The sequence below is a fragment of the Dermacentor andersoni genome, chromosome 8 (assembly GCF_023375885.2).
Source record: "Dermacentor andersoni chromosome 8, qqDerAnde1_hic_scaffold, whole genome shotgun sequence".
Classification (NCBI taxonomy): domain Eukaryota; kingdom Metazoa; phylum Arthropoda; class Arachnida; order Ixodida; family Ixodidae; genus Dermacentor; species Dermacentor andersoni.
Genome location: NC_092821.1, coordinates 140,096,004 through 140,334,503, shown reverse-complemented (window position 1 = coordinate 140,334,503; position 238,500 = coordinate 140,096,004). Strand labels below are relative to the sequence as shown.

At 46.3% G+C, this 238,500-nt stretch overlaps 6 protein-coding genes and 3 long non-coding RNA genes across 18 annotated transcripts; 4 read left to right on the top strand and 5 right to left on the bottom strand.

Annotated features, from left to right (window-relative positions):
- Window positions 1-9,890: 9,890 nt before the first annotated feature.
- Window positions 9,891-53,907, bottom strand: LOC140213021 (uncharacterized). Its single transcript, XM_072284173.1, has 3 exons — window positions 53,762-53,907; window positions 10,718-10,851; window positions 9,891-10,099 (listed from the first exon to the last, which is right to left on the bottom strand). The coding sequence occupies exons 1-3, from the start codon at window positions 53,834-53,836 to the stop codon at window positions 9,934-9,936; spliced, it is 375 nt and encodes a 124-aa protein (XP_072140274.1). The 5' UTR covers window positions 53,837-53,907; the 3' UTR covers window positions 9,891-9,933.
- LOC126525836 (uncharacterized) lies at window positions 36,970-39,798 on the top strand. The gene is made up of 3 exons (XR_011889959.1): window positions 36,970-37,070; window positions 38,772-38,941; window positions 39,563-39,798. It is a non-coding gene; the product is annotated as an uncharacterized lncRNA (long non-coding RNA).
- LOC126525824 (uncharacterized) lies at window positions 50,930-59,420 on the top strand. Its single transcript, XM_050173782.3, has 4 exons — window positions 50,930-51,213; window positions 53,962-54,345; window positions 57,693-57,928; window positions 58,883-59,420. The coding sequence occupies exons 1-4, from the start codon at window positions 51,016-51,018 to the stop codon at window positions 59,235-59,237; spliced, it is 1,173 nt and encodes a 390-aa protein (XP_050029739.2). The 5' UTR covers window positions 50,930-51,015; the 3' UTR covers window positions 59,238-59,420.
- A 2,650-nt stretch (window positions 59,421-62,070) lies between these two features.
- Window positions 62,071-63,384, top strand: LOC126525829 (GPN-loop GTPase 3). The gene has a single exon (XM_050173786.3). The coding sequence runs from the start codon at window positions 62,262-62,264 to the stop codon at window positions 63,096-63,098; it is 837 nt and encodes a 278-aa protein (XP_050029743.2). The 5' UTR covers window positions 62,071-62,261; the 3' UTR covers window positions 63,099-63,384.
- Window positions 63,385-63,491: 107 nt separating this feature from the next.
- LOC129380157 (uncharacterized) lies at window positions 63,492-98,582 on the bottom strand. 4 transcript variants are annotated; one of them, XR_011896149.1, is made up of 15 exons: window positions 98,477-98,582; window positions 96,051-96,149; window positions 94,812-94,912; window positions 92,767-92,876; window positions 90,527-90,637; window positions 89,263-89,368; window positions 88,024-88,123; window positions 85,415-85,523; window positions 83,761-83,886; window positions 80,977-81,089; window positions 80,456-80,561; window positions 76,384-76,578; window positions 74,831-74,989; window positions 71,043-71,175; window positions 63,492-69,395 (listed from the first exon to the last, which is right to left on the bottom strand). XR_011896149.1 is itself a non-coding variant. In XM_072289976.1 (13 exons), exons 5-12 carry the CDS (start codon window positions 90,575-90,577, stop codon window positions 76,404-76,406), a joined length of 882 nt encoding a protein of 293 aa, XP_072146077.1. In that variant the 5' UTR covers window positions 90,578-90,637; window positions 92,767-92,876; window positions 94,812-94,912; window positions 96,051-96,149; window positions 98,477-98,582; the 3' UTR covers window positions 74,491-74,989; window positions 76,384-76,403. The 4 variants fall into 4 exon arrangements, 1 of the variants encoding a protein (XP_072146077.1); XR_011896147.1 differs by having other exon boundaries at window positions 80,977-81,085; XR_011896148.1 differs by lacking the exon at window positions 80,977-81,089.
- A 3,643-nt stretch (window positions 98,583-102,225) lies between these two features.
- On the bottom strand, window positions 102,226-148,072 carry LOC126525818 (uncharacterized). Of its 7 annotated transcripts, none has more exons than XM_072284166.1 (23): window positions 147,587-148,072; window positions 144,453-144,544; window positions 142,774-142,894; window positions 139,975-140,034; window positions 138,770-138,864; window positions 135,866-135,970; window positions 134,477-134,642; window positions 130,797-130,908; window positions 129,761-129,831; window positions 128,544-128,649; window positions 127,798-127,872; window positions 126,234-126,307; window positions 124,873-124,996; window positions 122,604-122,760; window positions 121,442-121,509; window positions 119,531-119,650; window positions 116,571-116,681; window positions 113,687-113,789; window positions 111,565-111,639; window positions 109,508-109,568; window positions 106,911-107,030; window positions 104,619-104,727; window positions 102,226-102,329 (listed from the first exon to the last, which is right to left on the bottom strand). In XM_072284166.1, the coding sequence occupies exons 8-13, from the start codon at window positions 130,864-130,866 to the stop codon at window positions 124,877-124,879; spliced, it is 516 nt and encodes a 171-aa protein (XP_072140267.1). In that variant the 5' UTR covers window positions 130,867-130,908; window positions 134,477-134,642; window positions 135,866-135,970; window positions 138,770-138,864; window positions 139,975-140,034; window positions 142,774-142,894; window positions 144,453-144,544; window positions 147,587-148,072; the 3' UTR covers window positions 102,226-102,329; window positions 104,619-104,727; window positions 106,911-107,030; window positions 109,508-109,568; window positions 111,565-111,639; window positions 113,687-113,789; window positions 116,571-116,681; window positions 119,531-119,650; window positions 121,442-121,509; window positions 122,604-122,760; window positions 124,873-124,876. The 7 variants fall into 7 exon arrangements, with proteins under 7 accessions (XP_072140267.1, XP_072140271.1, XP_072140268.1 ...); XM_072284170.1 differs by having other exon boundaries at window positions 106,911-106,971; XM_072284167.1 differs by having other exon boundaries at window positions 116,571-116,678.
- Window positions 148,073-151,637: 3,565 nt separating this feature from the next.
- Window positions 151,638-226,298, top strand: LOC126526051 (uncharacterized). Its single transcript, XM_072284132.1, has 12 exons — window positions 151,638-151,733; window positions 157,798-157,986; window positions 159,594-159,723; window positions 168,205-168,507; window positions 176,687-176,781; window positions 183,914-184,108; window positions 204,069-204,198; window positions 213,034-213,314; window positions 216,431-216,673; window positions 220,369-220,554; window positions 223,528-223,657; window positions 225,696-226,298. Exons 1-12 carry the CDS (start codon window positions 151,653-151,655, stop codon window positions 225,989-225,991), a joined length of 2,259 nt encoding a protein of 752 aa, XP_072140233.1. The 5' UTR covers window positions 151,638-151,652; the 3' UTR covers window positions 225,992-226,298.
- LOC140219888 (uncharacterized) lies at window positions 190,043-191,763 on the bottom strand. The gene is made up of 3 exons (XR_011896146.1): window positions 191,591-191,763; window positions 190,611-190,782; window positions 190,043-190,116 (listed from the first exon to the last, which is right to left on the bottom strand). It is a non-coding gene; the product is annotated as an uncharacterized lncRNA (long non-coding RNA).
- LOC140219887 (uncharacterized) lies at window positions 192,431-196,088 on the bottom strand. The gene is made up of 4 exons (XR_011896145.1): window positions 195,659-196,088; window positions 194,989-195,062; window positions 193,131-193,218; window positions 192,431-192,548 (listed from the first exon to the last, which is right to left on the bottom strand). It is a non-coding gene; the product is annotated as an uncharacterized lncRNA (long non-coding RNA).
- Window positions 226,299-238,500: the final 12,202 nt, after the last annotated feature.

Genomic DNA, 238,500 nt, shown 5'->3' with positions numbered 1-238,500 from the left:
TTGTCGAATAACGAGGGCCATCCCTCAACTGGAGATGTGGGAGGTCATATGGTCATGGCTTCTCATTGCTTCGCGCGGTTTTGCGGATAATTTTCGATCATCGCAGCTGTCCAACCCCACGCCCTGTGATGGATGGCGCCTTCTGGGTAAGCACACGCAGGTCTTGAAGGCTATGCTTTTGCTAGTTGCATGCGGCGGAAGGGATTCCTGGAGCTAGAAGCACGTGATATAGACGTCGTGTTTTGGACACCACCTGTGTTTTCTGCTTTCTAGAGTTACTAGAATATGATTTTCGCTCGCAAATGCGACAAATATTTCCTTCAAATCGGTCCAGCGCTTGTATCGTGAGAGAGTTCCTGCGTTTTACTTGTATTTGAATAGTGTCGTTGGAGTTGGCCCCGACCCCCGAGCTACGATGATGAACGCCATAATCAGCGTAAACCAACCAGCTGAGCGTAGAACCGCTGTCCTGGGCTAAATTTAAAATGTTTAATGCGTGGGCAGTCCTTTTTTTTTTCTTTTGCAAACAAATGCCTTGCACTCTAAAAAAAAAAAGTTGTAGTAGTTACTGTACCTAATGTCGCACCATTTGCAGTATACCTTGGTATAAACTGCAGTTGGTAACGATAGAGTTAGTAACATTAATGACTAAACTAGGTAGTCAATGTTACCAATGGGTCTCGGCTATACAATTTCCAAGCGCAGTTGGCACCACCGGTTTCAATGTTTCTATTCCATAACACATACGTGTATATAGCACCCGCTCTGGAATACGCCACAGCTTGTTCGATATATGCAGAAGGAGCGAGAACATCTGTATCGGGTGGCGTTAACTGCGTTTGGAATTGGTAGCACAGACCCATTATTAACAGTGACTACGTTGCTTAGTTAGCAACGTTACTAACTATATTGTTACCAATTGCAGTTATGTTAAGGTAGTAAATGGTTACACAGTAGAAATACGCCTCGTGCACCGCCTATAGAGGCGCCACTGATAGCCACCTAGCGGGCGCTTCCAACAGTACGCGCGGGAGCAGTAGCAGACGACAACTCTTTGCAGCAAGGATGGCTGAAGTTCGCGGCTGCGATTTCTCCTTTGTTCGGGTGCCAGGCTGCTGCTTCTGCGGTGACAGTTGTAGGGAAGACGCTGACCTCTTTGGGAGCGGGTATGAACACGGTGTTACCGGTGTTTGGCACAACATGGTCCACATACGTGTCAGGTGCGTCCCGCAGCCAAACGCCATGAACCCCATTTACATGAAGTGGAGCTCACGTTAACGAGCCGATAAATTTTGTTGGGTAATACGATCTCTCGATCGTTTTTTTTTAATTCTACCCTTGCCGTAATGCTGCTTCTGTACCTCAATAATTAGCACCCGTCGTTAGTGCAGACTTCTATCAAACAAATCCGCACGGTGCGTTGTCTGCATATGCCGTTGTGATTTTGCTGCCCATGAATACATGTGACATCACCGAATAAGTGCAGTCGAAGTCGCCTCAAGAAGAGTAATTGTGAATTTATTGATGGAAACGCGTACACTAGTCAACGAAGTCACTAAACGCACGGGTTAATAAAAGCGCGTGTTAGTGCTGTACCGCCGATGCAATTCTGTTGCATACGCCGATGAACTGCCGTTCCCGCTGCAGTGTTTGCAATTTTAAAGTCTCCAGAGGAGCTGCTTCGAAACGTACAATGCTAAAGTCTGACTAACTTTCCAGTACTTTTTTTTATATTACTAGAGAGAGGTGCTACATGATAAATTTAAAGGCAGAGCAGCACCAGTCAAAGTAGATGAGCGCTGGCGGCAAGGCCGGGTCTAGTCCTCTGCAGCGTAAGCATAATAAGAAAGAATTTAGTTGAGTACAAAATTCACATGTTGTGAAACAAATCGCTCGGCGTGTTAAGTCTGCTCAAGCAGCATCGAGGTGTGATGACTTGCCAAACGTGACGCGAACCTTTCAGCGAAAAATGGAGCAAAATTACCATATGCAGCAACTATTAGCAATTCTCGCCCTGAACTACCTATCTTATAAACACATAAAAAAAAACACACAATGTCTGAGATGCCTTCGGGCGAATAGAATAAAGCTGTTAAAGAAGCACTTCCTTGGTATCATTCCGATAAGACACAGCGTGATTTATACTCTTTACAAACGAGGCAGGGTGAAAACCTCACAGCTCAAAAGAATCAACAAGAGTTATGCATGGAGCAACTAGCAACAGTTAAACATGTGCGAAGCCACGCATAAGATAGATGTAAAGACATGAAGTGCGCGACAGCTGGTGCGAGGATTTACCGCGCCACATGAAACCAACAATTTCAGTTCATGCAAACTTCAGTAGCTTTAACATACAACGCAATGCGCTCGTGCAGTCGTGCTGCCTAGCTAGCGCAACGCGGTAAAGAAGCGGAAGACAATATAAGCGGCAAACGGCATTCGGAATTTGAGCGAAATGCCGTCTGCACTGCAGACGAACTTCGTCGCTTACGCGTCTAACTATGATCGAGTGAAAAAAAAAAAACACCGACGAGACAAAGGAAAGGATGAGAACAAAAAATTTCTCGCCGAAGCGACGATCCATTCTTGCTACTGTTGCTCCCGCTGATGAGGCTTTGCGGGAAACGACTAGAACCGTATCGCCGGCACGTTTTCGCCGGTATTTGAGCACCCCAGCGTGTAACAATTCTTCGACATTCCTTGAAGCTTCAGCCACCCAACACATGCGAATGGTTTTGCCTATTTTGCTCTGAAAACGCGAATAAGACGGAGAAGCACCGTCAACGACACAACAAACTACGGCGCGCGCCTGGCTCCTCTCCCGTGTGTTCTGCGCAAGGCCGCCACCAGTGGCGCGTCCATCGGCGCGCACTACGCGTATACCGACTACGACGACGTTCTTTTTTTTTTTTTTTTTTTTACAAGAGTGATTACTTCATTTAGGAACTACCCGCGTCCCGGACCTCCGCGTTCCAAGTCTTCGTGCATAAACCTGACCTTGGCCGTATTACCGGTCTCGTGACCTGCGGACTCTCGCCGCGCGCCATTTTCCGTAGCATCTTCGACGCAGCTGTTGATCGGACAGCTTCAGTTGATAGTCGGCGTTCGTGTTGTCCACTTCTCTACTATTGTGCCCTGTCTGCACGCCTCACTTCTTTTTTGCATAATGAATCCCTACCAACTAGCTCAGCTTTCTGTCGTTCTAACGTTGATCGGACGCAAGTGCCGAAAAAAATAAATAAGAAGAAACTACAACGCACGGCATAGAATGACTGAAAGCTGAGCTAGTTGGTAAGGATTCATTATGCAAAAAAGAGGTGAAGTGTGCAGACAGGACACAAAAGTAGAGAAGTTAGTTAGACAAAATAAAACGGAACGTTAGGGCAGGTAAACCTGCATTACATTATACTTCGTGTAAATAACCAATTTTTTCTAAAAAGTCGAAGAGGTTAGGAAATAGCACTAGGGGTTCATCTGCTAGTAATAGGGCAGGGTGTAATGGAATGTGCAAATTATAGATGCTGTGTAACAACCTCCGTCTCAGTGTATCGATGTGTGGACATGTTATTAAGATGTGCATGACTGTAAGAGCTTCATTGCATTTTTCGCAAGTTGGCGGGTTTTCTTTTCGGAGAAGGAAATTGTGCGTCAGATGTGTGTGTCCAATTCGAAGTCGACACAAGATCACCTCGTAGAATCGTTGCTGGTGACTGCATGATTTCCACTCGCCAATTATAGGTTTAATTAGATGAAGCTTGTTGCTTAAACAATTGTCCCAATCGCGTTGCCATTTTGACGTCAAGGCCTTCCGAATCGCATTGACACTGTCTTTATATGGAAGTGCTGTATTTTGAATGTTTTTGTATGCTGCCATTGATGCGCATCTATCCGCTGCTTCGTTACCCAATATTCCAACATGGCTTGGTACCCAGCAAAAGTTAATTGATCTGCCATACTTGTTTGGCGATAATGCGTTCAAAATATCGCCTAACAAGGGTTCCCTTTGGGATTTCATGTGTAGAGCCTTCAGTATGCTTAATGAATCTGTGTATATGACAGTGTTTTCAAGTTTGTCAGCAATGATCTTTTTCTATGTAGTTTATATACTTGTCTTGAAGAGCGCGGAATTCTTGTATAATGTGTTGATGTGGTGTGTTTCTTTTCTTTAAATGTGTTAGTGTCCAATCACATAACGCTATGAAATCACACCACGGGGGTAAACTTTATGGCTTTCTGGCAACCTGGAGGACTTGCCGAAGGATGTCATAATCCCGATAGTAGCCCTCGTATCGCAAGATAAGCGGCCTAATCATGTTTGGTTTATTTGTATATGTAAGCGTGAGCTGCACTGTGTGACGATGTTGTAGCATATGTGTTGTGGTGAGGATCGGATTCTGAGTCTGTAGGAAAAAGTTAGTAGCGCTCTGCGATGTGTAAAGGAGGCTCATTACATTCAAAATGTAAGCTCTGTATAGGTGATGTTCTGTAAGCACCGCATGCTAGTCGTGGTCCTAGGTTATGGACTGGATCAAGTCGTCGGACGTAAGATAGTCCGGCTGAACCATATGTAATGCTACCGTAGTCTAATATGCTACGCACCAAAGTGCGGTAGATGCGTAGCAGGCATTTACGGTCAGAACACCACCGTTTCCGAGAGAGGATTTTTAAGATGTTAAGTGCATTGTTCGCTTTGATTTTAATACTATTTATGTGCGTGGGAAAGTTCAATTTTTTATCAAACAGAACACCCAGAAACTTGTGTTCTTGTTTTACGGGTAGTGTGGCATCCTGTAATTTAAGGATGGGATCTGGTTGTAGGCCTCTTTTTTGTGTAAAGACAACACTAATAGTTTTTTCACTTGAGAAGCGAAAGCCGTTTTCAGATGCCAACTGCGTTAGTTTGTTTAATGTAATTTGAATTTGTCGTTCGCAGGTTGCCATGTTCGATGCACGACACGCAATTTGTAGATCATCCACATATAAGGAATGCATTACAGAGGATGGAATTACATTATTGAGCGAGTTCATTTTCACGACAAACAATGTTGTGCTTAATATGCATCCCTGAGGTACACCGTTTTCTTGAATAAATAGGCGGGACAGCAGCGTTCCTAAACGCACTTGAAATGTTCGATCGGACATGAAATCAGAAAGACAGAGTAGAGAAGTGGACAACACGAACGCCGACTATAATGCACGGCAAGCTGCAGACTTGCTTTTACACTTTGTTGGAGTTAGAATGGGTGGGGCGGGAGGGGACCTGGAAGAGCAGGTTTCCCAGTGGCATGTCGTTGAAGTGCAAAACACGTTCACGGTCAATGCCGGTATTTTGCCTGATAAGACACGCAACGCTAGTGTATATAAGAAGGTCGGTGCAAAGCTGGGCCGCGGACACTCCTATTACCGGCACTGTATCAAGGAATCCGCGGACTTCGAGCGCTGGTGAGTTCTTGGATGCTTGAGGTGACTGATACGACACGCAGTCAGGGGATCTGAAAATGTATTTTTTTGAGCGTGGAGGCAGGAGCCAGGACCCATTTCGCCTACACTAACTTTTTTTGTTGTCTCTATGAAACCAAGACTTAATTTCCTGTAATAACAAAGGGAGAGTCGGTTTTCAGGGCTGAGGGGGGCATGCAGCGCTCCCTTGCAATGGAACCTGTGGTGGGGGGGTCCTCCACCCCGGTTCTGGTACCTCGTAACAATCCATATAATGGAGACAGAGTACCGTGAACTACGGAATATGTCGGCAGTGTACGTATATCAGAGCATACACTCGTGGTGACCATAGCCAAGGCCGTAACCTAGTGAAGGATTAGGGGGTCCTGACGCACCCCAAACTATCTCTGCGGCGACATGACGCTCAGCACAAAACTTAAATATATACGTATGTCACTATATGCCATTGCCATGTACATATAATAACACGCGTATACAGGTTCTCCCAATAATCATGCACCAATATTTAAACATACGCTAATGCCGTGTAGCTGGACGGAACCAAGGCAATGTTGCTTGGCGTCGCTTTGAAATACTCAAATTATTTTTTGCATTCCATCAAATGACATTCGTGTTAATTAATTAAAGAACTTCCACAATATTGTAATTAGATGTAAAGTGTCAATGAGAAAATCGTAAAGCAACATGAAAAATACACCTTTCGGTTGCTCAAGGCGTGCTACATGAAAGTGTTTTTCCGAGCGTGAAAGAAGCCCGCGAATACCGGCAAAGCGCCTCGAGCGGCCAGTCACGTGGCCATTTTAAGTCTTAAAATATGTGAGCATGTGTGAGTGTGTACTCGCTACATACTGCGCCCTGCCCTATGAGGCCACCCTCCCCAGCCCCTCCGCGGAAGGGAGACCTTAAGCACCGAATATGCTGGCGATATTAGGCTGACTGACCACCTGACATGCTACTCAAGTGATGATTGTGATTATCACCTGCAGCACCTAGCGGGAGACACGGATCACTTTCGTGTTGTCCTTTCAGTTCAAAACCTTCTTCATTGCAGGTGAAGATGGCATCTGCGGGCGTATTGTTCCTGGTGGCAGCTGCGCTCTGTGCCGCAGCAGTTGCCGCAGCCGAAGAGCCCAAGCGACCCCAAGACCCGGGCCTATACCCGCACCCACATCCTTGCTTGTACAGGTACATAACGCTTTGGCTGTAGTTGCCATACTGGGACTTTTCACGGCGCCGGAAACACCATAGTCCGTCCAAACTGCCTATGGCGTATCACATCGAAGCCTGCGACCAGATTTTGCTCGCTGTGTGCAAACAGTTTCGCCTGACAGTAAACTGCAGCTCACTAAGGTGTGAAGTGAAAAATAAAAAAATAAAAAATAAAAGAACTCGCGCAGGTATCACATCTCGCAATTCACGGTGCAGCAACTATACGTGTTGCAGATGCTTGAAACATTTTCGCACCCGAGTTAATTTACACCCGCTATTCAGTGAAGCTTACAGTTCTTGCAAATAGTTCTGCGGCTAACGCGAAGTGTACTCAGTGCAGGTGGCAACACGAACCACTTGGTGTCAACTGCATGTACGGTCGCCAAAGTGAACTCTTTGACAGTGTGAAATCCGTGATGCGTGCCGACGATTCTACGCATCGCATATGTGACAGATATAAAGTGTCGCGAGGGTGGTTCGGTCGACAAATCGTGCACCTTCCGATACAGAGTCTGTGGTTAAGACTCCACTGCTGTGCTCTGTGGCCACCGGGGCTACTTAGGCCTAACAGCTACTGCCGCACGGTGTCGCAGGTGTACGCTGCGCAGCTGCGACCAGTTCCAGTGCCACTACAATTGCGTCCGCGGCGCCTCCTGCCCGCTGCTGGGCGACTCGGGCACTGGCAAGGGTGGTGCCGAGGTCACCGTCTCCAAGCCGCTCAGCGAGAAAGTGGATGCCTTCGACTACGTGCCAGAGTGAACCTCTCAATAAAAGAGCGCTAACACCCGCAAAAAAAGAAGCTGTTCGTTGGAAATCTCAGTTGTAAAAATTTCGGAAGGGATGGGGGCGAGGGCAATCACGTGCCCTGTATGCCCTCCCCCCCACCTTTAGTTAGACCCCTGTTGCCATATGACGATCTCTCCTAGTGTTTTTTTCTCCCTCTAATGGCGGCAACTGTCATGCCCCTCGTGGGAGTCACCTAGAGGCGTGACAGCTGAGTTCTTCGTGATTTCATTTCAATATACCGGTTTTCGAGGTCAACTTGGAATTCATTACTGCGCCGAAATGTGCAGCGTCGCCCTTTTTAGAAGTTTGCAAGCGGTAAAAATGAACTCTTCGGACGACGGGTTTCAATAACTCGTGCTTATGATCGATTGTTTCACTCTCGCGGTTGAAAAGTTCATTACCTTAATTGTTATGATTATTTATCTAATTGCCACCTCGAATCATTTTCAACATTGTCACGGGCAGTGGCGTAGCTAGGTCGTCTGGCACCCGGGGCCCATAGGTCTTCAATCACCTCCACCCCCCCCAGGCTGTAGTCGAGGAAGGCGAGGATATCGACAATTTCCGGGTTTCAGCACCAGTACAGCCGCCTTGGATACCGCGCACGTCCCCCGGGTCCCCCTCTGCTTCGCTTTCTTTCCCAGAGATCGCGAATGCGGCAGGTAGTGGCGCCTCGCTGGCGTAGTATGAGGGATCACGCGGCGTGCTCCTCATAGGTTTTGCTGTCAGCGCTCACTGAAAACACCACGCGGGAGCTCTCCCGGACATTTCTGTAAGTACTTTCGAAACGAGGGAAGGTTTTTACTGTCTAAATTATAATCTTGGGCAAACTGAAACCACAGAATCGTTTACAGACGCCATCTCTTTACCGAATACGTACAGTGAACGCCACTGTGCTCAGTCGCCGCGATGGAGTCTCTCGAACCGGCTTCTTGCGTGAAAGGTAGGCAAACGCTGAGAGCAAACTATGTGAAATATGTTCTTCTAGTGTTTGTATAACTAAATGGAGCGTAATAGAATAAAGCCTTAATGCAGCGATCGCACAGCTTCGCAGCGACCGACTGCGCGTCTGCATGCTTGTCCGCGCACTGTTTCGCTTTCGCCGCGTGCGCGTTTTCGCACCGTGCCATGAGCTTTAGGCCGCCGAATATGAGCATGGGCGCTATCAGAGCTGTTCAAAAATAATTTCATTGTAGAGACTTCGACGCCTACGATGTGCCGTCGCGACGATTCAATCTTTTTTTTTTCGAAATTCTTGGACGTTTCAATATTATTTCTCGAGTTGCGTCGCACTACATGTTTATCGGTTTTCTCAGCGTGCGATTTCCCGCTGCTTCTTTTCTTGTAATCCAGTGCATTATTTCCCTAACACAAACATGACCATATGCCATGCTTTTTTTTAATGTGCTTCTTACCGCTCCCTTCCCACTCCACTGAACTTGCCAGTATCTATAGCATCGACAAGTTCATAGACCAAACCGTCACGACATTAGTCGGGCAGCGGTCTCGGGCGAGCGTCTTAGTGCGCGTTTTTCGAACATCGCAGACCCGGCGCCGTAGCACCCGGCGCCGTAGCAGAAATCTTCCTCGCGTCTGTGCTTGCTGCATACCCTAGTTGTAGCCGATGACTGTTTGCCGGTTTTATGTTTCGCGAGCCAAGCTTCACGCAGCTTCTTGTCCTGCGGCTACGTATGAATAAGGCTGACACCGGGCTCCGTTGCGTACGTCCAGCACTGCGGCACCGAGCAGTAGCCTACCATGTTGCGCGCCTTCAAAGGCAGCCACTACGTATTGTAGTGCTTTCAGTCGTTGTAAAGGAGACACTCGAACCGGGAAAATCTCGCCACTAAATGAGGACCGCAGCGTACGAGGAAACTTGAACTCTCGTTTCCAGCTCGCCTACACCTAGCTACGCCACTGCCCGTGACAATGTTGAAAATGATTCGAGGTGGCAATTAGATAAATAATCATAACAATTAAGGTAATGAACTTTTCAACCGCAAGAGTGAAACAATCGATCATAAGCAAGAGTTATTGAAACCCGTCGTCCGAAGAGTTCATTTTTACCGCTTGCAAACTTCTAAAAAGCGCGACGCTGCACATTTCGGCGCAGTAATGAATTCCAACTAACTTGACCTCGAAAACCGGTATATTTAAATCACGAAGAGCTCAGCTGTCACGCCTCTAGGTGACTCCCACGAGGGACATGACAGTTGCCGCCATTAGAGGGAGAAAAAAACACTAGGAGAGATCGTCATGTGGCAACAGGGGTCTAACTAAAGGTGGGTGGAGCAACGTTACTAGATTATGAAAAGTATCTAGTAGCGATGGGGGGGAGCAACGTTACTAGATTATTGGGAGGGCATACAGGGCACGTGATTGCCCTGCCCCCATCCCTTTCGAAATTTTTACAACTGAGATTTCAAACGAACAGCTTCTTTTTTTTTTGCGGGTGTTAGCGCTCTTTTATTGAGAGGTTCACTCTGGCACGTAGTCGAAGGCATCCACTTTCTCGCTGAGCGGCTTGGAGACGGTGACCTCGGCACCACCCTTGCCAGTGCCCGAGTCACCCAGCAGCGGGCAGGAGGCGCCGCGGACGCAATTGTAGTGGCACTGGAACTGGTCGCAGCCGCGCAGCGTACACCTGCGACACCGTGCGGCAGTAGCTGTTAGGCCTAAGTAGCCCCGGTGGCCACAGAGCACAGCCGTGGAGTCTTAACCGTGCACAGACTCTGTATCGGAAGGTGCACGATTTGTCGACCAAACCACCCTCGCGACACTTTATATCTGTCACATATGCCATGCGTAGAATCGTCGGCACGCATCACAGACTTCACACTGCCAAAGAGTTCACTTTGGCGACCGTACATGCAGTTGACACCAAGTGGTTCGTGTTGCCACCTGCACTGAGTACACTTCGCGTTAGCCGCAGAACTATTTGCAAGAACTGTAAGGTTCACTGAATAGCGGGTATAAATTAACTCGGGTGCAAAAAGGTTTCAAGCATTTGCAACACGTATAGTTGCTGCACCGTAAATTGCCAGATGTGATACCTGCGCGAGTTCTTTTATTCATTATTTTTTTTTTCACTTCACACTTTAGTGAGCTGCAGTTTACTGTCAGGCGAAACTGTTTGCACACAGCGAGCAAAATCTGGTCGCAGGCTTGGATGTGATACGCCATAGGCAGTTTGGACGGACTGTGGTGTTTCCGGCTCCGTGAAAAGTCCCAGTATGGCAACTACAGCCAAAGCGTTATGTACCTGTACAAGCAAGGATGTGGGTGCGGGTATAGGCCCGGGTCTTGGGGTCGCTTGGGCTCTTCGGCTGCGGCAACTGCTGCGGCACAGAGCGCAGCTGCCACCAGGAACAATACGCCCGCAGATGCCATCTTCACCTGCAATGAAGAAGGTTTTGAACTGAAAGGACAACACGAAAGTGATCCGTGTCTCCCGCTAGGTGCTGCAGGTGATAATCACAATCATCACTTGAGTAGCATGTCAGGTGGTCAGTCAGGCTAATATCGCCAGCATATTCGGTGCTTAAGGTCTCCCTTCCGCGGAGGGGCTGGGCAGGGTGGCCTCATAGGGCAGGGCGCAGTATGTAGCGAGTACACACTCACACATGCTCACATATTTTAAGACTTAAAATGGCCACGTGACTGGCCGCTCGAGGCGCTTTGCCGGTATTCGCGGGCTTCTTTCACGCTCGGAAAAAACACTTTCATGTAGCACGCCTTGAGCAACCGAAAGGTGTATTTTTCATGTTGCTTTACGATTTTCTCATTGACACTTTACATCTAATTACAATATTGTGGAAGTTCTTTAATTAATTAACACGAATGTCATTTGATGGAATGCAAAAAATAATTTGAGTATTTCAAAGCGACACCAAGCAACATTACCCTGGTTCCGTCCAGCTACGCGGCATTAGCGTATGTTTAAATATTGGTGCATGATAGTTGGGAGAACCTGTATACGCGTGTTATTATATGTACATGGCAATGGCATATAGTGACATACGTATATATTTAAGTTTTGTGCTGAGCGTCATGTCGCCGCAGAGATAGTTTGGGGTGTGTCAGGACCCCCTAATCCTTCACTAGGTTACGGCCTTGGCTATGGTCACCACGAGTGTACGCTCTGATATACGTACACTGCCGACATATTCCGTAGTTCACGGTACTCTGTCTCCATTATATGGATTGTTACGAGGTACCAGAACCGGGGTGGAGGACCCCCCCACCACAGGTTCCATTGCAAGGGAGCGCTGCATGCCTCCCTCAGCCCTGAAAACCGACTCTCCCTTTGTTATTACAGGAAATTAAGTCTTGGTTTCATAGAGACAACAAAAAAAGTTAGTGTAGGCGAAATGGGTCCTGGCTCCTGCCTCCACGCTCAAAAAATACATTTTCAGATCCCCTGACTGCGTGTCGTATCAGTCACCTCAAGCATCCAAGAACTCACCAGCGCTCGAAGTCCGCGGATTCCTTGATACAGTGCCGGTAATAGGAGTGTCCGCGGCCCAGCTGTGCACCGACCTTCTTATATACACTAGCGTTGCGTGTCTTATCAGGCAGAATACCGGCATTGACCGTGAACGTGTTTTGCACATTAACGACATGCCACTGGGAAACCTGCTCTTCCAGGTCCCCTCCCGCCCCACCCATTCTAACTCCAACAAAGTGTAAAAGCAAGTCTGCAGCTTGCCGTGCATTATAGTCGGCGTTTGTGTTGTCCACTTCTCTACTCTGTCTTTCTGATTTCATGTCCGATCGAACATTCCAAGTGCGTTTAGGAACGGTGCTGTCCCGCGTATTTATTTAAGAACACGGTGTACCTCAGGGATGCATATTAAGCACAACATTGTTTGTCGTGAAAATGAACTCGCTCAATAATGTAATTCCACCCTCTGTAATGCATTCCTTATATGTGGATGATCTACAAATTGCGTGTCGTGCATCGAACATGGCAACCTGCGAACGACAAATTCAAATTACATTAAACAAACTAACGCAGTGGGCATCTGAAAACGGCTTTCGCTTCTCAAGTGAAAAAAACTATTAGTGTTGTCTTTACACAAAAAAGAGGCCTACAACCAGATCCCATCCTTAAATTACAGGATGCCACACTACCCGTAAAACAAGAACACAAGTTTCTGGGTGTTCTGTTTGATAAAAAATTGAACTTTCCCACGCACATAAATAGTATTAAAATCAAAGCGAACAATGCACTTAACATCTTAAAAATCCTCTCTCGGAAACGGTGGGGTTCTGACCATAAATGCCTGCTACGCATCTACCGCACTTTGGTGCGTAGCATATTAGACTACGGTAGCATTACATATGGTTCAGCCAGACTATCTTACGTCCGACGACTTGATCCAGTCCATAACCTAGGACTACGACTGGCATGCGGTGCTTACAGAACATCACCTATACAGAGCTTACATATTGAATGTAATGAGCCTCCTTTACAGCATCGCAGAGCGCTACTAACTTTTTCCTACAGACTCAGAATCCGATCCTCACCACAACACATATGCTACAACATCGTCACACAGTGCAGCTCACGCTTACATATACAAATAAACCAAACATGATTAGGCCGCTTATCTTGCGATACGAGGGCTACTATCGGGATTATGACATCCCTCGGCAAGTCCTCCAGGTTGCCAGAAAGCCATAAAGTTTACCCCCGTGGTGTGATTTCATAGCGTTATGTGATTGGACACTAACACATTTAAAGAAAAGAAACACACCACATCAACACATTATACAAGAATTCCGCGCTCTTCAAGACAAGTATATAAACTACATAGAATTTTATACTGATGGCTCTAAAACGGAAAAACACGTGGGTGTGGGGGCCGTAACAGAAAATTGGGAAACAAGTGTTCGACTACCTCAGCATGCCTCTGTCTACACAGCCGAAGTGTACGCAATATGGACGGTAGTTCAAAAAATCATTGCTGACAAACTTGAAAACACTGTCATATACACAGATTCATTAAGCATACTGAAGGCTCTACACATGAAATCCCAAAGGGAACCCTTGTTAGGCGATATTTTGAACGCATTATCGCCAAACAAGTATGGCAGATCAATTAACTTTTGCTGGGTACCAAGCCATGTTGGAATATTGGGTAACGAAGCAGCGGATAGATGCGCATCAATGGCAGCATACAAAAACATTCAAAATACAGCACTTCCATATAAAGACAGTGTCAATGCGATTCGGAAGGCCTTGACGTCAAAATGGCAACGCGATTGGGACAATTGTTTAAGCAACAAGCTTCATCTAATTAAACCTATAATTGGCGAGTGGAAATCATGCAGTCACCAGCAACGATTCTACGAGGTGATCTTGTGTCGACTTCGAATTGGACACACACATCTGACGCACAATTTCCTTCTCCGAAAAGAAAACCCGCCAACTTGCGAAAAATGCAATGAAGCTCTTACAGTCATGCACATCTTAATAACATGTCCACACATCGATACACTGAGACGGAGGTTGTTACACAGCATCTATAATTTGCACATTCCATTACACCCTGCCCTATTACTAGCAGATGAACCCCTAGTGCTATTTCCTAACCTCTTCGACTTTTTAGAAAAAATTTGTTATTTACACGAAATATAATGTAATGCAGGTTTACCTGCCCTAACGTTCCGTTTTATTTTGTCTAACTAACTTCTCTACTTTTGTGTCCTGTCTGCACACTTCACCTCTTTTTTGCATAATGAATCCTTACCAACTAGCTCAGCTTTCAGTCATTCTATGCCGTGCGTTGTAGTTTCTTCTTATTTATTTTTTTCGGCACTTGCGTCCGATCAACGTTAGAACGACAGAAAGCTGAGCTAGTTGGTAGGGATTCATTATGCAAAAAAGAAGTGAGGCGTGCAGACAGGGCACAATAGTAGAGAAGTGGACAACACGAACGCCGACTATCAACTGAAGCTGTCCGATCAACAGCTGCGTCGAAGATGCTACGGAAAATGGCGCGCGGCGAGAGTCCGCAGGTCACGAGACCGGTAATACGGCCAAGGTCAGGTTTATGCACGAAGACTTGGAACGCGGAGGTCCGGGACGCGGGTAGTTCCTAAATGAAGTAATCACTCTTGTAAAAAAAAAAAAAAAAAAAGAACGTCGTCGTAGTCGGTATACGCGTAGTGCGCGCCGATGGACGCGCCACTGGTGGCGGCCTTGCGCAGAACACACGGGAGAGGAGCCAGGCGCGCGCCGTAGTTTGTTGTGTCGTTGACGGTGCTTCTCCGTCTTGTTCGCGTTTTCAGAGCAAAATAGGCAACACCATTCGCATGTGTTGGGTGGCTGAAGCTTCAAGGAATGTCGAAGAATTGTTGCACGGTGGGGTGCTCAAATACCGGCGAAAACGTGCCGGCGATACGGTTCTAGTCGTTTCCCGCAAAGCCTCATCAGCGGGAGCAACAGTAGCAAGAATGGATCGTCGCTTCGGCGAGAAATTTTTTGTTCTCATCCTTTCCTTTGTCTCGTCGGTGTTTTTTTTTTTTTCGCTCGATCATAGTTAGACGCGTAAGCGACGAAGTTCGTCTGCAGTGCAGACGGCATTTCGCTCAAATTCCGAATGCCGTTTGCCGCTTATATTGTCTTCCGCTTCTTTTCCGCGTTGCGCTAGCTAGGCAGCACGACTGCACGAGCGCATTGCGTTGTATGTTAAAGCTACTGAAGTTTGCATGAACTGAAATTGTTGGTTTCATGTGGCGCGGTAAATCCTCGCACCAGCTGTCGCGCACTTCATGTCTTTACATCTATCTTATGCGTGGCTTCGCACATGTTTAACTGTTGCTAGTTGCTCCATGCATAACTCTTGTTGATTCTTTTGAGCTGTGAGGTTTTCACCCTGCCTCGTTTGTAAAGAGTATAAATCACGCTGTGTCTTATCGGAATGATACCAAGGAAGTGCTTCTTTAACAGCTTTATTCTATTCGCCCGAGGGCATCTTAGACATTCTGTGTTTTTTTTATGTGTTTATAAGATAGGTAGTTCAGGGCGAGAATTGCTAATAGTTGCTGCATATGGTAATTTTGCTCCATTTTTCGCTGAAAAGTTCGCGTCACGTTTGGCAAGTCATCACACCTCGATGCTGCTTGAGCAGACTTAACACGCCGAGCGATTTGTTTCACAACATGTGAATTTTGTACTCAACTAAATTCTTTCTTATTATGCTTACGCTGCAGAGGACTAGACCCGGCCTTGCCGCCAGCGCTCATCTACTTTGACTGGCGCTGCTCTGCCTTTAAATATGTCATGTAGCACCTCTCTGTAGTAATATAAAAAAAAAAGTACTGAAAAGTTAGTCAGACTTTAGCTTTGTACGTTTCCAAGCAGCTCCTCTGGAGACTTTAAAATTGCAAACACTGCAGCTGGAACGGCAGTTCATCGGCGTATGCAACAGAATTGCATCGGCGGTACAGCACTAACACGCGCCTTTATTAACCCGTGCGTTTAGTGACTTCGTTGACTAGTTTACGCGTTTCCATCAATAAATTCACAATTACTCTTCTTGAGGCGACTTCGACTGCACTTATTCGGCGATGTCACATGTATTCATGGGCAGCAAAATCACAACGGCATATGCAGACAACGCACCGTGCGGATTTGTTTGATAGAAGTCTGCACTAACGACGGGTGCTAATTATTGAGGTACAGAAGCAGCATTACGACAAGGGTAGAATTAAAAAAAAACGATCGAGAGATCGTATTACCCAACAAAATTTATCGGCTCGTTAACGTGAGCTCCACTTCATGTAAATGGGGTTCATGGCGTTTGGCTGCGGGACGCACCTGACACGTATGTGGACCATGTTGTGCCAAACACCGGTAACACCGTGTTCATACCCGCTCCCAAAGAGGTCAGCGTCTTCCCTACAACTGTCACCGCAGAAGCAGCAGCCTGGCACCCGAACAAAGGAGAAATCGCAGCCGCGAACTTCAGCCATCCTTGCTGCAAAGAGTTGTCGTCTGCTACTGCTCCGGCGCGTACTGTTGGAAGCGCCCGCTAGGTGGCTATCAGTGGCGCCTCTATAGGCGGTGCACGAGGCGTATTCCTACTGTGTAACCATTTACTACCTTAACATAACTGGAATTGGTAACGATATAGTTAGTAACGTTGCTAACTAAGCAACATAGTCACTGTTAATAATGGGTCTGTGCTACCAATTCCAAACGCAGTTAACGCCACCCGATACAGATGTTCTCGCTCCTTCTGCATATATCGAACAAGCTGTGGCGTATTCCAGAGCGGGTGCTATATACACGTATGTGTTATGGAATAGAAACATTGAAACCGGTGGTGCCAACTGTGCTTGAAGATGGTATAGCCGAGACCCATTGCGTCACTGGTCCACTATATTATATTTCTTTCGCTACTGTCATACTGGGCGCCGCCCGCCGTGCCAAATTACTGTAGGTTGTAGCACCCAAAACGATTTTGTTTAAGAAGATTTTGTTGAGTTAATAATATTACTTTGAGTCCTCAATTCTTGGAATTGAAGTGCTTCCTCTATAAGTACTAATTAAGGAATTATTAAGGATATGGTTATTACTTATCTGCCATATTTTTCACGCTACCGAGTTCCTAACAATCACAAAGACACGTAACTTCATAGAATATCGGGAAGTATACTTACAAAATTCACGTTTCCTTATTTTTGGTAAAATTCTGTGCAGCTGACACAGACACTGTACTTGTGACATGAAGTCACACAACAACAACAGTTTTCTGAAACAGCGTGAAACATACCGCCAGGTTTCGCAGCGGCTTCTCGGAGCGAGCGGGAGAGGGGAAGTAAAAGCGAGCTGAACATCGCAGCGCCCGCGACTACTGTATTTACTCGATTCTAAGCACCCCCTTTTTTTCACGATTGCGATGCCCAAAGTGAGGGGGTGGTGGTGCTTAGATTCGAAAAAATTAGAATGACCCCCCCCCCCCCCCCCCCTTCCTCTTTACGCTGTGACATCAGACGAGACAAGTGCGAAAAATAGCATAAACAACGGCGCGAATCCGGCTGTACGGCGTACTCGCGCCGCGGACGCCATTCCACCTCGGGACTCCGACAGCTCCGGTTCGATGACAGAGTGAGCAAGCACGCTTGGCGGCCTTGGGGTGCTTAGATTCGCATGCAAACATTTTTCGCAATTTTTTCCCGAAAATAAAGGGGGGTGCTTAGAATCGGGGCGTGCTTAGAATCGCGAAAATACGGTATATACAGCCTGTCGAGTCATACGCCGCCAAACTCTTTAGCCGCACCGAGTCTGAAGACGATCCAGAGAATCCCATTCGCGACTTCTGACGGCCGCACTTATGCAACGAACGCTTCGCCGTAAACGCGAGCGCCGGCCGCTCTGGTTGAAAGCCCTTTCTGCCGTCTTTGTTCGTCTTCGCTGCGCGTTCTGAAGGGAAGAGGGACCCGAGAGCCTCAACGCCTTACTACGCCTCACTGCATGTTTAGCGACTCCTGCTCCCAGCATCCACCCACGGCACGAGCGCACCCCACATGAAACGTTCCGCTAAGGCGACTCGATTAGCGACCATTTCGCGAATTAAACTTTTTAGCCCGCACATTCGCGCAATTATTTCGTGGGGTGTTGACAGAGCTGCAGCCGACAATTCTGCGGCGCAACGCATCGCGTGCGTGAGCTCGGGCTACTGGACACCGGAGCATTCTTTGCCATTTGCGCCCAGTCAAGCCGGCGTACCCCGCACCTCCACCAAAATGTCACGGGTATAAAAATATTTACAAGATGTATTTACACGGCGTATATAACGGCAGCCGAGAATCCCGAGAGGCTGTTGCCACTTCGCCGTCTTCACCATCGACGACCTTGCCCTCTTTTCCCACCGTAACAATATATATATATATATATATATATATATATATATATATATATATACGGCTCTCATAGATTACGAAAATGCACTTGATTTTGTGGTCACAGAGTAGTCATGAAGGCAGCTGCGCAAGGAGTACAGAAAGCATATACGTGAACATATTGGCAAATATCTATAAATACCCTGGAGCTAGCCTAATTCGAGCATAAGAAAACCGGAAAAAGTACCGATCAAGAAAAAGAATCGCCAAATGTTATTCACTGCGTGCTTAGAAGAAGCAGTCGAGCTATTAAATGACTGCGAAGGACTAGGAGTGAGGATGAACGGCAAATATTTCAGCAGTCTATGGTTTGCAGATGACATTGTCCCGTTCAGCAATGCTGGGGTAACATTGCAACGGATGATTGAGTACTTTAGCCGAGAAAGTGTAAGATATGGGGTTAATAATATGCAGAAGACAAAAGCATAATACAGCCTGGCAACAGAACAAGAATTCATGATTAGCAGCCAGCCTCTAGAATCTGTAAGAGTACGCTTATCTGGGTCATGTTATTATATATATATTCACCGGGGACCTTGATCATGAGATTAGAAATGGGGGTTGGTGCGCATACGACAAGCATTACCAAATCGGTAATGCATTACCGGAGTTACCGGCCCAGCTTACCACTATCCTTGAAAAGTGCACACTTTTGCGTTCTACCGGTGCTAGCAAGGAAGGCGGAAACTTGACGGTTAACAAAGCTGAGCGATGTAACGAAAAGCGTTAGAAACACAGCGGTGTGAATTCGTTCATCGACACCGCTGGATTGTAGAATCAATGTTACAGAATCGGCTACCCAGGCACTGTGGATCCATATCGCGGGGGTAGGCGGTATTCTAATTATCATTAAAGGGGGGGGGGGAGGTAATGCAGCTGAGCAGGCCATGTAATGCGTAGGGCAGTTAACCGAATAGGTGCCAAGGGTATAAGAGCAGTCGATCGGGCTCCACAAGATTAGGTGGTGTGATGAACTTAGGAAATTGGCCAGCACAGTTTGCAGTCAGCTATAGCGTAAGATAGGGGCAACATATTGGAGGTCGCTGGGAAATGCCTTCCTCTTGCAATGGTTATAGAGTTATAACTTGCAGTGGACATAAGAATAGCCTGCTGCTGTTAATAATGATGACCCTTACAATGCCTGAGGTGTTCCAGTCGCTAGGAAATGCGTGGGAGCCAGGATCCCCCGTATTCCGTTTCGGTGGTGCCACGTTCCCAGACAATTGTCGCACCAGCCTGCGCAACTATTCCTGTGCGCAGTCACCGCTCCACATTTTCCCCAGTTTTCCCCACTGGGAAGATTTTAACTCGAATTGCGGCGAAATAAAGTTGACGTGACCTTAACCATGTCGCTTAAACTGTGACCAACCGCTTGAAAACTAGCGTCCTCCAAGTGACCCGTTGCCTTGAACCATAAGCCTGAGCAGGAAAAGGGAAGTGCCACCTGGGCCCTGTTAGGAACGGCCTGCAGGGGTGCCGTGCCGACGTGCAAAGTTTTCCCAGCCAGCTGCAGCAGCGGGGTTGGCGTTTTCTAGGAACCGACCGTCAGTCTCCAACCGAACGGCGCCACTAGATCTACTGTGGAGACTTGCTTCGAAAGGACGACAAGGCGTCATTCCGCCGCCTCTTGGCGTCACCATGTCTGCTGCGGCGGCTGACTGTGTGAGGAAGACAATACTCCGAGTGAGCAACTCTTCGTCGCCGGAATACCGGGACGAGGTCGGCGAACCTGGCTTTGTTAGTGAACTCGCAATCACCGACCTGGTCTGTCGGGAGCGGGGGAGTTCCTGAGGGAATGTATTTGGCAGCACCGTCCCACGCGCCTTTCAAGACGCAAGGCAATGGAGAACCACGGCAGCACTATGCGGGGGTCAGCTCGGGGATTAAGAGGCGCCACCCTAGGGCAAGACCCAATTCTGCGAAGACCGTCTCGCCTTGGTAGGGGCATTGAAACCTGTGCGGAAGTGTGTGTAAGCCCTCCACCTCAAAGGCGGCTTGGCCACAATGACTCTGGTCGAATGTTTTCCCTCACCTAGGGACCTAGGGAGGACAGAGTGTATTTAAGGAACTGTTGCGCGACTCCTCAGTGTGCTTTCTCTCGCAGTCATGCTAGACTGATGAACTGCAACTTCCTTATGTAGATACTGTACCTCTAATCTAAGTCATGCCCGACTCCAAACTTTACAGCCCGCTCTGGCGTCGCTATCCTGTCGGCTCCGACGCCTTGCCAACAACGGAAGCTGCACAGCTGTAAACCTCTATATCATTCTCCCTTTTGACTTCCGCAGTGCATGTTATTTTTTACAACAAAAGCCTTACACGGAGGGTTCCTGTCAAGGGGAGCGGAGCGAACCGGCACTACCGGCAGGCAGCTTTAGCGGCCGCAGACCAATAAATAATGACACGTTCTTTTTGTTTACTGTATTAATGACACGTTGGCTTACTGCGAAATATCCATTTGGAGGTCATACCGAAGTTCACTTTCATGGCTGGGCGTAAGAGCGTGCCCATGTGGCACGTACAGCGAAGATCGCCTCCCGCCTGAACCGGCCGAAATGCTGGCTAGGCCCGTTGGTGGCTACGCGGCACCTTGCCTAGCCAAGGCAAGACCGACCAAAGCTGTCAAAATTTGCACGGGTGGCCGCGCCGTACTTTCCGCTGGCCTATGCGGTCGCCGTCCCACTCCTGTAATACGACAACAGACCGCCATCAGTGGTCGGAGGTGTTCAGATGAAGTCACCGAAACGCAAGAGCAGTAGCGTGAGAAACGCCGCCAGCACCGATGGCCAGCGAACTGCCGGAGGAGCGCGCATCGGCAGCGCTGCATCAAAGGGGGGGGGGGGGGCTGCAGCCCAGGGCCTCACCTCGGACAGTAGGAGAAGGGGGCTCATTTATTCTAACCTGCTTAGTATATGGAACCATGGGCAACGGAACTTCGAGCGACACGTATGAAGCGAGTAAACCAGAACGAGCAGACGCCCCCCCCCCCCCCCCGCCTAATGTAACAGCATGCGTTTAGCCTGATCATTTAGGGAGAGCTTGTCGTGCTGCAAAAACAGTAATCCCCCGCCAACACTGCGGGGCCCTCTTTCTTACGAAGCGAGGTGCGTTTGCTTGGAAATGTTTTCGTGGTTTCCTGTCCCTCCGTCTGTCCAGTGCTGTCTGGAGAGGAGGAGCAAAAGGGAGACACCTAAACATGTAATGTGGGATGATGACCTAAATCTCCCTTGCCCCTCGTCACCACCACGCCACCCTCCACCTTTCAAATAGTTCCGTCGCTGTCCTTCTCATAGAAAGGATGTGCTGCAGTACCCAACAGTGCCTCCCATTCGACTTTTCTTTACCGTGATGGTAATTTGGGCGGGGGAGGATGAGTCCGATAGCAGATGATGATGAGCCTGATGTCAGAGCCTAGACAGGAAAGGAAAGAAGACGTCACACGGTGCTTTGGTCCGCGTGCCGTGGGGCATGGAATGTTCACTGTTCGGGCTAGGGTTGTGGAAGAGTGAAGGGGGAAGTGGCAGAACTTTCGAAGATAATCAACAATCATAAGGCAGCTGACATAAGGAACTATAATATGGATAGAATTGAACATCCTCTGAGGAACGGAGGAAGCCTAAAAGCAGTGAAGAAGAAACTAGGAATTGGCAAGAATCAGATGTATGCGTTAAGAGACAAAGCCGGCAATATCATTACTAATATGGATGAGATAGTTCAAGTGGCTGAGAAGTTCTATAGAGATTTATACAGTACCAGTGGCACCCACGACGATAATGGAAGAGAGAATAGTCTAGAGGAATTCGACATCCCCAAAGTAACGCCGGAAGAAGTAACGGAAGCTTTGGAAACTATGTAAAGGGGGAAGGCAGCTGGGGAGGATCTGGTAACAGCAGATTTGTTGAAGGATGGTGGGCAGATTGTTCTAGAGAAACTGGCCACCCTGTATACGCAATGCCTCATGACTTCGAGCGTACCGGAATCTTGGAAAAACGCTAACATAATCCCAATCCATAAGAAAGGGGACGCCAAAGACTTGAAAAATTATAGACCGATCAGTTTACTGTCCGTTGCCAACAAAGTATTTACTAAGGTAATTGCAAATAGAATCAGGAACACCTTAGACTTCCGTCAACCAAAGGACCAGGCAGGATTCCGTAAAGGCTACTCAACAATAGACCATATTCACACTATCAATCAGGTGATAGAACAATGTGCGGAATATAACCAACCGTTATATATATAGCTTTCATTGATTACGAGAAAGCGTTTGATTCAGTCGAAACCTCAGCAGTCATGGATACATTGCGGAATCAGGGTGTAGACGAGCCGTATGTAAGAATACTGAAAGGTATCTATAGGGGCTCCATAGCCACCGTAGTCCTCCATAAAGAAATCAACAAAATCCCAATAAAGAAAGGCGTCAGGCAGGGAGATACGATCTCTCCAATGCTATTCACAGCGTGTTTACAGGAGGTATTCAGAGACCTGGATTGGGAAGAATTGGGGATAAGAGTTAATGGAGAATACCTTATTAACTTGAGATTCGCTGATGATATTGCCTTGCTTAGTAAGTCAGGGGACCAATTGCAAGGCATGCTCACTGACCTGGAGAGGAAAAGCAGAAGGGTGGGTCTAAAAATTAATCTGCAGAAAACTAAAGTAATGTTTAACAGTCTAGGAAGAGAACAGCAGTTTACGATAGGTAGCGAGGCACTGGAAGTGGTAAGGGAATACATCTACTTAGGGCAGGTAGTGACCGCGGATCCGGATCATGAGACTGAAATAATCAGAAGAATAAGAATGGGCTGGGGGGCACTTGGCAGGCATTCTCAGATCATGAACAGCATGTTGCCATTATCCCTCAAGAGAAAAGTGTATAACAGCTGTGTCTTACCAGTACTCACGTACGGGGCAGAAACCTGGAAGCTTACGAAAAGGGTTCTAATTAAATTGAGGGCGACGCAACGAGCTATGGAAAGAAGAATGGTGGGTGTAACGTTAAGGGATAAGAAAAGAGCAGATTGGGTGAGGGAACAAACGCGAGTTAATGACATCTTAGTTGAAATCAAGAAAAAGAAATGGGCATGGGCAGGACATGTAATGAGAAGGGAAGATAACCGATGGTCATTAAGGGTTACGAACTGGATTCCAAGGGAAGGGAAGCGTAGCAGGGGGCGGCAGAAAGTTAGGTGGGCGGATGAGATCAAGAAGTTTGCAGGGACAACATGGCCACAATTTGTACATGACCGGGGTAGTTGGAGCAGTATGGGAGAGGCCTTTACCCTGCAGTGGGCTTAGCCAGGCTGATGATGATGAAGGGGGAAGTTGGAGAGCTGGACACAAAGGCCTGTCTGCAGGGCCCATTCCTCCCTAGTGGCTGCGCACTCTCGCGCGCGCTGGACGGAAAAAGTAGGTCAGACTTGCCGTCGAACTTTCCAGAAAGTAGAAAAAGATGACTCAGAGGCGACGGAGGGCGCGTAACTTCGCCCGCGCTAGTAGTCGCCCTCTCCCCTTCGTTCTCGCGCTCGGCATCGACGGGGCGAAAGAAAAAATCGAGAACCTGCCAGAACAGAAGGTTGCTCCTAGCCAATAGGAAGATGAGACCGGAACGGGAGAAGGAGTGAGTTTGTACGGAGGAGGGAATTTGTACAAGGAACTCTATGCGTATGTGAACGCCTGCTTTGGCGCTAGTAACAGACAGACGCGGCGCTCTTCTATAAAAGGAAGTTGATCGCGGCCTGCGATTCAGCCCCGAGCCGCCGGTTGAGCTTGCATAAGCCCGCCCACTGAGGAGCTCCTGGGGGACGCACTACTCTCGGCCAGCCACGAACCATCCAGGCAGCGTGCGCCAGTCATCGGGACAGCCACCGTTAGACACCTGCTGTTGCGTCGGACTGACGAAGCGCCCGGTGAACAATTAGCATCCATTCATGCGAAAATGCTCGGTCAGAACCATCAAAGTGATGCGTCTAAACGAAAGCCGAAGTTAGAAAGAGAAGAGCGTGAAAAGAAGCTACCAAAGATGACAGAGTACCTACTGAATGTAGCTTCCGCGGAGCAGTATGATGGCTCTACACAGAGCCCGTGTCAAACTCCCTATAGTACCGACTGTGCTTCTGTGGAGCACTTGCCAACTCCATCACCACGGTTTCCCGGCAAGAAGCAAGGTTTGACTCATCTTCGTTGTCTGGATCCTGTGAAAACGGTGCCAACCTCGGTCGTTCATATTTCTGAGCAACCGACGCTAACCGAACCCTGTCCTGTTCCTGAGTCAGCAACGTCTATGCTACTCTGCCGGGCCCCTGCCACAGAGCTCCAGGTGTCCGGTCCGCCACGCCCGATTTCTGCTACTGCTGATCAACACGTGCCAAACCTTCCCGATGAGCCTCCTTCTACTGACGAGCGCCAGGAAACAACACTCCAAGAACCGACTCACTTGTTTCCTATTAGTTTGGCTTCAAATAATGATGTTCCCACCCACAAAGTGTGCCTCGAGAGGACGAATGAGACGGCTTCTCGTTTCGGCAACAGAGAAGTACAGACACCCCCGCAGCAAGAGGTACGTTGCGAGATTCTCCGAAGTGACCCTGCTAAGTGGCCGCGAACGTTATTATTGACAGCTTTTGGAGTGTATGTCTCGAGAAAGGGCCATTGTATATTCCAGATCGGGCAGAAAATTTTCCGTCTTCCGAAAGGCAATACAAAACTCAGAAACGCTGTATGTCACCTCATCTTTTCGTGCGAAAGGCTGTAAATGGGGAGGCGTACGAGCGACACTGGTTAATGTATTCAGAGTCCAAAGGTTCCGTTTACTGTTTCATGTGCAAACTATTTTCGATTTCAAGCAACCCCAGTGCTTTCACCACGCAAGGCTTTTCTGATTGGAAAAGAGCAGAAGAAAAGGTTTGCACACATGAAAATAGCGTCGAGCACCGGAACTACGTGGCAGCATGGCTCGCCCGCTCTAACTCGAGCAGCACAATTGACAAGGAGCTGGTTAAGCATCTTGTCACTGAGACCGCTTACTGGACAGAGGTGTTGAAGCGCGTAGTCGTTGTAGTTAAGCGTCTAGCTGAGCGCAACCTAGCGTTTAGGGGCAGTGAGGAGATTTTTGGTTCACCCAGAAATGGCAATTAAATGGGAGTGCTTGAGGCCATTGCCAAGTTTGATGTCTATCTAAAGGAACACCTCCAACGCTAAGGGAACAAAGGAAAAGGTCACCCATCGTATCTGTCAAAAACCATTTGTGATGAAATTATCGAGCATATGGCAAAGGCTATCAAGGAACGTCTCGTTGACGAAGTGAAATGCGCAAAATACTTCTCTTTAATTGTTGATTCGACTCCAGACCTCAGTCCCGTTGATCAGCTGCCAGTTTTTTTACGATACTATTTAAATGGGAAAGTGTACGAACGCTTTCTTGGATTTGTTCCAATTGAATCGCATACCGGCTTGTATCTTTTCGATACCGTGATGTCCCTTTTCACGACCAATGGCATCTCAATTGATGATTGTAGGGGCCAAGCTTACGATAATGCGAGTAATATGTCAGGAAAATACAAAGGACTGCAAGCTCCAATCAAACACCTGAACGAATTCGCAGTCTTCGCCACTTAGTTGGCACGTGTAGCGTTGACAGTTGCCTTGAGGCAGTCAAATTTTTCACTGTAATTCAGATGTAATGTAATAATGTAAGGCCATTCTGAAAAATTTCAATGCAGTCTTGTGTTGCCTTGAAGCTATATCAAAGAACGAGGAAGAAAACGGTGACACTAGGAACGAAGCGCACTCTCTCTCCAAGAAAATGACAAAACTAGAGACTGCATTCATGGCGATTTTCTGGAGTGAAATCTTGGAGCGCTTTGACAAAACGAGCGTAGCACTTCAGAAACCAGGCCTAGACATTTCAACTGCTGTAGACCTGCTGAGCTCTCTAAAAGGCTTTGTTAATTCTTTGCGACCTCTCTTTGATACATTCGCAGAGAGAGCACGCACGCTAAGTACCAATCAATGTTATCAGGATGAGGGCAAACGCATCGTTTTGAGTAAGCACCCGGACGGAAAAAGCGATAATACGCTACAAGGTAGAAAAAAGTTTATCGTAGAGACCTACAATGTTGTACTTGACAGTCTAGGCTCTGCTTTGCGAGTGCGAAAGGCTGCCTACACTGAACTCTGCGAAAAGTTCGGATTATTAAAATTGCTGACAGAAGTTGGGAGCGAGGCCTCTCTGGCACTGCAGGCTGAGATGTTGGTGAAAACCTACAAAAATAATTTGGAGCCAGCATTTTCCGCTGAAATCATTCAATTTGCGAACTTTCTGCACAACTCTGAGTGCCAGGACACGAGTCCCCTGAGAATAACGAAGTTGCTGCATGAAAGGAAGCTTATTGATGTGTTTCCGAACCTTTCTATTGCTTTGCGAATGTACTTCAGCACACCCGTGGCAAACTGTGAGACCGAACGATCGTTTTCCAAGTTGTCGCTGATAAAAAATCGTCTTCGTTCGAGCCTCCTTGACGACAAGGTTAACTCGCTTGCTATCATGTCCATTGAAAGTGACCTACTCCGCGATCTATCCTTCGAACAGACTATATCGGATTTCGCCAAAGCGAAGGCGCGAACGATGCAATTTTAAAAGAGGACTATATAGTACTGTTTGTGCTATACATGAATAGTTCCAGTAAGTTCGTTGTGTCGCCTCCCAGCCTCCACATTGCCAATGAAACGCTGAGCAGTGTAATTCAAGATATGCAAATCTTCGTTGTTCGTCTCTTGTTTGTTATTCGTGTGATATTTAGCGTGCTTACAAAGAACTGTATTTTTGCTGTTTTTGATAGTGCCACGTTTATTTGGTGTCGTCCTTGCTTGTCTTACCTTTAACAAAAATATTTTCAAATAATGTTTTGTATTTACAGTTGGTAATTTTCATGTGTATTCTACTGTGTTTTTATGGTGTTTGTATTGCCTTAAGTATTGTATATATCTATTGCATATTTATAGAGTAACGTGTATAACGATTATTGCAGTCTGATGCTTGAGTTTTAATAAAGAATGTTTTGGATACAACCATGCATCTCCTCACGGGATTAAACTTAGTGATGCAAACAAAGACTTGCTTCAGAAGGATCGACATCTGAGCTGTGTTGCCTTTTCTACGTTCTTGTTCGTCTTGAGTGCACTAAACTTTTCCTTAAAGCCTAGCTTTTGCTGAAAAAAGAATGCAGATTAATCACAAAGTGAACATATGTGTTGGTATTTACAACAGCACGCGTTTCAAGCAAGTATTGTTGTTTTCCTTATAATAATAACAAGAATAATAATCCCGTTGAAGGCACTTTCGTTCCCTTTAATTTGGTGGAATTAAAACGAAACATGGCATATTTCCAGTAGCGTAGCAGGCGACAGGGGGTGGGGGGTCAGTATAGGGAAAGGGGGCCTGCATGCGCATTAGCCCAGGGCCCCCATTTTTCTTAATCCGGCCCTGCGCGTCGGAGCGCGACGCTCACGACTCCGATGGCGCGCACTGCGTCGCCGGTCAGCCCCCCCCCCCCCCCCCCCCCCATAATGCGTTTACCTGACTGTCTTCTGGCGAGGTAGTGAGCTGACAAATGCTAGCACCGTTGGCTGACGTCCTTAAAGGGAAGCTGAAAGCTTTTCCCGAAAAAATGAGTGGAGAGCAGTACGTCGTGGTTTTCAACCCACTGAATTCGAATATCGCATCGAAATTGAGCGAAAGAAAGCGCAAACAGATTTTATTTCGACGAAAAGTGCAGAAGCAGCAGACTCGGGGCAGCTCGCGCGCGTCGTTTCCGCCTGTGATTGGTCGTGCGCCTCGTGACGTCAACAATGGTGTTCGTCCGGACCGACTGCTGCCGCTTCACATGAAGCATGGTGCAAGGTAGTTTGGTGCTATTTTGCTGAGACGGTCATGAAAAATTTCGAGAGCTTGCGTTTCTCTGAGGAGTTCGGCGTTAAGTCCAAACCCCACGAGAGTGATATTGCGCGCGACGGCGACGGGCGACTGCTTCGAGCGACAAAACAGGCCGTCGCTTGAACAGATCGCTCGGTGTTGTCGCTCGATCGTTCGTTTCTAGAAATCTAGAACTCGTCGCTCGTCGCCCGGAAGTGCTATGAGCGACTAGACAATAGTGCGAAGCCGGAACTGAATGTACATAACTCAAATACTACTGTTTGTCGCACGGAACGAGCAAAGTACTTAATTTTACACGTTCAATAATGAGAACCTAGTGCAAGACCTACAGAAATATTTTATGCTCCTTTTTACAGTAAAATACATCAACTTAAATTGATAAAGCATGCGTCACGCTAGTTTCGGCGCGTATATTGCTGCCCTCATACCGGGAAATCCTCGCTCAAAGCCGTCGCTCACATGGAGTTCGGCTTGTAGGCGACGAGTCAGCGCGACAGCCATCGCCTCGCTTGTCGCTGTCGCGTGCAAGATCACTTGTATGGAGTTTATACTTCACTCCCTACATGTACGAGCCGATTGCGAAGAGCCGGCCTCTCCAAGAAGCAAAACATGCTGGTCCGAGCAGTGCTTTCCACGCGAACGAAGGCGAAGTGTTAGCATCTCCTTGTGTAGGAAATGTTCTTTGGCGAGTGTGTTTTTTGCTAAGCTGCATTCAGCGATCCAGTGAGTACGTTTCCGGGCAAACAACTGTAGTGTTATGTTCCTGCATGCCTCCTCGTAGAACGTAAGCGGTGATGCGATCTTCGGCATTTGTGCGCTACCCCAAAGCTGTCGGCAATCTACACAGACGGTTTAAGCGAGGGAAAAATTTACCGGCTGTTGTAGCACGTGTAGTATAAAACCTTCGATCATCAGCGCGCCATCCGCACGCTACTCGTAACCGGCGAATTCCGTCGGCTACGTGAGATTGTCGATTTCTCTATGTGTGCGAGAGAAGGGGGAGCGCAATGTCCTGGCGTGAGCAGGCTTTCCAACACATGCAAACTTTACACTTGCACTGCGTTATGGTAGCTGCAAGCAGGCTGTTTCACAACACACGCGCGAATAGAAAATTCGCTGCACTTGGCGATGAAACCTGCGTCAAGGGTGGGAGATTAACTCGCACCTTCCGCTCAGCGTGCCAACACGAAGGAGAACCCAAGCACGCATTATTGATAAACTCTGGTTGTAAACGTCGTCATGGAAGTGGTTAGAGCACAGCACTGTTGTTCTTGAGCGCTTGAAGTTCTTTCGCTTCACAGCAGCCTCCCACTTAGCTGAAAGCTTCTTGTCTTGCGGGAACTAATGGAACATCGGAACATCGTCGCGGCCACTGGTGTTCGTGAAACCGTAGGCTGCACAGGACGCCGGCATGATCGGCCTGCAAGTTCAACTGATGCTGCGCACGTCAACTACCACTCCTATATACACACAAACAAAGGTCGAGCGAAGCAGATTAGGACGGCACGCACGCAGAAATAAGCACGGTCAGGCACGATCAGGGAGAGTGCGAAGGAACGGAACACCAGTGCTGAAGTCACTACGCCGCGGTTTCCGGTCTCCGCTCGCATCGTCAGCGTCAGCAGCAGCGCGCGGCGCTCGACGGGGGGCGGAGCTACAGCGCAATTTTAACCGACCATTACGTCGCTCCTAAGCGAAAAATCCCCCCCCCCAAAAAAAAAAAAAAAAAAAAATTTACCGGCATGGTCTATAAGGTTCCCGCATTCGTATATGAGCGTCTTATTGAATTCGACAGACTCTTCAGCTTCCCTTTAAGCGGGTACAATGCTTCGGGTGGTCCCTGTGGTATTTTTGAAGGTGGGAGCCAGACTCCAGCCGTTCCGATGTAAAAAGCCGTTTATTGAACACATATACAACCATATATGGATGGATGGATGGATGGACGGATGGATGGACGGATGGATGGACGGATGGATGGATGGATGGATGGATGGATGGATGGATGGATGGATGGATGGATGGATGGATGGATGTTATGCGCGTCCCCTTTGGAACAGGGCGGTGGGTTGCGCCACCAAGCTCTTGCTATTACACTGCCTAATCTCCTACCTAGGTTAAACAATAAAAAATAGAAGAAAAAAAACACTATGAACTACCCCACCCAAATTTTCTGATCCCCTATTTCGAACTGTGCTTTTGTACGTCTCCGTTCTTTTGTCGTTTCCCTACTTCTCTTCCACCAATCCTCTAATCGCCTCTTACTAATTCCTATTGCGGAAATGTTTGCTTTTCCACTGCTCTCGCTGAACCCAAGTGCTTCAAGGAGGCCAGTGACGCCTAAATCGACCGCTGGGTAGACGTCTTAACATTCCAATAAAACATGCTCCATAGTCTCCCTAGCTTTACCACAGCAAGCACATGCTTCTTCTTCCGTCTTATATCTCGCTTTATAGGTGCGTGTTCTAGGGCATCCCGATCTCGCTTCGAAAAGTAATGAGCTTCCCTTTGAGTTAACACAGATTGTTTCTCTCTTGATTTCGTTTTTTCCTCTTAAGTAGTTACTCACGGCAGGTTTCTTTTCCATGGCCGCCACCCAAGAGATTATTTCAGCCTCTCTGACTTTCCGCTTGACCTTATTTGTTGCTGTGTTGCCCACCCTACAGGCCGCATACTTGCTGGTAAGCTTCCTAGTTCTTTTCCTCCACTCTGAATCAATGTTTTTCCTGTACAGATACCTGAACACTCTCCCAGCCCATTTACTTCTATATTCCTCAGCCGTTCTTCATGCTCAATTTTACTGTGAGCTTCCCTCACTTCAAAATTAGTCCAGCACATATCACCCTGCACATCTTCATTCGTTGTCTTCCCGTGAGCGCCTAATGCGAGGCGACCCACTGACCTTTGGCTCCCGTCGAGTCCTGATTGTACCCCTGATTTAAAGCAAACAACCGCATTTCCAAAAGTCCTGGAACCATTACACCTTTCCACATACCTCGGAGGACCTCGTATTTATTGTATCCCCATAGCGCTCTGTGCTTCATTACGGTTGAATTTCTCTTCCCCTTCACTGTTATATTTTTTCCCCGTGTTTCCAAATATCTATTACCTTCGTTTATCTATATACCAAGGTATGTATATTCTGTTACCCGAGGTATTTCCTGGCCCTGTATCTCGACTGTCTGTTCACTGTTTTCATTGAATACGATAACACCTGATTTTCTAACACTAAATTTCAAACCTAAATTGTTGCCTTCCTGTCCACAGATTCCTAGCCAGACGTTGCAAATCACATTGCTTGTTAGCTAGCAACACAATGTCGTCCCCGTAAAATAAACCTGGGAGCTGCTGCTCTACTACTGTTCCCGCCTGTTTGTGTGAGAGATTAAACCCGATATTACTTCCTTCTTGCGCCTAAAAAGTGATATGCGCCTTTAAAAAGTGCAGCATATCTAATGCACTTGACGGTACCGAAGATAGTGCACTGTTTGAAGGTGACAGTGACAAGGAACACAGCGATGCGTCTAGCAGCGACGCCAACATTGAATGAGCTCTGCACGTTCAGATTCAATAAATGCTGTTTACATTTTGTGAACGCTGTCGTCGCTTTTTTTGTTAGGCCTACATTGGAGGTTACATATATATATATTTGTTTGGCTTCGGACTTTAGGGGGTAGGCTTAGAATCGAGGTCAGCCTAAATTCGAGTAAATATGGTACATCATAAACAGCAGTGGGTATAAAGGGCACGCCTGCCTCAGTCCCTTGTTGATATCAACTTTCTCCTCGCTCCTCATCCATTCCCATTCAACGCAATCGGTATTTTCTAGGTAAATCTCTCTCAAAAGCTGTAGACAATCGTTACCTAAGCCTTCCCCTTCCAGAATATCCCACAAAATGTTGCGGTCTACGTTGTAGGCTCCTGTAATGTCTAAAAAGGCCGCATACAACGGTCTGCTTTCTGCTTTTGATATTTCAATACACTGAGTAAGAACAAACAAGTTATCATTCATACGCCTACCTATTCTTCAGCCATTCTCAAGTTCTCCCAAAATTCCGTTATTCTCTACTCATGCTTGCAGCTTTAATTTGATTGCCTGCATTCCTAGCCTGTATATTACCGATGTAATGGTCAACGGTCTATACGAGTGAATTCTGTTTCTCGCCCATACCTTTATAAATTAAATTCATTCAACTTTGTCACCAACTGTCTGCTATTCGTCTATCTTTTAAAGTTTTTTCCACTGCTTTCACCAGAGCTTCCTTACTTTTTGGTCCTAGTTCATTAATCAGCCTAACGGGAACCTCGTCTAGCCCAGTGGCTGTGCGCTTAGGTCTCTTTCATGCTCATTTTTTCTTCAAGTACAACCTCGTCATTGCCTTGGAAAGATTCGGCTGTTAGTTTTCGGATGTAATTTATTGGCGCTTCTCCTTCCAGTCTGTTTTCATCTTCGTCTAGGACAAGTTGTTGGATACTTGTTGACTTCCTGCCTAATAATTTTATGTGGTTCCAAAATATTCTAGGTGCGGCCTTCTTTTTCTCATGTATTTCTGCCAACCAACGTTCACTTTCACCTTTTAATTTTGCTTGCACCTGTATTTGAACCATACACTTTTTCTCCCGGTATATTTCTTATTTACTAGTTACTTCATCCGGCGGCAACTGCGCCTTCTTTGCCTGCCTGTGCTCTCGGGATGCTGTCTGTCGTTCGGCGATCGCTTCTCGTATCTCCCTGTTCCACCAGCTTTTCGGTTTCTTTTTTCCTTTCCACCGAACATGTTGTTTCCCTTTCCGTATTTATGTCATTATTACGCTTAGAAGCTCACCATATTCCCACTCTTTACTTGGCCATTCGCCATGTTCTTGCTCGACTCTAGTGACAATATTTGCTATCTTTTCAGCGTTCAAATTAGGACTGGCCATTTTGCGCTCCTTGCTCTCTTTCAAAACTACATATCGCATTTTCAAAATGATGCGTTTATGGTCACTCCCTACGCTGCTAAACCCTTCCTCATCGATGACCATTTCTCTCAAATTATCATGAATTCCTTCTGTCATCACACAGTAATCAATGGTTGATTGCCGCTTTCCCACTTCCCACATGATCTGCCCTTCACACTTAGGGCCTGTATTCACGATAACGAGGTTATGTTGCTCACAAAGGTCTAGCATTGACTTCCCGTTATCGTCGGTATATCCATCTAAATCCTGTATGGGGGCATTCATGTCACCTAATAGGACAATTTCAGCACCATTCCCGACACCCTTAATATCAGCGCTTATGCATTCCACTAACTCTTCATTCTTCTCTGTGCAATTATTTCCGGTTTACGAATACCTAACGCCCAGCCAAGTTCTTTTCCCACTAATTGTACCTGATAACAAAAGATGCTATTGACATTGTGAATTTACTCTTTTCCATTTGTCTCGCTGATGGATGAGCATTCCGACTCCCCCTCCCTTTCTTTCCGACTTAGTTCTGTTGCACCCTTCCCGGACATAATTCTCAATAACTGGCGGCTCTTCTGGGTCTCTAAGGTGCGTTTCTGTAACCGCATACATCCCTATTTGTTCGCTATTTAACTGCTCCTCAATCGCTGCCCACTTTTCCTTCCTTCTGCCGCCCTGCATGTTTATCTAGCATATTGCATGGCGAGCTCTCTTTCTTGCTTTCTTCCTTTTTCTGTTATCGACGGTGATGCTCTTCTGAGGTTCCCCTATGGGACCTTAGGATAGGATAGGAATAAACTTTATTTGTGTAACGGTTGTTAATGTTGGTGCCCGGGGCTAGGCTGCCAGGGGTCCATCGCGCGAGGGACCTTCTTCATTACTACCTACTCTGGCCTCCTGAGCGCCCGCGGACCCCCTAAAGAAGCAACAGCGCGACCACCAAGTCGCCAGCCCACTTCTCGTGCCAGCCTGTAACTGAAGTGGATCCCGTCTCGTTTAAAACCACCACAACTTCTCACTTCACTGTTTGCTTCTACAACCTCGAAGCCATTCTCTCCGCTCATTTTCCATATTGCCTCATTAGCAGCCACTACGGCTCTTTGTACGTGACTGACACGTACAGGCATCTCTGGCACCGTGCACACCGCGATCTGCACCTGAGGGGATAGCTCGCGCAAGTCGTTCACCCCCTTCGCCAAGCGATGGGCTAGTCCTGTCCCTTTCCTGTTTAGGACGTCATTTAGCCCACCTGTTACTATGACAAGGATGCGCACGTTGGCATTTCCCGCGAGCTTTTCTTTTGCTCGCTCCATGAAAGAACCCAGTGTCAGCCCTGGAAATGTCCCTACCGCCACTCTTTTGTCGCCTTCCACCCTCTCCACAATTACTTTTGAGCACCAAGCCAGGTTTGAGTCGCCGGCGATAATCACCCTTCCACTCTCTCCTACCTCGCCCTGCTTCCCTTTGTCCTTTTCCGCGTGATTCGGACTCGACAAGGGGCATTGTCCTCTGGGCTCCTGCTTTTTCCGCGTGGTGGCCTCAAAGTAGGTGCCGCTCTTTCCAGCTAACTCTTCATCACGCTGCACGCATTCCGCGTACTTTCCTGACACTCCCTCTCCTGTCGTGTCGGGGGTCTGCGTTCCATTGTCACGCACATTCTCGTTCACAATGGCGGCCCTGTTCAGCCTTTCCTCCGGTGCTTCAAGTCTTTTTTCAACTGCCTTTCGTGCATCATGCTCCCTGTTTAGCTCATTTTTGAACTCTTGCACCTGTTTGAAAAGCTCTTCCTGGAAAGCCTCCATTTTCTGCAGCCTAGTATCGACATCACATTGTGTGCCGGTTGTTTCGACGGTCTCTCCATTCTCATCCGTCTCCTGATCTGCCTTGAGGGACCCCCGCGCACTGCCTGCTTTCCCTGCTTTCTCGCCATGTATTGCACGGCTTTTTGCAAATAATATAATACTATAACAATGCTACTACTGATGCAAATACTATAATACTATATCAATACAGAGCACGTGCCTTTCAGAAAAAAACGATACACACAGCATCCAAATCCTCAAAATGCCGCAAAGCAACTCTCACCACTGTTTCAAAAGCAATCAATGCCGCGGATACCGAAGGTATGACACACCCTCGCACGCGCTCAACCACGTGGCCACGTTCTGACTTTTCTACCACGACACACACAGCAAAACCCCTAATAGCTAGTAGTTTTGCCACTTCCAAGCTACCATTTAAAGACTACGAACAGTCAACGTCCCACCCGGCTGCACGTGTACAAGCACGTGGCGCGAAAGGACGCTTTAACCATCCTGCAAAACCAAATGTACACGAAACACACCCGCTCGCCCGAAATACGAGACAAAGAAAAAGAAAACTACCCAATTACTCTTTAAAGGCAAAAAAATCAGCAAATCAAAAACATAAGCAAGCTCAAAGCATGCACAAGAACTTCAGATTTCGTCGCCGCCACGGAGCCCCGAAAAGCACGTCCATTCGCCACAAAATCCAAACCGGAACTCGCCCCGTGATGGATGACGCTCTCTGGGTAAGCAAACGTGGGTCTTGAAGGCTATGCTTTTGCTAGTAGCATGCGGCGGAAGAGGTTCCTGGAGCCAGAAGCACGTCATATAGACGTCGGGTTTTGGACACCACCTGTGTTTTCTGCTGTCTAGAGTTACTAGAATATGCTTTTCGCTTGCAAATGCGACAAATATTTCCTTCAAATCGGACCAGCGGTTGTATCGTGAGAGACTTTCTGCGTTTTACTTGTATTTGAATAGTGTAATTGGAGCTGGCCCCGAGCTACGATGATAAACGCCATAATCGGCGTAAACCAACCAGCTGAGCGCAGAACCTAAATTTAATATTTTTAATGCGTGGGCAGTCCTTCTTTTTTCTTTTGCAAACAAATTCCTTGCACTCTTAAAAAAAAAAAGTTGTAGTAGTTACTTTACCTAATGTCGCACCATTTGCAGTATACCTTGGTATAAACTGCAGTTGGTAACGATAGAGTTAGTAATATTACTGACTAAACTAGGTAGTCAATGTTACCAATGGGTCTCGGCTATACCATTTTCAAACGCAGTTGGCACCACCGGCTTCAAGGTTTCTGTTCCATAACACATATGTGCACATCGCAGTCGCTCTGGAATACGTCACAGCTTGTTCGATATATGCAGCAGAAGCGAGAACATTTGTATCGGGTGGTGTTAACTGCGTTTGGAATTGGTAGCACTGACCTATTATTAACAGTGACTACGTTATTGCTTAGTTAGCAAGGTTACTAGATCGTTACTGACTGCAGCTACGTTAAGGTAGTAAATGGTTTCACAGTAGGTATACTGATTACTACTACCTTTTTTTTTTTTTTGACAAGAGTATTGTTGCTTCATTTAGCAACTACCCGCGTCCCGAACCTCCACGTTCCAAGTCTTTGTGCATAAATCTGACCTTGGCCGTATCACCGGTCTCGTCGCCTGCGGACTCTTGCCACGCGCCATTCTCCGCGGCATCTTCGACGCAGCCGTTGACCGGACGCAAGTGCCGTAAAAAAAAAAAAAAAATAGAACTACAACGCACGGCAAGCTGCAGACTTGCTTTTACATTTTGTTCGAGTTAGTGGGAGGAACCCGGAAGAGCAGGTTTCCCGGCGGCATCTCGTTAAAGTACAAAAAAAAACGTTCGCGGTCGATGCAGGTCTGCTGCCTGATAAGACACGCAACGCTCATGTATATAAGAAGGTCGATGCACAGCTGGGCATCGGGCACTCCTATTACCGGCACTGTCTCAAGGAATCCACGGACTTCGAGCGCTGGTGAGTTCTTGGATGCTTGAGGTGACTGATACGACACGCAGTCAGGGGCTGCGAAAATGTATTTTTTGAGCGTGGAGGCAGGAGCCAGGACCCATTTCGCCTACACGAACTTTTTTTGTTGTCTCTATGAAACCAAGACTTAATTTCCTGTAATAACAAAGGAAGAGTCGGTTTTCAGGGCTGAGGGGGCAGTGCCCCCTTGCAATGGAACCTGTGCCCCCCTCTCCACCCCGGTTCCGGAGCCATGTAACAATCCATATAATCGAGACTGAATACCGTGCACTACGGAATATTTCGGCAGTGCACGTATATCACAGCATACACTCGTGGTTACCATAGCCAAGGTCGTAACGGAGGGGAGGATTAGGGGGTCCTGACAGCGGCGATATAATGCTCAGCACAAGGCTTAGATATATACGTATGTCATTATATATGTGTGCGGCATCGCCATATACATATAACTACATGCGAGGCTGTCCCAACTAACATGCACCAATATTTAAATATACGGAAATGTCACGTAGCTGGACCGAACCAAGGTAATTTGCTTGGTGGGGCTCTGAAATACTCAGATTATTTTTTTGCATTCCGTCGAATTACATAATCAGGATTAATTAATTTTACGATAGTTTACGATAGGTAGCGAGGCACTGGTAGTGGTAAGGGACTTAGGACAGGTAGTGACCACGGATCGGGATCATGCGACTGAAATAATCAGAAGAATAAGAATGGGCTGGGGTGTGTTTGGCAGGCATTCTCAGATCATGAACAGCAGGTTGCCATTATCCCTCAAGAGAAAAGTGTATAACAGCTGTGTCACACCAGTACTCACGTACGGGGCAGAAACCTGGAGGCTTACGAAGAGGGTTCTACTCAAATTGAGGACGACGCAACGAGCTATGGAAAGAAGAATGATGGGTGTAACGTGAAGGGATAAGAAAACAGCAGATTGGGTGAGGGAACAAACGCGAGTTAATGACATCTTAGTTGAAATCAAGAAAAAGAAATGGGCATGGGCAGGACATGTAATGAGGAGGGCAGATAACCGATGATCATTAAGGGTTACGAACTGGATTCCAAGGGAAGGGAAGCGTAGCAGGGGGCGGCAGAAAGTTAGGTGGGCTGATGAGATTAAGATGTTTGGAGGGACAACATGGCCACAATTAGTACATGACCGGGGTAGTTGGAGAAGTATGGGAGAGGCCCTTTGCCCTACAGTGGGAGTAACCAGGCTGATGATGATGATGATGATGAATTAATAAACTTCCACAATATTATAATTAGATGAAAAGTGTCAATGAGAAAATCGCACAGCAACACGAAAAACTCCCGATACACCTTTCTGTTGGTCCAGACGTGCTATATAAAAGTACCTTTCCGAGCGTGAAAGAAGCCCGCGAGTACACGCAAAGTGCCTCAAGCGGCCAGTCGCGCGGCAATTTTAAATCTTAAGATATACAAGCATGTGTGAGTGCGTGCGGCTATATACTGCTCGCTTCCCTATGAGGCCAGTCCTCCCCCGGCCTGCATCGAAGGGAGACTTTGAGCCCCAAATATGCTGGAGATATTAGCCTGACTGACCACGTGACGTGCTACTCAAGGTGCTCAGTGATGATTGTGATTATCACCTGCAGCGCTCAGCGCGGGAGACACAGAGCGCTTTCGTGCTGTCGTTTCAGTTCGATACCTTCTTCGCTGCAGGTGAAGATGGCATCTGCGGGCGTATTGTTCCTGGTGGCAGCCGTGCTCTGTGCCGTAGCCGTTGCGGAAGAGCCCGAACCTCGCGGTCAATACCGGCCGCAACACGGACTCGGTTGGCAACGACCCCAATACCCGGTCCAATACCCGTATCCGCATCCTTGCATGTACAGGTACATAACGCTTTGGCTGTAGTTACTATACTAGGACTTTTCACGGCGCCGGAGAAACTACAGCCCGTCCGAACTGCCTATGGCGTATGATATCAAAGCCTGCGACCAGATTTTGCTCGCTGTGTGCTAAAGCTTTCGCCCGACAGCGAACTGCGGCTCACTAAGGTGCGAAGTGAAAAAATAAAAAAAATAAAGAAAAGAACTCGCGCAAGTATCACATTTGGCAACTTGCGGTGCGGCCAGCCACTACGTAGCACACGCTTGAAACTTTTTTGCACCCGAGTTAACTTACACCCGCTATTCAGCGAACTTTACAGTTCTTGCAAATAATTCTGCGGCTAACGCGAAGTGCATTCAGTGCAGTTGGCAACACGAACCACTTGGTGTCAACTGTATGTACGGTCGCCAAAGTGAACTCTTTGACAGTGTGAAATCCGTGATGCGTGCCGACGATTCTGCGCATGGCATATTTGACAGATATAAAGTGTCGCGAGCGTAGTTCGGTCGACAAATCGTGCACCTGCCGACACAGAGTCTGTGGTTCTGTTAAGAGTCCCCGACTGTGCTCTGTGGCTACGGGTGCTACTTAGGCTTAACGGCTACTGCCGCATGGTGTCGCAGGTGTTCTCTGCGCGGCTGCGACCAGTTCCAGTGCCACTACAAGTGCGTCCGTGGCGTCTCCTGTCCGGCGCTGGGTGACCTGGACGCTCGAAAGGGTGGTGCCGAGATCACCGTCTCCAAGCCGCTCAGCGAGAAAGTGGATGCCTTCGACTACGTGCCAAAGTGAACCTCTCAATAAAAGAGCGCTAACACCCGCAAAAAGAAAAAAAGAAAAGAAAAAGGCTGTTCGTTTGAAATCACTGTTGCAAAAAATTTCGAAACGGATAGAGGGAGGGTGATCGCGTGCCCAGTGTGCCCCCCCCCCCACCTTAGTTACACCCCTTTTCGCAACATGACGCTCTCTCCTGTAGTGTTTTTTCTCCCTCTAATGGCGGCAACGGTTATGTCCCTCGCGGAGTCTCCTACAGCTGAGCTCTTCGCGATTTCAATGTACCGGCTTTCGAGGTCAAGTTAGTTGGAATTCATTACTGCGCCGAAATCAGCAGCGTCACGCTTTTTAGAGACTTGCAAGCGGTAAAAATTAGCTCTTCGGACGACGGGTTTCAATGACTCTTGCTTATGATCAATTGTTTCACTCTTGCGGCTGAAAAGTTCATTACCTTAATTATTACGATTCATTATCTAATTGCCAACTCGAATCATTTTTAATATGTATACCGCTGTCGTTAAAGCACTCCAGTCAAGTATTTTTTTCAAACGCTGGATACACTACACAAGATGCCAAGTGAAGTGTTACAAACACAACTGGTTTTCTTCTGATTATTTTTGTCTCCACACACAAAACGTTTACTTTTTAAGCTCCAACGTTCAGATTGTTGACAATCTTGTTTTTTATACACCTAATTAACCACCCGATTCATGGCCAATCCCCCACTGTGGGTATGTGCAACAACAACAACAACAACAACAACAACAACTATGGGTGTTATTCCGGCATGTATTCCGGACAGTGCCAAGTTCTGCCATATTGTCAACTTTGATAGGCTGACAGAGCGGTTGCGCCTTCTCCAATGAGCTCATAACACCTACAACGCGAAGTTTAACAACGATTGCGAATTTCAAAGACCCCTGCATCCTCTTATGTACGTTCTGCAACGAAATTGACTTAGCTTATATCCCGTTAGGATAAGTACATGGGTTAGTTGACAACGATATATTTTGAGTATACATGTACCGTAGTTCTCGATCGATTAATTGGTCTCGTTTTACCGAGTCGTCGCTTCTCCTCTCTGCACCAGCTTGACCTGCACTTGAACTTTCCTGTCCCCTTATCTTTCGGAGCATTCACGTTGAAAACTTCGTTCGGGACCGAACTCACAGAAGTTGCTGGAAGTCGCACGTTCAATACTGGCCGCGGTGACCCCGTTCTGACGGGTGACCGAATGCAAAGACACTCGTGTATACCGTACATTGGGTGCAAGGAGGTTTTACAAAAATTTCTGTAGTGGCAACTCCCGCAGATTCTTACCGGTAGAGGTGAAGCCAGCGCTTACTTCATCGCTAAAGGCGTGCTGAACTAGGCGGAGAATAGTGACGATTATCTGTGATAATAAATTCTGGAGTGAATTAAAAAATAAAAGCTTGTTGTTTCGGCCTATAGAATATTGCCATTGGCTTAGTCGTCATATCGCGATCTCCCATAACAAGTTGTCAAGACGTTCAATTTTGATCCTAAAACGAGTGACACAGACATGACACATCGAAATCATCTGCATGGCAAAATTGGCCGTTTCAAAATCGCTGAAAGCGAAAAGAAAACGCTTCTTCTACTCCGCCACATCCTAACGTTAATCAATTCCCTTAGTAAGATGGCGGCGGCCGGCTTCAATTTCAGGGCACCATCTCCACTCCAGAATTATTTTCTAAACCTCCTTGATCGGGTGCGCATTAAATAGCCCAGGTGGTCAAAATTAATGCGGAGTCCCCAACTATACGGGGTGCCTCGAATTCAGGTCGTGGTTTTTGACGTGTAAAACCACAGAATAAATTTTTTAAAATATATATTGTTAAAGGCATAGTTATATTATTATATTATATTACAAATATATAATAATATATTATTATAATAATAATATATTATATTATTCGTTCCTGTTTCTGTATCGTCGTGTTAGTTTTCATTTTTCATTTTAATTCAAACGTGCGCGTCGATCTGACTGCGGAAACACCTTATTTTCGCTTTGCACGGTTTGATTTATTGGGCATTCAAAGTACATTGCAATAATGCGTTTTGCCTGCGCCGCTCGATTCTTGGCCAGTGCCCCCTAAGTGGGCGCGCGCCACAGTCCTTGGGGCCATCAGCATCAGCAACAAGAGCGCGGGGCACGGGCCACGCACGTTGGAATAACGTATATCGCCGAAACGACACGCCATAATCGTTTTCTAGCCCTATAGCGCAACAGAGGACAGGATCGCCTCCTGTCACCAACGTCCCGACCATGGATCCACAAGGTCTAGGAGACCCGCCTACCAGACGACGTCCGCCGGACGCTGACGGCCGTGGTCAAACAGGAGGAGAGGCTCCAGCCGCTAGCTCAGCAACGGTGTCTCGCGCAAAGTCGTCCCCAGTGCAGCTACAGAAGAAATCCGCTGGCAAAGGCCAGAAGACAGCGTCACCGAGACCAGCTTCATCAACGCCCGCCGACTGCACACCGCTCCGTACCACCGCATCTCCAAACGCTTCGTCAGTGTCTCCGGTACATCGTCAACTGAAACGACAGCGTGAGCGGGCAAGCCAAGTCGTCGAGAAGGCCAGCCCATCGGAACACAAATCGCCGGAGTGCTTCGCCTTGGATCCTAGTTTTTGCTGGGTCCGGCTAGAAGACTCGAAGGACTCGTCGTGCGTCGATGCTCTGATGGTCTCTGGAAGCGGCGACGAGGCCACGTCGAAGACGCTACTCCTGGACGACTCGTTCAGTGCAAGCGCGGAACCAGCCGAGCCGCCCGGAAAGCGACCGCGGGCAGAACCGGCGCTGAAGGGATCGTCTGCCTTGCCATCGACGACCAGAGAAGGCAAGCCGGGAGAACCACGAGCCACGTCCAGCAGTGACGGCGGCGACCAGCTCGGCGCGTCGTGTACGCTGAAGTCGGACGACGAGCGCCCCAAGACGTATCTGCTCCACAACGTCTCATCCAGAGTAGGCACGCTCCTCGGCAAGATCTTCGGAAGGTCGCAGTCCGGGCGGGTAGCGCAGCCGGAAGCAGTCGGCCCCGAAGTCGGCACCAGGAAGGGAGGGGCGTCCCGGAAGCGAAAGCCGCACAGCTACGCATCGAGGCAGACGGGAGATACCGAAGTCGTCACTAAAGTTCGACCACGAACTAAAGAAAGCCTACTTCAACCAGTCGCGCACAGTTACACCAAAACTATGAGCACTCGGGACGTTGCCGCGGAATCCGTCGGTGCGTGCGTGGAGCGGCTAAGCAAGTCTCAAGAAGGTGTTACAGAAGGCGTGGCTGCGGACGAAGAGAAAAGGGACCGCGAAGCTATGCTCGAGATACCCGCGACTGAATCCTCGTTGACCGGTGTGCCGTTTCCAGACGGTCACGGAGACGTTCAAGTGAAACGCCGTCGACGCACTCGACTGCCCACAGGCCGCGTTCGCGGCAGCGCAGCTGCGAGTACGCACCGTTACACGGTCGCAGTAATGACCGCCGCTGGCGAGAGTCCCAAGAGGGGCGGACACGGCGAGAAGAAATCCAAGGCAAAAAAGCACCGAAAGGACCGTCAGCCCGACGACGGCGACGCAAAGGCGCGCAAGTCCAGGTCCTCCAGCAGCGGCAGGAGCAAGAAACACGGTCGTAAGCAAGGTCGACGGCGAGACAAGGAATCCAGTGCACGTTCGTCCAGGGAAAGGAGAAAACGTAAGCACGACGACAAAACGGAGGATGCTGCCGATATTCTCGAGATGCCGACGCAAACTGGGAAGGGCTCGACGTACGACGTCAGCGACAAACTGGCATCGCGTGAGTTCAGCTTCGAGATCGCCATGCAGCCGTTCACGCGCGGTGCGCTGCCTCGCCCCGAGCTGACGCGACCCAGCAAGCAGCGGTTGGGCTCGATGCGTGAGTCGCCAGTGAGTCCAATGTCTCCTCAAAGTGTGGAACCCGGCTCTCCCGTGTCGCCTGAGAGGAAGGCGTCTCCCCCCCACGAGGACGACCTAAGACCTCTCATCAAGCACGAGGCGAGAGAGGACCACAAGGCTCGTTCCAGAAGGGGCCATGGCAAGAAGCCCTCCGCGAAAGACGACTTGTCGCCGCCGGTAGAGACCTCCGCTCCTCCGAGTCCGGCGGATAAGACGAAGAAGCCGCGCAAGACCAGGTCGGACCGGAAGTCGAGGTCGGAGCGGAGGCACCGGTCAAAGTCGAAACACGGCTCGAAGCGCGCGCATAGCGGGAAAGGCAAGCGATCTCGCGGCGGAGAACCGCACGAGAAGGAGGAATCGTCACCGCCGAAAGAGGCCACCGCTTCAAGTCCAGCGCCGGAGTCAAATTCGCGCGAGGAGACGTCACACCGGAAGTCAAGGTCGAAGCGGAGTCACAAGTCCAAGTCCAAGTCGAAGCACGGCTCGAAGCATGGACGCCGTCGGAAAGGAAGATCTCACAGCAGCCGGGAATCGGGTGAGAGAAGCTCCAGGGAACATAGAAAAAGACACGGGACTCACGGGCGCAAGAAGAAATACTCCCCAAAGGGTGCTCCGGGGCGCAGTGGTACCGGACCTTATGTGTTCGAGTGGGGCACCGCCGACATCCCAGGCGTTGCGGGCGTGGAGCTGAAGTGGAGCACGACGCATATCCACCTGGACTCGGGCGGTCTGCCTTCGCCGGGCGGAGACTACGAAGCGGATAAACACGCGGCCGACTGGCTACCGTTTACTCCCGCGCGTAAGCCATCGCAAGCCACCGGGACAGACAAGAAGCGCTCGGAGGTTGTCTCGTCGACTACACCCAGCCCAACTGTAACGTCCTCTGACCTTTCGAGCCCCGGCAAGCACAGGGACCGCCGAGAAGGGAGTCGCCGATCACCGAGGCGCAAACGCGGTAAACGCGGGCCTTCCTCCTCGGGAAGGCGACGAGGCAAGAGCAAAGACGGCCACCGCAGGAGGGGAAAAAGCGGGGATCGAAGGAGCCGCCGGAAGCATCGGCCACACCACGGGAAACGCGAAGGTCGTAAGCACCGAAGCAAACGAGAACGCGGAAAAGGTCCTGGAAGCCCTCAGAGCCCGGAAAGCCCTCTTGGAGCGACCAGTCCCGCGAGCCCGTCGGGTGCGGCGAGTCCTCCGAGCGTATCGAGCCCTCCGATGGAAACGCTATCGCGTTCCCCGGAGTCCACGCCGGACGCGAAGGGGGAGAAGCGTTCGCCACGCGCACAGTCTCGACCCAGGAGGAAGGGAAAGGAGAGAAAGAAAGGTTCGTCGAAGCGTAGCCGTAGTTCCCGGAGATCGAACAAAAAGAGCAGTTCCAAGAGTCGAAAGTCCAGGAGCCTCAAATCCGAGAGGGATTCCCGAAGCCCCGAACTGGGCTCCGAGGCTTCGAGTGAATCGCGGAAGTCCCGAAAAAGGAAGAAATCGAGAGGCAGTGCAAAAAGCAAGCGATCCCGCGGCGGCCAGTCCATAACCAGGTCGGAAAAGGCGCGCGAGAGCCCCGACCAGAAATCGTCTGACAGCACGCTAAGTCCCGAGGAACGATCGGGGTCGAGAGCGAGCAAGAGGTCCAGAAGCAAGCGCAGCAAGAGCAGAAAGGGGCGCGGGAAAAAGCGAAGGAAAGGCAAGTCTAGAAGCGTGAACAGCAGGAAGTCCAGAAGGTCGGCAAAGAGCCCCGACATTAGCGGAAGCTCCGACGTAAAGGATGCCGCGGAAATTCAGAAAGGGAGTCGGGAGATCGTAAGCCCCGAGCAGCGATCAGAGACGAGGGCATCGAAGAGGTCCAAAAGCAGCAGGCGCAGCGGGGGACGCTCTAGAAGCAAGCACAAGAGTAAGTCCAGGAGCCGAGGCGGGAAGAAATCCGGAAGCCGAAGCAGCAGAAAATCCAAAAGCAGTGAGCGTTCGAGGCGCAAACACGGCAGGCATTCTAGAAGCAGCAGGCGCCCGAAGAGACGCAGGGGCAAACGAAGCGACAAGAGATCCGGAAGTAGGAAAAAAAGCAGATCGTCCAAGATTAGTTCGAGGTCTCGAAGTTCCCACGGAAAGAAGCGACGGAGCCGACGCGAGAAGAGCGGCAGAAGGCACAGGATATCAAGAAAGAGGTCTCGTTCCACTAGGGCCTCTAGAGATAGAAGGCTGCACGACGCCAAGAAATCGACCGAACAAGTAGGCTACGCCGGCACGTCGATCGTCTGCTGGCTTCTGATTGCAGCCGTCATTGCCACCCTAGTGCTGCTCACCTGCGTGCTCGCCATATACTACATCGTCGTCTGCAGGGGGAAACCTGGGGCCTCGACTATTATCAGCGAGTCCACCACATCTAAGGTTAAGCGCCGAACGACGCGGTCTCCCCGCCCTTCGACCGAGTCGCTGGAACCCTACTACTGCACTACAGACTACTGCAGGCGAGAGGCCGAATACATAAAAGCTCTTCGCAGCACCACCTCGAGTCCATGCGACGACTTTTACGACCACGTCTGCGCCGCTTGGGTGTCCCAACACCCGGCGCTCTCGACGTCCACGGGATCTCTGATCTCCCAGGACACCCTGCTTCAAGTCGCGCTGACGCGTCGTGTGCTGGACCAGCTAAAGAGCGCCAAGAGTCCAGCGGACGTCGGGGTGGCGGCTGGCCTCCACAGCGACTGCGTGGACCGGATCGTGAGCATTCCCCCGGCTGCGGAAAGCCTGAGGAGTCTGTTCGCCAAGTGGTCGATCGCGTCCTGGCCCCACGGCGATTCGGTGCAGGGCGGCGAGGTGGCGGTGTGGCGCTTCGCAGCCGAGCTCGCGCGCGACCTCGACCTGGCGACGATCGCGCAAGTCGGCGTCAGCGTCAATCCGGACAACCTGGACGAGACCGTGGTGGAGCTCGACGTGCCTCGGTTCCTCCTGGCCGACGCAGACCGAGCGGCGGGCAACCCGGCCGTGCTCTTCAAGCAAGCCGTCGAGGAGGTCGTGCGCGAGCTGAAAGCGCCGGTCCCCGGTGACTTCGGCGATCGACTGTTCGCGGTGCGATCCGGTTTCGCCGCTCTCAAGCGCTCGAGCTACGACGACGAAGACGCCCGCGTCGTCCGATTCCGCAACCTGAGCGAGGGGCTGCGCGAGTTCGTGACCGTCCTGCTCGCCAACGTGCCAGTCAGAGGCGAGACGAACGTAGTCCTCCGGTCGGCGCCGTACTTCCTCCGGGACGTTGGCTCCGTCCTGCGATCCGCTCCGCCCGCGAACACGGTCAACTATTTCGGTTTCCTCGTGATCGTTCACGCCGCGCCGTTCCTGTCTCACGACATGCGAAGCTTGCGGAACCTCTTCACGGACAGCGTCCTGGGCCGCACAGTCGGCAACGCCATAACGGACACGCCTCTCCTTTGCGCCTGGCTCGTCGATCAGGCGTTGCCGGACTGCGTCGCCAAGGCCGCCAGCTTGTGGCTCCACTCGGCAGGCCGCGACGTCGTCACGCGAGAGTGGCTGTCCCAGCTGGAAACGGTGTTCCTGCGGCACGTGACCGACCTGCCCTGGATCAGCGAGCTTTCGGCGCTCCTGGTGCGCTACAGGCTCAAGAGGCAGGCCACAACGCAGGTCGGTCCGGCTCCCTCGAAGCGGCTGGACTGCGCTCGCGGCATAAGTCTCGTCGGACCCAATCCGCTCCTGGTTTTCTGGAATGTCTCCAAGCAGAGGCAGGACAAGGTGCTCCGCGGCCTACTGATGCGCGGCGACCGACTCAGGGCCCGCGCCTGGGCCGGCCGCTCCGAGCTGTCCGCCGAGGCCTCGTTCCGGCGCGACCTGCAGCTGGTGCACGTTCCGGCGGCGCTGTTCAACGACTCGGTGCCGACCACAAGTTCGGTCTTCGTCTTGCACCTGGCCCGCGTCGCGGTGCGCTTCTACCGGGCCCTGGCGCAGTTCCTGCACGAGAACCCGTACGAGCGAGACGCCCCGCTCAGCATCGCCAACGACTACGACTACGACTACGACTACCGGCTGACCGAGGCGCTCGAGTGCTTGAAGAAGCACGGCTACGCCGGCGATCCGCGGGGCGCTCGGGGCTCGGCGCGCGCCCTCCTGGATCGGACGACCGCGCTCATCCTGGCGGTCACCGCCTTCGACCAGCTGCTGCCCATCCGCCGGATCTGGAGGATGGACCTGCGGTTCAAGGACCTCCCGGACGTGACGGCGCAGCAACTGTTCTTCATCTACTTCGCCCTGGACAACTGCGAGTCCGCGGACCCGGCGTACCACAGCGGCGGGCTGTCGGCGAAGCAGAGGGTGAACGTGCCCCTGAGGCACCTCGGCCGGTTCGCCGCGGCGTTCAAGTGCCGGCGCGGCGCTCCTATGGCGGCGGCGGATTGCATGCTCGATCACGGACGCCGGCGGCGCGTCGCCGCACAAGCGGCGTGGAACAGTCGCGACGGCGTCGCCATGGAAACGCCCGCGCCGCCGTAGTCCGCGGACGGAGAATCCGTCGCCCGACCTTATAACTTGCGCGCGATCATCCGCGCGCAAGTGGTCATCCGGGTCTCGCGCGTTCAATCGCGACACTTTTTTTTTTTTTTTTTTTGGTAGCGCGGGCAGTGCATGCAGGAGACCCCAGGGCAGAGAACGCTCCGACAGCATGCCTATACTTTGTATTCGGTAGCCCGGTGTGGATGCGCTGCAAGGGCGCATGCATGCGTCCACGATGCGGCTTTTTATGGTCGCGTTTGTAAAAGTCTCCTTTCGCATTCGCTCGTTAGCGTTTAGTGCGATTCACTGAATTACGAATCGCTGGGATAAGTATATAAAACAGCACGATTCCTCGGTTCGTTTTGTTGCAGCAAGTTTTTTTTGCGATATTTGAACGCACCGAGCAGTAAATTAGCGAAGATTTTCTATATTCAATATAGGAGACGCGTCAACCTATATTTGTGATGTAATGGAATATTGTTGCTGTCGTCTGCAGCAGCTTTTTAGAAATTATTGCAGCGTCATACTTATTGTGATAAACATGTCTTCGGCTTCAATATATCGGGGATAAATGACACGTCCGAGATATGGATATGTAAGCAGTAAACAAGATGTCTCGCCTGGAAGAACAGCGATACAGTAGCTCTGTAGACTATTAGCTTTGTTCTAACCGAAATCTTTCTCGAATTTCATTTTTCGTATAGGCCAATTATCCTAGAATTTACTACGCGACGTTGACTCGTCAGCATGTATGTTTGATGTAGGGAACCACTGCTAGCTGTCGCCATAGAAGGTCCTTGACAGTGTTCATCGTGTTTTAACAATGACGATAAATGTGCATCATCGATATCAATATGAAAAACGAAAATATTACCGTATATCTCCTCGTAATACAGCATTAATAGCTCGGAAGGTAACACTTTCATTGCTATCATTGAGTCATGTCCAGTAAATTAAAATTTAATGAAAAATTTAATGAAAAATGTCAAGGTAGCAGCAAAGTTAGAGAAGATAACTGTACAACACGCAATACGCGATATACGCAACAGGAGAAATAGAAAAAAAATACTACAGAATTATGAAGACAATGAATATGGAACATTGTCTTATTCTCCATCGTTCCTTTTCATTTCGCCTTCCAGAATTCACGCCTATAATTCTTGCAGAACTTTTAGCTGCCATTACCACCTGTGAATTAAATTGATCTGAGCAGGCTCCAAATTGGTCGTCCTTGATTCTATGTCATTATTGGCTTCTTGTGACTCGCAAGTATTGAAAGCTTTGATCATTAATGCCTCCCCTATGTATGTATGTATGTATGTATGTATGTATGTATGTATGTATGTATGTATGTATGTATGTATGTATGTATGTATGTATGTATGTATGTATGTATGTATGTATGTATGTATGTATGTGTGTATCTGTGTATGTATGTATGTATGTATGTATGTATGTATGTATGTATGTATGTATGTATGTATGTATGTATGTATGTATGTACACTTCTTTATGCAAAAGTGTTTATGCAAGTGTTATTGGCACCGCTATATTTGTTGTGTGCATGTTTGTTTTAGTGTTCATTGTACTAAAAATGTCTCTTCCAAATATGTAATGCCCGATGGGCCTTTAGGGTAAATAAAATGAAAAATGAAAATTTGAGTGCCTGAACTTCCGGTTTTTTATGGCAAGGCTGTTAAGGGCTACTTTCTTCACTATCGTGTCCGCGTGTAGAAAAATATTCGGAAGATAGCGCAATGCCTGGCCTAACCTCGACGGAGGTGACGCAGACGTTAAGCGATCCCCACACGTGGGCCGATCCTGAAGATAGCGCAATACCGGACCGACCGGTGGCGGAGGTACGCCATTAAGGGGCCCACATACACAGCTTCATTGGTCATCCTCCTTCACAGGGTCGACTGAATTTTTTTTCATTTTCTTTCTTTAGCGATATGGCAGGTTTATTGGCGGTGGCATCGCTAGAAGGTGGTCGAGTCATTCAAGTTATCTCTTCAGTAAGCTTTCATCGTATGAGCCAGATTTCATACACAAAAAGTGACACGGCGTGGAATTCCAGCTCCGTCTGTGACCACGAACCTGAATTTCCAGCACCTACTGCGTTATCTCCAGTATTGAGCATGACGACGGGAAGTATGCGGGGTGACACCTTTTCTTAGTTTTATGGATTTAAAAAAAAATCACCTGTTGCTTGATAATATAATTCCTGTCCTTGAGCTCGCTTATTTGAAGAGGCGGACCTTACCAGCAAGAAAAATCGGAACACATATTGAACTATGATCAACAAAGTATCACTAATTAACGTATTAATTACTTTACGTCACATATTGCAATTTGCGAATTGGAGCCGGTGAGTTGGCTAGGCGTATCCTCTTGATACGCCTTGCAAGCCCACCGTCTGCAATTCGTAAATTGCCATACGTCCCGTAAAGTATAGCTAAGAAATTAACTAGTGACTTTTTAATAATGAGTTCAATATTTGTTTCGATTTCCCGTGCAAGTAATGTCCGCCTCCCTGAATAATCCAGATCAAGGACTAGAATTATGTTATCAAGCAACATGTGATTTAAAAAGAAAAATCCCGGAAAGCTAAATTAAGAATGATCACCCCTTATATGTCTTATATCGTTGTACTAACTCAATGGGTCTTCTGCCCGCTTCTTTGCCGATCCCCCACCGTGGGCACGTGCCACCACTTGGGATCATCATCATCATCATCATCATCATCATCATCATCATGACCGTGAGTTTACGGCACGGACCGCTCCTGGTGCACGAGCCAATTGCGCGTGAGAAGAGGAGGAAGAACCCCTAGGTTTCACGGGCGGCGGCTGGATCGAGACGCTCCCGACACGTTCATCCATGGCAGCTCAGCAGAACACCTCCTGGGGATTCCTGCTACGGGTAGCCGAGACTACTCCCGCCGCCGAAGGACGCGCCACGACGGGTGTCGCCCCCTGGGTAGACGACACCGGTTACTTCCACTGGACGCCGGGACATGAGGCTCACGGTCTGGCCTGCGGTCCCTCGGAGTCGTCAGCCGCCGAAGTGTCCTCCGAGGTAAATGGTTTCCTTACGTATACTTACGCCGAAAGCAGTGTTTAGGTCGAATCACTAAGGTATCTCGGTGAAGTGCGATCGCGAACTACAGTGTTTGTATAGTAAGTATCGGGAAAAAGTTTCGGAAAAATAGATTAACTAGAGATATTGCTACAATGCCTCAAGAGTCTTCAAAGTATGTCCCTTGAGCGTCGACCCACTTTTGCCAACGGCTTTTCCACGACTCGAAGGCTTAAGGCCGCACGTACAAGCTTCTTTGACGGCACTTAGGGTCCCATGGTGGTGTGTGCTTCGAGGGACGATTTCACGTTTGTGAATGGGATAAACGGCATCGTCGCGATGCCGTTTATCGTCAGGTAGTCGCTGACCTCGCTTCAGATGTGGCTGGCTGCATTGTCCTGATGCAATTTCCGATTTCCGGCGATGGCGGGCCTCACCCGGTCGACCCTTCTCTTCAGTATTCTTAGCACTTCTAGGTAAAAAGCACCATTGACTGTCTGCCCCTCAAGCACAAATTCGTAGTGGACCAACCCCTTGGCGTCGAAGAAAACAATGAGCATGGCTTTCACTGTGGATTAGCTCATTCGAGCCTCTTTTGGACGAGGTGATGCCGGAATGTGCCATTCGGAACTTTGCCGCTTTGTTTCCGGGCCGTATTGAAATATCCAAGCTTCTTCTCCCGTGATTACGCTGTCCAAAAAGCCGGGGTCATCAACGCGTTGCACAAGGTGTTTGCAAGCAGTCACTCGCCTCTGCTTTTGCTCGTCCGTCAAAACCTTCGAGACAAGTTTAGCGCAGGTCTTTCGCATCGCGAAATTTTCAGTGATAACGCTGTGCACTGTCGTCTTATCAACCATCTGCGACCGTTCGAACACTTGAACGACGATCTGAATTCGGTACTTCACGCGCGCGTTGTCGTCTGTTCTTGACGTCGACGGCCGTCCAGCGCGGGGCTCGTCCTCCACACTCTCTCGGTCATCTTTGAAGAGCTCGTGCCACCCAAAAACTGCAGCTTGCAACACGCTTTCATCCTTGAACACTTGGCGAATCCTTTCCGACGTCTCCGTACCTTATTTCCCCAGTCCAACACAAAATTTGATGGCGTACCGCTGTTCGGTCGTTCACTGCATTTCGCGCTTGCACCCAGTCACTCGACACGGGTGCGCTAAAAACACGATCTATAGCCTGAACGAACGCGCTAAAAACACGATCTATAACCTGAACGAACGCTCTGAACGTGTGTGCTCCCTCCCCCTTCACCTTACTAGGGCGGAGGAAGTTGTGCTTAGGAGGCTTCGGGCCGGGGTGGCCCTTACAACGGCTGTTATCTCAAAGTGGAACTGGTCGCATTTACCACTGGGTGCTACGTGTCCATACTGCTCCGTTCCTGTGATGGAAGCAGATGCATACCACCTAATATGGACATGTACTGGTGTAAAATCGGAACGCTCGCGTCTCCTACTGCAAGCCGGCCTCCGCTACAGTGTGACAACCAGCTATGACCGCTGGATACATGACAACAGATTCCACAAAACACTGCTTCAATTCATACACAACACAGGCCTCACAGCACACATGTAATACACATATACGTACCAAGAATTATGCCTTAAGGGCAAGTCTTTATCGAAAACAAAAACTATACAATCCCGTATTGGAAGGATTGTATAGGGTGCCCCAGCTAACGTTAGCCAAGCTGGTCAAATAAAAAGAAAATTCAGTGCCCTTCCACTCTGTGAAGAAGGAAGACCAGCGCCCTGCGCGGCCTATCATTGGTATTCGAACCCTTCAGGTGCAATTTTCTCGTAAACTAAGTCATTTCTTGGCACAAAACAAGCGTCGCGAGGATTCTGAAAGGGTATTTAAATCGTTCACGTCGGCTTAGTACCTGCCTTCAATGTCCTTTTAAGATGTTTTTGGTGTTCGGTTGTCAGAACTCTGGCGACCGAACAATGTAGGGCTTATAACTGTATCTTGCACTGCGTTCTTGAATTTTTCTCTTTGTGTTCAACAGCTTGGATAACGTTAGCTGAAACACGGTATATATACTGCCCAAACAAACGTCCCTCTCTTCCCTATAAAGAGAGGGCCGCATACTGCATACCTTACTGCATACTCTCACGTTTGCCCCGTGGCTCTCTCGTGACACACTACGCCCTTCTCAACACGAAAACAAATTGGAGAGGTCCTTAGGTCACTGTCCGCGAAGCCTTCATGATCTGGCACCTCCAAATTATGAGGCAACTCCTCCCCTCCAACTGCGGTTACTCAGAGAGCGCCCCCTAATTAAGCTTTTTTACTCCTCCGACTAAACTAACGTCAGCAAGAACAACGAGCTCCCTTAGCATTCGTCGCTAATTGTCCCGTAAACAAGGACACGCAAGGCTAAATTGACACGTGACTTTCGCTCACGGAGGAACCCACGTGCCATGGACGTTGCAGCGCGTTCCAGAGAGGCAGCGCTGCCGATCGCGCACGCGTTGTCTTTTCGGAAAAGCTTCGCTGAGCGCGGCTAGCGCAGCGGTGGTGTATAGAAATCAAAACTTACCTTGACACGATCACCGGTATATGGGTCGAGTTTTGCTAGCTTCAGTCTTTTTCCTTGAGTTTCTCCTTTCTCCATGCTTCCGGCGCACTTTTCCGTCGTCCGTCTGAGATTCCTGGAACCACAGCTCAGTTTTGTTCGTGCCACCACCGCCCCCCCCCCCCCTCCACACGCGTGACTGTTCATTTCCTTGCACTGCCAAGGACCGAACGAGCGGGCGTTCCCGATCCTGGGCCTGCACCGCCGTGGTCCTTGTCGGCGCCGTCCTGCTGGCCTCCACCGTATGCATGGCGGCCAATTCCAACTGGATGCTGCTGGCCTCGGCCGTACACGACGCAGGAACCGGAAGCGGCCTCGTCTTCGCCGCGACGACCACCACCACCGGCCGGGCAGCGGGCAGTCGTCGCGCAGGTGGCCTCATGTTCCACCGCCACGTCAAAGTCGACGGCCACGCCCGGATGGTCACCGACCGCGGACGGGCACAGCCGCGGTCAGCCGGCGACGTCTCTTCGCGATCGCCCGGCGGTTCCGTCGCGGCCGCAGGCAACGGCGCTGCGCAAGGTTCGGCAGCGTCTGGAAGCACACCGGTAAGCACGACAGCACGCACTATCGCAAACTTTTAAAGAATGCGAGAGCAAGGCGAAGCGCGAGATCCCAGGTTTGGATGGCGGCGCCGATATCGGCGCTGTGTTGCCGACCGAAAGGGAGAGGGTTCGGCGGTTCGGCTGATCTCGTTTCGAACATCGTCTCTTCATGCTTGCCCACGCACCACCCCCCCCCCCCCCCTCTCCCCAGTCTACACTCATAAGCAAAATTACAGCCTTTTGCGACACAGCGATAATCGTCACCTGTCTTGTTCGCATGTCCTTTCTTTGACGCGGCGAGCCCGGTATGTACTTCCCAGTAAGGAACGGCATGCGGGTTATCAGCGTGAACATTGCCGACAGGAAAGTAGTGGGCACGGCGTTTTCGAGAAAGGAAACGCAAGCAAGGCAGATGACGATTATCGTTGTGTGGCAGATACACACCCCAAAGGGTGTATCTTTGTCTCTTGGTCTCACAAACACGATACACTCTAAGAATAAAGTTTACACCCTTCGGAGTGTATATTTGCCACACAACGATAATTGTCATCTGTCTTGCCCGCATTCCCTTTCTTGAAAACGCTGCGATCGTTACTTTCCTGACGGGAATGCTATGTTATGCTGATAACGCGCATGCCGTTCGTTACTGGAAAGTACCGGGCTCGCCGCGTTAAAGACAGGCCGGACAGGCCGCCATTGGGATATGAACCTGGCAACGTTTAACGCTAGAACGTTATCTAGGGATACGAGTCTAGCAGTGCTATTGGAGGAATTAGAGGGCAGTAAGTGGGATATAATAGGGCTCAGTGAAGTTAGGAGGCCAAAAGAAGCATATACAGTGCTAAAAAGCGGGCACGTCATGTGCTACCGGGGCTTAGCGGAGAGACGAGAACTAGGAGTCGGATTCCTGATTAATAAGAACATAGCTGGTAACATACAGGAATTCTATAGCATTAACGAGAGAGTGGCAGGTCTTGTTGTGAAACTTAATAAGAGGTACAAAATGAAGGTTGTACAGGTCTACGCCCCTACATCCAGTCATGATAACCAGGAAGTCGAAAGCTTCTATGAAGACGTGGAATCGGCGATGGGTAAAGTCAAAACAAAATACAGTACACTGATGGGTTACTTCAATGCCAAGGTAGGCAAGAAGCAGGTTGGAGACGATTATCGCTGTGTGGCTAATATACACTACAAAGGGTGCAACTGTTTTTAGAGTGTAAGGACAAGCGGTGGTTAGTGTGAGTTATACCAGGTGTTTCAGCGAACACTTTTTAAAAAATTTTAATTTCGTGCGGCAGATAGAGCACAATTCTAGTCTTAAGCTGGGGGGGGGGGAAGGGGGAGGTCTACTCGGAATAGGCGGACATTATAGTTGCACAAAGAAACTGAAACGCATAATCCGCTCGGTGAACAAAAAATTCACTAATTATGCCTTTAACTAATTACCATGTTGTGCGGATGGTAATTTACCAATTCTAGCGTGCGAGTCTGCAAGGTACATCCGTTTAAAGAAGCATTGCGTGGGTGACACAATTTACCAGATTATGCACCGTCGAACTTGCGGTAAGAAATGCACACTTCGTTCCACTTACTTTCTTAACAAAACGTCGTTTCGTGCATTGAAGCAAAAAGTCATTGGAACGCCAGTGCATTTCTCCGCAAAGTTCGGGAACTAATATCTCGAAACTGGTGTCATCCTGAGCATTCGTTCCAACTGGAACCGCCTTGCGACCTCCCCGGCTGGAATTTGTGAATTGCAATATGTGCCTCAAGGTAACTTAATTATGGGTTTGTTTGTTAATTAGTAGATTATGCATTTATTTATTTATTTTCTTGCGAGTAATGTCCGTCTCTTCGAGTAGACCAGTTCGTGGACTTGAATTGTGCTATCTGCGACAGGCAGTTATTAATTTTTTTTTTTTCAGAGTGTTCGCTGAAACACCCGGTATATGTGTCAATCAGCACTTCAATCGGTGAACTATTGCACATAAGAGACAGCGAGTTCGCAATGGCGTTCATAGGCGTATATTGCGATTACCCGCGGAAAAAGGGAAAGGACATATGTAGGCATTGAGTGGTAATGCCAAAAAAAAAAAAGAAATTCAATTATGGGGTTACACATGCCGAAACCGCGATCTGATTGAGGCACGCCGTATAGTGGGAGAACTCCGGATCCGTTTTGACCACCTGGGTTTCGTTAGCGTGCTCCTAAATCGTAGCACACGGGTGTTTCTCGAATTGATCGCTGATTCGCTGACGCGAGCCCTATAGCCTTCGTTGCACTCAACGGAGTTGCTCATACGGAGTGCATGTAGAGTATACCAAGCTTTACACCCCCCCCCCCCCCCCTCCATTTTCTTTCTAAAGCACACTTCCCTTCTTCACAGCTCCTATTGCGAGCAGTCCCCCCCTCCCCTATTGGCCATCCTGAACACACATTTTCGAGGTTTGAACCCATATTTTTCGAGTGGAAATACTTCCACGCGCTTCTCGCGCGTAAGCAGATCACACTTGGCAACTTCGGAGGTTGGGAAACATTTGCGAGATATTTCAATTCGATACTTGCATTATAGAGGCTAGAAGGTTATCCTTTCTAGCCTGTATACTTGCATAGAGTTGTCCCAAAATGCCGGACCTGGCGTCACGGACTTTTATCGTGACGTCGTAGACAAGGGCAGAATTTGCTGACGTCACTTGGCAATAGTGCTATAGCACCCGCCGCAGTGGCTAAGCGGCTATGGCGTCGCGCTGCTAAGCACAAGGTCGCGGGGTTGGGTCCCGGCCGCGGCGGCCGCATTTCTATTGGGACGAAATGCAAAAACGCCCGTGCCCGGTGCAATGCATGGGGGCACATTGAAAGATCTCCTGGTGGTCAAAATTAATCCGGAGTCTCCCACTACGGCGTGCCTCATAATCAAGTTGTGGTTTCGGCAAATAAAAGCCAAGGATTCAACAATACCATCGGTACACGATGGTGTCATCAATTAAAGAAGTAAACGAGATCCAGTGCTGGGCGAATTTCTTTTCGACTGCGCGCTCGCGTGTGGAAGCTGCAGCAATGAAATGGAACGCAGCGTTCCGTGACGTAACGACGCATATATAGACGCCTCTCAGTTACCGAAACTGATTCGTAGGAACAAGTGTCATAGTAAATTATTTAGGGTGGTCTGGTACTCGCCGATATTTCCTCTAAGGGATGATTTGGGGAATTCAAAAAAAGAAAGAAGAAAAGAAACGTCGACAATGCGTATGTCAGTACTCCTCTAACGTCAGTGTTTCCGTCTGACGTTCTCCTAATCACAATACGCGACCTTAGCACTCACGCGGCCTCGATATTGGGCTTATAGACGGGACAGGCCAATGCGTGCGGCGCCGTCTACTACACCTACTGTCCGGCTCTGCGGGACGAGTACCGGGCCTCGCCTGCGGCGTGCGTATCCAGCGGCGCCGATCACGTGGCCGTCTGCAACCGCGGCTCGAACCGGTTTGCCAGCCTCGAGGAGTGCTACCGGGCCTGCGGGCTCCTGCAAGGGCCCAACAGGGACGCCTGCTACGAGCAGCCACTCTTCACAGCCTGCGAGAGGTACGCAAGGGAGTTAGACGATCAACCACGACGCAACTACACTCTTAAGCAAAATTACACCCTTTTGCCACAACGATAATCGTCATCTGTCTTGTCCGCATTTCCTTTCTTTAACGCGGCGAGCTTTCTAGAGGGTGTTGGGCGAGCCCGGTACTTCCCAGCAACGAACAGCATGCGCGTTATCAGCATGACATAGCATTCCCAACAGGAAAGTAGCAGGCGCGGCGTTTTCAAGAAAGGAAACGCAAGCAAGGCAGATGACGATTGTTGTGCACTCTATATTGTGGCAGAGATACACCCCAAAGGGTGTAACGTTGCCTAAGGGTGTACACTCAAGGAAAAGTTTGCTCTGTTTGAGGTGTATATTTGCCACACAACAGCAATTGTCCTCGATAGCGTTTTCCTTCACTTGGTATACCAAGAGAAAATAAACGCAATAGAGGACGACAAAAGACTATAGGTGGAGCGATGAAATTAGGAAATTCGCGGGTGCTAGTCGGAATCGGTTGGCCGCAGGACAGGGGTAATTGGAGATCGCAGGGAGAGGCCTTCGTCCCACACTCTAAGAACAGTTTACATCCTTTGGCGTGTCCCTTCTGCCACACAACAATAATCGTCATCTGCCTTGATGCGTTTCCTTTCTTTAACGCTGCGAGCCCGGAACTTTCCAGTAACGAACGGCACGCGCGTTATCAGCATAGAACCGTTTACACCCTTTGGAGTGCCCCTTCTGATAACGCGCGTGCCGTTCTTTACTGGAAAGTTCCGGGCTCGCAGCGTTAAAGAGAAGAAACGCATCAAGGCAGATGACGATTATCGTTGTGTGGCAGAAGGGGCGCGCCAAAGGGTGTAAACTGTTCTTAGAGTGTACAGTGAACATGAAACAGACTGATGATGATGATGATGATGATGATGATGATGATGATGATGATGATATATATATTGCGCGTTCAGGCAAGACGTGACCGGCAGCTGGTGGTACTTCGACGGACACCGCTGCGCCGAGTGGGGCTTCCCGCAGGGGGAGTGTCCGGTCAACGGGACCGGCAAGTTGCACGCCTCGCTGAAGGAGTGCCGCCGCCAGTGCGAGGGCCGGCGCGGCCGTCGCGACCCGCAGTGCCGCCCCCCGGCGTCGGCCACGTGCGAGGAGGAGCAGCTGCGGTTCCCGTATTTCGCGCGGATCCTGCCCAGCGGCCGAGGCCTGTGCGTGAGGGCGTCGCTGAACGCGCTGCTCACGCACAGGTGCCTCGCCGGCGCCAACCGCTTCGACAGCATGGCGGCCTGCAGGGACGCCTGTTTGCGCCGGTGATCGGGCCGCGGTCGGGCGGCGCCCAATCTCGGAAGGCCGCAGCCGGATCTCGGAGGCCGTGGTCCGGCATCCAGAGCAAGTTTCGTTCGCAAGTGCCAGGTGGCGCTGGCTATGTTTGTCGCCTTCGGCGACGCTCTTTTTCGGATGTTCTTAGAGGTGTTCATTAAAAGTATTTCACAATGTCGTGGGCCGCATGCCGTGTATCCCAGCTATAACGTTAGCAAAGCTGTTGAACAACAACAACAAAAAAAAAAAAGATTTAAACACGCTGCGTGTCTATGACGACCGAACAGCGGATCTTGCACCATGTTATTTTGATCTTTCTTTTTTAATTGAAGAGTATGTGCATATATAAATCGTATATATGTATGTTGTCCCAGCTAACGTTAGCCAAGCTGTTCAATGATAAAAGGATTAAAACATGGTGCATATGTTTTAATCCTTCGTGGACGCAGCTGCATACCGAGACGGCAAGGCTTTTGCGGTTTCCGTCATTGACACGCTGGGCAAAGTCATCAACTGTGCTTCCGTCCGGACGACGAACCCAGAGGTGGCCGAGCAAGTGGCCATTGCACTCGCCATGCAAGACGGTCGGAGAGACAGGGTGTATAGCGATTCGAAAGCCGCCATCAGGGCATTCCAGAAAGGCCGGGTAGCCCGGCAGGTAGTTCACATTCTGAAAGGCGCCAAACAGGGCAACACCTCCATGCACTCGATCCTTTGGTTCCCTGCACATGTCGGGGCGATTGAGGGGGTTCCTCTGAACCTCAACGAGTCTGCCCACGAGGCTGCGCGTGGCTTTACCGACCGCGCTGCCCTCGGATCGGGCGACTCTCTCCCCGGACACAGAGACGCTCCTCTCACACACAACGAAATCACGAAATTCTTTTACTTAGAGAGAAGGGTTTTCCCCCCGCCTCACTCCAAGCTAAGCAGGCCGCAGGCGGTCACACTAAGACTTCTACAAACGAACTCGTACCCAAATCCGGCGTCCCTTAATAGCATATATCCAGAGATTTATCCAAATTGTTCTTGCGTGGCCTGTGGTGAGGTAGCTACGTTGCCTCATATGCTCTGGGAGTGCGGGTCGCTGGGCCCGACGTTCACCAAGGAAGAGTGGGACGCGCTCCTGCGAAGTCCTGTCTTTGAGGATCAAATCCTGGCCGTCCAGCGCGCCCGCGATCGGGCCGGCAGACTAGATCTGTCAGTCCCGTCGTGGGATTAGCCGGGTGCGCGTTTTATCGCGCTTTGCTGGACCAAATAAAAGTTTATTCACTCACTCACTCACTCATGGTGCATATATATATATATATATATATAAGGACTTCAGTGGTGCCTACAAGGTAAACAGAAGTGTGTGTGTTTGTTTGTTTGTGCGTGTGCGTGTGTGTGTTATTCAGACTTCTGACGACCGAATAGCGGAGGTACTAAATTCGTATCTTGCACCATGTTTTTAATCCTTTTTATCCTTGAACAGCTTGGCTAACGTTAGCACGGCTGAAACATTAAAAATGCAATTTTCGTAAGTGTGCTGCTTCGTTTCTTCAACTACCTATGCACCGGACCTACAAAACTTTTCCTTGAATCACACACACACACACACACACACACACACACACACACACACACACACACACACACACACACATATATATATATATATATATATATATGTGTATATATATATATATATGTGTGTGTGTGTGTGTGTGTGTGTGTGTGTGTGTGTGTGTGTGTGTGTGATTCAAGGAAAAGTTTTGTAGGTCCGGTGCATAGGTAGTTGAAGAAACGAAGCAGCACACTTACGAAAATTGCATTTTTAATGTTTCAGCCGTGCTAACGTTAGCCATATATATATATATATATATATATATATATATATATATATATATATATATATATATATATATATATGTGTGTGTGTGTGTGTACGTGTGTGTTACCTGGGGTGCTCCTGTCTAAATACATGTAAATGGAGAATTAGTTTTTCTCGGCAACCACTGCACCAACCTTGACGAGGTTAGCTGCATATAAAAGAAAAAATTTAAATCTAGTGACTGCTGGTTACGAATTTTCGATTTAGACAATGTTTTATTACAAATTGGCAAAAAAATTATCAGGAAGCGGAACTATCAAGTGTACAACTCTGTAACTCGGCAAGGAAAAAAAAGATGTCACAATTCTTTGAATCGCATCTGACAGTACTATGAGTACATCTAAAGCGGACAAAATTCCCATGTTACACATGAATCTAAAAAAAATTAATATGAAAATAGAGCTCTTGCAGTACTCTTGCACACAACGTAACAAACTCACGTAAGACATAAATTTACATATCAAATTTGTCCGCTTTGAATGATCTAACAGATGCCGTTTACAGAGCCGCAATATCTGTTCTCGATGCAGAGCTATTAATTTATAAACTTCGCGCGTCAATTTTTTTTCTCGAATTTGCGAATTCCTTAAAGTTCTTATAACAAAAATCGAAATTCAGCTTCCAGCATTCACTAGCATTTATATTTCTATCTCAAATGCAACAAATTTCATTAAAATCAGTTTAGGGGTTATCTCAGGAAAGCGTTTTTGCGTTTTACATGTATTTGAATAGGCCGCATCAGGGTTGGGCCCGAGCTAAAGCTTCTTCTTAAAACCTCTTTTCGAGTACAAGACTGCGCTTTATTATGTTAATAATTTTATTGTTATATACTTTACGACTGCTGCTTCATTTTTACTACAGAAGTTAGATGCTGGTTCCTCTTATAGGCGAAGCCAACGGCACCGTGGTCAACGATGAACACTTCCGACAATCTTGGCAGTCTTCTGCAAAGCTGTCCGGCAACGTTGTCCGGCAAGATGGCGGCGCCCTGCGTTGCTGCCATGGAAGAAGGTCGCTGCGCATTTTAAGCGTCATAAGCGCAAACTTAGTGGCGGGCGACGGCGTCGCGCAGCGTTACCTCGTCCATGTCTTTGTTCGCAATTCTAGGTTTAAGCGAAGCGAAATAAGTCGCGGGTAATTTCAACAAGATGCGGTACGCGCAGCTCGTCATGGGTCCTGCTGGAAGCGGCAAGAGCACCTACTGCAGCACCATCGCCAAGCATTGCGAGGCCGTCGGCCGCACCGTGCACGTTGTCAACCTGGACCCGGCGGCCGAGTACTTCGACTACGACGTTTCGTTCGACATCCGGACTCTGATACACGTCGACGACGTCATGGAAGACGAGGATCTCAGGTTCGGTCCCAACGGGGCGCTCGTGTTTTGTTTCGAGTACCTGACCGAAAACGTGGAGTGGCTTCAGGAACAGCTCGGCGAAGACAGCGACGACTACTTCCTCTTCGACTGCCCCGGCCAGATCGAGCTCTACACTCACCTGGACGTCATGAAGCGACTCATCCGAACGCTCGAGACCTGGGAGTTCCGGGTGTGCGGCGTGTTTCTGATCGACTCGCAGTTCTTGGTCGACACGTCCAAGTTCTTCTCGGGCGTCCTGTCGGCGCTCGCCGCCATGGTCAACTTCGAGATACCGCACGTGAACGTCATAACCAAGATGGACCTACTGAACAAGGCGGGACGCAGGAAAATCGGCCGCTTCCTCGAACCCGACGCCAGCTTGCTGCTGGAGGACGATAGGCTGGACGAGAGGAACGCGCGGCTCTCGGAGGCCATTGCCAAGGTCGTCGAAGAGTACAGCCTCGTCAAGTTCATGCCGCTGAACATCAAGGTGGAGGAGAGCATCGGCGATCTGCTGCTCGTCATAGACAACGCCATCCAGTACGGTGAAGACCTGGACGTTAAGACGCACGACTTCGATCAGGCGGATCGAGACGGTGACGGTGACATGCCCTACGGTCTGGTCGATTGACGAGGCTCTATGCATAAGAAGACTGGCGCGCTCACCCTGTAACGTACTATGGGTCGCTGGTGAATGCAATTCTTCAGTGTGATTCCTTCTTGAAATCATGGCACAATCATAAATATCGTACTTTTAATAAGGTGTTCAGGTGCGCTCATGTGCAACCTGCCAGCGCTACATCATGACGCTGAAACACCATCTTTTACAGCGTGCGAGGTATGCACTTCAGCTGCCACTCAAACACACTTCATGAAGCAGCACATTCATTGTATGGGGAATGAAATTATGGCCTAATCTTTTGGTTCTTCTTTCATACGTAGAAGCGATACTATGACTCGCTCACCAACTGCAGTGTTTTCATTGGCGAAGAAACAGTGCACACGTGGAATAATGGCTAAAAGATGCATGATGATTTGCACGTGTTTGCACTATTGCTGTCTTTTAGTCATCGTGCTTTATATTGCTTCATTAGGCATATTATTTCAAGGGGGCTTGCTTGGCAATGACCAACATATTTATGTGATGCTGTTAAGTGTAAGCACTGCATATAATTAGAATTTTCATTTTGTTTCAATGTGCTGAAATTCGAATTGTCATTACTTAGCCTTTATGAAACTACCTGCTACTTGCTTGCGAGCAGTAAACAGCGCTAAACAACAGGACAAGGAGAGGGACACAGACTACAGCACTGACTAACAACCAAGTGCCTTTATTCTTTCAATCAGCATATATATACTCCGCCGCTATCTCAAAGCACAGAATCAACAGAATTCAGCATGCGCAGGGGCAAAAATTGCAATTAATGCGATAGGAAGGCAATCTCCTTCGGAAGGAGAGAAATAGAGGGAAGGCTTACACATGCTTCGCCGCTATTATGAATGTGGAAAGCTTTGGAAACAAAACGTGCACGGTCGCCATGGTATTTTGACAGATAGGTCACGTCTTTAAAAGACGGCTTGCAGCCGCATTCGTTGCAATGCAGTGTAATTGACTCTAGCTCGTTTTTGAACCTTGTTTGAGTATTCGCGCATGCGGTCATTGATGCACGGCCCCGTTTGGCCGATATAAAAACGCTTGCATGAAAGAGGAATCTTGTAAACCACACAGTCACAACAGTCAGCAACAAACCTGTCTTTGGTGCTTTTTACAACATTTTTGTTGCTCTCGGTCACCTGATTGACTTGATGGCACAAGCTACCTTATTTCTATCAGCGAACAGCAACCTAACGCCAGCCCTGCTGACAACCTTTTTGAGATCATGCGCAACATTTCAGCTATGCTAGTTAAAAGCGGTAACGTGAAATAGCGGCAAAGCATGTGTAAGCCTTCCCTCTACTTCTCTCCTTCCGAAGGAGATTGCCTTCCTATCGCATTAATTGCAATTTTCGCCCCTTTGCATGCTGAATTCTGTCAATACTGTGCTTTGAGACAGTGGTGGAGTATATATATATGCCGACTGAAATAATAAAGGCACTTGATTGTTAGTCGGTGCTGTAGTCTGTGTCCCTCTCCTTCAGAGCTGTTTACTGCTCGTAATCGTGAACCAACCACCCCAATTGCGTACTCTTCTGCTACTTGCTTATCTACATATCTTGCAGCAATTTGTTGCATAACACTCACAGTCTGTTTGCCAAGTATTCATCATATCCATTAGCATTTTAAGCCATGATTACACTTTGTCTTAACATGCCACGGTGCTCCATGGCATAGTCATACGGTTGTTGCTGTTATTGATGTCATTAACCACCTGAAAACCTTGATAAGAGTACAGCACACGGATTCACCCTTCACAAACAGACATAAGCCTAAGTGTTCAATTATGTACACTCGTGAGCTAAAGTATACGGACCAGGGATTGCGCAATAAAACTAATTTTCTCCGCTGTCTGTGAATGCAACTTGAAATTAAAGATTGCAGTCCAAACTTGGCATTACAAATTTTCTAGTGCACTTGTCAGTTTACATTTATGCGTGTTAATTACAAGGGAATTCAGTTTTTTTGGTAACCCTGTGGTCCGTATACTTTTGCTCACGGGTGTACAACTGCAAAGGAAGACTCCATTGTTCAGGGTATTGGGTACTGAATTTATTCCTAGCATCAAACCACATTCACCGTACACAGCCTCGCACAACTGCAGCGACATAGATTTGAGCAATACAACTATAGAGGTATCATGCGGATGACAACTAGGGAGTGCCTTGAGGACTATGTAACAAGAGCTCGACAGGCCGCATGTTTGAGACTCTGGTTTGGGGACATGCATTTATTAAATCACACTCCTGGCTTGTTTGTACCAATACTTCACACAGGGTTGTTGTCATCTGACAGAGACTCTTGTCTGATACCAAGTTCAGGAGATGTACTGTCGGACAATCACTTTCGGCAATACTCTCGCCTTCGCGTGATGTAGTGCTCAACCAGATAATCAGTGTACGCTGCATGGCCGAGTCAATAGTATTGCCAGAAATCATAATTCCAGACTACATCCCCAGGTAGTGTCATTTATCTATTTCATCCAGAATATTAACTATGCGTGGCTTGCAAGAACGCAAGACCAAGAAAAATTTTTTTTTAAACATTCTACTGTAGTGCTATTTTTTCTTACAATGTTGACACGTTTGCAGTTCAATGCGGTTCTATCCTTTCAGTGAATGACACCATCGGAGTTTCTTTCACTGATAAAGCTTGGCTTCTTTGATTCAGCATAACTGCAGGTGATGTGCAGATTTGGTGAGACAGACCTGATGCGTAGTAAGGACTTCAGTAATACATGCCCAGCTCTTTCAAATACACTTATGGCGGTATCCAGCCACAGTATACAGAGAAAATTTGCAGATCGAAAAGTTGTGTTTAGAACATTTTTAGATGTTTTCCAAGTTAACTCTTCCGAGTATTCTCACATTCGTACTCCTAAAAATCATGTATTATGCGACGCCTGCAGTTGAAAGGAGGTTCTACATGTGCTGCCATGGTCCTTAGTGGCAATGGCAAACTTGGCCAGAGCTAGGTTTATTATGTGTACGCAAACATCCAAGTAAGTAAAGTAGGCGGAAGGATGACCACCACCCCAGCATTGAACACCATTGAACACGTCATGACAAGATCACTTCAGTGTTCACTGGCAGAGATGGCTTCCTTTCATTTCCTATATTAAGAACAAGAAGCTTATCATAGAGTTAACCCTCATTCATAACTGTACATTTAAATTTAAAGATGGATCTAATTCCTTGTATGCTTCCCTTGGCATCTTTGCCTGTTGGCTTAGAAGGCTACTGACACGACATAGCCAAGTCATCTCTCTTTTCCTTCTTTCTTTTTTTAAATGAAAGTCTGGTACCTCTAAACCGCAGAAAATATACTGTCAAGCCTCACAGTGCCCTGAATAATATAACAGCTTTTCTGTAGCAAGTTTTGGTTTCGTTTCCTTTCTACTGTGTTATGACGTCATGATGACGCATATGGTCACATAAGAGGACATTGCGACCAATAGGTAGTGTCCAAAACCCGATGTCTATGTCGTGTTTCCAGCTCCTAGAATTGGTGCCGCCGCATTCAACCAGCGAAAGTATAGCTTTTTAAGATCTGCATATTAAATCCAGAGGGCACCACCCTGTAGGGCGTGGATTTAGACACCAGGTGGTGTTACTAGATGCCTGCCATTGGAGCGGAGGTTCCCGTAATTCATGGTAGTCGCAAACATGGCGCTCGCAGCAGATAGTACTTCCAGCTATGGCCGAAGTGATTACTACAAGGCCAGTGCGAAACATTGCCATATGTGCTCATGCCACAGGTTGTGTTTGAAAATCGCTCCTTTATCCCAGTTCTTAGGATCCTTGCATGACTTGCGTTTAGTAATTCTTGAAGTGAACAAGCGAAGAAATGGCATATTTCAGTAGTCAAAGAGAAGTTCTGGCCTCCTTGATGCTGTCCAGACCATTAAATTGCAGTTAGTAATTGTCATGCTGGACACAAATACAAAGCAACAGTGTTTCAGTGTGCCAACAGCATGCAAAAGGACTGGAACTTGTAGAGCATCAGTCTGTTTCCGGTTTTTCAGCTAGGTTTATGTTGCTCAAGAAAGCTTGTGTCATGGCGTTATTGTGGAGTCATGTTTGCATTGTTTTGTGAATGTGCGTGTGCTAGTTAACGCCTTATTAAGTACACTATGGTCAATGTATAGATAGCGTCCACAAAGCAGACGTGGCAATACTTCGGTCCATGGTGACGTGGAGGCCTCCAACACACTCGGATGCAAGAGCGAGCAGTGTCATTTTCTCGTCTGGATGAGGTGACAAGTGGAAATGTAGAATACAAAGTGAGCATGTGTGCTACCAGTACCACTTGGGCAGGGCTACGACCTCAAGTCAGTTGATCGCTTTAGTTTCGGAGTCAATACTGTGGCATTGAATTTATTATATATAAAAAACATTACAGGGTCTCTTAAGATCTCTCGTAAGAGGTGAACGGCGAAAGCCTAATCTTCTTCCTCTTATCATTCACCTCTTCTCTTTCTCTTTTCTTTTAGCCATTACTGCTCACTACTGAGCGCGTTTAGTCATTTGTAATCAACTGTGGTCATTACAAGCTGTCGTTACACATGTTGGTCATATCAGTCATTAGTAGTCATTACAAGTCATTTCAGTCATTACTGGTCATTACTAAGCATTTTTAGTCGTTACAATTCATTGTTAGACATATTGGTCATTTGTAGTCATTACAAATCATTTCAGTCATTATTAGTAATTACTGGTTATTACTAAGCATATTTAGTCATTTGTAATCAATTGCGGTCATTACAAGCTGTCGTTAGACATATTGGTCATTTCATAATGATTAGTAGTCATTAGTAGTCATTTTAGTCATTACTAGATATTTCTAATCAATTATGGTTATTACAAGCTGTCAGACATATTGGTCATTTTGGAGTCATTAATGGTCATTAGTAACCTCTACCAATCTATATTATAACGCTATCATTCACTAACTGTTACTAGCAATCATTTTTCATACTTTAATCTGTCTTCATATGGCATGACGACGCTTCGGCGGGCACTCCAGCAGTCAGGTCTGCTGACACGAACTTCACCATGAGCCTGGAAAGGCTTTTGCCGTAATAAAACACAAAAAGTTCTAGAAATTTGACCAACGATGTAATACTATATTACAACTCTAAAATAACATGCAGATTCGTTCGCCTATATTGACTGGTCCTTTGACTGCCTCACCACCCGCGACACTATTACAAAGGTTTCCATCTACTCTACCAGGACCTCGAAAGAGCACTTTGAGCCAGCTTACTACAGCTTGCAAGATATCACTGTGACCGTCTGTGAAACTGAAGTGTGGCTAGGCCCTACGACGACTGCATAATCAAAGCACAGCTTCACAGTTCTGGTTATGCTGATGCGTAGTCCACACGTGTTATCTATTCCAGAAGTATAGAAGAAAAACAGAGTTCTAATGTCAGGTTTCAAACAGCTAGTGTCATCTTATATTGTAAATTCCACCAGCACTTTAGGTGCACATTACCGAACCATAGGTGATCAGAATTATTAATGCGGTGGGCTTCTGGAACCCGTGGTGCACTGATGACTACGGTACTGTAGCACCTTGATGCATTGCTGGATATTCCCACAAGAAATTCCAAGGTGCGTGCAGTGTTCAAAGGCATCTTGGAACCATGCTAGCTTTACATATCTACTAAATGAAAAAAATCCATGCATGAAAAAATGCATGACAGAAGAACAGAACTGGCATAATATAACGATTCTATTTCAATTCTTTTCCTTTTTGCATCTAGTCAGTGCGTAACAATGGCTCTCTGCGTATGTTATCATATGTTATCTCCACTATATGCGGGCTGAGTATAGGGGATGTTAAGGAAGCATATAGAATTAAACTAAGACTCCTTACACTATATTGCGCTGGAATGTTGAATTTGATTATTTAGGCGTTTCAGGGTTGCATAGAAAAGGTGGTCTTCACAGCTTGGCTAGCAACCGAGCATACATTCCTGGGCTCTCACATGGCGACACCTAGTGTCCCATGGAAATGCCATGTCGCCAGTGTCCCATGGAAGTGCCAAGACGACAACGACTGCAAAATAAATTTTGCGGAAGCTCTTTTAGATGTTGCTCCTGCCATAGGCAGACACAAGTTTAATGTAATCAGGTACTTTTTGGCTTTAATGGCAAATGAGAGTGGCTTGTGACCCTTGAGCATGCCAGCCCACATTTGTTTATACTACTTATGACGTAGGCTTCTCGATTCACAAGTCCCACAGCAGCATGGCAGTTGAATGCTGAACTGCAAAAAAAAAAAAAAGAAAGAAAACTTCAAGTTAATTAAAGATAGAAATGCGTGCAGGCATCGCCACAGCACATGATCCAACACCACCTATACAGAGGCTGCCATCCTTCCAGCCACATCAAGGCCAAATAAAGAAAACAGCCACTTCACAAAAAATATCACTGCATTAATCATAGCCTTGTAGGATCCGTAGAATCCCATAGGTTCTGTGCCCATGTGCATGGCGTCGCTCAAAGTGCAGTGGTCTTTAGTTGCATGGATGTTGAATTATGTGCAGTAGGAAAAAAAAGTCAGTATAAGCTACTTTACAACTCTCCAAGTTCTGCACGAGTTTTTCTTGAGGCACAATCAATGCGGAACGTGTAGTGGCCACAAGGGGGCTCATTTCTCGTACAATAAGATTACTACTTTAATATTTCTAAAGACACTACGGTTGAGAAAGAAAAAGGGCTACGTTCTGCTATGCAGGAAATTGACCATTCATTGAAATTTGTAGATTTCGCACTGTTGCAATGCTGTGGGCAATATGCTTTATATAGCCGCAACTGGAGCGATCTGTGCAACAGAGCGTAAACTTTATTTTCAAATCAATGAGATTTGAGTCCGGCGTCTTTTCAGCGAGTCTGGGCACCCACTGCGGATGCGGTTCCAAGACCATGTCTCGAAGCGGCTTCCTCGGCTCGCTGGATGGCCCAGAGTTGTGCTGTCAGGTTTGAGCTGAGCAGTGCGGACAAATGGAGATTTTTCATGTAATGGTGAAAGAAATATTGGTTGTCGTTATAAATTTGTTCCGTGGAGTAAGTGGCTGTGCTATGGGTCGGTCTAAATATACTAGAGTGGGCCCAAAATGGTGGGCTTTGAAAAGTTTTCTAGGTGTCAACTTCGCTGCGAGGAACGGTGGTGTCGTCTTTCACCACTAAATTGCAATGTGCCTTTTATACACCACCCAGGCATTTCTTTAGTGCCGTCGCCACAGAAAACACCTACTTCATATTTAATTCAGACAAAATAGACAAGTAACGCACAAACATGCTATTAAACTAAACCCATCATGAAATGCTGGCTCTGAGGAAAATGTTTGTGTAAATGAGGAGGTAGTTAAGCTGGAAAATTCGGGTAACATGGTCTCCAATTTAGGCTACACTCAGTGTTACAACTGAACCTCAACATAACAAACATGGATGTAATGAAGTAAACAGAACTGTTCTTGCCAACAGCATGAAACGATTATAAGCATATAACAAACGTAGCATGCATATATATATTACAATTAAACTTTCTTGATGGATGCAACTTCATTTTGATGACACCTGACTGTACTGGCATATGCTGTGCTGCTGCTGATCCCTGAAAAAGGCTAGCAATCCTTAAAAAGTTAGCTGAAATGAAATTTTGGACCCCGTAGATGCCTTGTTTCGAACAGCACTGATGCAAAGCAGCTTCCATGCAAAATTTTGCATTCGAAATATATGAGTGGATACGGCACAAGATGCTTGCAAGAAATAAGTTTTTTTTTTTAGACTGGAGGTTTAAAAAACGCTGCAATTACCGGCTGCCGGAAGCGATGCAGAATCTAGAATGTTACTGAACCTACAGAACGTAGTACACAGAAAACTGGAGTGACAATGAGAGATGAGAGTTTACCTGATAAAAAAGACCCGATCTTTCATCAAAGCATCTTTGATGGTTTAGTCATGAGCAAGCTTGCCCAGGGTCACTCCAGGACAGTGGCTACTGCCTTGTGAAGCTGCTTCATACTGCCCTGGCAGTAGAGGAACTGTGTACGTGTGGTACATAAAGAAAAATGGCAAGACAAGCCAGGTAAGGTAGATAAGATAAGATAAAAAAGTCGTAGTGTGAGCAGTGACAGCATCCACCGGTGGCATTTATAGCATGGGCAAAAATGACCCAAATATATCTCCAAATATGCAATGCCACACCGTGCTGTTCCAACACATTTTTTACTAAATTTATGCCTCCCGAGTCCCCACTACTGCTTTGCATACGAGTGCATATGCCGAAGCTGATGGTTTGCCCATTTGCATAGCCGATCCAATGAGTGTGTGCTCTTGGCATGCTTCTCCAAATGCCTTGCTTAAGGGTACGGAATTTCATTTACACATTAGCAAATTCCATACATAAAGCTGTAGCTGTCGCTGTGATATATACTACAGTAAAGCAAGGAACACACAGCAATGTAAAACTACCTGAATTAAAGATGTTCAGACGATTAACGATGCTCAAGTATGCTGCTCGCCTCTTTAGCGACAGAAACAGCACTTATTACGAATGTATTCAGACCGGAGAAAGCAACATCATGCTTTCTCGTGTGCACAGACGTACCTTTTACAAGCTGCAATTTTTGTTTTTCCCAACATGTTCTAATTCTGGCTAAGAAGTTACTCAATTTGTTCATTGTTCTTCTTTCCCATTAAAATAATTTTTCTGGTCAATTAACTCTTTATCATACCCAAATAACTTGTTTAATTTGATTGACAGTTATTTAGCATGTTGTTAAACAATGCTGATAGAATCGTGCCACGAGTAACACTATGCACCGTTTGAAATGAAGACTGCACTTTAACTATCGGTGGAATTTAACAATTTTTGCACATTGGGGAGTCTGGAAAAATAAATCTTTGACAGGAGGTCCAAGCTAGCCTGCAGACCTCTTAGCACTTCCCCAATCAAGCAACACAAAATTTGTGCTTTGGTTGAATCACCAACGTAATTTTTAAATGACAGTATCAATAAATACACAGAAGCTCCTTTCAGTTGTCTGAAATTTTTTATCCGACGTCTACGCAGTTTGATCAGTACATGGTCAGGGGTGCATGTTGTTTTGATGATTGTGCTTAATTCATACCAACAGGAACATTGACTTTCCCCACCATGGTTTGTTTTCATCCATCAGCATTTTGACAGCTTATGTAAATTTTATTATGAACAATGCTTCCCTTCATGACAAACCTTCCACAGAAGCTATGCAAATGCACAACCTATGCAAATGCCCTTATTCATTGCTGTACAACGCTGTAAATTATTGTACAGTACTGTACAAGTACTATACAAAGTACGCAAAGGCTCTAGCGCTAGTTCAAGCTTGCTTGCACAGAAAGGTGATCGAACACAATCAGGTATGATGAGGCTTGTGCATGCTCCCCTACCAGACGACCACTGGACCACTGCTTGAAGGACCTAAAGAATGTAATAAAAGAATGAACCAGCCGTTTGCAGCTAAGAGTAAAAACAAATGCTCCTTGCGTCATAGGCGCTTACCCATTTTCACATTTGCGAATCTACGGCTTTCCTGCATATCATTGGCATTGGTATGGCTAATATTCACGCCACCAAATTACAAAAGTTGGGATCCAGGGGCAAGGCATATATTTTATGTATTTCAGATGTTCTTTTTTTTATAAATCTCGGCACTTAGGCCATAAAATAATAAATTATTACTTTTAGTCATGCTTCTTGCGGTGCTTCCTAGAAGTTTCACATCAGAATTAGAAACTCTTTGAGCAATTATTTCTGCTTTACTTCCACTAAAACAACAACAACGAACAGATACAATTTAATGCATCACGGTATAGGTGTTGGCCAATATGTTTTCCTATAAGACCTTTAAGCATAACAGCACTGAAAATGAGCCCATTTCTAGTGGTAAGGAAATAATTAACAGGAGCGACAGTCAATGCTTGTTACAGTTGACTTCCATTAATTCGACCCTGATGGAACCGACAAAATAGATCGAATTATCCAGCGGATCAAATTAAACAAGATGCAGAAAAGAAAAAAAAACGCTAAGACAAACTATAGATTCATTTGGCAGTATTTACCCGATTATAGCACGCCCCCGAATCAAATGCGCGCCACTATGTGCCCAAAGTAGTAAACAAACATAGAAGTGACAGTAAAGCTCCTAAACAAAGCAGAAATCTAACACGCACTCAACTTTTTAGTAAAAGAAGTTATTGCACAATGACGGCCGGTTTTCTAAAACCAATTTCACCACAGTTGTTTTTTCTTATTTAAAGATTAGCTTCGCCACAATACATTCATGTTATGCAGCAAAGCATGTTGCGAAGGCGGTTTCTGGTTTCGGTTTCGTGTCCGTGTGCAATGCGCAGACAATTTCTGGCTCCATTTTCTTTAAACAAATCATAATCTGGTAAATACCGTATTAAAATATTGTGAGATACATTTACTGCTTGAAAACGTTTCTAAGGCGAGCCGAAAGCGGGCGTTTACGACGAAAGATTACCTGTGCTCAACGCATACGCTGTCCCCTTAGCCCGGCCCCAACAGACGCTGCCCCTAAGGGGGTGGCTATCGGGGGGTCACCACAGGGGTCAGGCACCTGCGTGCTGACTAGTCGAGTTCGAATCATCCGCCAAAGGCCAATTTCAGGATCAAAACAACGAAAGTTTGGGCCCACAGATATATATACATGGGCGCCGGCCGGGACCTTCGGCAGGGATTGAAATAACCGAAAAATAGGATTAACCAAACTCGAATTAACGGAAGTCTACTAGATAACGAAATCACATATGACCCGATACCACAGATATCTGATATTCGTAATAAACGTATATGTCTGTTACGCTGTAATAGTGGTGAGACAATTCTTATTTACTTCCTGATATCTGATAATTCATTATATCCGTGCTTGTTATAACGAGGTCTGACTTGTACATTACAGTGGGAAGCTTTCGTTTAAAGTAGTACAGACATGTCATTTGTGATATGCTTTTTTTTGTCATTAACTGAAGATACAAATGACAAATAGCAGAATGTCCTAAATAATTTGCTGTAATAATCACTTTCGCAGATGAGCTTTAGTACACAGGATGTGGACCCTTTGTGACAACATCATTCACTGGCTCACTCCGACCCTGCGGTCACTGTACACTGTACAGAGCTTTTGTTTCTTTATCTAGCAATGTTGTCATACCTATTTTTTTTTCCCCAATAACACAATGGCAAATTTTACTCTTCGTCGTGACATCACGATAATGTTGATGATGCCAGGCCGGCCCCTTTGAGACTACATTAGTATCAATTTAAAATGTCTTGTAGGTGTTTCCCAACCTTCACATTTGCTATGTGTCATTGCCTCATGCGTGAGAAACATATCGTAGAATTTCTACCACTCCAGATGTGTGTCGGCACTCATTTAAACCTCCAGCTGTTTTATGTCAGTGTTAGTTAATCAGGGTTTAATCATGCAAAAGCAACTAAGCTGTGCCAGCCACAAATTTGATATAAAATCAACAGCAAAATCAGCAAAAGCTGTATTGCTGTAAACATTAATCAGGAAGTCTGTTTCATCTAAGCACTTCCATCAAAGACACATGTGGGTCACAATATGTATATACATCAATGTGCAGATGCATGTAGAAAGAAATTCTCGGTTATTGTTTATATAGTACCTTTCATCTTCTTGCGCACTTCCATCAACGCTGCTGTTCCCATGGTTCCACCTGGACTGCAGTGCTGCGAGTTGACACACTTGGTCTTGCGCACCGCACTAGAGTGATGTGGTGTTCCGTCTGACAAGACTGATGGGCTCGTTGAGACAGGGGATCATCCTAGAAGAGTGAAGAGCTGGGTAATCAACAGGGGAGTGCGAACGTTCGAAATTTTTAACACAAATATAATGGCACATTCCAATGGTCACTGCCGTATGCTCCTGTGAAACTTCGGAGGTCATTTAACAATGTAACCAAGTTTTAACATGACACTAAGCAAACTCCTACAGCGTAAAAAAAATCCAGAAAAATGCTGCTAATGTAGTTTGCCACCATAATACAGCTTCACTGCCACCAGAGTGCTTTGAAAGAGTTCAAAAAGACCACTAAAATGTGCCATAACAATAGTAATAGCACTTGCATATACGATTCGTATTAAATTGGAGAAGTTGCTAATATTTGAAAATGTAAAGTATTTATTTCTATTCACAGTAAGGGACAAAAAACTTAATAGAACCTAGAAGGATAACAAAACTTATTAGAACCTTGAAGGAAGGACACTGATGCAATGAGTGGAATGGACTGCCCGAGACCATGGTTTCACAAACAATAAGATGTTAGACATGTCATTAAAATATGTATACTACATTTAACTGTGCATATCTTGTTCCTCTCCCTCTCTGTGCTGTATGTACAGGGCGTTTCAGCCAACGCTTTCAACAACTTAAAGGTTGCCTGGAGTAGCACGACAAGTGCACAGCCAGGCTAACATCTCCAGCATACCAATCAACCTTGCTTCGCTCTCTCTAAGAAGCAAATGTAAGTTTTTGTAGTAAATAGAAGATAAAAACAAGCGAGGACTGTTCTGACTGATTCTACTGTCGGAGAGCTGTGGCTGATGTGCAGAAGTACCGTGCAGAAGTACCGGAACCTTGGTACGTGTTAAACCCACAAAGATTGTCTACGATAGTATGCATTGCTCATTTGTAACGAATCTAGCGAGATAAATTTCTTGCATTTGGCACAAGACCTAATTTAAGACAGTATAGAGGTAGCTTCGTGCAAAATTTTACACTTGAAATTTGAGTGGAAGCAACACAAAATGCTTGCGAAAAACCGCTTGCAAAAAGGCGATCGACAAAGACTAGACAGGATTAGCGCTTGTTCTGTCTAGTCTTTGTCGATCGTCTTTCCCGCGCTACGCTTCCAGTGTATCCTAGAAATGGCCTCCGAGATGGGGTAGCGCCCGTAGCTATTGGTTACATAATCTCGGAGGCAACGTGTTGGGGCACAGCCGACGCGTGCCTACCAGGTGCACGCGTCGTCTGCTTCGGTGCTGTTTAGAGCCTTGTAATAAGAAAAATTGCGCAATTACCAGCACTGCGAGGTTGCCAAGATTGATTTGGTTGTATATACTAATTATATATAATCAAATTAACCAAATTTCGTTGACGTTGGTCAGCGCCCCTGTGTGGGCAAAAATCGAACAGTTGCAAATGTTTGCTGGGGCGTACCTTCGGAGACATTGCGCTCGTCAGTCGCTGTCGCTCCTTTTGTATAGGAGATGAGTTAAAAACTTGTGTGCCCATACAGGTCGAACATGTACTGTGCACCACCGAGAAAAAGCCATCGTAGCGTGCTCCACCGTCGACGTCCTATACACGGCACCTCCAGAACAGCGCACATGCCCCGATGACGGCCGTGTAGAGCTAAAAGAAAATGAAACGCGAGAGTAACATTTCGCGTCTGATCGTCTGATCGCCACCAAGAAAGACGACATATTCAGCAGTGAAATGCGTCTGATCGTCTGATCAGCCACTAAGAAAGACGACATATTCAGCAGTGAAATGCGAAAGCGTTCCAGGAAAGAAATTAGAGCCTTGTCTATCGTAACTTAATCGGGGGGGGGGGGGGGGGGGCGGCATCACAATTCACGTGGATTCGACTTCATCCGGTCGTGATGACGTGGTTAGACGTACCATAAGTCGTCATGCTGTTGCTCCAGGTTCTCATCTGATGTGAACCAGAGCGTGCGGACAGCGGAGTCATGATGGCGCACAGGCTACAGACCCTTTTATCCGCGCTGCGATCGCAAAAATCTTAGAGCCGAGTGTTTCCGGCAGCTACGTTTGCGAAAAAAAGAAATATGTTTCGTTGTTGTTTTTGATACGTCGCTACACTGTAGCAAACAAAATTGACAAAGAAAACTCAAATAAAATCGCAAAGTCTCTATTTTTAGAAGAGAAAATTTCTTCGAATGGCAGTAGAATCATTTCGTTTCAAGAAATTGCTCTATTTTGGTCAGTTGGTGCCCACACGGTAAAGTGAAAAAACAAAACAAAAACAAACAAACAAACAAACAAACTGGTCAAACGTGCCCATGCATAAATATGCGCAGTCGTTTATTAAAGATGGTTTCGCTCGAAGGGCCAAGTCATGACAGCGACTGCAAGCACGCTGTGGATGTGACGTTAGATAAGGTTAGGTTAGCAAGACTGCGACTTGTACTGCGGCGTTAAGAGCTCCAGCAACACTGCGAGCGCGCGGTCACACATCTGTTCAAATGTGTCCAAACAAAAGTGAGCAGACGCGCGTTCGGTGGGCGCTTAGGGAGCCTGTATGGAGCAACTATAGCGAACGCGGTCACCGAGTGCCATCTTTGGGCTGAAAACAAGATAGCGACCACCGCGGCGGGTACACCGTTCCCTTTCTTTTTTTTAAGGTACGAAAGTTTATTTAACATAACGAAGTTCTACAATTACAAAGTACACACTTTTTGGGCCAAACAAATTTGTTACAGGCTGCCTGCCAATTATTATTAGGAAATTTTTCTCGCAGACTCTCCCTTGTGGGACTTGAAACAGGGTGTGTCAGCGAACGCTTTCAAAATCGTAAAAAAAAAAAAGACTTGCCTGCGGCAGGTTGTAGCCCATGAGCTGGTCTACTCGAAAGAGGCGGTCGTTACCAGCAGATAAAAACTGATATGCGTTATCGACTAATTAACGAAAATTCACAATATGAGCTTATAACTACCTAATGGCACATATTGAAATTTACCAATTCCAACGGGTGAGTCAAAGGTACATCTACTTGCATATATTTGTGTGGATGACATCATTTAAGCGATACGCGCGCCGTCAAACGTGCGCTAAAAATGCACTGTCATTCGACTTAATGTATTAAACGAAGTTCCACACACTGAAGCATAAGTTAACTGGAACGCCAATGCATTTCTCTGCAAATTTCGGGAATTAATGTCTAGAAACTGGCGTCGTCCTGAGAATTCGTTCCAAGTGGATCCGCCGTAAGAACTCCCCGGCTAGAACTTGTAAATTGCAATTTGTGCCACTAAGTATTAGTTAAAAGCTTAATTAATGAATCTTTGATAATTAGTCGATTGTGCACCACAATTATTTGTGCAAGTAATGTCCGCCTCTTGGAGTAGACCTGCTCCTGGACTAGAATTAAGGCAATTTAAGGAGTGTTCGCTGAAACACTCGATATGTATAAAATAGTCAATCGTAAACCTGAGTAGTTACACATCGTTTTAAGAAATTCGCTTATATACACCCGTAGGGTCCCGTTTATACCAATGGAGCGAAACGCGTCAAGCGTTAGTGACAGACACAAAGCTAACACATTAAAATACACTTCTACGGCAGCTGCTACTTTATTCTGCGTAATTACATAAAACAAGCAGTCTGGCTTCGCCCCTCGCTTCGTGCTATAGGGAACGCGTAGCACTGCATTATATTTACGTAGGGTAATTACTAATTACCGTCGCACTGCATTACAGTCTGCAGGTACCTCACTTTGGAATAGGGCTTGATATTACCCAAAGCTCTCAATAAGTGATAGCTCTAAATTGTTGAAGAAAGTATGCAGTGTTCTCAATAAACAAATTAGAGCTGTCACTTATTGACGATTCGTAGCACTGTGCATGCAAGGACACATCCTCACTTCTATTCCTCTGTAGATGTTTTTGACGACGTAAAAAAAACGAAGTGTTAGAAAATTTACCTTGCGTCTGTAATTTTCTCTCCTGTGCTATATAGCTACTCTACTATATAGCTTTTGATGTACGTTATTAAGCATCCCCTTTCCAATTGCTCCTGGCTAGTTCTTATTTTATGCTTCAGTCGTGCATTATTCTTTTGTAATATCAATCAAGCTGAGAAACATTTACGCATTTTTCAACATTACACAGTCCACACACTGCATCCGTTATTGATGCGTTCTCTTGAGCTGCCGACCGACCGCAAAGCCAGCTCACATTCATGCCACAACTCGGTGAAGTTGTGGTTATAAATGTGGTTAATATTAAGTTATATGAGACGGTGTGGACAAAGAAAAAACACAATGATATAGACAAAATGGAATGAAGATGGCATTCCCGTCGTTTAGGTCTCGTGACTCCGCCACAACGCTACCGCAGAATCGCCATGAAGCTGCAATCATCACCTTTTCCAGGTGACACACTAAAGAGTAGCTCAGTCCGATGCTAGAAAAAAAAATTCCGTGCTAACAGAGCCACGTGTTTTCCACTATATAGCTACCCAAGAATTATTTTTTTACGCATTTGTAAACTTCGCAGTTCTTTATTTTTTAAAGCTCACGAAAGGTAGCGAATTTCTGTAAAAAAAAGAAAAAAATCCCAAGTACTTGATCGGAAGTTCCACTATCCTAGAGTCCCTAAAGTCCCAAGTCCAGAGGTTTTCTAAAAAAAAAACATTTCTGCGCTTCACATGTACTTAAATTGGGGACATATCTGACCTGACCTCGAGCTAAATCTTCCTTTTAAGAGGAAGCTTTAGCTGGGGCCAAACTCCGACGCGGCCTATTTAAGTGCATGTAAAACGCAAAAACATTTTTATAAGATAACCTTTTGACCGACTTTAATGACATTGGTTGCATTTGAGAGAGAACGTTAAAATTCTAGTGACTGTTGGAAACGTAATTTCGATTTGGGGCCAGAATTCTGTAAACTTTCAATAGACGCACGAAGTTTATAGTTTAATAGCTCCGCATCAAGAAAAGATATCGCGGTTTTGTAAACGGCATTCGTTAGTCATTCAAAGCGGTCAAATTTTATATGCCAATTTAGGGTTCTGCAAAACCTGCAAGGGTTCTGCAAGAGCTGTATTTCCATATTACTGAATTTTTTTACATTCATGCGTAGCATACCAATTTTGTCCGCTTTAGATGTGCTATCAGATGCAATTCACAGAATTGTGATCATTTTTTCTAGCTGAGTTACTGTGTTTCCAACTTAGCAGAGAGTTAGCTGAGTTAGAGAAACTCAGCTAACTTTCGATTTTCGATTTTTGTCAATTTTTAATAAAAATTGACAATCTCAATAAAAAATTCGAAACAAGGAGTCACCAGATTTTAAGCTTTTCTTTTAACTGCAACAAACTTCACGGGGCTGTGGTGGCCGAGAAAAACAAATTCGCCCTTTACAGATGTTCACATAAGAGCACCCGAGCTAAAGCTTCCTCTTAAAAGGGTTTCGTGATAATTGCGCAATGCTCTGCAATGCGCACACCGTCGCGCGTATCCGCAAGATGAAAACCAGAAGATTCTTACGGTGTCCATAAAGGGCGATACGTCCGCAGACAGGAAGCTACGAAGGCGCTGTGTCTGGGTCCACAGCAGTGGGCGGGCGTGGGCGATTCGAACTGGCTGCTAGACCCTGTCAAAGGCAGACGTGTTTTCAAAATAAGGGTTTACAATCGGATGTATAAGGGTGTGAAAATAGGTTTTTTTGCAGGCGGAATCGTAATACGAATCTAACAGTGACAGAAGCAAATCTAATCGAGAATAACGCTCAGCCTTCTAACGATTCCAATCAATCTTCACGCTCTGCGATTCACAACGTTAGAACGTTTCTGTGGTTACACTGCGCATTACAAAGCTCACTTTATTAAAAGCAGGAAAATAGGCTGGTTGTTCAGGTTCTTGCTTTCAGAGACGCAAAATTGATTCACTCGCATTCACGAAAAAGTGGGTAACAAAAGCGTCGCTGAACAACGTTAAAGAACGCGCGACAGCATTTCCTGAAAAAAAAAAGTTGTCACGATCTGCGCCGAGTGCAACGCATTACTCACCCGAGGTGACGGAGGAGGCAGCAATGTCTGCTGCGGTGACGAGTGCGTGGTGGCGGTGCACGTAACTGATCGTCCCAGCGGGCCCACTAAGCCCGCTTGGGCTGAAACACTGTCTGCGTAAAAAAGTGCAGCGTTGAGGTGAGCTGCTTGCTAGCAGTAATGAGCGGAGTTTCATGCCATCAAACTATACCGAATTCGTATTCAGTGCGGTAGCTTTTCCGTGTTGGCTCCTCCCTCGTGTAAATACCCCGACAGGAGCCTTTAAGGCATACCCATTAGGGGCCTTTAAGGCATATATACCCATTAGGGGCCTTTAAGGCATACATATCCATTAGGGGCCTTTAAGGCATATATACCCGTTAGGGGCCTTTAAGGCATATATACCCGTTAGGGGCCTTTAAGGCATAACCGTTAGGGGCCTTTAAGGCATATCCGTTAGCGGCCTTTAAGGCATACCCATTAGGGGCCTTTAAGGGTACCCAACAGGCACCTTTAAGAGATACTGAGCAGGCACCCTTAAAGGACACCCAACAGGGACCTTTAAGGGATACCCAACAGGGACCTTTAAGGGATTAATAAATGATGGAGACTACAATGAACAATAGGGGGAAAATTCGGCGATTTGGTATACTCAAGCGATTCGGTATGCATCAAGCGAGCAACGCAAGCCCAGAATGGAATACATGGCATGGCTTGCCGTCATGACTCAGGACTTTGGAATGTCAGCACGGTGGTGCGCCGAAGACACAGCCATCCGACCCTGTCATCAAGGCCACGCTGCGGCAAATAATGAATGTCTTGCAGCTGCTACTGTCTGGTCTAATTACGCCAGTGTAGCCCCAACTGCTGCGAAGATTGTGCACGCTATAGACAGTCCCCGCGCTATACGCTGCAGTAGCCTCGATCCCTGGTCGTGAAGATCAATATATAAGTGTGCGCGTACGCTTCGGTCAGAACCACTGCGCAGCTCTCATTGCCGCGAGCTACACCGTACCACACTTCTTCCTGAGGTGAGTTCACCTTTCTTCCATACCATTCTTTCTTTTGTCACATAATCGCATAGACGAGTGCGCAAGTAGAATATTGTGCAAAAAGAATATTGTGCAAAAAGAATATAGCGCGAAAAGAATATTGCGCAAAAAGAATATTGCGCAAAAAGAATATTGCGCAAAAAGAATATTGCGCAAGAAGAATATTGCGCAAGAAGAATATTGCGCAAGAAGAATACTATGCAAGAAGAATACTATGCAAGAAGTGTGCAAGATGAGTGTGCAAGAGGAGTATGATGCAATGCAGGAACAGCATCCAACCGCCGCGGTAGACCATCGGCTATGGCGTTGCTCTTCTGCGCGCTCGAAGTCGCGGGTTCGATTAGCGGCAACGGAGACCGACTTTTGATGGGGGCAAGGTGCAGAATCTTTCGCGTACTTACATTTGGGTGCCCGTTTAAAGAATCCAAGGTGGTCACCATTATTCCGGATACCCACCGCTACCGCGCACGTCAATCGGAGCATGGTTTTGGCACATAAAACCGCAGAATGTGTTGAGAGGACACCGCACTGTGTCCATATTGCTTGCCTTCGTATTAAGTTTTTTCTTCTTGTTTTGCACTGCTCGAATTAAGTATGAAATGCCAAGGCGACCAGTAAACCGTACTACTTTCGCTGTCTTCGTCTAACGTCGTTAAATCTACAACAGGGCAGACTGGCAATGTAACGTTGGTAAATGGTAAACCTATTCTTGTTTCGCGTTCGAAATCTGCCTACATGTGTTTCGAATGAGTGCCGAAAGGAACGGCATGTCGCAAGGACGTACTTCACCAGCGCAGAGGTCTTCCCGGGAATAGTACGGAAACTACGCTGCACAATAATGTACACCACCCGCCGTGGTTGCTCAGTGGCTATGCTGTTAGGCTGCTGAGCACAAGGTCGCGGGATCGAATCCCGGCCACGGCGGCCGCATTTCGATGGGGGCGAAATGCGAAAACATCCGTGTACTTGGATTTAGGTTTAGAACCACAGGTGGTCTAAATTTCCCGAGTCCGCTACGGCGTGCCTCATAATCAGAAAGTGGTTTTGGCACGTAAAACCCCATAATTATTATAAAATAATTTACACCCTTAAATGTAAAAAAAAGATAGTGTAAATAGGTCTATATTTTAATTCACACCCTTGAACTCAAAAAAAGGGGCGTAAGGCTGGAAGTTAAAACCGACTTAGTTTTTTTTTTTTACTTTTAAGGGTGTAAATTTACAGTGAGACGAGCACGAGAAAAAAAGAAGTACAATACAAGCGCTTGAGTTGTGATCGTCTTCTTCATCTTACTGTAAAATAATTTACGCCCATAAAAGCAAAAATGAAAAAAAATGGTGTAAATGGGTCTATAACTAACACCCTTACACCCAGACTTTGCTAGATGTTAAATGAGCACACATATGCCTTCCATGGTACGCCCTGCTCATCTGTAGTAAAAAAAAGAAACTATTCACTGCAAGTGAAATTTTCTCGCAACTGTGTACTGCTCGTCTGCAGTACCCCGTCAAAATCTAGAGATGGGAACGTTTCGTGAACGTAGTCCCTTCCGCGAAAATGCGGGTACACTGTAAAATAATTTACACCCTTAAAAGTGATAAAGGGTGTAAATATGTCTATAACTCACATCTTTAGGGTGTATGTTATATTATTCACACCCTAAGGGTGTAAGTTATGGACACATTTACACCCTTTTCACTTTTAAGGGTGCAAATTATTTTACAGTGTACTTCGGACGTCTTTGTGAACTCACCCATATACGGGCCGGGCCGGCATGGTGCACCGCTGAGAAGAAGCCATCATAGCATGTTGCACGGAAGATGCCATCGACCCGCCACATCCAGAACAGTGGACAGTTCCCAATAACGGCGGTGCACACCTAAATGGAGACGTGAGAGTTCTTGTTTTACGTGTGCGTTAGCTTTCAAGTGCACCTGGTGGAACGTGAAAGCGTTCCGCAAGAAACTAACCCAGCCTAACGTAAGCTGTTAGGGGTATGACGACATCTGGTATGCGGCTGTGGCTTCACGCGAGTGCGCTAATTAGGTTTAGTTTTAATATTACATCATAAGTCCCGTTATTACGTACGCGTCTCGTTTTGTTTTGAGCCAGTACTCGCGGGTAGACGAGGTATAGGCGCACAAGCTACAGACTCAATTTTGTCCGCGTTGTGAACCCCGCAAATCTTCCGGTCGAGAGTTTCGGGTAGCCATGTTGGCGTAAGAAGCGCGCCTAGTGCTCGAGCTTACGTATTGTTCAGGTTTTTGCTTCCAGAGGTGAGCTGCTTGCTAGGAGTAATGAGCGGAGTTTCATGCCATCAAACTATACTGAATTCGTATTCGGTGTGGTGGCTTTTCCGTGTTTGCTCCTCCCTCGTGTAAATACCCCGACAGGAGCCTTTAAGGCATACCCATTAGGGGCCTTTAAGGGCACCCAACAGGCGCCTTTAAGAGATACTGAACAGGTACCCTTAAACGATACCCAACAGGTACCCTTAAAGGATACCCAACAGGGACCTTTAAGGGATACCCAACAGGGACCTTTAAGGGATTAATAAATGATGGAGACAACAATGAACAACAGGTGGGAAATTCGTCGATTTGTTATACTCAAGCGATTCGGTATGCATCAAGCGAGCAACGCAAGCCCAGAATGGAATACATGGCATGGCTTGCCGTCATGACTCGGGACTTTTTTCCAAATTTTTTCCAAATTGAGCTATCAGAAAGCAGCCGAGGCACCTTGATAAGACGTTTGTCTCTACAACGTGCAGTATATGAATGGATTGCGCAGATAAGAATAAATTTTTTACGTACACGTATTAAAGGCAGATTTAATTAGAGATAAAGACGGAAATATTCGTCGGAACGATTTTTGCCGGTGTGTGCAAAGTCCCCTGCATGTTACTGCTCTGCACTGGGGAGGTAATACCTGCAATGGTACGCCCACCTTTCTGAGGCACTTTGCCCCTTTTCGCGACTTCTATGCAACAGTGTAACGCGTAACCCAACTCGCCGAGTCGTAATGATTTGCTCGTGAGGTGTGCCTACTTAAGAAGTACGTATTTTGAAGAATCCCTCATCTATTGTGCACTCGTTTATAGGGTACACCTTTGAACCATTTCTTCCCGAAACAGTAACATTTATCGGTTAAGGCTGGGTTCAGCTTCAGGCACGTGCAAAAATATCGGTTCGCGTGTTGTGTGCGGTTTTTCAGGTTCGGGTTTTCGTTCGGTTAGACACTCCGGCTGGTAACCGAAGCGTAGCATGCTGGTCAGCTGTTCCACGACGTTTCTTTTAATGAAAATCCACTGCAAATAACTTACGCCCACCAATCTCGCCTGACGATTAAAACAACGTTTACGCACAATTCTAGCCAAGGGTATTCAACAACGGGTTCTCGCTTACCGTTCTTACCGGCGCGTTTCTCTGCGCTCCTTTGCTCAATGTCGAATCGGTTACTTCAACAGAACCATGGCCACACACCGTTCGCGCCGGTGGATGCCACGGTAGACCGCTGCGATTAGAGCAGAGGGCGTAAGTGTTGGAGCCCCTGTCAAGGCGAGTTTTAAAGTAAAAAAAAAACGCGAGCACAGAGACGTGAAGTTTACAGCTCCATTTGCTAAAGATAACCGTGCCATGACACGGCAACAGTTCACGTAGGATGGGAACGAACGATTAGCAGATGGGACGAGTTCTTGTGTTTCTATTTACTTCGCTCCCTCCGTCTGTATCTGTCTAAACCTCAAGGCAATCGTACATATTCAAATGTAGAACGCCATGAGGCACTGCGCACGTGCGAAGTATACCAAATTATACTTGTAACGCAATATTTTGTTGAAGAAGGACAAAGTTTAGGCAAAGCCATTTAATAATCATTCCCCCGCTGCAGTTTCCGTATTTTCTTTTTCAGGAGATATGTCTTGTCAACTTTGCATACGCATAAAGGACATTGGAGTCACTTGTCGCTCGCGTTGATGTGTTGAATCACATCGCAACACTTAAGGTAGGAATAGTACTAAAGCTTATGTACAGCCCTGCCTCGAGCAAGAGAGAATACGGCTACAGAAACTAACGTTTGACAAACAAGCTCCAGAAGCATTCTTTGGAAACTTCAGCCATTTTGTCATATATGTATGACGTAAACCCGTGAGCAAAAGTATACGGACCACAGCGTCACCAAAAAGAAAGCACATAATTCTTCGTGATTTAACACGCATGAACGGAAACTGACGAGTGCAGTAGAAAATTCGTGATGCCAAATTTGGCCTGCAGTTCACAGACAGAGGGGGAAATGAGTTATCGCGCAATCCTTGGTCCGTATACTTTTGCTCACGGGTGTACGTCCGTACCTAGCCTCACTCACGCCAACTTTGGCCAATGGGCATGTGTACTGATAAACAGGTTGGGAATGTACAGCCCGAACCAAGGGGTATGTGATAATGGGCATGTGTCCCTAGATATATGTACCTCAACAGACAATGTGGTCACTGGATGTATGCAACCGGGCATGTAACTGAATAGGCAATTGCCCTATCCGGTAAGACCGGGCGTGAACAATCTCGACCGATTCTCAAGAATAGGTATGCGCAAACGGGTAAGTACCCGACTAGACAAGCAGAACTATCAGAGATAAGTGAAAAAGGAAACAAGAGAAATCGAATAAGCTAGCTACAGAGAGGTTAGAAATTCGCCATCATCGAAGGCAGCTTATCGTGGGGACCCGAGTGTGGAGAGAGCGAGGAAGGCGGATCCACGGAGATTACGACGTCGATAACGTAAAATTGAAGTCGGCTCCACAGAAGCGAACAATATGGCAATGCAGTGCGTCGCTGCATTGTTTGAAGGCTAACATCATTAACGTCGATGTTCTTCGTGTGTGCTTTGTTCCGAAGCTTAACTTCAGATGAATGACCTCAAAGTGCCGTCCCAACAGGCAAGCAATGCTTCCTTTAAAATCATGGGGCTTTACCGAAGCTTTACTTAAAGATGAACGACCTACTTAAATACCTCAAAGTGCCGAATTCTGTAAATGGTACGAAAAATGCCTACTATCGAATGGAACATGAAATCAAAATTAATTGCCATAGATCGCGACATGGACGGAAGGTTCGACTTTCTGAGCGAGCCACCATTTTCTAGTACGTTATGTTCAACGTGAATTGAATGAAATTTATCACATTTCCCCACCAATTTCTTCTTGTATTGTGCACAGTAGATGATATGACACAATCGAGAGCTATTGTAGAAATATTCGGATTTCCGTATAGACCGTTTTCAATGAGAATTCTGTATCAATATATATATATATATATATATATATATATATATATATATATATATATATATATATATATATATATATATATATATATATATATATATATATATTTGTGGCTCCGAAGCAGGCTAAAAATAAATTCAGATTGAAAGGCCTCGTTTGCCGGTTTTTGGCTTCAGAGAAACAAAAAGATCTTGAATGGTCACATGCTCGTGCACGTGATCAGGAAGTGCACTGTGCTGGAAATATCAAATTTCAAGTTCATAAATTTTGTAATGTATACTTTTTTTAGACGTGGAGGTAGTCTCGCTGCCCATTTTCGCTTCTTCAACTCGGAGTTCTGTTTACCTTTTCTTTTTCATTCGCAGATGCTTCGTGGTCGCACATGCGAAGATTCATGGCGGTTCAAATCAACTTGCACTGACAGCGCCAAACTATGCGATTTTACGCCGAGCCTCATAAACTAGGCGCCAATTTTTGTCCAAAAGCTGCATACACGGCAATTTGGGCAGCCGGTGACTATCGCCTCTTTTGTTAGTAATACAAAAAAAAAATTGTTTGGAGATGGTAAACAGACATGACGCACAGCGACGATGTCAGCGATGCTGAAGCCAGATTTATTGCTGATAACGCATTCGTATTGTTCGAAGCCTTAACGTTACTGCTGCACATGAGGTCGATAATAATGAAAAAAATGAATATAGCAAGATAAAACGATGTTACATGCAAAACGTACCACAGGTAAAAGAGAAGCAGCAGCCATGAGCAGCTTCGCTGACGAGCACATGACGGCGTCGCACGTGACTGATTGCCGTTTCCGTTTCCGCCAAAGCAGCCTGCACCACATAGGGAACTGTTGAGCGGCGGAGTATTCTGCCTTTGGCGGAGCTTCTCCGTTGACACGGAGAAGCTTCACGCCAAAGGCAGAATACGGATATATTAGAACAGCTTGTACATAATCTTACATATAAGTGGGCAGCTAGGACGTTGATGACGAAGGTAAAAGAATTCAGCAAGACACATCTACTTGTAACGAATTCTGAGGATCGGACGGGCTTTGAGATATGTGCCGTTAATGTTTCCGTAAATATGCACTATTGTTCCGCTCTTCATTGGGCTTTTATGCTTTGAAGTACAAGAGTACCTACAGAGTGCCCATGTATTCAGCCAATACATGGATGGATACGCCTTGCGAACTCATAAGCTGCAATTTGTAAATTATGTTCTGTGCGATAAAATAATTCAAAAGGTCATTAATGACATTTTAGTTAGTATGGTGTGCAGTTTCATTCCTTGTGGAAGTAATGTCCGCCTCTTTGGGATACACCTGAACGACTAGAATTATGCTATCTTCCACACGTGATCTGTAAAAATTATGTATGGTCTAAAAAATCTGAGTCTCACCCGAAAGGCGAAGAATTTAGTGGACGGCTAAATGATGCAAGCATAGAAGCTTTATCGGCAGTATGAACTTCGCTTACAAACTAAATCAACAAGCATGGTGTCACGCGCCCAAAAGCAAAGGAACACCTCATTCGATGATCGCGGAAACACTCAAACTGCGAACTAACGTTCGTGCAGCCTCTCGCTTCAACGCGAACAAATCGTCGAGAACACAGCGCGTACAAAGATTTGAGCCCCCCGCGCCCCTAGCCTCTGTACTCATCACAGTTCGCTTTCGAGACAAGGCACGCGGCCACGCCATACGCAACAGCCGCTGGAGTAGAACGCACCCCCCCGCCTGCCCTCCCGCCGGTGCCTTTCGCGCGACGGAAGACGGCACGCTTCCTCCGCGCTGTTCCCTCTAGCGCACCCGAGAGTGAGACGCCGCCATCACCGGCTCACCCTCGCACACGTTTCCACGCGCACATGCAGCATACGGCGTGCAGCGATGGTGTTGTCTTCCGACCCCGATGGCGACGCGGACGGCAGAAACGCGCCTGGGAATGGAATAACAAACGTCCAGTATGTTCACCAGAGAAGCCGGCGACGCCACGATCCTGTGTCGCCGGCCAGACGGCGCTGCACGCAACTGGTCGACACAGCGGTTGCAGCAGGCCCGCTTCGCACTGACGCGCAACCTGCGGAAGCAATACAACGTCGAAGTTAGCTGCTTGTTCAAAGTAACGAGACGATTTTCACTAGTACGAGGGGTAAAGTTGAATTTGTACAGCATGATATAATTAGGTGTGCAAACAGAACATAACCCAAGAACATTAAGGAACACAGGAACCACTTTCTGGACGATTAATGTTGAGCTTGAGAGTTTACGAACAGGGACCTGTGACGTACGGCCAGATGGTATCGAGCCGATTTAAAATGTATCGCGTCGCACAAAAGTAGTCTGTAACAGGACCACTAGGAAAGGCACACTCCCGATATGGCGAGAATACACTAGTTGAAAGACTAGTGTACTAGTGTAAAGAGGCCGTAGTAGAACGCTGGCTCCATCCCCCTTCCTCGCCTCCCCCGGGCGCCTCGCAACGTGGGTGCTCCGCTTTCATCCCTTTCGCGCCGTCGAGATTAAGCCGCCGATCGTAGGCTCCCCTCTCACGCTTTTCACTCGCACATGCAGCGTAGAGCCTGCGGCGACGTAGTTATCGCCCTTATACTTTATAGCGAACATCACGGCGACGGCAGAAATGCGCCTGGAGTGTCCATAGAACCGCGGCATTGGCTCAATTGGTTAGAGCATCGCACGCGTAATGCGAAGACGCGGGATCGTTCCCCACCTGCGGCAAGTTCTTTTTTCATCCACTTGCATTGCCATTAATTTATCGTTTCTTTATTTCACTTGGTAAGTACAAGTAATTTCCTCTATGTTTTCCTTGGCGTCTTTGTTGGCTTCTCATGATATGACTACGTAGATTACCTGGCAGATAAAAGAAAGTTTTCGTGTAGTTCTCACCAAACGACTTTGCCCGCATCGCACGTATCCTCCCTGCTAACTCCGTCGCTGAGCGTCCGACTTATTGCTTCAAGACCATCATGACCGCGCACAATTGGTGGAGTGCAATGCCACAGCTGGCCGCTGCTAATGCCAGAAGGCTTACCAAAGTGAGGAACAGTGCAATATATGTGTCCTGACCTGGCCAGTGAACCGACATCATGTTCCAGTTTTATATTCGAAGTAATTTTTTTTGTGTAAAGCAGGAAAGAGCTTCACATACGTGATCAACATACATGGCTCACATGAGTCACGTGGTGAATACCTACATAGAACTTTTCTATATTCTTACAATGTGCATAAAAAATGGCGATACGTTCGCAGACAGGAATGACGAAGGCATTGGGTCTTGGCCCACAGCGGTCGGCCGGTTGCGGCTCTTTTCCGTCTAGATCGCTGGTCCCTGTCAAAAGCAGAAGCGTTTTCAAAGGAAGGTTTAAAATACGTTGTAGGGACGTTGCAATAGTACTTCTTGAGGCTGAATTGAAAAACATTAAAACTTTCCCATCTTGGTATTCACAGGGTTGGAAAGGTTGTCATTACACTGTACATGGTAAAGCAAGCTTTGTTAACAGGAGATTTTTTTTTTTTTTTTTTTTGCAAATCCAGGGGTCTTCGAAATGCACGCGACCATGCAATATCGTAAGATAAAGGCGGTAATGCTGTCCTATTAACATCTGTGTATGCTTTCGGGGCCAAGTCAGAAAGGAATTTTATCTCTGGAGATGATAAACCGAAGAAAAAAAAAACCTGTGGAGTTAGAAAGGCCTGGGTAGGTGGTGTCTCGTGGTGCCACTATTGTATTACGTTTGTGACAATGCAACATTCAGGCTTTACCTGGCGAAAAGACGCAGGTGCTGGATATTGGCACGAAAAAAAATATTTGCTGGGAAATTCTACATCTGATCACAATTTAAGTGCGATTGATTGTGGCTCTGTCGGGAAACTGGCTTTCTCAGGGACGCGTCATGCTATAGTACCTTAATTATGTGCAATGTTATTAGATGACGGTTATCAGAGTTTGGCTTTTCGTGTTAACTTGTGCACAGTGGACACATTCGGGAAGTTAGAGTTATTCTGATTTTTTAATACAAGCTGATTGGAAACCGAATCGAATGCAACCTTGTTTGATGTCTTGAAAATACTTAAAATATTCGGACACCCTTAATCTGATTCAAATGTGCTCAATATAACACAGAACGAAGCGAACACCTTTTTCGTTTTCTAAATGTAGGTGGCGCTATGAAAATTATAGCGATACATCTCTCACTGCTTGCGTACGCAAAAATAACATACTACATATACACGAAAGGAAAATACACATATGGATTATGCAATTGGACGTAACATTAGGTACTCTTTGAGGTTACAAAGTATCACGTAATTCTAATGATGTAATGATCTGCGCAGTAACCGTTGCAAATCTCGAGCAACCATACTACGAAACGAGCAGAGTGACCCTTTTGTGACCTCTGCACTAAGGTACCTATATACGGGGCGTTTTTTTTTTCTGCACCAAATTTTATAAGGATTGCCTACGGCAGATAGCCCAATTGTAACCCTTGATGATGAGGCCGTCATTACTTCTACGAGAAAAAAAAATTCAGCTGAGTAACTACCGCAATTACAATAATTAACGTTTCGATTAGTTAGTTTACGTCACATATTTGAATCTACGAATTACAGCCGCTGAGTTCGCACGGCCTATCCCCTTGGAACGAATAATCTGGACAGCACCAGTTCAGAGATATTGTTCTTTAAGTGTCGGTCGATATGCTGTCGAAATGCATTGGTGTTCCAGTTACTTTTTGGGCTTCAATTCATAACACAGCGCTTTCTTAAAAAAAGTAAATGGAACGCCAATGCATAAATCTTTCTGGGAAGAGCCCATGTATTTCATGAATACATGGATGGGTGGATCGCCTTGCGAACTCGCCAGCTGCAATTCTTAATTGCATTATGTGCCATAATGTAATTACCTATAAAGTTCATTATAAATTTTTAATGAGGCATCTGAGTAATGCACCTGGAATGGCCAGAATTATGTTATTTGCGACAAGTGATTTGTAATGGTCCAAAGTCGCAGTTTCTTCAGAAAGGCGAAGCATCGATTGCGATTTTTTAACTAAATAGCGAACAACGCATTTCACTCGACGATGGCGGAAACTCGCTGTTAAAACGGTGGACTGAGGAAGCCAGCAGCAGCAGCGATCGACTGAACCTACGTTATCAGTTCGGGTTCAGTCGCCGCATGAACTCATGCAGCGACTTGAAGAAAAGAGCGCTACGAAGACGCGGACTAAAAGAGGAACATGTACGACGGAGAAGACGCTTAGGGTTCGAGTTCGGTTGGACACCCTGGCTTGTAACTGATGTGTAGCATGCCGTCAGCTGTTCACGCGATGTTTCTACTACTGAAAATCTACTACAAACAACTTATGTGCGCCAATCTCACCTGGCGATAAAAAATACGCTTATGCACAGTTCTCACCAACGGTATTCATCAACGGGTTCTCATCGAAGCTGTCTCACCAAACGGTGTGCTCCGCAGTGATCAGAGCACTTTTGCTCAATGTCGAATCGATTACTTCATAGAACCATGGCCACACACAGTCCGCGGAGTTGGATGCCACGGTAGACCGCTGCGACTAAAGCAGGGGGGCGTAAGCGTGAGCGTACTCGACAAGGCGAGTTAAAGTTAAAAAAAGAAACGATGACAGAAGCACGAAGTTTCCAACTCAATTTGCTACAGGGAAACTTGGCGCGGCCCTAGTTTACATAGGATGAGAATGAACGATTAGTAGATGGATTACTCCCCATATTTGTGCTCGTGGCTTCGAAAGTGAGTGTTTCCCATTTACTTCGCTTCGCTCCGCCTTTGACGGTCTAAATTTAGAAGCAGTCGTATATATTCAAATGTACAGCGCACATGCAAAGTATACCAGATTGTACCTTTAAAGCTATATATCGTTGAAAAACGCGGAGCTACCTGAGGAGATGACGTCGGTAACGTAAAATGATAACTCGCCTCCATAAAAGCGAACGATATGTCAGTACAGTGTGTTGCTACATTGTTTCAATGCTAATATGATTAACGTTGATATTCGTGTGTGCGTTGTTCCGAAACTTCTTCAGATGAATGACCTAATTAAATAATTCTAGATGCCGTCCCAACATGAATGCAATGCTTAAGCCTCTTTTTTTTGCAATAGTGGATGCTTGTGGCGCATCTGAATCGAAAGTTCTAATACTCCCCAAGAAAACATTGCACTTATTTCGTTAGTGTACGTTACAGTTGTTAGTTTACCTATAGAAAATCGCTACTAAGTGCATGCGCCTAGTTATAATTGATAACGTTCATTCTGTATACGCAATGTAATTTATACGAAAATAAAAACACCCATTTCCACCCGGTTTTTAACGTCGGTATTGGCTTTCGCAGTTCTAACTGTAGAAAGGGCCCGATCCCTTAACATCGATGTCGTGTTAGACCGTGCTGTGATTGAAACATAAAACGAGATTGTCTCAACATTAACAACAATCGTCTCGACCAACAATTAACAGTGCGGCACTCGACCGTGTTGGACGATAATCACGGCATATTGACATTGCCGTGGGCCTCGTAAACTGGTCCGAACTGTCGCGGACAAATGACACTTTCTGCCAGTCAGCGAAAAAAACGTCGAGGACTCGCGCACTCCTCGATAGAAAAGTTATTAGGACGGACATCTACGGACATCTACAGTTCCGAACACGTTCCCGCACTTTCATCCCTTGAACAAGCGATGAGAATCGCATCGAGAAACAGAGTTGACACTCCACTTTCTTGAGAATAGAACAGCCCCGCGACGAACGCGATGAGGTTCACGACACAGCAGCGCCTATATGTAAAGCGAAGGATTCTTTCAGTCGCGGACCTCTTGAATGCGAAGGCATTCGCCGCTACCATGTCGCAAACCTCGCTTACACCATTGAATGCCCCCTTATGAACAGAAAGATATTCAGAGAGCCTAGACGATTTTGGTATTCGTCGCCGCTATGACGTAACCCTCGTGAAGGCCTTGACGTGGCCGCTGAGTAACGAGACCTTCAAAGCATGCGTGACTAGTCAAAGAACAACGGCTTTTTCTAGCGACAAGTCTCGTCACATGGACGACTTTTACTATGGCGACACGCTTAACAACACTGCCCTGCCACGCGATCTGCGAAGGTGCACTGTTATTCAAAATTTCGAATGCATTGACTGATCAAGTCGCACCTCTATAGCTCAGGGCCTCTCAGTACATAGGGATCGAGAAATTCCGTTTCTTGGCAACCACTTCGCCATATGTATGAAGTTATTAATTTAAAAATAAGTCATCTTCAGGCGACTCTAGGCAAGCTTATTTTTTTTTATTTACAGAATCAATGATTTTCTTTAATTAGTAAAAGTTACATATTTGAAAGAGAGCTCAATCAACACAAGTTTAGAGCCCCAAGCAATTGTTTTAGAATTAGATTTGGGAATACTATGCCCTCAACCAGAATGCCACTTTCTAACACCATTAGGATTGAAGTAAGTGCCAGAGGGTTCTCACCGTGTTCACAGAAGGCTATGCATCTTTTGCAGGGATGCAAGGCGCTGTTTCTTGGCTGACGTCAGTCGACCGGCGAGGGCTCTCGAGTATCGACCCTTTCCCTGTAAAGAGCGGAATGTTTTTAGAAGAACCTCTATAGCTGTGGGCCTCTTAGTACATAGGAATGGAGAAATTGCGTTTCTTGGCAAACACTTCTTCAAATATAATGTGCTGATTAATTAAAAGATAAGTTATCTTCAAGCGACTCTAGGCAAGCTGATTTTTTTATTTACGCCATCAATGTTTTTTTTTTAATTATTAAAGTTGTAAAGTTGAAAGGGAACTCAATCTACACAAACAGTCTAGAGCTCCAGCTCAGCAGTAACAACTTAATGAATTCTGTAAACTACGCCTAATACGCACACCTAAAGCGAGTCATGTTGATGCAATATACATCGTACTGAAGTGTAGCAGTAATATGTGAGTAGCACGCTTGTAGACCCCCCGTGAATGCATTCAAAACTCCAATCGTTTTGGAATCTTACGAACATTTGGGAATTCTATGCCATCAGTCAGAATGCCACTTTCTAACATCGCTAGGATGTGACTCTCTCTCCTAAATGCTAACTTCCCAGCAGTTGTCACATAAAAGGATTTGTTGTCACATAAAAAGAGGGAATTCGTGGCTGGTTCCGAGTTAAAGCATTCATTAAGGTTTCATAATAATTGCGCACAGCTTTACGCTGTACGTCAATCAACCGGCGAGGGCTCTCCGAGTGTCGTCCTTTACCCTGTAAAGAGCGGTAATTTTTTTTAGAAGGTTCACAACTGGATGCAGGAGGGCGTGATTGATTGAAGGGCCAGGTATGGCCAAAGAGCGCCATGCAGGGGGCATGAATAGTAGCTTTTATGCAATTAGCATTCTTTGGGAACTTCAGCTGGATTGAAGCATTTCTGCCAGTCTCGTAAACTAGGCACTATTTTCTTCGTTCGAAAGCAGTTAACTTTGATAACTCGGACAGCTGGCGACCATAGGCAGCATATCTTGGGTTAGTAATAAAGAAAGTTTGGAAATGGACGTGCACTGCGATCCGTGCCAATGATGCTCAAGCCAGATAATGCCGATAACTATTTCGTATTTTTCGAAGCCCCAGCGATAACGTTATACATTCACTCTCGGTACGCAAAGATACTGTCTCACACGGTCGACTGAAAAAAGAATGTAACATGGTGGTAAACCACGCTCCATGCAACACATACCGCTGGTAACAAAGAAGCAGCAGCCATGACGGCTTCGTTGACGAGCACATGACGGCGTCGCACATGATTGATCGCCGTCTCCGTTTCCGCCAAAGCAGCCTGCACCACAGAGGCAACGTTAAGCGGCTCGTAGAAGAAATCGAGAAGTGAAACGCCGAGGCAAAATTACGGCGACATTTGGACAGCTTGCATTGACCCTTTTCGCGAAGCAGTTTACTCTAGAGAAACGAGGTGGCGCAACTGGGTTTCCGCTAAACCACTGGGCTCCATTCACGCTGCGAAATATGAAGCGGTGGAATGAAGACGTGCGCAGTAGTTGGTTGAGAAGATTGTGACCGGCATATTAAGGAATGGAATGAATCTGTGTCTTCAAGTTCACGGAGCGCTGCTACATAAAAACTGCCTGTGTAGCCCGCTATTTCGCAATGAACGTCTTCCCTCGACGATAAAAAAAAGATCCCTCATCCACCAGCGTTGTAGCGCTAACCTCGAAGGAAAACACTTCAACCCCGAAACGTCTGCGCGAGTGAGTGCCGATCGTTACACGTTGATAGAGGGCGTAGCAAAGCCTCTTGCCAAGTTTCTCGCACGTTATCTACGCACACCCACCCAAACTCGCAAGCGAAATCACGCCCACTATATATCGCCAACACATGCAAGATTATGTGAACGGGCGCATACTTGAATGAATGCGCCGAAACATGGGTGACGGCTACTACACCGACAGCACACTAATGTTCGAAGCAGAACGTTTCGTAACAGTTAACGAAGTAAGCGAGTGACTACAGCGACAATATGTATTTGCTACATGCTATTACAACGTACAGAGCATCTATACGTTACAAGCCTTGCGCCCAGAAAGAACGGTGTACGAACGATGTATACTTTACTATTGAGTCAGAAACGTGACAAGCCGCTGCTCAAAGAACGAAGAGCTAAACACACTGACACTAATTCAATTCATAAGCGGAAAGTTGGGGTAGCTTCGAATACATTTTTAGCCTCGCTTTTATTACGAACACCAATTACGCTGTCCGCGCTGTTTGAACTTTTGAAGCTGTAGCGGAAGCTTCGCGTGTCGTCCGCGAGTCACCATCTGCGATATCCGCCGAAACATAGGCTTGCAGAGTCGCGTCGGCGTCGTGTACATCCATTGGGGTCACAGAGGCTACGGAGGAAGCTGACGCAAGCAATGGACGCGTCACCACGTGATCAAACATGGCAGCGCCCACAGGACCACCGTGAAAAGGGTCAGTAGCATCGTGCATATACAAGTGGAAAACTCGGACGCTGATGACGAAGATGAAAGAACACAGGAGAAACCTTTTGAAAGACTGAAGAAAAAAAGAATGATGAAATTTGCGAATTGCAGCCGGTGAGCTTGCAAGTCTTCTTGTAGCGTATGCTGAGGAACGCACGGGTTTTGATGTATGCGCCTTGAAAGTGTCGGTAAATTTGCACTATTGTGCCGCTGTTCAATGTGGTCTTGTGCTGATGAAGCACAATATTACCTGGAGAGAGCCCATGTGTTTCGTGAATAGATGGATGGACACGCAGTAATTATAATAAAATGTAATTATTAATTTTTAATTATACATATATGCAATTATTGGCTACATTAGCGTTGTCGCGCTATCTTTCATGATCACCGGGATAATTTCCTGTGCAAGTAATTTTCGCCTATTTGAGCAATACACCAGAACAACTAGAATTACGTTATCTTCCACTGGTGATTTGTAAAAGTTCTGTATGGTCTAAAAAAATGTGACTTTTGCCCGAAACGCGAAGCATCGATTGCGATAAAAAATTAGTAGGCAGGTATACGAACTAAGGATAATAGTTTATCTCTCGCATAAAGATGTAAACATTCGCTTGCTAACTAAATGAACAAGCATGGTATCACGCGAGCAAAAGCAAACGAGCACGTCTCACTCGGTATGAGGAAGCGCGGCAGCAGCAGCGAGCGAATTGACCTTCGCGCAGTTTCTCGCTTCAACGCCAACGAAGTGTCGAGAACACAGCGCCCACGAAGCATTGAGCCCTCTGAGCATCTAGACTTTGTAGTGATCGCGGCCAAGCCATACATCTAGACAAGTTGGCCCGCGGCCAAGCCATACATTCTACTCCAGCCGCTGGAGCAGAATGCCCCTCGCGGTCCTTCCCCTCTCCCCAGTGCCTTTCGTGCGACGGAAGGCGACGCGCTTCCTCCCCGCTTTCCTCCGTTGAGCACGCGAGAAGGAGCCGCCATCGCCGGCTCAGCATCGCACGCTTTCACTAGCGCACGCAACATACGGCGTGCAGCGATGATGTTAGCACCCTTAGACTTTAGAGATATCACGGCGACGCCGACGCCAACTGTGACGACGAGGGCAGAAATGCGCCTGGAGTGTCCATATAGCCGAATAACAAACGTCTGGTATGCTCACCAGAGAAGGCGGCGATGCCACGCTTCGGTGTCGCTGGCCAGACCGCGCTGCACGCAACTGGTCGTCACAGCGCTTGTAGCAAGCCCGCTTCCACTGACGCGTCGCCTGCGCTAACAATACAACGTTGAAGTTAGTTGCGTGCTCGCAGCAATGAGACGAGTTTCAGGACATTGTATAATTCAGTGTGCAAACAGAATATAGCCGAAGAACATGAGGCAACACAGGCGCAGTTACTGTAAGATTAATGTTGAGCTTCAGAGTTTACGAACAGTGGCCTGTGACGTACGGCTAGATGATACTAGTATCGAGCCGATTTAAAGTGTATCGAATGGTGCAAAATCGAGATATATGACAGGCCCACCAGTGAAGCCACCCTCTCGATATGGCGAGCATACACTCTAGCTTAAAGAATGATTTTGCCTCTGTGCTCAACATAGCATGCACTAATCATGTGCGTCATCAGCGATGCAGAGACAATCGACCGCGTATCCGCAGAAACAAGCAACAGAATGCCACAGATGATCAAGCACGTCCCCCTTCACTACTGCACAGAATGCGCAGAAACACGGTAACGCTGAGTTCATTGAGTTGTGCAGTGTGTGTAAGGAATTCTGCAAGGTTTAATGTGAATCATATAGCACGCAAATCTGGCGCTACGCTTGCCGCAGTGGAGTGCTTTGCCGTTAAGCCGCATTCAAAATATGCGCAGCGCAGTTATTCGTATAACATGTCAACGAATGTCACCATACTGTCACCGAAAGGACATCTTGTCATTTTTCGTCGCGATTGTGTTGCGCTGTTAAAAAATGAACACCAGAAATGTCGCTGCCGTTGTTTTTTCGACCTTGATATTGTAGCGAGTTTGCCGCTTTTGATCTGTGTACTTGGTTTATGTTCCCGCTACCCAATGCCACATGTAGGGGCCTTTTAACGTATGTTAGAAGTGGAATAAACTAAATACGCACGAAGGAATTCGTCGAACCCTTATGATCTGCGAGATTGCTCAAAATGAATATGGAACAAAGAGCATGGGTCTTGATTCTGGCTTCAATGAAACAAAAGATCAATGAATGGTTTCTGGAAACGTTTATTATCCTGCAAATTCGCTTATTACTGTTCCTAAAGTTCGCTTATTACGCACACTCTGCAATGTTTTAATTTTTACAGCTGAGGCAGGCGGCTGCCCATTTTCACTATTTCAACTCTTGCGGTATCACACTCAATTTAATCGAGATTTGAATCAGTACGTATTGACCGGCTAACTGCTTGGTTCCTTCAATCTCCTAAATTATTTTAAGTTCCAAAGTTGCGCTAGTGTTAGGATCGCTGCGAAGGAGACACGACTTCACTGTTCCCCGGCTTCACTTCATAAACATTGAACAAAGGTGCGGTAACAAAGTTTAGCTGAGAGTATAGAGGCCCTTAACATTTCATTTAGCACATGCATATTGCCACGCGAACGAGGGAATAAACACTGAACATTGTTTACAAGGTATATTTAGCAAAAAACTGCAGCGCTGGCTAGTTCAGCCGACAGCTGGAGACCAAGGAGCAGTTCGTTGTCTTCGTTGTGGTTCCCTCGCGCATTGTCCAAAACAAACACGCTATATGCATGTAGCAGTATTGTATAATGGTGCTTTCCGCAGCGACAGCCTGTATACGTCCGGCGCAAAGATCGAGAAAGGTCACAGACAGCCGTTTGTGCCAATGAATGCACACACGTGATCGTGCGACGGTGTGAGACTTATGCAACAAGAGACAAATTATTTAGGCGCATGTTCTTGACGTGATCCACGAACTCTGTCAGAAAGATATACATTGCTATACTGACTTTTCTCGTGCTGTGAATCATTGTGCTACGAGAATGCGGTACTGTATTCAAGACACACTATTTATTTCGCAGCCTAATGATGGTAATCAAGCAAGGGAAGGGCGGGAGCACCTGGATTTTATTATAAAATACGCAGACGATGCCAATCCGTTAAAAACACATTAAAGAGCGCAAGGTTTTCTAAGGTGGGCAGGTCTCGCATCTTTCGGAATTAAGTCCTAGTGATGCGTTTTGCTACTGCTTAAAATCGCACAGCTTGTAACTAAGAACACCATCCTGGACGTTCGTAAGAAGTCGCTGTTTCGCCAGAAAGGCGAAGCATCGATTGAGGTAGCAAACTAGCAGCCAGTCATATAAAGTTAGAATAGCAATCTCATCGGCCGTATTAAGTTGTCAGCATTCGCTTGCTAACTGAACTAACAAGCATGGTTTTAGCGCGCACAGCAAACATGAATACATCGCACTCGATTCTCGCACAGGCGCAAGAACAAGCGCTTCAGCGTTACTTCAACGATCTTTCCCAGTCATACAGCCAAACAGTGCCATCCCTAACAATCTCAGCAAGTGCGAAAAATGTTTTTATTAAGGATATGTCTCCAAAAGTCCTGTGTTACAGTTTTATCGGCCAGCTTATTCCGATCTGTTATAGTTCTAGGAAAAAATGAATACTTGAAGCAGTCGACACGTGTTGTGGAGTTACAGCTAGTGAGCGTCGCTGTCTGGTAGCGTAGCCTGCTGTATAGGTGATAATGTGAGACGTGTCGATGTTGTAGTGACCGTTTATTAGTTGGAAAAAGCATTTTAGACGACACACACAATTTCTATCACTTGTAGAAGGCAAGCCACTCCGAGATAAAAGGTTAGTAATAGAACTACACCCATATGTATTGTAGATGAATCGAACTGCTTTCTTCTGTAAGCTTTCTAGCTTTCCAATATCGCTTTTAGTGAACGGGTCCCATATAACTACAGCATATTCTGAAACGGGCGGACGAGTGTTTTGTATGTCAATAGACGTACTGTTGGTGTGGAGGATGTTAATACGCGTCTTAGAAAAAAACTTGCGGCGAGAGTTTGCTATTACTGTCAAGGTGCTTTGACCAGGAAAGATCCTTTGTTATGTACAAGCCAAGGTACTTACATTGCGTTACCTCTGACAAAAAAAGCGTTTTCTGTGCCACAGCCTGTCTTTGCACATTTGCCATGGTTTACATCACTCAACTACCTTAATAAATTCCCTGTTTAACCTGAGTTGGTCATCTTTCATTGTTATTTTCTCGTATAGAACGTGGCAGCAGCAGCGAGCGAAGTGACCTTCGTGCTGCCTATCGCTTCAACGCAAACTGGGCGCCGAAAACACGCAACACACACAAAGCTACGAGCCGTCGACGTGCCTAGACTGCTCCCAACGCAGATCGCTCTCACGATTCGGCCGCTCAAGTGGACGCAAGCCGCCAAATTGGCAGTTGCCGCCGGAGAAGAACGCCGCCTCCCTCCTCCTGGTGCGTCGCAACGTTGGGCGCCTCGCGCGCGACTGAAGACGGCGCACTTCCTCCCCGATCTCGTCCCTTTCGCGCAGGCGAGATTGAGCCGCGATCTTCGGCTCCCCTCGTATGCTTTCACTCGCACATACAGCGTAGGGCGTATCGCGCCTTGGACTTTATGCAGAACATCACGGCGACGGCGACGGCCACAGCAGATATGCGCCTGGAGTGCCGATGCGCCGATAGCGCCCGTAGGGCTGCTATGGCAATAAATTATGCGGAGAAACCATATAGAGAAGACGCAAGCGGCCACGCCGATAATTCCGAAGGCAACGTTAGTGCTTACACTCGCCACATAAGAATACTGTCTCGCGCAGTCGAGAACTGTGTGCAAAATGACAGTCGCGAGGTGACAGTCGCGACACATACCTTCCCTGGTGACACAGAGCCGTGACTGGGCCGCTGTCCGGCAGATGACGATGTCGCACGCGACCGATTGCCACAGCGGTTGCACTAATGCCGCCTCCGTCGAAGCGGTCTGCACAAACGAGGCAACGTTGATGTGAGCGGTTAGCACTCAGTATTGAGAACTTTATTGACAGGGGCATTACAGGGATGACTGGGCAGTACACACAACATCGTGCTGTTAAGTGTGAGACTAGGGTGTTGCTAAATAAGATCAAAGAAGACAGCAACGATATCTGAAAGACTGTGGCAAATCAGCTCAGGAGAAGTCCGCCAGCAGGTGAAAGTTTCATGAAAAAGATTGTCCACCGAACTGTAGCACGAAATCGCATTAAAAGAATGTCGTCCACTTTTCAGGGCGCATTGGCTTTCCATTGTAGCTTGAGGCCTTATTGGGCTTACTATGTAGCTTCGCGTTACAGTTAGGTGGATAAGTTTTTTTGTTTCATGAGCCGTTTTATGAAGCATATATATAAAAAAATGCCACTACGTACCCCATCCCAGTGTGTCATACCATACCTTCTAGGCGTATACTGTACGTGTAAGAGTACTTCAAAGGCGTAGAGAAAGGAGGGACAGAAGATACCAGAACGAATCTTCTAAAACACGGAAACGAAATTTACCGATCCAGCAATTCATAATGGAAACTGAAATTCACTGCAGTCAAGAAAATTGTCTAGCGATCCGGATTATACGCCTAAGTTATGCGTAGGCAAGGAAAATGAACAATGAGCATAACCGCTACAGAATGCGGCCCCTTAGGTCCTGTCGTCACAGCAGAAGCGAGTCTCTCGCAGCAATCATTCCTCCCAACTGCGGCATTTATTTATTTATTTATTTATTTATAAATATAAATTAAATATAAATAAATATAAATAAATAAAGATAAATATAAATACAACAATGAGGAACTACACTAAAAAAAAATCTTCACACAAGCGCAACAAACAGGCGCAAGAACAAGCGCTTCAACGTTACTTCAACGATCTTTCCCAATCATACAGTCAAACAGTGCTATCCCTAACAATCTCAGCAAGTGCGAAAAATGTTTTTTATTAAAGATATGTCTCCAAAAGTGATAATGAGTCCTGTCTTAGTTTTATCGGCCAGCTTATTCCAATCTGTTATAGTTCTAGGAAAAAATGAATACTTGAAGCAGTTGACACGTGCTGTAGTAAATGGAGTTACAGCTAGTGAGTGTCGCTGTCTGGTAGCGTAACCTGCTGTATAGGTGATAATGTGAGACGTGTCGATGTTGTAGTGACCATTTATTAGTTGGAAAAAGCATTTTAGACGACATACATGATTTCTATCACTTGTAGAAGGCAAGCCACTCCGAGATAAAAGGTTAGTAAGAACTACACCCATATGTATTGTAGAATCGAACTGCTTTTTCTGTAAGCTTTCTAGCTTTCCAATATCGCTTTTAGTGAACGTGTTCCATATAACTACAGCATATTCTGAAACGGGCGGACGAGTGTTTTGTATGTCAACAGACGTACTGTTGGTGTGGAGGATTTTAATACGCGTCTTAGAAAAAAACTTGCGGCGAGAGTTTGCTATTACTGTCAAGGTGCTTTGACCAGGAAAGATCCTTTGTTATGTACAAGCCAAGGTACTTACATTGCGTTACCTCTGACAAAAAAAGCGTTTTCTGTGCCACAGCCTGTCTTTGCACATTTGCCATGGTTTACATCACTCAACTACCTTAATAAATTCCCTGTTTAACCTGAGTCGGTCATCTTTCATTGTTATTTTCTCGTACAGAACGCAGCCGTCAGCGTAAAGCCTGATTTTAACAGAGAGGTTAGTGACAATATCATTTATATATAACAAAAAGAAACGGGGGCCAAGAACGGATCTCCGTGGGACGCCAGAATTGACAGCAGCTATATCAGAGGTTGTTTTATTTACAGTAACAAAGTGATGGCGGTTTTTAAGGGAGGCTTTATTCCATGCTAATATTTTATCATTTTTGAGCACAGCTCCTAGCTTATGAAGCAATTTAACATGAGACACCCTATCAAACGCCTTGCTGAAACCCATGAATATCGTGTCTGTTTCCCTTTGTTTACAGTGCTAGCAAAGTCATGTATGATAATTAGTTAAGTAGTCGTCGAGAGGCCACTTGTAAAACCATGCTGCATGTTTGTAAAAACGTTATGTTCGTCTAGAAAACCAGCTATATGTTTATGCATTATATGTTCTAAGATCTGATGAAACAAGCGGTTTTGTCACGACATCGCTATTATATAGGGAAAGTTATCGGGCAAAGTTCTAACGACTTGAAACATGAAGTCATATCACACGCTCTTACTTCTTCCATCTCACGGTTAAAAGCTGTTCTCCGCACACTTCTCACCAATCATGCCGGCCTCAACAGCGGTGGGCTCCTTTGCTCAGCGTCGAGTCGGCTTCTTCGATGCAATTGTGACTTTGGAAATCAGCTGTAGTGGATGTAGCGGCAAGCGCTGTTGTGACGAAAGCAAAAAATGTTTAAGAGGACAATGTGGCGCGGAGCCTCGTTTCTCTGTTCAAACACATGCAAAAGACAAAAAATGGATTTACGAAACAACTGCTTGAGCGGTTTGAATTTTCAGGACAAATAGAAGCACGATGTTTTCAATTCCGTAACGCTGCAACAAACAAGTGATATCGCAGTTCTCTAGACTACGTCGCTTACAGCCATATCGAGAGGACAACTTTATTGCGTAAGTTTCTAGCCTACGTGAAGCTGGTGCAATGTGTGTGATCGTAAACATAATTCTGCACCAAAGGTACTCTGAATATCATATCAAGTAGAAGTCAAATATTTCTATATGGTTTTTGATTGATGAGTTGCAGAATCGTAAACTTGATAGTCATGATTTTTGGAATTTTTATGAAACGAAAAAGTAGTTCACTCGCATGCAAAAAAAAATATACTGGATCATGTGCCGTGGCACTATAGGGCCACGTATTTTTTTCACTACCACCAACCCGACCAAAATTCTGTTGCCGAGATGATTAAACCGAAACGAACAATTGCCTCACCACACAGGGCTACAAGCAGACGCAAAACAATTGGTTGATTCTTTCTTCGTCAACAAATCCAAGGTTATGTGCTTTAAGTTTACCTTCCAAGTTACCGGAAAAGCATACAAGGGTGACAGTAGGTGAAAATATCGCTCCTCTCTTTATTACCTAAATACTGTCACCAATTTTCAAGCATACCAGTACTGTAGTTCGACAATGCAAAAAAAAACTTTTGCCGCTATAATATGTCTACGATATATTTTTGAAAGCAAAATCAACAGTGTTACTGTGGTTATGTTAATATTGGAGCGGCGACATTAACTCTATCCGGTAATTGGAGTTCCAGGCCAAGAACCCGAGGGATACCTATATTTAAGCGTATTTATATGCTTGCTAATGGCGACGTATAGCAGGGACAGCAGCGAAAACTGCTTCGCTGCCGAGCACGTAACGGCGTCGCACGCAATACATCGCAACAGAGGTGTCTGCCCCAGACGAGTATGGATGAAAATTCGCAGAAACGAAAATTCGCAGAAACGAAAATCCACAAAATGTGGGATCAGTACACATTTAGGTATGCAGTAAATACTCAACAAGCATTACATTGTACTTTTTAAACTCGCCAGGCCCTCTAGAAAATGCAAAAAAAATTCTACCTTATGTTCTCAAGGTATCACTATGGAAATGTTTCTGCGAATTTTCATCAATACTCGACTGGGGCAGACACCTCTGTTGCGATGTATGATGTTGCTCATGATGAGGTTCTCTTTATGAAGGGGTGAAGTGATACATACTATAGCAAGATATCGTGAGAATATAATAAAAAAGCCCGCGCGCGATGTGCTGGGTCGAGAGCCCGAGATGCCGATGCACGAAATGCCTATCCGTGAGATTTATCCTCACGACACCCTACTACGACACCCTACTCAGGACCTCATTAAAAGTTCATTGTCTGTCTGTCTGTAACAATATATAACAATATAAATACAACAATGGGGAACTGCACTAAAAAGAACAAGCGCTTCAGCGTCTATGCTATAAGCTGCGGTTACAGGTGCTAACAGTCCCTGTGTTCAGCAAATGAACAAAATTACGTTATTGCGTCTATTTAGTCCATTAAACCGTTTTCTATTGTAAGAATAGGTATATCTCCTAGTCAGGCAGACGAGCAATCAATATGTTTTTTCTTTCTAGCGGCTTCTCGACACTTCTTTATTAAGCATGCCCTTCCTTAAAGCTTTCCTACAGTGTGTGCAGACTAATTCATGTTCGATCACGGCTGCAATGGCAGCGAGGCATGTAATCCGACGAAAGGTAACACGGATGAATATGTTCGCCCAAGTATACGGTCGCTCTCGTTCTGTCATCAAGGAGAAAGTGATTATCTTAGAGTGGGGAACCATTTTTGTGAACTCTAGCGTCGAGCTTGAAGTAGCCATTTTGCGATCAACGCCACCGTTATTCACAAGTTCTAACTTGGGGCCAAAATTTCACAATTTGCGACATTTTTCAGCCATCTATCGCCACTCAAACGTTAGGAGAAATGACAACACTCCTGCCATCCGACATGTGTGTGTGTATATATATATATATATATATATATATATATATATATATATATATATAAACACGTTCTCACCAATAATGCTGGCCTGATAGCTTTCGGCTCCTTTCTTTGCTCAGCGTCGACTCGGCTTCTTCTGAGGAAGCAGCAGAAGTGGATGTAGCAGTAGGCGCGGTTGCGATGAAAGCAGACGACCTTTAAAAAGACGTTAATTCGTCGCCAAGTCCGGTTTTCGCTGTTCAAGTACATTAAAAACGCAGAAATGCATTTCTGATAAAACCACTTGAGTGATTTGAATTAAATATGTTGAAATCTGTAGAGAAAGCGGAAATTCAGAGCAACCAACAAGCAAAATCATGAATTGAGGCGTGAAATATTTAAAAAAAAAGATATTGCCCGAAAACCCGAGATTTAAGACAAACAGGAGCATAAAGTTTCCAAATTCATTACACACATATCTAGATATATAATGTGCATCGCTGGCAGCATCTCAAGCGGAAACATTTGCTGCATGTTTTTCTGCCCATGCGAAATTGGTAGAAGACTTGCGGTGGTTCTGCGAAGAGTCTACTAGAAGACTACTCGTGTATGTAGAGTGGTGTACAAAACGTTCATTTTCCCAACTCTAAATGCTATACCAGGTGCAGCTTAGACAATTCTCATATCGTTTTTCATTGCCGAGGTACTGAAGCCGTAGACTTGACAGTTGCCTAATTTTCATGAAAAGACAAATTAGTTGTCACATGCTACAAAATAATGGGATCATCTACCGCGCCAATATAGCCCGGTGTGTTTTTTCCCCACTGACATCAATACGAGCCAAACCCTTTGCCGAGTCTGGCACACAGAGCTTCAAGCAGGCGCAAGCGTCAGCACGTAAGAGGTAGTGTCATGTACTTCAAACATACCTTCCAAGTTGACGGAAAACTATAAATGGTCGAGGAAGGCAGAAAATATTGCTCTTCTCTGTAGTACCTAAATAATGAGTTAACCTTTCCGAGTGTGCGAATACCGTGGTTCAAAAAAAAAAATGCGAGTGAAAAAAAAAAACTTTCCTCGATTAGAAAATGCTGGCAAATTACATAATTCGCGAGCACATCGCGAGATATTTGCAAAACCAATATCGAGTCTTATAGGGATTGCGTTAGCATTCGAGCGATGTTTTCTTTATACCTCAGGGGTTTCACTGAGTACGCGGTGCCTAAGCTAAGAGGGACGGGAGGAATCAAGCTCTCGGCGAAAGCATTACGAGACATCCCCGACGGCCCCCTAAATGTGTGTGCGCGCGCAGGTGACGACTGATGACGTGCCCTGCGGAAAATACCAGGGGAATTAGGAGCGCCGGCAAAGTGCGTCCCCGTTCAGGTCAACATTTGATGTCAACTGCTTGAAGCCCTGTGTGGGCCCGTAGGCAACGCGCACCTGCCAGATGCGCTCGAATTTGAAGTAGGCGGAAGCATATCAAACGGTCAGCGGTCGAGATATGCGAGAGACCTTAAAAGTATCCGTGGAAAAACGCAGGGAAGAGATTGATCCGACCAGATCCGTTACAAGCATAGGTAACGGTAAGAGAAAGATAGAAAAGTTCTGAGCATGAGAGAAAGAAATATATTAAGATGATGCAAAAATGCTAGAATGAGAAGCATATTTAACATGCCCCATTAACTCAAGAAGGCTAGGTGACTGTCACCACGCCGTTTCAAAGGGGATGCTAAAAAATCATCATCAACGTTATCATTGCATCACATTGCAAAACCGAGGCCGCTTTGGGAACAAGTTAGATGTGCCACGCCTGACATTTCGGTCACATATTTTTCCACTAAAATACCTGAGGAAGCCAGCCGTGCGATTGTTACGCTAACATCGGAGTGGTGCTTTGTACATGAATTTGGTCGGCGCGCATGTGGCTTCAGACGTTTTTGTGGTTCTGTTTACCACGCGTTATCCGCCGTTGCTCTCCTAGATTTCGAAACAATCCAATTTTGTAAATTTGCAAGCAAACGAAACTCTTCGCACATGCGTAATCTCAAGTGATCGTGGCATTTATAATGACCATATGTTGATAAATGTGCGGAACCTGCAAAGTCACAAAGAGATTCAATGTCATTGAGTTTAAATAAATATGTGTCACGACCATCGTTCTCATGCTGGCTGGACTGCCAAGCCTAAAGCTCCAGCAGACGATAGCTTCAGTGTCTTTTCCATTATTTTTTCTAGCAAACTATGGTCTTGACAGCCAAAGTAATGGCGTTGAAGCAAGGGCGATTTCCTTCGCTTGGCGTCTTGAGAACAGAAAATAATGGTTAAAGCTATAGTCCTTGTTACATACATCATTGGACTGCATTTAAGAACCAGTGAGAAGAAGAGGCGATCTTTCTTGTGCTCAAGACACGCCGAAACATGTGCAGATATCCCTAAAATTCCGTTACGTCACACTGACACCGGTGGCACCACGTTCTGGCCCGAAACTTCAACTGCGAAATTTCATTGTCGAGTGATATGCTAGTCAGTTGTGGTGCCGTATTTCGGAGCCCGAAACACAAGACAGGAGCGCGATAAAACCTTGTTGAATATTACAGTCAATTGAAGTGAAGCCGCACTCAGTATTTTCTACAAAGCTAGGCCTACATTATCCAAGAGAAAATCACTGCACAGCTTGCTATCTTACTCACGAAGTTCATGAAGTGGAATACGGTTTGCGAATTCTGACATCCAAAACCCCACAGCGAGTTCCTGCAAGGAGGAGAAACGTATCCATGATTAGGCTCCGAATAGCCACCAACATTTGCTTCAATTACAGCGCATCAAGGTCGTTAACGCTCGATAGGCAGCCGATCAGGAGTACCACAACTACTCCGCTTATTCCAGATACTCTAATCGCTAGATTTATTATATAAAAAAACATTCCGTGCTTTGTAGTTCACTAAGATATAAACCAACTTATTTTTAACGAATTTCTATTCTGTGCCAATTGTTAATCCGACCAAGCCATCCTATCAGGCCGTCGCTTTTGGTCTGTTTCACTTGGTGACAATCCACTGCAGCAGCTACAGAAGAAATGACATTCGAATATTCGGGATAAAATGGTTTCGACTTGAAACAATAAACCGAAATGTACATTACATTTTTTGAGTACTAAAATTTGGGATGACAAAATAGAAATTACCGCCGTGACTAATGGAGTAGAACATTTCCTAGCATAACATGATATCCCGAATGTCATAACGGAAATGTTTTCTTGCAGTCAAGTTTTTCAAACATTTTTTTTCCCACTAACCCTTCCTGAATTTCGTCGTGTCACGAGGCCAACCTCGGTTTTAACGGTGGCATGGCGTCGAGCGATGCAAGCAAATGCAAATAATGCAAACTGCAGAGTGTTTCAAGAGGTGGCGCTTGACGTCTCGTAGGCCTACCAGAAGCGATTCTAACATAGAAACGTTTTGACATCGTGTTGCCAAAAATTGACGTTCTGTCACTGCGATACCTGTGTCTTAGGGGCAACATGTTAGTATGTGACAAGTGAAATCCAGCGACTAATTTACGACATAAGTTAGACAACCAGTTTTCCTACAGTTGTCGCCAAACGAACGGGCCTGCTTCGAAGTGAACATCCCTCTCAGAATCTTCGCTGAACGTTGAATTTGTTGCTACAAGACAACCGTGACGGTGCACAGTTTCTGGATGTGGATGTAACAGTAGACCGCTATCGTTAAAGCCGAGAACCTAAGTGCCAGAGCATTTGTCAAGGTGAGGAATGATGCAAAAAACCTCGTTTCCTAAAATCCTAAAATCTTCCAACTGAATTTCCTTGATGGATCTCGAGCGCTGCGATCATTTAGATAACGAGAAAATAACGGTCATTTGTCTGGTCTCTGTGCTTGTGGCTTAGAAAGTTACTCGGGCCCTATTTACTTCGCTTTGTCTGCCTTTACCATCTTAAATTTCGAAGGAATCCCAAATATTCACATGACGGCAATGCGACACTGCCCACATGCATGTAATAGCAAATTTTTTGTTTGGCCTTAAACTCACACTTTGTGGGAAACTGAAATCGCAAGAACAAAATAAAGAAAACGCCATCATTGTTTTCATGGCATAAATACCATGCTTCATGCTCCCATAGACACTAGTGTCAGAGTTCTTACGTGTCTTTTTTTTTTTGTCGGAAACGAAATAAACAAAAGAACGCAAATTGGAAGCACACGATGAACCAGCACAGGGCAATCATTTTCCTTGAATTGGTATTAAAACATATCTACAGCACTGCTCTGAGCATGCGAGTATACGGGTATAGAGTCATAACAATAATGAATAAGCTCAAGAAATTCATCTATTATTCAGATGACCTTAGCGTCTTCAAATTGTTAGGTACTGCAAGCTATATTAATGCAGCATTATATGCGTGCCACACTTTCCAATCGTGAGTTGTAATATTCCTCCAGAGGTGCTACTCTGCACCTCGTTTAAGTTACGCAATACTTTAAAATTCCTCATTGGCGGCCATTGGAACCAATCACAGACGTTCCAGAAATCAGACCCCTGCTTACGAATAATATACGTACATCTCTTACGTATTTTTGACGTTTTAGTTGTTTGTTCAACTATAGCAGGCGGTGCAGCTAAGTGCACTCGCCTAAGTGTCAAGTGATAACGGTCGTGCTTTGTGTCCCGTGACTAATTAGCAAAAAAAGAAAAGAAAAAAAAAAACATGTTGGCGCGGAGTTCTCACCATTGGTATTGGCCTCCAGCGCGGTAATTCAGCCACAGGCACGATCCGTTGCAATGGATGCCACAGTAGACCGCACTGCGATGCAAACAAACGAATGCCGTGACATTGTACACACAATTAAGTACAGCACTCGTCTACGCCAGGCGATAATCACGGCGCATTTACCTTGGGTTTAGGCTCGTAAAGACGGAGGCATTCGTAGTGCCTTTTTGACCTGTCGTGGACTAACTGTACTCTCTGCTGCCTAATGACAGACTCGTAAATGACTCGCTAACTCATAAGTGATAGGTTATTAGGACAGCCAGATCCAGTTCAGAAAACGTTCCCCTCAGCCATCCCTGAACGAATGGGGCAAGAACCACAACGATTAAGTAAATGTGAACGGCACGTTCACATTTTAGAATACAAAGCTTGCGTGCCTTTCGCAAATACGCTTCTCACTGCACAAATTATACGTTTTCATTTAAGTCGTGAGCTTTTTGAATGTGAGTACAATCGCAGCAACACGTAGCAAAACTTATGAATACGATGTCGTTCGCCACTTAATAGCAAGGCCTTCACAATGCATGCATGACTCGTGAAGTAATGATGGCGTTCCAAGTGCAGCTTTTAATGTGACGCGCTTCCCTGAAAGCCCCCGATGGGGCACCATCCAGATAAGAGGAATCTTTAGCTCGGGGAGTCTTAAAGCTACAAAATGAACTGGGCGAGGTTGGTTGCATAAAAAAAAAGGAAAATCTAGAGACTAAATTTGTTGCAATTTGCCAGTTAAAAGATAGGCAGATCCAATGCACATATTCGAATCTGTGCGAATAGGAGCTTAAGTAAAACGGTTAACTAAATCTTTGGCAGCTAACGGAGATGCGTAAAATTTGATGATGACCGGTGTATGCAGTGAAAGATACGACACGTATCAAGCAAACAAGATTTAAACATTTTGGACCACTTGTGTCACAATGGGACATACCCCAATTTGCGGGAGGTTGGCCAAGCGCGTGTGCAGCCCCACTGACACATCCATAATGGATAAATCAAAGAAACCAATGCAAATGAAAGAAAACGACGGAAATAATTAACAATTCTATTAAGACTTCAGGGTGTTATATAGATCTGTGATCTATAGATCTGTGAGCAATTGTTACATTTTGTATTGTGTAGGGCTCCGTAGTGGGCCATGCCAATTTCGGAGTTTTCCCATGCACGAACCCAGTGGGAAATACAGGGGTTAACTAAATCAAAGAAAATAAGGCAAATCAAAGAATACCCTAAACAATTTGTCATAACATTTACAGATCGATGTGCATTACAAGCACCTGTGTGCCGACATTGTTTTCCGGTTTTATGTAGAATGCTATTCCCTTTCTGATGAGCTGAACAGGGCTGTACATGCGGGATCTGCATACATGGTTTACATTAGCCACGTCGTGAGGGCGTTCATATGACCTTTGTATATATGTCTCGAAATATATCTGCCGAAATACCGAGCGACTTACAATCGTTGAAAAAGCGACCGACCAAGCAGCATCCAGGCTGCAACGCCAAGCGCAGAAATGCAGGGAAAAGAATCTTCGCTTCACAAAGCTGAAGCGCTAAGTTTGCCAATACGTAACTCTGCGTTAAAGTCACAAATATATAGAATGCACCTAAACATAGATATAAAGATGGACAATATTGATTTAATATACTCCGCTGTGAAATATACCTCTAACGTATGAGTAAGTCCTTCGTAAAAGCCGCCTAAGAAGGTCGTAACGCATCCAAGCGAGCTCAATCTGTTTTTGCTAGAGAGCTACCGTATTTGTAAATTTCACGCATCAGTATTTTCGGAACTTATAACACCATTGGGTATTTTTGTTAGATAATATAATAGCGCTTCCTAAATTCAGAAGATTCACACTTCTTTTTCGCTCAAATGCACCAAATCCTTTGACGAGTGTCTCGTAAAATTTTTAAGTTATACGAACACTTCGATGGAAAAATTTGACTTTCTTCCGATATAAAGCTTTTTCTCAAGATTTTCGTTGTAATTGCGCGAACCGTTCCAGTGCACACACCGCTACGTATATTCTAAAAGAGATGAAAAGCAGAAGATTTTAAAAGATGAGAACCAGACGATTCTTACCGCGACCATACGTGGGGTTATGCCAGCAGACGGCAATGACGAAGGCACTGTCTTGGCCCGCAGCAGTCGGCTGGCGAGGGCTCTCCGAGTAGGCTGCTAAACCCTGTCAAAAGCAGAAGTCTTTTCAAAGAAAGGCTTGCAATCGGACGCAGGGGGTGGGCGATAAGTGGTGTTTGAGACTAAATTAAATACGAAACAAATAGTGCTAGAAACACATCGAATCGAATATAGAATACCTTTCGAATAGCTTTTGTGTGCGGTATATAGCCTCCATAAAAAGATTGCAATTGTCCATCCTGCTTTTTCACAACGCTGGATAAAGTTTGTCAATACACTGTAGGTTATAAAGCAAGCGTTGTTAGAAACAACGTTTCTTTCGCAAACTCTGGGGTCTTCGCAGCACACGCAGCCATAAAATATCGTAAAGTTAACATTAACGTTAAAATCGGTGTATATCCTCGCGGCCAAACCAGTAATGCATTTTGAATTACTGTCAAGTTTAGAATTTTGTCAAGTTCGAAAGATTTGTGTACGCGGTGCCACTAATCCGGTTTTATCTTGAAAATGGACGGAGGTGGTCCATTTTACGAATGCATATACCTCCGGACAAATACGACGTCAAATAATAATTACATTGCGATCAATTGCGGTTCTGACGGCAAATTGTAGGTTTCATGGGGACACCATCGTGCTCCAGTACCCCATGTCCAGCGTTTCGAATCGATCCGAATGGACCGAAAAGCTCAGTGATTCGCAGTCCAGCTTCCTAAGCGAAGCCCTAATTTTTTTTCAGATGCAGCATAATTGTAACTGCATACAGCTTGTGCCTGAAAGGAAGCCATGTCTCGCGTTTGTAAACAGCTAATAGTTTTGATATGGTAAATAGACAGTACGCAAAGTGCCATGGCAGCGATGAAGTCAGAACAATAATATCGTTCGAAGCCCTAAATTTAGTGAATACATTGTCGGCACGTTGATGCTGTCTCAGGGTTGAGAACACGGCGCAAAATTTAGTGTCGCGTGGTAACAAACGACGCTCTACGCAACCAATATACCACTAGTGACAGTGGGGAAGCAAAGATGACCGCTTCGCTGACGAACACGTGACGGTGCCACATTTGAATGGTCGCCGCAGCAGACGCACTAAATTAGCTTACGCAAAACGCGTGGTCTAAGCAAACGTTCAATCCTCCAAGTGAGGTGCTTGTCGACACTAATAGTACAGGTTGTCACAATGCATTTTCTGCACTTAAACGAACTTGGTGCCTTCCGATTTTTAAGCGCTCCTTGTGTACAGTCACTAAAACAAATTCAAATTAAACTCTTAAGGACTGGCATTCGTGCAAGTGCCACTGAAGTATGTAATCGTGAAAGAATCACGGGTTATACGTGCTTTGCAAACGCCTAGTTGCCGCCTGTAATTACCAGAGTTGCATGCCTTAAACACACGAGGTTAATAAGGCGGTTTAGTGCAGCATCGTATGCTTAGGTTGCAAGAGGGATATAACGTAAGAACATGAAGAAACGCAGAAAAAAGAATCTGAAAGAGTATTGTTCTTATCATACATATAGTTATGTATTTCTGATAGTGACGTACAGCAGGGACAGCAGCGATGACTGCCTCGCTGAAGAGCGCGTAAAGGCTTTGCACGTCACTGATCGTAACAGCGGATGTCAGGGCCGTCGGTGCAGCCTGCAAGAGAGCATTGAGCAGAGCTTCGTGCTAGGAGCACTGCTGGAAAATTTGGCTAATTGGTATGGCATCGTATAGAAAACTGAGCAGGACCAGAACGTAAGTCAGGAACACAATCAGTCTGCAAAGAACGTGGCCTACGTTGAGATGAACGGCCTGGTCCCAGCATTTAGCAGAGCTTCATGCTAGGAGCAATGTGTGAAAATTTGGCTAGTTGGTATGGCATCGCATAGAAAACTGAGCAGGACCAGAACATAAGGGAACTCAGGATCACAAGCAGTCTGCAAAGAACGTGGCCTACGTTGGGATGAACGGCCTGGTCTCAGCATTGAGCAGAGCTTCATGCTAGGAGCAATGTGTGAAAATCTGGCTAGTTGGTATGGCATCGTATAGAAAACTGAGCAGGACCAGAACATAAGGGAACTCAGGATCACAAGCAGTCTGCAAAGAACGTGGCCTACGTTGAGATGAACGGCCTGGTCTCAGCATTGAGCAGAGCTTCATGCTAGGAGCAATGTGTGGAAATTTGGCTAGTTGGTATGGCATCGTATAGAAAACTGAGCAGGACCAGAACATAAGGGAACTCAGGATCGCAAGCAGTCTGCAAAGAACGTGGCACCCCGCATGCTTATAGCTTCTGCAGCTTTTACATACATCAAACAATGTATAGACGAGTTTATGTATTTTCAGGTCTATATTGGTGAACGAAGCATATACAGGACTGCTTAGTTCCTTACCTTTGCAGCCCCCTATCTGGAATGCGATGCTGACATTCCACGACATCCGAAGCCGCACAGGGAATTCTACAAGGACGAGATACGTTTCGTTCAGATTAGAATAACACCTGGTCAAATCTCAACTAATCTAGGATAGCGACTGCACCAGAACATGTCAAAAAGCACATAGTAACTATCTTAGCATGTCGTTGTCGTTTATTGGTTCATTTCCTAACGTAAAAACATCTTTCTCACATTTAGGCATAGCAACTGTAAACATTTCTGTCGTCCCGACGGAACATGTTATGTCGGTGTCGTCCCCTCATCAAGATTCACGGGGGAAATTTTCGGAACCGATTTCTAACAATTTGAGACATTTTAAGGCAGCGTTATAAACGGGTAAATTGGGAGAAATGATCGCACGTGCCTATCCTTGCCGCCTAACGATTAGAAACCATTCCCGAACACTTCTCACCAATTATGTTGGCCTCAACAGCTGTGGGCTCCTTTGCTCAGCGTCGACTCGTCTTGTCCGATGAAACCATTACTCAGCAATCAGCAGAAGCGTATGTAGCAGTAGGCGCTGCTGCGATGAAAGAAGATTACCTTTCAGACGGCACTTCGGGTCCGCCAAGTCTAATTTTCTTAGTCAAATTCGCGTAAACAGCGGAAACGGTTCCACAAGTCAACCACTGGACCAGCTTGAATGATTTGTTTTTCCATTTGAGAGACAACGTTCCGGAGATACTATTTAGTATAATCTTGATTTAGGGCCAGGATTTTCTAGATTTTAACTTTCTTTGATGCATGCACGTCATGAAAATCAGTGCATTGGTTGCCGAGAAAAATCATTCCTACGTTCCCGTGTATTTAGACAGCATGAAAGTGTTGGCATTCACGCTCAAGTAGATCACAGCTCGTATTTCCGAGCTTGCTCGCGAGACCCAGCAACATGGCTACAAAGTATACAGCCTACATACAATATACAAAGTACAATATACAAATATACAAAGTATATTTGCCTACCGCGGCAAATAAAGAAAAGCGGGATATTCCCATGGTTTAAGCTTGCAGCCCAGTATTCGGTTTTAAATCCGTTAAAGCATCTACGCGGATAACAAAGGTTGGGGGGGGGGGGGGGGGGGGTACTGGCTATAAGACTACAAACCGCTCATAAATTGCACGTCTTCTCCAAATACACGGTCCCTACACTTTCGGCGTCGACTTCAGCTCAAGGTTCTGTGAAAGCTTGCGGTACTACTGGCAACCTTTTTTATGCAGGCGTGACTGCTTTTTTCTTCTCACTTACGTTCATTCACTTCAATTTTGCGATATCCCAGGAGGCCCAGAGCACACATGCATTGAAATTTTTTAATCGTGATCTTGTCGAATCGTGAAGCGTGTGACGAATAACGAGCTGTAATGAGTATGCAGGACGCGTACCGTCTATCGATTCAAGGAATGTGTGCCTAGCGCTCTAGCCGACGCTATTAGCCTTTTTTTTTATTATGGCGTTTTACGTGCCAAAACCACTTTCTGATTATGAGGCACGGCGTAGTGGAGGACTCCGGAAATTTCGACCACCTGGGGTTCTTTACCGTGTACCTAAATCTAAGCACACGGGTGTTTTCGCATTTCCCCCCATCGAAACGTGGCTGCCGTGGCCGGGATTCGATCCTGCAACCTCGTGCTCAGCAGCCTAACACCATAGCCACTGAGCAACCATGGCGGGTGCTATTAGCCTTTGTGGTGGGCATACTCGCGAGTTTTCTCGCTCAATGCGCGGGGTTGCGAACGAGTAAGTGTAAACGCATTTACGTTTATATTTATATTTTATTTAGTGAGCAAATTAAGAATTAATTACCGGTGACAAAACACAGGTTTCGTGTGCTTTGCACCAAAATAAGCATCGCGGCCTGAGAAATTAGGGTGAAATTATTGCCTGCTTTCTTTTTCGTTCTGTTTTCTCACACCGCTAGTGGCAACGAAATGAGGCAGCTTATTTGCGCACGTCTGCCATTTTCTCAACGGCAGCCTGCGAGGTCGTTCCGAAATTTCTTGCCAATGCATGGCCAACTGAAGCAGCATTGGGAACCAATTTCTGTTAGTTCGCTTTCGATTATGTGTCGGAAGCTATGCAAGCGAAAATAAAATACAATTTGCGGTTCCATCGCCAGTACCGCAAACTTCGGGCTACGAGCGGGTGGATCATCTTTCCATACGAGGGGGGGGGGTCTAAATGCTAACTCATAAACAATGTTTTTTGCTGTAGCGTACAATTTCGGAGCTTCCAGCACCTCTTACGGCACACGTCTACACAATAGCAGCATACCAGAGTCGTACACACTAGAAATACTACCGGCGAGAAGTACTCATTTGTCACTTTTCATCGCATTAGTATCCAAACCAAGTTTCGGCGTTTCCCCCTTCACTCAAACGAAAATCAAGCTGCCGTTTTTAGTTCAACCTTAATTCAGCATTCGGAATTACCTTTTTCTGGCGTCATATTCTACCGCACAGTCACCGTTTCCATCCTTTTTCTTGGTGAGCATCGGTTTTAATCTGAACCATCTACGGAGATTACATACCGGTGTGGTGGTGCGGTTTTGGAAGTTTTATCCACTCATTTGTCACTCTTCATCGCATTATTATGCAGAGCAACTTTGGGCGTTTCCCTTTTCACTCAAACGAAAGCAGATAACCACTGCCATTTTCAGTTGAATCTTAATTCAGCATTCGGAATTACCCTTTCTGGCGCCATATTCTGCCGTTTGGTAATAGTTTCCATTTTTTTCTTGATAAGCGTCGGTTGTAATACGAACCATCCACGGTTCAATAAGTTAATACCTCAATAAGTTAAGCGCCAAAATATCTGTCGACGATGCATGAAGCTTAGCGATTTAAACATCAAAGCTACTTTTATTATGGTAGTCTTCCCAAAGCTCCGACTTTCGCTTAGAACGGTTCGCGACAATGTAATTTTGTGGCACACATCCGACATACAGTGACGATGACAACGATTATCATTATTTCGATTGGCGCTTCCACGGGAACGGGCTGGTGACAGACGAAGCCTTCTAGAGCCTTGTTTTAGGGCTGTAGCTAATCACGTTATTAATGTGTATTACGGTTCGTTACAGCGCAATACAAGACAAGGACACAAGAAGATATAAAACGACCACACGGTGCTGCATATACCTTCTGTCATATGCGACGTTTTATACCTTCTTGTGTCCTTGTCTTGTATTGCGCTGTAACGGACCTTACTATGAATCCCAACCAACTGGCCCAACTTGCCGTTTTGATGCAGTATATTTCATATATTACAGCCGAGCAGTTAGTTAGCCACCTCCTCTTAATCATCTCTCTATCGTGACACGCACCCATCACCAGTGGCGCCATCTGGCCACTAAAACGTTTGTACACTTCACTCACCAATAGCGTCCGCTCTCACTCTAGGTGAGTTCGAACTCCATTGCTCAGTGTCGACTCGATGTCTGCAGAAAGATCACGACCACCAACCATCGGCTTGTGTGGATGCCACAGTAGACCGCACTGCGATTGAGGAAAAGGACGCTAAGACGCACAGAGCGGAAGTTAATGATTAAGTAAAGCACTGTACCGCCCACGCGATAACATGGACACATTTCGAAAATCGCTGGCGAAGAGGTTAACCTACTCCTATGCCGGATTGTTTAAATTATCTAGTATTACATATACTGCGGTGTCATCACGCGATATTATCCCAGGGACGGGTACAGGAACATATTACGCATGTCGAGTAATAATCGGAAATCATGTAACAGCAGCATGCACACAGGAACGCATGTAGTGCAACTGTACTACATACGCATGTAGTACATGTACTACATGCGTATGTAGTACATTTAGTACATGTACATGTACTACATGTACTACATACGCGGAAGGTTATACTAAATCAACAGATAAATGCGTATAGATCTGTGCATACAAAGCATTATACAGGGTGGGTTTTTCCATCTGCATCCAATTTTTTAAACATTGCCTATGGCAGGTAGCACGATTCTAACCCTTGATTTAAACTACTCGATGAGGATGACGATGAGCGAAACGAGAGCAAGGTGAAAGCGGGAGCCAACGTTTCGACAAGTGGACTTCAAAAAGACGTTTCGACAAGCTGACTTGAGAAAGACCTTTCGAAAAGTGGACTTGAAAAAGACAAGTTTGCGACGACGATTGCAAGGAAGCGCTTAAAGGCGCCGGAGGTGACTAATCGCTACAGCGGATGTCCACCTCCGTCGTCGTAGTCCGCAAAAAAAAAAAAAAAAAACACGCCAACGTTGAGATGAGCGCCATGTTCTCAGCATTGAGCAGAGCTTCACAACAAGAGCACTAGAGGGGAATTCGGCTAGTTAGTATGGCATAGTATAGATGACCGAGCATAATCAGAACATCAGGGAACTCAGGAACACAAGCAGTCTGCAAAGAACATGGCATACGATTGAGATGGGGGGACATGTTCACAACACTGAGCAGAGCTTCATGCTAGGAGCACTAGAGGGAAATTCAGGGAGGTTTCTATCGTACCCGTAACTGATCCTAATGTGCCATGGATTCGCCACACGATTAAGTCGTAGGCGTATCCTGTACGTGTACGACGACTATTTAAAGAAAGATGGAAATGAAGCCATGTAGGACCAAGTGATCGTAGTGTAATATTTCCAAAAAAACATACAAGTAATTCACAGATTCACCTTTCATGTTACAGATTGAATTCCTTGCGACAAATAATTTGCCTATCCAGCTTGAATAAAAGGTTTACTTTTCTGAGTTATGCTTAATTCTACCGTATGCTATTCTGTAAATTTCGTTTTATAATCAGGGTCCCCTGCGAGTTATTGACCTAGGTAAACGTAATATTTCACAGACTTTAGATGCTAACTGGCGATCCTGAACTCTTGTTTTCTTGACAGGCTATTGATTACCATCTTTATCTTCTGCATATTAATCTTCAACATTGATCATTTGTTGTAATTCGTCCCCAGTGTTGCTTAACAGCTATTAATCTTCAACATTGATCATTTGTTGTAATTCGTCCCCAGTGTTGCTTAACAGCTCAATGGAATCTGCAAACCGAGGGTTTCCGTGCTTAGTGGGTCTCCCTAATTTGGTTGTACCTGGATTAGTAAAGCCCCACTGGCTCTCGGCATCTTTGCCAGTGTCCGACGCCCATTCATCCTTTGGGATGTAGTGTACAGGAGGAGGTGAATTCAAGCTTTAGCACCCTCTAAATATATAACAAGGTAAAGACCCGTTTATGTAATTTGAGGTCTGTATTGGCGAACCGAGCATTAAGTTCCTTACCTGCTCAGTGCACAAGTTGGAATATAAGTGCTGACATTCCACGACATCCGAAACCGCACAGGGAATTCCTACAATGACGAGACACGTTTCGTTCAGATTAGAATAACACGTGCTCAAAATCTCAACTTATCTAGGATAGCGATAACGGCGGGCTGATCTATTTACATGACGCGAATGCATTGCAAGGTACACCAGTGCGGAAAGGAAGTGCGTTAGCGTTTTGCAATGGTTAACGGTGGGTAATTTGTAGGTCCTTCCCTTAAGCACAGGCCTATATCCCCGAAATTAGTTGGCTTGCACCGCGTTCAAGCCATTCCGTTAAATGTCAACGCATCGAAGAAGTACATGCTCGCAATGCAATGGGGGATGCGTACACCACTATTGGAATTGTTTGTACCACTTTTGGAATTGTTTGAACAGATTATTAATAAAAAAGAGACGGCTAACTTTCATCCGTTTTCGATTACCTCATAGCCAATTTACACTGTTGTTCTTGAGCTTTTTCTCACCACACGCTACTAATCATTCTGCCTCAGGCTTGTACTAATGCTCGTATTTTAAACAATTTTTCTTGGCGAGAATTACCTCAAGCAACAGTTGCTTTGTGATGGCAAAGCTCAGTCAAGAAGCACAGAGTAACTATCTTAGCACGTCGTTGTCGTTTATTAGCGAATTTCCTATCGTAAAAACAAATCTTTCTCTAGTTGGGGCACACCAGCCGTCAAAAGGTTTCTTGTAGTAATTTACGGGCCCATATTTTGTAAACACGCTTTGCCTTATAGCTTTTGTTTGATGGGTCGAGAGGAGTGCATAGCGGATCACTCCCACAATGACAGCGCGGCGTCGCGCAATCCAGCGAAAGACTACACAATACGAATAAAAGCAATAACAAAAGAGAATTCGAACCCCATCATGTCCTCTCGCCACAGCGGAAGATGTATCGGTGTGGCAAGCGTTTATGTGCACTCTGGCCTCCTGCGGTGACGAGCCGTCTTGTCTTGAGCCCACATCGCGATTCATGACGAAATAATTTCGGGGCTCATTTCTAACAGTTTGCGACACTTTAAGGCAGTAGTTTTAACCGGAATGTTGGAAGAAATGATCGCGCGTCCCTACTCTTGCCATCCGACCACTAAAGAAAAGGTTCCAGCGCTGTTCTCACCAATCGTGTTGGCCTCCGCAGCTCCTGGTCCCTCTGCTCAGTGTCGACTCGTGTTGGCCTCCGCAGCTCTTGGTCCCTCTGCTCAGTGTCGACTCGTGTTCTTCGCAGCAACCATGACTCGGCGATCAGCAGAAGCGTATGTAGCAGTAGGCGCCCGCTGCGATGAAATCAGACAATGTTGAAGAGTGCACTTTACTTCGGCGCCACAAAGTCCAAGCTCCTTATTCTAATACGCGTAAAAAGCAGAGCACTGGATCAGCTTGAACGGTTCTTTTTTTTTTGTATTTGAGCGAGAAAGAAAATCCGGAGATACCGTGAAGCCTAATCATGATTAAGGGCACGTTTTCTAAACAACTTTTAATGCAACGCGCGTAAAATCAGTGCCCTAAGGCACTGATTTTGGTCGCCAAGAAAAAAATATTCCTACGTTCCTTAGACAGGATCAAAGTCTTGCTGTTATTCACGCTCACGTAGATCACGGCGCTATAGTTGCCGAGCTAACTAACTAGAATCTACAACATGGCAACAAAGTACAGCAGGCGCTCGCCTACCGTATGCCTGCCGGGGCAAGTAAGGACAAGCGGTATATTTCCCCGCTTAATCACGCATCCTGGTATTCGCTTTTAAATACTGTGTGTGTGTGTGTGTGTGTCAATACTCATGCATTGACACTTTCAATCGTCATCTTGTCAAATCCTGAAAAAGTGACGAATCATAAGCACGCTCACGTGACACCGTGTGACGAATCACGAGCTCTTATAATGAAGAATATGCCGCATGCGTGACACCTATCGATTCGAGTGGCACGCGCGCAGTGCTCTGACCGATGCTGTTGGCCTTTGCTGCTGTAGGCACGCACGCTCAAAGCGCGGGGGTGCAGCGAGTAAATACGAATGTATTTATTGACCACATCAAGAAGGATTCTCTGCGACAAAGCACGTTCTTTCTCTACTACCGGCGTGAGAAATTGGGGGTCTTTTTTTGCATTTTCCGTTTTCTCACCGCTATAGTGGCAACGAAATAAGGTAGCTGTGCGCACCTTATTTGGGAGTAAATACCGGCGTGAGAAATTGGGGGTCTTTTTTTGCATTTTCCGTTTTCTCACCGCTATAGTGGCAACGAAATAAGGTAGCTGTGCGCACGTCTTCCGATTCCCTCAACGACAGACTGAACGCGTTACAAAAGTCCATGCCAGTGCTTGGCGAACTGAAGCAGCATTGGGCGTGAATTTCTGTTAGTTCGCTTTCGATTATGCATCTGAAGCTACACAAACGAAAATAAAATACAATTTGCGATTCTTTCCCCCCCAGAACAAGACAATGTTTTTTCAACTGTGAAGCTTTCTTTGACAAAACAGTACGGGTTTCCTTTGAAGCTTTGTGCTACGATCGGGTGGATAACTCTTGCGGTCCTTATGTACACAGTTTTTGCAGTGGAGTACAGTGTCGGAGCTGCCGGCATCGCCTACGGCCCACCGATTCTAGTGAGGACGGTGGCGAAATTCTGAAACTCCTCAAGACCAGGCATGGGGAATCCCCCAACATTTACACATTCAAAGCACACGAGCCGTACACATTATAGAAAAAGCAACTGGCGAGAAGTACTTTATAAATCCACTCATTTCTCAGTTTTCATCCCACTATTATCCAAAGCAACTTTCGGCGTGATCCCGTTCCCTAAAATGAAAATTATGTTGACATTTTTAGTTGGACCTTAATTCAGCATTCGGAATTATCTTTTCTGGCGTCATATTCTTCCACGAAATCACCGTTTCCATGCATTTTCTTAGCGTGCATCGACTGTAATATGAACCACCTACAGAGATTGCAGAACGGAGTGGTGGTTGCTCTTAGAAGTTTTAAAAACGCACAGGAACCACAATAAGTTGAGCGTCGAAGCATTTGGTGACAATGCGTGAAGCTTAACAATTTAAGCATTAAGGTTACATCTATTATCGTAGCCTTCTCCAGAGCCGCGACTTTCGTCAGAACTGTTCGACACAGTGAAATTTTGTGACACGCATCCGACATACAAAGACGATGATATAACGATTATGATTTATTTTTTATAGGCGCTTCCTCCGAAACGACCTCGTGACAGACAAAGCCTGCTCAAAGCCTTGTTTTAGGGCTGTAGCTCATCACGTTATTGATGGCACGTATTACAGTCGAGCAGTCGTCTATCTCCTCGTAATTTTCTCTATTTCGTGAATCGCATCTATCGCAAGTGGCGCCATCTGACGAACAAAACGTTCGTACACCCCACTCACCAATTCAAGCTTCGGGCTTCCTCTCTGGCCAACTTCGAGCTCCATTGCTCAATGTCGACTCGGTTTCTACGCAGCAATCACGACCGCCTGCGATCGCCTGAAGTGGATGCCACAGTAGGTCGCGCTGCGATTGAGAAAAAGGGCGTGAAGACTCGTACAGAGCTGACGTCGATGACTAAGTAAAGCACTGTACCGTCCACGGGATAACATGAAAACATTTCGAGAAGCGCTCGTGGGGAGGTTTACCTATTCTTATGTTGGATTGCTTAAATTTTATATTTACGAATACTGCCGTGTGATTACTTGATGCTATCCGAGGGACGGCTACAGAAACGTGTCACACACGTTGAGTAATAACCACAAATCGTGTAACAGCATACCCACCGCAACGTGTGTACAGCGTGGAATTGTACCAGCGGCAAATAAACCCAATAGCGTGCTACATTCGCGGAAGGTTATGATAAATCATCGACAAAATGGGTATAGAGCTGTGCGTACAAAGCATTATGTACAGGGTCTTCTCTTTAGCTGCTCCAAATTTGTTGAAGTCTGCCTCTGGCAGATAGCACAATTCTAAAGCTTGATTTGAGCTACTCGATGAGGATGAGAAGCGTGAAGTTTCCAAATTCGGTACACATATATCGTAGTTATCTCAAATGCATCGCTTACATAATTGAAGCGGAAATTTTTTTTTTGCATATTTTTCTGCCTACGTGAAACTGGTACAAGGTTTGCGATGCTTCTGCAAACACTCTACTACAAGATTACGCGTGTATTCAGAGTGGTGTACAAAACAATAATCTTCGCAACTCTAAGTGGTATCTTAGATACAGCTTGGTCGCATGCCACAAAATAATGGCATTATCTGCCATGCTAATTTAACCAAGTGTGTTTTCTCCCCACTAGCACCAATACGATCCGAAGCCTTTGCCGAGTTCCTCCAACTGATGCGAACACTTGTCTTGCAGATGGGGAACCAAGCAGGCGCCAAACATAATATCGATTCCTTGTCAGCAGTTAAAAAGCAGTGCCGCGTACTTCGAATATACCTTCCAGGTTGACGAAAAACCACAAATGGGAGAGAATGCAGAAAAAATTGCTCTTTTCTTTAAGACCTATATAATAACGTCACATTTGGAGCGTGCAAATACGGTAGTTAAATAAATGCCTGAAAGAGGGCTTTATCCCCAATGGAGAAATGCCGGCAAATTTTTAACTCGCCAGATATTTACAAACCAATGTAAACAGCGTTATAGAGCCTGCGGTAATATTCGAAGCGATACTTTCTTTAGCAATGGGCGTTTCACTGAATTCGCAGTGCCTATATAGGCGAAAAGGAATAGCACGTATCATGCTCTCACCGAAAGCGTTACGAGGCATCCCCTGACGGCCTCCGAGATGCGTGTGCGTGCAGGCGACAAACGACGTAGGTGTCCTGCAGCAAGTACCAGAGGAATTGAGAACGCCGGTAGGGGGCGTCTCCGTTCAAGTCAACATTTGAAGTCAACTACAGGAAGCCATGTGTGCGCAGAACGCGACGCTTGATTTCTCGTCTGCTTAACAAGAAGCAATTCTAACAGAAAAGTTTTGTCAGCGCGCTGCCGAATATTCATGTTGTCCTGTTATACGAAGCCTGTATATTGTAGGGGCAACATGTTTGTGGCAGTGAAACCTTACGACTGTTAGCTTTACCGCCATCTTTGATTAACTGCAAAGTTACGGCAAACAGTTTTCGTACAGTTCTCACGAAACGAATTGGCCTGCTTCGCAGGGATCCTCCCTCCCAGCTTCGCTAAACGTCGAACTTGTCGCTTCAAGACAGCTGTGACGGCGCACAATGGAGGTGAATGGGGCAGTAGACCACTGCCATTAAAGCCGAGGACCTAAGTGCCAGGGGACTTGTCAAGATGAGGTATAGTGCAAAAAACCACGTCGAGACATGGCTTCCAGCGGAATTTCCTAGGTGGAACTCGAGCGGTGTAATCATTTAGGTAACGAGCGAATTGCAGCTGTTTTTCTGGTCTTCGTGCTTGTGGCTGGCTTCGAACGCTACCGGGTTCTATTCGTTTCAGAACGTTATCAGTCTAAATTGCGAACGAATCCTACATATTCATACAGCAACATTTATCATCCTGCGCACGTGCAATTTACTGCAAATTGCTTCACCTTAAACTCAAATTTTGTTGAAAACTTACAAACCTAAATGGCAAGAATAAAATTCAGAAAACCCCATCATTCTCTTCATAGCATAAGTGTCATGCTTCAATGTTCCATGAAGAGTAGTGTCAAAGTTCTCCAGTGAATTTTGTCGGAAACTAGATAGACAAAAGAGCACAGATTGCAAGCACAAGGCGCTCGCCTTGACATGATGAACCAACATAGGGCAACCATTTTCATTGCATTGGTATTAAAACATATGTACAGCACTGCTCCGAGCATGTGAGGATACGGGTACAGAATGAATTATGAATAAGCTCAAGAAATTCATCTATTATTCAGATGACCTCAGCGTCTTCAAATTGTTAGGTACCAATAGGAACGCTGCACTGCAAGCTATTTTAATGCAGGAGTAAATGGGCAAGTCTTGATCGCAATTAAAAAAAAAGAGTAAATGCGTGTCACACTTTCCAATCGAGATTTCTAATATTCCTAGAGGTGTGTTACTCTGCACTTCAAGTTACGCCATGCTTACAAATTCTTTATTGGTGGTCATTCGAACCAATCGCAGACGTAGAAATCGCAGACCCCTGCTTACGAATAATATACGTACATCTCGTACGTATTTTTGACGTTTGAGTTGTTTCTCAAACTATGGGAAGCGATGCAGCTAAGCGCGCTCACCTAAGTATCAAGTGACAAGGGTCTTTGTGTCACGTGTATTATTTGCAAAAAATAAAAGAAAAGACGTTGGCGCAGAGTTCTCACCATTGGTATTGGTCTCCGCCTCGGTAATTCGGCCACAGACACGATCCGTCAGAATGGATGCCACAGTAGACCGCACTACGATGCAAGCAAGAAACAAAAGCCGCGGCACTGCATACACAAGTACAGCACTCGCCTGAGCCAGACGTTAATCATGGTGCATTAACTTTGTTGTGAACCACGTAATGACGGAGGCATTTATAGCGTCTGTTGCACTTCTCACAGTCTATCGGTTCTCTATGCTGCCTAATGAGACTCGATATTGACTCGCTGACTCAAACCTGATAAGTTATTAGTACACATAGCTCCGATTAAGAACCACAACAATTAATTGAGTGGCGCCGTTGCCTTTTTTTATACAAATGCTGCTTGCTTTTCACAAATACAGTCCTCATTACAGAGCATACGCCGGTAATGTTTTAAGCCGTGAGCCTTTTGAGTGTGAAGGCATTCGCAGCAGCCGCTTAGTAAACATCGTGAATACCATGGCATTCGCCACTGAAGAGCAAGGCATTCGCACTGCATACAACAATCCTGGTGTAATTTCAGCACTTATTAACAAAGGATCACGTTGCACTTCTACGTTTTACGCGCATTTCAATGCAAAAATCGTACTCTCCTCCGATCCATAGCTTCCACTCAAGATTTTCGTTATCATTGCGCAAGCCGTTACCGTGCACGTACCCTTGCATATATTCGAAAGATGAAAAGCAGACGATTCTAAAAGATCCGAACCAGACGATTCTTACCACGGCCGTATGTGGCGTTACGTCCGCAGACAGGAATGACGAAGGCATTGTGTCTTGGCCCACAGCAGTCGGCTGGCGAGGGCTCTCCCGAGTAGGCTTCTAGACCCTGTCAAAAGCAGAAACGTTTTCAAAGGAAGGTTTGCAATCGGACGTGTAGGTGTGTGCGATAAGTAGTGTTTGAGGCTAAATCGAATAAGAAACCAATAGCACTAGAAGCAAATCGAATCGAATACCGAATACCTTTCGAGTAGCTTGCGAATACGGTAAAGTCTTCATAAAATTATTGCAATTTGCACATCCTGCTTTTCACAACTTTGGAAAGTGTCATTACACTGTACGTTATAAAGCAAGCTCTGTTAAACGCGACATTTTTCGTTAACTCGGCGGTCTTCGAAGCACACGTGGTCATGATATATCGAAGTATATAAAGACAGCACTGTAGTCCTATTAACATTTGTGTATATCTTCGCGGCCTAAGCAGTAATGCATTTTGTCTGTGGAGATGACAAAGCAAGGAAAAACGAACTTTGTCAAGTTCGAAAGGTATGCTATGAATTTGTGTGGCAATGGGACATTAAGGTCCCTTTCCACCGCTACGAAAGAATACCTGCTGACAAGTGCCACGTCTAATCACAATTTCATTTCGATTGGTTGTGGTTCTGATAGAGAATTGTAGGTTTCTCAGGGATGCGTCGTGCTGTAGTGCCTTATATCCAGTGTTGATTGGATGAAAATTATCACAGTTTTTCTTCCATTCCATATTGCCGGGTCAAACATGCGCAAGAAAAATGCAAGTATGCCTCACGTAATTTGCTGTAGCATTAGGAATGCACTTAGCTCACGAAATATGACGTAATTAATTACTACATGGGGGGCATCGCAGATCTGAACCTATTTTCAACCGAGGCACAGTACACCGCACGTGGTGCGACAGAGACTTCACACGCCGCATACTGGAAGCATAAAAGTGCACAGTTAATTTGTGATTTGCCGGGCAGATGTTGCTGTAATACCTAAGTGTAGTTATTCCGTAGTGAGCGTTTTAAAACAAAAGCAACTACGCTACAATATGTGCAATGTGAGACGGCTATGACCACCCTGCATACCCATATAGCTTCTGCAGCTTCCACATATATCAAACTATGTGTATACGCGTCTATATAATTTGAGGTCTGCATTGCCGAGCCAAGCATTTAGAAAACATGTTAGTTCCTTACCTTCTCAGTGCACCAAGTGGGAAACAATGGTGGCATTCCACGACATCCGAAACCGCACAGGGAAACACTGACTGCAATGAGGAGAAACGTTTTGTGCGGATTAGAATAGCATGCGCCTAAACCTCAACTCATCTAGAATAGCGATTTGGCCGAGCCGATCATCGAGCGAATGCACTTTAAAACTCAGTACGGAAAGGGAAGTGCGTTGTTAGCGTTTTGAAATGGCTAGCGGTTGTTAATTTGTTCCTCTTTGCGCTAACCATAAACCTAACGTCCCACGCTCCGGTGCTTTGCGCTGGGTTAAAGCCACACCATGTCAAGGTATCGGAGATTGTTTAAACTGTTCACCAATTAAAAACTACAACCTTTGTCCTTTTACAATAAACTGATAACCAACACTACGCCTTAGTCATCTTCCGCGTACTCCTACAGCCTGCGGTTGTATTCTAAATCATTGTTCTTGTTTAGAATGATATGCAGCAACAGTTCCTTCCTAATGACAAAGCTCAGTCACAGAGCACCGAGTAATTATCTTAGACCATCGTTGTCGTTTATTAACCAATTTCATACCAAATATTTCTAGTACTTAGGCGCACCAGCTGCCAAAAATTTTGTTGCACTGATTTCCGGGCCAAAACTTTGTAAACTTGCTTTCCCTTATAGCTTTGCTCTGATAGGTTGAGACGAGTGCATAGTTGATCACTCCCGCAACGACAGCGTGGCATTGTGTAATCTGGCAAAAGGCAAAAAAAAAAAAAGATTAATGAAAACAGATTCTAAGAAAATTGACCGCAAGCTTCCTGTCATCACAACGGACGATGTTGTCTCGGTGTGGCAAACACTTTATCTCCACTCTGGCATCCTGCTGGGAAGAGCCGTCTTGTCGTCCCCTCATCGAGATTCACGGCGAAAAAATTCGGGACCCATTTCTAATAATGTGCGACACTTTAAGGCAGTAATTTTAACCGGAATGTTGGGAGAAATGATCGCACGTACCTCATCTGACCATTAAAAAAGGTTCCCGCACAGTACTCACCCCGATGTCCACTTCGGCAGCTCTGGGCTCCTTTGCTCAGCATCGACTCGTCTTGCTTCGAAGCAACCATGACTCAGCAATCAGCAGAAGCGTATGTAGCAGTAGGCGCCCGCTGCGAAGAAAGCAAATAACCTTGAAGAGTGCACTTCGATGCCGCAAAGTCCAATTTTCTTTTTCAAACACTCCTATAAGTAAGTAGAAATGCTTCTGTGAGTCAACCACGGGCCACGCCTCGACTTTTGTTTGGTTGCAGAGAAAGATAAATTCCGGAAATACCGTGAAGCATAATCTTCATTTAGGGCCACGCCTTGCTTGATTTTAACTTCTTTTTTTTTATATATACAACACACGTCATCAAAATCAGTGCATCGGTTGCCGAGAAAAGAAATGCATTCCTGCGTTCCCGTGTATTTTAGACCCGATCAGAGTCTTGGTATCCACGCCTAACGTAGACCACAGCTCTAGTTTGCGAGCTTGCTCGCGGGATTCAGCAACATGGCTACGAAGTACAGCAGGCATTCTTATGCGTTTCGATGGGGGCGAAATGCGAAAATATCCGTGTATACTTAGATTTAGGTGCACGTTAAAGAAGCCCAGGTGGTCCAAATTTGCGGAGTCCCCCACTACGGCGTGCATCATAATCAGATCGTGGCTTTGCCACGTAAAAGCCCGTAATTTTTTACATGCTTCAAAACATTTATGCAGATAACAGTCATGCGGGGGGCTTTACTGGCTATAAGATTACATACAGCTCATAAAATTCACGTTTTCTCCATCAAGACTGCCTGTAAACTTTCGGAGCAGACTATAGCTCAGAATACTGCATGAAAGCACGCGCTACTGGCAACATTTTTTTTTTTTTTTTTTTTGCAGGCGTGAATGCTTTTTTTCACCTTTTCATTTAACCTCATTCGCTTCAATTTTTGTGATGTCATAAGGGCCCAGAGCACGCATGTGTTCACGTTTTCAATCGTCATCTTGTCAAATCCTGAAAAGTGACGAATCACGACAACTTATAATGAACAATATGGAGTTTGACGTAGTAGTTCTGCGCAAACCCGCAAGGTGGAGAGAAGTAATTGATAAAGGGAAAATCAGACATCCGATCGTAGCAATTGCTACAAGGGAACCCATACGGGTTCCTCGAAAGAAAAGCCTCAGAGTCCTGGTCCGGGACTCGAACCCGGGACCACCGCCTTTCCGGGGCAGCCGCTTTACCATCTGAGCTAACCAGGCGGCTAGCAGATGGCAGGGCAAAGTCGAATTTGTCGACAACACACGAAGCAAAGGCAAGTGTTTGACGTAGTAGTTCTGCGCAAACCCGCAAGGTGGCGATTTTCCCTTTATCAACAATATGGAGGATGCGCACCATATTTCGGTTCAGCCAGTGGGCGCCTACTGCTCTGCCGGTAGGCATGCGCGTGATTTTCTCGCTCCATGCGCGGGGGTGCAGCCCCAAAATATAAATGTACGTAGTGACCAAATTGAGAAGCTGTTCTCTCTGCGAAAAAATGCCGTTTTCTTGTGTACGTTGCCCAAAAAATAACATCGGGCTGAGAAATTAGGGTGAAATTATTGCGTGCTTTGTTTTTTTGTTTTCTGTTTTCTCAACGCCAGTGGCAACTAAAGGTAGCTGTACGCACCTCTGCCATTTCCTCAACCACAGACTGCGAGCTCGTTACAACATTTCTTGCCCTTGATTGGCCAACTGAAGCAGCATTGGGCGTCAATTTCTGTTATTTCGCTTTCGAGTGTCTAAGAAGCTATACAAACAAAAACAAAATTGTTTTAGTTTGCATAGCAAACGATATTGTTTGCTATATAGATATATATAGCAAACAATATCGATATATATTGTTTGCTATATAGATATATATTGTTTGCTATATAGATATATATAGCAAACGATATAGATAGCTAGCAAACGACATTGTTTGCTAGCTATCTATAAATCTACACAAATACAGTATATGAGAGCCATACGCAATAGAAAAGCAACCGGCCAGAAGTACTTCGTTAATACACTCATTTGTCACTTTTTTCCAGCAGTATTACTCAAACCAACTTTCGACTCTTTTCCCTTCCCTAAAATGAAAATATCTTTAGTTTAATCTTAATTCAAAATTCGGAATTACTTTTTGTGGCGTCTTATTCTGCCGCGCAGTCACCATTTCCATGCCTCTTCGTGGCGAGCATCGACTGTAATAGGAGCCATCTACAGAGATTGCCGAACGGAGTGGTGGACTCATTGAAAATATCCCTTTGTAATTTATAGTATCTATCTGTCACAACCCCCCCGCCCCCCTCATGTAATGTCTCAACAAGAGACCTTTGAGGAAATAAATAAATACATAAATAAATACATAAATAAATAAAAAATAATAAAACATTAAGGGGCGCTGTAACGTAAAAGCATTCCGTTCTATTCCAATTCTGCAATCAGCCATCCGCTATCGGCAAAACTTTTTGGGCCAGCCCCACTTCACCTGTATGTAATGCAACGTGACGAAAACCACTATAGCTCTCCATCTGATATAACGTGTACACACTGTTAATGCATGATTTGACCGAACAAAAGAAAAACAATATTTTCGATTCGACGCCTTTTCGCCATTAGCCCTCGGCTATTGGTCAAAATTTTCGGGCTGCACCCACTTCACCTGCCTGTCACGTGATGTCACAAAGCCGCAAGAACTCACCGCGTCAAAGTGACGTGTACGCGTTAAAGATGCATTAATATGCTGAAGAAAACTGAATTTTCTTCTGAATAGCCGCAGGCTGCCCCGTTCCGAAAGGAATAAAAGATGGCTGCCGCCGATCACTGATGCACTGGCTACTCGCATCTGTCGGAGAGCATGGGTTTATTTGCGTATAATAAGGCTTTTTGCGTGGCCGTGAAACGTTTTCGAGCACTTTCGGAACGTTTACGAACGCGTTCTGCCAACTCTTATTTGCTGAGGATTCATTTTAGTTTCGTTCTTAGGCTTCCGTTGCATGCCGCCGCGGTTTTCGACCAGCCACCACCAGCTAAGTAAGGGAAAGCGGACCAATCGCAGACGCCGGCACCACCCTCTTCATCCGGTTATCGATATTCAGTGCCGTGGCTCGGCCCCATCGAATTCCTCTCCCCTTGAGCGTGCTCCTCGCCTCTTGTCAGCTAATTATATAAGACAAAACGCTCAGTGTAGGCAATGTTATTCGTTTTTCAAGCAAACAAAAGTGACCCATGAACGAGGGGAGCATTTGGTTTGTTCAAACAACCCTGCGGGTGACCGCCCGATGCTTGCGTCGGCGGTTACGCAAATATGACGTCAGGAGATTGGAATAAAAACATATTGGAATAGTTTTACGTTACAGGGCCCAAGGTTACATTTATTATCGTAGTCTTCCCAAAGCTGCGACTTTCGTTAGAACTGTTTGCGACAGTGAAATTTTGTGACACACGTCCCACATACTATGACGAGGATGGAACAATTATTTACTTCCACTGACACCTCCTCCGAAACGTGCTGGTGACAGACAAAGCCCGCTTGAGCCGCCTTTTAGGGCTGTAGCTATCACGTAACGATGGCACGTAGTATTGCCGAGCAGTTGCCTACGTCACCTTAATCTCTGTCGCGACACGTACCTGTCGCAAGTGGCACCATCTCACGATTAAAACGTTCATTCACTCCACTCACCAATAGCTTCGGGCTTCCTCTCTGGCCGTTCACGGTCACCATTGCTCAATGTCGACTTGTTCATTTGTTCAATGTGGACTTCGTCGTTTGCTCAATGTCGATTTGGTTTCTACAAAGGATGACGATCACCTGCCGCCGTCTGAAGTGGATGCCACAGTAGGCCGCGCTGCGATTGAGGGAGATGGCATTAAGACTCACAGAGCTGAGGTGAGTGCCTCAGTAAGGCACTGTACCGTCGACGCGATAACATAGAACACATTTCCAGAATCGCTCGCGAGGAGGTTTAACTATTCCTATGTTTTTACTATTTACAGATACGTTCACAGCAGCGTGTGCTACACGCGGACCATGTTATTTCACCAAGCCAATTGGGCTGCTTCAGAGCCCCTTTAAACTCAATTTATTGCTGAAAATTTACAAACTGTGAAATGGCAAGAATTAAATTCAGGAATGCTAATCACTTTCTTCGTGGCATAATCGCCATGTTTGAAAGCTACAATAGACACTAGTGTCAGAGTTCTCGCGTGAATTTTGCCGGAAACGGAAACGCACATTGGGAGCACATGGCGCTCTCCTTGACATGACGAAATTACAGGCCCACAGGGCAACCATTTTCAGTTTATTGGTACTAAAAACTATGCACAGCACTGCTCCGAGCATGCGAGAATACGGGTACACAATCATTTATTTTGAACAGGTTCAAGAAGTTCGTATATTGTTTAGATGACCTTAGCGTCTTCGAATTGTCAGTAACCAATAGGAACGTTGCGCTGCAAGCTCTTAATGCAGCAGTAAATGTGTCACACTTTTTAATCGAGAGTTCTAATATTCCTCCTTGTGTATTACTTTGGACTTGGTCAAATTACGCAATACTGTCAAATTTCTTAATGACGGCCTTTCGAACCAATCACAGAGGTTGTAGCAACCTTCTCAGAATAACGACAATATTAACAATATGGCGAATATCACGATGTCCAGAATGCAGGCGTAAGAACCCATAAAAGCACCCCTGCTTACGAATGATATACTTAAATCTGTTTCGTATTTTGACGCCTTTAACTATAGGAAATGATAAAGCTAAGTACGTGCGCCTAAGTATAAAGCGATAACGGTATATCGTTCTTTGTGTCTCGTGAATGTCTTGCAAAAAGAAAGAATAATCACCATTTCGCTCAAATGCACCAAATCATTTCACTGAGTGTCCCAGAAAAACATTTCTATACGTTTTACTTGCATTCAAATGGACTAATCGTACTTCTACGATCTAACAGCTCCCTCTCAAGATTTTCGCTGTAATTGCATAAGCCGTTCCAGTGCACACACCGTTGCGTTAATTCTAAAAGATGAGAGGCAGACGATTCTAAAAGTTGAGAACCAGACGATTCTTACCGTGTCCATGGAATGCAATCCGTTCTTGCACAGGAATGACGAAGGCACTGTGTCTTGCCCCAAAGCAGTCGGCTGGCGAGGGCTCCCCGAGTAGGCTGCTAAACCCTGTCAAAAGCAGAAGTGTTTTCAAACGAAAGTTTACACATTCAGACGTAGGAGTGTGTGATAAGCAGTGTTAGAGACTAAAGCGAACACGAAACTAATAGTGCTCGAAGCAAAATTGAATCAACTTTCGAGTAGCTTGCGAATACGGTATAGTCTTCATAGAATTATTCCAATTTACCCATCCTGCTTTTCACAACGTTGAAAAGCTTGTCATTACACTGCACATTTTAAAGCAAGTATTGTTAAACGCGACACTTTTTTTGCAAATTCGGGGGGTCTTCGAAGCACACGTGGCCATGAAATATCGAAGTATATAAAGACATCACTGTGGTCCTATTAACATTTGTGTATATCCTCACGGCCTAAGCACTAATGCATTTTGTCTGTCGAGATGACAAAGCAAATGAAAACGAATTTTGTTAAGTTCGACAGGTCTACGTAGACGGTGCTCCTGTTCTATGAAGCTGCGTGGCAACGAAACTTATTGGGGCTTTATTTCAAGGAAGGACGCAGATATTCCACCGTTACGAAAGAATGCCTACTGACAAATGTCACGTCTAATCAGTTTCACTTCGATTGATTGTGTTTCCGGTGGGTAATTGTAGGTTTCTCAGGGACGCGTCATGCTCTAGTACCTTATGTCCAACGTTGATCGGATGACAATTATCACAGTTTTACTCCGATTTTGTGACATCTTGCGCATGGTGTAACACGGGAACTACTCATCCGGGGATTAATAAAAATATTATTTCTGAATACGCAGTACTTTACTGGAGGGCCGAATCGTCAATAGGCCCCATTGTTGGATTCCCTAAACTTAAATGTTTCAAGCATGCGGCACACACCTCACGGGATGCAAATTCGCTCAACTTATTACAGAGCAAAACGAACACCACCTTTCGTTTTTCGATTCAATGTAATAATAGGTTACTTGTGGCGCCAATGTCAGACCGAAAATGAGTTCTGCAATGTACACCCCTTTTTACAGATGAGTTCCAATCGGATGTCTATTCTAGTCTGGCTTTTTCCTGGACCTTTTGAGGTAACACATCTATCATCTCGATGCGTTTTTAATGGACCCGTACTCACCGGATAGGCTCAGCGATAGGATCAAGTAAGATCAATTTTTATTTTCAAAAGTAGTATAACGCGTAGATCGCACACTTTCTGCCCGAAAGGAAGGCACGTGCCACGTTAGAAAAAAAGAATAGTTTGTAGATGGTAAATAGACGTACAATACGCAAACTGCCACAGAATGATGATGAAGTCAGGTTTTTTTTTTCTTTTCAGCACTGAAGACAATAACACAATCGAAGCCTTAAATTTAGTGAATATAGTGCCGACATGTTGTTGCTGTCTCGCAATATCGAGAACAGTGCGAAAAATTAAGTGTCGCAAGGTAACAAGCGACGCTCCACGCAACAAGTGTACGACTGGTGACAGGGGGGGTGCAGCGATGACCGCTCAGCTGACGAGTACATGACGGTGCCACACGCGACTGATCGCCACAGCAGACGCACTAACTCAGGGCTGCTATAACGTAAAACTATTCCAAAGTTTTCTATTCCAATTCTGCAATCAGCAATCCGCGATTGGTCAAAAACTTTTTTTGTACCACCTCCACTTCACTCGTCTGCCACGCGACGTCACGAAAACCACTATAGCTCCCGATCTGATATGACGTGTACACACTGATTATGCTTGATCGAACAAAAAAAAATATTTTCGATTCCACGCCTTTTTCGCCATTAGCCCTCGGCTATTGGTCAAAAATTTCGGGCTGCACCCACTTCACCTGCCTGTCACGTGATGTCACAAAGCAGATATGCCAAACAAAACTGAATTTTCTTCTGAATAGCCGCAGGCTGCCCAGTTCCGAAAGGAATAAAAGATGGCTGCCGCCGATCACTGATGCACTGGCTACTCGCACCTGACCGAGAGCATGGGTTTATTTCCGTATAATAAATCTTTACGTGGCTGTGTAACGCTTTCGGGCCCTTTCGGCACGTTTACGACCTCGCTCTGCCAAGTCTTCTTTGCTGAGGATCCGTTTTAGCGTCATTCTTAAGCTTCCGTTGCATGCCGCCGCGATTTTAGGCAGCTACAGCAAGCTAAGTAAGGGCAAACGGACCAATCGCAGACGCCGGAACCACCCACCTCCCGCGGTTATCGATTTTCATTGCAGTGGCTCGGCCCCATCGAATCCCTTCCACTTGAGCGTGCTCCTCCCCTCTTGCCAGCCAATTAGATGAGACAAGCCGCTCAGTGTAGGTAATGTTATTCGTTTTTCAAGCAAACAAAAGTGACCTCCTATGAACAAGGAGAGCGTTTGGTTGGTCTGTTCAGAGAATGATGTGGGTGACCGCCCGATGCTTGCGTCAGCGGTTACGCAAATTTGACGTCAGGAGATTGGAATAAAAACATGGAATAGTTTTACGTTATAGAGCCCCAGCTTGGTACTTGGTACCTTTTTCATTTTAAGCACTCCTGCTGCACAGTCCCTAAAGAGCCAATGCTGTATGAAATCTAAAACAGACTGGCATTCGCGAAAAATGTTACTGAAATATGCAATAGTGAAAAAAAAATGAGTTATACATCCTTTGAAATAGCTTAGTTACCTCCGCTAATTGCTGGAGCTTGGTGCCATGAACACACGGGGTAAATATGGCGCTTTAGTGCACTATAGCATATTTAGGTTGCAAGATGAATATAACGGAACAATCGGTAGAAACACAGTAAAATAATATTGTTACTATGTTATATAAAATGTGCGCGTTTTACTTGGTAATGGTGACTTACAGCAGGGACAGCAGTGATGACTGTCTCAAAAGAGCGCGTAACGGCCGCGCACGTGACCGATCGCAACAGCGGATGTCTGCCACCGTCGGCGCCCTCTGCAAAAAGAACACGCCAACGTTGAGATGAGGGGACATGTCCATTACACTGAGCAGAGCTTCAAGCTAAGAGCACTAGAGGGAAGTTTCACTAGTTGGTATAGCACCTTTCAGACAACGGCCACCAGACTCCACCAAGGAGTGTCGTAGCGAAAGCTACGACACTCCTTCATATACACACATCAGTAGAGATATCACTCCGTAACCGATTCTAATGTGTCATGGATTCGCCACAAGACTCCTTCGTACGCGTATATTGTGCGAGTACGAGGACTATTTAAAAAGGTGGAATAAGGATGCAGGGCAAGGCGACCCAAGTATAAGGTTGCCAATACATTAAACAAGTAATTCACAGATCCAGCTTCTCGTAATACAGACTGACTTCTTTGCGACAAAGTCAATTTACCGATACAGCTTGTATAAAAGGTTGACCGCATTGCAAATTTTCTCTTCACTGCAACAACCAAACCAACTTTACTGTGTTTGAAACTGCGACTGCTCGACAGGATAGACTGCGATGTCATCATAAACGTTCCTGTGACTCAGCCTTTCTGGCCTACTGACGTCACAGTTACTGCGAGGTCCGATTTTGCTCCGATTCATATATATATAGCAGAAAAGCACTATGTAGAGTAAGACTTCTCTCACTGGGGAGCGTACGCCAAGAAAAACTACTTCGTCGAATATGCCCAAGAAAAATGCAGGTGTGCGTCATGTAATTTGATGTAACATTAAGTATGTACTTAGGTCACGATATGTGGCGTTAATTAGCACGTGGCGGACGTCGCAGATCTGAACCTATTTGCAATCGAGGCACAGTATACAGCACATGTGTCGCGACTAAGATTTAGCACGCCGCATACTGGAAGCATAAAAAGCGTGCACTTGGAAGCATAAAAAGCGTGCACTTGATTTGACGTGCAGACGTTGCCGTAATACATCAGTGTAGTTATTCCGTAGTAAGCGTTTTAAATCAAAAGCAACCAGTCTACAAAATATGCGAGGCGAGACTACGACCACCCTGCACGTCAAACAATGTACAGACCAGTTTACGTAATGTGAGGTCTACATTGGTCTACCAAGCACATACGGGACTGGTTAGTTCCTTACCTTCTCTGCGCACGAACTGATGAGGACACAAAATGACATCCAGAACCGCACAGGGAATTCCTACAATGAAGAGATACGTTTCGTGCCGATTAGAATAACCATGTGCTTAAAGATCATATAGGATCGAGATACGCACGAGCTGATATAGTTTCACGAAGCGAATGCAGTGCAAGGGAAGTGCGTTGTTAAGTGTTGAGTGTTCGTTATCTCTATCCGTTAACTAGAGACCTATCTTCCCGCAATTGGGTGCTTCATTCCATTAAATGTCAACGCATCGGAGACGTACACGCCGGCAACGCCAATTGCGGATGCGTGCACATTTCGGAATCGTTTAAACTGTTTCTTAATATAAAGAAAGGAATACAACTTTCGCGCTTTTTTTATTAACACATAACTAACCTACACTGTTTTTCAATTTCTATTCTCACGATAGCCTAATAATCACCCTGCATGATACTGTAGGCTGCCGTTCTTTCTAAGCCATTTTCTCGGGGAGAGTTTCCAGCAGTTCCTGTGACATGGCAAAGCTCAGTCAGGGAGCACAGAGTAATTACCTTAGCGCGTCGTTGTCGTTTATTGGCCCATTTCCTTTCGTAAAAACAAATATTTCGCGTATTTAGGCGTATCAGCTGCCAACCGTTTTTTCTTGTGGTAATTTGCAGCGGGCCCCTATTTTGTAAATATGTTTTTCCCAGTAGCTTTCCACTGACAGGTCGAGACGAATGCATAGTAGATCAGTCCCGCAATGGCTGTGCGGCGTCATGCAATTCGGTTAAAGGCAATAAAAGATTATGAACATCGGCGTGAGAAATCAAGGTTATATTTCGTGCCTTTTCTTTTCGTTTTCTGTTTTCTCACCGCTACTGGCATCGAAATAAGGTATTTCGCTAGAATGGCAGCTTGGGCTTGTTGGTTTTCCATCCTGGTGTTAACAGCGTAAAACGTAGACGCGACACGAGACGAGGAGACACCACAAGCGCCGACTTTATACAACGTTTATGTGAAAGAAACAAGACTTCTTATACCTTTGGCCACACGCGTCACAGACGCGTAATTGCACGTCATGTGAAGCACGCTCTTTTTTGCACTCAAGAATATGATTGTGCGTTTTCTTGTGTTAGTAACAAGAACGGCGTAAAAACGCATTGGTCACAAAGTCTGGCAATCTCGGCTGCCTCAACCATCTCCCTTACCAGCAGGTCATTGCGTTTTTTTAGCACTTCACGGCGTCTGAATTCTGCGGGCGCAAACGATGCACAAACGAGAGGCTAAAGAAACATTAACTTAGCGTTGAGCAGGCGAACAGCAATCTAGGCATCCACGTCATAGATTCCCCCTCTAAAGTTTGTGCCGCAAAATTCAGACGCTGTGAAGTGCAGAAAACACACAATGGACCAGCTGGTTCAGGAGACAATTGAGGCAGCCGAGATTGCCAGACTTCGGGACCAATGCGTTAGCACGCCGTCCTTATTACTAACAAAAAAAAAAAACTTGAGCTTTTGCACGTACAATCGTTATCTTGAGTGCAAAAAAAGTGCGTGTTTCACATGATGTGCAATTACGGGTCCGTGACGCGTGTGGGCAAATGTATAAGAAACCGTGTTTCTTTCGAATAAACGTTGAAAATCGGCGCTTGTGGTGTCGTGTTCTCGTGTCCCGTCTACATTTTTCTCAGTTAAAAGCAGGAAATAAGGTAGCTGTGAGCACTTCTGCCATTTACTCAACGACAGACTGCGATCTCGTTACAAAGGTTCATGCGAATGCTTGGCCAACCGAAGCAGCACTTGACACCAATTCCTGTTAGTTAACTTTCAATTATGTTTCGGAAGCTATACAAACGAAAATACTATTCGCGGTTCGATCCCTAGAACAAAAGACATTTTCTTCAGCTGCGAAGCTTTCTTTGAGAAAGCCGTATGGGTTTCATTTGAAGCTTTCTGCTACGATCAGGTGAATAATTTTTCCATTCGTCGTCTACAAAGATTTTCTTTTTTTTTTTTGCAGTAGAGTACAATTTCGGAGCTTGCAGCATCCCTAATGGAACAGCAATTCCAGCGAGGACAAACTTCTGAAACTGCTCAATTCCAGACATGCGGAATCGCCAACGTTTACACAAGCAAAGCACATGAGCCGTACGCACTAGAAAAAGCAAGCGGTGAAAAAGTACTTTATTAATCCGCTCATTTCTCATTTTCCATCGCATTTGTATCCAAAGCAATTTTGGGTGTTTCCTCCTTCATTCAAACGAAAATGAAGTTGCTATCTTTATTTTAGGCATTCGGAATTACCTTTTCTGGCGTCACATTCTGCCGCGCACTCAGCGTTTCCATGCATTTTCTTTTCGAGCATCGACTGTAATATGAACCACCTACGGAGATTACGGAACGGATTGATGGTCCTCAATAAGTTAAGCGCAAAAATATTTGGCGAAGATGCATGAAGCTTTAACGATTTAAGCATTAAAGTAGCATTTATTATCGTAGCCTTCCCCAGAGCTGCGACGTTCGTTAGATCTGCGCGACAGTGAAATTTTGTGACAGTGAAATATTGCGATCCGCATCCGACCATACTATGGCCAGGATGTAACGTTTACGATTTTTACAGGCGCTTCCTCCGAAACGTGCTTGTGACAGACAAAGCCTGCTTGAGCCTTGTTTGAGGGCTGTAGCTATCACGTAATGACGGCATGTATTACAGTCGAGCAGTTGCCTACGTCCTCTTAATCTTCTGCCTATCTCGACATGTAACTATCGCAAGTGGCGCCATCTGACGTTTAAAAGGTTCATTCACCCCACTCACCAATTGCTTCGGGCTTCCTCTCTGGCCACCTGCGGTCGCCGTTGCTCAATGTCGATTTGGTCTCTACGGAAGGATGACGATCACCTGCGATCATCTGAAGTGGATGCCACAGTAGGTCGCGCTGCGATTGAGGGAGAGGGTGTGTTAAGACTCTCAGAGCTGACGCTAATGCCTAAGCATGTACACAGTTAAAGCGATTACATGAACACATTTCCAGAATCGCTGGCGAAGAGGTTCAACGATTCCTATGTGGGATTGTTTAAATTATTTGCCGTTATTTACAAATACTGCGGTGTCGTTACGAGGTACTATCCCAGGGACGGGTACAGAAACGCGTTACACATGTAGAGTGATAATGAGAAATGACGCAACAGCATACGTGCAGCAGCGCTTGTACATTGTGTATCTATACGAGTGCAAAAGAAATTCAATAGCTTACTACATACGCGGAAGGTTATAATAAATTACTAGCCAAATAGTTACGGAGCTGTGCGTACAAAGCGTTAAATTCAACGCGCACACAAGCAGGTGTTACAACTAAGTGGTTATATTGCGAGGGAGTTGCCGAACAAATCGCCATAAGGCCATTCCTGAATGGTGGCTTGAATACCATTACACAGTCCGACCGTCGATACAAGAGCAAGTTTAAAAACTGTCCACGCGCACTTAGAATGGAAAAAAAATGAAGGTGTCGAGTATAAGACCAGTGTCACAGGCATGCACGCAAATGAAACCGGTGCCACGACGACTGAACGAACCGCGTTACCACACATTGTGGTACGCGGTACGAGGTGACGAGGCGTTCGCCCGTGCGTCTGTGTGCAAGCGTGTGTTGTGGATAAAGTCACGGGTATGTGATAACAGACTAGATTTGAATATCAAGCAGACCATAAAAAAAAGGCTTTTTCCCCAGGTTCGACTCTCCAAGGAAATACGCACGCTTATTTCGGGACATTGTCCCTCCCGATCTACTTAAGAGGAACTGTATAGAAGGCTGCGGCCAACTGCCTACGCTGGAATGCCTGCAAGGACGAGGTGAGCGCTCTACAAGACTGCGTGTAGATTAGTCGCAAAATCTGCTTCGTTCTCAGCGTGTGAAGAGATATACAGCGCTGGAGAGGAAAACTGCTACGGGGCGCTTTGTCTATTATCATGGCGTTCCTTTGCTCAGCAGCCCAACGCCATAGCCACTGAGCAACCACGGCGGGTAAGCGTAGATTTGTCGACATGGCAACGCCTGGAAGACTCGTCGTGTCGTGAGCCTAGAACTGCCGAGGCGTTTAGCGCCAAAAAAAAAAAAAAAAAATCCCAGTTGCTGACAAGATAATTCTCGTCCTTCGGCTGGATTATTCGAATAGGCGGACATTACTAGCACGAGAAATCGAAACACATATCTAGCCTAATTTAAAAAATATACACTAATTAAGTTCACCATTACGTTAAGGCACATATTGCAATTTACGAACTGTAGCTGGCGAGCTTGCACGACACCCACTCGAAACGAATTTCCGCAATGACACCAGTTGCGAAATTATTTCTCAAAGAGTGGGACGAAATCGCCCCACACTCACTTTGGAATGCATGGAAGCGCTAATTTAAAGTTAATGTAATAAGGACCTGCAGGTGGGGACGTCGTAGAAATGGCCGTTTCGTATTCGTAAAAAAAGAATAACGTTCACCTGGGGCTGTTCCCGCGCCCTTTGGAAGCCGACGGTATGCGTCACGAAGGCGCCGTGTATTGGCAAACAGCTCCAAGGGCTCTCCGAGTACGCTGCAAGACGCCGCCAAAGAATGGAAGCCGCTTTCAATAAAACTTTATGAAACATGGTTACGGAGCTAATGATGGCAAATACAAATGAATACAAATAGAAAAATACAAACGAGGACAAATATTCGGCCTCTGCATATATGTCGCGTATTTCATGTCTTCGTTTTCCTCGGCGTTTATTTTTTATTGAAATAAACGTAAATAAAGCAATTGTTACTGCTAGCATGCAACAGTTGCTCTTTTCCACTTTGTTAATATATAAAATTATTGAAATAAATACAGAAAAACCGATTCATTCATTAGGTTAAGTTTGAATAAAACGAGAATGCGCATCGATACAGAAAGGTGGAAGTCATCAAGTCCTCCTAATTTTTTTTTTCAAGACGCACAAACGCGACAATCACAGGCACGGACCTGACACTGACAATTGCACAATTGGGGGAGGTCAATATTCCCCCCCCATATAGGCCAGCGTCCTGAAAGAAGCGTTCAGCTACGTTCGTTACGTTGCTATTTCCTTAGCGTCGTAACTACGTTCAAAAATGACAGTGACCTGCTAGAACTGCTTTCGGCCAATAATAACAAAGGCCATTCGCAAAACGTTCAAGCCACAGAAAAATAACCGTGTCGGCACGGAGCCAGGCCAATGCAGTGCTGTCCGGTTAAGGCAGAATGACCGCAACGGAATCGAACGGAATTGTGCTTGCATGATTGCTGGAGAAAGAAACTTGACAGAACAGTGGAGTGGGGGGGGGGGGGGGGGGGGAGGCGGCGGCGCAAAAGGACACGCCAGAACGCTACAGAATATTCGGTTGGTAAACCTGAACATGCATGGATGAAGCTACGATCACACACCTAAACTTTCATTTGGGCGGAAACGGGATCATTGAAGAGTCAACTAGCAGCCTTCCGTTGTCTTCGGTGGTAGACGTCGTTGACAGAGGGTTGCGGCCGTATACTTATGCGGTCCCAAGGACAAGAAGGCAGGCTGGCCCGCGTCTGGGTCGAAGAACTTGTACGCGTCCCAAACGCCCGTCTTCTTGGACCAGGGGCACACACAAAAAAGGACAGGTTGAAACCCACGCGCCGATCACTCAACCACGTCAGCGTTTCGGGATGCTCGCAGAACCACACATCGGGTGACGTGACGCTGACCCATTTGGAACAAGCGTCCAGCGGAATGAAAAGGCCCAGGTGGTTCCTATCAGCCCACGCATGTCTCCGTGGCGTACGTACGAAAAAGAAGATGCTGGCACATCGTAGCTCGAGGACTGACTTTCTGAGCCGCGACGAACGTAGACCCCTCGACAGGGCCCTCCGAAGTATGGGAATGGGACGACAATGACCAGGTTCAACGACATCAACCATTACAAGATGCAAAGATGCACTTAACGCGTCACCCCATCCACAACTCACTAGATCGCAAGCTGTCCAGTGGCCAGAACTACAAACCAAATCATACAACAGCCCGATACTAATGCACGCAATTTATCCAGACACTTACACACATATATATGCAAAGTGTGTGGCACCAGAGCCACGCTAGAACACATGCTATGGGAATGCCAGGGACTAATACAGTACAATGCGCGCGAAGCCTCCATCGACAGCCTCCGCGCGCGATGGCAAGCCGCGCTGCTCAGCACGAACCTGGAAGACCAACTCCGGGCAGTCCAGCGGGCCAAGGAAGCCGCCGAGAGGCAAGAACTCTTGGCCGTAACCTCGGCGGGTGCCCCGGCCCACTAACACGCCGGACGCGAATCGTTCCGATTCGAAATAACGTTTTCTCACAATAAAGTTTTCTCACTCACGATGAAATTCAAGAACTAATGCCGGGTGCACGGACCGGTCGTCTTGTCGAAGGGGGGCGCGGCTTTATAGGTGCAAGCGCGGGTGAAGAGCGGGGTAGAAGTTGCTCTGGAGAGGGCATTCAGCCAGGAGGAGGCGGTTTTAGAACGTCGCGTGTCGACCAGCACTGCTCGCGCCACATGCCACGCTCTCGCGTGCCACGTGGCGCGAGAGCGTGGCACGCGCTCGCGCCAAGTGGTTAGCACGAAGCGCTAGCCACTTGAGTGCGGTCCCCCAATGAGTCAAGCAAGCAAAAAAGAAAAAAGTAGCGCCCAGCAGCAGGCAATCTATGACAAAGAACGCTTCGCTTTAAAAAAAATTATGCAAGCGCACGTAAAAAAAGAATCAAGAGTGCCTTTATCACGCCCAAAGGTCTTCGAATGAAATTAGTTGTCTGCTTCTTAAGTTTTTGTACAGACGCCGATACGCAGACCTGACGCATCCGTGGCCGTGGCCTATATCGAAGCTAGGCTTAGCGTTCCAACCGTTTACTCGGTCGAGTGACATAAGTTAAATGAGCCGTATAAGGCGATGCGAATGGGACGATGTACACTTATAAGCAGGTAGAAAGATGATGCACTGAATGAGCCTGCCGTTCACTGCGTCGGAGACGTGTGACTGACTAAAGTTCGACGCAATGGGCAATCGAAGACGCTGTGATGCGTCGACCTTAGGGTTAGTTACGCCGTTTGCTTCGGAGCCGCAACACCTCTCTCTCCTGCAGGTTCGATTCCTTTCAAAAATTAATATTTTGTGTGAATTTGCTGAGCGTCTCTGCATTTTCGTAATGCCAGTATTGGCATTTGACTCGGTTAGTGCTAACCGTAACCCTAACCAATGCCCTCCCCTCCCCCCCCCCCCCGTGTTCTTGAACACGCAAACAATTCCAAATTTAAATTCATTTTTCTAATTTCCTTTGCTTAAACGGAGGCTCAGGTTTGTATAACCATCGCCTTGGGGTTAGTAGGCGACTCCATACGACGTCTGGTACGCTCTATAAAAGTATCAAGCGTTTCCGTCGACGTCGCGAGCACATCTCTTCCCGACCAAGCGGCATAGTCACAGCTGTTTCAAAAAAGACGGAGCAATATCCTTCCACTTTGAAAATAATGTCCCAGCTACTTCCTCAAGAAAGTCCGGCAGCCTCGACGATCCGCAGGAAAGAAAAAAAAAACATGCAAGGAGACTGATTCTCACCGTGTCTGCGATGACGTGTCCAGGACCTAACGCCGGCACACCTTTGGTGCCCTTCCTGTCTCAAAGACCATGGCTGGGTAAGCTGCGTCTCTGCCGGTCCCCGTTCTCAGAAGCGGTGTGGCCAGTCCGTGGGCCTCCCTTGATTTCGCTCGCGGCCTGGAACGGCGGCCACCGCCAGCGTGATGGACCGCGCACCGGACACGTCCTCCTCGTTCGATGGCCACGTCAGAATAATGGCGGCTCGTCGGGTAGTCCAACCGAGCACGAGCCACGAGCTTCGCAGATCACGCGATTTGCTTTTCTTCCTCTTTTTTTCTTCTTAGTTTATCTTCAAGAAGACGCTCGCGTGCAACGAACCACGTCTGCACTGGAGCGCTCGCGGACAACTTTCTGTGGTTATGAAGAGAAAACCATATATGGGAAGCTACGGAGGCAAAGCGCGCGCAAGTGAGGGCGCTTCTGAAAAGAGTCCCGCGTTTTATTACACGTTAGGTTAGGATGGGGAAGAGAAAACCGTTGCTAGCAAGTTACACCACTGAGCGTAACAAGTTTACTTATTTTGAAGCTTTTCCCTTCCGCGTCTGGGCAAACGCGAAACCGCCGCACATGGAAGCTGCGTGGATTCGGCGTCTGTCCCGAGCAACCGAAAGCACCGTGAAAGCACTGCCAAACGCTGCCGGACTACTTGATGATAGTGATCTAAAGAGAGGAAAGACGCTTGATTGTGCTCCGGCGCCGATTCTCGCCACGGCAGCACTCGCAGTGCAGCCATCGACGCAGCTTCCTACGCGTCCGTCTGTTTCTGTCGGCGTCTGCTAGCTGCTGGGGCGTCTGGCCACCGTCTAGAAAGACGCTACTGACGCAGAACTACGTGGCGTTTTTTTTTTATTGCAGCTAATACGTAGAGAAAGAAATATGGCGAAGCTGTTAAGGGCTACTTTCCCCAGGATTGTGTCTGTGTGTCGACACAAAATTCGAGCCTTCTCATCGGGCGTACCTCAACACTCTCTCAGCCCATTTACTTTCTTCCATATTCCTCAGTAGTTCTTCATTATCGATTTTACTGCGAGATTCCCTCACTTCAAAACTAGTCCATCCCATATCACCCTCCACAGCTTCATTTGTAGTCTTCCCGTGAGCGCCCAATGCGAGGCGACCCACTGACCTTTCGTTCCCGTCGAGTCCTGATTGTACCCTTGATTCAAAGCAACCAACCGTATTTCCAAAAGTAAGTCCTGAAACCATAACACCTTTCCACATACCCCGGAGCACCTCGTACATATTGTATCCCCATAGCGCTCTGTGCTTAATTACGGCTGCATTTCTCTTCCCCTTTGCTGCTTTTGTTTCTTCCTGTGTTTCCATATATCTATTGGCTTCGTTTATCCATATACCAAGGTATTCATATTCTCTTACCCGAGGTATTTCCTGGCCCTGTATTGTCACTGTCTGTTCACTGTTTTCATTGAATACCATAACACCTGTTTTTCTAACACTAAATTTCAAACCTAAATTCTTGCCTTCCTGTCCACAGATATTAGCGAGACGTTGCAAATCACTTTGCTTGTTAGCTACCAACACAATGTCGTCCGCATAAAATAAACCTGGAAGCTGCTGCTCTACTGCTGTACCCGCCAGTCTGTATGAGAGGTTAAACCCAATATTACTTCGTTCTAGCGCCCTGTCTATCACACCATGAACATCATAAACAGCAGCAGAAGCTTGATGTGGGCGAGTTGGTTTTGCATACTTGAAGAAAAGAGCGCTACGAAGACGCGGACTAAAAGAGGAACATGTACGACGGGAAGAACTTGTTCGTCGTACATGTTCTTCTTTTAGTCCGCGTCTTCGTAGCGCTCTTTTCTTCAAGTATGTATCATCAACAGCCGCATCAACGCTGGTAGCGCCATGTTATGACGTGGAGTTTAACCACAGAGCGCACGAAGGAAGCGTCGCTGTAACTCACCGTATTCTCCTTAACTGCTGGCGAAAAGCGCTTGTAGCAATACAATCGTTCCCGCGCAGTTCGTACATTTTTTTTTCAACGAGAACACCGAGTGTCGCACGGTGTCACTACCAGCTTTGCTACTGCCGCCCAACGCAAATCTAACCCGGCAAGCCGCAAACGGTCATCAATATTAAACCTTGAACGTGTGTCTCGCGCACTACCAATACATGGCAACTGATTTACTCTTCGCAGTCATCGGTACGCAGATTCTAGTAGCTGCTCCTGTTTCTGCGCGTGCCTTCACAGCACATGAAAATGGTCTTCGCTTCGTCAATAAAGTTGTTGGAAGTCAGCGTTGCGCGTGTGTGTCTTTCCTCGTTTGTCCCTGTCTCTCGCGCTGTTCTTTGCAATTTTTGCAAGCGCAACCTCTTTTACTGTGTGGAAAATGTTTAAGGAACAAGATTTACGGTTTTAAGACGGATGAGTGGACGGTTGTAGTCCAGACTGAGAAGACAGTTTATAGATTTTATCTTCAGAAGAACTTGATATATTCAATCTAGCTGGCACAGTCTCGCCCGCTACTCGAAGCTCTGAATTGTTTTTAAAGTGAGATTAATAACAATGAGATAAAAAGACGGTACAAGAACGCATCGCAGTATAATCCTCCTACAGAGACGCAGTACAAATCCGTGGCAAGGTAAATTTCCTAGAAGGTTTTCATAACCTGCCTCGAGGTTGCACCGTCAAGCCATGGACCCAGAACAGCGTCGTCGCAATCCGATCACTCACCAGTGTTTGCTTATATATAGGAAAAAAGGCAGTGGCCGCCATTGTGTTAGGCGCCGCTGGGCAACAACATGTAAAGCCCCATAAACATCGTAATGTAGCGACAATCTCCTCCTCCGCCTTCCCTCCTCCTCGTTTCTCCTCTCTTTCACGCTCCCTCCTCGACCGTGGCGCCGACTACACTGCTCGAGCGTAGCAACGGCGCCAACATGTGCTCCTCGCCACTCCGTAGACGCTTCTGGAGCAAAAATGGCGCTGATACACGGCGTGAGGGCCCACGTGATGTTATTAGGCCAATAGCGACGTGGCGTCGGCCTCGGCCAGAGCGCGCGAGGAAGAGGCGGCATTCTTCAAAGCGTGGCACTACTTTACGAAATTTAAGGGGTTTTAACAACATGTATTGCAGCGTTGCCAGACGCCGGCCAGTGCTAGCAGACAGGGACGCGTTTATTTCCCTGTCGACAAGGTACGCTTCGTTAAAGCATAAACTGTTCACATGCACATTTTATAACAGCGTGTGCGTGTGTGTGTGTGCAGAAAGGCTTCCTAGGTTAAAGCCACACCCAGGCGCTACCACCAGCTACGCCACACCTATAGTTCTATATATCGCAGGCAAGGTGTGTTACAAAGCATGATCCGAGCTCTCGCGTAGACCCCCTAGGGGCCTACACAGAGATCTCGCTTCAATTGCCGTGCTTGGACTCCGCGTACCGGTGCCCCTAAGTCCACGTTGCAACAGATCTTATATGCACCTGTCTATTTATTCAATATGCTCGGAAATGTGCCAGCTGACTGATAGATTCGCTGCCTGGGCAACCTCTCCGAGCAGCAACAGAAGAGCAGTGTATAAGACACAGCGACAATTGTTCTCGCCAAGAACGTGTGTGGATTGCATCGAACGCGCCGAGCTCGCGAACAATGCTCCACAAATAGCTGCCGAGGTCGTTTTTTTCTTTTCGCTTAACGTCCGCGCCATGTTGCGTCGGTTCATTGTCTTCGGGCGTCCGAGCGCATTTCTCTAGCCCCTTCAATTATTGTTGTCGTCCTGTCTTTCAGCGAGCCTTCGAGAGAAATGTTGACCGTTCTATAGACCAGAGCTGTTCCCAGCTGTTTGTTTGGATGATGGATGCCGTTCGAAGTGAAGCGTGGCATGCAAATAGGCCAGAGCGGAGCACGAGCGAAAACAAAAAATATACAGCTTAGATGCTCGGAACTCTTCCCCGATTAGCGAGGCTTAACATTTGCACCGTTTGGCCATCGAATCGCGTCAATCCCGTGGGCCGTGGTCAAAGTTGGGCACCCCGCTGGATCGACGGAGATACACACTCAAACATGAAGCTGCCAGCTCTTCTTGTGATCGTGGTCTTCAGTGCCTCCGCTGCCGCGTCGGGTCTCGTAACGAAGAAAATAAAGGTAAGTCTCGAAATGCCGTCACAACGTCACATGTTGTAATTGTTCGACCCTTCAATGACGGCACATGTAAATACCCTGAAAAAAAAAGACGCTATTTTTTTTTTTATCTAGATGTGCAAAGCACATTGAGAATAAGTATAATCACAAACAGAAAGGAAAGATATTTCGAGAAATCCTTTTACACCAGTAGCGGGGGAAAAAAAAAACTAGGCAGAAAACTGGAAGGGGGCTTCGCCCCCAAGCCACTTATGGCGTCGTTTCAAGTCTGTACAGACACGTGATACGTGAACCACGGGCGTGCATTTCCTTATCAAGTGTGCTGCACCAGTGTAGCCAGGGAGCTTCCAGCTGTCTCTCTCCTCTGCATGTGCTTTCAAAATAAAGTGAGCCACGCACCAAACCGATTCCGTCTCGTCCTATGTTCGTGCTATGGAGTAACAAAATGACATTTGTTGCTTGCCATACAGTGTTTGGTGAAGGCACTTCGCCAGAAACTTTGACCTCAATGTGCAAGCTAAGCAAGACAATTTTTCTTCTCGTACAAAAAAAAAAAAAAACAATGTTTGCGGGTATGTTGCCTGTAGGCGCAACGCTCGTCAATGAAGAATTGAATGACCAACATGCTACTGGATATGGCATTTATAAATCGGGACTCCGCATGTGATGACTTGAAAAGTTGTTTCGTCACAACGGAAGGTCACGGAAAGATGGAAGCCTCAAACGATTATGAACGGTCACGCAAGGAAGTCATTGGAGCCAATGTTTAGACAAGCGAATCACCATTGATTATATTATCATTTTCTTCTGGTCCTATTACTGAGTGAGAAGCTGTTGCTCCATTATGATACAATTTTCGGCTTTCTAGATGGAGTCGGTAGGTTATCAAGGTAAACGTTAAATTAATATGAGCACTGAAAACAGAAGACTACCAGAATTTTATATCCATAACACTTATGTGGTTTCAGATGACATCAGTTACCATTACGGTAACATACACACACACACACACATACATGAGCTGTTGATGATGATGATTATGATGATGATGATGATGTCAAAGGCAGTGGCACATTCACATTCTAGGCGATGTTCCAAAATTCGGCTGGTTTTTCATGAATCTATGAGATGGATCATATTCAGAAATACCGCTAGTAACGATAACGATAATACGGTTTCTTGAGTCTTTCATCGGAGTGATTGTGGGCTACTCCTAATTCTGATGGTCCTCGTCATATGCGTCCGCGTGAAATACATGTGGAGGGAGAAGGCGACTGGCGACGACCGACTCCGTCTGTGCCAGCTGGACCCGCCAGTGTTTACGTGACAGCAATGCTGAACATTTTTTCTTAGTCCTACTGTGTCGTGATTTGCAACAATAAAGGTGCAGTATAGTAGTTCTCTGACTAACACTGCAACCGATACGGTTAGCGGTACTATGAATGGTTAGGTCGTATAACGGAACTAGAAACCACGACAAACAAGAAACAGCCTATATGTTTATGACGATGCAACGGAGCACAAAGAAGAAGAATGTGCTAACACAGCTGCCAGGCATTATAAAAAGGAAAGTTCGTGTATTTATTGTTCTCCGGTAGAGGGAAAAAAACATAGTCGGGATATTTGGCCAGCCCAAGTGCGTCAATTCGGGTCACGGGACATTTACTCAAAAGTCGATACTGTCCCTCTGAATTCGGGAAGGCGGGCAACAATAGATGCGAGGCAAAAATCACAGGACGCACGGAGGCGGAAGAGGGTGGTAATCTTCGCGCCAGGCGCCCACGTTTTCTGCACGGCAGCAGTCAATGCCACACCCACGCATGTATAGCACCAAGCGCGATCTCCTCACTGTGACGGCTGCAGACGAGAAGGTGCGTTACAAGTGGAGAAATAAGTGCACGCGTGGAGTGTCTGAGAATGTTTTTTGTACAAGAGTAATTCGCCTGCTGGAGACAACTGGGAGAAACGGCAGCAGGTATTGTAATGGTTGGGGTCGGGCATGAAATAGATGGTAGCTGGCCCATGCTGACGTCTAACTTATCCACGCTGAGGACGTTGTTGAAGGGAGAGACTTGTTCTCATCGAGAACGAGGAATATGGGATTTATTCACAGTATCTACATGAGAACGTTACAGTTCATCAGTCTAACATGACTGAAAAAGGAATGCACACTGAGGAGCCGCCAACGGCTCCCTAAATGCACTCAGTCCTCCCTAGGTCCCTAGGTGAGGGAAAACGGCAGTTCACCGCCGACCAATTCGGAGCGTCCAAAGTCTACGTAGCCGACCCGCCTTTGAGGGGGAGGGTTTACGCACTCACTTCCGCACAGGTTTCACTGACCATGCCGAGGTGAGTGGGTTCTCGCAGACACGGTGCTTGACCCGAGCAGGCGCCTCTTTATCCCAGAGTTGACCCTGCAGTCAGTGGCCGCCGCGTCCGTCCATTGACTGACGACTAATATGCTGCGTCAGACGGCGCCACAAAACTTCTTATTCCAGGAGTTCCACCGCTTCAAACAAGCCTTGACGGTGACGGCGAATCCACTAGCAATACATGGTCCACCGACTACGTGGGGACATCTCGGCGTCATTCGGTTGGGGACGCGGCGCATTGCGGTCCTTACAAAGCGAGTCGTCGCAGCAGATATGATGGCGCCTTTCCGTCGGTCGCTTCCCCGAAGATCGCCAGCCCCCGCCGGTCGAACGTAACAGTATATGCGATATCTCGTGGATTACATGCTGCATGAGCGGCTTTGGAACGATGTATTCACTTCGCTCCATTAGGGCACCGGCACAATTACATTGGGGGATGCAAATCGGAAGCGATCGCGGAAGAGCCAGCAGCTCGGTGCTGGTCCCTGGCTGCTTCTGTGGAATCCGTGCAGGACCGGACCACACGGCGGATCACGGGGAATTTCGAGGTGCCTCAGCTGATGAGGCGTCCCGGACAGCTGCAAGCTCCGCCATGGGAGACAGAAACGGGTCCTGCGTAATGCGAGGAAAGTGTGGCAATAATCAGGGTCGGTCGGATACAGAGCTTCTGTACGCCATGTTCGGCCATCTATACTATACCTGCGCCTGCCCGTGCTTCTAGCACAGGCTTAGCGGCGGAAGTATAAACGCGCTTTGTCTTTATAAACGAGAACCTTATGACGTCACTAGCACGCAAGCCCGCCGGCAGCAACAAAACGAAACAAAAGCACATTTTGCGTTTTTCTAGTGAGGCACTTCAATTTGTCGCCGCATTTATCTTCTGCTTAGGCAGTTTCCCAAAACCGCTAGATCTAAAAAACCTACGCCCGATTTCCCTCACCTCATGTCTAGGTAAGCTCTTCGAACATGTCATACTAGAAAGACTCCCACAGCATATGCTAACGCATAATCTCCTCCCTCGCACAATGAGTGGCTTCCCCGGGCATCTATTCACGCAAGACGTCTTGCTTCCACTCTCTGAAGAAGTCCTGCACCCCGGCATGCCAAACGCACAAGAGCCATACTTGCCCTCGACCTCACCAAGGCCTTTGACAATGTGGAACATACTGCATTGCTGAATGCCTTATCCGATCTACACGTAGGTGGGAGAACTCACGCCTACCTCACAGCTTTCCTGCAGGCCAGGACTGCGGTCCTTGCTGTAAGAGAACTGACAACAGACAAGCTCCAACTGGGTAGCAGAGGCACACCGCAAGGATCAGTGCTCTCGCCACTCCTCTTCAACCTTACTCCCATTTCCATGGCCAGAGACCTGGCAAATATTCCCAACCTCTCGCACTTCCTCTATGCAGATGATATTACCTTGTGGACCACTACAGGCAGCATAGGCGACATGGAGTCGACCTTACAAGCAGGGGCCGATGTGGTGGTGGAGCGGCCTACGGCAATAGGCCTCGCGTGTCCCCCCACCAAGTCGGAACTTCTTATTCTCCACCCCCCCTCCCCAAGAGTCGCACAGACCCAACTCCATCCCCCAGGATCCGTATCCACCTGAAGACGTACTCCATTCCAGAGGTCACACAGCTACGAGTACTTGGCATGGTCATGCAGAACAACGGCAGACACACGGCGACCATGAACAAACTCACCACCACAGTACACTATGCGCCTGATTAAGCGGATAGCCAATAGACACAATGGGATGAGAGAGCGCGCCTTGAGAAAGTAAGTGCAGGCCTTTGCCATAAGCAGAGTAGTATACTCGCTCCTATACCTACATCTCAACCGGGAGGAAATGGAAAAAGTGGATGCCCTTATACGTCAAACGTATAAGACAGCACTTCACCTCCCCAGGCGTTCGCCAAATGAGTGCCTCCTTCTCATCGCTGTACATAACACATTTGATGAGCTCACGGAAGCCCATGGCGCAGCTCAAATTGAGAGGCTGTCCTCTACCACCACAGGTCGGAACATCCTGGACAAACTAGAACATCTCCCGACTTCCAAGGCCAATTAGACATGTCCCTTACCATCAGACATACAAAACTGCATCACTATTCTCCCCCTGCCTAAAAACATACACCCCGTGCATAACGAGGGGCGCAGGCAGACCAGGGCAAAAGCCCTCCACAAACAACACCAGGACGACCACCGCATGAGTGTGTCGACGTCGCTAGCTACCCACAGAAACCAGTCTATGCCGTAAGTGTAGTGTCACATCAACTTGGTTACACCACAGCTGCCACAACACAGGCGCGCACGTCCATAGAGGCGGAGGAGGCTGCCATAGCGCTGGCCATCTCAACAACCACTGCCGAGGTTATCCTTAGCGACTCCAAAACTGCCATCCGCAACTACTCCAAAGGCCGAGTTCATGAACCGGCACGGAAAATTCTCAATCATCAGACCCCCCTGAGACCAATTATGCTCGTCTGGGTGCCCGCGCACGCAGGCCATCCAGGCAATGAGATGGCCCATTCTATCGCTCGAGTAGCCGTCAACCGAGCCACACCATTCGATGACCTGGATAACGCTAGAAACCGATTGGTAGAGTATCATCAGATCACCCTCCACTACCGCGAAATGCGGTTGAGATATCCTCCCCCACGTAAATCCTCAACCAAATTACAGCAAGCTACCTGGCGCCAGCTTCAGGCACAAACCTTTCTCTCTCCAGCTTTTCTCGCCCTGGTTCATCCAGGCCTATATCGACAGGAATGTACGCTCTGCAGCGCGCCTACAGCCAACTTGCATCACATAATGTTCTTATGCCCCGAGCTCCAGCCACCCTCTGAGTGGCAACTCACCGCCGTCGAGGGATGGGAGACCGCGGTGTCTAGCTCCAACCCAGCCGACCAAATACGGCTGGTGGGCTGGGCTATGAGGGTCGCCGAGGGCCACAAACTCCCGGACACCCTACGCGTTCCTGAGCATCCTCACAAGTAATGTTGTAAAAAAGGCTCAAATAATAAATGTTTACCACCGCCACCTTAATTACTAAGTCCATATTTACTGCAATGCATATGCCCTATATAGCTACGAACCTTCGCCTGATTGTCGAATGCTTTGCTACAGCTATCGCCGTCAAGGGGAGCACGGTAGCGCGATTAAAAGACGGGACAAAAGAACAAACATAGCGACACACACAGCGCTAACTTAAGTTTAGCGCTTAAGTTAGCGCTGTGTGTGTCCCTATGTGTCTTCTTTTGTCCCGTCTTTTAATCGCGCTACCGTACTCCCCTTGAAGATACATTACCAACAAGCCCACATTGCAACCCTCGTGAGCTATCACCGGCCTCGTTCTTTGGGCGAAACTGCGACTTTTTCCCCCTTCCTCCATATATTATATCACTGTGAACGTGATGTCACAGTGACGTCAACGTCATCGGCTCAATGCATGAGGTGCAAATACGTGTTTGAAGGGTGGTTCAGACCACTTGCTCGCCTGCTGATTCGCCAGGTTACCTTTTCCGAAAGAAAAATACAAAGTGCCGTTCTGAAAACATGACTCCCATACGTGTCTCGACTGACGTACCTTCTCTATTTGTTGTCACTCTAAATCCAACACTTGCGCGCTTCCATTACCGACGTATGTATAGCATCCCTTGACCTGCGCTTTTTCTCTCGACATGCAGCACTTCGAACCTGACAAAGGAGGCAAGATAAAAACGGGGGGAGGCGAATGGCAAGAAGGCGATTCCGAACCAGTTGACTTTGTGGGAGAGTTCACAACGGATATGCGGAGGCTGCAGCGCCAGGTTCTGAGGAATCACAACCGCTACAGGCGTCGGCACGGAGTTCACACTCTGAAACAAGATCCTGAGGTTAGGGGGGAGAGGGGATACACGACATATCCTTCTCTTTCAGCACAGACCTTCAGAAAAAGTTACTAACGTTACTTTACATTTGCTAAAGCGAGAAACTTGAAGTGATCCAAGTAAGTGCTGTTCGATTGTTTATTCTAAGTTTAGGCTACTGACACACCGATTAAGTTTACGATTACTTACAATAACGAAAAACTCGAACTACTAAAAAGAGTAACTGCCTAAACTTTCGTTATTTATTTCTTCACTATAAGTTAGCCCTTATCCGCAGAACGTGGTAACGGCCTTTTGTGTATATGGCCTTGTGTATACGGCCTATTGGTTATTGGCTCGACTATTGGCACGACCGAGAAATTCACATTGGATTAGGGCTAGATCGCGTTTAAAAGTGCGACGTGTGAGACCCGTATTGAATTTCGCTGTTTCTTCCAGTTTTCATGTATCTGCCTCTTACAATCTTGCTGCAATAAATTGTTGTCTGCTATCTCCGTGCTCTTGACTGTGCAGCAAGTTGATTTATAGTTAAGGAACATGGCCCATTTATTTACGATACACCTTTGACGTGAGTTACTAGACCTACAATATCACCAACGATAAAGTTCTACTTCCTCAACAGTTGGAATGATTATTGCGCTTGGTTACAGCTTGAAACATCAAATATGAATATAAATGAAACTAACAGGAAGTGAAACACCTTTCCGCGCTCGTCGTCACGTCATCACAACATATAAACAGCGACACAAGCGCCTGCATGAAATCACTCGATTTAAGCAACGTTACGGGTCACACAAAAAATAAAAGAAAAGAAACAAAACTGAAATTACGCCCTCCGAGATTCGGTGGCGTGCGCGACCATCTTGGAGGCTGATGCGTTTCACCGATTCCGCTAGGTGCGCTGAGAGCCAAAGCCGGCTGGAGTTAATGTATATGCTACCTTTTGTAGCATATACAGTAACTCTAAAGCCGGCCGCAGGCGCCTAGGGAGTGTCCACTCTTTACGTTTACTATGTTACTCTATGGGAATAGCGCTACTTGAATCGGTCGTTGTTCTATCTGCATGGTCGCGAGCTGCATGTGCACTCTCGGTTAGATGTAGCGAATATAAAACCTTATTCGCCCCACATAGTTGCCAACTGGCTACATAAACTCGCCTAGATATAGCGAATATTGAACGCGACATGTATAGATTTTTTCTAAAAATCAGATAGACATATAGATACGGCTGGCCTTGGTCATGTGTTCAGGCACACTTTTCGCCTGACACTGCACCTTGGCTTGCGTTAGGCCAAGGATTCTAGGTGCTGGCGTTTCATATCTAATCCACACTGCCACCTTTCGGTCTCTTAGCATTAAACTTGTCATTTTCCGTTCAGTCATAAGGTGTTAGACTATAAGCGTCCTTCCAGGTTTGGTGGTATTAGGGCTACGTAGTGCAATCAATTCGAGTTTCTTGCGATCCTGAAAATGTATCACTCTGTTCGTTTCGTTGCAAAGGGCGTCCAATAATCGACGCCCTTTGTAAGTGATAAGCTCTTGCGCATTGCGACTAACAATTTATTTCGCCTCTAATGAATGACACACTGCTTGTGATCGACGTCCTGCCGCAGTTGGATCGCTACGCTCAAGCGTGGGCCCTGGTGATGGCGAAGAGGGACCGCATGCAGCACAGGCACAATTCGTTGTACGGAGAGAACCTCTACTATTGGTCGAGCACCGACTTGGAGTCACCCATCACGGGTAACGCACGCTGGTTCAAGTCAGCATCAAATCAGAATACGCGAGTTTCACCTCACAAAGCACAGCACGGATTTTGAGGAACTCTTTTTATAGTTGGGTGGCTGGAGATCGACTTCGACTACCCGTGACTCTGCATTTAAATTTAGTTACACAAGCGTTCTAGCGTGTCGGTATACCATCGGAACTCGGCCGGCGTGGCCGGCAATCGAACCCTAAACCTCGTGGCTATAGCAGTACAACGCCGCAGCCACTGCGTCGCAGCGGCTGGTAGGTCCACGTCTCACTTGCGCGATATCGCGCTCTCTTCAAATATCAACTGGAGCGAGCATCACTTGCTGGTAAATGAGATGTACGTGCATACTTTAAGCGCACACGCACGCTGCTGCTCTGGCGGATAGCCAATAATAGCCTAACTTCACCAGCAACCACCGCCTTTGTTGTACCAAAGTATACGCTACGTCAACCTGACAAGGTCCGTTCGAGCGAGCGCGTCGGGTCTAAAACCGGTAGGGTCGAGCAAGCGCGCCGGGTCGAAAACCGGTAGGGTCGAGTAAGCGCGTCGGGTCAAAAACCGGTAGGGTCGAGCAAGCGCGTCGGCTCGAAAACCGGTCGTGTCGAGCAAGCGTGTGGGGTAGAAAACCGGTAGGGTCGAGCAAGCGTGGCGGGTCGAAAACCGGTGAGGTCGAGCAAGCGTGTGGGTCGAAAACCCGTAGGGTCGAGCAAGCGCGTCGGGTCGAAAACCGGTAGGGTCGAGCAAGCGTGGCGGGTCGAAAACCGGTGAGGTCGAGCAAGCGTGTGGGTCGAAAACCCGTAGGGTCGAGCAAGCGCGTCGGGTCAAAAACCGGTATGGTCGAACAAGCGTGTCGGGTCGAAAACCGGTAGGGTCGAGCAAGCGTGGCGGGTCGAAAACCGGTGAGGTCGAGCAAGCGTGTGGGTCGAAAACCCGTAGGGTCGAGCAAGCGCGTCGGGTCAAAAACCGGTATGGTCGAACAAGCGTGTCGGGTCGAAAACCGGTAGGGTCGAGCAAGCGTCGAGGCAAGTTCTGTCAATCTGGGTGCAAGGGCTCGGTTGACGTCGCTTGCGTCAACGGAAAACAAAGCGAACAGACCTTGGAGGAGGCACTGCATTCGGGGATAGACGCTTCCGCATAACGATATCGCATCACATTTGCTGGCGTGCAGCACGTGGACATATATTCATATAAGATGCTGATTGACTCTTTTAATTAATCACTTTAGTGCACGTGTTATAACTTCGAAATTGAAACCGAGGAGTAGTGAAGTGGCGTATGCTTAGCAGGAATCCGCGACTGGCGCCACTTTCTCGAGATATGCGACCTTAAAATGTGCTGCGGAAATGCATTGGCGTTCCAGTTAACAGTTTCTCGCTAGCGATCTTAACTGGAACGATGTTCATTGGGGAACAGCGATGTATGCTTTTTAGCAGATTTGGGGGATGAATATCCTGAAACTGGCGCTAGTCTTAGTTTATGACAAAAGGCCGTGGGCCGGGCTTTATCATATATTGCTTTATAACGCCTTTATTACGAAACACTTGGGGCCCCCAAAATTTCTTCTCTACACAGGTCACTTCACTGTAAAGGTCACGCACCCTGTACCACTCGCCATAGAGCAGCCCAAATACGTTCAACAACATTCTTTTCATTTAAGTGAACTTAAGAGATACACTGTGAATTCGGTTGCTAATGGTCGCTAATGTCGCTAAGTAGCTAATGGGAGCAGAGTCTGTTCGCGCCAAGGGCTGATAGTTTCGTGTGCGCTGTGTTCTTACCTCAGATGTCAGAGATGTGAAATGTCAGAACTTCGCCTTGCCGGCGAAGCTCTGACATTTTTTTTTTTTGTGACACCATAACGTTGTAGAGCTCTTCCGGCCCGTATACCACATCGCTCTGGCAACTATTCGGTGCGGACACATTTTAGCGGCATTGCCGTTCCACGGCGCCGCAATTTTCGACCAGCCGCTGCAAGTTAAGCAAGGCGAAAGTGCACCAATCACAGGCGGGGGCACGACTCTGTCACCATTTTACCTACTTTCAAGGCGCTAGGCCCCGAAAAGCGCTCTCCATTTCTTTGCGTTCCTCGCCTCTTGTCAGCTCAAACGCCGCGGTTTCTCAGTGGCGATGGTGTTAGGCTGCTGAGCACAAGGTCACGGGATCGAATCCCGACCACGGCGGCCGCATTTCGATGGGGGCGAAATGCGAAAACACCCGTGTACTTAGATTTAGGTGCACGGTAAAGATCCTCAGGTGGTCGAAGTTTCCGGAGTCCTCCACTACGGCGTGCCTCATAATCAGAAAGTGGTTTTGGCTCGTAAGACCCCATAATTCTTTTGTCAGCTCATTAGATAAGAATAACCTGTAAAGATAGGCAATGCTATTCTCTTTGAAAGCGAACAAAGGTGACGCCCCCTCAGTGAAAAGAACCTTTGAATGGGCTTTCAAACAAGGCTGGTGTCCACCGTCCGAGGCTTGCGTCGGTGGTTACGTAAGTTTGACGTCAGGAGAATGAAATAAAATCAAAATGGAATAGTTTTACGTCATACGGGCCCGGACACCTTGAACTGTCGTGCTGTTTCCCGCTGTGCAAGTGCATTTCGGCGCATCACTTTAGTTCGAATAATCCAGTCTAAAAAATACCCACTGCTGTCGAAATCCCAAGAAATTTCGAATATAGCAGTAACTCAGATAACGCGATTTGACTAAGATTGTCTTACTGTGTTTCGACGAATTGTCTCTTCTGTGTTGTTACCTTTATGCATAAAAAGTGTTTTATAAAAATGCTATCAATGAACGTGGCGAACTTGGCGCTTTTTGCGGAGGAGTTGGTAAACGATCTAGGCTGACATAATTTGCCATGAATAACGGGAAATGCCGAAACTAAATTTAGAAAAGTTCATTAACGTTTTATTGGAACCTCGGGAGCAGTCACTTATGCGTCAAATTTGGAGGCAGCGACATTTCAGTGCACCTCTACTTTCTTTAATACGAGAGTTATTAGGAAAGCCTTTTCCCCTATTTTTTTAGCCAAACTGCGGCTGTAAATGCGAAGCCAGCATATCCATTCCCGGCGGGGGACCTTTCTCGGACCGACCCGGTCTTGTCTACAGGTAGCTCCACGGCACGGCGCTGCTGCCAGTTGTTGGAGATGGCGGTTGTGCTTCACACGTCCACGGCGTACGAGAAACGAAGTGTGATTCGTTTTCTATGGAGCAAGGGAACGAACGCCCATCGAAATCCACAGAGAAATGCAGCAAGCGTATGGGGAAAGGTGTCTCGCTTTGAGAAGTGTCAGGTGGTGGTGTTGGGGGTTCGCAAAAGACCATGAAGACTCGCACGACAATGATCGTTCGGGAGGCCGCGTGCGTCGCTGACTGACCACAGGGGTACCCTTAAATTTGGTGCTGCGATGGGACAAATGGTCTGAATCAGTATGGGGACTACGAGTAAAAATAGTGTAAGGTACGTAGACCCCTCTTGTACGTGTAAGGTACGTTCCCCCTCTTGGCCGGCGGGGACGGGAGGCTTTGTTCCGGCAGCAAAGCTCTCCACGTCTTAGTAAGGTGCCTGGTGGCGGTCTCGTACGGACGATGCCCTCTCGGTGAGCGCAAATTTTTCCCTCATCTTTTAAGAGGTTCAATACTTACAAGCATTTGTCTCGCAAACCATATTTATTTCAAGGAAATTTTCCCCGTCTCAATAATTTCTCTCGTCGTATTCGAGTTCTGATTGCCGTGTTATAGTTTGTTAACGAAGCTTTCCCTCAAGTCTAAATATTTTAAGGCAGTTTTCCTAGTCTCTAAAGCCGCTCGAGTTCGCTCTTCTGCTCGGGCAGCCATTTTTCTAAGAAAGTATGCCTTCCAACCACTCGGTTCCAACCACTATCGCGGACAACATGAGTCCCTTTCCAAGTAAGTGTGAGGCTCGGAGCAGGAGCTGTGGCGCTTGAAAGTAGCCTGGGGCCTGACGAACCAACCGACTGAGCTATCTTTCCGGGTAACATCGAAGGGTCACGAGTTCAAATCACCTGTTATGTTCCTTTTTTTTTGCCCCTTTTTCTTTATTTTTTTTTCTTTCTTTTAATGTCTTTTCCTTTATTTTATCACTGTACGGGAACCCTCCTAAAAAAAAAAAGAAAGATATATATCTTCAAATATGTATGGCCTCACATGTGCAGGTCATAAATACCATAATAATATATGGGGTTTTACGTGCCAAAACCACTTTCTGATTATGAGGCACGCCGTAGTGGAGGACTCCGGAAATTTCGACCACCTGGGGTTCTTTAACGTGCACCTAAATCTAAGTACACGGGTGTTTTCGCATTTCGCCCCCATCGAAATGCGGCCGCCGTGGCCGGGATTCGATCCCGCGACCTCGTGCTCAGCAGCCCAACACCATAGCCACTGAGCAACCGCGGCGGGTAGGTCATAAATACCAGGTTCTCTAGCCGAGTGCCATCCGTGCGGTATAACCGAGCTCAGATTGGTCCACCTTGACTGATCAAATAGGGCACCACTGTATATTAAATGAGGCGTACAACTCCTGCGGGACCCGCCGTGGTTACTCAGTGGCTATGGTGTTAGACTGCTGAGCACGAGGTCGCGGGATCGGATCCCGGCCACGGCGGCCGCATTTCGATGGGGGCGAAATGCGAAAACACCCGTGTACTTAGATTTAGGTGCACGTTAAAGAACCCCAGGTGGTCGAAATTTCCGGAGTCCTCCACTACGGCGTGCCTCATAATCAAAGTGGTTTTGTCACGTAAAATCCCACAATTTATTTTTTAATTTAACTCCTGCGGGGACAGTACAGTATCCGCCTCCCGTGCAAGAGGACCGTGATTCAAATACCGGGCCACACAATTCTCGACCGGAAAATACGAGAAAAAAAAACCGTGTGTTGAGAAAATTGCAGAAGCAGGCCTGGAGTGCGGCCTGATCCCGGTGACCAGAACCGGTAACGCACTCTCTCACCAGAGCAGGATTGGCCACCCTGGTGCAGTACTTGGCCACAACCTCCTATATGAACACAACAATCAAACCCCGGCCCTCAGTCCCCAGCAGCTGCGAAGCAACTGACCACGGCGGCGGTCAGACCTGCGACGCTGCAGAGGGTGCTAAGAATGCCTGGCTGCGGACAGGCCGCCATTGGAATATGAACCTGGCAACGTTTAACGCTAGAACGTTATCTAGTGAGGCGAGTCTAGCAGTGCTATTGGAGGAATTAGAGGGCAGTAAATGGGATATAATAGGGCTCAGTGAAGTTAGGAGGCCAAAAGAAGCATATACAGTGCTAAAAAGCGGGCACGTCTTGTGCTACCGGGGCTTAGCAGAGAGACGAGAACTAGGAGTCGGATTCCTGATTAATAAGAACATAGCTGGTAACATACAGGAATTCTATAGCATTAACGAGAGGGTGGCATGTCTTGTTGTGAAACTTAAGAGGTACAAAATGAAGGTTGTACAGGTCTATGCCCCTACATCTAGTCATGATGACCAGGAAGTCGAAAGCTTCTATGAAGACGTGGAATCGGCGATGGGTAAAGTCAAAACAAAATACAGTATACTGATCGGCGATTTCAATGCCAGGGTAGGCAAGAAGCAGGCCGGAGACAAGTCAGTGGGGGAATATGGCATAGGCTCTAGGAATAGCAGAGGAGAGTTATTAGTAGAGTTTGCAGAACAGAATAATATGCGGATAATGAATACCTTTTTCCGCAAGCGGCTTAGCCGAAAGTGGACGTGGAGGAGCCCGAATGGTGAGAATAGAAATGAAATCGACTTTATACTCTGCGCGAACCCTGGCATCATACAAGATGTAGACGTGCTCGGCAAGGTGCGCTGCAGTGACCATAGGATGGTAAGAACTCGAATTAGCCTTGACTTGAGGAGGGAACGGAAGAAACTGGTATATAAGAAACCAATCAATGAGTTAGCGGTAAGAGGGAAACTAGAGGAATTCCGGATCAAGCTACAGAACAGGTATTCGGCTTTAACCCAGGAAGAGGACCATAGTGTTGAAGCAATGAACGACAATCTTATGGGCATCATTAAGGAGTGCGCAATAGAAGTCGGTGGTAACGCCGTTAAACAGGAAACCAGTAAGCTATCGCAGGAGACGAAAGATCTGATCAAGAAACGCCAATGTATGAAAGCCTCTAACCCTACAGCTAGAATAGAACTAGCAGAACTTTCTAAGTTAATCAACAAGCGTAAGACAGCGGACATAAGGAACTATAATATGGATAGAATTGAACAGGCTCTCAGGAACGGAGGAAGCCTAAAAGCAGTAAAGAAGAAACTAGGAATAGGCAAGAATCAGATGTCTGCGTTAAGAGACAAAGCCGGCAATATCGTTACTAATATGGATGAGATAGTTCAAGTGGCTGAAGAGTTTTATAGAGATTTATACAGTACCAGTAACACCCACGACGATAAGGTAAGAGAGAATAGTCTAGAGGAACTTGAAATCCCACAAGTAACACCGGAAGAAGTAAAGAACGCCTTGGGAGCTATGCAAAGGGGGAAGGCAGCTGGGGAGGATCAGGTAACAGCAGATTTGTTGAAGGATGGTGGGAACACTGTCCTAGAAAGGTTGGCCGCCCTATATACACAATGCCTCATGACCTCGAACGTACCGGAATCTTGGAAGAACGCTAACATAATCCTAATCCATAAGAAAGGGGACGCCAAAGATTTGAAAAATTATAGACCGATCAGCTTACTGTCCGTTGCCTACAAAGTATTTACTAAGGTAATCGCAAATAGAATCAGGAATACCTTAGACTTCTGTCAACCAAAGGACCAGGCAGGATTCCGTAAAGGCTACTCAACAATAGCCCATATTCACACTATCAATCAGGTGATAGAGAAATGTGCGGAATATAACCAGCCCTTATATATAGCCTTCATTGATTACGAAAAAGCATTTGATTCAGTCGAAACCTCAGCAGTCATGGAGGCACTACGGCATCAGGGTGTAGATGAGCCATATGTAAAGATACTGGAAGCTATCTATAGCGGTTCCACAGCCACCGTAATCCTCCACAAAGAAAGCAACAAAATCCCAATAAAGAAAGGCGTCAGACAGGGAGATACGATATCTCCAATGCTATTCACAGCGTGTTTACAGGAGGTATTCAGAGACCTGGAGTGGGAAGAATTGGGCATAAAAGTTGATGGAGAATACCTTAGCAACTTGCGATTCGCTGATGATATTGCCTTGCTTAGTAACTCAGGAGACCAATTGCAATGCATGCTCACTGACCTGGAGAGGCAAAGCAGAAGGGTGGGTCTGAAAATTAATCTACAGAAAACTAAAGTAATGTTTAACAGTCTCGGAAGAGAACAGCAGTTTACGATAGGTAGCGAGGCACTGGAAGTGGTAAGGGAATACATCTACTTAGGGCAGGTAGTGGCCACGGATCCGGATCATGAGACTGAAATAACCAGAAGAATGAGAATGGGCTGGGGTGCGTTTGGCAGGCATTCTCAAATCATGAACAGCAGGTTGCCACTATCCCTCAAGAGGAAACTGTATAACAGCTGTGTCTTACCAGTACTGACCTACGGGGCAGAAACCTGGAGGCTTACGAAAAGGGTTCTGCTGAAATTGAGGACGACGCAACGAGCCATGGAAAGAAGAATGATAGGCGTAACGTTAAGGGATAAGAAAAGAGCAGATTGGGTGAGGGAACAAACGCGGGTAAATGACATCTTAGTTGAAATCAAGAAAAAGAAATGGGCATGGGCCGGACATGTAATGAGGAGGGAAGATAACCGATGGTCATTAAGGGTTACGGACTGGATTCCAAGGGAAGGAAAGCGTAGTAGGGGGCGGCAGAAAGTTAGGTGGGCGGATGACATTAGGACGTTTGCAGGGACAACATGGCCACAATTAGTACATGACAGGGGTAGTTGGAGAAGTATGGGAGAGGCCTTTGCCCTGCAGTGGGCGTAACTAGGCTGGTGATGATGATGATGACGTAGACTGGTACGCATATTTGTTATTACCTGTATCTCCCTTATTTTGGGTAATAAAACATAGGAGCAAATACTTTCTTATTCGCACTTGTATATGAAATCGCATCTAATTCGACTTATTCATAATCAATTTTCAACTCTAAGTACCCTGTTCAACTTCCAACGTTCCTCTCTCGGCCTGTGCGCATATTATATTGTTCGATTTTTTTCTAGCCCTCCGCGGTAACCTAGTGTCTATGGCCCGGCGCTGCTGGTCGATCTCGAAGTCACAGGTTGAATCACGGCCGCGAAGGCCACGTTTCGATGGGGGGGGGGGGGGGCGAAATTCAAACTATCCTGGTGTACATTAGGGAACCGCAATGTCGAAACAATCCAAAGTCCCCCTTCCGCACCTTCGGTGCCACGTGCCCCACAAACCAGGTCGTAGATTTGGCAGACATAAAATCGTAAGAGCTTCATCGTCTCGATCCTTCCTCGCAGGGAGCCAAGCCGTGAAATCGTGGTACGACGGGGTCAAGCTCTACGACTTCGACCACCCCGGCTTCAAGCAGGAAACGTCTAGCTTCACGCAGGTGGTGTGGAAGAACACTCGACGCCTGGGCACGGGCATCGCCCGCGGCCCGAATGGCACCGTGTACATCGTTTCCTACTACGATCCGCGGGGAAACGTCCTGGGCCAGTTCAGGGAGCAAGTTCCTCGGCCAGTGTCTGGCAGAGGTGGAAGCAGCAGGAGCGGCCACGAGAAACGACGTCGCCGCAACGATGAGGAAGACGAGGACGACTAGAACTGGCGCGGCGCCACTGTGTCCGCGAGTGGCACGAGGTGGCGCTGCTGTTCGGCGCCTTTGGTGCCACCTTACAGATTTCTATACAAGAACGCACCAGCGGCAACCTCTTTCGCTGTGCGAAGATGTGAGAATAGTAATAAAGCCGGGTGTTTGTGTCATACATTCTTTTTATCTCGGTATTGCGTCCCATGTAAGAGCGTGTGTGTGTATGTGCACGTGCGTGTGCGCGCCTGTTTGCATGTACAAATTGAGCGGAATTGCATAATGAAGTAATTAACAATAGGAACTAACAGACAATGACACCAGAGAAACTACAGGAAAAGCTAAATGGTTGTGTTTAATATAGCTGTAGAAATAATTTTTAAAAAAGTCGCAGTATCGCCCGAAAGGCGAAGCACTGATAGCGATGACAAAGTATGGCGCAACTACGTAAATGAAGATTCGTAGCTTTATCTGTCGTAATAAGTTGCCCTAAACGTTCGCTTAGGAATTAAACTAGCGAGCGTGTTTTCATGCACGCAGGGGCAAACATGAACAGATCTCGCTCGATGACCGCGAACACTCGCTGTCGCGACGGTGGCGCGATCAAGAGCGCCGGTAGCGTGTAGCGTGTGGCGAATGCTTCGCGCTACCTCTCGCTTCAACACGTCTGCAAAACTTGCGATTACGCAAACTCCAACAATAGGTGACCGAGAAGACAGCGCACATTAACCCGCCAGCCATCTCGGCTCCCCCAACTTTGCACCCGCCGCAGATCACCTCTACGATGGGGTGCGCGGGACGCGTATGCGCTCGGCTCCAGCACGCGCAGCCGCGGCCGGGATAGCGGATGTGACGCGCGCTCATCAGACCGCATCTGTTGCCGCAGGAGAGGCGTGTCCGATCTACATTGCTATACGTAAACATCCTGCGAACGCCATGCGCGTATTAAGCGGTGTTCAATGGAAACACATACTTGTGTCGACGTTTTTGTTTAACGTCCTTTGCAATTTTATGTATCATCGCAAATACGCCGCAATTGGTCTATGTATGCGGAGCAACGCACTGGCGTTTCAAGCCCCGAGAAGAGTATACGTCGGGCTATTTAAGATCGGGCTAAGTAGAACGTCAAAGTGTTTGGTGGCACAGTTTGAGGCTGAATATCTCCGGACTGCTTGCTCCATAGTGGCATAATTTTTACTGAGTGGAAGATTAGTCGAGAGCCCGCGTAGCGCTTCGCCTCCTTTGCCCTCTCCAGCGCACCAGCCAATCACCGCCACCCTTTTGTGGCAAACAACCGTCAGCGACTCTGCATGCATTGTGTGCCATACAGATTCCAGTCGCCATGAAAGTGCCTTCCCACGTCTTCCCTTCGGCCTATATGTGTCGACTAATAGGCGGTTACTTCATTGCGGCTACTTTGAGTCAGAGTTTTCTACAAAAAAAAAAGTTACTGGAGGGAACTCTGGCATTGGAACCGTTCCGGTATATGACGGAAATGAGGGTTAGCACACGAATTTGTCCATTCTTTATGCTTCTGGTCTCTGACGACATTCTGGCGTTATCTAATTAGACTCCATCTTTCCATATACACAAACATTCGTATTTCTCTAAACACAAGGCAGTTGGCTCGCTGTTTAGTGGGAAACAGCGTTGGAGCTAGTTGGTGCAAAGTGGTCGGTGTTGGTGGCACCCAAGGTTTCGCGAAAGTAAGACGAAACGAACGGAAAGAGCGCAAACTGGTAGATATATTCATTTCCTGAAGCAGGAAAAAATAAAACGCTTGGGTGCGCATATTCAAAGAGAACAACAAAAATAAATGTACGCGTCCCAAGACGCTATCGCCAAAGCCATTTCGAGAAACTGAAACTCGCTCGCGTAAAATCAAACGGAAGGTGCTATGATGCCCAAGTCTCTTTGAAGTAATATGTTTCCGTCAACTCTCGTGCCTTCGCATCGCGGCTTCTGAAGAGAATGCGCATGTCCTCAAACTGGGGCACACAGCCACGCGAGTTGCAGTGAAAAGGACAGGCCTGAACCGGTTCAATTCTTTACTCGAGAGGACATGTTCCCATGTTCGGTCGAGGTGTGTGCCCTGTAACAGCTCGGAAGCATTTCCATATACCGCGCTTACTGAAAGCACAAATAGGGCCGAGCGGGCTTCTTCTCGCACTCCAACTGGTCGTGGTCGCAAACGCCACCACGACGACTAGACATTTTGTTCGGAGCTGAAAACAGCACATGTTCGCACATAAGGCCTGATCGCGGCCCTTTTCAGGTTGTTGGCGATCTCGTGCGTGTAAGGCACAACCTGGGGCCTTCGTCTCTTCCTTTGGGTAAAAGGAGGCTTACGTGCTGCCTCAGCCTTTGGACCTCTGAAGCGAGGGCTCTGAAGCACTGGATAATACTGCGTATAAACAAGGAATCCTGGCTCATCCCAGCCGCAAGATCTGCACGTGAAAACTAGTTTACCCCAGTGTGCTCGCATGACTTGAGTAATGTATTATGAAGTGCGGCATTAATATGCCGCACTTCATAATACGCCACACCATGCAGTCAATGTATTTTTTTTTTACTTTTTCTTTGAAACGCAGCAAGCCTTATCAAATACGCTGCAATGACTGAGAAACGCGATTTCTGCGTTTCCACGTGTTTAGGTAGGAGTGCCCCGACCAAACGCTCCATCTTATAACGACGATTTCTTTGCCTACGTCCCTTGCGTTTTCATTTGAGTGCGTTTCTCGCCAAGTAGATGAAACAATGTTCGTCGAATCGGCTTATATACGATACACAGCCATCGTTATTTAGACATGGGGGTGACCGGCTCTGTCTCTGGAGATTTGCGCAAGAAGACTGCGAAATGTACCTGAATATAACCACTGCAAAAAAAAACGTATCCGTTTTCAAGCCCATCATTCTTTTTAGCATTTGAGGCAATCTAACGATTCGGTTCATGTGCTTCTGTGCTAACAAGACTTGAATGCGAAGGCACTGCTGGTGCCACAGTACACGCACGGACACGATGGTACGCACAATATTTATTAGGTCATTATTGCTGCAAAAAGAAACCATCACCATCACGACATGTTTCTAGATTTTATAGCGTCAATTACATGTCCTGACACCGCTTCCAGTCGCTGCAGCTCAGTAACACCGTAAGCAGTTGACGACAACCTTGTCTTTGATGACGGTTACTGTGAAGAAGCACTCTGCTGTACTCACCCCGTTTTGCAGGGCATCCTACAGTGCAGGATCCATGACCGTTACAGAGAACGCTGGCTAGTAGTGGCTCCCTGGGAATCGACGTCAACGGTAACCGATCGACCCGAGTCCTGCATCCAGACAACCGTGTGACGTCGTCGGCAAAGAACCGTGAGCCATCCTGCTATCAATGGCGGCCTTAACATCATTCAGCGCTTTCAACGAGCCTTGACCCTGCTTTCCAACCTACTTTGCTTGGAGTGACCCTCTGTGGGCTTGGAGTTGGAAAGGCTATTGTGATTCGGAGTAAACCGGGACGCACTCCCGTTGAACGTCAAGATTTGTCTCGACGGTAAACTATAGACAACAGCAAGTGCAATGTACTGTAAGAAAATGTCCTGTCCAGAAGCTCAAAGAGCATTGGTCAACGCAAAACGGTGTCCTCGGTAATCGAAAAGACCTTACAGGTTATTCGAGAACCATTGTTTTAGCACTTGGTTGTGCGTTATGTACAATGCTGACAGTCTGCAACAGCTAATCGTCAAGGTACTTTACGAGGACCGGCAGGACTGCGTCAAGAGCGCAGACAGCTAGTGCTCTAACAATACTTCGCAAACAGCCTCCAAGGTCGTTCCTGATATTGAAAACCATTGTGCCTCTTGCAACCGCGCATTCTCTCATGATACGTTATTATCGATGTTGCCGTGCATCTGTTTTTCAGACCGCCGTCGAGAAAAAAAAAATTATCTTGCCATTTCTACGCGAGAGGTGTCCCAGCTTTCCCTTCAGTGATGGATGGCTGTCATAGGAAAGAAGAAAAAAAAAGTTGCATTAAAACAGGCCAGAGCAGATGGTTAAGCAAGAAGAGCTTAAGTTTGAAATTATTCGTTCTCTTCAGGCTTAACACATATAGACATTGTTCGTCGATGCATGCGGCTGTCTCCAAAGTTGTTTCGTTTACCAAGAGAGCCGTCTGCGTAGGCTGGTTGTCCTTGGACGTCCTCGCCGCAGGTTATGTTATACTGCGTTACTACTGCTGCTGCAGCACTCGTCCATCTTTCACAGTGCGGTCGAGTAAAATCTTGACGTTCCGTACAGGATACGTGCTCACTTTGGTTTCGTTGACGCATGCCCGTTCGAAGAAAAAGAGAAAAAAATCTTAGCCTGAGAATAGGATCAAAGCTGATGCGCGAGCAGGAGGGAAATTTCCTTTGCTTACACGGAGATTCGGGTTTGCATAACCATCGCCTTGGGGTGAGTAGGCGACCCCATAGGACCTCTGGTACGCTCATTAATGTATCAAGCGTTTCCGCCGACATCGCGAGCACATCTCTTCCCACCAAGCGACACAGTTGTTGCAAAAAAGGCGAAGCGATACCCTTCCTCTTTGAAAATAATGCCCCAGCTACTTCCTCAAGAAAGTACGGCAGCCTTAACGATCCGCAGGAAAGAAAAAACATGCAAGGAGACTGATTCTCACCGCGTCTGCGATGACGTGTCCAGGACCTAATGCCTGCGCACCTTGGGTGCACTCCCTGTCACACAGACCATGGCGGGGTGAGCTGCGTCTCTACCGGTCCCCGTTCTCAGAAGCGGTGTTACCAGTCCGTGGGCCTCCGTTGACTTCGCTCGCGGCCTGGAACGGCGGCCACCGCCAGCGTGATGGACACGTCTTCCTCGTTCGATGGCCACGTCAGAAGAACGATGTCTCGTCGGGAGACGGCCACTCCATGAGAGCCCAAAGCTCTCGTGGCCTGCAGGAACTCGAATAAAGTTGATTTCCTTCCTTCCTTCGTCGAGTATTCCAGCAGAGCACGAGCCTCGAAGATCACGCGATTTCTTTTTCTATTTCTTTCTTCTTAGTTTATCTTCAAGAAGAAGCCCGCGTGCGTTCAATGCTTTTCGCTGTGTTATTTCCGACGGCCATTTTATGGCATGTTTATGAAGAAACAGGCATATCCTTAACAAGTACTAGGTATTGCACTGAATAATTCCATGGTGTTACTATAACCTCGTCCTGGTCCGGAACTCGAACCTGGGACCACCGCCTTTCCGGGGCAGCCGCTCTACCATCTGATCTAACCAGGAGGCCAGCAGACGGCAGGACGAAGTCGAATTCGTCAAGAACTCGAAGCAAAGGCAAGAGTTTGACGCAATAGCTCTGCGGAAAGCCGCAAGGTGGAGACCTCGGTGTTGTTTCTTCTCTCCAACTTGCGGGTTTCCGCAGCACTATTACGTCATATGTCGAACTTATTTGGGCGTCTGCGTGCCCATGCGCGTGGTTGCGCAGGTGTTCTTCGGCTTGCACGCATGTTTACCTAAGCTCGCCACGAATGCGTCATCGATGCGCCCGTGGCGTAAGATTGATGGCCTCCTTCGTCGAGTGCACTGTCCTTGAAAAACAGCGATTCGGATAGACAAGCTATGGATTTGAACAAAGAAACTTCGGCACCAGCCATATTATTCTTTTTCATTAAGCATTCTGCACTTTGCTTTGCCGCTTTATAATGAATACTCGGAATGTCGTCGCACGTCTTCAAAGAACAAGTTCTGCTACAGACAGACAGACAGACAGACAGACAGACAGACAGACAGACAGACAGACAGACAGACAGACAGACAGACAGACAGACAGACAGACAGACAGACAGACAGACAGACAGACAGACAGACAGACAGACAGACAGACAGACAGACAGACAGACAGACAGACAGACAGACAGACAGACAGACAGACAGACAGACAGACAGACAGACAGACAGACAGACAGACAGACAGACAGACAGACAGACAGACAGACAGACAGACAGACAGACAGACAGACAGACAGACAGACAGACAGACAGACAGACAGACAGACAGACAGACAGACAGACAGACAGACAGACAGACAGACAGACAGACAGACAGACAGACAGACAGACAGACAGACAGACAGACAGACAGACAGACAGACAGACAGACAGACAGACAGACAGACAGACAGACAGACAGACAGACAGACAGACAGACAGACAGACAGACAGACAGACAGACAGACAGACAGACAGACAGACAGACAGACAGACAGACAGACAGACAGACAGACAGACAGACAGACAGACAGACAGACAGACAGACAGACAGACAGACAGACAGACAGACAGACAGACAGACAGACAGACAGACAGACAGACAGACAGACAGACAGACAGACAGACAGACAGACAGACAGACAGACAGACAGACAGACAGACAGACAGACAGACAGACAGACAGACAGACAGACAGACAGACAGACAGACAGACAGACAGACAGACAGACAGACAGACAGACAGACAGACAGACAGACAGACAGACAGACAGACAGACAGACAGACAGACAGACAGACAGACAGACAGACAGACAGACAGACAGACAGACAGACAGACAGACAGACAGACAGACAGACAGACAGACAGACAGACAGACAGACAGACAGACAGACAGACAGACAGACAGACAGACAGACAGACAGACAGACAGACAGACAGACAGACAGACAGACAGACAGACAGACAGACAGACAGACAGACAGACAGACAGACAGACAGACAGACAGACAGACAGACAGACAGACAGACAGACAGACAGACAGACAGACAGACAGACAGACAGACAGACAGACAGACAGACAGACAGATAGATAGATAGATAGATAGATAGATAGATAGATAGATAGATAGATGGGGTTAGCTGGCCTAGGGCTGCTCGGCCTCGCTGCTTTGCTTGAAAAGCCGCCATTGCGGAATCGCACAATATAGCGGGATTCGTGTTCAGTGTGCACCGTCAGACCATATGGACCCAGAACTGCGTCATCGCAAACCGGTCGCTCACCAGTGTTTGCCTGCATATTGGAAAGAACGCAGTGGCCGTCATTGTGTTAGGCGCTGCTGGCCAACAGCGTGTACTTTAGCGTTGCCAGACGCCGGCCTGTGCTAGCAGACAGGGACGCGTTTTCCCGGTCGACAGGGCATGCGAAGTGCTTCATTAAAGCATAAACCGCTCACATTCACATTTTATAACAGCGCGCGCGCGTGTGTGTTTGTGTGTGTGTGTGTGTGTGTGTGTGTGCGCGTGTGTGTGCGTGTGTGTGTGTGCGTGCGTGTGCGTGCGCGCGCGCGTGTGTGCGTGCGTGTGCGGGTGTGCGTGTGTACGTGTGTACGTGTGTACGTGTGTGCGTGTGTGTGTGCGGAAAGGCTTCCTAGGTTAAAGCCACACCCAGGCGCTACCACCAGCTACGCCACACCTATAGTTCTATATATCGCAGGCAAGGTGTGTTACAAAGCATGACGAGCTCTCGCGTAGACCACCTGAGGGCCTACACAGAGATCTCGCTTCAATTGCCGTGCTTGGACTCCGCGTACCGGTGCCCCTAAATCCACGTTGCAACATCACCTATATGCCCCTGTCTATTCATTCCGTATGCTCGGAAATATGCCAGCTGACTGAGAGATTCGCTGCCTGGGCAACCTCTCCGAGCAGCAACAGAAGAGCAGTGTATAGAAAACAGCCACAATAGATCTCGCCAAGGACGGGCGTGGATCGCATCGAACGCACCGAGCTCGCGAACAACGCTTCTCAAATAGCTGCAGAGGTCGGTTTTCTTTTTTCGCTTAACGTCCGCGCCATGTTGCGTCGGTTCATTGTCTTCGGGCGTCCGAGCGCATTTCTCTAGCCCCTTCGATTATTGTTGTCGTCTTGTCTTTCAGCGAGCCTTCGAGAGAAATGTTGACCGTTCTATACACCAGAGCTGTTCCCAGCTGTTTGTTTGGATGATGGATGGCGTTCGAAGTGAAGCGTGGCATGCAAATAGGCCATAGCGGAGCGCAAGCAAAACAAAATGTAGCTTAGATGCTCGGAACTCTTCCCCGATTAGCGAGGCTTAACATTTGCACCGTTTGGCCATCGAATCGAGACAATCCCGTGGGCCTAGATCAAAGTTGGGCCGTAACCCCGCTGGGTTGACGTAGATACAAACTCAAACATGAAGCTGCCAGCCGTCCTTGTGATCGTGGTTTTCAGCACCTCCGTTCCCGCGTCGGGATTCATAATGAAGAAAATAAAGGTAAGTCTCGAAATGCCATCATAACGTCACATGTTGAGTTTGACCCTTTAATGACGGCACATGTAAATACTCTGAAAAAAAAAACACGTTTAATTTTTTATCTAAATGTTCAAAGCACATTGAGAATAAGTATAATCACAAACAGAAAAGAAAGATATTTCGAGAAATCCTTTTACACCAGTAGCGGGGGAAAAAAACTAGGCAGAAAACTGGAAGGGTTCTTCGCCCCCAAGCCACCTATGGCGTCGTTTGAAGTCTGTACAGACAACTCTCGTCGTACGTGAACCACGGGCGTGCATTTCCTTTGCTTTACATCAAGTGTGCGACACCAGTGCAGCCAGAGAGCTTCCAGCTGTGATCTCTCCTCTGCGTGTGCTTTCAAAATAAAGCGAGTCACGCACCAAACCGATTCCGTCTCGTCTTGTGTTCCTGTTCTGAAGTAACAAACGACGCTTGTTGCTTGCCATCCGGTGTTTGGTGAAGGCACTTCACCAGGAACTTTGTACTCAATGCAGACGACGAATGCAGAAACTAAGCAAGGCAATTTGTTTGTTTGTTTGTTTTTCGAAGAAAATAAAAGGTGTATGCAGGTATGTTGCCTGTAGGCGCAACACTCGTCAATGAAGAGTTAAATGACTGACATGTTACTGGATATTGAATTTATAAATCGCGACACCCCATGTGGCGACTTGAAAGGTTGTTTCGTTACAACGGAAGGTCTCGAGAAGATGGAAGCTTGAAACGATTAAGAGCGGTCAAACAAGGAACGTCATTGGAGCCAACGTCTAGACAAACGAATCCTCGTTGTTTACAATAAGAGCACGCGCAAACACAAAGCAAGCAAAAGGCACAAGGGCACTTCAAACATATTCGTATCGACAAACCAATCCTTTTCTTCTGGTCATATTACTGAGTAAGAAGCTGTTAGTCCCTTATGATACAATTTTAGGCTTTCTAGATGGAGTCAGCAGGTTATCAAGGTAAATGTTAGATTTAATATGAGCATTGAAGACAGAAGAGTACCAGAATTTAATATCCATAACACTTATGTGGTTTCAGATGGCACCAGTTACCATTGCGGTAACATACACGCACACACACATACATGAGCTGTTGATGATTATAATGATGATGACAACGGCAGTGACCATACTAATTCAGAGGGATGCTCCAAAATTCGGCGGGTTTTTCATGAATCTATCAGATGGATTCTATTCAGAGATACTGCTAGTAACGATAACGATAATACGGGTTCTTGAGTTGAGACTTTCATCGGAGTGATTGTGAGCTGCTGCTGATGTTGATTGTCCTCGCCATATGCATTCACGTGAAATACATGTGGAGGGAGAAGGCGACTGGCGACGAACGACTCCGTCTGTGCCAGCTGGACCCGCCAGTCTTTACGTGACAGCAGTGCTGAACGTCTTGTCTTAGTCCTACTGTGTCACGATTTGCAACAATAAAGGTGCAGTATAGTAGTTGCCTGACTAACACTGCAGCCGATACGGTTAGCGGTACTATGAATGGTTAGGTCGTATAACAGAGCTAGAAACCACGACAAACAAGAAACAGCCTATATGTTTATGACGATGCAACGGAGCACAAAAAAGAAGAATGTGCTAACACAGCTGCCAGGCATTATAGAAAGGAAAGTTCGTGTATTTATTGTTCTCCGGTAGAGGGAAAAAAACATAGTCGGGATGTTTGGCCAGCCCGAGTGGGTCAAACCGGAATACGGGACATTTACTCAACAGTTGGTACTCTCTCTCTGAATTCGGGAAGGCTGGCAACAATAGATGCGAGGCAATAAGGACAGGACGCACGGAGGCTGTAGGGGGTGGTATTCTTCGTGCCAGGCACCCACGTTTTCTGCACGGCAGCAGTCGATGCCACATCCACGCGTGTATAGCCCCAAGCGCAACCTCACCACGGTGACGTAGACCGCCGACGAGAAGGTGCGTTACACGTGGAGAAATAAGTGCACGCGTGTAGCGAGTGAGAATGTTTTCTGTGCAAAAGTAATTCGCCTGCTGGAGACAACCGGAAGAAATAGCAGTGGGTATATGCTGTATCTTGTACTTGGATGACATGCAGCATGAGCAGCTACGGAACGATGGATTCACTTCACTCCATTACGGCACCGGCACAATTACATCGGGGGATGCAAATGGGAAGCGATCACGGAAGAGTCGGCAGCTCGGTGCTGGTCACTGGCTGCTTCCGTGGAATCCGTGGAGGACAATGCCACACGGCGGTGAATTTCGAGGTGCCTCAGCTGATGAGGCGTCCCGGACAGTGCAAGCTCCGCCATGGGAGACAGAAACGGCCCCTGCGTTATGCGAGAAAAGTTGACAAGGAAATTTATTCACCCATAGGCACGCTTACAATTGTGGTATGAACGTAATGTACAATATAAGGTATAGCACATGTAATACATGATACTTGATGTAAACAGATTAGCAAATGAAATGATAAAGTAGTGTCCGCTTGACACTGGCTTTGCCACACAACAACAACAACAACAAAACATCATTACAGCGTCCATGCAAAAGCATTATTGTCAGCTTCGAATTTATGAAAGACACCCGGGGCACATACAAATACAAAGTCTCAACTCAAGCAAACAGAAATGAGCATTACTCTGGCTGTAGAAAGACTTTGCCTCGGGAGACGGTTAGGTACAGCGTAGACCAGCGGCGAAGAAACTCGGCGCCACCGAGTTTGAATAGCTGTTCTTCAAGATGACCGCATACTATTACCCGTAGTTTTCGTATGCTGGGGTACATTGCTCTATTTGACTGCATAGATCGTTCTGCAATGTTGCGGAAGCACCACAAAACGTATCTAGCGCTGTAGTAGACGAGACTCGCAGACCGATCTCGGCGCCGTGGTGGCCGCACGATGGATATCCCAAACATTCTTGCAACTAGCTTCCAGAAGGTGCGTGCTACAACGCACTCCTTTACTACATGTGCGTTGGTCTCTGTTTGTGCAGTGTGGAAATAGTCAGGGTCGGTCGGACACACAACTTCTGTACGACATGTTCGGCCATGTATCCTATACCTGCGTCTGCCCATGCTTCTAGCGCAGGCTTATCGGTGGAAGTATAGACGCGCTTCGTCTTCACAAACGATTGATTGATTGATTGATTGATTGATTGATTGATTGATTGATTGATTGATTGATTGATTGATTGATTGATTGAAACTTTATTATTCCATCGAACTGGGATGCCCGCCTCTTTCCCTACACGCAGCTAGGGGGGGGGGACGAAGCAGTCCCCGCGCGTTGAGGACGGTGAGTCTTCACAGCCTCAACGGCCAGGCGGATTGTTCGACGCTGGTCGTCTTCAGCCTCACTCTGGAGCAAGGCTTCCCAGGCTTCTCTACTCTCAATGTTTTCCTTGGCCCCTGGGGAGTCAGCACATTCCCATATTACATGACCTAGCGTAATCTTTCTATTTACAAATTTTGCAGAGGGAGTCGTTATAGTCCCTCGTCTGTGTTAAGTAGATCCAATGTGGTGATGTATAATTGTTTCCCTGGAGGCGCCGCCAAATGCGAGCGTCCTCCAGAGAGAGAGACCGATGCGGAGGCGGAAAGATTCCTCTTTCGGCTTTGTAATGATCTACAATTTCCCTGTGCGTGATGATGTTATCTTTGATACCTGGAACTGGCTGCTCTAGAGTTGCCCGGTGGTAGAGTGCTCGGGCGAGCTCGTGAGCGGCTTCGTTGCCTGGGACTTCATGGGGTTCACAACACGCTAGTTGAGCTCGCTGAGGCAGTACGAGTGCCTCAGTTGGAAAGAGTAAGCCAGTCCAAAACAGGGAGAAAAATCATGGAATAGGTAGGAATCCAATGCGACAAGGGTGCTCCGACTGGCAAGAAGGACATTTCCGTTGGACGTGCGTAAACGCTTCCGAACTGCCCCCCTACCTAAAAATATGCGTCCTATCTGCAACAAAGAGAGGAGAGCTCACAGTGCTAAGGCTCTAGTAAGTAAACTCAAAAACACACCGGCGCATAAAGTAGCGTACGTGGACGCCGCTTGCGGCAGAGACGGGGCTGCGGTATCGACGGTGATTGATGGCGACGGGTGCGTTAAGATACCGTGCTCCACTTGCAGGAGGGTCGCCTGTAGAGCCGAGGAGGTTGCAGTAGCGCTCGCTTGTTGGGGTACAAAAGCGGGAGTCATATGATGCGATAGCAAATTAGCTATACGATATTTTAACAAAGGGAGAATCTCGGAAGAGGCCCTCCAAATTCTACTCAAAAACCATTCTTTATAAACGAGAACCCTATGACGTCACAAGCACGCAGGCGCGCGGGCAGGAACAAAACGAAACAAAAGCACATGTTGCGTTTTTCTAGTGAGCCACTTCAATCTGTCGCCGCATTTATCTTCTGTTTAGGCAGCCTGCCTGAACCACACTAGAAAGGTCAGAACGAATAGAATCCCGCACGCCTGCTGGAGTCAGCAAGCGCACGATATATGGAGGTGGCTAGGCACATATGCTTAACACTTCTTGGCGTGGAGGAGTTCTGTACTTTGCGTTTTCACCAGGTGCGGCAGAGGGGTGGAAAGGGGTACTTCCTAAGCACACTGGAAAACAGGCAAACGTGGCAAGTATACAAGAAAAAGAATTTCTCTAACACGCCTTCTTGGTGCACATACCGAATTACATGTGCAGTGCATATTTTCTGGCGCAGCTCTAAGGCGCCCGTTCCGGCGACGAGCGTCGGCGTAACCGAGCGAACGAGAGAGAGAGAGAGATTGCGAAGAAAGAAAGAAAGTGCGAACGCGGGGCGCAGCGGGGCAACAAAGACGCGAGGAGGAAAGCGGAGGAGGAGGGTTTGGCGAAAGCGTGAGAACAAAAGCGTGCTGCGGCGACGATGCCTACGAGATGGCGCCAGAGTAGCGCGCATCGTCTGCGAGGTCTGTCCACGGCAGTTGCTGTGAATGGCGCCTGCGCGTCACCCACGCGCTGCCTCTCGCGATCTCCAGATGAGCGAGGCAGTCGCGTTGCACTTCGCTCCGTTTGCAACGTGCCGCACGAGACAGATTTTCCGCGCCGGCCAATATATCGCGAAATGCAAACACGTTTAGAGCTGCGCTCGAATTGCGCATTAGGGAGTATCGCAATCGTCGGTGAATATTTTAGTGGTCTTATTCAAGAATTTACAGTATAACAGGGAAACACGTTCCTCGTGTACAACGTTGTTCAAGGATAAATGGTGCTTATTATAACACGCACATATCTTGTGACTGTTCAAAGATGTTTACCTTTGAGAGAGGTATTTAGTTCTGTTGTACCTGTTTGTGAGTCAGCTGCGTCTTCTGGACATGATCTTGTCTTGTTTTTAGCGCTACTCAGGTTGAGTGCAACTGAGTAGAGAAGAAGGCAAGCAAGAATAGATGACAGGAAGGAATGAGATGCTCATGAGGATGATGGATATGATTTAATGGGTTCAAACCCACTGTGGCGAATAGACCCCGAACCTTGTGGTAATATGATAATCCTGTCATCTTTTTTTTGCTTCTTCTCTATTTTCCTCTACACTAAACCTCAGTTGCGCTTGAAACAAGACAATATAGTGCGAAACGAACTTGCCCGATGTGCCTTCTGGACAATTATTTTTATGCAATCCAGTAACTTTTGTTGTTTGTACGCAGATCATAACGTAAACAGATTATAATTTTTTTTTTAAATTGATCGTGTGTACATCTGCCACTGCCAATCTCAAAACATTACCTCCAAATATATTCGAGCCTTTCAAATTCTAGTTTCCTGGATGGTGGAAGCAAAACTCTACGCCGGTTCTCATATGCGCGAATTTTGGCCACAAAGCGCTTTCTTCATAAGTTTACTTGCAAGAAGCTTCATTTATTGCTTTTTTAATTATTTATGGGTTGGCGTTATTTGTCTGCACAGCCTGTCATTTACTGTTAACATTCCTGTCGTTTTCAATTACGTAGGTAAGCATTCGAACGAGAAGTTGGTACATAGGGTGAAACGTAGGGTAAAGGAGAATGCCGTGTAGGGTAATAATGTAGTTTTTTTTCCCTCTACGTCACCAAGAAGGGTTTCTTTTTTTAAGATGGTTGACAACACTGCAAGACGGTTTGACGCTCGCCGTCTTCGTTCGCGTCCGATGCTGGACATCACGTGACCGAGCCTGCGTCGCCCTGCGGTCGGGCTAGGTGTAGAGAGTGCGGGTCTCCTCCTCTAACACGATCGTGGCTGCGCGCGGCACTGGCAGATTGGCCTAGATATATTTCTGGTACACACACTGTAGTACTGGCTGCCCCGCATGACCCAGCGGATATGTCGCCCGCGTGCCGTATGTCGGACGTCACTTGCCGCGGGTAGACAGCACGAGAGGTACGCATGCAAAGGCGAGTCTAGATGGCTGATGGCTTCGTACGCGCGCTCTCCCAGCTGCTTGCCGTTGGAGGTCGCGTAGTGTGAGCTCTGTGCAATAAGCACGGTTGAAACTTTGAAGCGAGCAGCCGCGCGAAACATTTTCATTTAGAAAAAACAGAATGATGATGATGATGATGATGATGATGATGATACAAGGATGCACGCACGTACACCGCGCTGGCACCACATCTCGTTACGCCAGCGTAATGAGAGCGAGGGCTCAGGGCCATCGAGTGATATCTGTTCATGTTTGAGCCTACCGCGTGAAGCCATGCTTGTTTAGTTACTAAGACTATATTTACTGCAATGTGTACACCCTACATAGCTACGAACCTTCGCGTGATTGTCGAATGCTTTGCTATATAGCTATCACCGGCCTCCTTCTTTGGCCGAAACTGCGGCGTTTATTTCCCTTCCTCCATAGATTATATCACCGTGAACGTGATGTCACACTGACGACAACGTCATCGGCACAATGCATGATGCGCACAACTTGTGTTTGAGCGGTGGCTCAGACCACTTTCTCGCGTACTGATTCGCCACGTTATCTTTTCCACAAGAAAAATACAAAGCGCAGTTCTGAAAACACGACTCTCATACGTGCCTCAACTGACGTACTTTATTTGTTATCACTTTAAATCCGACACTTGCGCACTTCCATTACCGATGTGTGTATAGCATCCCTTGACCTGCGCCTTTTCTCTCAAGTTTCAGCACTTCGGACCTGGCATGGGACGTATGATACAGCTGGGGGGAGGGGGAGCGGGAGCAGGCTCTTCCGAACCAGTTGACTTTGAGGGAGAGTTCACACCAGAGATGCGGAAGCTGCAGCGCCAGGTTCTGAGGAGTCACAACCGCTACAGGCGTCGGCACGGAGTTCACACTCTGAAACAAGATCCTGAGGTGAGGGGGGAGAGGGGAGACACGACATATCCTTCTCTTTCAGCACAGACCTTCAGAGAAAGTTACTAACGTTACCTCACATTTGCTAAAGCGAGAAACTTGAAGTGATCCAAATGAGTGCTGTTCGATTGTTTATTCTAAGTTTAGGCTACTGACACACGGATTAAGTTTACGATTACTTACAATAACGAAAAACTCGAACTACGAAGAAGAGTAACTGCCTAAACTTTCGTTATTTATTTCTTCACCATAAGTTAGCCCTTATCCGCAGAACGTGGTACTGACCTTTTTCCACACGCCATGGTTAAGTACATCCTTTAATTCCAGGTAATTGCGATAGCAATTATATGAGTTTTCCAGGAAAATTGATGACGTCGGCGTCGCCATGATATATATATATATATATATATATATATATATATATATATATATATATATATATATATATATATATATATATATATATATAAACGAGAATAAAGCGGTTCAACCGAGGCGCCCGATCTTTTTACTCACTAAACGAAGCCAACAAAGACACCAAGGACAACATAGGGGAAATTGCTTGTATTTACTAATTGAGTTAAAAAAACGATAAATTAGCAATGAATGTCGATGAAAAAAAACTACCTACCGCAGCTAAGGAACCTATCCCACGTCTTAGTATTACTAGTGTGATGCTCTAACCATTTGAGGTAACAAATATCGGCCTCTCGGTTAAGCCCCTTTCTTATGGTTCCTTACATAAAGAGGGTCTCAAATCCGGCAGCACTGATGCCTTCAGGTAGCATGTGTGGGTATACTGATCAGTTGCCTTCAAGCAAAAATGTCACGTACAGGTGCCGCCTGCGTCAGAAAGGATGTTCCACATCCGCCGCCAAGGTGTGTGAGTGGTGGCGCTGGCTAAAGCTTCGAAGGTTGGTTCAAATAATAAAAAAGAACGTGAATACCCAAGATGGTGAATGGGAAGACGGCGCCGCGGTTACTGGCTTGCTTTATTCACCCAGGGGACCTGTGAAACCAACTACGTCTCAGGCGTATGGCGCACAAATATAGGGGGGGAAATAGATATTCCCTTAAAAAATTTCATAACACACAATTAACCTACAAAAATATGGGCTGCACCTGACGAATATGGTGGCCTACATTCTCCCGAAATGTCACATTGCTGCCGTTATTAGGGCATCGGGGGCAATTTTGTTAGTATTCAACGATAGCGCCTTGAGAAAGGCAGAAAACGAAGGTCTACTACTTTTTAATTAACACATAATTAATCCACACAGTTCATTTATTCCTAGACCTCATCCCATTCCTGTACACGACTGCTACTTCTTCGCAATATGAGCTCAGAATTTCGTCCCCTCACGACCCAGTGAAAAGACGCAGCACATAAGTGATACAACGTTAAAGTTGCTGGAATGCAGCGCCCCCAAGCAGCGCTGCCTTTTTTGTGTTGCTGCTGCGCCATGCCTAGCGGGCAAGTGATAAGTGGCCGCGGTAGTCCTGTTCGCTACAATAAAACATGTGAGTTCGTTAATACTAGGCGTGCTTGGCCTGTTTCTTCAGTGCACACTAAACAATTTCTCACCCATAAGGGTGTAAATTAGCTTGTCCCCAGACGAACACCCTTTGCCACCTATTGGGTGCTTAAAAAAGGGTGCTAGGAAAGGGTGCAGAGGCTAGCACCCTTAAGGAAGGGTGCACAGCATAAAATTTTAAAGGGTGTAGTGGTCGCACCCTTATTAAAGGGTGCTATTTTACCATAACACCCTATGAAATGGGTGCTGGAAGGGTGCTCTACATTGATTCACCCGAGCAGCAAAAGCCGAGGATTGATGCACGAAAAACATAGAATGCTCTACTCCACAGACAAGGCAGGCCGCATGCTAGCAACCGATATTTGGACAAAACAGTGTCTGTGTGTGTGTGTGTATATATATATATATATATATATATATATATATATATATATAGTGCAAAAATATGCATCTTTCCCACCCATGGATGCCACTTGTCACACATTGCATAAATGTTCTATAGCTATACCTATTTTTGGACCACAATGCACAACATCAATCCAAGGACCCTAGCAGCACATATGCATGCCATGTGAAATGGAAAATTTAATCAGGAAAGCAATGCATGTGAACCATTGCTTTCCAAGGAAATATACGACTGTTGAACTGCAACAGTCATATTTCCCTCGCAACAAAGGCAAATAATATACACCACACAGCACCTGGTGATCTTTTGCCCATTTGAGACATGCGTGGCACAAGTGTTTTTATACATATGAGAGTGCGGGATAGTTTTGGTTTCAAAGTAAATTTATTAAGAACATCAATAATTAATGCAACACGAATACATATGAACAATAGAAATAGAACAATACAACTGAACAATAGAAAGCAGGTCGACGCTATATTTTTAGATTGCTCGAAGGCTTTCGATCTGGTCGTACATAACGAATTAATTAAAAAAAACTGATGGAAATGAATATAAATTATGTTATGTCGATCCGCTCATATCTTACAGATCGGACACAATACGCTGATATAAATGGTAACAAATCTAACCAATTAAAGATAACCTCAGGCGTTCCACAGGGATCCGTTCTAGGACCACTTCTTTTTCTAGTTTAAATAAATGATATTGCTCATCACATAAATAACGACATAACCATCCTGTTATTTGCAGGCGACTGTTTATTATATCGTGAAATCAATAACCAAAACGACCAGGCGTCACTTAGTCAAGCCCTTAAAGCTGTAGAAGTCTGGGCCATAAGAAGTAAAATGAAAATTAACGAATCTAAATCAGTCCTGCTCAGAGTTACAAACAAAAGGAAGCGTGTTATTGAGCGTAATTATGGGATGAACTCAACGATTCTACCTGAAGCCGAAACGATAAAATACCCAAGTTTAACAATTTCTAAAGACTTAAGTTGGAAATCACACGTAAACAGAACTTGTGGAGCTGCAAAAAAAAAAAGTTATGCCTCCTTCGCCGAAAATTAAAGCTGGCAACCACACCCTTCAAAGTACTTGCATATTTAACTTACATTAGACCGACGTTAGAGTATGCCAGTGTCATTTGAGATCCGTTTCAATCAGGATTAATAAATCGCATTAAGAAGATATAGAAAAAATCTGCAAGGTTCATTCTTTCCCGGTATTATCGCATTGACTCTGTTTCCGAAATGCATTGGTTACTTGATTTGCCTCCACAACGGAAGTTTGCTAGACTTAAATTTCTTTTGTTATCAAAAGTTACCACTTTGTTGTCAAAAGTTTGTTACCACTTAAATATTGTTACGGCCAAGACGGCCAACAGCACATTCAACATGGCTCACTTTTGGTGACTTTGTTCAAGAACTTTGTAGCCACTACTCTAGGGGCACTCAATGTGAGCCCGAGGAAAAGGCGCTCCAACACGACAAGAGTGTTGAACAGCTTGCGGTCGTACTGGATATTGAAGAGCCAGTCAGCAGATAAGACAGCCGCCAGCCCCTCCTCCCCATTTTTCACCGCAAACAACTTCTCGCGGTCCACCTTGATGTGGAGAAGGTCAGCCTCTACAACGTCTGCTCCAGAAAATACGATGCAAGGGGTTGCAGGAACGCTCGGGTCCTGTAGTAGCAAAAAAAATATTGCATCATCACCAATAGACCATGAATAGTACATTGTCACCTCTTCATACTCAGTCACCCTTTATGAAGCTTTCTGCAGGTTATACATCATTTCAACGCAATACAAACAATGTTAACAATGCAAATGGCTAGTCTGACATTTATGCATGCAATTTTGGTTTATGCCCGACGAAAATTTTGGGACCACGCCCAGAATTGCCCCCACTTCTTGAGATTGCAGCTTTATTTTATAATAAATATGTTGCACAGAATTCGCTGAGGCCAATTCACTCTTAATTTAAACATTGATGAAAACTAATACAGCGCTCTTCTCGCAATTTAGGAAGGAGGGGATTGGCCCATACTTGAAAGTGGCATTTTCAGTTCCATTTTAAAGGACTATAGAGACTTTAGTCGCGTGCTTTCTTCTTTTAAATGATGTGGTAGACATAATAAATGGTTGGCCATATGGTATTCGCCTACAACCACCAAATAATTCTTATTAGAATTTATTTTCTTATACTTCAATTTCATCAATCCAATGGTGGTTACGAGGTGCAGTTGACTACGTCACGCGAGACATGAAGAAAGAACGACAATATAATCACTGGTATAGTTTCAATTCACTACAACAATCAAACGTGTTTTAAGAGCTATAGACCCCAAATTATGTATCAGCAGTTATATTACAGCTTTTTCTCTGTCTCACGTGACCTAAACAGCAACTACACATCACAGACATTGTTAAGATGAAATCAAAACAGAAGCATTAAGAATAAATTCAATTATAAATTATTCGGCGTTCGTAGGCCAATAATACTGATTGATAATGGATACTAATGTCTAATGAATCATTTGTAGGAAAATATGCACCGCATTCGTCTTGGTGTTGCACTCACCAGGCGCTATACGCATATCAGCTGCAGTGACATTGGTCCCAACTGTGATCACTGCCAACCGCCAGAAACACTTGGGCACATATTTTGCTCATGCCCAGCGTATGTGCGAGAACGGCAGAGCCTTTTTCCTACTATTCAACGAGTGACTAAAAGACCAATATCTTAAGAGATTGTATTAGGTCCTTGACCTGACACCAACAGCCCAGCTGTGGTCACTGGAGTGACTATAGCTTTCCTTCAAGCCATTGGACTCTAAGCACGACTCTAGTATGACCTCAACGTGATGGACATGTATACAGGTATATGCACCTTCTTATCTTATCATTCATCGCTCTTTTTCTCTCCCCCCTTCCCCAGTGTAGAGTAGCAGGCCAGTGCAAACTAACGCTCAAGCCGACCTCTCCGCCTTTCTTCAAATAAACATCTCTCTCTCTGGTACCTAGTTGCAAGACATATTCCAGGTTCTTTGCTGCTAATACTTCACGGCTGCTCGGGCCCTGCTCATCACCACACTTGTAACTGAAGTCTCTCTTTAGCCCATTGGCATTCAAAATTTCAGTAATGTTAAGCTTGCTCGGGCCCTTGTCATCACCACCCTTGTAATGAAATAGTCTCTTCAGTCCATTCACATTCGAAACGCCAGTAACGTTAAGCGCATAAAGTCTGAAGACGCAACATACCATGCATTCAGAGTAGAGTAGGTGGCAGCTCCCTGGGGAACACCTTTATGCTTTTAGAGTACTTGCTTTACTTATTCCTTTACTACTTTGTTTGGAATATAATTCTTAGGATTGCTTTTATATTATTGGCTCCCAAAATTGGGGGAGCAGCCTACACAATAGTACAGCCACTGTCCGTATGTGGTATTTATCTACCATGTTTATTGATGTGCTATATGTTGCTAGGTACCAAATACACAAGAGAATAACCAACACATGCTTAACATATGTATACATTTCGTGAAAAACATGAGTGTCATTGGCACTAAAGCTAACCACACGAGGAGGTTCTACCTAGAATTGTGGTATATAGAAGCCACGCAAGGAATCCTGAACAGATCCACGGGAGTACTTCCAAGCAGCATTATTATTTAACCTGCCATGCTGTAAAAAATTATTTACGAGTTATTGCGCTGCACTTACGTCCTTGAAAAATCAAGTTTTTCAGAGATCACGTGGGCCTGACTACGCAGAATGAGAACTTGTCTTTACAGGAATTCAAGTCGCCCATTTAAAAGTCGTTTATTCCTTTTTGAATGGGCCCAGATATTTGTTGATATTATGCTTCCCGTGTTCGATGTAGAACTATCACAGTAAAGCACCGTGCATTGCTGACCAGTTTTAAGCAAAGCTCATGGGTACTAATCATACATTGTACCAGAACAAATTCGCAAGAAACTTACCTCCTCTCGCACAAAGATGACAGACCATCAACTTCCTTGACATTGAAAGACAGTATCCGAAGTGCTGCAACTGTTAGGACGTCTGCAAAGCGAAAGGTTCATAGCAAACACTTTAATGCACTTTTTGAGTACCTTCCTAAAATTCCCTAAATCTGTGACAAAGGTTGGTTTTGCAAACTATTTGCGCCGTGATTTTCTGTCCCTAAAAGCAACTGAACACTGGTGCTAGGGTAACATCCCCTTATTTATGTCCACTGCACCTTGAAGACCTTCCCCATGGGTATTCCAATACTCTATAGTGCCTGCCATGGCCCAGAATATTCTTGATCTAGGCATGCAACTGTGCAACACTATGCCAGTTTATTTCCATTCTACACATCAAACAACGTACCATTAAAGAATTTCAGTTTTAGACCAGATATGAGTTGAAAACCTCAAGAACTGTCTTCAAAGAACCAAATCGTTAAACACAGATGTACTGTAATGTTATGCCTATAAGATGAGATCCTGCAAAAATAATTTGTCACGGAGTGTAGGTCTAAAAGCTGCCGATTAAGCCTTTGTAACAGCACTCACGTCGTGTTCGCAGCCTCTCCGGTGACATCTCACGAGCCTGTTCAAGTGATACCATTACACTTGCTTCGCAAGGGATGCGTTTCATTTCTGCCATTTTCACAATTTTGTTGATCCCTTTTGCAATACAAGGTGAAGGGTCAATCTTAGTTAGTCTTGCAAAGTCACTGCAAAACTGCAAAAAATAAGATGTATACAAAGTGCACTACAACAAAAACCCAGCAAATACATAGCAGTTATTTTTACCATGGTATCTACAAGCACAGCATTTACATTGTAGATTGGGCAGGAGACAGATGTAAACAATCCAAGTGAGCACTCTGACCTTACAAAATAGAAATGGCAACTTTTTTCTGAAGCTGTACTTGAAACTGAAAATTTCGAGTTACACAGAAAAGAAAACCAATTTATGGTGCTCATTGTTTAACCTTCTATTGAAATAGAAATGAATCGAGGAGTTTTCACTGTCTTGGCGACGGCTACCCCTTCTCACTTACTACAAGAAGTTAAAAAAAAGGGAGTGTTGCTTTCGCTAAGTTCATAGGTTATATCTTCAACACAGTTCTCTAGTATTTTTCACACATAAGCACTGCACACGCATAAGCACTATGTACACACACTATGTAGTTCAGTCAGTCGTCATTACAAATGTCAATGTCTTGATAGAAGCGTTGAACGACTTTCATTGCCTTGTGGTGTACCTTTGATGGCCATGTGTCTGTGGCACAAGGCTAGCCTTGGTGGCATAGCTAATGAGTCTTCTGCCCAAATGCATTAGAGCAATAACTTTTTCGTCAGAACAATATTTAGAGAGCAGTAGTTGAGTGTTTTTTGCAGTACAATAGAACATGTGTGTGCATTAAAATTAGTTTTTCAACCAGTTACAGAAGCTCTAGCTCTTTTTATATGCAGCTGCCTCCTCAACCATGCAGGCTAACTTAATGTAAATGCTGTTTCATACATAGTAGCAAAAGTTTACTTACCCGCTCAAAGCTCATCATGTATGGGTACTTCCTCTTCGCCTCATGAATACTATTTGTTGCGACGTCAGAAATTTCTTGGCGCCATGTCGAGGCCATCCTTTCATTGATTTGATCCTCGTCAGGAGAGCCTTTGCGCGATTCACAGCTCAGCCACTCCGTGTGCATTTCAAAACTTTTTTCTTCTCCGGCTATTGTAGAGATAGCAACATCCTGTGGGAAGCAACACCAATACAGCTGATTGCGGCATAAATACACCTGCCGTATGCAAGGAAACATTGCAGTAATGTCCAAGAGGTATTGTCAAAAGCTAATGGCCCCATTCACTATTCTTTTCATGTGATACATTTACACCAACACACAACTACATAGCTAATTGTATGGATTAACATATGGCCTCGTTCCCACCTGCTAGACAGGGAACAAACCCACAAAGGACTGCGGTTGAGCACCAAACAACTTTGTTAGTACCCCAAAGGCGTTTCAACTGTCCCCTTGCGTTATTTTGCCATTGGTCTTTCTGATTTGTGGTTTTTAGTTTTGCCTACCTAAATTGATTCGATAAATATTTCGCCAGCATAAATTCAATCACGCATCCAAAATACTTTAATGCCACCTAAAACAACAGAGAGCACTAATTGACAGAATTAAATTCGGAGCGCTTCTATTCAGTGAAAAAAAATTGAAACATTTGAAAGCATTAGCAAATGAAAATTTTACGCTCGCCATTAGCTTGCTACACATCATCCTAGATAAACGAATCAAAATATTGTATTTGACTACGGAATGCCTCTCACCATCTTTTGCACTTTGTGCCGCTGGAGCTCCACCGTGGCTGTTTCTTCCCCGCCCTTCCTGCGTGATCCAAACTTTGCACGGTTCTCGCACCCTCGCGACCATCGCACGGAAGAACCCTTCGCTGATTCTTGAATCTGTAGAGCAAGGCTACCTTCCAGGAGTCCTGAGAGTTGCATGAACAATAAAATAATATTGTGCACAAATTCAGAGGTCGCTTATAGTAAAGGAAAGGGTCAAATGAAATTTTTAGTACGCATTAAAGAAACAAGGAAAAGGCAAAGCAGTGCAAACAACACAAATGAGAAAGAAACATGCTGACTACTACCAATTCAAAGTGGTTTTATTAGCATGTGCAATAAGTTCTGTCAAGAACGGAAAGATTAGGGACACCCCAAAAAAACAAGAAGATCACACACAATTTCTGAGAGAAAAGAACTTAAGATTTCAGGTAGAGCAGTTTCTTTACGAGCGTGATCGAATGCGTGCTGACACAAGTCTCTCCCCTCGTGTAGGTAATGAAAGCTTCATAGGTTTCCCTAGGCATTTTCCCCTAATATGAAAATGCACGTCTGGTGAAGCTTCTGTCTGCAGTTATTACATTTGCAGTGTATGGGAATATTGCTATCTCTGCCAGCCTCAATCAATTTGCATGCTCAAGGATTTGTACGATAATGGATGTGCCCAGAACCACACTGCCTAGAATCCCCACAGCTGGCGGTCCCCAGTAATATAACAATTTACTTACAGCTCCACTTCCTACTACGTCCTTCAGCTGCGGGTATTTCTCAAGCAAAAGTGAGGTCACCCTTGAATAGAAAGTACGAGTTGGGAACCTGAAAAATATTCGCAATATTAAGATTGTTGTCCACATTTAGCGAGATTATGGCTTTGCCCCTAACACAGTGAGAAGCTATGAATAATTTTGCAAATGCCTTTGAGGAGAACAAGTAAATTTTTGTAGTTCCAAGGTCTGCAGATTAAATGAATTTATAAATGAAATCTAATGCAGTGAAACATAAATTAAAAGCCTGTCTGACCACACAAAATTTCCGAATCGGCAGGTTTTTCCAGCGTACATCTTCGAACTTGTGCAGAACAGTGCGTGCTTCCAGCTCAAATTAGCCAGCGAATTTCCTTTACTAATTAAGGGATAATGGCAATTTTATTAATTATGTGGCTTTTCGAAGTACACGAATTTCAATTAGTAACATTTTGTTTTACTCATTCTCCCAAAGAATCGCAAAAAATTCAGGAAACCTGGCGGTTACATTTCTACACATTAAGTGTGGTAGCAAGAATATTGCAAAATTTCGTACCGACTGGCCTTATACTTCAGCAGGCATTTCTAACCCCACAGCCATCAAAAATAAGAGGTAATTTACTTAGTGTCATCTTCTTCATTTCTGTGAACAGCATGTCCACAATTTTTCGGAACGCTGCGGACGAAATCGGGCTACCAGTGCTAATAATGTCATGAAGATTGCCAAGGCTTGGCAGCACAAAAGTGTGCTGCAAGAAAGAGCCTACAAGAAAGCTGCCATTCAGAGCTCAGTCTTCAACACGTTGCTACAGTAACAAAAATATCAGTGCCCTACGTGAGCTACAGGTAAACACAGAAAAAAATTAATGTTAGCTCTTCTATTGCATAAGATTATTCTAAATAGCATGATATCAGTGCCAACCAAGCCCAGTACTAATTTTACTGTTAAGGTTCCAGACCTAGTACCGCACTGGTATTAGGAGGCACTGATATGAGTATAAGGACAGCAATGAACATTCTCGTGCTTTTGTTTGGGAAAGTTACAATCAACTGCGCCTCGACTAACTGCAACAATACTCGCCAAGGATATACAAAGCGTGTTGTGTTTTGGAATACTTATGGTACTTCGACCTTAACAAACATTCTCACTCCGAGAAAGCCCGTCGTAATTATTATGAGGAAAGAGGAGTTAAATCTGAACAGAATCTCAGTGATACAGTCACATCTGCAACAAAGTTCAGTATGATGCGAATTCATAAAATTTACTGCCACAACTGCAGCGCGTATGATGTGCAGAATTTCAGGCGCAGCAATTTTCTTTGCCACTGCGGACAATATAAACGTGGGAGCCGCGAACAAACCAGTGAGCTATATGTGTTACTGACATTGGCGCCGCCGTTCTGATCCAATCGAGCATGCGCATTGAAACAGAAGCTAGACGTCATGGCAGCGCTGATCCCAAGGTTCAAAACCAGGTGAACACAGCCAAACGCCAGTGACTACAATCGTAAACAAGCAATCAAATCACATATGCATTGCATCAGGTGGCTCAGCATTTCTTGGTTTCGTTACGTGATGGTTGGCTTTGGATTTTAATTCAGATGGGATAAAGCTTCGTGTTCAACCATCTTTCTATAAGGTGCCTTGGTTTTCTTAACAATCTTTGTTTGTTCTTCCCCCTCCCAAGTGCAGAGTACTAGGCTATAGGCATGTATTAGGCCGACTTCTATGCCTTTCCATTCAATAAATCTCTCTTCAAAACATGATTACAGGCGAAACCAATATTATTCTGCCACCCTGTGAGACTACCTAAAATTCTAATGTGACACTCAAACACACTTACAGATCGAAGGAAATTCCAAGGCCATTTTCATGATCGTCGCTGCCACTGGCCACCATACTGCTCGCCGCAATGTGCTGCAAGAAAAAAAAATAGCATAGTTCGCACCTTGCACTGGAGGCGCAATGCTAAAGAGACAGTGGAGCTGATGCGAACCTAGCTCACAATTATCGATTAGGTATCAATTGGGTATTGAGTGGCTATCGATTGGCCTATACGATGCATTGCCATGCTTACCGGGGTACTACCAAGCACTTTTTCTGAAATTTACGGATTATTGATCAATTATCGATTAGGTATCGTTTGGATATCGATTCGCCTACACTACGCATTGCCATGCTTACCGGCGAACTACATGAAGCTTTTCCAAAATTTATTGATCGATTATCGATTAGGTATCGATTGAGTATTGTTTGACTATCGATTATAAGTTGCTTAATTATGATTGAAACAATTACCCCTACCTTACCTGGGCTTACAAATGAACCAACTTCATAACCAAGCTCCAACTGGATTAAGCTCAGTTTAGCGGAATCGGCAACGCTGTGCTAGTTTTTTGTTCGCATGTGAAACGCTCGGCTTAAACAGCTCCACTGTTAAAATAAATAGCCGACACATGAATTCGTAACTAAGCTGTGAATTCGCAGAACACGCGACTACCAAATACAAATACCTCAGTCGATGTTGACGCACACTGCTGCTCACTGTCCACTTGTGGGCGCAGTAAAATTTTCGATAAGCCTGGGATAGTGTCCTCAGGAGAGAGATCCACATACTCATCGAACGTCTTGTCTAGTATCTGAAAGCGGTAAAGTACAACTGGTTTTTATATCGTGCAGAGACCTGAGGAATCTCTATGCACGACAAGGCTGTAAACTGCCTCCATTACTTCATGTGCTGCAAACCACTGTAAATGTGCAACAGCGGACTGTTGTTTTCGGATTAGAAAACAGTCTAGTAATGTGCCCCTGGATTTGCTGTCATATGAGCGAAATGCACTAATAAGCATTTGCTTGGCGAGCGATCCTCCACAAAGCACTTAAAACGAATCGGCACAGTAACTGAGGCGCTCGTACAGGGCATGACACGCATCACACCTTTGAGCGCGCTAACATGTAGCTCACAGGAAATGTTTTAGCCTTTAGTTGCTGACATGCACAATGCTATTTGTTTTTCTGCTATGCTTCACAGCCACTGCAAAAGTAATTCTATGTATATGGCGGACAGTGGTACAGTGGCGATGACAGGCTGCACGCGCGCGCGCGCTACGACTGAGCAAGGGGAGCAGCTGTATGGCAAAGGGCAAGCGTGTACGGTCTGAGGGCGCCTGACTGACTAGTCGCACTCCGTATAAGCAGCACCTCCAGGCGACAAGGCAAATTTTGGGTGAGTCGAAAACTAAGCGGCGACATAAGAGACATGGACAACAATGCTCGTTGCTGGTCGCCTTCGCACTAAAGCACATAACGAGTCTGGCGATACGCGGCTTCGATGTAAAAATGCAATCTACCGTCGCGACGAGAAAAGCACCCCGCAACGAAAAAAGCGCAACGCGAGGTTTGCAGCGCTACCGCGCCTGCGCGAGAATTATGTAGCGCGAACGAGTATTATACTTTCAGTTTAATGCTAAGCGATACACTTCTTTTAGCGATGTAAACACCACTCGGATTCAAACATGTCGCGAAGAGCCTCCCTCATCATAATCGTCAGTACTTCCGCATAACGCTACATTAGCAGGTGCAGTTAGAATCAAACAAGGGAACACGTGCACTTGCCTGAAACGAGCTCGACGTCAGGTCGACTTTGCCGCCCAGAACCAGGCACGCGCAAATTGCTTCTTTGAGCGCGTTGAGGTAGCCATCCGCAAGGATATATGTCCTTGCCGTACCAAGGTGGGGCACACTAACTAGGCAGCGTGGCATCGCAAGCAAATTTCCATACACAGTACCCCTGGCACTTGCAAACAACAGGCAGTCAAACATGAACCGCGCAGCAGTGAGAGCAGTGAGAATTACGCGGCAAACCGCACAAAGTAACCATGTCAGAACAAGAGACGGTTGCGAAATTCGTCATTACAGCATGCCGCAGAAATGCCATAGTCTAAATAAACTTCAAACTATTTAGAAACAGATATTTTGCGCCGACTGGTAGCAAGAACAGCGCACAGCCACGCTAATTTTTGCCTATTGCCTTATAAAATGCAGTACACGAAGCTGCCCATAGATGGCGCAACATATAGATATTGAAAAAAATACTGACACTTTATGGTACGGTTTGCGTTTGTCCTTTGCGTTTTTACTCAGAGAATGAGAGCCTGAAGCTTCACCCTTGTTGCCAGCAATGGTATTAAACCTGACCATGTTCAGCACCTACTGCAGTGCGTGAAAAGATAACAATCGCTGCAGTGACGCAATCAAAAGCAAAAAGAAACTCATAATCACTAAGTAAAATTATTATTCGAAAACGCGTAATAATAAATTATTGGTAATAGTCTAACTCTAAAAGCAGAAGACCTGCCATTAGTTGTTACTGCTCTGTCGGAAACTGTGTTCTGTTGGTTCTCCTTTTTTTTCTTTTTATTGTGTTCATGTTCTGGAATGGCGCGCATGGATTGGGGCGTTGTGTTCGGTCTGTGTCGTCGCTGTTCTAAGGCCCAAACTGCGCAGGCAAGCTTGCAAGGCTAAGAGGATGCGAGCAGTACCGACTTCGAAGGCACATAACAAATGTAAACGATGTGAAACAGTGAACTTGTGCTGCTTTTTGCGTTGAAACCGTTACGTATATATGCATATATAATTACAATGCATTCTTGATGGTAAGAAATGACATAAACTCGTATTTTGCAAGAAAAATAAATATTTGTCCTGCACAAAAGCCTTATTGTGTTCCCGTGGCCCTGTTAGTTTAAATATTTCTTTGTATCCTGTGTACATTAACAAATATACTACACTACATGTACAGTCGAAGACAAAAGTTTGTGGGCCACGTGTTCCGCGAACGAAGCTGATAGCTTTATTAAGCGCTGGCTGGAGGCCGCACAAGTGGTGAAAGTCCAAAATGCTGCTCTTTCAGCTCCCCAAGTGCCGTACACAGCCGACAGTATAATGAGCTTGCGCATCATGCCTTCTGGACCTGCACCTCGGCCAGGCGCTACCGCCACTCAGCCGATCGCTACGTTGGCAAGGCTCCTGGTGAGGCCGCGGTGGCTAACCGGGCGACCTCTAAAAGCTATCCGCTTCGTTTGCTGATCACATGGGCCACAAAATTTTGTTGCCTACTGTACACCCTTATCAGCACTTCAGCACCCATTAGTTATAGCACCCTTCTGGCACCCTCGTTTACACCCTTCCGGTAAATGCACCCTTTGCGGCCTGCTCGTAGGGTGCTCCCGCCCAAACAGGGTGCTGGAAGGGTGTGCAGTAGGGTGTAAACCCTTCTTTACACCCTTAAGGGTGAGAAATTGTTTAGTGTGTGGCTGCGCTTCACAGGCCAACATGGTTCACATTCACTGAGTCATACGCAATCGCATCAACTGGCGACGAGTTGAAAAGTTTCAAGTGAGTCTGCGTTCCCGCAAGGCTTCGTCCACCCGTTCAACATGCCGAAATTCGGCAGTCTCTAGCAATTAGAGGGACGAGGCCCGGCTATGTGGACCGATTCGAAGCATTTTTCGCGGCGAACGATATCGCCGAATACAAGCAAACGTCCGTATTTATCAGTTGCTGCGGGCAGAAGACGTTTGCTTTACTTCGCAATTTGGTAAAACCCGACAAGGCGAGTGACAAAACGCTCGAACAGATTCTTTTGGTTCTTGGTAACTACTATTGCCCGAAGCCCTGTGCAGTCGTGCAGCGTTTCCGTTTCAACTCCCGTGTTCGCGCGGAAGGCGAATCTATCGGCGGGTTCATTGCAGCCCTGAAAAGACTCTCTGAGCATTGCAACTACGGTGCTGAACTAGAAAACATGATACGCGACCGTATTGTGTGTGGTGTGAACAACGCAGACATTCAAACAACATTACTAGTGTGAGCTGTCAGCTATCCCGCACTGCCTATCTCCTATGTCTCTGGACAGATGGTAGCACACGCAGCTGCTCCGTTTAGCATTTCGTCCTCAACCTACTAGAGGGCGCCTGGAAAGACGCCAGCGGAGACTGCCGAGAACAGGGCGCGTTGCCTGTGGAATGACCGACCGTCTTGTGTGCGTGTGCGAGCGTCGCCGTGTTGCGCTGCAGTGTTTCTCATTACTGTCGTAATTAAACATGTAATTACCAAGAGACAATGCCCGTGTGCCTTCAGTCGTTCGCCCTCGAGCCTCACACTAGAAAAAGCGGACCTCCCTTTCCAGGATACCATGCAGACAGCCCTAGCAATGGAAGCACCAAAAGGGATGCCGGGGAGATTCCACAAGCTAACCCTAGTGGCACCTTTTCGACACACCGCGTGTCGTCAGGTTCCGTGGCCGTCACCTGCTATCGCTGCGGGGGTGAACACCTTGCATCCGAATGCAAGCATCTGAAGACCGTCTGCAGTTACTGCCACAAACGAGGTCATCTGACGAAAGTTTGCAACACGAAACGAAAAGATAGCCAAGCCCGAAGCAGCAGTCCTCACAAGCAGTGTTCGTCCACTGCACGAAGCTCGCAGTCGTCAAGCAACCGCCTTCGCCTGCACACTGTAAACGATGAAGATGCCACTACAGCTTCGCCTTCAGAAGTCTACGACATGTGGCAAATTAACTACGCCAAACGCCTCCGCCTTTCATCGTCACCGTTGACGTTTGCGGCAAGCCACTCCGCATGGAAGTGGACACGGGGTCAAGCGTCTCCGTCATTGCCAAGTTGCGACTTCTAGAGCTTCTGCCTTCGGTTAATGTGCAGCCGTCGCAAGTATTTCTGCGAAGCTATTCCGGGAAACTGAAAAAAGTTGGAGGCAAGGCTGATATCCTTGTTAAGTTTCATGGCAAGGAGGCGGATCTACCCATTTTTCTGACCGGGGACAGTTCACCTACTCTGCTAGGCCTCAACTGGATGCGCGAGCTGGGCATCGGTCTCTCCAATGTTGAAGTAAACATATATGCACTTTCTGACATCAAACACCTAGTCTAAGACTTCGCAGAGGTGTTCGAAGAAGGTCTTGATACATTCAAAGGTGCTAAAGCGTCATTACATGTTCCTTCAGATGTCCTATCCCGGTTCTTCAAGCCACGCCTTCGGCCATATGCCTTGACAGATGGAGTCATACAAGAAATACAACGATTAAGAAGAGGTGCCATCCTTGTTCCAGTGAAAACATCAAGGTGGGCTTCATCTATTGTTCCTGTGGTAAAAAAGGATGGGCGCATCAGAATCTGTGGAGATTTTAGTGTCACCATCAACCCAGTAGCGACAGTGGACAAGTATTCAATTCCAAGGACTGAGGACCTGTGGACTGTACTTGCAGGGGGTGAGAAACTCCCCAAATTGGATTTGTGCGACGCCTATCAGCAAGTAGTCCTTGATAAGGCCTACAGAGAGTACGTCACAATTTCGACATACATGGGGTTGTTTCAGTACATCCGCTTACACTTGAGTGTCGTGAGCTCCTGCTATATTTCGACGTGGGATGGAGAACTTGCTGAGAGGACTACCTCATGTGGCCGTCTATTTCAACGACATTCTTGTCACAGGCGCTAATGATGCTGAGCATTTCAACAACCTTCGTGCTGTGCTTCGCAAGCTTCAAGAATCTGACCTCAAAGTGAAACTCGAGAAGTGTCATTTCTTCGTGCCCCAAGTGGAGCATCTTGGGCACATCATCAGCAAGGAAAACCTTTCCCCGAACGTCAAAAAGGCGGCTGCCACTCTCCATGACCTTATGCCAAAAGACGTCAAAGAATTTCAGAGTTTCTTGGGACTTGTCCATTTTTATCGGCGTTTTTTGCCTAAGCTTTCTACACTTCTTTATCCCCTGCCCTCCCTTCTTTGTGATGGAAAGAAATGGGAGTGGGGATCATCAGGACGCATTCACAGCCTGCAAGCACCTGGTGACCTCAGCTCCACTTCTCGTACATTTCCGCCCTGACAAGCCTGTGTGTCTCAGCTGTGACGCATCGCCTTATGGCATAGGTGCAGTTCTGGCTCACAAAGATGCTGATGGCCGAGAAGATCACATTACTTTTGCCTCATGGAGCTTGTCAAAAGCAGAACGAAATTACAGTCAACTTGACAGGGAGGCCCTTTTACTCGTGTTTGATGTAGATCGGTTCCACCAGAACTTGTGGGGCACACCCTTTGAAGCATACACTGACCACAAGCCACTTGTCGGACTGCTGGGTGCCAACAAGCCTTACCCTGAGCAAGCATCACCAAGATTAGTCAGGTCGGCTCTCAAGCTATCCGCGTACAAGTACGCACTTGTATACAAGCCTGGAAGAGAGCTTAGCGAAGCTGATGCTCTTAGCATACTGCCACTACCTAACGACAGCACCGCACTGCCTGACCCTGCCGAGATTTTCATGTTGAAGGAGGCCTATTCACGACTTCTTTCACCTGCTGTGGTGGCACGAGCCACCAGGAACGATCCAGTTCTGGGTCACGTTGTGCATTCTATATTGAAAGGAGAGAGCCTCCCAGCTGGGCCAGAGTGGAACCCTTTCAACACAAGAAGCTCAGAACTCAGTCTCCGTGAAAGCTGCCTACTATGGCGGTCAAGAGTCGTGGTTCCAAAATCACTGCAGGCCGAAGTACTTGGAGTACTTCACGCCAGTCACCCTGCTATTGAAAAATGTTAAATGATTGCCAGGAGCCATGTCTGGTGGCCAGGCATCGACAATGACATTGCCAACAATGTGAAAAGCAAAGCTTTGGAAATTCGACTGGGAAGGGCGAATCAATGCAACTTCAGAGAGAACGGAATCTTGTGCAAGTTCTAAGCGTGACAAACTCTCAGCAATAGAGTCAAGGGACGGAGGAGGACCAGGATTTAACTCGATATCGCCTGACAGAACAAGAAGCAAGGAGACAAAGTGAGGATTGACGGCGAAAGAACATATGCACCGACACAAAAACACTTGGCAACGCTTGAAAGTGTCTGAAGGGCACGACACCGCAAGTAAGCACGGATCGCTAGAGCGAGTACAAGATGCGCCCGGCAAATAACCAACCTGCAGCAAGAAGAAAGGCATTCTTGTGACCATGCTCGTAGCGGTGTGGTGCCCCAAGTGGTCCGTGAAGGGTCGGTGCCTTTGTAGCGAAGGCAATGCTCCCGCGCAGATAGTGGCGTGGTGTTGCCAGGGGAAGATCCGGTCGAGAGATGGAAATGGCGATGACGGTTAAATGATGCTTTCACGCTGGTTCCAGCCCGGCTCTTACTAAATTCCTGCACCGGTAGTGACGTTGCACCCAAGGCAGGATAACATCGGCGAGATTTGCAACAGCAAAAAAGCCTGCAACAAGAAGAAAAGTATTCTTGTGACCATGCTCGTAACGGTGCGGTGCGGTGGCCCCAATCCAATTCGCTGCAGCGGCGGCGTCGGGAAATACGAAAAATGGCTTGAGCATCTGCGTCTCCGCAATGCACGGTTGCTTGACTACCACGTGATGACGTTCTGCCAATAGAGGCGCTAGCGGCGTGATAAAACAGACGCGCAACTATGCTACCTTTGGTAGCATATACAGTAACTCTAGTGGCCTTCAGGAAAAGGCGATGGTGGCGCCATCTGGATTATCCCTCAGCACGGAGCCCTCGCTGGACCCACTCCTTCAATCTAGTTCACTCTAATTATACTCCGTTTCATACATCAGGTGCAACTCTGTGGAAGCTGGAGATACTTTTTGTAGTGGCTGCGTTCGTACTTAGAAACAGCTCGATGTTTCCCGACCCGATTTTTCTGACAATTTTCTTTATATAAGCTTTTCTGAATTAAAAAAACATTACTCTTAGAAACGAACGAACCCTGTACTCATACGGCTGCTAACACGTTGTTTTAAATCAATTTGCTTTTCGTTGTTTCTTTTGGTTGCCCGTCGCGGCACCCTCACGTGCATGCTTGCGCGAGCGAACGCCTCCTGGCGCGCAGCGAAGCATTGACGCGATCGCGCGGAATGATAAATTTTGGTGACCAGACTTCTTGCGCAACTTATACAGCGTTGCAGCTGATGTATGAAACGGAGTATAGAAGGAGTACAGTTACTTGAATCGGTCATTGTTCTCTCCGCATGGTCGCCAGCTGCATGTGCACGCACGGTTAGATATAGCGAATACAAAACCTTATTCGCCCAGCATAGTTGCCAACTGGCTATATAAACTCGTCTAGATACAGCGAATGCTGAACGCGACATGTATAGCTTTTTGAGATCAACGAGAAGAAAGGGGGTTATCCTAGGGGCCCGGTTTTTATTAGTCATATCATAAGAAGCCAAGAAACACTGACACCAAGGACAACATAGGGGAAATCACTTGTGTTTAATAAACGAAATAAAGAAACGATAGATTAGTGGAAATGAAAGTGGATGAAAAAACAACTCGCCGCAGGTGGAGAACGATCCCACAATCTTCGCATTTCGCGTGCGATGCTCTACCAATTGAGCTACCGCGGCGCCATTTCCACATCCATTTTCTTGGGTGTTTATGTTTCCTAGTAGAACCCTGGGAGTGTTAGCCAGCGCCACCACTCACAGATATTGGCGGCGGAAATATTTTTTGAGATCAGATAGAAAGATAGCTACAGCAGGCCTTGGTCATGTGTTCAGGCACACTTTTCGCCTGACATTGTACCTCGGCTCGCGTTAGGCCAAGGATTCCAGATGCTGGCGTTTCCATACTGCCACCTTTCGGTCTCTTAGCATAGGCCTGTCATTTTCCGTTCGGCCATACGGTGTTAGACTCTTAGCTTCCTTCCAAGTTTGGTAGTATTGGAGCTACGCAGAGCAAGCAATTTGAGTTTCTTGCGATCCTGAAAATGTAACGCTCCGTTCGTTTCGTTGCAAAGGGCGTCCAATAATCGAAATCATTTGTACGCGATAAGCTTTTGTGAATTGTGACTAACAATTTATTTCGCCTCTGATGAATGACACACTGCTTGTGATCTACGTCCTGCCGCAGTTGGATCGCTACGCTCAAGCCTGGGCCCTGGTGATGGCGCAGAGGGACCGCATGCAGCACAGGACCAACCCGTTGCACGGAGAGAACCTCTACATGTGGTGGAGCAGCAACTTGGAGGCACCCATCACGGGTAACACACGCCGGTTCATGTCAGAATGAAATCAGAATACGCGAGTTCCGCTTCACAAAGCACCGCACGGATATTGAGGAACACCTTATACAGTTGGGTGGCTGGGGATCAACTTCGACCGCCCATGACTCTGCATTCAACTTTAGCTACACAAGCTTTCTAGCGTGTCGGTACACCATCGGAATGCGGCCAGCGTGGTAGGCAATCGAACCACAAACCTCGTGGTCAACAGTTCTCAAAAGACGCTCTCCATTTCTTTGCGTTCCTCGCCTCTTGACAGCCCATTAGATCAGAATAACCTGTAAAGGTAGACAATGCTATTCGCTTTGAAAGCGAACAAAAGTGACGTCCTCTACGCGAGAATCCGCCGTGGTTGTGAGGCTTATAGCGCGTGAAAAAGGCAAGGACGAAAGTGAGACGTGACACACACAGGCGCTAACTTGCAACGATCTTTATTTCCAGCAAGGGACCCATACATAAATACTTCTTCGCGTTGCTCAGTGGCTATATGGTGGTGGGCTGCTGAGCACGAGGTCACGGGATCGAATCCCGGCCACGGCGGCCGCATTTCGATGGAGGCGAAATGCGAAAACACCCGTGTTCTTAGATTTAGGCGCACGTTAAAGAACCCCAGGTGGTCAAAATTGCCGGAGTCCTCCACTACGGCGTGCCGCAAAATCAGAAAGTGATTTTGGCACGTAAAAACCCCATAATTTATTTTAAATCTACGCGAGAAAAACCTTTGAATGGGCTTTCAAATAACGCTGGTGGTCACCGTCCGAGGCTTGCGTTGGTGTTTACGTAAATTTAACGTCAGGAGAATGGAATAAAATCAAAGTGGTATATTTTCTTGATGATTATGATGATGATGATTGGTGCTCTCTGGCCACATCTTCAAAAAAACTCAGCAGATCATGTGACATCGAACGCTGGGCACGCATTGATGTCAGCAGATTTCTCGGCACGCCCCACCCGTACATAATCGCCAGTACATGGCACGAAGACCGCGTACGCACTCGGATGTGTGCGCTCGTTCGTCACCTCCAACATTTGCCATGTGGAAAGACAGTGCGCATCAAGGCACATATGCTTCAGAAAAGATTGCATGGCCATCAACACATCGTGTGGGCCAAGCCAAGATCGTTGAATGAGCCGGCCACACACGTTGACAGTCGTCCAAGTTTACTGGAGATGTCTGTGCACCTTCTCTTGGAGTTGTGACTTTCGACCGCGAGTATGTTCAGCTTTTCCTTTCTTTTCCTTGAGGGACAAAGACGTGCTTCTTTATGTCATTGTCGCCACTGTCGAACAGACCAGCGTACGTGTTGCATGAGTGAGCTGTCTTCTTGCCAGTGACATTCCTCGCTGTGCAAGCGGTGCACAAGGGCAGCACTTAGCTTGTTCAGCCAATGTGCTGTGATTGGACTGCTTTCATTTGTGCAAGCGATATACACACGAATCAGTTGCACTCAAAGAGGTGGCAGATAACGGCGCTGCGTTTAGGTTATCACCCATTAAGTGCACGAGGCATGTTTCCAACAACACTACGCCACATGCACTGCTAAACGGATAAATGCAAATGTTTACCGCCATAGGGTTGGCGGCAATAGCTGTGAATGAGGGCGATGACCAACGACGAACAGGAAGCTTAATACATGCCTGCTCGTTCATGTGACAAAGGCAGGCGAGTACTGCGGGAAAGCTGCTGCGACGGGCAGCTACTGTTCTCAACCACGCGTGCCTCGGGCCTCTTCTTGTTTGCACAAGATCTAGTAGCCATAAACGTATTATATGATCGTAGTACAACAACATACTGAATGTTGGCACTGAAAGATCGTTTTCCTGGATTGTATCAACTGGTAAAAGAGAAGCGGAACTATATTGGGTCACTTTATGTTCGGGATAATGAAAGTTGATGCAAGGAATTTGTGCCTAATGGCATCGTATCAATGAGGTCCTATTGTATTACCTGAAATGGGCGAGAACTGTGGTCCCTTTCGGAAAGTTTTGGAAGGATGTCGTTTGGGACACAGCTGGTGCAGGCACAATGCACGACATTTAAATTTATTTATGTAGAAGCAAAGTGCCACGTAGCTGCACAACTTGGAATAAATGATCAGAGCGTAGAGCACCGCCCGCAGTAAAAGTTTCTGTGACATATGTGTAGACTTCAAAAAACTGCCAGAGCTGCCCTTTAACTTGACAGCAAACCGATCTTAATTTTATATCAAAGGAAGTACAGTCAAGGAGGCTTCATTGTTTATTTCACCTTTTCTAGTTTCAGCAGCTAGGTGTGCACACCATGTTTGGCAATGAGGAAGAGACTGTTTGTAAGAAGACTGGACACATTTCTTATATTTTAACACAGGATTTGTTCTGTCAGTAATTTGCAGTGCCTGGGAGCTTTCCTGGCAAGCATTACACATTACATGCCACACAAATATAGATTTTCTCACTTTTCAACTGATTCTAACAGCAGCCTGTGTGTCTGTTAATCCCCATTGCTACACTTAGGTGCTAAATCTAACCTTTGAGGCTAATCACTCTTTGTAACACCGTTTGCGCTGGTGAACAGTCAGCTGGAAACCAGTTGAGCTGTGCAGTTAAGCTTCTTGCTTGGGCTCTGAAGCAGGTGCTATGATTGCTCTTTAACCTACTGTTTCCATGACTTGTATGGGCAGCCTGTAGTCAAACATGAACAACTTATCCAGCACTGAGTTTTTGAGAAAGCCTGACTCACTTTAAGATTAATCTGAAGAAACCTTCGAAATCGCTCATATCAGAAGTTACACTTAGCAGAAGGACACGGCACCTCCGAAGGTCCCCAAGCTGTTCAGCTTTTCCAAGACTTGTCTTAACCCCTTAACGTTTCGTGTATCCAGTCTGTGTCCAGACCAAAAATGGCAAAATTAATTACTTGGGAACTCTTTACGAAAAGCAATGTCGACAGTATTTTAATTGCTCACTTATACAGAATCTCAACAATTCATTGCAAGATTGAAGCTTAACATCACTATACCTGAAAGTGAAAAGTATCATCGATGAGAAAATAATTGCAAGAAAATGAGAAGTACCCGGAGGTCGCCCTTGGCCGTTTTTACAAGAAACGCGTTGAAGAACTCGGCTCGTCTATGGCACGAAACAGGTTAACAGGGTTTGTATTTAAGGCAGTGTGCTGTAATACGCTTATATTTTAAATTGTTCTATCTTTTTGTCAGCCATTGAAAAAAAATTGAAATGGAAGTATCTATAGAAAAATGTATAGCACCACTATCTCTACTGCAGTTGTGTCATCTGTACAAAAATTTTGGCTTAGCACGTGAGCAGGGGGACAGCAAGGTTCAACATATTTCATGGCCATCATTTAAACATTTTTACAGTGACCACCTGTGCCGATTCTTGATGAATAACACGAAGCTGAACATTTTCTATATTGTTAGCGGCCTTTGCTGTGAAAGTGTTGGGGATGTCACAGTTATTGTTTTAATAAGGGCAATTCTGGGGACTTTTTGAAAATCTTGAGGTAATAGCTGCACTGTAGTTCTTGCATAACTTCCCGCTCTTCAGTATGCTGAATTGTTTTTTTAAGATTACCTTGTAAAATTCTTTAAAGATGGCAACAAAAAATAAAATATACTGATATTTAAACTGATATGTGGTGCTATTCAAGGTGATGTAGCAGTGGCGTTGCAATGTTATAGGCATAAGTGTTATGCACGTGCGTTTATGGTGTTTGCTATATCATGCAGTTTTTTTCACAGTAGAACCTCGTTCATACATTTTGGAAAAAAGCTTGTTATCCGGAAAAACATACGAGCCGAATTCTCTGAGATGTCACAGTTTCACCCAAAAGGCATTGCATTGATAGAGATAGCAAAGTATTCGACCATTAAATGAAGTAATGCTCATCGTTTTATGGGCTGTGCAGATTGCAGTAAACATCCTCTTACTAACTACATCATGGTGTAACACGCCCAAAGACACATGAACAGAGTTCACTTGATGACCGAGAGCATTTGCTGTCGCGTCGCTGCCGGGATGAGGAGCACCGGGAGCTGGTAGTGCATGTGCTTGCCCTAAAGCGAACACACCGCACTGTCCCTCACTGCAGCATTTCAACTATGCGGCATGTTAGATTCGGGAAACAAGAGGTTAGGACCACGGAGAATTGACACTATATCGTGCAACCTATAGCAAAACCCGCAAAGGGCGGACAAATCAGCTGATCTGTTAGGCATGTAGGGCCCTCTGGGCCATACTTTTCGGCGACAAGGTAGCCTAGCCGCCTGCGGGATTATCTTACTGAACTATGTCGAACGCTCGGTTGCGGTAGTCGGAAGCTCAAATCTCCCCCCTCCCCACTTCTTTGACGATGGTGTATCTGAATTTGGCATTCTCCAGTGCACTACATCTGCAGGCTTGAAGCAACGTCTGACACTGGCGAAACATGCCGAGAGGGAGTGGGGCTATACTAATCCAGGTACAACCAAATTAGGAAGGTCCGCTAAGCTCGAACAAAGACACTCCCTCACCAGAACAGGAAATGGCCTTCCTGGTGCAGTATTCGGCCACAACCTCCCTGATGATATCTAAGATTAACCCATGGCCCAGGACTCTTTGAGGAAATATCAGACGTTGTTTGAGATATTATCGGCCTTAGTGAGATTAGAAGAACTAGTGAGGCTTATACATTGCTAAATAACGGTCATATCCTCTGCTATAGAGGTCTCCCTGATAAGAAGCAATACGGGGTAGCATTCCGAATCCATAAGGACATAGCGGGCAACACTGGCGAATCTACAGCATTAATGAGAGCGTAGCAGTAGTCATTATGAAACTTAATAAGAGGTATAGATTAAAGGTAGTGCAAGCCTGCGCTCCAACATCCAGTCATGACGATGAGGAAGTAGATCAGTTTTATGAAGACGTTGAATTAGCGTTGAGAAAACTGAAAACTCGGTATACAGTAGTAATGGGTAACTTCAATGCAAAAGTGGGGAAAAATCAGGCGGGCAACTACGGCGTCGATTCTAGAAACGCTAGAGGAGAGATGCTGGTAGAATTCGCAGAAAAGAATAAGCTGAGAATAATGAACACCTTTTTCAGGAAACGTAGCCACAGAAAGTGGACCTGGAAAATCCCTAATGGTGAAACAAGAAATGAAATTGATTTCATACTTTCTGCCGATCCCAGCATAGTGCAGGATGTGGAAGTGATAGGTAGCGTGAAGTGCAGTGATCATAGGTTAGTGAGGGCTAGGATTCACCTCAATTTGAACACAGAAAGAGTAAAATTGGTCAAGAAAAAAGAGGTCATCTTAGAGGCAGTAAGGGTAAAAGCAGACAAACTTAGGCTGATACTTGAAAACAAATATGCAGCCTTATAACAGAGAGATGACGATGATGACATAGAGGTAATGAATGAAACCGTAACGAGGCTGGCTTAAGGGAAGCAATTGAAGTGGGAGGCAAGGCACCAAGGCAACCAGTAGGCAAGCTCTTCCAAGTCACCAAAGATCTAGTAAAGAAACGACAAAGAATGAAAGTCTCCAACTCAAGAGATAAGATAGAATTCGCGGAACTGTCAAAAACTTGTCAAGAGGGCGAAAATAAGTGATATTCCAAATTATAACGTGAGAAAGATTGAAGCCGTAAAAAATGGACGCAACCTGAAATCAGTGAGAAGGAAACTTGGCATAGGACAAGCCAAGATGTATGCACTGAAGGATAATCAGGGTAATATCATCAGCAACCTGGAAGGTATAATAAAAGTAGCGGAAGAATTCTATACTGACCTGTTAAGTACCTAGAGGACTCAAGAGTACTCCATTCGAAACAGTAATGTACAGGATACACAAACTCCTATAACTAGAGATGAGGTCAGAAGGGCCTTGCAAGACATGAAATGGGGAAAAGCGGCAGGAGAAGATGGAATAACAGTCCATTTAATCAAAGATGGAGGAGAAAGATGCTAGAAAACTGACGGCTCTCTATACGAAGTGTCTATCGACTGCAATGGTCCCAGAAAACTGGAAGAATGCAAAAATTGTGCTAATCCACAAAAAGGGAGACGTTAAAGAACTGAAAAATTATAGGCCCATTAGCTTACTCCCAGTATTACATGAAATTTTTACCAAAATAATCTCCAATAGAATAAGGGCAGCACGGGACTTTAGGCTGGCTTCAGGAAGGGATACTCTACAATGGATGACACCCATGTCATTAATGAGGTTATCGAGAAATCCGCGGAGTACAATAAGCCTCTCTATATGGCTTTCATAAATTACGAAAACGCATTTGATTCAGTTGAGATACCAGCAGTCATAACGGCGTTGCGCAATCAAGGAGTACAGATCACTTACGTAAATACCCTGGAAAATATCCACAGAGATTCCACAGCCACCTTAATTCTGCACAAGAAAAGTAGGAAGATACCTATAAAGAAAGGGCTCAGACAAGGAGACACAATCTTTCCAATACTATTCACAGCGTGCTTGGAAGAAGTATTCAAGCTATTAAACTGGCAATGCTTAGGGGTAGGGATCGACGGCGAATACCTCAGCAACCTTCGGTTTGCCGATGACATTGTTCTATTCAGAAACACTGCAGACGAGTTGCAACAAATGATTGAGGACCTTAACAGGGAGAATGTAAGAGAGGTGTTGAAGATTAATATGCAGAAGACAAAGATAATGATGAATAACCGCGGGCAAGAGAACAAGAATCCAGGATCGCAAATCAGCCTGTAGAGTCTGTGAAGGACTACGTTTACCTAGGTCAACTAATCACACGGAACCCTGACCATGAGAAGGAAGTTCACAGAAGAATAAAAATGGATTGGCTCGCATACGGCAGACATCATGAGCTCCTGACTGGAAGCTTACCGTTATCATTGAAAAGGAAGGTATACAATCAGTGCATTTTACCGGTGACGACATATGGGACAGAGACTTGGAGATTGACAAAGAAGCTTACTGACAAAGAACAAGTTAAGGACCGCGCAAAGAGCGATGGAACGAAGATTGATAGGCATAACTTTAATAGACAGAAAGAAAGCGGTTTGGATCAGAGAGCAAACGGGTTTAGAAGATATTCTAATTGACATTAAGAGAAAAAAATGGCGCTGGATAGGTAATGTGCTGCGCAGATTAGATAACCGTACGACCATTAGGGTGACAGAATGGGTACTAAGAGTAGGGAAGCGCAGTAGAGGACGGCAGAAGACTAGGTGGTGCGACGAAATTAGGAAATTTGCGGGTGCTAGTTGGAATCGGTTGGCGCAGGACAGGGGTATTTGGAGATCGCAGGGAGACGCCTTCGTCCTGCAGTGCACATAAAGTAGGATTATTATTATTATTATTATTATTATTATTATTATTATTATTATTATTATTATTATTATTATTATTATTATTATTATGCAATAGTTTTATGTTATACGGGCCCTGGCACCTTGAAGTGCCGTGTTGTTCCCCGCTGTGCAATTCACGCAAGTGCATTTCCACGCGCCACTTCAGTTCGCATAATCCAGTCTAAGAATATACCCACTGCTGTCGGAATCCTAAGAAACTTCGAACAAAGCAGTAACTCAGATAAAGCGTTTTCACTAAAAAATTGGTTTACTGTGTCTCTACGGATTGTTCCTTCTGTCTTGTTATTTTTATGCATAAAAGGCGTTTTATGAAAGAGCTATGAGAGTAGCGAACGTGGCGCTTATTGCAAAGGAGTTGGTAAACGATCTAGGCAGACATACTTTGCCATGAACAACGTGATCTAAATTTACAAAATTTCATTAACGTATTATTGGGACCTCGGGAGCAGTTGCTTATGTGTCAACTTAGGAGGCAGCCACATTTCAGTGCACCTCTACTTTTTTTTAATGCGAGAGTGAATCAAAGTCTTCGGCTCCACTTTTTTAGCCAAATTACGGCTGTAAACGCGAAGCCAGCATGTCCATTCCCGGCGGTGGACCTTTCTCGGACCGACTCGGTCTTATATGCCGGTAGCTCTGCTGTCACTTTTTGGAAATGGCTGTTGTGCTTCACACGTCCACGGCGTACGAGCAACAAAGTGTGATTCGTTTTCTATGGAGCAAAGGAACGAACGCCCATCGAAATCCACGGGGAAATGCAGCAAACGTATGGGGAAAGGTGTCTCGCTTTGAGAAGTATCAGGTGGTGGTGTTGAGGGTTCGCAAAAGACCGTGAAGACTCGCATGACAATGATCGTTCGGGAGGCCGCGTGCGTCGCTGACTGACCACAGGGGTACCCTTAAATTTGGTGCTGCGATGGGACAAATGTCTGGATCGGTGTGGGGCCTAAGATGAAAAATAGTGTGAGATACTTAGAAGGGTCCGCATATTTGTTATTACCTGTATGCACCTTATTTTGGGTCATAAAACACAGGGGCAAATACTTTCTTATTCAAACTCGGATCTAAAATCGCACCTAATTCGACTTATTCACAATCAATTTTCAACTCTAAGTACCCTGTTTAACTTTAAACGTTACTGTGTCGGCCTGTGCGCATTTCATATCGTTCGATTTTCTTTTTTTCCAGCGCTCCGCGGTAACCCAGTGTCTATGGCACTGCGCTGCTGCTCGATCACGAGGACGCCGGTTGAATTCCGGCCACGAAGGCCACGTTTCGATGGCGGGGGGGGGGGGGGGGGGCGAAATTCAAACGAGCCTCGTGTACGTTACGGAACCGCAATGTCAAAATAATCCAAACTCCCCCTTCCCCACCTCCAGTGTCACGTGCCCCACGAACGGGATCGTGGATTTGGCGCGTACACAAAATCGGTACGAGCTTCGTCGTCTCGATGTTTCCTCGCAGGGAGCCAAGCCGTGAAATCGTGGTACGACGAGATCAAGCTCTACGACTTCGACAACCCCGGCTTCAGGTCCGGCACGGGTCACTTCACGCAGCTGGTGTGGAAGGACTCTCGACGCTTGGGCACGGGCATCGCGCGCAGCCCGAAGGGCACCGTGTACATCGTTTCCGTCTACGATCCACGTGGAAACATGATGGGCCAGTTCGGGGAGCAAGTTCCTCGGCCAGTGTCTGGCGGAGGCGAGAAACGGCGCCGCCGCAAGGACGAGGAAGACGAGGACGACTAGAACTGCCGCGGCGCCACTGAGTCCACGAGTGGCACCAGGTGGCGCTGCTGTTCGACGTTTTTTGCGCCGCCTTACATACCCGGAGGCGCCAGCGGCAACCTCATTCGCTGTGCGAAGATGCGACAATAGTAATAAAGCCGGGTGTTTGTGCCAGCCATTCTTTTTATCTCAGTATTCCGTCCCGTGTATGTGCCTGCGTGTTTGCATGTCGGAATCGAGTGGAATTGCATAATGAACTAATTAACGACACGAACTAACAGACAATGACACTAGAGAAACTACAGGGAAAGCTAAATGGTTGTGTTTAATATAGCTGTAGAAATAAAAAAAAAAGGCGCAGTTTCGCCCGAAAGGCGAAGCACCGATAGCGATGGCAAAGTATCGCGCAACTACGTGAATTTAGATTCGTAGCTTTGTCGTATAAGTTTCGCTAATCATTCGCTTGCGAATTAAACTATATAGCGAGCGTGTTTTCACGCACGCACAGTCAAACAGGAACCGATCTCACTCGATGACCGCGAACACTCGCTGTCGCGACGGTGGCGCGATCAAGAGCGCCGGTAGCGTGTAGCAAATGCTTCGTGCTACCTCTCGCTTCAACACGTCTGCAAAACTTGCGATTACGCAAGCTCCAACACTAGGTGACCGAGAAGACGACGCACATTAACTCGTCAGCCATCTCGGCTCTCCCTACTTTGCACCCGCCACAGATTACCTCTAAGATACGCGCGGGACGCATATGCGCTCGGCTCCAGCACGCGCAGCCGCGGTCGGGATAGCGGATGTGACGCACGCTCATCAGACCGCATCTGTTGCCGCAGGAGAGGCGTGTCCGATCTATATTTCTATACGTAAACATCGTGCGAACGTCATGCGCGTATTAAGCGGTGTTCCACGGAAACACAAACTTGTGTCGGGGTTTTTGCCGACACAAGTTGAGTCGACACAATTTGATCGCGTTTGCGACCACGACGACTCGGCATTTTGTTTGGGGCTGTAAACAGCACATGCCCATCGGGCCTGGTCGCGACCATTTTCAGGTTGTTGGCGATCTTGTCCGTGTAAGGCACTGCCTGGGGTCTTCGTCTCTTCTTTTTCGTAAAGTCAGGCTTACATGTAGTGCCACAACCTTTGGACCACTGAAGCGAGGGCGCTGAAGCACTTCATCATACTACGCATGAACAAGGAAACCTGGCTCATCCCAGCCAAGATCTGCACGTTAAAACTAGTCTCCCCAAAGTGCTCGCACGACTTGAGCAACGTATAATCAAGTGTGGCCCGAATTAAAAAGCCACACCATGCAGTCAGCATCACTTCTTTTTTTACTTTTTCTTTGAAACGCATCAAGCCTTATAAAATACGGTGCAATGACTGTGGAACGCGATTTCTGCGTTTCCATGTCTTTATGTAGGAATGTCTCGTCCAAAAGCTTCCTCTTAAAGCTACGATTTCTTTGACTACGTCCCTTGTGTTTTCCTTTGGGTGTGTTTCTCGCCAAGTAGATGAAAGAATGTTCGTCAAATCGGCTTATATACGATATGCAGCCATCCCTATATAGACAGGGGGGTGACTGGCTTTGTCTCTGGGGATTTGCGCAATAAGACAGCAGAATGTACCGGAATATAGCCACTGCAAAAAAAGGTATCTGTTTTCAAACCCGTAATTCTCTTTCACATTTGAGACAATCGAATGATTCGCTTCATGTGCTTCTGTGCTAACAAGGCTTCAATGCGAAGGCACTGCTGGTGCCATAGTACACGCACGGACACGATGGTGCGCACAAAATTTATTACGTCAATAATGCAGCAAAAAGAAACCATCAACATCATGACAGGTTTCTAGACTTGATAGCGTCAATTACATGTCCTGACACCGCTTCCAGTCACAGCAGCTCAGTAACACCGTAAGCGGTTGACGACAACCTTTTCTTTTACGGCAGATACTGTGAACAGGCACTCTGCTGCACTCACCACGTTTTGCAGGGCAGTTACAGTGCAGGATCCATGACCGTTACAGAGAACCCTGGCCAGTAGTGGCTCCCTGGGAGTCGACGTCAACGGCAACCGATCGACCCGAGTTTTGCATCCAGACAACCATGTGACGTCGTTGGCAAAGAACCGTGTGCCATCCTGCTTTCATCTGGCGGCCTTAACCCCATTCGGCGCTTTCAACCTGCCTAGACCCTGCTTTCCAACCTACTTGGCTTGGAGTGGCCCTCTGTTGACTTGGAGTTGGAAATGCTATTGTGATTCGGAGCGAACCGAGACTCACTCCCGTTGAACGTCAAGATTTGTCTTGACGGCAAACTATAGACAACATCAACTGTAATCTCCTGTAACAATATGTCCTGCCCGGACGCTCAAAGACAATTGGTCAAAGCAAAACGGTGTCCTCGGCAACCGGAAAGACCTTACAGGTTATTCGAGAACCATTGTTTCAGCACTTGGTTGTGCGTTAGATACAATGCTGACAGTCTTTGCAACAGCTAATCGTCAAGGTACTTTACGAGGACCGGCAGGACTGCGTCAAGAGCGCAGACAGCTAGTGCTCTAACAATACTTCGCAAACAGCCTCCAAGGTCGTTGCTGATATTGAGAACCATTGTGCCTCATGCAGCCGCGCATTCTGTCATGATACGTTATTATCGCTGTTGCCACGCATCTGTCTTTCAGAGAGCCGTTGAGAAAAAAAAATAATCTTGGCGTTTCTACACGAGAGGTGTCCCAGCTTTTCTTTCAGTGATAGATGGCTGTCAAAGGAAAGAAGAAAAAGAAGATTTGCACTAAAACACGCCAGAGCAGATGCGTAAGCAAGAACAGCTTAAGTTTGGAATTCTCCGTTCTCTTCAGGCTTGGCACTTGCAGACATTGTTCGTCGATGCAAGCGGCCGCCTCCAAGGTTGTTTCGTTTACCAAGAGGGCCGTCTGCGCAAGCCCATTGTCTCTGGACGTCCAAGCCGCAGGTTCTGTTATACTGGGTTACTACTGCTGCTGCACCACTCGTCCATCTTTCACAGTGCAGCCGAGCAAAATCTTGACGTTCTGTGCAGGAGACGTCCGCGCTTTTGTTTCAATGACGCATGCCGTTTGAAGAAAATAAGAAAAAAAACTTAGCCCGAGAATAGGATCAAAGCAGATGCGCGAACAGGAGGAAAAAAAACTGGTTTCGGGCTTGGGGTTCTGTGGCTCTTAGACTTGAGCATTTGTACATCGGTGTGTGCGGCGAGTGGTTGTGGTAGTCGGATCGAATTCCCCACGGGGTGGGAAATTAGGGGCTCAAACATGAAGCTGGTTGCCGTTTTAGTGATCGCGATCTTCAGCGCCTCCGTGCCCGCGTCAGGTTTCATGATGATGCAGGTAAGAGTCGCGCTAATGTCGCCGTATGATGTCGCAGGTTGATGCCGTCTTTTAACCATTTCTGGTCCGTTTATTACCGTAGCAATCGCACTTCACACAAATTACCATCCTCATCGTCATCATCATCACTAGCATCATCAACGAACGCCGAAACTAATCTTAGAAACCTGAGCGTCCAGCAACCCTAATTACGTAACCTTTCAGTTTGCTGCCGCGGAGAAACGTAGTTTTCCCTCATGTTTCCCCGGCGTAGAAGCTTAGCATCAATTTGATGTTAAGCCTATCGGCGCCATCTTTGAAGCCTGCTTGCCTAAGGCCCATCACTCACTTTGGGTGACACATAAATGCTCTAATTAATGCGCATAAATAATTTGCAGCCATAGTTCGCCACAGTTACGATTTAGAACAGTGAATTTCACCCGCCGTGGTTGCTCAGTGGCTATGGTGTTAGGCTGCTGAGCACAAGGTCGCGGGATCTAATCCCGGCCACGGCGGCCGCATTTCGATGGGGGCGAAATGCGAAAACACACGTGTACTTAGATTTAAGTGCATGTTAAAGAACCCCAGGTGGTCTAAATTTCCGGAGTCCTCTACGGCGTGCCTCATAATCAGTAAGTGGTTTTGGCACGTGAAACCCCATAATTAATTTTTTTAAGAGCAGTGAATTCGGAAGAGCCATACGCTACCTCCAACGACTTGATTTGTTGGCCATTGATGAAAAAAGTCTTCCATATGTTGGCAAAAACTTCACTGCAATCTTTTCTTCATTTCTGCCGGCAAAATTTTTGTTTTGTTCCCTCAGTCAGATGTAGAAAATGTGAATTTCTCCTTCAATGTTCAAGCGCGGAGCTCGAAGGGTTAACCTCCGCGAATTATACGAACCCTCACATCTGCCGAACTTGTCCGGAGTCATCATACATATGCAGTGCACTCAAACTTAACCTTTCTCTAACTTTGTTTACTTCAAATGCGGCTTATGTGGGAGCTTTAGGCTCTTTGACGGGTGCGCACTCGACATGAAGATCTCCAGTCAGAAACTGTGCAATAAAGTACAACAATACACAATTCTTAACTTCTGCCTTTAGGGCTTACGCGTTTACTGCATTGTAACCTTGAAGAACGCTCCCGCGCTGGCAGGAGTTTACTTGTTGCATGACTTTCTTTAGTCGAATTCGTAATGGAATTTTGTCCCTCCACTCCGACAAAAAAAGTAATCGCGAAGAACGACAATGTGACTATAATGCATGCTGTATAGTTGGAAACACTGAGCTAATTTTGACCACCGTGGGGTTCTATACCGTGCACTTAATCCTAATTGCACGAGCGTTCTTTCATAAGTTTGCCCCAACGGCAGAAACGATTATATACACAAATTCATGGCGGTTTCAGCCGTAGTCATCAATAATACATTGTCATCAGCATATACATCAGTGTTAGTATTTAGTTTTGGCACTGTTTCACGGGAACAGTTAAGATAAGTATTGAGACGAAGCTTGACTTGAATCTTTGCTATCTAAAACACACCGGAACAAATAAATCATTTTGCTCGGCACCCACGACACCGATGTTAATGAAAGTCTGTTGAATTTAAAAGAATAATCTTTACCGAATATGGGGAGCTGTTTTTTTTTTATTTAGGCCATCACTTTCTTGTTTTACAAAAATTTTTGAATATCACAAACGTGAAAAAAAGGGCTGAAGCATCGAGCTTATACAGCTCCTGTCTCTCACCGATGAAAAAAAACTTATGTCACAATTTTGTAAACTGCAACCACTGAGACATCGAAAGTGGACAAAGCTTGCGTGATTACATCGCTCTGCAATATATGAATAATTAATTTAATTAATTTAAGACACATTCGTAAACCTTATAACATGGTCACTTGAGCCATATACTCAGGCATCAAGTTTCTCAGGTTCAGAGGCTCAAACATACGCAGCCTGCAGAACTGCGATATGCAGAGTATCGAACTTGGAACCGTTGTGATCCAACTTTTTTTTTTTTTTTCAGAACTCACAAATTTTTTTTAGACTTCTTTAAAAATACATATGTCCTAAAGCAAAATTTTGCTTGGTAGAGTTGGTAGAATTACCTTTTTCTTCTTGAATGCAAGACAAGTTTCCTTCGAGCACGTTTAGCTATTGTCTAACGTGAGAATTTCTATGTTTCACGCGTATTTGAGTAGAGGAAATAACAGTTTGCTCTGAGCCGTCGCTTGCGCTTAAAGTTCAGCTGAGCTGAACTGAGTTTAGTTGAGTTTAGTTTAAGTAGAGAATGGCTGATCACACTTCTCGAGTACCAGACAGGTCAGTCTTCCCTTCAATGGAAGAAACTGTGTGTAAGTAGAAACGAGGCACGAACAAAATACGCATGGCGATTTTACATCGAAATCCCCCCCTATACAAACACACAACCCCGCCAGCTTTCCATGAACTCATCAATTTCGATACCATGTTGTCAGTGCTAGTTAATCGCTTGTACATTACGTAAAGGTTACAATGCGTTTGAAACAGAGAAAACGCCTTGACTCAGCCTGACTACCTGATTCAAGACTTCGAAGTAGTACGAAATCTGTCGTGTGAAGTAGATGTGATCGGCACAGTTAGAACGCAAAATATGTTTTTAAAAAAGCAGTAAGTTATTGCTGAGCACGAGTTTATAGCTTCGAATTGTGATTGGAGCGCCTGCGTTTGGATGTGAGACAGTATACGTAAAAGAAAAAAGAAATGCCCTTCCCAAAAATACGCTAGAATAAGAGTTTGGAAAGAATATTCCTCGCTTCTAAAACCAACATTACTCTGTTCCTTACGTAGTCTGCAATGCGAAGGCTAGAGAGACAGCTCTTCTTGTTCTCATTCGTGACAACAAAAAAAAAAAATGAAATAGTATGCCACATGCGCAAAAATATAATTTATTCAGTTTGTTCAGTTAAAATGAATAAATTTATCTTTATTTCGCATCGGGCATACTATTGCCTCGCGTAAATCAACGGGGACATTGCTTCACAGTTTTGTGCCGCGAGAAAACGACTTAATTGAAGCGTGAAAAGGGGTCGCGGATCTGAACCAATTTAACATCGAACGACGGAGCGTCATGTCTCTGCGGCCAGCGGCCACAGCGCAGTGCTCATGCTCCTGAAAAAAAAACTAAGCAGGTCGCCGTACTGGAACTATAACTGTGCCTAAATATTTCCTGATTTGACGTAACCTCACGTCTACAAATCATATTTGTAATATATGAAGTAGGTACTTTGCATAAAGCATCGCAGCTCAAGGACAACTGCATTTCAAAACGCGCGGAGTTGGGCCCGAGCTAAAGCATCTTAACGATTTTATGCGAAGTATTCCACTCAGTTTTTATCTTTTTCGTTCACGAGTCGAAGCAGTCGTGAAAAAAATTCTTCAAGTTGCAGGGTCTCGCTTAACATCGAACAGCATGTCATCGGGATATCTTGCAAGGGAGATGTTCTTCGGACAATTAGTCATCCTATTAAGTCCTGCAAGAGAATGTTTCTCAGGATAAACCACGCGAACGTCGGCCCTGAGGACGTAACGAGGATCTTTGTAAACGAAAGCAAAACAATCTGCGAAGAACGTTTAGTACCGCTTGAGGACATGTCATCGGCAACGACGAATGTTGTCTCCGAAAACCGTGACACGTGACCACCGACACCTTCTCTCCCACCACCACCTAGCGCTTCAACATGGGACCACCCGGCAAGGGCGGAAGGGGTGGAATGGGTGGCGGAGGTCCTTTCGAGCCGACTGACTTCGATGGCGTCTTCACGCGGTCCATGCGGAAGCTACAGAGACAAGTGCTCAGGAGTCACAACCACTACAGGCGTCTGCACGGTGTACACACTCTCAAGGAGGACGAGGAGGTGAGCGTGCAGGAAACGAGCCGTGTATTTGCGAGGAGGAGGAGGAATAAACTTTATTTGTGCACAGCAGATCTCAGACCTAGGCCACTCTACCTGGAGGACGCACGCATTTTTTTTTCACGCTGTGCCTATCACGTTGAGTAGCTATGTTAATGCGATAGCATTACAGCCTTACTGCATTAGAATCGGAATCAAGTTCATTATGCCCGTAGCAAAAAAACTACGTACAGATAAATATACAGAAGCAGGTCCGAGAGCGCTAGGCTGAAGGGGACCTCCTTTCCAAGGTTACAAACAAGTGTAGTGGTTAAACTAAACCGGTGTTATAAGTAAACGTAGTTGTGTCGTAGCAGGAAAGCGAACGCAGATAAATATAAAGATACGAAAACAAACAATCTAGACAGATAATCATTCAGATCATTAATCAGTAAGTAAGAAAACACTTCTTTTTATAAATGCCCCAAGTGATTGAGCAGTGTTTGAGATAGGTTGGTAGAGGGTTTCAAATAGATAAAACGTAACAATACGCCGTATGTGGACCACAATTCGTCCGTGTTACAGGTAGCAAAAATTTCCATCTGACGGGAATTTAGCAAGATTAGTGTTAAGAACATCAACAGTATGAAATACGATTGGTCGCATAAGACGATTCATTGACTTGAACAGGTTAATGGCGAGTTGATATTTAATTAAACTAGAAATTGAGACTATCTCAAAACCTTGACGCAACGAAGAAGCACTGCTGCGATGTGAACGTAACTTTAGTATCCTAATGGTTTGGTTTTGTATGCGCTGTATACGTAATAAGCGGGATATGTAAGTACTGCCCCATGTTTTGATACAGTATAGTTCATGTGACTGTGAATAAAGGCGTAGTAAAGTGTAATTCAGGTCGGAGTGTTCAAATGGTGAGGTGCTCTGATTAAAATTCTAATGCCATAAACTAGTTTTTCTCGTAAGTATGCAATGTGGTTAGCGTATCTTAAACTGACATCAAGAATAACACCCAGAAAGGAGTATTCGTTAATGGGAGCAGTGAGCATGTCGTTAAGTTTGATCGTAGCATATTGTGAAGGAACCTTGTGGATTGAATGGAAAATCACGAACTTGGTCTTTGAAGAGTTAATGCAGAGAGAGTTACATCAGCACCAGGTTAAAGTGTTATTTAGGTCAGCGTTCACTTTTAGACTTTTAGATTTTTAATGTGAAAGAGTGGATGGAGTCGTCAGAAGCAAGTATAGAGGTATCACCTGCTTAAAGAGAAGGTTCAGAATTATAAACAATCTGAGGTAGGTCATTTATATTAATCGGAAATAAAAGTGAGCCGAGTATTGATCGGTGAGGAACGCTTTCATGAGTAGTCATAAAACTTGATAGTGTAGGGCGAATTTATACCGCCTATTGGCGATTATATAGGTGGCTATTAAGTAGTTTTAAAGCAAGTCCAACAGTCGCAATATCTTGAAGTTTGGCGCCCAAAACGTTGTGACTAATATAGTCAAAAGCTTTTGATATATCAATGAATAAGTTTCTATCAGATTGACCAGTCTAATGATTTGTTCTTTGGACCTGTACCGAGGCAATATATATATATATATATATATATATATATATATATATATATATATATATATATATATATATATATATATATATATATATATATATATATATATATATATATTACGTTTTGATAACGCGATTTTCGTGCTCCGTTGATGCCCCGGTGGTCTGCACAGCTACCAAGGGATGTTATCCACAACATCATGATAGCTCACTTCCGACAAGAAACCTGGCTGCACAACAAAAAAAGTTAGAACAACTTGTTCCCGTTTATTTCCAGCCGTGGAGAGCTCATACCGACAAAAACAAAAATTTTACTTATGTTGAAACCTAATAAGTACGTAATTAACTACCAATTGGTCTGTCAAGCTATCCACAACTTAAATGTCCCTCCAGCGCATCAAAACAGCTACTGCAGGCAATGTTTCGAGTTTCCCATGCCTAAATTGAAACACTGAGTTACCAGACTCGGCGTATAGAGCACACATTGGGCATTACAGAGTTTAACATTTCGCTTGAGGTTAATATTAGCCATGGGTTGACCAGATTGAACCCCAAAGAATCCTTCATGAAATGGTGGAAGAAACTGTTGACAGGGTTGTAGGCGTCAATGCTCCTAAAAAAATCGCCAGCAGGTATCTCCTCCATGGAGTTGTCGCTCGAACTTTCGTAGTACAGAAGCACAGTTTTCAGTATGTGAGGCACAAGGCTTGCAAAAAAGATAATGAACTCTCGCTTTCCTTTCCGTTGGTCACCAGTCTTGAGCCGCAGTCACGCGCTGGCTTTCAATGGCCATTCAAACCAAAGACCATTGAAATCTGCGTGTTTAATTGCTTCATTTGTGCCTGTAAAAGGAGCCAGCGTGATTCGCGGATTTCAATGACGTTTCATTTCAGTGTTACTCGAAAGCGAGAGTGTGACCGTGGTACTAGACACACTGTCGTGAGCGAGCACTGTGCACGCTTCGTTGGTCTTCTGTAACGGGAAGGGGGAGGGGGGGCGGCGCTCCTTTTTGGGTAACGAGGACATCTTTCCATACAATTGTATATGGATGACTACAGGAGTGAATAGTTTTTACAGAGGGCATATTAAAAGTAGGTTACGTTGGTACAGCTTTGAGGCCAGATAGCCAGACCTCAGGAAATTGGGTCAAGGTTGGCAGAAAAGACGTTCTCATATTTAAAAAAATGGCATAGAGACTGCCAACAGCTTTCAGCATGGAGCTTCACACAACTTTGCTGTTCCCCGTTGCTCTATAGCCAATGGGAAACCGTATCCAATGTGCCTCGGTATAATGCCTGTCATGGGAAGTGTATGACTTCCGCGCATTTCGTCACCGACTGACTCCCATTTGGGGCGCATCGTTCACCCCCCCCCCCCACCCACCCTTCCACTTCCACCATGCTGCAGTTGAATCGCTACGCCCAAGCCTGGGCCTTGGTGCTTGCCCAGAGGGACCGCATGGAGCACAGGACCAAGCCGATACACGGAGAAAACCTCTACATGTGGTGGAGCAGCAACTTGGAGGCACCCATAACGGGTATGTAACCCTTGGAGGCACCCATAATGGGTATGTAACCCGCGCTACACTGCACTTGATGTAACGCGCTGGCGCGCATGCGCGAGCTTGCAGTACACGACGCGCTGCGTAAACTAATAAAAGTGACTGCGTTCTTGTGTAGTGAAATTAAGGTAGGTAGTTATTGTGACTTAACTTCACCTCTCATGCGCATACATAACTACGTTCTACTTCTTTTTCGCTTCTCTGACATATTCGAGATAGTTACTAAGTTTTAGTAACTAAGTTTTAGGAACTATGAGTGGCAGCACATTGCCAGGATCACCGTGTGGCTTCACGCGCGTTTATATGTCTTTTTTTTTCTTCTTTCTTGTTTTTTTTTTCTTTTTAGTGCGCAAGCAACACTAGCTATATCAACTTGGATTTCGCCTCTGTCTGCGTGAGGCCCCTTCATATGCGCGTTTCTTCGCGCGCGTATCGCGTGCACAGCCTCCTCTTCTTCTTCTTCTTCTTCTTCTTCTTCTTACGCTTGCGTGTGCGTGAAATGCGTAAATATGGAAAGTGCATCGGATTCGTCGTCGGAGATGTCCAAAGAAAAGATTCTGGTGCCAAGCGCAGCGAACAACAACGAGCTCGGCAAACAAAGGAAGCGGGAGTCGACCGACGAAGACGTGGCCGAGCGAATGCGACTGCAGCAACAAAAAGAACATGACGATTCAATTAGAAACAACGCTTAACTTGGTGAAAGAAAATGGCCAATCAGATCTAAGAAAATGCGCTTTCGCACGATATTCTGTGGTTGGTGCAGCCAAACTGTCAGTATTCTTTTTCCCGATAACCGTAAAAAACGTGGTATCTTTAGCAGAAGCGTGCTTTCTGCATGATTGCTTGCGTGAGAATGGTGAAAGTAAATTTAAATTTTTTTAAGACCCAACCTTAATGCGCCGCTTTCTTCGTTTGGGAACATAATGGCCGCTATACCTTCCGTCAAGCTAAGGACGTCACGCTAAAGAGCGCATTGTACTAGACGCCAACAACTCAGTTTTATGACTTCATTCAGCGATCACGGAAGACATAAAACAGGATAAGTTGAGCACACTACGTCGCGCAAGGCGCCGGACTTTCCCCGCAATGCACCGCAATCGTTCGCACCCACCAGTGATCCCGGCGCATCCAAACTGCTTCTTCATCATCATCATCAGCATCATCATCATCATCGTCGTCGTCGTCGTCGTCGTCGTCACCATCATCATCATCATCATCAGCCTATTTTATGTCCACTGCAGGACGAAGGCCCCTCCCTGCGACCTCCAACAAACTGCTTATGTGCTCCTAATGCTCAATTTCGCGCTTTCAATAAACTGCGCTCTTTACCGGGAAACCTGATGACAAAAAACTTCCCTACAATGTGCATCTACCAGGGTGTGGATATAATTCTATAGTAGCGGCGAAGACGGCTGTTCTCCTACTCGAAAGCTATTTGAAAGGTACTCTATGTTCGATTCGATTAAATTGGTACATTCGCATTCGATTCGTATTCGATTCGGTTTCGGAAATTAGCAATCGCACACCCCCTACTAAAGCCCAGAACCTCAGGTAGAGTAACTACGCAGTAAAATAATTCACGCCCTTGAACTTGAATAAGGGCGTAAACTGATCTATAACTCCCACTTTTACACTCTTTGCAGGGGTGTGAGTTCTTATGCATCGCCTCCTCATTCTACGCATGCACAGTCGCCACAAAATTCAGAATGCTCGTCTGTGTAATGCCTCCAAATGCGACCGTGCTTCGATGCTCTTCAAGCCGTTTCATTTCTTCGTTCCCATTATTTTTTTTTTAATTTCCACACTGCAAATTTATTTGCACCCTCCCTTAAGGGTACTTTTTGTCTATAACTCGCGCCCAATTACACCCTTTAAGAGTGTGCGCCTGTAAGTAATAAAACCGATTTGCGCCATTACGCGCCCTGAAGGGTGCAAAAAACGTCTTTAGATTGTAAAAAAAAGTCCTTACGGTGTAAAAACAACTTGACGGGCGGCGCTTGTGTTTCCCTTCCAGGAAGCATGGCCGTGAAGGCGTGGTACGACGAGATCAAGGACTACGACTACAACAACCCGACCTTCAAGTCCGGCACGGGTCATTTCACGCAGCTCGTGTGGAAGAACTGTCGTCGCCTGGGAACGGGCATCGCCCGCGGCCGGAAAGGCACCATCTACATCGTGTCCGTCTACGATCCGCGAGGAAACATCATGGGCCAGTTCGGCAGCCAAGTCACGCGGCCCAACGCTGGAGGCGGCGGCGGCAAAGGCGGCCACAAGAAAGGAAGGCGCCAGCAGCAGCAGGACGACTACTGAACGAGGAACGACGCCAACGTGCCCGGACCAGGGGGGGGTACAATGTGGCAGTCATTTCGGCCGCTGCTGATTGGCTGGGGCCGCTCGTCTCCTCCTCTCTCGCACAGCTGCACCCAATCAGCAGTGGCCGAAATGGACAGTCCACTAGGTGGACTCCCACAGAATACCGCCCCAGAGCTAGAAAGTGCACGGTAACGGCGATCGACGTCGATGGAGCCTTTATTGTGGCTCCACTTTACGACGTTCGTTCTCCACAAACAAATTTCGCTCGCGCAACGAGGAAAAAAAATATATGTATAAAACTAAATGCCAGTGTTTGCATCGCCTCGTTTTCTGACAACGATGATTCTTGGTGAAAAGAAAAGTAAAAAAAAAATGTGAAAGATTCTGCTCGCTAAGAAAACTAAAGAAAAACGTTATCTTCAGGAGATACGCTGGTATAATAGAAAACACTTCGGAAAATCAACTAATCCATGGACGAAAAAAAAACCAACACCATGATCAGCAGCATACGAACGAAAGCTTCTGAACAAAGACTGAATTTTCTCTGTGCCTGAGCATGCTGAATGAAACAGATTTGGCATTGCAAACGTTGCTATAACTTTGTCCGTTTCAGTTTGTGAGTCCGTGTCGGCAGGATGTTTCTTTATCAGAGAAATCGCTTGAAGAAATGCTTCGTGTACTTTTCATCGCCGGTACACCGCAGGCGCGGGATTGCAAATTAGTTTGTTACATTATTTGTGCATTAATGTAATTCAGGATAAAGGGTATGCACTGTGAATGTAGTGTTTTGTGACTTTTGTTTACGCCACTACAATTCTAACAAAATCTTAGAAGTAATTCAGCCAAGAACACGAGACTGGTCTTAGCAACTTTTGCGGCTGAATAGTGTAGTATACATCTTACGTATGCGGCACAGATGAACATATAGCATACAAATACAATAAATATTGTATATGTATGCAAGGCATCAAGGCAACCAGTAGGCAAGCTCGCCCAAGTAGTAAAGGACCTAATAACGAAACACAAAGAATGCAAGCGCCCAACTCAAGAAATAAGATAGAATTCGCGGAACTGTCAAAACTGATCAACAAGGCGAAAATAAGTGATATTCGAAATTATAACGGGAGAAAGACCGAAGAAGACATAAAAATGGATGCAGCCTGAAATCAGTGAGAAGGAAACTTGGCATAGGACAAACCAAGATGTATGCACTCAAAGATAAGCAGGGTAATATCATCAGCAATCTCGAAGGTATAATAAAAGCAGCGGACTCAGAGTACTTTATTCAAAGCAATAATGAACAGTATACAGAAACTCCTCCTATAACTAGAGATGAGGTCAGCAGGGCCTTGCAAGACATGAAATGGGGAAAAGCGGCTGGAGAAGATGGAATAACAGTCGATTTAACCAAAGATGGAGGAGACATAATTCTTGGAAAACTGGTAGCTTTCTATCCGAAGCGTCTATCGACTGCAAGGGTCCCAGAAAACTGGAAGAATGCAAACATTATACTAATCCACAAAAGGGAAGACGTTAAACAACTGAAAAAATATAGGTCCACTAGCTTACTCCCAGTATTATATAAAATATTTACCAAAATAATCTCCAATAGAGTAAGGACAACACTGGAATTTAGTCAGCCAAGGGAGCAGGCTGGCTTCAGGAAGGGATACTCTACAATGGATCACATCCATGTCATTAATCAGGTTATCGAGAAATCCGCAGAGTACAATTAGCCTATCTATATAGCTTTCATAGATTACGAAAAAGCATTTGATTCAGTAGAGATACCAGCAGTCATAGAGGCATTGCGTAATCAAGGAGTACAGACCGCTTACGTAAATACTCCGGAAAATATTCACAGACATTGCACAGCCACCTGAATTCTACACAAGTTGGCAGATACCTATAAAGAAAGGGGTCAGACAGACACAATCTCTCCAGTGCTATTCTCTGCGTGCTTGGAAGAAGTATTCAAGCTGGGAAGGTTTAGGAGTAAGGATCGACGGCGAATACCTCAGCAACCTTCGGTGTGCCGATGACATTGTTCTATTCAGCAGCACTGCGGACTAGTTACAACAAATGATTGAGGACCTTAACAGGGAGAGTGTAAGAGTGGGGTTGAAGATTAATATGCAGAAAACAAAGATAATGATGAATAACCGAGCAAGGGAACAAGAGTTCAGGATCGCAAGTCAGCCTCTAGAGTCTGTGAAGGAGTACGGTTACCTAGGTCAACTAATCACAGGGAAGCCTGACCATGAGAAGGAAATTCACAGAAGAATAAAAATTGATTGTATCGCATACTGCAGACATCGTGAGCTCCTGACTGGAAGCTTACCGTTATCATTCAAAAGGAAGGTATACAATCAGTGCTTTTCACCGGTGCTGACATATGGGGCAGAGACTTGGAGACTGACAAAGAAGCTTGAGAACAAGTTAAAGACCGCGCAAAGAGCGATGGAACGAAGAATGCTAGGCATAACTTCAAGAGACAGAAAGAGAGCGGTTTGGATCAGAGAGAAAACGGGTATAGATGATATTCTAATAGACATTAGGAGAAAAAAATGGCGCTGGATAGGTGATGTATTGCGCAGATTAGATAACTGTTGGACTATTAGGGTGACATAATGGGCACCAAGAGAAGGGAAACGCTGTAGAGGACGTCAGAAGACTAGGTGATGCGACGAAATTAAAAAAATTGCGGGTGCTAGTTGGAATCGGTTGGCGCAGGACAGGGCTAATCGGAGATCGCAGGGAGAGGCCTTCGTCTTGGCAGTAGACATAAAATAGGATGATGTTGATGATGGTGATGATGCCGATGTTGAAGCCGATAATGATGATGATGATGATGATGATGATAAATATATGCGAAACATCACGGCTATGGTGACGCCGACTGCTGAAATTCGCCTGGAGTATCCATATAGTTGCCATCGCCTAAAAGGCCACAGTAAACAGTAGGCATAGCTTCTGGCAGAAAACAAAAGGCGTCATTGGAACGCCCAGAATAGTAGGTTAAGCTGGTTCTTTGTTATTTGCATGTACCTCAGAGGTGATGCCTTGTAGAAGCGTAAAAACTGGAAATGGGTAGCGTTGTTTTAATTCGGGTATTGTGTTTCATGGTGAAATTGCAGAAAAAAAGTGCCACGAAGACGGCTCATCGTCATAAAGATAACCCCAAACCGCGCCGGACACAAACTTCACCATGAGCCTAGAAAGGCTTTCGCCTTATAAGTCTCTTCTCTCTCTCTCTCTCTCTCTCTCTCTCTCTCTCTCTCTCTCTCTCATTTAACCTCCAACGAACCACTCCTTTCCACAACTTTTATGGCTAACGCACACATAAATGATTAGCCCGGTTACAAGTTGTCATGGAGCAATGTAAGCGCCGTGCGCTCGTACAGTTGTACTGTGGTTTCTGAGCAGGCGTCAGGCGACAGCTTCAACAACTTCGAGAAACAGCCAGCATTCGACCTGACTTGGTGTTATCCGTGCACGGCTCATAGAGAGAGAGAACCCTCTAATGAAATGCAGAGATTTTAGCCGACGTACAGACATCGCTGACATGTGTGGGGAAGAGAATTGGGTAGAGAAAGAGAGAGGGAGAGAGGCGCAAAACAGAAAAAAATAATATTTTTTTTTTTTAAGTTGGGCTCCGAGTTTTTTTTTTTTTTTTTTTTTTTTGCTCATGGGCAACGGTGTCGAATGGTAAAGTCCTTCAGTGTATGCAGCGTCCTACAATGGCTCATACCTACGATGAGAAACTGTTTCACTGAATGTGATAAATACTACACACTGCAAGTACTGACGAAAGGAAGAAACAACACAGGAAAATCGAGGAATAAAATAAATACAGACACATTGGGTTGTATAAGACAGCAGAATTTAGATGCGACGTGGCTCGCAAAGGGTTAATGGGATAAAGCTTTAATTCAGAGAAGGAGCTGCTCAACGTCGTGGAAAAAAAAAATTAAACTAGATTTGCTGGTAGGGAAGACGACGAAGTGACGACGCAGAGCTCGCGTCTCGGCGCGCGCCCGTGAGCGCGAGGAACGCTATCGACGTGGCCATCGAACCATCTGGAAAGGCGCAGCTGTCTGCAGAGCTGTCCTGACGTGGCATCGGACCAGTCGTGTAGTGGCTGGAGCTGCGGGTGGGACGCCAGTTCTAGCTGGACCGAAGACTGCTGCTCGCGGCGCTGACCGAACACGGAAACATCGTCGAGAACACCAAGCCGATTCCCAATGCCAGGCACTCTCGATTAAGGTAGGTGTAGCTCGCTGCAACATTTCCTCCGTCATCTCCTAAGCCTGCCGAGTGTTCACAAGTAGGAAGGAAGCTTTTGTTCTGGCCCCTGCAGGACTATGTAAAGCGACTGTTCAATTGCACGTGCTCTACTGCGATTCGGCTTTCAGAGGCAGCTTTTGGATAGCGCTTTTGGTCGCGTAGTACGTCAGCGTATTGAATTAGGCGACTGCTAAGCCTACTCAGTATTTGTCGGCTGCGTATTGAATTACTTTCCAGGAAATTGCTAAGCCTACTTAGTGTTCGCAAGTAGGAAGATTGTTTTTGTTCTTTTCGTGTATTGTCTGCTAATTTAAACGCGCTGTGCGATTTGGCTTTCAGAAGCAGCTTTTGGATAGCGCTTACGGCTGGTCACCTACGGGAGCGTATTGAATTATTTCCTAGGCCACTGCTAAGCCTACTCCGCGTTCGTCGGCTGCGTATTATGTTCCAGGACATTGCTAAGCCTACTTAGTGTTCGCAAGTAAGATCGGTATTGTTGTTTCCTGTAGGACTAGCGACTATATTTAAACATGTTGTGCAATTCGGCATTCAGAAGCAGCTTTTCAATAGTGCTTGCTTGCTTGCTTATTAGCAGCGTACCGAAATATCTCCCAGACCACCGCTAAGCCTACTCAGTGTTAGTCGCAGGAAGGTTAGTGTTCATCGATATGAACGCACATGGTTTCTTTTTATTTTCTCTGCGTGGCATTCCCCCTTAGTTTTCTTTTTTCGACAGACAGCTTTTTTTCCTATTTTGCCCTAGGATATGTAACTATTACTAAATAGGTGGTTCGTCTTTCAAACGCTGCCTTGAACAGACATTCAGTGCACTGAACGCGCACATCATGGTGCTTTAGAAGTAGCGTAACCAAAACATTTATGGTACCCAAATATCCAAACACGGTCTTGGTTTTCTGACTGATTTTGGCTTCTTTTACGACTTTCGATCGTCCCTCCGAACGGTCGATAGCGTCCCATAACTAACGTTTTGCTTTCAGAACTACTCATTAAACCGCCGAATCAGTGTGTCGGTTAAAGGAACGTCAACCGACCGTATTAATTGTTAATTCTATTGCACACACTAAACGCAATGCATTACGACGAAGATAAGCAGTGGCAACATTATTCACGACCACGGTCTGCCGTCAGTCCTGTCGTCTACGACTAGCCAGACGCTCACGGCGTCTTCCTTGCTCGCGGCATATGTCCTCCGTTTGCCCTGCGCGTTCCAGCGAGCCACTATTCGCCGGGATTGAAAAAAAACGAAAAGAAAACGAAACTTGGCAGTTTCGGCTGAAACGCCACTTATCGATAGCGATAGCAAGGTTAATAATTAGTGCTACGATCGAGCTCCTCGGACGGCGTTCTAACAGCGAGGGGGTCGCACGCTGGCCCAAACGCTACGCATATGCTCCCGACTTGTGCTGCTGGAACAGCTTCAGACGCCCAGGCAGCTCTCGAGGCTGTGCTGATCAAGGAACGCCTGCGACGGCATTGCAGGCGTCGCATCTCGTTCTCCCACTTTCCGCGCTCCGTGCTGTGTATCCACCACGGCTCATTGCCGCCACGAGCGTTGTTCTGGGCACATACTACCGTTCCTGTGGAGCAGCTGATGCGCGTTCCAAGACAGAACGCGCTGCCCCGACTGCGCTGCAGATTTGATTGATTGATTGATTGATTGATTGATTGATTGATTGATTGATTGATTGATTGATTGATTGATTGATTGATTGATTGATTGATTGATTGAAACACATTTATTCCTCAAAAGGGTGAAGATTCTCGGAGACCTCGTGGTTGGCCCATGGACCTGCTCGTCCAGGGCGCCAGCGGCTTCTGCTGCCCGGCGAGCTCGCTCGCTCGCTCGCTCGACCAGCTTGAGCTGATCGTCGACTTCAGAGCTGGACAGCGGAAGCGGAGCGGTAGGGTGAGTCTGCTCCACTTCGTTCTTTTTTACAGCCAATTAAGCACACCGCGCGTCGTTCACTTGTCAATACATTCTGCCCTCGAGCCACGCTCGAGCCATCGATATACCATAGTAGCAAGGAGGAGAATGCGCCAGGAGCGTCCGTACAATTACTGTCGCAATAGTGTAGCGTAGGCTACGAGCAGTGCGACTACAAAAAAAGTAACAACGCTCACGGCGTCTATATTTGCAATGGCAGCGATGGAAAGGAAGCAGCGGCATACAGCGAAATTTGCTGCGTCTAATACGAGTGTCACACGGCACGCCTTTGATCCCGATCAAAAGACCGGTCCGGATCGAATTTCTCGATCGCGATTGGTTTCTTCGCGCAAGCTGCGACAGGGAGCCAATCGCGGTCGAGTATTTCGGTCTGGATCAGGCTTGATCAGTCTGGATCGCGATCGAAAGTGGTCGTGTGACACCCGCATTATAAGTGTTTCTGACGTCTGCTTCCTTGGTCCCGCAAGCCAACGCCATTTGGGCTAGCAATGTACACGAGGGAGCTACGCGGGCGTCTACTTTCCACTCATTTTTCCAGGTTGGGGCTTCGTGAGACGTTGTATACGGGTGTGTTCGTTCTGCCTTTTTTTCTCGCTTCGAGGCTGAATTTGTCGGGAATCGTTCTTGCGCGGTTGGCTTTAAACGGGTGTAGGAAACTGCAAGCTTTCCAGGGCTAATCGCAGGGCTATGTACTACGGAGGCGATCACCGCGCTCCCGAGGCACCCGAGCCTAGGTGGTAATTTGCTTGCACGTCTGAAGCAGCACTCAAGAGCTCCGAACATGGAGGCGTTGTGCATGCAATAGACTGAAAGATTGCACGGACGGAACGGGCACCCCATTCTTCGACCATAGAAGTGTTTGCTGGCGTTGTTCCTCGCAATACGCTGCCAGCGGTGACCTCGGCCATGGCGGTGGACTTGTCAACCGCCTGTTAGGAAGGTGTGAGAACGGGCTAGATTGTATTCCGTTATATTACCATCGCGATAGTAGACAGGGAACACACCGTGGTTGCTCAGTGGCTATGGTGCTAGGCTGCTGAGCACGAAGTCGCGGGATCGACCTCGTGAGCACGAGGTCCATTTCGATGCGGCCGCATTTCGATAGGGGCGAAATGCGTAAACACCCGCGTACTTAGATTTAGGTGCACGGTAAAGAAACCCAGGTGGTCGAAATTTCCGGAGTCCTCCACAGCGGCCGCATTTCGATGGGGGCGAAATGCGTAAACACCCGCGTACTTAGATTTAGGTGCACGGTAAAGAAACCCAGGTGGTCGAAATTTCCGGAGTCCTCCACAGCGGCCGCATTTCGATGGGGGCGAAATGCGTAAACACCCGCGTACTTAGATTTAGGTGCACGTTAAAAACCCCAGGTGGTCGAAATTTCCGGAGTCCTCCACAGCGGCCGCATTTCGATGGGGGCGAAATGCGTAAACACCCGCGTACTTAGATTTAGGTGCACGTTAAAGAACCCCAGGTGGTCGAAATTTCCGGAGTCCTCCACAGCGGCCGCATTTCGATGGGGGCGAAATGCGAAAACACCCGCGTACTTAGATTTAGGTGCACGTTAAAGAACCCCAGGTGGTCGAAATTTCCGGAGTCCTCCACAGCGGCCGCATTTCGATGGGGGCGAAATGCGAAAACACCCGCGTACTTAGATTTAGGTGCACGTTAAAGAACACCAGGTGGTCGAAATTTCCGGAGTCCTCCACAGCGGCCGCATTTCGATGGGGGCGAAATGCGAAAACACCCGCGTACTTAGATTTAGGTGCACGTTAAAGAACCCCAGGTGGTCGAAATTTCCGGAGTCCTCCACAGCGGCCGCATTTCGATGGGGGCGAAATGCGAAAACACCCGCGTACTTAGATTTAGGTGCACGTTAACGAACCCCAGGTGGTCGAAATTTCCGGAGTCCTCCACAGCGGCCGCATTTCGATGGGGGCGAAATGCGAAAACACCCGCGTACTTAGATTTAGGTGCACGTTAAAGAACCCCAGGTGGTCGAAATTTCCGGAGTCCTCCACAGCGGCCGCATTTCGATGGGGGCGAAATGCGAAAACACCCGCGTACTTAGATTTAGGTGCACGTTAAAGAACCCCAGGTGGTCGAAATTTCCGGAGTCCTCCACAGCGGCCGCATTTCGATGGGGGCGAAATGCGAAAACACCCGCGTACTTAGATTTAGGTGCACGTTAAAGAACGCCAGGTGGTCGAAATTTCCGGAGTCCTCCACTACGGCGTGCCTCATAATCAGAAAGTGGTTCTGGCACGTAAAACCCCATAATTTTTTAATAGCAACAAGCGTTGACTTTCAACTGGCGTTTATTTCAAAGAAGCACGAATATATAACCTCGCGCACGTGATCACAGCCACATATCATAGTGCAAGTTAAGACCACCGGAAATCAACAAGAGTTTTGGCGTGCACTCTTGTTGGTTTATGGTGGTCTTGTTAACCTGAACAATTTTATCTGGCTGCGATCACGAGCGTGAGGTTATATGTTCATGCTTCTTTGAAATAAACGCCAGTTGGAAGTCAGTGCTTGTCGTTGTCGCTTCTTTTCGTGTTCCGTGTCAACCAGGTAATATCAGCTTGCTAGGAAACGAGCCGCGGCACTTGAGATATCTTAGCGCGGTTTTGCACAGCTGAGATGGTGGATCCCTAGAGTTTGCTATAAGCATTACTACGGGGAAAGAGAGAGAGAATAAACATTTATTTCGCAAAGCAAGTAGAAAATTTCCTCGATGAATGGGGCCCTCAGGCCAGGGCTCCATTGCCATGCGCGAGTTCGCGAGCCGGCTGGATCAGCCGTTGCTGTTCCTGCTAGCTTGTGCTGAGCAGCGCAGACTCCCAAGAGGAAAGGGTAGGGTTGGGTATAGGAGGAACACCTGAAGGGTTGGGGCATTTCCATATGGAGTGATACACCGTGGGTTTGGCCCCACAGTGGGGACAATAGGAAGGGTATAGGGTGGGATGAAAGATACGTAGCATGCGGAGACAAGGAAAGGAATTGGTCTGCAGTTGCCGCAAGACAGCGGCATCTGCCCTATTAAGCGAAGGATGAGGAGGGGGATAGTTATGGCGACTTTGTCGGTAGTACTTGAGCGTCTCGGTGTACTGTAGGGGCTCTGGAGGTGCGTCGTTTGGGTTGGACAGCTCTTCCGATGGTGTCCGGCCAGGCAGACCTCGGGCTACCGCATTACCGCGTTCTACTACAGGGAACTCTGGTGCTTCGTCGTTATGTCACTGATAATGGCTAGCAGCGTAGAAGGCGTTGACACGAACCCGATTAAAAAGAAAACGAGTCGAGCATGACTGTCGCGCTGAAAGATTTGGCTGCTGGGCTCATGAGGACGTTAGCTGGTCGGACTGAAGTAAGACCTCCTGGGACCATTCTAACTGGTTCTCGGAGGCCCAATTTCCGTGGCGAACCGTGATAGCGTGAAGTTCACAAAACGTTCCCACACAAAGTGTATGCGACAACACATGAGCTGGCCTCGGCGGCCGCATTTCAGATGGGGCCACAATGCGAAAACCCCCGTGTACTTAGATTCAGGTGCACGTTAAAGAAGCCCAGTTGCTCCAAATTTCCGCAGTCCCCCACTGCGGCGCGTTTCATAATTAGATCGTGGTTTTTGGCACGTAAAACCCCATAATTTGTTAATAAAACATAAGCTGGCGAGTATAACAGAGAACATAATATGACGACGAGTGTCTCCCTATTGGTCGTGCAGCCGACGTGAGAAAAAGAAGGAAAGCACACACGGGTGTTTCACAAAGCCTCACCGCGAGCTTTTACATTCCAGTTGGGAATCTCTACTACTGAAAAGGAAAGCCTGCAATTTCTTCGTAATTTCGTGTAACTGCAGTTTTGATTTCTCCGTTTAAGTACAACACGTAACGCGTACCGACTTCCACGCGCATGTAATGCATAGTTCTCACGGTGTCAAATGAAGAGTTACCTGTAGTTTGAACACTAATTTTATAAGCTGATCAGCACAAAGTTCGTCAATGACGGACACATAAACATATCGGGTCAGCGCGAGAACACGCTGGAAGTGCCTCACACAAGTTAAAAATTTTCCCTGCGCTTTTCTTTTTCTTCTAGACCTCGATCACCTTTGCGGCGTCGCCAGTTACCCGCAAAGATATCATTCCAGGAGAGGCAGCTGTGTCGGCCGATGAGCCACCAGGGACCCGGAATGCTCGGAGACTTCACATGGGCGGAGGTGTGCCCATTCAAATGTGAATGACACCATAAGAAAGTCAGTTGCACGTCGGCCTTGCATTCCTCGGAGCGAACAACACCGTAAGATCATCGTGAATTTCATGCGACAAGCTGCAGTTTTGACTTACACGTGTCCCATTTTTGTGCAACGCTCACGCGAGGCTGTAGTATCTACGGTAATCGATGCTACTATATATATATATATATGTATACGATTGTCAATATACGCTACAGTCTTTATAGTCTCGTTAGGTTATAGCGAAATAAATGGAGCGACATTTATCCTCGCTAAAATGTCACAAGAAGCCGGGGCCTCATTCCGGTCTTCCCTTGGTTAATGAGCTTTTTTTCGCATCCGTTCCTCTTTAAAACATATCGTCTGCAGGATGCCACTTCACCCAGGTTATATACAGTGGATGTTTCTTTTTATAGGTTAGGAGTAAAACGCCGTAAACGATTTACTCTTAGGGGAATTAAGGGTGTAAATTGGTTTATAACTCGAACCCTTACACCCGCCAGGGTAAATAGCCGTGACTTATAAACGTGAATCGCCCTTAAGGGTATAAAATTCAGAACCGATCGATTTACACAGATCAAACTTATTTGCAGACTTAAAGCCCTAAAGAGTGGTAATCGTAGTTCACTCCTTTACACACGTAAGGAACAAAAGGTGTTAGTCATAAACAAAAAGTAGCCTTAAGGGCGTGAATCGGTTTACAGTGTAGCTTTGGCCTCTTACTGGTGTACACCTTCTTTGTATGTACCTGCCACGTGCGTAGTGTGACCTTAGATTGACGTTGTTAGTAGTGCAGTTGAAATAAATTTCGCCAGTGTTCGTTCTCCCCAACGCAGACAATATTTAAAGCCAGGCATAGTTTCGTTTTCGGTTGCACTAGAAGGAACCCCGGTGCCAAATGTACCGCAGGTACAAGGAGTCAGCGCGAACATTATGGATTGCACGTGGATGTGTCTAAACTTTTGGCTTCAAGTACTTATCTGGCTTCTTTTTTGCTTTTAACGTAATTTGTTGTCGTAATTCCCTTGTAATGCGAGGATCAATGCCACGTACCCATTATTATATTTATTACAATAGCATTCTTTATTTGGGTATATAACGTTGAAGTTTGACGAGTCATATTATTAAAATGATCATCTATTCAAAATGTCCAGTCGCGCTCGTTTGCAACGAGTACACAGGAATAGTCTCGGCCTTTGCAGGAAGTACGCGCCTTTCTCGATGTGACCAGTGTTCTCTTCTGTGCTGCCGGTGACCGTGGATCACACGGTGAGTTCTGACTTTGTGCGCATTGTTTAACGCGTCTACTGACAAATCAGTGTTGCAGACCCACTGAACGATATCTTCGAAAACAAGAAAAATTGTAAATATTAGCGCACTAAAATTTACCTTTATACAGCCAGAGAGAGAGAGGGAGAGATACAGGCTTTAGTGATATATCATCGTTACCCAACACAGCATTCGTGATATACGACTTACGTATAATGACATTCAAAAATGATTGAGCAACGGCAGATGCACGTCTCTGCGTACAAGACTGCTAATTCCGCGTCCTCCAGGAACAGTCGCGAGTACTATCTTAAGAAAATATGATCGAGGTGGCAGCATCGAAGAAGCCTGCAACAAGGCAGGTTACTTTGTGGTCTAAGCAAGCAGAAGATATAGACGAGTGTTGTTGTGGAGGGCCGGTGGACGTCTAATGGGCGTGGTTAACGGCACATAACTACTCTGTTGAAGGCCTGTAGACGTGACTGGTGTGTGAAACAGTGGACAGTTTATTTTAATCTAGAGAAATAAAACATGCTTAGGAAAGTGATGTTCGAGAGTCGTAAAACTGTGTGGGACTGGCGTACGTCGTCTGCACTGATGCGGACTGGAAAGCATTATAATACCAAATTAAAAAGTCTGTGAAATCCTTTATTCTCTCTTATTTCTAGTTTTTTTTTATTTAAAGTCAGAATAAGTTACACAGGTGAACATCAACCATGTACGTAAGGCTGTACTGGTTAAGGT

What these genes read in the sequence shown, in the direction of transcription:
- LOC126525824 (XM_050173782.3), top strand. Translation starts at nt 51,016, where the DNA reads ATGGCAGCTCAGCAGAACACCTCCTGGGGATTCCTGCTACGGGTAGCC. An exon ending in CAGCGTCTGGAAGCACACCG is followed by an intron (nt 54,346 to 57,692) that starts GTAAGCACGACA and finishes TTGGGCTTATAG; the next exon opens with ACGGGACAGGCCAATGCGTG. An exon ending in CTCTTCACAGCCTGCGAGAG is followed by an intron (nt 57,929 to 58,882) that starts GTACGCAAGGGA and finishes TTGCGCGTTCAG; the next exon opens with GCAAGACGTGACCGGCAGCT.
- LOC140213021 (XM_072284173.1), bottom strand. Translation starts at nt 53,836, where the DNA reads ATGGAGAAAGGAGAAACTCAAGGAAAAAGACTGAAGCTAGCAAAACTC. An exon ending in ATACCGGTGATCGTGTCAAG is followed by an intron (nt 10,852 to 53,761) that starts GTAAGTTTTGAT and finishes TCTTCATTGCAG; the next exon opens with GTGAAGATGGCATCTGCGGG. An exon ending in CCACATCCTTGCTTGTACAG is followed by an intron (nt 10,100 to 10,717) that starts GTACATAACGCT and finishes ACGGTGTCGCAG; the next exon opens with GTGTACGCTGCGCGGCTGCG.
- LOC126525829 (XM_050173786.3), top strand. Translation starts at nt 62,262, where the DNA reads ATGCGGTACGCGCAGCTCGTCATGGGTCCTGCTGGAAGCGGCAAGAGC.
- LOC129380157 (XM_072289976.1), bottom strand. Translation starts at nt 90,577, where the DNA reads ATGCCTTCGTCATTCCTGTCTGCGAACGTATCGCCATTTTTTATGCAC. An exon ending in CCGGCCCGGCCCGTATATGG is followed by an intron (nt 81,086 to 83,760) that starts GTGAGTTCACAA and finishes TTACGCAGACAG; the next exon opens with TGTTTCAGCCCAAGCGGGCT. An exon ending in TATCGCCCTTTATGGACACC is followed by an intron (nt 76,579 to 80,455) that starts GTAAGAATCTTC and finishes ATTTTCTTTTAG; the next exon opens with CTCTACACGGCCGTCATCGG.
- LOC126525818 (XM_072284166.1), bottom strand. Translation starts at nt 130,866, where the DNA reads ATGGTTGCTTCGAAGCAAGACGAGTCGATGCTGAGCAAAGGAGCCCAG. An exon ending in CTGCCGAAGTGGACATCGGG is followed by an intron (nt 129,832 to 130,796) that starts GTGAGTACTGTG and finishes TCCTCATTGCAG; the next exon opens with TCAGTGTTTCCCTGTGCGGT. An exon ending in TAACGCCACATACGGCCGTG is followed by an intron (nt 127,873 to 128,543) that starts GTAAGAATCGTC and finishes CTTGCATCGTAG; the next exon opens with TGCGGTCTACTGTGGCATCC.
- LOC126526051 (XM_072284132.1), top strand. Translation starts at nt 151,653, where the DNA reads ATGAAGCTGCCAGCTCTTCTTGTGATCGTGGTCTTCAGTGCCTCCGCT. An exon ending in TGAGGAAGACGAGGACGACT is followed by an intron (nt 168,508 to 176,686) that starts AGAACTGGCGCG and finishes GGGTTGACGTAG; the next exon opens with ATACAAACTCAAACATGAAG. An exon ending in ACGAGGAAGACGAGGACGAC is followed by an intron (nt 213,315 to 216,430) that starts TAGAACTGCCGC and finishes AAAAAAACTTAG; the next exon opens with CCCGAGAATAGGATCAAAGC.